At 38.2% G+C, this 288,358-nt stretch overlaps 3 protein-coding genes, 1 non-coding gene and 2 pseudogenes across 6 annotated transcripts in view; 3 read left to right on the top strand and 3 right to left on the bottom strand.

Moving 5' to 3' along the window:
• Positions 1 to 73,627: 73,627 nt before the first annotated feature.
• LOC114219773 (splicing factor 3B subunit 4 pseudogene) lies at positions 73,628 to 77,187 on the top strand (annotated as a pseudogene).
• A 6,829-nt stretch (positions 77,188 to 84,016) lies between these two features.
• On the top strand, positions 84,017 to 231,644 carry JAK2 (Janus kinase 2). Of its 3 annotated transcripts, XM_088019163.1 has the most exons (26): positions 84,440 to 84,541; positions 84,871 to 84,950; positions 113,950 to 114,016; positions 149,152 to 149,402; positions 160,150 to 160,273; positions 168,002 to 168,119; positions 175,320 to 175,465; positions 181,441 to 181,762; positions 182,524 to 182,643; positions 195,128 to 195,285; positions 197,098 to 197,209; positions 199,338 to 199,524; positions 200,159 to 200,286; positions 202,318 to 202,452; positions 203,539 to 203,626; positions 207,395 to 207,522; positions 208,276 to 208,414; positions 210,091 to 210,242; positions 210,393 to 210,543; positions 211,373 to 211,509; positions 218,453 to 218,642; positions 219,216 to 219,340; positions 219,516 to 219,688; positions 226,290 to 226,407; positions 227,980 to 228,093; positions 228,353 to 231,644. In XM_088019163.1, the coding sequence occupies exons 4-26, from the start codon at positions 149,183 to 149,185 to the stop codon at positions 228,458 to 228,460; spliced, it is 3,393 nt and encodes a 1,130-aa protein (XP_087875289.1). In that variant the 5' UTR covers positions 84,440 to 84,541; positions 84,871 to 84,950; positions 113,950 to 114,016; positions 149,152 to 149,182; the 3' UTR covers positions 228,461 to 231,644. The 3 variants fall into 3 exon arrangements, with proteins under 3 accessions (XP_027973135.1, XP_087875289.1, XP_027973136.1); XM_028117334.2 differs by lacking the exons at positions 84,440 to 84,541; positions 113,950 to 114,016 and adding an exon at positions 84,017 to 84,387; XM_028117335.2 differs by lacking the exon at positions 113,950 to 114,016.
• Positions 99,413 to 99,519, bottom strand: LOC114219825 (U6 spliceosomal RNA). Its single transcript, XR_003611471.1, has one exon. It is a non-coding gene; the product is annotated as a U6 spliceosomal RNA (small nuclear RNA).
• A 752-nt stretch (positions 231,645 to 232,396) lies between the features above and the next one.
• On the top strand, positions 232,397 to 241,473 carry LOC148162360 (26S proteasome regulatory subunit 10B pseudogene; annotated as a pseudogene).
• Positions 241,474 to 247,624: 6,151 nt separating this feature from the next.
• On the bottom strand, positions 247,625 to 263,125 carry INSL6 (insulin like 6). Its single transcript, XM_028117378.2, is given in 3 exon segments — positions 247,625 to 247,773; positions 247,776 to 247,976; positions 262,846 to 263,125. Coding segments are annotated over 3 exon segments (630 nt in total).
• A 17,191-nt stretch (positions 263,126 to 280,316) lies between these two features.
• LOC114219817 (prorelaxin-like) overlaps positions 280,317 to 288,358 on the bottom strand; it is an 8,447-nt gene continuing 405 nt past the window's right edge. The window contains exon 2 of the mRNA XM_028117408.2: positions 280,317 to 280,651. Within this exon, the coding sequence (XP_027973209.2) occupies positions 280,317 to 280,651 (335 nt within the window). The remainder of the gene's footprint in view (positions 280,652 to 288,358) is intronic.

Genomic DNA, 288,358 nt, shown 5'->3' with positions numbered 1-288,358 from the left:
GGAGGAACAACCAGATATTGCATGTTCCATCATAGCATAGGAAATATACAGCATTACCTGAAGTATTCTTCTCTATTATACTAACACCTAATCTAATCAACTGCTTTATCAGTCCTCTCACGCACACCCCAACACACACAAGCTCTTGCACGCGCACAAATACACAGTAAGACCAAGAGGAAGCACTTAGCCAAGTCCAAAATGTCAGTCAAATCTACAGGACAGATCTACAAGACAAATAACTCAGTCTTTAAAATGAATCTATGACATGCAATGTAATATATACATAATGTGAAATGTCCAAAATAGGCAAATCTGTAAAGACAGAAAATAATTAGAGGTTGCCTCCAGCTGAGGTGGGAGGCAGGATTGGGGGATGTGCTATGTTGTGCATCCATCATCACTACCCATTTCCAGAACTTTCTTACTATCCCAAACACTCTATACCCATTAAACAATAACTCCCCATTCTCCACTTCCCACAGCCCTTGCTAACTTTCTTTCTCTGAATTTGCTTATTATAGGTACGTCACATAAGATGAATCATACAATATTTGTCCTTTTGTGTCTGGATCATTTCACTTAACATAATGTTTCAGTATGCATGCGTGTTATAGCATGTATCAGAATTTTGTTCCTTTTTAGGGCTGAATAACATCCTGTCCTTTGTATAGATCACATTTTGTTTATTCAGTCATCTCTTGATGGACACTAGGTTGTTTCAATCTTTTGGCTGTTGTGAGTAATGGTGCTGTGAGTATTGGTGTGTATCTGTTCAAGTTGCTGCTTTTACTTCCTGTGCTATATACACAGAAGTGGAATTGCTCGATCATATAGTTCTGGGTTGAACTTTCGAAGGACAGCCGTACTGTTTTCTACAGCGGCTGGACCATTTGACATTCGCATTTACAGTGCACTAGAGTTTCAGTTTCTCCACGTCCTTACCAACCCTTGTTCTTTTCCATTAAATTTATTGTCTTTATGATATAGCCATCCTCATGTGTGTGACGTGGTGTTCCATTGTGTTTTTGATTTGCGTTTCCCCAGTGACTAGTAACACTGAGCATCTTTTCATTTACTCATTGCCCACTTGTGTATCTTTGGAGAAATGTCTATTCAAGTCCTTTGCCCAGTTTTTGTTGTTGTGCTTGAGTTGTAGAACTTTTTTTATATACTCTGGATACGAATCCCTTATCAGATCTATGATTTGCAGATATTTTTTCCAGCTCCTGATGAGGGCAGGATTCCGCCCCACCCCATCCCGCTGCCACCGCCACCCCGTCCCCGGAGTTTGTAGTCCCTTCCCTTCTGGGTGCAGAGGTGGACACCAGCGGTTGACTGGGGCAATGCGTTCACCTCTCAGGAACCAACATCTTCTCTGGCAGTTTCTATCTTCAGAAACTCTACTCTGAGTCTAACTCTGGAGCAAAAGCTGTAATCACTGTGAGAGAAGAGTTAGCTAGCTCGTTCCGCTTACATCAGTTAAGATGCTGTTGGCTGCAGCTACACAGCATTCAAATGAAACTGGCTGAAAGAATAAGGAAGTATCTTGTCTCACTAAGAGTGAAGCCAACCAGAGGATGGGCCCCAGACCTGGCTGGTTGAGAGGTTCAACTGTGTCATCAAAGGCCCAGATTCTGCTGGTTTCTTAGTTTTTCTGTGTATGGTGTTGGTTTCATCCTCCAGTTGGCTCCCCTCCCCTGTGTTGTAGGTAGATTGTTTTTCACACCAGGGCTGCGTACTTTCTCATTTCTACCCAGCAAATGTTCCCCTATCTCATTGGCAAGTCCTGAGTGATAGGCCCCTTCCTCAACAAATCACCAGCAAGAGACGTGAGGTTGCACTTAGGCCAGTGTCTCCCACCCTTGAAGGTGAGAAGATTGGTCTTCCCAGAAGCATGTGCTCTACTTAGGGGAGGAGTGAAACAGAACTGTGATTTCCTTGGGAAGGAGGAGCACGTGAGTGCAGGTAGGCAATCAGTACAATTCACTACACCAGTGTTAATCAGTCTCCAAGCTGGTGGCTCTCAGTCCACTCTTTCTACCCCATCCTGTTATCTCTAATCTTGAGTCATTCCACGGTTCTTTTGGGAAACTCATTTGGGGGAGGGGGAGGTGTCTTTTGTCTTTTAGGCTTAGTCGTTTATACCGTCAGCCTGCTTTATACCTTCCAATACTTTTTCACTCTTCAGAGGGTCTGGCAACACCCTCCTTTCCATTCCGTGTTTGCCTGAAGTTATTTTTCTGTTTAGATTCCTTCTATCATTCTAACGGGATACTGAGAGTGAGAAGAAACACAGCCATTATTGAACTGGAGGTCAAAATGCCTCTAAATTATGGAGATTTTCCTATCTCTTACCACAATTATTTGACTTCACACTCTCCATAGTAGGGCTTATTTGCATGTTGTCCACAGATTGTTGCTGGTCTATTAACTATTGGTTGCTAGTCCACAATAAGGCAAATACCGAAAATTGGAATGAGCATTTAGAAAATTTTATTTAGAGTGTGACATTTCTGAGACATCAAACACATGATCAGTGGACCCTTCTTTTTTTTTTTCTCTCAACTTTTTTAGAGATTTTATTTAATTATCTGGCAGAGAGAGAGAGAGAGAGAGCACACAACCAGGGGAGTGGCAGACAGAGGGAGAAGCAGGTTCCCCGCTGAGTAGAGAGCCTGATGTGGGATTCGATCCCAGGATCCCAGGATCATGACCTGAGCTGAAGGCAGACGCTTAACTGACTGAGCCATCCAGGTGCCCCTGGACTCCTCTTTTTGAACAGAGTAGAGACAACTTTAGGAGTTACTGAATTCACTTGGTGACTTGCATGTAGCATGAGCTGCCTACCGGTCATGTGTGGTCGGGCTACATCATAGTCCAGAACTGATTGGGAAAACAAAGCATCACACAGATAAACAAAATCTGGCTCTTTGTCACAGAAAGTTTAAGAAGGCTGATTGACACAATACAAATATCCTCAATTTGGTAAATAAGTTTATTTACCCTATTTGTAGGTACCCACATGGCCAGATTTTTCTCATCTATTAGGTGGACTTAAGATGTCTAATCATTTTGCCATGAATCATTTTGGTTGTTTTTCTCCCCTAAATGTTTTCTGGCCCAGTTATGCCATCTTAATGAAAGAAATGCCTCAGTGTAAAAAATGTTGGGACCTCAGAGCTAGTGGAGTTTGGTGTGTTTTTTGTTTGTTTGTTTTTTAATTTTCTTAAAAGATTTATTTATTTATTTTAGAGAGAGAGAGTGGGGTGGGGTGGGGCAGACGGAGAGGGAGAGAGAATCCCAAGCCATCTCTGCGCTGAGTGCGGAACCTGACACGGGGCTCAGTCTCACGACCCTGAGATCACGACCTAAGCCGAAACCAAGAGTTCAGCAGCTCAACTGACTGCACCACGCAGGCACGCGTCTTGGGGGTTTGGTGTTTTCAACAGCAGAAAGTGTGGAACTGCCTCAGAGGGGAAGGTGTCTTAGGCACCTGCTCCTAGATTTAACTGCTAACTACGTAGGTGGGCTCCTGAGACGTGACTTGCCACGATCTTACCATCCCCCTTCATCTCTGCCTTCAGCCTGCAAGCGGGGGCTCCAGCTCCTGAGCTCATCCCTTCCTGCAGTCACATTTCCCATTATGCTTTCCTGTCTCTCCTTCGAGGTTCCCCGGAACTGACCCAGATTTTTCAGTTTGTTTCAACCTCTTCCCTTGGAATCTTCAACTGTTTCCTGTTCCTCTCTGGGCTCACTGCTTCACCGTCTTTTTCTGAACCACAGGTATGGCTTCTCGTTCTCTCACCTGGAACCAGGCAGCTATAAGATAATATTGATTAATATTTGTTGCAAACCTCCTATGTACAAAGCTTTATGCTATCTGCTTGACACATATTACCTCCCTCCGAGGCAGATTTCTCATTTTCTTCACAGGGCCATGCAGCTTCACATGGCCAAGCTGCCATGCAGACAGCTTGTAAGTGGCAGAGGCGGGATTTGAACCCAGATAGTTTTAGAATCCAGCTGTGGAGAGCTTTCTGTTCAGGTTTGGTAAAAGCACCATATTTCTGTGACAAAGTAAGATTAATCTCTCTGCTTTATTTTCAATACCTATATGAATATATCTCATAATAGTCTTTCTGTTTGTTTGTTTGTATTGGTCTCTTTGTTCCTAGAAGCAAAAATTTCAGCTGAATTTTCTAAGAATCAAAGGGGCAAGGATGCCTGGATGGCTCAGTCGGTGAGACTCGTTATTTTGGCTCAGGTCGTGATCTCAGGGTCATGAGATCAAGCCCCAAGTCGGGCTCTGAGATAAACAGGAAATCTGCTTGAGATTCCCTCTCTCCCTCTGCCCTCCCCCATCTTGCATGTGTGCATGCTCTCTCTCTCTCTCTCAAATAAATAAATCTTTAAAAAAAATGATAAAGTTCTTTCATCTGAGGAAAGGGATAATGAATTTGGTATATTTCTTTGGATATTACCACCCCTCCTCCAACACAACACACAATCCTTCACATATCTATTAAATAGTGAAAAGGTAGAAATCCAAGGGAAAAAATATTAAGGAAAAGAACAAAAGAACTCTTCTTTAATTTCCCACTGAATTATCATTGGCCTTGTCTAACACCATGTGGTTTCCTGTTGCAAAAGGAAGAGTCAAGGCAACTTTGGCTCCAGTTAGCCAAAGGAATTAGCTAGATCCTCATATATTTATGACCCCAACTTCTGAACTTTCTTGTGCCGATTTCTTGCGCCAATTTGGTAACTCAAAGAAAAAGTTACCTAGGATCTAAGATTATAGGAAAAAACAAACTCTGAAGGTCCAGTGAGATATTGGGAAATACTTCAACCTGGGAAGTGCAATTAGTTACAAATGAATTTGGACTTGAGAAATTAAACCAGGAGAAATAAAATGATCTGCAGATATGTCATCCTAAAAAGCTAAGTCATTTAGAATTTTTTTAATACCTAAAACTCTCTTTTCTCAAATTAAAATACAAAGGAAAGATATCTCCAACTTAGATTCGGAGAAAATTGGCACAGAATATATCGATTTAAAAAATATGTAGGGAAGGGGCACCTGGGTGGCTCAGTAGGTTGAACGTCTGCCTTCGGCTCAGGTCATGATCTCAGGGTCCTGCGATCGAGCCCCACATGGAGCTCCCTGCTCATCAGGGAGTTAGCTTCTCTCTGCCTCCTCCCCCTGGTTCATGTTCTCTCTCTCTCAAATGAATAAATAAAATCTTTTAAAAAATAAAAAAATTAAAATTAAATAAAAAATATGTAGTGGAACCTGGGTGGCTCAGTTGATTAAGTGTCTGCCTTTGGCTCAGGTCATGATCCCAGGGTCCTAGGATTGAGTCCCTCATTGGGCTCCCTGTTCAGCAGGGAGTCTGCTTCTCCCTCTTCTCCTCCTCCCCCTGCTCATGCTCTCTCTCTCTCAAATAAATAAATAAAAATCTTAAAAAAAAAAATCGAAACAAAACCCAACCGAGTATGAGGGTGAAGTCAGAGAAAGAATTACTGTCCAGTGAGCTATCATTGTTATAAGTTGTTCTCAACAAGCTGTTGCACAAAATTCCAGGCCAGAGGAAGCCATTAATAAGAAATTTGAACACACTCCTATTCTCTACAATTAGTGCAGTCAGCTTTTCCTCCAAGGAAGTGTAGCAATACTTGTCTTTAAGTGAAATAAAAATATGTAGAACAGTGCCTGGCACAGAATCAGCATTCAAATTCCTTCCCCTTTCTAGTGGCAAATGGACAATCTGGCCACTTTTCATCTTGTTCAAAGCTCTTGAACTTACAAAGTGCAGTGAAGGGAGTCTCTTTAGATGAGTGTAGCATCCTTTGGTTTTCTGGGGATACAGGTAATGGCCAGGTACCAAGAGAGATAATGTCTAAGTATTTTCCAGCCAGGCCCCGCACGGGGACCACAGCCTCCGATCTGAGGTGGTCAGCCTATGGAGATCTGTGCTGTGCTGCTAGAACCAAAAGGCATCAGACTGCAGATTTTAGTTGGTCCTTCATGGATTTTGTGGTTTTGTGCATGTGTGTACCTGCTCCGGGCCTGCTAGTTCTCCGTGTCATCTCTTTCCTTTTCAGCAAAGTTCTACATGTGTAGGGCACCCACTTTATACCAGGATCTGCATGCCACAGTGGGGTTACGAAGATGAATGAGACGTGCTCCATCCCCTTGAGGAGTTCTGAGTCTGGGAACGGCCATCAGACATAGAAAGACATCACCCAGATTTTACAGTGTGGTGACTGTCATAATCAGATGCTACCACAGGAATTTTGAGGTGCCACCAAACTCAAATCAAGGATGACTTCCTAGCAGAAATGATGCCTGAGGCAAAGCTGAAGGGAAGAATTTGAATTGGTAACATTGGCGTGTGGGAGGTGGGAATGGAGCCTCAGTTTTCTTTTCTTTTTTTTTTTTGCTTTGTTTTAAAGATTTTATTTATTTTATTTGAGAGAGAGAATGAGAGAGAGAGAGCACATGAGAGGGGGGAGGGTCAGAGGGAGAAGCAGACTCCCTGCTGAGCAGGGAGCCCGATGCAGGACCTCGATCCCGGAACTGCAGGATCATGACCTGAGCCGAAGGCAGTCGCTCAACCAACTGAGCCACCCAGGCGCCCGGAGCCTCAGTTTTCTTATTCATAAAATGATTAATAGTGCCTGCCTGGTAGAACTTTTGCAAGGACTAACTAAGATATGTATGTAAAGCACTTAGCAGAGTGGTCTTACATACTAAACACATAGGGAGGAGTTGTGGTAGTAATGATGTTGTTGATGATGATGTCTTGAGTTAGAGGCAGGAGCTTGAACAAAGACAGAGAAGTCCTTTTAACACCTTGGATTCACACTCAATCCCAGGTGATCCCTTTTACTAAAATGAGAACCCAGAAGTTAATTGCCATGTTAGTAAAATGGTGTATGTGGCCATGATATAGTTAAAAGGCAAACTCTGCATCCCTTTCTGATATATACCCAAGGTAGAATAAAGTCTAGCCCCAAATTCCAGAAAAACTGAAGCAAAATACTAACTTGTTCTACAATTGTCCAAACCTTTATAGCCTCCCCTGCACTTAACTTTATTATATGAGCTAAATAAGCCTTTTCCTGAGAATGAGAAGTGATAAGAAGGAAAGAAAAATGTTCCTTAAAGTAAATGACTCTATATATTTGATTTTAGAAAGTTGTCAGTTACTTCTGAGTCTATCTTTTTTTTAAAAAGGTATTTTATTTATTTATTTATTTGACAGCGAGAGTGGGGGGGGCATGAGCAGGGGGAGGGAGAGAGAGAATCCCAAGCAGACTCCACGCTGAGCACAGAGCCAGATGCAGGACTCAATCTCACGACCCTGAGATCATGACCTGAGTCAAAACCAAGGGCCAGGTGCTTAACCGACTGAGCCACACAGGCGCCCCACTCCTGAGTCTTTCTATGAAGAATCTGTGTCAGTTATCCGTTGCCACGATAATGGCACATAACGATCACAGAACCCTAGTGTGGACTGACACAACAATAAATCTTTACCTAGCTTGGAATCGGTGGAGTTCAGCTGACCTGGGCTGGGTCCACCTGATCTCACCTAGGCATGCTTATACATCTGTGGTAACTGCAAGTCGGCTAGGTGCCTGTGTAGGTCTAGGTTGGGCATGCTCGCATTTGTGGGGGTTGGCTGGCTGCTGGCTGATCTAGGATGGTCTCATTTGGGGTTACTGGGGTTACTAGGGTAACTTAAGGTAGCCAAGGCAGAGGAGGAGGAATAAACGTAAAATGCAAGCAAATTCAAGCCTTTGCTTGTGTCACATTTACTAATACCTCGTTGCCAAATCAGTTCACATTACTGATTTTGGAGTCAGTGAGAGAGCTTTACAAAGTTCTAAGGCAAAGGGTATGGATAAGGGAGGGTGAACAATTAGGGTTATTTTTACAATATCACAATTTTCCCTTTGGCTAAAATCATTCAAATATTTCCCACATGCAATAGACTCAAGCTCATTCCAGGATACCAAAAATCTCATCTAATTATGGAAGCAGGCTTGAAATCCAGGTTCTCATGATTTGTAAGTCTGGATGCAGAGACTTAAAAACAAGTTATCTGCTTCCATACACCTCACATGCAGTGGTGAAACAGGGACAAGATAAATGCAATAAACATTCCCATTCCCAAAGTGGAAGAATTGGAGGCTCATATATGGGTCCCTATGGTCCTGAAATCTCGCTGGGCAAGTATTGTCGGATTCCCATAGACTGGGGATGGGAAATGTTTTCTAATTAGACCCTAGTTCTGCTACCTGGGAATGGTTTGTCATTCTGTTCGCTGCTGTTGTTGGCTCTTCCCTCTGATAGGCCCCCACAGATTCCATTTAGAGAGGATGCCCTCTGAGCAACTTTCTCTGTCTTTCTCTGTCTTTCTTCCTTTCTGGAGAAGGTTGAAAGCCTAGTGGCCTTTTTTACATTTTGAACAGTTTCTGATCCTCTTAGTTGGGCTAGCTACTTATGCTATTATGCTATCTCAATGATTTTTGAGTTTGTTTTTAGAGAGAGTGAGTGCGTGTGAGGCAGGGAGGGGCAGAGGGAGAGAGAGAATCTTAAGCAGGCTCCATGTCCAGTACGGAGCCTGACTCGGGGCTTGATCTCATGACCCTGAGATCATGACCTGAGCTGAAATCAAGAGTCAGACGCTCAACCGACTGAGCCTCCCAGGCACCCCTTAATTTGTGAGTTTTATATAAATTTTGACTAAACTACATGTGTTGAAAAAAATACCCCCCAATTTCTGGGGAACGTGTCTCTCTCTTTGGACCAAATCAGTGCTAATTTGGAAATGCCAGAACGCCGTGAGTCCCAGAAGCCCTTTTGTCCCACTGAGTGGGTCTATTCTGTCCAACCTGGAATCTTCCAGAAGTCCCAACAAATCTCACGGCCACCCCTTGAATTGGTCTGTGTCTTGAGGCCATATCTTAATAAGCAATAGTTTCATTTTCCACCGTAGCAAATTCTGGCCCCTCTATGTTCTGTGAAAATTCTGCTTGCAAACTGGCCTGTTCTTTTCTGAGGTTTTCTCTTTCTTGAGGTGGCTTATTGGTATGCAGTAGGGAGTAAGAGCCAATTGATACTGTCAACATTCTTCCTGGAAATCTTTGCTCATGTTTGAATGTTCATTTGGCACTTTTTCTGTCTTCTAAGTTACTGCAGGCTGTGCTTTTACCAAATATTTTTCCACTGAAAAACATGGGTCACCATTGTTCCAGCCTGCATTTACTATTGCCTAGCCTCAAGGCTAAATGCCATACATTTTAGGTTTTGTTACAGCTGTATTACACTTCTAGGTATCAGTTCACTTATTGATTATCTATTGACACAATTGTGTTTCAGAACAAATAATGATAAAATCTCAGTGGCATTCATTGTTTAGCACAAGAGCCTGTGCAGATTAGCTGATTAAGGTTGGGTTTAGGTGATGTTGCCTGAGGTTGCTTACGTGTGTAGGTATCTGCTGGCTCATCCCTGGCTGGGAAGACTGGTGCAATTGAGGTGTGCTCCATAGGCCTTTCGTTCTCCAGCAGCCTGGGCATGTTCTCCTGAGAGTCATTAAGGTGCATGAGCCAAAGCAGGCTGCTATTGCTGTTGGTGCTTCTTCTTCTTAAGATTTTATTTATTTATTTGAGAGAGAGAGGGAGAGAGGGAGAGGGAGCATAAGCAGGGGGAGGGGCAGAGGGAGAAGCAGACTCCCCGCTGAGCAGGGCCCCATCCCAGGACCCTGGGATCATGACTTGAGTGGAGGGCAGATGCTCAACCGACTGATCCACCCAGGTGCCCCCAGAGCAAGCCTCTTATACATAAACTGAGATGGATAACCTGAATGGATATGACTGGATGGATAACTCATAGACCTAAATGTAAAACTCAGAACCATAAAACTTCTAAAAGAATGTAGAAGGATATTTTCAAATCATAAAATAAAAAAAGTGGATAAATTGGGCTTTATCAAAATAAAAAATTTCTGCTCATCAAAAGATGTCATTAAGAAAGTGAATAAATAAACCATAGGTTGGGGGGAAATGTTTGCATTATATATATCTGACAAGACTTATATCTAGAATATGTAAAGAAGTCCTAGAAATTCACAATAAAAACAAATGACCCAATTAAGAATGGGCAAAGCCTTGGTCAGACCTTTCCAAAAGAGATATAGGAATGGCCAGGTGAAAAGAGGCTCAAATCTCATTAGCTGTCAGGGTAAAATACACATGAAAACCTCTTAGAACAGCTTAAAGCAAAAAGACAGACAACAGAAAATTCTGGCAAAGATGTAGCGGAGCTGGAGCATTCATTATTTGGTGTAAAATGGTACAACCATTTTGGAAAATTGTCCATCAGCTTCTTTTTTTTTTTTTTTTTGAAGATTTTATTCATTTATTTGAGAGAGAGAGAGAGAGAGAGAGAGCACATGAGATGGGGGAGGGTCAGAGGGAGAAGCAGACTCCCCGCTCAGCAGGGAGCCCGATGCGGGACTCGATCCTGGGACTCCAGGATCATGACCTGAGCCGAAGGCAGTCACTTAACCAACTGAGCCACCCAGGCGCCCCCCTGTCCATCAGCTTCTTATAAAGTTATACATCTACCCTAAGTTCCAACAAATCGACTCCCAGGTATTTACTGAGAAGAAATGAACACGTATGTCCACACAAAGACCAGTACAAGAATATTTATAGCAGCTTCATATCTAATAGCTTCAAACTGGAAACAACCTAAATGCCCTTCAAAAAGAGAAGGGAAAAGCAAATTTTGGTGTATCGACACATGGCTGGATCTCAAATGCATTATGTGAAGCAAAAGAAGCTGGACATAATAACAGCACACACTCTGTGGCTTTGTTTGCCTGAAATTAAATATAGGGAAAATATAGGGAATAAATCTATGATAGTAGAAATCAGATAGTCATTTTTGGGGGTGGAGGGGGCAGTCAACTGAAATGAGGGCATGAGAGAACTTACATGGAAATGTTCTTATCTCGTTTCGGATGGTGAATACATGGGTATATTCAATTGGTCAAAACTCATCTAACTGAGCATTTCAGATTTGTTCATTTTACTGTAAGTTCATTCTCTGAAGATGGTTTGGGTTGGGATGATCACCAATTATGTTTGAAAAACAGGTAGGTGTATTTCTGTTGGTTACTCTTTTTTCTACAGTGTATCTCACAGCTTGAAGGGGAAGTTAGATGTTTCAAGAACGTGGAAACCACCGCCTGTGGTATGATTCTTTTATTTCTAGGTATATATGAACATATATACATATCACTTATAGTTTGATTGTGGGTGTCTTGTTTTGTTTGTTTTTGTACAAATGGAAACTACCATGTATCCAGTTATGCAACTTGATTTATGTCTGCCTTGAATGGATATCCTCTTAGTTTGGGTTTGCCCAAACGCAGAATTTGAGTAAAGGACTTGGAGACAGGTAACTGTATTTTTACCTTTTCTTTTCTTTTTGGTAATTCTAAGAAGTTGGAACGAAAGAGAGGGAAGGAAAGAAAACCAAAACAGGGAAAAAAAAAAAAAAGCAGGACCACTAAGATGACTAGTGCAGTGGGCGTAGGGACCAATGTCATGGAGACTCTAAGAAACCATGTAGAATGCAAACTCAGAATTGTCCCTCCAAAGGATGGGAGATAACCCCATTTGCTGAGGGTTTCCTAAAAGGTTAATTCCTTTGTACTTGCAGTCTACTCAGGGAGCGTTGAAAAAACTCCTCAGCTTTGGAGAAAATCCTGGGTAGAAAATCTGAAAGATTGGGCCTGGCACTTGTTGGGAAGCCTTCATCATGCATGGGAACTGGCCCCCAGGGCTGCCACTGAGGTTAAGGCTGAGGGGGTGTGGCCCGTGCACCATTATTAACATGATGTCTTCCCATAGTAGCACACATAGATCTCTATCATTCTTTTTAAAGGCTGCATGGCGGGCGCCTGGGTGGCTCAGTTGGTTAAGCGACTTGCCTTCGGCTCAGGTCATGATCCTGGAGTCCCGGGATCGAGTCCTGCATCGGGCTCCCTGCTGAGCAGGGAGTCTGCTTCTCCCTCTGACCCTCTTCCCTCTCGTGCTCTCTATCTCTCATTCTCTCTCTCTCAAATAAATAAATAAAATCTTAAAAAAAAAAAATAAAGGCTGCATGGCTGGGTTGCCTGTGTGGCTTATTCAGTTAAGCATCTGACTCTATTTTGGCTGAGGTCATGATCTCAGGGTCGTGGGATCAAGCCCCACATTGGGCTCCACATTCAGTACAGAGTGTGCTAGAGATTCTCTCTCTCCCTCTACCCCTCCCCCCGCTCACTTTCTCCATAAACAAAGTCCTTAAAAAAATAAATAAAGGCTGCATAGCATTGTCTGAATGTACCATGATGAAATTAACTAGAACCCAATTATGGACATCAAGCATGTTTTCCTTTTTTTGCTGTTGCAAGTGATGCTCCTAGTGCTTCAACTCAGACTTTCTGCTGGCCTGGTCAGTCAGAATGTGATAGAAAGCAGCTGAAAATGGTATGTTGAAATATTTGAGGTTCTTCTCGAAGGGAGAATAAGATGTCATCTTTGGCTGGCCCAAGTCTCTGCAAGATAAATTGAAAAACATGCTGGAAACTAGACCAAATACAAATCATTCCAATATGGTAATGTTTGCACCAACAAAGCCTCCCATTTGAGGGTATCTACCATCTATCTACTCATTTGTGGTTACCTGGATAACTCTGCCCCACCTGTATGCTCCCTCCTTTGACTGATATTGCTGGTAATACCCTTTAAAAAAAATGAGAGCCATTCCTCAACTCTCCTTGCAGATGTCCCAGCCTCTCAGTTAGACCCACACCCACATCCAGTCTAGCTTTCCCTTTACAGCCTGATGACAGAGCTATGCCCCTACGTGTGCAGTCTGGTTTGGGAAGGCCCTAATGTTTTTTTGTGACAACAGACTGCAAGAACCCGAGCTCACATCTTGTACAAGGTCCAGGTAAATTAAACCTAGGTCGCCTTAACTGAAGCACCAGGATCCAAAAGGCAAGTGAGGACTTTTTTTTTTAAGGATTCTATTTCTTTATTTGAGAGAGAGTGAACTCACCTTTGCAGGAGAGTGCACCAGCATGGGGAGGGGTAGAGGGAGAAGCAGATTCCCCGCTGAGCAGGGGAGACACTTAACCAATTGAGCTGCCCATGTGCCCCCCCCTTTAAAGATTTTATTTATTTATTTCACAGAGAGAGAGAGCGTGCACACAAACAGGGGAGCAGCAGAGGGGGAGAGAGAAGCAGGCTCTCTGCTGAGCAGGGAACCTGATGCCGGGCTCAATCCCAGGACCCCAGGATCATGACCTGAGCTGAAGGCAGACACTTAACCAATTCAGCCACCCAGGTGCCATCCCCCTGAGGGCTTTTAAACCATATTTCTCAAGGACTAAAGTAATCTGAAAATGGTTGTATGGAGAACTAAAACCTTGCTGAATGTCCCTTTTTCTCTGACTGTGATTATAATACATTTTTTAATAGAAAATGTAGAAATGTATCAAAACATTTCTCATAACTATACAACCTAGAATTTTCTTATACTTGATAGGCTTTTTTTTTTTTCTTGACATAGTTTTGAACTTTCTAAGCACCCATTTGCTGACTTGATGCTTCTAGGAGATATACTTCTGATTTCACAAAGTTCTACTAAGCCTTAGACAACATAGAATGGAAAGAGTTTTTCCCTGTTGCCTCTTCTGTGTCTCAAAGACCACATTGTCAGGCCATCTCTACCTGTGTAATCACCTGTATTATTACTAAAGGGCAGCCTGTGGGCCAGGAGTTGGGAAGTGTGTCGCTGATATCTCAGATGAAGGCACAGTATGATTGATCCAACTACTAGCTCATCCTTGGGAGTCTCTATCCTTGAGAGACAGTTGACTCTCTTTATTGGCACTAGTTATGTTCTATACTGTTGCTATGGACACTGGATTAGCAAGTACTGAACCATTGCTTCTAGGGGAAATACAGGGTTTGGTTCTTGCAAGTCACTGGTCACAACATTTTCGTCAATTGATCCATACCTAACCTAGTTTTATATGTTTTTGTTTAAAGGCACCTTATTTAATATATATTATTGATTCATTAACACTGAACTCATGGCCAACAACATTATAATTTATGCTTGAATGAAGCTTATCTAACACACATATTTTCTCCATAAAGCACATCACAGCCTTCTCGAACTCAGGAACACTACACAGCACTTCAGTATTATGCTCAGGTGTCATCTAAACAGCAAAATCACCGAGAAAAAGCACCAACAACAACAACAAAAAAGTGAAAACCATGGCACTAGTTGGGCCACGAGAAGGGCTCTCTTTTTACAGCATGAGGACTGAAACAAGAAGGTAGAGCGTTGTTCTTATACATCAGCTGCAAATGTGTGCTGTCAGATGGCCTGCCATTTTTTGCTGTTCTGTGCACGTCCTCAAATGACCCCAAAAGCTCTGCCAGTATTGATTTTAGGGTTCCAAATAACTTTTAGCAGGTAGGTGAATTTGTAAATTCAGAATCCTCTTATAATGAGGATGGGCTGTGTGTTCCACTGAATGGTAAGTCATCATTTTCCCTTTAAGTAAACTCTGAGCCTTACCATTGCTTTCTGACCCATCATGACAATGAAAAGGTGAGATTAGGTTGGAAGTTGGGACGAGAGACTTAAGTTTAATTTAACATGAAGGGAGGGACTCTCCAGTCCCATATATACGTAATTGAAGGCTAAAGTCTTTGCAACACCTTGCCCCAGCTCTTATTTGTCACTAGTGTTTGTTTCTTTTCTTTTCTTTTAGTTTCTCTTTTTAAGATTTTATTTATTTGAGAGAGAGACAGCACAGAAGGAGAGTGGGAGGGCTTTCCTTGCAAACCCACTGCTTTATGTCTAGAGGACATTTTAAGTCTTGGTTTGAAAAAGTTACTGTAAAGGAAAAACACAAATAACAACACAACAGAGTTTGTGAGAAGGAATTTCAAGGGGTAACTCGCTTAAATCTATATGCGATTGTATTAAGTTTGAATTTTCTTAAGTACAACATAAATTATATCCGAGTTCTTAGTAGTCTCATTGTTAGCCATTCTGTTGTTCCTGATTGGAGTCTGCTCAGTCTGTGCGATATGGTAACGCCGTCCATTAGAAGGTCCTCCATCACCCTGAGGAAAACAAAGTGGCAAGGGAAAATAAAACCTGTGCAAGCTGCTCAAACTCCTGTTCTGGAAAAGTTCCAATCTGAATGAATCACCATCCTACTAAGTCATAGAACTTTCTCAGCTTAGTTCGCACAGAGTGGATTCAGAATGTCCTCTAACTGCTCTTAATAAATGATCATCCGTGTCCCTGTCAAACGCCGTAATCATTCATGTGCACTGTCCTTTCATGTCTGTCCCCGGCTTTTGTCTCAAAGTGTGAGTTTTGCCTCCAATGTCTTATAGCTTTTAGGCCTAAATAGTTCACTATTGAGTGTAATTGTGTTCTGCCCCACTCTCACTAAAAAATGTAATAAAAGCCCAATGCTTTTCACATATTAACTTGTGCATTATCAACCGATATTAATCATTGACTGTATGCCAGCCACTGTGCCCTTTTTAAAAGGCAGAACAATTTTCAAAGCTGGACCCAGGTGGCCTCAATGCTTCTCTGGTTTATCATTCACCAAGGTGTGCTATTTATGAAACAAGTGACATACTTATATTGGGATTAACCATGTTTGGAATAAGAGATTGGTTTAAAAATGGATCCAGAACCAGTCTTCCTATATGTTCTCTAAAGAATCCCAGCTCTGACATCTACTGGGTCAGGCACTTAATCTGTGGGCCTAACTTTATTCATCTGTAAAATGACCTATTTTAAGATTTTATTGTGCTTTTGAGGGACCTTATACTGAACTGAGTACCTTTTGAAACTGGCAAATAGAGATACTCCAAAGACCATAATATTCATTAAAAATGTAGGACTTTTATTTTTTTAAATATTTTATTTATATATTTATTTGAGAGAGAGAGAGAGTGCTTGCGTGCGCTCAAGCCCCTGTAAATGGGGTTGGAGGGTGAGGGGAGGGGCGGGAGGGGAGAGAGAGGGAGAGCGGGGGAGAGTCTCCAGCAGACTCTGCTGAGCTTGGAGCCCACCTCAGGGCTGGACCTCACAACCCTGAGATCACAACCTGAGCCCAGACCAAGAGTTGGATGCTCAACCGACTGAGCCACACAGGCACTCCAAAAGTTCAGGACTTTTAAAGCCCAATATATGTTCAAAAGACATTATTATTACAAAGTTCTTAGATATAGGGAACAAGGGGCTCCTGGGTGGCTCAGTTGGTTAAGCGTCTGCCTTCCACTCAGGTCATGATCCCAGGGTCCTGGGATCAGGCCCCACATCGGGCTCCCTGCTCAGCTAGGAGCCCATTCCCCCTGCTTGTACTCTCTCTCTCTCTGTCAAATTAGTAAATAAAATCTTAAAAAAAAAAAAGAAAAAGATATAGGGATCAAAAATGCTTGCCAAGTACCCCACACTGTTTCCTGAGAAATTTACATGCATTTTCTTATTTAATCCTTGTAAAAGAATCTGAGTTAAGTTCTATTATTGTCATCCCCATTTTTCAGTGATGGAAACTGGCACCTAAAGAGATTAAGTAATTTGCCCAAGGTCACAGAGCTCATAGATGCCAGAATAGGAGCACTCAACCTAAGCTCGCTGGATTGCAGAGCCCAAGTTGTTGACTTGCATTCCAAAGAATAATTTAGATTAAAGTTTAAAAACTTTTGCTCCAAAGACAATTATGTTTGAATGGGGACTCTTGAAGATGCAACTGATTTAATTAGAATAATGGAATATCAGACTGGTGGAAATGTTTCTTGTTCCTCAAACTAAATCAACTTTGTTTATTTTCTCCTTTTTTCTGCTCTTCTGTACTTTGCATTTTTTTTTGGTGCCATATATGTATTCTTTACATGTTTTTAAGAAATAGAATTTACTTTTTGGAGAAGTTACAGGTTCAAGCTAAACTGAACAGAAGGTACAGAGATTGCCCACCTGCCCTCGGCCCTAACTCGTGCACAACCTCCCTCATTATCATGTTTGTTACAATTTAGGAACCTACACTGACACGTTATTATCCACCCAAATCCAGAGTGTACATCAGGATTTATTCTTCATGTCTATTCTGTGGGTTTGAACAAATGTATAATGACATGTATCCACCATTATAGTGTCATAGAGAGTAGTCTCCCTGCCCCCAAGACCCCCTGTGCTCCACCTGTTCATCCCTCCTTCCCCGCTAATGCTTGGCAGCCCCTGATCTTTTTACCATCTCCATAGTTTTGCCTTTTTTTAGAATGTCATAGAGTTGGAAACACATAGTCTGTAGGCTTTTCAGATTGGCTTCTTTCACTTAGGGAGATCATTTAGGTTCCCTCCACGTAATGTGTTATTTTAAAATGATAAAATACATGATCCATATTTTTCCCCCCCAAAATAGGATGTTCCCTTAGGTGGCTGTTCTCCTCGTAAGATGGGCAGCACTCTGATTTTGCCAAAAGTCTAGAGAGGTGTCGAGCTAGAACTGTTTGAACCATCGGACCAAGCCACCCATGAAAGGAGTTTGCACTATGTTGTCATCAGAAAAAAAAAGCAAGTCAGAGGGAAGATCAAGCCTGCCTGTAAATGAGGAGTGTGTAATCAAAGCTGACTTTAGAAGGCCTATTTTTAGAAGAGCTCATGGCTCTCAGCAAAGACTGAGTGAATGGTGATGTTTTCCTGTGAATAATCACAAAGCCTGCATGACGGGAGCCAGCAGACAAGATTTAGGGAACTTTCAGACCCTCCAGAAAACCAGGTGGTACATCCTGCCCTGAATACACTGCAGTGGCTTTAAATTAGGACCCACTGTGGCAGCTGCAGCAGGGTATCTTGGGCTCGCTCACGGGGTCACAAGTGGGGAAAGTTGTCCATGCCTTTGGCATGTGCTCTTTTTCAGGGGCAGTTGGGTTAGCCCAGGCTAAAGGAGGAAGACATCCAGGTAGGTGTTTTTCCATACCCCCTCCGGGAAGCTGGAAGTGACCTTGGCTCTTCACGCAGTTGGAATCTTTTTAGTTTCTGGAACTAACTTGGGTTTCCGTAGTCCGCATCTCTGATCGCCTGGCCGGCCAGCAACCCAACTCTCTTTTGTTATCTTTTCTTTCCTCAGCTCATCCTTTAGCCCTCGATCCTGTCTTCCTCCCTACTCTCCCCTGGTCCCACACACAGGGGTTGCGGGGCCAAGCTTGAGCTTGTCACCACTCCACAGGAGGCCAGAGAAATGAGAAGTCATCAGTCAATATTTAGAGGTGCCCTCTGCTGGTTGCTGGCAACTCGATCTCAAAATTAAGGTGGACACAGAGTTTCCTAGTTGGTTTAATAAAGCCAGAATGGAGACATTATCAGGTAGGATAAACACAAAAGAAAATGTTGCGTGTTATCAAAGCATCGAAATCGTCTAAATCGCACTGAGTTGTGTTTGGCTTGCTGTGGCTTGCGGTACAGCAGCGATTTTCAACTAGATGTGATTTTGCCCCCAAGGGGACATTTGGCAAAGTCTGGAGACGTTTTTGGTTGTCACAACTTGGCTTGGGGAGGGTGCCCCTGGCATCGGGTGGGTTGAAGCAAGGGTGCTATTCAACACCCACCGTGCACAGGAGAGCCCTCGCCCCAGCCCCCAACAGAGACTGATCGGACCCCAGCAGACTGAATCTAACAAATAGGTTTGAGAAAGCTGAAAGTAGACTCACAGAATTGTGGGGTCTGAAGCGGTTTGGGAAATGAGCTGAGTGGTCCTCAGCCTTGATTGTCCCTGGCATCACCTGGGAAGCTTTAAATACACTTGGGTCTCATCTCTGGAGACTCCGCTTTACTTTAATTTCTGGTTGGGGTGTGGCCTGGCTGTGGGGTGGGGGGTGGTGGTTTAAATCTCTGCAGGTAATTTTAATATTCAGCTAACGTTGAGAATCTCAGATGGATTATGCTAAGTGAAAGAAGCCAGACCCAAAAGGCTATGTGTATTGTGTTATTCCGTTTATATAAAATTCTGGAAAAGGCCCAAAATTATAGGAAGAGAGAATGGAGTGTGGTTGGGGGCGCAGGGAGTGGGGGGAGGGCTGGATTACGAAGGAGCAGCACAAGGCGAGACTGGGGTGATGAAGAGTTCCCTGTCTTGATTTTGGTGAAAGTTACTTGACTATGCATTTGCCTAGGCTTAAATAACTGTATACCAAAAAAGAGTGAATTTTACTGTGTATAAATTTTAAAAGTGGCCAGAACAATACGTAAAAGCTCAAGATATATAAAACCAGAAGAAGAAGAAGAAGAAACCCAACAAACCACCCAAAGTCCTATATCCCCAGATGAGGGTGGCATTTGGTCAACTTATTTCCATTTATTGCTTTCTGCACACAGATGTAAAAGAGATGGATAGACATAGATAAATGTTATGCTCTGGAGTTTACTTACACATAGGATTGTGTTATAAATAATATTATTGTTTAATTTTACTTGAATTATATGTAAAATCACACTATAAATAATACCTTTAATTTTAGTTGAATTGAACAAAAGCAAGAGAAACTGAATTTCAAATAATGTTTTTTTCACCACAAGAGATATTTTCTAGACTATCCTTTTAGGGCTAAGAAAAGAAATTATGAAAATCATTTAGAGTTGGTAACTTTTAAGAGAAAATGTGCTTCACTTTGGATGGTTCGGATGGATCCTTTGTTAGGAAAACAGAAGTAATAGGAACCTCCTACATTTTCTCCTGCCTCACTTTGCATTTACTTCCTGATTTTTGTTTCTGATATATTTTAATTGCTAGGAATTATAACATTGGCATTCTGGATTAGTTATAATTCTCCCAGGTTTTATTCTTTTTTTTTTTTCCCCAGGTTTTATTCTTAATTTAATATTTAAAAGACTTCTGTGATCACCATTAGCCCTTTTACCGTGACTTTTCCATTCCTGAGTGGAATTTGATTGGCTGGATTATATAGGTAAGTTGCTTTTCCAAGAGTTTTATGGGTTCTATGGGACCCGAGTTCTCTTAAATTTCGAGAAATTATATCCGCCTGTTTAAACAACTTTGTAGTCTGTAAATCCTTCTGGATTACCTTTTTCCTCAGAACTTTGTATTTTTCTCTTAACGTTGCTAAAGAATTTTTTTGAGACTAACTTGATTATTCCTCCTCCTAGGGGTCTTGCTTCCTCTGTCTATATGCCTGAAATATTCTTCATGTTTGAAGTTCACTAACTTGGAATCAAATGTTGGTTTTTTTTTTTAATGTTAAATCTTCACTTAAAAAGCACTGTGGTTTCTTTCAATCAGTTCTGCCATTGTTTCAGGGAAAATCTCTGGTACTATGTTTCTGAGTATTTATTTCGATTCCATCAGCTTTTGCAAGGGTATCAGTTATCCTTATAGAGGATTGTCTTTATTTTTCTCTTTATGTATCATCTTTTTTTTTCCAAGATTTTATTTATTCATTTGAGACACAGAGATACAGACAGAAAGAGAGAGCATGAGCAGGGGGAGAGGCAGATGGAGAGGGAGAAGCAGGCTCCCCACTGAGTGAGGAGCCTGATGCGGGGCTCTATCCCAGGACCCTGGGATCATGACCTGAGCTGAAGGCAGACGCTTAACCATCTGAGCCACCCAGGCGCCCCATCTTTTTTTTTTTTTTAAGATTTTATTTACTTATTTGATCGAGAGAGCACAAGTAGGCAGAGCGGCAGGCAGAAGGAGAGGGTAAAGCAGGCTCTCTGCTGAGCAGGGAGCCCGACGCAGGGCTCGATTCCAGGACCCTGGGATCATGACCTGAGCCGAAGGCAGACGCTTAACCGACTGAGCCACCCAGGCGCCCCTCTTTATGTATCATCTTTTCTCTTTCGCATTTGATACCTTTTAAGAACACCAGGCTGCTTTCCATCCACTTTTCTGTAGACCAGGAATATGGGTGTGGGTGCGAGGGAGAAAATAGCTAGTCTGGGCTGAGTGCAGTCTTTAGTTGAGTTCTGCTTTGTTGGCTGAGATTTTGTGGCACCGCAGAAGAATGAGATGAAAGATCTCTCTCTACTCAGCTAATGGTCTGCCCCACTTCCATTTCTCCGACTCAGCACAATGCCCTGGAAAATGACAAGCCCCGGCTGCCCTTCTTGTGTCTGCCAGTGCTGACTTTGACTTTATCCAGGGCTGCATACTCTCGCACTTCATTTGCAAATTGAGCATAATTGCTGAGCGTTCTTATGACATTGTTGACTGGCTTTTCCTTAGGGCTCCACTTCTGTTTTTTTACCTTGATTACCAACCAGGTTTGGAATCTATGGCCTAAGATCAGTCTTCAATAAGATTAAAAGTACCCACAGTGTTTTCTCATCTTTGGTCACGTAGTTAGTAAATTTGGGGATTTTCTTCTCTATTTGTTTATTTCAATAATATTGCCAATGAAGATTCTACAGACCTGCTTTTTATACCTTATATACCTGGAAAACTATTTGTGCCATCACTTAACATCTGAGGTCTGTTGTCTTATCTATACAAATAGGAGGAAAGCCAACCATTAAATGGTAGAAAGATTAAATGGGACTTCCTGAAGGAAATTTGGGACTCTCTTTCTAAATTATCTTGGGCCTAATAATCCAAGGGTGGCTCCTACTAGGGAATCCTATAATTCACTTGACTGATCTCAAGAACTTTGAGGTCTGTCATCAATCAGCAGTAAATTCCAGATGTTGGTAAACTTTTTCTGTAAAGAGCCACATAGTAAATATTTTAGGCTTCGCAGACCATCCAGTCCCTGTTGCAACTATTTTCCTCTGCTGTAGTATGAAAGGATTGATAGATGAAATGTAAATGTGTTCCAATAAAACTTTATTTATAGACACTAAAATTTGAATTTTGTATCATTCTCACATGTCACAAAGTATTATTCTTCCTTTGATTTTTTCCAGCCATTAAAAACATGTAAAAAGAAATATTCTTTCCAAATGGGCCATACAACATACATTGGGACAGATTTGACCCAGAGGATATGGTTTGCTGATCTTGGTATATAGCATCATCAAACGCTCCAGGACCTTGCTACAGAGAACAATCTAGACCCTTATAACTCCTATTAAAATCCCTTTTGAGAGAAATGAACTTAGGAAATATAACTCAGAGGACATACCGTCTATAGACTCTTCCATTAATTTTAGATTCTATCTTTGAGTCAAGTTCAACCACCGGAAGAGTATTAACTTGGCCTAACCCAGGTCAACTCTGAACAAAATCTCCTTTATTGAATTAAATTTGAATATTATGCTTTCTACTTTTATGAACGGTCACTACAAGATAAAACAATTTTATTTCAGGAACGCCTGGGTGGCTCAGTCGGTTAAGTGTCTGCCTTCCACTCAGATCATGATCCCAGGGTCCTGGGATCGAGTCCCACATCCGGCTCCCTGCCTCAGTGGGGAGTCAGCTTTTCCCTCTGCCTGCTGCTCCCCCTGCTTGTGCTCGCTCGCTCTCTTTGACAAAGAAATAAATAAAATCGTTAAAAAAAAAACCCACAATTTTATTCCAGCTTTTGCACTTACAAGGCAACTGTTGTTGAAAACATTCTCCAACAAATCAGTTGGTGTTCCTGAATAGTGTCCCCTGCAAGGACTTTCAGAATTCAGTACCGGGAAAACCTCTCCTTCCCTTCAGACATTTTCACAGTTCTTTGTCTCAGCTAACTACTCACAATTCTTACTAAACTTTCCTCCTTACCCTGGCTTCTGAGAAACTTAGAGTCAGATCTTAGTCTCTCATAGCAACAGTGTTCGTCCAGGGCCACTGTGGCGTATAACTCCAGGGCCCCCAAATTAGAAGGCTATTGCAGACATTTCTCTGGAAAAATGAAGGCCTTCTGAGTCCAGACCTGCTTCGAAGGCCCTCCTCCCTCTGCCTCTTACCCTAGGGGTCTTGAAAAGCCACTGTTCCTTGGAAGAGAGCTATCTTTTATGCTCCCCTGAAATAGATCATTGTATTCTCTTAGGGGAAGATGGCAAAGGATACCTTCTCTGGAAAAGCAAAGGGTCTCTTTTCTCCTGGTACTGAATACCTGAAGGGTTTCTCTGGAAGCTCCTCTTGAAAGGCCTCGCTTTCAGTGTTGGGTTAACGGCACAAAGAAGTGCTAGGAACAACCTACAGGAAACATTTGTCAGAAGCTGGCGGGCCATAACTCTACTTTCTTTATGTCAAAGCTAAATCAGAGCACACCTGTGACTTGTCCTTGACTCTGAGAGGTCATACGCACACGGGTTTAACCCTTACTATCCTGGAGACACATGCCCACACGTCTGTAAGAGCTCATTGTTTTTACATAGATGCAATCTGTAAATTTTCTTAGAAATGATACTCATGGACTCATCAAAGATCTCTGCAACCTGAATCTTCTAGTGTCAAGGAATAATTTTAAGTAGAATTTGGACTAATATCGTCACAGTTCAGAAGGTGATCAGTTGTGTGTGTGTGTGTGTGTGTGTGTGTGTGTAGACTTGAAAAAAGCATAGTTCTCTTCATCTACTTTGAGTTTACTTTGTCCCCATATCTGGGTGAAAGGCTACCTCTTTGTTTTTCCTCTTCCTCTCAAAAACACCCCATCATCTCTCCTGAGACCTTTGACAGTGGAACTCTGGTTGGTCCCTCTGAATTAGGTACCAGGCTTTTCATCCCTCCACCTGCCTAGGTCAGCTGTGAGCAGATCAAAAGTAGAAATATGACTGGTCTTTACACTTGTGAGATTTGTCAAACTCTTCCAAGGATGGAGCATTCTCACAGAGGCTCCAGTTAGTTTTACCCCCAAGAATCAAATGTATTGGGACAAGTTTAAATCAGAGGTTATGAACGCCTTTCCTTGCATTTGGAATGAGGATCGATGTTCATTCTCTCTCCTATAAAATTCCTGCCCACTTGAGTCCAACAGTTTGAATTGAGCCGTTGGCATTAGTTTGCTTCATCCAGCCTATTTGTGGCTCATTAATCTACTTTGGCTTGACTCTTGGTCATGTGGTCACGTACATGCTGCTACATTGATAGGGCCTGAGCATTCTACTTGGGAAGAAGGGTACCCTGTACCTACCTTTAGAAAGCCAAGTGGGAACCAGAGAAAAATAGGCCTTTGGGCTACAACTCTAGGGATTTTGGAGAATCCCTCTTTTTCAATGATTTCTCTTCGGTTTTATTGTTCCTCCTTTCCATGAGTTGTGGGCCCTGGGGAACTGGGCCAAGAAAGTGATTTTGCCAGAGTTTTCTCCAAGGCACTTGACTTGCTTCTAGCCCAGCAAATGGAATCTGCCCGGCATACGTATCATGTCAGCCAGGTCGCTGGGTGTGAGGCTGCAGAGTTAACACCCAACCAGTGAGAAAGGGCAGGTGTGTTTAGGGTCATCTTCATCTTCTGCTCCAACATCTGTAATCAGTGGAGGTGTCAGTAGTCCTGGGATCATTAGCCCTCAACCCCCCGACCTCTTTTCCTTGTCCCCTTCTCCTTTTCTTTTCTCCCACTTTCTGCTCTATCCCTGGGAAGCATAACCGATGCCATGTATCATCTTCCTTCCCCACCATGTCCCTCCTGTGTTGCCTGTCACAGTGAGGGTGCCACCTTTCTGCTGAAAGCAGACGCCACGATTGTCCCTGCTTCTCTCTTCCTTCTCGTCAGACCCCCTCAAGCTCACCTCCTCTTTAACTCTCCCTCGTCCACTCCTCTTGTCTCCACCCACACCACCTCTAGTCCATTCCTCTCACCCCCACAGCAGCTTCCGGTCCTGCCCCTCCTCATCTTCAGGCCTCCCCTGCCCTGGGAACTCATGCTGTTCCTGCAGGACACCCAGAGGGCTCTTGTCTGTGCGCCCGGAACACCCTGTGCTTACGCGTGTTGTGAGCAGAACTCTACCCCCCGCCCACTAAACAATAAGCTCTTTATTTCTCCTTCATTCTTGTATCGCCAGTGCCCAGCCCAGACCAGACACATGGTAGATGCCCAATAACTAGCTGATGAGTGAATGAATGAGGTATTTAGAAGAAATTCGGAAAGTTGAGCTTTTACTTGAGGAGAGAAATTGAGGGCATTAAGATACTTTGTAATTGTCTCTTTCATAGATGTTGAGACGTTATTAACATTTCTACCTGTCTTTATCTTTTTCAGGTTTATAGCGCTAATATACATAGAATTGATACTTTCTTATAATTACAAAGTGCTTCTTTGTTTTTCCTTCTGTAGGCTGCACTGTATTGATAGAGGGACTTGGAAAGAAAGCATGTGTTTTGAATTCCCTTGATTCCCATGGGACTCTCACCGTGGTGTGTTGGCTGCCGCCCCCCCATCCCCTGGTGCCAGGACCAAGGCAGGCTTGATCAAATCTGGGCAGCGGACAAGAGTTGGCTCTCGGAGGAATTAGACAGCTTGCCGGATTCACTGGGTGAAAATGGTTTTTAGTAGGGATGCCAGTAAACATTGGAAAAAGATCAGTGCTGGGGGAGCCAACGTGGGAACAGCAAGCCAGGAACCAGGAGGGAGATGGACCACGCACACAAGGTCTGTCAGAGACAGAGATTCCAACCAGAACAGCGGAGATGGTAGACAGCCAAAGGACCGTATCTGAACCAGGATTGGGCCATGCATTTTAATGCTGATTTGTGCAAATGATAAGGAGTCCTATAAAAGCCTTGGCCCAGGGAAGCCTGCCTGTCCTGCCCAGCCTTAAAAGAGCCCTTTCCAAGGATGACTAAAGGATTTCCAACAGGTCTGTACCATTCGTTCTATTTTATTAGATGCCGCATTCAGATCGCATTTGTACTGATTTATTTCTCATGATGTACTTTCAAAAAAGGATTTGAGGTGGTTTAGAATAAAAGTACAGATATGCTAAGATCAACACCAATAATAAGGTTAAAAGGCAGAAATCCAAGCAGAGAGGAAGAAAATTAATATTATAAGTCGTGGCTTAAGGAAATGACATCATTAAGAGCAAAGTTTGGCCCTGGGCTTTCTAGCAGCTTCAGCAAAATAGAAACTACCTGGGTTTTATATTTTTAAATCTTTCTTAAATAGTTTCAAAGTTCTGTGTAAGTAAAAAAGAGTATCTATTCATCAGGAGAGGAAATTCTGTCTTGGCTATGAGCTCTGAGAGGAATTGCCCTGCAGATCTTTATCTAAGAGGTAATGAGCAATATAATAAATTATTCAGATCTGTAGTATCCTTATTAATGCTCTTTTTGATAGTATTCTGAAGGCAGAGCATTAAAATCTCTTAATCATGGGTTACACTTCTGCCTTATTTCTATACATTTTTATCTTATATATTGCTATATTTAGAGCATAAATTCAGGATTATTGTTTTTTTATCATTATTATGGCTTCTGTTAATAAAATGTCCTTATTTACTGCTGTAAATGCTTGTTTCCCAATACTTTTTGCTATAAAATCAGCATGATCAGATACCATAATTGAACCCTTAAAATGTCATCATGAGTTTGCTTATGTTAGCCACATTTCGGGTAATTATTATCACAAATCTTTGCTTAGTTGGTTTGAGTCTCTTCTCTTCCTCCCATGACTGTTTTTAGATTTTATGCTATCTTTACACATGCATTGTAATCATTCATTACTGCTGCACATCACAAGTTTACAAACTTTTTGAGGCTCTTGAACTTTTAATTTTCCAGATGGACTCTGCCAGGTAAACTGGCACCAGCATTGTATGTATCAGCTGCAGGCAAAAGTTAATTTAGAGCGAAGCTCTGACATCCCTTTTCTATTCTTCTTGTTTTAGATATAATCTGACAAGTTGATGCTAAAAGCAAACTGCTTTTTGTAATAACACCTGCTTACCACCTCTTAGATGCCTCACCAATGAGTTTCTCAAATCTCTGGCTACTAATATTTAAATTCCCGATCATAATCATTACTGGAGATCTCATTCATTTTCTTTAAGATCTGTTGGAACGTGAAGTTTTTGCATCTCTGTCAACAAAACTATGTGATGATATCATTTTATTTACATATAATTGGCACCATTTTGAAACTTATTTCCTTTGGAGTCTCAAATGTACTTTGTCAACTTTATTACTGCTTGATATTGGGAAAGGGAATGATTTGGACATCAGTGTCACAGTGGTCAAGATCTCCTATGATTTATTTCTAAATTACCAGGCACAAAGTCTCCCTGAAATGTTGTTATATTTTATGTACTGCAGCCAAGATGTGGAAGTCACTTTAGCTTATTAAATGGATGTTTCTGGATCTATTCTTGGACCTACAGGAATGTGAGAAATCAGACAAAAGCAGAAGTGGTAATAAGAAATATTCAGTAATTCAAAGTATCTGATGAGAGCATCTGGGCCTTTGTGGGAGAGCCTTGGAGGAATATCTTATAGGCTGAAGAAATATGGCTAATGAAAATGTGCTTGGATGTGAAGACCTTCTTGATAAGGAACATTGTTAAGTCTTAGAATCTCTTAATTAAGTCCTGATGGAATTTTCTTTCTTAAGAGAAGAGATATACAACTGTCCAGGGTCAGTTGTAGGGTTTTGCTACTCAAAGTGTGGCCCACAGACCAGCAACATCTGTATTAATTACCTGGGAGCTTGTCAGAACTGCTTGGACTCCACCACGGATATAAACAGTCAGAATCTATGTTTTAACAAGATGGCCAGGTTATTTGTATGCATATTAAAGTTGGAGAAGCAGATTGCCTTGGAGCACTGTTCTTGATGGTTGCATATCAGAATAAACTGGGGAGTTTAAAAAAAAATGCTGATGCTCACCTCCAGAGATTCTGACTGAGTAGGTCTGAGACGTGGTCCTGACCCTGAGGATTTTAAAAGTTCCCCCAGATAATTTTGGACCTGGGTGGCTCAGTCACTTGAGCAGCCAGCTCTTGGTTTTAGCTCAGGTCATGATCTTGGGGTCCTGGGATGGAGCCCTATAGCAGGCTCCCCGCTCAGCAGGGAATCCGCTTGAACGATTCTCTCCCTCTCCCGGTGCCCCTCCCCCAGCTTGCACACACACTCATGCTCTCTTTTGGTCTCTCTGTAAAATAAATAAATCTTTAAAAAAATAAAAATAAGAAATAAAAATTCCCCAGATAATTCTAATGTGCAGCAGTTTCCACTGCCTTGGACCTGGTTTAGTGGCTTACGGAAGCCCACTGCAGCCCTGACTCAGACAGTTGTTTTTTGTTTTTAATTGTGGCAAGAAAAAATACATAACAAAATTTTCCATTTTAACCATTTTAAGTGTACAGTTCAGTGGCGTTAAGTACTTTTGCAATGTTGTGTTAACTGTCACCGCTATCCATTTCCAGAACTATTTCATCATGCCGGTCAGAACTCCATTCCCCACGAGCGGTTATTCCCCATTTCCCCCTAATGCTGCTCAGTCTTCTTTCTGTGTCTATGTATTGACCTATTTGGGAATGTTTCACATCAGTGGAATCACACAATATGTGGCCTTTTGTGTTTGGTTTATTTCACTCAGAGCATAATGTTTTCAAGGTGAATCCATATTGCAGCATATACTAGACTTTCCTTCCTTCCTATGGCTGAACAATATTGCATTGTATGGATATGCCTTGTTTTGTTTATCTGTTCATCTGTTGATGGACTTTTGGATTTTTTGCGCCATATGGCTTTTGTAAATAATGCTGCTATGAACATTAGTGTACAAGTATCTGTTTGATTGCCTTCTTTCAGTTCTTTTGGGTATATATCCAGGAGTGGAATTGCTGAGTCATTTGCGAGCTCTGTTTAGCTGTTTGAGGAGATGCCATACTGTTTTCTACCGTGGCTCCACCATTTTACATTCCCTCCCGCAATGCATAAGAGTTCCAATTTCTCTACATCCTCTCCAACACTTGTTACTTATTATTATTTTTTACAGCTGCCATCCTGATTGTTTTTTATAGTTAATGTTTATTATATGGGAATAGTTGCCACATAAACAAAATATTCACATGGGTGACATGCTGACCATGGATTCTCTGAAGAGCGAGGTTGTGTAGTTGCAATGGCTTCTGCTTGGGTATGGCACAAACACAGCTGTGGCCCACCGGCCTGATTTTAGCAAGGACTGCGAGGGAAGCAAGAAGTGCAGTGCTGCCTCACTCTTCTTAGGGGGTTTTACTTAGAGACCCCTAGAAGTTAGGGTCCCAAAGGAATAGATTACTCCCTTCACCCCAGTCTTCCCCAAGGCAATTGTGGCATGTGAATTTCTCTAGGGTTGGAAACTACTCACCTGGTGGGGACCCAGCAGCCTATGGTGTGGGTGCAGGGAGGTAATTCACTCGAATTACCTAAGTAAGAAGGAGGTATTTTAAGTATAGAGGAGGGGTTGCATCCTTCACCATGCAAGAGAAAGCAAAACAATGGAGCCTCGGGGAGACAGGCGCCAGAGGCCGGTTCTTCATCCCGAGACGCTCTGGAGACCGGGAGTGAATGGAGCTTTCCTATGGGCTTCCATCGTTAATGGATCCTCACTACTCTTCGGAAGTCTGCTTATTTCTCTTATGCAGTCATAGTCTTTCTCTTTTTGATGACTGTGTTTCCTCTACCCCAACTCTGCTTCATACAAAGCACAAGGCTTATCAGGAATCTTTTTAGATTGCTAGCTGCCTCATTCCCTTAGTCAAAATTCTCTGGAGATTCCAGAAATCTGATTGGTTCATCTCAACTCCCTATACAGGGTGACATCAGTCACTGTCAGGCAGTGGTCCTTCTCCTGGTCCAACCAGCTGGCCTACTTGGTCTCCTTGGCGGAGTGCTGTGTAGGGCAGTTACACAGGGAAGGGCAGGAGTGGAGAGCAGTTGCGATTGGTACGTCCTGACTAGAATGTGACCCAGAGTTGGCCTCTCTGTACCTCCTTGTGAACTCAGGTGGATAGTGAACGTTGTTTTCCGTGGGAAAGTACTGGTTCATCATGAGGCCTGACTTTCCCACACACTTGTAAAGGCAAGTGTGTTCTTAAGTAGACATTTGAGAAACAGTGAATGGAAGGGTCCAAATCTTCCCATGACTGGTAGGGTTACCAAATAAAACACAGGAGACCCAGTTAGATTTGGATTTCATTTAGGCAATGAATACATTTCAGAGAAGCAACATCGATGTTTGTGACATTTTTACACTAAAATATTTGCTCATTGTTTTTGTTATCATTGTTTTCTAAATCAGGCAACCCTAACTGACAGGAGGTTTTTCAAAGAGAAAGCTACTCTTGAGGTGTGCTATGAAAAGGTCGAGAAGTAAGGAATCGTCTGAGTTATTCTAACTACCTTCTGCAGGTGGGGGGATTTGTTTGCACTACAGTATGTATTTTGCAGTGTCTGTATTATAATTTGTTTGGTGCTTAACCTTATGCTCCCAAATAAATCATGGCTGCTCCTGACGGCTACTTTATCCCATGGTGCACTCCAGCTGGGTAATCTGAGGAGAGGTTAACAAAGGGACTGTTCACAGTGCCGTGGGGAGTGTGCGGGAAACCACGAGGAAGGAGGGGGGGCAGCAACCCAAGGCAGGCAGGGTCACTTCACCTCGGCCTTGAGGCCACCTGTCAAGGGACCTTGGCAGCCCCGTGATGACCCTCTTAGATAGGGAGCTGGAGAACATATACCTCCGCCTTCACTCTCCTGCCTTCCTGGGGCTCCCAGGTGACCAAATCCAAGCAGGAGCCAGCACACAGGGTGGTAGAGAAGAGAAGGGAGGTGTACAGAGGGTCCAATGGGGAGGAGTCAAGCTTCCTCTGCACTGGGCCCTGTTCAGCATCTAACACGGTCACCTTGCTTGATCCTCACAGCAGTTTTGTGAGGAAAGAACGGTTAAGGTCCCCTATGACTGACATGGTAAAGGATGAGTGATACTGAATAGCCGGCTCACAGTCACGCAGTTAGTAAACAGTGCTGGAATCCCAAACTATCCATTCACCTTTGTATCCCACTGCTCAAGACTTCCTGGTGACATCTTTTCATTGTTATTTATTTATTTTTTTTTAACTTTTATGGTGTCTTAAAATTGTCAATGTTGCCAATTACTAAGATATCACTGCAGACCTAGTTTACAAGCCAGTATACAAAACGTGCTCACTCTGTGTTTGTTTGCTTTTGGTTGGATTTCTGGTATTGGGGTGGCAGCAGTAGTGGGGAGACCAGATTTAACAGTTGGGTCAGTCTGGGGGCTCCTGGGTGGCTCAGTAGGTTAAGCATCTGACTCTTGATTTTGCCTCAGGTTGTGATCTCGGGGTCGTGCGATCGAGCCCTGCACTGGGCTCCATGCTGAGCATGGAGCCTGCTTTGGATTCTCCCTCTCCTGTTCCCTCTGCCCCTACCCCCCCCTCGTGTGCACACTCTCTCCCCCACCTCCCGAATAAATAAATAAATCTTAAAAAAAGAAAAAAAGAGTTGGGTCAGTGTGTTGTTGCCTTGTGGGACAACTGATGGAAGGAGGCACCTACTTGGAATCCATGGCTCACTGGCACGAGGCAAGGCCCATCCAGTCCAGGCTCTCAAACATCCCAAAGAGTAATTTTACAGCATCTTAGACTTGCAAGGGACCTTAAGAGGTGATGTCACCTACCACCTCTCCTTATTAACACGTGATTCCTGGCTTCGATTTCATCAGTCCCTTGTCCCTAGGGTTGCCTCCTGAGTGAACATACTGAGAGACCGTCTGACCGAGAGGTTAGGGAAAGGGTCTCTCCCGAGTGGTTCTTCTTGCAGCCTTAAGACTTCCATTTCACAGCTGACCTGTGTTTGTCCATTGACACCACGGAGGTCAGGAACGTAAGATAGATTCATCTCCATAATCTCCTTGAAAATTTGTAGTGTTTCTTGAAGAAGGTGCCAAGTTGTGCTGTTGAAATAAGTAGTGACTAACTTAGACCCTCCCTCTAACTCAGTTAGTTAAATTTCTGGTATATACAAGTCAGAAGAAGGGAATGTGGGTTGAAAGCCTTAATTGTGAGACAACGCCTGAAAGATGATTCAGTTAGTGTGTTATTATTGGAAAGTGGAAATAATGGAATGCAAACAGTTTTTATTTCTGGGAAATGAAACAGAAAGTGATTTAAAACAAAACAAAACAAAACAAGTATCTTTAAAGAAAAAAGAGTCAAGCCATTGTCCACGAAAGCTGAAGTCTTTCCTTTTATATTTGGAGTTTTGAATCCTTATTCCCCCAGAAAAGTGGTTTTTATTGAGTTTGTGGTTCCCTGAGAATTGCATAAGTTCCTTATGCATTAAATTTACTTCAATTTTATATATTTACATAATTTATATATTTTTTTCTTCCAACTTTTATGTTTAGAGGTTTTTAGTCGTCAGTAAAGATATTTTGAGTTCAAAAATCCCATTTTGGAGGAAGGTTAGGTAAAAGGAAAATTTTGCTTTTTGGACTTGGTTCCGTCTCTCAGCCTGTTTTAGGGGCACCGATGTTGTGGGCCTAAATTCTGTGTTTGCCGTGCCTGACCTTGCAATCCCTGACCCCCCCTCGGTCCTGTCACCTGGAGTTCCCCCTTCTTGCTCCCAGCACACCTCAGACACACACCCGTGCAGCGCACACTTCTTGCAGGCGTCTCTCCCCGACCTGGACCAGGGGGACCTGTGGGTAAGAGGGATGTCTCATTTGTCTCAGGAGGCCAGTGTGCCTGGCCCGTAGTTTAGATGCTCAACAAATGTTTGCTGAGAGAAAGGATTCTCTCACCTCCCTGATGAAAGCTTCCTATGTGCGGGAGCTTCCCAGGACCCTCTTTGCTCAATTGGGGTAGAGGGGTGGTGCCTACTCCACTGTGGGGCCATGGCAGGCTTCCTGCCGTTCATACCTCTTCCTGAAATTTCTGACTTTGTGCCTCTTTTCTTTGATTTAAGGCAAACAGGAGCTTTACTCCCACTTAAAGTGCACATGTCCTCTGAAGAGGGAGCTCTTTAAGCTTGATGAAGCTGAAAGCCTTACTCTAAACCTTGCCCGTTAGTTTAAGTCCACTTAGGACCTCCGGTTCTGGGAGAGGGTTAGGGATAGAACGAAGGTGCCGATGGCCTGGGCGGGGGGGTGGGGGGGGCGGGTGCCGATGAGAGGAAGCTGGGGATACGGAGGGGAACCTCTAAGTAATTTCGTGTCACCCGTACCATGCTAGTTTTTAACGTTTTTCAAAGGGTTCCTTGAGCTGTGTCCTAAAAATGTCTTCCTTTCCAGATTTAAGCTTTATAACAAAGGTCTTTAAAGATAATGTCAAAGATAAGGCCTTGGATGTCTAATTCCAGCTGAAAAGAAACATGACTTCAGGAATAACTTAACGAAGGTAGAAATGGCAGGCCTGGAAAGACAGTCTGTGGGTCATTTGGGGGACAGACAGAATGGCCTTTCTGGCAGCCCTTAAATCATGCCAAGTCAGTGAGGTGGCTTAGTCAGCCTGCTGCTGAGATGGGCCCAGAATAATGCTGTGATTGACTGTGGGGAAGTAAGTAGGGCAGCTGACTGCCTGGTTAGTCTGGGACTGCCCCCATTCTAAGCCCTGGAAGTTCCGTACGTTGGGAAAGCCCCAGCCCCCAGCAAACCAGAGCATTTTGGTCATCTTATAAGACCCAAATGTAAGGCTGATTATGTTCTCTTAGCTTTAACGATAACGCAACTGCTAACTTGGTTGCCGGTGCCTGTGGGAAAAAGATAAATATTTCAATAAGTAAACAACTAGCCCAGTTTGGGAAGATGTCAGCTCTCCTATCTCATTACGATAAGGCAATCTTATAATCAGCAGAGAACTCCCAAATGTGGCTATAAAAATAACAGCATCTTGCATAATTAAACTTCCCTTGCTTAAACCGCTAGGAGACATTGCCAAATTTTAGTTGAGGGTGTGAAGATAAATGCCTTACCTGCAAAGATGTTGCATCACACACACACACACACACACACACACAGTGGATTTTTATTTTTCTGGTTTAGCACACTTTTGTTTTAATTAAGATTCCATCAGCTTTCACCATATTAAGAGAACACCGTGGGTTGTTACAGTGGCAGATTATCATTTAAAATGGTACCTGTTGCTATGGTTTACTGAAAGCTCTGTACCGTGTCATTTATTTTTAAAATATATTTAATGAGGCGTCCTTTCATTTATAGCCTACCTGCACTGAATATAAACTTTGAGAATTAGCATCATTTATAGAGATGCCAATATGGAGACTGGAGATACGGAGAGAAGCCAGAGCTGCCAAATGGCTCCTGGCCTCCTAATGCCTAATAATACCGAGGCAGTAAGACGCCACAAATCAATAGTAATGCCCACCAAAGTCAACCATCTAAAAAAAGTTAAAAGCATGTTACCAAATAGCTCTTGGGTTAAGGAGAAAATCAAATGGAAGTTAAAAAATGTGTAACAATGAATGGACACAGAAGTATTCCCTTACAAAATCTGTGGTTTATAGTCCACATGCTACTGAGAAGGAAAGTTGTAGCCTTAAATATAGGTATTAGCAAATGAGAAATTTTGAAAATAAATTAGGCACACTTTCAAAACCAAACTTTTAACACTTCAGCCCAACAATCAGCCAAATGAAAATCACAAAATGAACACTAAGAAAAGGGGAAGAGGTAAACAGTGTATTGGTAGGAAATCATGCAATAGAAAGGGATCGTAGGGGCAGCTGAACTTGAGGAACTTGTCCCTTCATGTCGATCTCAGCTGCCTGGATTCTGCCTTACATACTCTCCTTTCCGCCCAAGGAATATGGGTTAGGGACATTGAAATGGAGATAAGGAAATCCATGATGGCCCCTCTGCGGGGAGGCCTCCCAAGGGGAGGGTAGTAACCAATATTTCCTCACATCCATGTGTCAACCATTATGCTGGGCTTGATAATACATTTTCCTTCCTTACAGATGAGAACACTGAAGCACAGGGTAGCTTGGTGATTTCTTCAGGTTCCCCAGACAGCAAGTAATGGAGCTTGGATTCGCTTGGACTTGAACTCTAGAGGAGCTATTAATTGGAGTTTAATTTACCACACGTGGTCAGGCAAAGGTGCCATTGGTTTTAGAAACATCATGTTTTGAAACTCGTGTCTGTCTGGGAAGGTCACGGGCTATCGGTCATTCACATTTTAGAGTGAAATGGTTCAAACGGTTGCTCTCCTCTCAACACCTAGCTGAGGTTACCTGTATTAAAAGAATGGGACATCTGAAATGGAGAGAGAGGAGTTATACAGTAGGAGGGGTCCTGCTTGGAGGTGAAGGCCCCCTTCGGAATGTGGGACAGCGGAGATCTGGATGAGATGGTAAGCAAAAGTACAGAAAGGGAAATGGGAAGATGCCCAAGATAAGTCTGACTATTTCAAAATCCTGGCGAGTGTCCGCCCCACCCTCAGGAAGAGGACAGGTTCTTCCTCTTTCTCTGTCCTATGCAGATGAGTCCCTTCTTCCTAGGCCCAAGAGGGCCAGGTCCACAGGCTGCGCTAGGGAAAATAGAGTGGGAAGGGACTTCGAAGCCTTCCGTCCTGCTCAGCACCAGGCTTCCCTCATACCCATACATGACCCCAAATTCCCCCCGACCATCTTTGCTGGAGCAGAGTGATAGGAAACTTGCTCCTTCACCGGACAGTCGGAGTGTGATTTGGGTTTGAGCTACTTGCTACCAAGTTCTTCCTATCATTAGCAAAAATCTTGTCTCCTTTCAGCCTCCCTTCATTGGTCCTACTTCTGCCCTCTGTGAGGTATTTGTTCAAATGGAATTTGATCTGTCATGTACTGTTGTTTTTGGCTGATTTGCTAAGTTGATTAGATCCCTCTATAAACTCAATGCTTCTGGATCAAAGTAAATGCTGATAAAATGTTCTAGCGAATTTTTTTTCAGAAAGATTTTGCCACTGCTGTGTTTTTTGTTGTTGTTGTTGTTTTTGCTTTTGCTTTTGTTTTTAAAGAATGCTGCCAGGGACTCCTGGGTGGCTCAGTTAGTTAAGCGTCTGCCTTCGGCTCAGGTCATGATCACTGGGTCCTGGGATCAAGTCCCGCATCAGGCTCCCTGCTCAGCAGAGAGCCTGCTTCTCCCTCCTGCCTGCCGCACCCCTTGTTTGTGCTCTCTGTCTCTGCCTCTCTATCTCTGACAAATAAATAAATAAATAAAATCTTTAAAAAAAAATGAAAAAAATGCTCCCAACTTACCTGCTCATTCTGTGAGCATGGGTTTATATATAAATCTACAGGATAACACACCTAAAGCATCCACGTGAAAAAGAAACAATAAGCCTATGTTTTCTTACTGATAGGCATGGCTTGAAAGCCACTTCAGTATTTCTGTGGTATAATAAAGTAAATAGATATCGAGAAAAGGAGATCATCTAGTTAACCAACATGGGAAAAAGTGACCAACATGGTACTTTTAATTCAAAGAGTAACAATGGAAATGATAATAAAGTACCTTTTTTCTCCCTTCATTTAGTTACAAGACAAAGCAACATTCATAATAATATTCAATATTTGTTAGGAAGGGGGGAAACTGGTACTCTGATACATTATCATTGGTATTACAACAGTCTACTGGAAATTGATTTCACAATATCTATCAAGGATTTTAAAGTATTAATATCCTTGGGCCCCATAGAATCTTTTGGGAATCTGTACTAAAGAAAATAATCAAAAGATTGAAAAATATATGACCAAAGGGTGTAATCCATTACAGGAAGGTTATTTGTAATAGCAAAAATGTTGGTCACAGCTTAAAAATCCAACAGTAGGAAATGGTTGATTAGATTATGGTACATCCACTCTATGAGAGATTAGGCAGCCATTTCAAATAATGATCATGGAAAAACACATTGTGTAATCTAGATGGTCCTAGTGGAAACAGCTTTGTTAAGTCATTAGTGTGAATGCAGAAAAATATTGAGACTCAAAAATGTTTTTAACCTCAGGAAAAGTTCTTATAATATATAAACATCATTTATAGGAGACACACACTGAAATTATTCTTATGATAGAAAGCTGGGAGAAGAATTTTATAGTTAACCAAGTTGGAGCTCAATGCCTCACTTTTTTTTTGAGTCACTCTATAATTTAGTCACTCTGTAGAAGAATCCTATTTCTTTTTTTTTAATTAACATATAAAGTATTATTTGTTTCAGGGGTACAGGCCTGTGATTCATCAGTCTTGCACAATTCACAGCGCTCACCATAGCACATACCCTCCCCAATGTCCATCACCCAGCCACCCCATCCCTCCCAACCCCCAGTTTGTTTCCTGAGATTGAGTCTCTTATGGTTTGTCTCCCTCTCTGGTTTCATCTTGTTTCATTTTTCCCTTCTTTCCCTTATGATCCTCTGTCTTGTTTCTCAAATTCTTCATATCAGTGAGATCATATACTTGTGTTTCTCTGATTGACTTATTTCGCTTAGCGTAATACCCTCTAGTTCCATCCATGTTGTTGCAAATGGCGAGATTTCATTTTTTGATGGCCGCATAATATTCCATTTTATATATATATATATATATGTATACACCACATCTTCTTTATCCACTCATCTGTCGATGGACATCTAGGCTCTTTCCACAGTTTGGCTATGGTGGGCATTGCTGCTGTCAACATTGGGATGGGGGTGCCCCCTCAGATCACTACATTTGTATCTTTGGCGTAAATACCCAGTAGGTGCAATTGCTGGGTCGTAGGGTAGCTCAGTTTTCAGCTTTTTGAGGAAACTCCATACTGTTTTCCAGAGTGCCTGCACCAGCTTTTAGTGCCTCATTTTTAAACCAAAAGTGCTATGTATTAATTTTCATCTGGACTGTTGCTAAGAACTGCATCACTAACCTTGACCAGCAGAAACATAGATCTATTGCTATAATATGCAAATGTAAGCATATAAAGCCCCTCTCTGCAAATAAGCCTTTCAGGGATATACCCAACCTCTTATTCCTTCCTGTGCTGCTCCTCTAACAAAACTAGAGAGAGACCAACGAGAAGAAGAACTTCCCAGAGGCAGATTTTTGAAGTATTAACAAGATACTAACACATAAACCCATCTCCTTTTCTCTGGGATAACAGAGAATGCCCTGTTTCCTGCAGGCTGAGCTCTGAGTGGGAGAAGTACTTATGTAGCTAGTTGCAAATGAAAGAGGGGAAGAGAGGGATGATGCTGGCAGAGTGAAATAGTTCAGGCCCTGTGACACCCAGAGAGAATGCAGAGCTGGATTGTATCCCCGATTCTTTGGCCCGTGGAGTGGAAGACAGATAGCCTGGCTAAATACACACCTTCTTTCCTGCTCTCGCTATTTCTGTTGAACTCTTACAGAATCCTTAGGGCTTTCACACAGTTTTGTTGACCCTTTTACTCTATTTTATTTCCTCCAACTTAATTATGGAAGATTACCTAGAGTTTCCAATTTGTCTGGGGGTCCCCATAGATAGTAGCAAGAAACACTGGTCCTTGGGATCTGCAGGATTGTTTAAGTCTCCAAAGCTCCTGGTCATTGCAGATTTGGGGAGCAAGAGTTAATATAAGGATATGAGTGAGTCAGTCAGTTTTCCCATCACGCAAAACTATGGGATATGTTAGCTATTGTCCCACTAAAGCTGAGTAACAAACAGCCCCCAGACTCAGCAGTCACAAAAACAAGCATTTATTTTCCCTTATTCATGGGTGTGTAGATGAGCCAGGACGGCTCTGTTTCTGTTGCAGGTCAACTAGGCTTGTATCAAAGCTTCAGGTTGGGATCAGGTATGCTCCCTGTGTTTTCAGAGTCCCATTAACTGCCCAAGATACATTCTCTTCCTGGTGCATCACCAGGCACAAGCAGCTGAGTAAAACCACTTATTTAAGGCCTGTCCTCATATTTACTATTATTCAGTGCGCCAAAGCAAGCTGATGCATGGCTATACCCAACATCAATGATGGGGAAATAATTCCCATTGGAAGTTCACATAGCGGAGGGAGGGGCTGAAGAATTGAGAACAATTCTCTGATTTACCATAGGGCACAATGTATCAACAAATTAATTCAGATACTTCAAAAGGAATACCTACTGACTTGCAGAATAAGTAGAATTATGTCCATGTGTGGAAAATATCTCATTTTCCAATTAGACAAATGAAAACTTAATAAAATAGCTCAGTTACTGCATATTTTTTAAAAGAACATATAATATCACTATATTTTAATGGCAGTTCCCAGTTATGACTATGTTGGGTGTCTAGCCAAGTAGAAACTGGTTTCATTGTAGGTGAGTTTCTGATTTTGGAGTTACACACATACACACACCCCCGACTTGTTTTTAGGAGTTTGTAATCAGTGAGCAAAATGTGCCCCGAAAGGAAATCACTTGGTAAGAACCACTATTTGGTAAGAAAAAGTGACTCAAGAAAAGAAGTTCCTTGTGGTTTTAAACATGATTATGTTACAGGTCTCTACAAAAATAAGACTTCCTTTAAAAAATAAGCTGATTTAAGGCTAAAGTTATAAACTAGAAGTTTCCATTTTAATTTTTCAAAAATGAGAACACTTCTTAGGAAACTTCTCTATTTCTTTTCTTTTTTTTTAAATTTTATTATGTTATGTTAATCACCGTACAGTACATCATTAGTTTTTGATGTCGTGTTCCATGATTCATTGTTTGCGTATAACACCCAGTGCTCCATGCAGTACGTGCCCTCCTTAATACCCATCACCAGGCTAACCCATCCCCCCACCCCCTCCCCTCTAGAACCCTCAGTTTGTTTCTGAGTCCATAGTCTTTTAATATAAAAAACAAAGGCTAGGGGTAAATAAAATCTGAGTTCCAGCTAGATAGGTTTGTTTCCATTAGAACAACTTTAATCTCTAGGAAGGAAGAGCTGATAGCTCAGAAGAAATGTGAGAAATGGATTCAAGGAAAAATTGGCTAGGAATTTTTTTTTTTTCTGTTTGATTTTTAAGTTAGTAGGGGTCTTTCTCCAAAAATTTTCTGGCTTTTAGATTCAGGTTAAACGTTGGATAGGTGTGAGGGATCAGGGAATTAGTCAATAACGGAGAATGATGGGGTAAATTCCACTTCAGAAAATTTATCTAGCTTTGCCTACGTAGAGAAATGGGACCACTGAAGTATGAGTTTTGCATTTTGTGTCCCAGCTTAGAGAACTTCCTCCGGAAATGGAGTTGTCACTTTGAAGCCCAACATCCAGTTGCCTTTTTCCCAAGAAAAAGGAAATTGCACATTCTGATTAACCAGCATTAATTATCCCTAATTAATGAACAAAGCACAATTTTTCAGTACTTTCCTGCTTGGTACTCTGGAAGCAATTGAGTGAGGCAAGATCCCTATAGCCATAAGAGCTTTTTTTTTTTTTCCTTGAACAGACAAAAGTAGGGTAATTAAGTGGGTAAGAGCAATAATTTTATAATCACAAAGACCGCAACAGATTTAATCAATCCTTTGACAAATTCATTAGAGTAATATTCATCCTTTTCTAAAGGCCACTGTTCAACATGGATGAAGAGAGGGAAATGTTTTAATGACATCCCAGTGGACTGAGTATCATAACTTTAATTTTTCAAAGTGCCTTTGTTTTTTTTAAAAGATTTTATTTATTTATTTGAGAGAGAACACAAGTGGGGGGGCGGGGGGAGGCAGAGAGAGAAGCAGACTCCCTGCTGAGCAGGGAGCCCAATGTGGGACTCGATCCCAAGACTCCAGGATCATGACCTGAGCCGAAGGCAGACGCTTAACCAACTGAGCCACCCAGGGGCCCCTTCAAGATGCCTTTGTAGCCATCATTTTATTTTATTTCACAGTATTTCTAAAGTGGGTCAAGCATTTTAATATCCATTTTAAAGATATCTCTAATAGAGAAGTTACATTTTCTAAATGAAATCCAGCAACTACTTAGTGGCTATGATGTAATTAGGCTGTGAAGTTCTTGAGGATATCTAAAATCAGACTCATGCCATCCATGCAATGCCCTATGAATGCTCAAAGAAAACATACTTCAAGTAATTTATCCTTATTAAAATAATTTCACTATGGGACAATGAAGTTCATTTTCCCAGGTCTTTAGTATAAAGTTTACCTTTATAATGGATTAATTGTTTAGCTAGAAAGCTATATTCTGCTTATTAGTGTATGATGAAAAAACACCTATTTTTTTTCTGCTTCATGGAAATGGTAGGAAGTTTTAAAAATATAAAGTGCATTTTTTTCTTTATAAATGTGCATCATTAAAAATAACTTGAAAAATATTCCAGAATTTTGACATCTGAAGTCAATTGTGTTTCCTTTTATGCATAACTTTCCCTCAGCATTTTATTATGAAAATTGTCGAGTATACTGAAAAAGTGAAATATCTGCACAGTGAATTCATGTATACTCACCACCTAGATTCTGTAATTAACAATGAATTTACTTTATCACATATTTATCCAACCATCTATCTGTTGATCTCTCTGTCCCTCTTATTTTTTAAGAAGATTTATTTATTTATTTGAGAGAAAGAGAGAGCGTGACTAGGGGGTGAGGAGGGGCACGGGGAGGCGGGTAGAGAGAATCTCAAGCAGACTCCACACTGAGTGTGGAGCCTGATGCAGGGCTCCATCCCACGACCCTGAGATCATGACCTGAGCTGAAACCAAGAGTCGGAAGCTTAACCAATTGAGCCACCCAAGTGCCCCAATCCATCTTATTTTTTATGCATTTTGTAGTAAGTTGTAGACATCAGTATTCTTCATCCAGTACTTAGCATGCCAATCATTCATTAAAGTTTAATATTTATTTATGTGTTTCTGTGACATAAGCTTTATATATAGTGAATGCACAATCTTTATTGTACCATTCAATGCATTTTGGCAAATGAATCTGCTTGGGTAACCCAAAACCCTGTCACAATATAGAATATTCCCATCTTCCCAGAGAGTTTAGTCATACTCCTTCTCAGATAATCCCTACATACCCATCCGTCAATGTATATAAGAATATATACAATGCATATAGGAATTTCAGTTGTTGCACATCCTCACTGACATTTGGTATTGTCAGTTTCTCATTTTAGCCACTCTGATGCATTTACAGCAGTATTTCACTGACTAATGATTTGGAGCACTTATTCATGTGTTTGTGGCATTCCTATATTTTCCTTTGTGAAATCTCAGTTTAAGTCTTTTGCCTTTTTTTTTTTTCAAGGATTTTTTATTTATTAATTAGGGAGAAAGAGACAGAGGGAGAGAGAGAGAGCATGAGCAAGGGGGAGAGGCAGAGGGGGAAGCCAACTCCCGGTTGAGCCAGCAGCCCGACATGGGACTCTATCCCAGGACTTGGAGATCATGACCCGAGCAGAAGGCAGACACGCTTAACCATCTGAGCCACCCAGGCGCCCCTCTTTTGCCCTTTTTAAATTGGGTTGTTTGACTTTTTAATATTGAGTTGTAGGGCTTTATATGTTTTGGATAACAATCTTTTGTTAGATGTATGTATGATTTGAAAATCTTTTCTCCTCATCTATGTCCTGCCTATTCATTTTCTTAGCAGTGGCTTTTGATGTAGAATATTGGTTCACTGGGTTATGTAGATCTTTTAAATGTTGACATATTTCATTGTACAAATTTTTAAAATAACATTCATTAATATCACTACCAATCTTAGCAGAAAAGTTTTAAAAGAACTTTAAAAGAAAAAGTTTTAAAAGAAAAGCTGTCAAGCTTATGTTGGATGATACGAAGTTTCCAAAATTCTAATTTTTGCTTGAAAGCTTGAATTTTATATTTATATTGTCAGTTTTTCCTCTTGAAATGATAGGCTTATTTACTTTCTTTTCAAGACAATGCCTACTATTACCCAATTCTGAATTACCATAGTTTTTTTATCAGTCATTCTTTCAAGCAAAAGTGATGCTCTGTGAAAAAATTGGCTAATTCAGCTGACAATTCAATCACCCAAGTGTGTTTCCTTGAGAAAAACTTTCATACTTCGGTGTGCAGCCTAAGTGCTTTATGCGTATTCTGATTTCATCATACAGAATATTAAAAGGCTATATCTGGGGCGCCTGGCTGGCTCAGTTGTAAGAGCATGTGACTCTTGATCTCGGGGTTGTGAGTTTGAGCGCCACGTTGGATGTAGAGATTACTTAAGTAAATAAACAAGTAAATAAGTAAGTAAATAAATAAGTAAACAAGTAAATAAACAAACTTAAAAAAGATATATCTAAACAATCCAATGAAAAAGTGAGTGGAAGATCTGAACAGAAACACCTCATCAAAGAAGATATACAGGTGGCAAATAAGTATATGAAAAGATGTTCAACATAATATGTCATTAGGGCAATATAAAGGAAAATAATGAGATATCACTACACACCTATTAGAATGGCTAAAATCCAAAATGCTAACATCACCAAATGTTGGCAAGGATCGGAAATAACAGGAACTCATTCATTGCTGGTAGGAATGCAAAATGTTATAACCACTTTGAAAGACATTTCAGCATTTTCTTATAAATCTAAACACAGTCTTAGCATACAATCCAGCAATCACACTCCTTGGTATTTATGTACGTAAGTTGAAAACATGTCCATGCCAAAATCTGCATGTGAATATTTATAGCAGCTCTGTGCATAATTGCAAAAACTTGGATGGAGCCAAGATGTCCTTCAATGGGTGAGTGGATACACAAACTATTATGTCAATACAATGGGATATATATTTTTAAGCAATGTGAAGAAATGACCAAGGCATGAAAAGACATGGAAGAACATTAAATGCATATTGGTAAGTGAAAGAAGCCAATCTGGAAAGGCTACATACTGGATGATTCCAACCAAATGACATTCTGGAAAAGGCAAAACTTTGGAGACAGTAAAATATCAGTTATTTCTAAGAAGTTAAACTAGAAGGGAAAGGATGAGTAGGTGGAGCACAGGGGATTTTTAGGCATTGGAACTATTTATGATACTACAATGGTGGATATATGACATACAAAACCCATAGAACTTTAATACAACTCAAACTGTGAACTCTAATGTAAACCATGGACTTTATTTAAGAAAAATGTATCAATATTGGCTCATCATTTATAACAAATGGATCACACTAATGCAAGATGCTAAAAATAGGGCAACTCTGAGTCGGGAAAAGTGAGAGGATGTGGGAATTCTCTGTACTATGTGCTTAATTTTTCTGTAAACCTAAAACTGCTCTAAGAAAGTCTATTAATTTAAAAAAGATAAATGCTGAAGGGTCAAGATTTAATAAAATTAATAATTTTTACTGATTCATCAAACACTCAAATAAAACTGGCTTTTTCTTTTTTTTAAAAAAAGATTTTATTTATTTATTTATTTGAGAGAGAGAGAGAATGAGCGGTGGGGAGGGGCAGAGGGAAAGAGAGAGAGAGAGAGAAGCAGACTCCCAGCTGAGCAGGAGGCCAATGCCATGCTCAATCCCAGGACCTGGAGATCATGACCCAAACAGAAGGCAGATGATTAACCGACTGAGCCCCCGAGGCGCCCCCTTTTTTTTAGTTTTTTAGATCAGGGTTTCTGGTAGTATAGAGTTTGATGACTGTTAATATAGTTTGGTACCACTGCCTTGATTCATGGTAAGGTGCTAGCAGTTTGACAACTATTGCCTCGTTAGTGTAAATGTCAGCCAGTGAAAATAGTGTGTATTATCTTCATGTTGTTTTGAGAAATTTGACCTTGTAGGACTCTACAAAAAGATCTGAGATCTCTAGAGGTCCATGGCTCATCTTTTGAAGTGTACAGGACTATGATGATCCTAGGTGTCATTTTCTTCATATTCATCCTCTTTGGAATTTATTGGTGTTCTTGAATATTTAAGTTTATGTTTTTACTAAATATGGGGAAATTTCAGCCATTATTTCATTTTTGGTACTCCACTCTTTTTTCTTCTTGTGAGACTTAATTAGATAAATGGTAAAGTATTTGGCATTGTCCCACAGGTCCCTGAGGCTCTGGTTTTATTTTTTCTCCAATTTCTGTTTTCTCTTCTTCAGTTTGGATAATTTCTGTAATCTGTCTTCAAGTTCACTGACTCATCTGTCATTGTCAATATGCTTTTAAGCCCACTCAGGGAAATTTAATTTTTTTCACATACTATAGTTTTACTTCTAGAATACTTCACTAGGATACTAAAATAGGAAATAATAAAGTATTCTAGTAAAGAATATTTTACTTCTAGAATAGAAAATTTGGTCCTGGGGTGCCTGGGTGGCTCAGTCTTTGGGCATCTGCCTTTGGCTCAGGTCATGGTCCTGGGGTCCTGGGATCGAGCCCCGCATCAGGCTCTCTGCTGGGCAGGAAGCCTGCTTCTCCCTCTCCCACTCCCCCTGCTTGTGTTCCCTCTCTCGCTGTGTCTCTCTCTGTCAAATAAATAAATAGAAAGAAAATTTGGTCCTTTTCATAGTTTTATTTTTTTCCTGAAATATCCTATCCATTAACTCATTATGAGCATATTTTCCTTCACATCCTTGAGCATTATTATGATGGCTGCTTTGTTTTTCTTTTACATTTTTATTTTAATTCCAGTTAGTTAACATACAGTGTTATATTAGTTTCAGGTATACAGTATAGTGATTCAACCCTTGCATGCATCACCCGGTGCTCATCACAAGTGCCCTCCTTAATCCCCATCACCTGTTTCACCCATCCCTCCATCCATCTCCCCTCTGGTAACCCTCAGTTTGTTCTCTGTAGTTAAGAGTCTTTTTCTTGATTTCTCTCTCTCTCTTATTTTTTCCCTTTACTTGTTTTTGTTTTTTAAATTCTACATATGAGTGAAATCATATGGTATTAGTCTTTCTCTGACTGACTTATTTTGCTTAGCATTATACTCTCTAGCTCCATATGATGGCTGCTTTAAATCTTATTGTTTATGCCTACAGCTAAGTCATCTTGGTGCTGGTCTCCATTAATTACCATTTTTTGTGGGGGAATGGGTCACATTTTCCTATTTCTTTGTATGTCTAGTAATTTGGAATTTCCCCTGGACATTGTAGATAATACATTGAAAAGACTTAAATTCTGTTATGTTCCTTTGAAGAGTATTTTTCTGTTTCACTTTTACTGGGTAGTTACCTTGGCTGAACTCTTTCCTGTAATGGGCAACAGTTAAACTCTGTATCGTTGAGCTTAGCTTAGCTGGGTTGTTTAGCATGTGTGCTGGGCATGTGTAACTCAGAGGTCAGCAGGAGGCCTTGGGCAAAATTGATATGGTCTTTACTGGGATTTATCTCTTCATTTCCAGGTGCCATGTTTGCCCAAAACCATATCACCTAACTCTTTAAACCAGAAAGACTGCATGTTTTATATTGGAGTATTGGCTGCCCAGGTTGGCACTGTCTGGGACTTGCCCTCAGGCAAAGAGCTGTAAAACCAGGAAACTCTCCCATTGATATTACCTATTTCCACCTGTAGACTTCCCTTCAATTTCTATCTGCCTTTGCTTACTTACTCTCTAGTGCTTGCAGGTAGTTGTTTTCTTGGTCGGTCTTGATGAATGTTTGTCAGTTTTGTCAATGTTTTCAAAGAACAACTTTTGGTTTTATCGATACTTTCTATTGTTTTTCTATGCTGTATTTCATTTTTATCAGTTCTAATACTTATTATTTCCATCCTTCTGGAAGTTTTGAGTTTAGCTTGCTCTCCCTCCCACCCCATTTTGTTAAAGCATAAAGTTACATTACTGATTTGGTAACTTCCTTTTATTAAAATATATATTTATACATTTTATTATTATGTTATGTTAATCACCATAGATTACATCATTAGTTTTTGATGTAGTGTTCCATGATTCATTGTTTGTGTGTAACACCCAGTGCTCCACGCAGAACGTGCCCTCTTTAATACCCATCACCAGGCTAACCCATCCTCCCACCCCCTCCCCTCTAGAACCCTCAGTTTGTTTTTCAGAATCCATGGTCTCTCATGGTTCGTCTCCCCCTCTGATTCCCCCCCCTTCATTCTTCCCCTCCTACATTTTATTTTTATCATGAAGTGATTTCAAAAAGAAGGGAAATTGAGAGAGAGGGAGAGAGAATTATATCCTAAATATCAATATACAATATACTTACAATCCAGCTTAAAATATAAAATATTTCAATAGAGAACCATTCCCTAATCTTTCTGGATCTCATTTTCCAACCTCCCAACCAGAGTTAATCATCATTTTGAATTTGAAATAGTGGTTACAAATTTTATTTATTGCTTTATACTTCATTATATATGTGTACAAATTAAATCAAAGCCATATATATAGTATTATTTTCTGTTTTAATGCTAAAATTGTATCATTATGATGATTCATTCAGCTCTGTACTGTACAATTCATTTCCAGAGCTGTAGAATGCCTTTGTGTATTCATATACTAAAATTTATCATCTGTTCTTCTGCCAATAGACATTTTAATTATTTCTAAATTCTTAAGATTTCAAATACTGCTCCTGTGAGCGTTCCTGTACACATCTGTAAGAGAACATATTTAAGTGGTTCTTTAAGGCATAAACCTAGAGTGGAATGGATGGTGAAGCATATGTAGCGGTTCAACTTTACTAGTTGTTCACCAATGTAATTTCTTCTGTTTCTTTTTTTTTTTTTTAGTGTAAGCATTTACAACTATAAATTCCCTGATGAGCACTGCCTTTGCTGTATTCTTATAGGTTTAGGTATGTTGTATTTTTATTTTTATTCATCTCAAAGTATTTTCTCTATTTCTCTTGAGCTAAATAAATGACTATTTTTTCCAGTTTTTTTGAGAAATAATTGACTTGAATCACCAGCATCCTTGTGATGAGAACTTAAAGGATTTACTCTCTTAATGACTATCCTGTATATCATTCAGCAGTGTTAACTATACTCATCATGTTGTATAGTACATCCCTAGCACTTATTTATCTTATAAATGGAAGTTTGTACCTTTTGACTACCTTCAAAGTATTTTCTAATTTTATTTATGGTTTCTTCTCTGACCCATAAGTTGTCTAAGAATGTGTTGTTTAATTTCTACATATTTGTGAATCTTCTATTTTTCCTTCTGTTGCTGATTTCTAATTTCATGCCACTGTGGTCAGAGAAGATACTTTGGATGATATCGATCTTAATAAATTTATTGAGACTTGTTTTGTGATCTAACTTATGCTCTACCTGGAAAATGTTCCATATACACTTGAGGAGAATGTGTATTCTGCTGTTGTTGAGTGGAATGTTCTACATATGTCTGTTTGGTCTAGTTGGTGTGTTGTGTTTTTCAGGTCCTCTATTTCCTTTTTGGTCTTCTGTCTATTTATCTGTCCATTATTGAGCATGGACTGTTGAGTCTCCAGCTATTATTGTAGAACTGTGTGTGTTTCTCCTTTCAATTCTGTCAGTTCTGGGGCTCTTTGTAGGTGTATATAATTTTATAATTTTTACAACTCCTTAATGGATTGATTGTGGATGTAATGTCCATCCTTGTCTCTTGTAATAGTTTTTTACTTAAAGTTCATTTTACCTCATATCGGTATAGCCATCCCTGTTGTCTTTTGGTTACTATTTGCATAGAATTACATTTTTCCATCCTTTTACTTTCAACCTGTTTAAGTCTTTGGATAGAAAGTTAGTTCCTTTTAGACAATATATAGTTGGATCATTTTTAAAATTCATTCTGCCAGTCTCTGCTTTTTTTTTTTTTTTTAAGGTTTTATTTATTTCACAGAGAGAGGGAACACAAGCAGGGGGAGCGGGAGAGGGAGAAGCAGGCTTCCCGCGGGGCAGGGAGCCCGATGCGGGGCTCGATCCCAGGACCCAGGATCATGACCTGAGCCGAAGGCAGACACTTAAAAACTGAGCCACCCAGGCGCCCCAAGTCTCTGCTTTTTAATTTGAGAGTTTAATGCATTTATATTTAAAATACCTAATGATAAGGAAGTGCTTACTTCTGCCATTTTGCTATTTGTTTTCTGTATGTCATACCCTTTTGTTCCTCAATTATTCCATTACTGCCATTTCTTTGCTTAATATTTTTTCTATTTTATTGTTTTGATTTCCTTTTCATTTCTTTTTTTGTATAATTTTAATTTTTTTCCCTTATTGGTTACCCTGGGGATTGTAATTGACATCTTAACTTTATAACTTCTTTATAAGTTTATAAATTTCTATGATGAAGTTTGAATTTATATCCAGTTAGTTTCAATAATATACACAAACTGTGTTTCTTTACTACTTTATTCCTTTCCTCTTTATGTTGTTTTTACAATCACACCTTTATCTATTGAGTGCCCATTAACATAGCATTATAATTATTGCTTTATGCACTTGTCATATAAATCATACAGAATAAAAGAGGAGGTACAAACCAAATATACAATACTGCTGGCCTTTACATGTACCTATGTAGCTACCTTTAGCATTGTTCTTTATTTCTTTGTATGGCTTCAAGTTGCTCTGTAGTGTCCTTTCATTATAGCCTGGAGAAATCCCTTTATCATTTCTTGTAGGGCAGGTGTACCAGTGACAAACTCCCTTAGTCTTTGTTTATCTGGGCATGTCTTAATATTTCCTTCACTATTAATTAGTGTATTTAGACCATTGATGTTTAAAGAGATTATTGGTCTAGTTAGATTAATATCTACAATATTTGTTGTTTTCTATTTATTGCCCTTCTTCTTTGTTCCTATTTTTGTCTTCCACTCTTTTTCTGCCATTTGTGGTTTTAATTGCACATTTAATATGAGTCCATTTTCTCCTCTTTCTTAACATATAAGTCATACTTTTTTTTTTTTTACTTTGTTTTGTGATTTCTCCTAGAGTTTGCAATATATCTTTACAACTAATCCAAGTCTACTTTCAAATAACATTGTACTTCGGGGAGCCTGGGTAGCTCATTTGGTTAATCATCTGATTTCAGCTCAGGTCATGAACTCAGGGTCCTGGGATCGAGCCCCCAGTGGAGCCCCATGTTGAGCCCCGTGTTGGGCCCTGAGCTCAGTGGGGAGTCTGCTTGTCCCTCTGCCCCCCTCCCCTGCCCATACACACTTTCTATCTCAAATAAATAAAATCTTCAAAAAAAAAAAATAACATTGTACTTCTCCATGCCCAGAACAAATACTTTACAATAACAAAATATTCCCAATTCCTCCCTCTCATCATTCTTATAATTTGTTTCACGTACACATAAACATACACAAGGATATACATAATATTGTATGCTTTATATTATATATATGGACATATATATTCAAATACATTGCTGTTATTTTTATTTTGAACAAATTATTATCCATTAGATCAATTAAAAATAAGAAATAAGTTTTTTAAAAAGATTTTATTTATTTATTTGATAGAGAGAGACACAGTGAGAGAGGGAACACAAGCAGGGGGAGTGGGAGAGGAGATGCAGGCTTCCTGCCGAGCAGGGCGCCCGATGCGGGGCTTGATCCCAGGACCCTGGAATCGTGATTTGAGCCAAAGGCAGATGCTTAACGATTGAGCCACCCAGGCACCCCGAAAAATAAAAGGTTTAATTTAATTTTCATTTATTCCTTCCCCAATGCTCTTCCTTTCTTTACATAGGTCGAAGTTTCTGACCTATATAATTTTCTTCTATCTGAAGAACTTTTAACATTTCTTGCAAGGCAGATCTACTGGTGACAAATTCCCTCAATTTTTGTTTGTATGGAAAAGTTTTTATTTTTCCTTCACTCTTGAAGGATAATTTCACAGGGTACCAAATTCTTGGCTGGTTTTTTTTTTCTCTCTCAACACTTTATATATTTCACTTTACTCTCTACTTAATTCAGTGGTTTCTTTGGAGAATCAGATGTAATTCTTATTTTTGCTTCTCTATACATGAGATATTTTTTTCCTTTTAGTTTCTTTTAAGATTTTTTTCTTTATATTTGATTTTCTTCAATTTGAATTTGATATGCCTAGATGTAGCGTTCTTTTTTGTTTTGTTTTGTTTTGACATTTATCCTGCTTGGTGTTCTCTGAACTTCCTGGATATGTGGTTTGGTATCTGACATGAACTTGGGGGGAAATTCTCAACCATTATTGCTTCAAATATTTCCTCTGTTTCTTTCTCTTTCTTCTCTTTCTGGTGTTCCCATTTCACATATATATACCTTTTATAGTTGTTCCACAGTTATTGGATATTCTATTCTTTTTTTTACCCCAGTCTTTTTTATCTTTGCTTTTCCATTTGGGAAGTTTCTATTGTTATATCCTCAAGCTCAGAGATTCTTCCTCAGCTATGTCCAGTCTACTCCTGACCCTATTAAAAGCATTCTTCATTTCTGTTACAGTGTTTTTTACTTCAGCATTTCTTTTTGATTCTTTCTTAGAATTTCCTTCTCTCTGTTTACATTGCCCATCTGTTCATGCATGCTGTCTATTTTATCCACTAGAGTCCTTAGTATATTAATCATAGTTATTTTAAATTCCTAGTCTGGTAATTCCAACATCCCTACCATGTCTGAATTTTTTTTTTCTAATGCTTGCTATATCTCCTCAAACTGTTTTTTCCCTTTTAATGTGGCTTGCAATTTTTTTGTTGAAGGCCAGACACAACGTAATGGATAAAAGGATGTCTGGTAAATAGGCAGTTAGTGGTATGATGGTAGGGTATGGGAAGAGGGGAAGGCATTCTGTGGTTATATGACTAGGTCTTAGTTTTTAGGGAGTTTGTGCCAGTGGACTGTGGACTTCACAAATACTTCTCAGTCTCCCTCTCACACCTCATTAAGTAGGACAGGTTGGCTAGAAAGGGCTAAAATTGGTTATTTCCCTTTTCCCACACGAAAGGCTAGAATAGGCTGGAGCTGCATATTTCCCTGCCTCTGCTTTGGTCAGGCCTTGATAAAACCCCAATAGTTTGGGCTTTAGTAAAATAGTTTCTCTTGAGACAGGTCTTATTAAGAAAAATAGAATGTTGTGCCATGTTTCAAAATGGTTACTTACCCCCTCCTCCCGCCAAAAACTAAAGGGGATTTTACTCCAATATTCACTTGAGAACCAAGTCAGTTACAGTTTAGGTTTTCCTTCCCAGGCACTGGTTCCTTTAAAGATTTCTGCTTGAGAGTTTCTGCTCTAGTTACATCTTGATTCTCTGTATCTGCCCATCTGTGTCTTCCATGTTTTGGGTGGCAATTTGCCCTGTGCCCTCACTTCTGTGACGGATCAAAGAAGAGTTATTGAGTTTTTGTTTTTTGTTTGTTCAGCTCTGTACTTGTCTTTGGGATGGGGTGATGATGTCCAAGCTCCTTGTATGCTGGACTAGAAACTAGAAGTTTCTCTTTCATTTTTGAAAAAGTTTTCTAGATACAGAATTCTTGGTTGACTGTTTTTTCTTTCAGCACTTTAAATATGTCACCCCCCTGCCTCATGCCTCCATGGTTTGTGACTGGAAATCAGCTGTTAATCTTTTATGGATCACTTGTATATGACAAGTTCCTTCTTTCTTGCTGCTTTGGAGATTCTCCCTTTATTTTGGCTTTTGACAATTTGACTTTAATGTGTCTATGTATGAATCTCTTTTAATTTATCCTCCTTGGCATCTCTGAGCTTCTTGGATGTGTACATTTGTATCTTTCATCAAATTTGGGAGCTTTACAACTATTATTTCTTCAAATATTCTTTCTGCACCTTTCTCTCTTCCTCTTACTCCAGGACTCCTATTATGTGTATATTAGTATACTTGATGGTGTTCCCCAAGGTCCCTTAGGCTCTGTTCTTCGTCATTCTTTTCTCTTTCTGCTACTAAGACTAGATAATTTCAAATAACCTATTCAAATTCACTAATTCATTTGCCAGTTCAAGTCTGCTGTTAAATGCCTCTAGGGAATTTTTCATTCCAGCTGTTATAATATTTAGCTACAGCATTTCTGTTTCTGCTATGGATTGAATGTTTGTGTTTTCCCCAAATTCATATGTTGAAATCTACCTCTCCCATGTGATGGTATTTAAGAGTGGGGCCTCGGGGCACCTGGGTGGCTCAGTCGGTTAAGCGTCTGCATTGGGCTCAGGTCATGATCCCAGGGTCCTGAGATTAAGCCCCAAATCAGGCTCCCTGGGAGCCTGCTTCGCCCTTTCCCCTCTGCTCCTGCTATCTCTTTCTCTCTCTTTCAAATAAATAAATAAATAAATAAATAAAATCTTTAGAAAAAAATGAAGGTGGGGCCTTTGGTGGCTAATTAGGTCATGGGGATGGAGCCCCATGGATGGGATTAGAACTCTTATTAGAAGGTGCTAGAGAGTTAGCTCACTCTCTTTCCACTATATTGAGGGTACAATGAAAGCTGGCAGTCTGCGACCTGGAAGAGATTTCTCACCAGAACCTGACCATATTGGTGTCTTGATCTTGGGCTTCCAATGTCCAGAACTATAAGAAATAAAGTTTGTTGTTTATAAGTCACCCGATCTATGGTACTTTGTTATAGCAGTCCAAACTGACTAAGATAATTCCTTTTTATAGTTTCTATCTCTTTATTGATAGTCTCTGTTTGGTGAGAAATTATTCTCCCGGTTTACCTTAGCTCTTTGGGCATATTAAAATGTTGATTTAAAGTCTTTGTTTAGTAAATCCTGAACTTCCTCATGGAGACAGTTTTTATTAATTTCTTTGTTTCCTTGAAGGGGCCCTACTTACTTATTTCTTGAATGTCTCATAATTTTTTTTTAAACTGGATGTTTTGAATACTATAATGCAGCAACTATGGAAATAATATTCTACCCTCTCCCCAGGATCTGTTGTTGTTCCTTGTTGTGGGTTGTTGTTTGCTTGTTAAGTGACTTTCCTAAACCATTTTTGGAAGTGTATTCTTTGTCATGTGTGACTACTGAAGTCTGTGTTCTGTAGCTTGTATTTTGGCAGTTACTCTAAGTCCCTAGGACCAACAATAATTAAAAAAGAGGAAAACAACCCTCTTCCAGTCTTTGTAGATTGGTTTATTTGTTGGGGCACTCCTTCAGTGACTTGCCAAAAAGCCTTTGTTTTTTGCTTGCACAGAATTTGTAGGCCAGCTAGAGGTGAAAGCTTTGGGTATTCTTGGGCTTTTTCTGAGTGTGTGTCCTGCCCTGTGTATGTTCATGGCCTTCTTGATTCCCTGGTATACATGGGAGTTTTTAAATTCCCTATTTCCCCATGTATCTCCTTTCCCAATCCCTCTATTCTAGTCTGTCTCTTGCTTGTCTCAAGTGTTGTTCCTTGCTCCAGGGTGCTGTGTTTCATACCTTTGCCTTTAAATGCTTTCAGCAAAAGCTACCCAGAAGTAGCCCCAGCCCTGGGAATGCTCTGTGTAGGATGGAACAAAGAGAAACCTTTGTGCAGTTCCCTGAGGGAGTTACCAGGGAGGTCGAGACCTATAACCACACTGCTTGGAAAATAAGGTTAGTATTTCTTCTTCTGGCACTTGAAACCTGTACAAGGGTTGCAGTCTGTCATCCTCATGGCCACTTTTATCGTTGTTGTTTGTTTTTCTTTATGGAAAGTTTTTTTGTTTTTTGTTTTTTTAGATTTTGTTTATTTGACAGAGAGAGAGCACAAGCATGTGGAGTGGTGGGCAGAGGGAGAGGGAGAAGGAGGCTCCCCGCTGAGCAGAGAGCCTATCACAGGGCTCGATCCCAGGACCCTGGGACCATGACCTGAACCAAAGGCAGATGCTTAACCACCTGAGCCACCCGGGTGCCATGGAAAGATTTTTTAACTCCAAATTAGACTTATTGTATAGACACTGGGCTATTTATTTTATCTATTCCTTTTTTTAAAAGATATTTTTAAGTAATCTCTACACCCAATGTGGGGCTCAGACAACCCCACGATCAAAAGTTGCACGCTCTACCTTCTGAGCCAGCCAGATGTCCCTACCTACTCCTTCTTGAGTGAATTTTGATAGTGTCTTTCAAGGAGTTTTTCTGTTTCATCTAAGTTATCAAGAGTACTGGCATTATGCTGTTCATAAGATTCTTTTAATGTCCCTTTAACTATATGATGTGCACTGATGCCCCTTTTCTTCCAAAAATATTGGCAGTTTTTGTCTTCTGTTTTCTCTTTTTTGATAAGTCTATCTAAAGTTTATCAGTTTTGTTGATCTTTTAAAATAACCAGCTTTTGTATTTATTGACTTTCTCTATTGTTTTTGGTTTTTTATTCTAAAGATGTTATTTATTTTTTTGAGAGAGAGAGACAGAGATAGTGACAGAGATAGCAAGAGAGAGCATGAACAGGGAGGAGAGGGAGAGGCAGGATCCCCACTGAGCAGGGAGCCCGATATGGGGCTCGATCCCAGGACCTTGGGATCGTGACGTGAACCGAAGGCAGACACTTAATGAGTGAGCAACAGGCGCCCCTGTTTTTCTGTTTTTAATGTAACTGTTTGCTAGTCTTATCTTTATTATTTCTCACCTTCTTTTTGCTTTGGTTTTAATTTGCCCTTATTTTTCTATTTTCATAAAGCCAAAGCTTCTATTACTGATTTGAAACCTTTCTTTTTTTCTAATATAATCAATTGATGATATAAATTTCCCTCTAATTATTGCATTAGCTGTGCCCTAAAAATTTTGATATGTTGTGTTTTCATTTTCAGTCATTAGGGCATTTTCTAATTTCCCTTGTGATTTTTTTTGTTTGTTTGTTTGATCCATAGATGTACTTAACATTGTGTTGGTTAGTTTCCAGACTGTCAGTGGTTTTCCAGGTAACTTTCTGTTACCGGTTTTTAGTTTCAGATATTCAAAGTTTAATGATTTTTCTTTTCTTTTTTTTTAAGATTTCATTTATTTATTTGAGAGAAAGAGCCAGAGAGAGAGCACGATCAGGGGGAGCAGCAGTGGGAGAGGGAGAAGCAGGCTCCCCACTGAGCAGGGAGCCCCACATGGGGCTCGATCCCAGGACTCTGGCATCATGACCGGCGTCGAAAGCAGATGCTTAACCAACTGAGGCACCCAGGCGCCCCAGTGCTTTCTCTTTATATGAGAGAAGGTTGTGGGGGAGTAGGGATGATTTAATTCTGTCCACAGGGGCTGCTGATCACTAAGTGCACATCTCTCCTACCACGGGAGGCTCTCTCAGTTTCCTACTTAACCTCAGTTATTTATTACTGTTAATCTGAGGCATGGGGGATGGTAGGTGGTCAATTTAAAACAGAGCAGTGCTCTCTTAGCACAAACCAGCGGCTTCTTTCTCTACCAGATTTTTTGGTTGTGATGTTTTTGAGTTGGTTACAGAGTTGTGCAAAAGTTGATTCTGACTGTTTTAGCCAGTTCCTTAGTTGCTTTTGCAGAGGGACGAGCCCTGGAATCTCTACTCCACCATTTTCAGTTCATGTTATATTTTAATGAACATAGTTTTGGTTTTTGAATAAAAGCCTATCTGGTAGATTGCCATAATTTACTCATACTTTTTCTATCACTGAATATTTAGCTTGTTTACAGTTTCTTGCTATTTTAGACAAGGCTACAAGGAGCATCTTTGTACATAAAGCTTTTGTCATTTCATTGGATTCCTTCTTTAGGAGACCTTTCCGAAGTGTCATAGCAGGGTCTGAGAGTATAACCATTTTAACATTCCTAATGCTATTACCAAATTGTTGAAAAGATCTTACCAATTTGTACTCCAACCTCATAAGTAATTTTAAACTTTGAATTTTTCTACAGTGGTTCTGTTGTTGGCAAAAGTCTTTATGGGAAGTAACACATATTTTAACTTAATGAAGTGCTTCTCAAACTGCAGTGTACATAAAAATTAACACCAGATTTTGTTAAAATGTAGAACGTGATGCAGTGCATCTGGGGTGGAGCCCAAGTTCCTGTTTTTCTAACAAGCTCCCAAGTTGTTCTGATGCTGCTGGTCTGATCCCATTGCAAGTAGGAAGGCTTGTGAGGCTTTAGCTGTGATAGAAAAGGAGGTGGGAAAGCCTTTACTGAGTTTAAAAAGTGAAGCAAGTTTGAGAAATGTCACTTTTAAAAAAAGTCCCAGAGAAAGTAATTTCTCCAAATTGCCTAAATTAAATCAAAGAAAAATCAAAGAAAAAGGATGAAAGGTTGTTAATGATATTAATGAAGGGGGAAAAAAGTAAAACTAGAGACACTGTCTGTGGTTTTGACTAAAAAACTCAGGTTGGAGAGTCTCTCTCTGTAAGGAGTATGTTGGGGCTTGAAGCCTGATATTAAAATTAATAAGATAGTCTTTTATCTAGATAAGTAACATTTTCAGTTTTGTCAATCAAATGCATAAGCCTCTTTGGTATCATGATTTTCTCTGTAGAAATTTCATAAGTACACAAATATGCCTAAGACTGTTCTTTCCAAGTTAAACAGATGGTTATAAATACCTTTATTTTTCATTAGGCTAATTTTAAAGGTTATTGCTATTCTAAACAAATTCAAATTTCTTAATGGGTATTTGTATATTTTCTCAAGGCATTCAACCCATCTGCCCCCAAGGCGGTGGCTAATTTAATCATCTAATGTTCTAAAACATAAAGGATAAAATTATGTAAAAAATTATTTTATGTTTACATCATTGGACATCATAATTGTCTACATTATTGTCGTTAACCTAATAGAGAGACTTTCTTTTTTGTCCTCTCTAGTGGGAGTGGGATAAAAGAATTGTGGACATGCCGTTTGGCCTTTCTATGTCTTGAGTCAATTCAGTAAGTATTTATTGAGAGAGTATTTAGGTTCTTTATTATTTTAACTGTGAAATAATTACCACATAAAATTATTCAGGGAGACACTTGGCAAACAAATCACTGCAACAGTCCATCTTTTGGTATTCTACAAGTTGGGTTGGGTTGAAATTAATATGACATATTAGAGATTGCAGGGTGAAAAAAATTGAGTTACTGTTTTCTAGTCATTTTTAATTGATGGCACAAATGTCTAATTGTTTGTTCAAGAAAATAGTGGCCTTCAGATGCTCAGCATTTTATAAGTGGGCTCACCACTATGTTGCAATGGTGAGGACAGATGCCCCTGTAGAGTAATATTTCATAGCCTAAAACCTATGCCTCTTTTTAATAAACACAAAATTCACACACACACACACACACACACACACACACACACACACACACACACACACACCATCCAATGAGGCTCTGATATTAATTTCCTTCCCCTCATTGCCAATGGTCTGTATAGAAAGCTCTGGATCAAGCAGGGTATAACAGAGTTATTTCCTCAGTAGTCAAGTTGCCTAGCTCCCTGAGGATTAAATATTAAGTATTTCAAACATGTGAAGAAATCTAAGTAACTGCATCTAGACTTGACTTTAAGGGCCATGTCAATATTAAGAGTCAGACCTTTAACATAGTGTTAATTCGCTGGTATTTGCATGGGTGCATTAGAGTGCCATGTAGGACAATTCATCCCTCGTGCTTGGAAGATAAATGGAGGTAAGAATGCTTTTGCTCTATTTTTAAATTCAGCCAGTGATTCCATGGAAGTTTCTGCTTCTTTCTTGATACTTCCCATTATTTTCCAACTCCTAATTTTTGCCTTATGGACCTGGACCAGTGTAGTAGGCAGGGCTCCTGGGGATTCTTGTGCGGAGGCAGGCAGGGTTCTGAATGGTGAGGAAGGCTGGAGGGCTTTGTTGGAGTAGGTTCTGGGGAAGAATGGTCTGAGCTGGGTGGCTCTCTTTAAATAAACTGCTGGCCTCTATTGGAGTCCTCAAGCCTTCGAGGACTGCTAAGTGAACTGGGCTCCCCTCTAACTATATGACACAGCTATAGATCCCCACCAGGGAAGAAATGATTAGGGGTACTGCTGGCTATGCAAGGCCCCAGAAATTAAATATCCAGTGCCTGCTGGATTCCTATATCTTATAGGGCAAGGGGTGGTGAGGGCAGTTTATTAATTCTTGTCTGGGGCGCCTGGGTGGCTCAGTCGTTAAGCGTCTGCCTTCGGCTCGGGTCATGATCCCGGGGTCCTGGGATCGAGCCCCGCATCGGGCTCCCTGCTCCGCGGGGGGCCTGCTTCTCCCTCTCCCACTCCCCCTGCTTGTGTTCCCTCTCTCGCTGTGTCTCTCTCTGTCAAATAAATAAATAAAATCTTTAAAAAAAATTCTTGTCCAATATTATGAATTTCACCTTAATTTGAGAATGGGTTTGTCAGCATCATATACAGTTGCGTTTCGTCTGTAGCTCTCCACTGGGATAAACTGGTAAACTTTTTTTTAAAGATTTTATTTATTGATTTGAGAGGGAGGGAGGGAGAGAGAGAGAGAGTGCACATGAATGGGGGGAAGAGCAGAGGGAGGGGGAGAGGGAGAAGCAGGCTTCCCGCTGAGCTGGGAGCCCGATGCGGGGCTCGATCCCAGGACCCTGGGATCATGACCTGAGCCGAAGGCAGTCGCTTAGCCCACTGAGCCACCCAGGCATCCCTCAACTGAGAAACTTTTTAAAAAAACACCAATGCTTGGGCTTCTTTCAGATCAGTTGAATCAAAGTCAAAAGACAACAGTTTCCTCTTGGCCTTGGTAATTACCCAAATGCAACAAGGAGGATGAGAAGCAGAAATGTAAATGCCATTTTTGATATATTTAGGAGATACCTATAATCATGAACCACAAAGTATGAGGGAGGGTTGTATGAGAGAAGAGTCCTCATGGCTGAGGAACTCAGACCACATCAGCGGAAGATAGTTCTCCGAAGCATGAGGCACACCTTGGTTGGAAAGGTAAAAATGTGTTTGGATTAATAGGAGTAGGGTTGGCAAGCTGGCAGCAGAAGCTTCCCTGCGACTCTATTACCTTCTATAATTCCACCTCCTCTGTTTCTAAGTCACTCCTTTGAGGACCCTAACACTAAGAATCCTTCAACAGTCCCCTACTGGACAAGCCATTAATACTTTCCTGTTGCCCTCACCCACTTCATATCTTCCTTCCCTTGCTTCCTTTCCTTCTGTGGTCAACTATTTGAATTAGTTATTTGCACACACCCTCAACTTCCCTGCCCTGTTTTCACTTCCTCTTACTCACCTTGGAAAACTCCAACCCTGCTTTAATTGAACTTTCTCCATTCTGAGCTTTGAATTGTGCTGCTGAATGTGGGTGGAGAAAACCCCACGTTTCTGAGTCTCACTTTAAATTCTTCATGTCGAGCAGGCTCTTAACATTGCCCGGTTATCAAAATATATTTCCTTGGTCCTTTCAACCTCCTGCTCTTCTAGATGACTTCATGTTTATCTTCAAAGCCCAACATCTCCACACACTCCCACCCAGATTCACTGTTGGTTGATGACCTCATTTCCTATGCATAGGGGAAAAAAAAATAGAATCAATCAGGAAATAGAAGACTCAGCTCTCAGTTTTGTAGCCCTATAACCTGACGTTTTTTACTCTCTGGCAGCCATGGAAGGACTCTGCTCAAGGGAACCTGCTGTGAAGTGTGTAGTTGGCTGACGGTCTCCAGTCGACACACTTATGGTTTTACTGCAGAGTTTACTTGGAGAGCCCTCCATTCCCCGACACTTCTTCTTCTTCTTCTTTTTTTTCTGAGATTTTATTTACTTATTTGTCAGGGGGAGAGAGAGAGAGAGTACATACGCACATGCGTGAGAGAGCACAAGCAGGAGGAGGGGCAGAGGGAGAAGCAGGCTCTGCACTGAGCAGGGAGCCCGATGTGGGACTGGATGCCCAGGACCCTGGGATCATGACCTGAGCCAAAGGCAGACGCTTAACCCACTGAGCCACACAAGCGTCCCTTCCCCCACACTTCTACTCCCCTTCTTGGGCTTCTCCCAGGCAGTGACTGAGCATGGCGAGAGTACTACAGTACTCTCATTTTTGCCCCACGTGTGATTCTTCTAACGGGCAATCTCTGCTCAAAGACTTCCTGTTGACCCAGTCAAGACTTTCTGAGTAGCACTGCAATCTGAGTGTCTTCCTACCCAATTGTCTTTTTTTTCCTCTATTTTTTAAAGCTTTATGGAGATAAAATTCACATACCATACACTTCACCTATTTACAGTGTTCAATTCAGTCGTTTTTTTATAGCTACAGAATTGTGCAACCATCATCACCATCGATTTTAGAACATTTTCATTATCCAGAAAGGAAACTGATACCCTTTAGCCTTTACCGTTCAAAATGCCGATCCCCTACAGCCTTGGACAACTGTGAATTTACTTTCTGTCTCTATAGATTTGCTCCTCCAGGATAATTCATATAAACACAGTCTTGTAATATGTGGTCTTCTGTGACTGGCTTCTTTCACTTAGCATGTTTTCAAGACTCATCCATGTTATAGCATTTATCATTACTTCCTTTTTCTTGCTGAATAACAATTTGTTATATGGATATACCACATTTTATTTATCCATTCATCAGTTGATAGATACTTGAGTTGTTTCCACTTTTTGCCTATTATGAATAATAATAGTGCTGTGAACATTTGTGTGCAAGTTTTTGTGAGGACATTTGTTTCCATTTCTCTTGGGTATATTCCTAGGAGTGGAATTGTTGGTCCATGGGATAACTCTGTTTTGAACTTTTCAGGGAACTGCCCAATCCTCTTCTATCTCTTCTTCTCTCTCACATGTCTCAGACTTGCGTCACGGTCTGAAGGCTCTTCCCACCTACCTTCTCATCTTTTCTTTTATCCTTCACAAGCATATATCCCAATAAAATCTAATTTTATCCTGGCGTCTGCTTCTCATAGGACCTAAACTTACACATCCTGGATGAATGCTCTGTGCTGCCATGTAAGGCCAAACATTTCGTTTGTGATCTAGATCTATTTCCTCTTCCTGTTCAAGGACACAGATCCAATAATTCCCCTTCTCCGTCCCTCATCATGAACTGTTACCTTGCTGCTGAACCATTTCATTGGATTACCTCCATGCTGTTATTTCTAACAGTTAATTAATTAATTAATTAATTAAATCATTCTTCTTTTGGCTTTGCTTCCCCTTCCAGTACTTCCCACATTTCTCTCTTCTCCTTTAATAAAAATACCCCCTATTAGTTGTCTGTAACTTCCATCCTCAGTACTCTGCCCATTCTCCCTTGAATCTATTAAAGCAGGATTTTGCCTCACTAATCTGTAACTGCTTTTGTCAAGGTCTTCATCAGCGACCTCCAGTATTAAATAGAATAGACAATTCTCCATCCTTATCTTACTTGATATGGCAATATTTGATGTAGTTATTAGTAACTTTTCTTTAAAATACTTCATTCGGCTTCCAGATCACTACTATATTGATTTTTCTCCTATTTTACTGGTCCCTCCTTGTCAATCTCATTTGCTGGTTCCTTGTCATGTCAGCAAACTGTGACCATTGGAGTCTACCAGATCTATGTCATCGGACTTCTCTTTTCTATCGAAATCCACATTCATTCTTTTGGTGACTTCACCTAATCCCATGGCTTTAAATTTAATTCCTATGCTTAATGCCTGCCAATTGATATATTTGGTTCAGACATCTTCAGTCTGGTATGGTTAGCTCCTCTTTTTTTTTTTTTAAGATTTTTATTTATTTATTTGAAAGAGAGAGACACAGCGAGAGAGGGGAACACAAGCAGGGAGAGCGGGAGAGGGAGAAGCAGGCTTCCCGTGGAGCAGGGAGCCCGATGCGGGGCTCGATCCTGAAACCCTGGGATCATGACCTGAGCCAAAGGCAGATGCTTAACAACTGAGCCACCCAGGCGCCCCAGGTATCATTAGCTCCTTATCTGACTTCTCCTTTTGTGTAACTAATAAGCTTCTCATACTTAACATATCCCAAACTGAACTTGTATACCTGCTTCTTACCCAGTCTTCTTCATCTCAGTAAAGATAACCATCCTTACAGTAGCTCAGGCCAAAATCTTGGAGTCATCTTTGGTGGCTTTCTTTCTCTCACATCCTAGCTCTAATCCACTAGCAAATCTGTTGATTCTAACTTCAGAACACACTTAGAATGCTGTAACTTCTCACTATTTCCAAGGCTACCACTCTGGTCCATCCCAAACCATTTCTCACCTGGCCTTTGTGATAGGCTCCTTAATGGTCTCCATATTTCTACTTTTGACTCCTGCAGTCTATTCTCAACACAACATCTAGAATTATCTGATTAAAATGGAAGTTGGCATACCAAGTATCAAAATACCTCTTTGGGACAATCAGGCTACCATTTCAATATGAATTAGGTAATACATGATATTAAGGAATTATTGGTTTCTTTGTGTTATGATATTGGCATGATAGTTATGTCTTTTTTTTAAGATTTTATTTATTTATTTGACAGAGAGAGACACAGCGAGAGAGGGAACACAAGCAGGGGGAGTGGGAGAGGGAGAAGCAGGCTTCCCGCTGAGCAGGGAGCTCCATGTGGGACTTGATCCCAGGACCCTGGGATCATGACCTGAGCCAAAGGCAGATGCTTAACAACTGAGCCACCCAGGTGCCCTGATAGTTATGTTTTTTAAAAAGTGCTTACTTGTTAGAAATATATATAGTTAGAGGTACACACTACAATATTTACAGGAAAAAATTACATGATATATGAGGCTTGCAAAAAATGTAGAGGGAGGTAGAAAAAAACAAGATTGGCAAATGTTGATAGTTCTGAAGTTGAGTCATAGGCTTAGGAAAATTTACTATCCTATTTCCAACACTAGAAGAGAGGAGGGAAATACCTCCAAAGTCCTCAAAGGAACTAAGGCACAACCAAGAAATGTATGGTAACCAAACTTGTTTAAGTAGACAAGAAACAGAAAAACATTTTTGAACATGCACTACTTAGAGACCAGTTCTCCTAAACCCTTCTTGAAGAAACCACTAAAGTATGAACTGACAAATAAACAGAGAAACTATAGCAAAATGACTGATGAATGTTGCCTCCCTGTTATTGTAGGACTAAGAATACCGTAAATGTGGAGGTTATAGCTGTAGAACAGAATGTAAATTTTTGAAAGAAACTACGTAAGTCATGAAAACAGTTTCAATACTACCCACTTTTAAGCTCAAATGACATCTACTTTAAGACCAACATCCTTCTTGGGAAGACAGCTAACTTCAAATAGCAACCTTAATACTTAGTGGTTACGTTATTTTGGGCTAGTTAACTTCACTGCATTTCATTTCTTGTCTGTAAAATAGACATACTGATCCTTACCTAATAGAATATACAGCAAAATAATGAAAAGTTCACTCATTCAATAGTTATTGGTACCTACGAGGTACCAGGCACTGTCCTAGGTGCTAGGTATACAGTATAAATATAACATACTTGGATCTCACCTCCTACTTGAGAAAAGATAGACAAATAAATAAATAAAATATATTGTGTGTGAAATGGTAAGAAGTGCTATGGGGAAAATCAAATCAAGGAACTGGTGTGGGGAGTGGTGTGCTGAGGGCTGGGAGACATTGCAATTTCAATTTCATCAGTATTTCTTAGCACCTGCTATATGTCCAACTTTGAATGGTACTGGATATGCACTGGGGAATGAGACAGATCTGCCTTCACATTCTACAAGGGAGTCTTTGGGTTCTTTTGCAATGAACTCTTCTTACACATGTCTTACCAGACAAGAGATGCTTGGGCTGCATCATCTTTGCAACCTTTGTAACTTATAGAACATGGTATTTAGACTTGATGATTGTATCTAGTCAGTGATCTTTATGATCTGTAAGCTTCTTCAACACTTCGTGATTTTAGAATTTGTTTCGTTTGTATTAAGTGTACCCAATGCTATTTGACGTCAATTCATTGCATTGTAACTTAATATAACCTTAATAAAATTATGGACTTCTATATGATCTAGGCATTATACAGTAACTATTCAAATATGCACAAGTTTAATACCTAAGAATAATTGAAGAAAAATTGGAGTTGTATTCTTTTTTTAAGGTTTTATTTAAATTTCAGTTAGTTAAAAGTGTCAGGTGTACAATATAGTGATTCAGCACTTCCATTCAACACCCAGTGCTCATCATGAAGTACCTTCTTAATCCCCATCATCTATTTAACCCATCCCCCCACCGACCTCCCCTCTGGTAACCCTCAGTTTGTTCTCTATAGTTAGAGGTCTGTTTCTTGGTTTGCCTCTCCCTCTATTTTTTCCCCCATTGCTTGTTGGTTTTGTTTCTTAAATTCCACATGAGTAAAATGGTATTTGTCTTTCTTTGACTGACTTATTTTGCTTAGCATCATACTCTCTAGCTCCATCCATGTTGTTGCAAATGGCCAGCATTCATTCTTTTTTATGGCTGCCTAATATTCCATTGTATAAATGTACCAAATCTTCTTTATCCATTTATCAATTGTGGGACACTTGGGATGCTTCCATAATTTGGTTATTGTAGATAATGCTGCTATGAACATTGGGGTGCATGTATCCCTTTGAATTAGTATTTTTGTATTCTTTGGGTAAATACCTAGTAGAGCAATTGCTAGATTGTAGGGTAGTTCTATTTTTAACTTTTTGAGGAACCTGTATACTAGAGTGGCTCTACCAGTTTGCATTCCCACCAGTAGTGCAAGAGGGTTTCCCCTTTCTCCACATTCTCACCAGCACCTGTTGTTTCTTGTGTTGTTGATTTGAGCCATTCTGACAGGTGCAAAGCGACATCTCATTGTAGTGTTGATTTGTTTTCCCTGATGATGACTGATGTAGAGCATCTTTTCATGTGCCTGTTGGTCATCTGGATGTCTTCTTTGGAAAAATGTCTCTCCATGTCTTCTGCCCATTTTTTAGTTGGATTATTCATTTTTTGGTTGTTGAGTTACATAAGTTCTTTATATATTTTGGATACTAATTCTTTATCAAATATGTCATTTGCAAATATCTTCTCCTAGTTGGTAGGTTGCCTTTTAGTTTTGTTGATTGTTTCCTTCACTGTGCAGAGCCTTTTTTTTTTTAAGATTTATTTATTATTTATTTTAGAGAGAGAGAGAGCATGAGTGGGAGAGGCAGAGGAAGAGCGAGAGAGAATCTGAAGCAGACTCCACACTGAGCACAGAGGCAGATGCAGGGCTCAATCTCATGACCCTGAGATCATGACCTGAGCTAAAACCAAGAGTTGAGGGGCCCTGGGTGGCTCAGTTGGTTAAGTGACTGCCTTGGATTCAGGTCATGATCTCAGGGTCCTGGGATTGAGCCCCGCATTGGGCTCCCTGCTCGGCAACGAGTTTGCTTCTCCCTCTCCCTCCACTGCTGCCCCTGCTTGTGCTCTCTCTCTCTCTGTCAAATGAATAAATAAATAAAATCTTAAAAAATAATAAAACCAAGAGTTGGATGCTTAACCGACTTAGCCACCTAGCTGCTACTTAACCGACTTAGCCACCTAGCCGCTACTGTGCAGAAGCTTTTTTTATTTTGATGTAGTTCCAATAGTTTGTTTTTGCTTTTGTTTCCCTTACCTCAGGAGACATATCTAGAAGGAAGTTGCTACGGCTGATTACAAGGGAGGTTACTGCCTGTGTTCTCCTCTAGGATTTTAATGGCTTCAGGCCTCCCATTTAGGTCTTTAATCCATTTTCAATTTATTTTTTTGTGTTTGGTATAAGAAAGTGGTCCAGTTTCATTCTTTTGCATGTTGCTATCCATGTTTCCCAACACCATATGTTGAAGAGACTTTTTTCCATTGGATATTCTTTCCTGCTTTGTCAAGGATTAACTGACCATATAGTTGTGGGTTCAATTCTGGGTTTTTATTCTATTCTATTGATCTCTGTGTCTGTTTTTGTGCCAGTACCATACTGTTTTGATCACAACAGCTTTGTAATATAACTTGAAGTCTGGAATTGTGATGCCTCCAACTTTGCTTTTCTTTTTCAAGGTTGCTTTAGCTATTCAGGGTGTTTTGTGGTTCCATACAAATTTTAGGATTGTTCTAACTCTGTGAAAAATGTTGTAGGTTTTTTGTTTTTTGTGGGGTTTTTTTTTGCTATTGGTATTTTGATAGGGATTGCATTAAATGTGTAAATTGCTTTGGGTAGTATAGACATTTTAACAATATTTATTCTTCCGATCTATGAGCATGGAATGTTTTTCCATTTCTTTATGTCATCTTCAATTTTATTCTTCAGTGTTTTATGGTTTTCAGAGTACAGGTCTGTTGCCTCTTTGGTTAAGTTTATTCCTAGGTATCTTATAGTTTTGGTGCAATTGTAAATGGAATTGATTTCTTAATTTCTCTTTCTGCTGCTTTATTACTGGGGTATGGAAATGGAACAGATTTCTGTACATTGATTTTGTATCCTGTGACCTTACTGAGTTCGTGTATCAGTTCTAGCAGTTTTTTGGTGGAGTCTTTTGGGTTTTCTATATTTAGTTTCATGTCATCTGCAAATAGTAAAAGTTTTACTTCTTCCTTACAATTTGGATGCCTTTTATTTCTTTTTCTTTTCTTTCTTTCTTTCTTTCTTTTTAGCGGGTGGCAGGGGCAGAAGGAGAGGGAGAGAGAGAATCTTAAGTGGGCTGTACGCCCATTTTGGAGCCTGACATGGGGCTTGATCTCACAAGCTGAGATCATGACCTGAGCTGAAATCAACAGTTGGTCACATAACCAACTGAGCCACCCTGGTGCCCGACCTTTTATTTCTTTTTGTTGTCTACCTGCTGTGGCTAGGGCTTCCAGTACCATCTTAAATAACAGTGGTGAGAGTGGACATCCCTGGCTTGTTCCTGACTGTGGAGGAAAAGCTCTCAGTTTTTCCCCCATTGAGGATATTAACTCTGGGTTTTTCGTAGATAACCTTTATTATATTGAGGTATATTTCCTCTAAATCTACTTTGTGGAGGGTTTTTATCATGAATGGATGTTGTACTTTGTCAAATGCCTTTTCTGAATCTATTGAAGTGATCATCATATGGTTCTATCCTTTCTTTTATTAATGTGGTGTATTATGTTGATGGATTTGCAAATATTGAACCACCCTTGCAACCCAAGAATAAATCCCACTTGATCATGGTGAATGATTCTTTTAATGTATTGTTGGATTTGGTTTGCTGGTATTTCATTGAGAATTTTTGCATCCATGTTCATCAAGGTTATTGACCTGTAGTTCTCTTTTTTAGTGGGGTCTTTGTCTGGTTTGGGTACCAGGGTAATGCTGGCCTCATAGAATGAATTTGGAAGTTTTCCTTCCATTTCTATTTTTTGGAATAGTTTGAGAAGAATAGGTACTAACTCTTCTTTAAATATTTGATAGAATTCACTTGCCCTCTGGCCCTGAACGTTTGTTTGGTGGGACATTTTTGATTACTGATTCAATTTCTTTGCTTGTTATTGGTCTGTTCAAGTTTTCTATTTCTTCCTGTTTCAGATTTGGTAGTTTATATGTTTCTAGGAATTTATCCATTTCTTCCAGGTTGTCCAATTTGTTGGCATATAGTTTTTCAGAATATACTCTTTAATTTTATTTCTGTGGTATTGGTTGTTATTTCTCCTGTCTCATTTGTGATTTTATTTATTTGGGTCCTTTCTCTTTTATTTTTGATAAGTCTGGCTAGGGGGTTATCAATTTTATTAATTTCATTAAAGAACCTGCTCCTGGTTTCATTAATCTGTTCTATTTTTCTTTCAGTTTTAGTATCACTTATTTCTGTTCTTATTATTTCCTTCCTTCTGCTAGCTTTAGGCTTCTCTTGTTCTTTTTCTAGCTCCTTTAGGTGTAAGATTAGGTTGTTTATTTGAGGTTTTTCTTTCTTGAGGTAGTCCATCCTGTATTGCTATATAATTCTCTCTTAGGGTTGCTTTTGCTGCATCTCAAAGGTTTTGGACCATCATGTTTTCATTTTTATTTGTTTCCATGTACTTTTTTTACTTCTTCTTTGATTTCTTGGTTGATCTGTTCATTGTTTCTTGGTTGATCTGTCCATGTATTTGTGGTCTTTCCAAATTTTTTCTTGTGGTTGACATCTAGTTTCATAGTGCTGTGGTCGGAAAAGGTGGGTGGTATGACTTCAGTCTTTTTGTATTTTTTGAGGCTTGTTTTGTTACTTAATATGTGATCTGTTCTGGAGAGTGGTCCATGTGCACTTGAAAAGAATGTGTATTCTGCTGTTTTATGATGGAATGTTCTTAATATGTCCATTAAGTCCCTCTGGCCCAGTGTGTCGTTCAAAGCCATTGTTTCCTTGTTTATTTTCTGTTCAGATGATCTATTGATGTGACTGGGGTCTGAAATTCTGCCATGATTATTGTGTTATTATCAGTTAGTTTCTTTATGTTAGCTATTAATTGTTTTATATTTTTGGCTCCTCCCATTTTGAGTGCATAAATATTTACAGTTGCTATTCTTCTTGTTGGATAGTCCCCCTTATGATTATAATCCCCTTCCCTGTCTCTTTTTACAGTCTTTGTTTTAAAGCCCATTTTATCTGATATAAATATTGCTACTCCGGCTTTCTTTTGACATCCATTTGCATGATAAATGTTTCTTCACCTCTCACTTTCAATCTGCAGGTGTCTTTTGGTCTAAAAAGTCTCTCTCTCTCTCTTTTTTTAGAGCGAGAGAGAGCAAAAGAGCATGTGAACAGGGGTGGAGGGGCAGAGGGAAAGAGAGAATCCACGCTCAGTGTGAGCTCAACACGGGCTCGATCTCACAACCCTGAGATCATGACCCCAGTCAAAATCAACAGTGGGATGCTTAACCAATGGAGCCACCCAGGCTCCACTAAAATGAGTCTCTTGTAGGCAGCATATCAATGGGTCTTGGTTGTTTTCTTCCATTCTGGTATGCTATATGTTTTGATTAGAGCATTTAGTCCATTTACAAGTAATTATTTATACGTATGTATTTATTACCATTTTATTACTCATTTTGTCATTGTTTCTGGAGATTTTCCCTGATCCTTTCTTGTCTTTGTCACTTTTGGTCTCTCCTTTGCACTGAGAGAGTCCCCTTTAATATTTCTTGCAGGGCTGATTTGGTGGTCATGAACTTCTTTCTTTTGTTTCTCTGGGAAACTCTTTATCTCTCCTTCTGTTCTGAACAATAGCTTTGTTGGTTAGAGTATTTGTGGCTGCAACTTTTCCCTCTTCATTACATTGAATGTATCATACCACTCCCTTCTGGCTTGCCATGTTTCTGTTGAGAAATCTTTAGCTTGCCTTATGGGTTCTCCCCCATGTAAGTTAAAGACTTCTTTTGTGTTGCTACTTTTAAGATTTTTTCTTTACCACTGTATTTTGGAAATTTAATTACAGTATATCTTGGTGTTGGCCTGCTTTTGTTGATTTTGATGGGAGATCTCTGTGCTTCCAGGATCTGGATGTCTGTTTCCTTCCACAGATTAGGAAAGTCTTCAGCTGTTATTTGTTGAAATAAATTTTCTACCCTCTTTTCTCTCTCTTCTTTTGGGACTCCTACGATATGAATGTTATTATGTTCGATGGAATCACTGAGTTCTCTAAGTCTGTTCTCGTGTTGCATAATTCTTCTTCCTCCCTTTTGTTTAGCTTCATTATTTTCCATTATTTTTTCTTCTAAGTCACTGATTCGTTCCTCTGCTTCTTCCAGTCTGCTGTTCATTGTTATCAAGCCTGTTTCCAACCTTGTTTATTGCATTCTTCATCTCTGATTGATTCTTTTTTAAATCTTATATCTCTGTGGTGACAGTCTCACTCATGTCTTCTTTTCTCTTCTCAAGCCCAGTGACTATCCTTGTGACTGTTGCTTTAAATTCTCCTCCAGGCATGCTACCTCTATCTGTTTTGCTTAGATCTCTGGCCTTATCTTGTTCTTTCATTTGGGATATATTCCTCCATCTTGGCATTTTATCTAAGTCTCTGCCTTCTTCTCTGTGTTAGAAAAGGCTGTTCATGCCTCCTGCTCCTGAAAGTATTGACTTTACGAAGAAGAGGTCATGTAGTGCCTGTTGCTTCAGGGAGTGTCTCTGGTGTGTGCTGTGTATGCTCTGTTACTGTGTTTTGGCTGCTCTATCCTTCAGGCTAATCATTTGCAGAAGCTAGCCTTGCCTGCTGTGGGCAGTGTTTGGTGTCTGGACTAAATGTGGTGAGTTTTATTTTATTTTATTATTTTTTTAAAGATTTTATTTATTTATTTGACACAGAGAGAGAGAGAACAAGCACAAGCAGGGGGAGCGGCAGGCAGAGGGAGAGGGAGAGGGAGAAGCGGGCTCCTTGCTGAGCAGAGAGCCCGACGTGGGACTCAATCCCAGGACCCTGGGATCATGACCTGAGCAGAAGGCAGACATTTAACGACCGAGCCACCCAGGCGCCCTAAATGTGGTGAGTTTTAACTAGGTGTGCTCTGATATGCTTGTGAAATGAAATGTGACACCAACTCCACCAGAACTGATGCCCTGCAGAGCTCTCTGGTTGGGATACATGATGTGAGCAGGGGTTTGTGTTGGTCTTCTCAGGGAGGGGTCCACCATGCTGGGACTGAGGCAAGATTGACTGAGAGCGAGTAATTTCCCTTCTGTGTGCCCCAGATACCTTCCAGATGCTGTTTCCATGCCGTCTGCCCTGGGTTATTTGCCTGCCTTCTCTCCAAGAGCAGGGCAGTACCCTCAGGGCTATATCCCAGTCAAGCTCACTGACCTTTAAAACTCAGGCTTTAGGGGCACCTGGGTGGCTCAGTCATTGAGTGTCTGCCTTCGGCTCAGGTCATGATCCCAGGGTCCTGGGATCGAGCCCTGCATCGGGCTCCCTGCTCAGCCGGGAGCCTGCTTCTCCCTCTCCCACTCCCCCTGCTTATACTCTCTCTCTCTAGCTGTCTCTCGCTCTCTGTCAAATAAATAAGTAAATAAATCTTTAAAAAAAAACAAAAACAAAAACCTCAGGCTTTAATCCCTACTGGTTGCGAGAACTCATGAAATTCAGCCTCTCTCATTTTCCAAGCCAATGGCTTTGGGGAAATGTTCTCCTTGTGCATTCCCGTGTATGCTCCTCTCTCTCTTTCTCTCTGTCTCTCTGTCAGGCTCTTCTTTGTGACCATGGCTCCCTCCCCTCTGCGTTGTGATCCGATTCTCCCCTAAAGCATATCTCCACACTTCTTACCTTCTTCAGTGTGACCGCTTTTCTCCCTTTAGTTGTGGAGTTTGTTCTGCCAGTTTTCAGGTCAATTTCTGGGGTGTTTAGGATGATTTGATAGTTATCCAGTTGTGTTTGCAGGACAAGAGGAGCCTAGGGTCGGCCTACTCTGCCGCCATCTTGAAAATCGAGTGGTTTCCTTAAGGGCATAAAAGTGCATCTTATTTATAACCTAAAGCAAAATATTTTAAAATTATCTTTTGCTATTCATCTCTTGTTTCCCTATACTTACTGCAGCAACATGAAATAAAGATCTCTTCTTTTTGCTCATCCTTCAAGTCAGGTTCTATATTTGGGCCTCACATATCTCTCATCATTCCCTGCCCCCCTTCTCTGCACCATCTGTTTACTCTGAAAGTCAATCTAAGCTCTTTGGCTATTTCTTTTCTTTTCACTTCACCCATTATATGGAATCCCTACAACAGCAGTTCTTAAACTTTTGCATGCATCAGAATCATCTAGAAGTCTTGTTAAAACACAAGTGGCTCAGCCTAACCTCCAGAATTTTATACAGGAGGTTTGAGTCTGGGCTCAAGTGTTTACATTTCTGACAAGTGCCCACATGGTACCGTCGCTGCTAATCCAGGCACGACAGTTTGAGAACCACTGCTGCACAACATAGGAGCATCTGGAGCTGTTCCAACAAACAAGAATCTGTCCCTGGGTAGAAGCCTTTGTTATACATTGTATGTAAACAATGTTACCTGATCCCTTTAGAATTTAATGAGTTAGCTTCCATCACCATATTTAACATTCTTTAAGTAGCGATGTGCATTCGATAGACTCTGCTGTAAGACAACAAGAATAAAGGAAATAATATTTATTGCTTGATTGCTTATTCAGGAGACAGTAGAATGTGGTTGGCCCTGAAGCCAGGCCTTCTAGGGTTCAGTCCTGGCTTTGCAGGATTTTAGGAAGACCCTAGGAAAGTTATTTTTTTGTGCCTCAGTTTCTTCCTTTTGAAATAAAGGTAATGAAATGAACCATCTCATAGAGTTGTTGTGAGGCTCAAATGATTTAATACATGAAAAGTCCTTGATAAATGACTGGTGTGTTGTATGTACTCTGATGTCATCTATTATTATTATTATTATCAGGAATTTACTGAGTGTTTTTTTATGTGTTATCTCATTGTAACTTAAAATCAGTCCTAAAAGGTAAGCACTCCTAATATTCTAACAGGGAAGACTAGGGAACAGAAGTTCAGAAAGGCTGAATAACTGATCAACGTACCCCAGACAGTAAAAATCTCGGGTCTTTGTATGTCACCAGTGTTTGCCCAAAGAAATAATTTTCTCCCATAAGAAAAATGGAATAAGGCAGCTGATTTCAGAAGTACATTTGAGGGGCGCCTGGGTGGCTCAGTTGGTTGGGCGACTGCCTTCGGCTCAGGTCATGGTCCTGGAGTCCCGGGATCGAGTCCCGCATCGGGCTCCCTGCTCGGCAGGGAGTCTGCTTCTCCCTCTGACCCTCTTCCCTCTCGTGCTCTCTCTCTCTCTCATTCTCTCTCTCTCAAATAAATAAATAAAATCTTTAAAAAAAAAAAGAAGTATATTTGAATGTGATTGAATAATTACTTGCTTGGTCAAGATGGTTGGTGAGTTTTACAATCTAGTATTATCATGTCTACTTTAAAGGGTATTAAAGACAAGTGGAGGCAAGAATGGCTAAACATATTAGCAGATGTGTGACATTTGTAAAGAACCCATCACATAACGGGTGTTTGATAGATATTTGCTGAACTATTGGAATTAATGTGATTTGGAACTAAAATTACCTAAAATTAAGGATTTATAATATTCAGAGTTAGTGAGATTATGGAGAAATGGGCATCGATATGCTACTATGAGATTTTTGAAAGTCAATTTGGCAAGAGCCACCAAATTTTAAATATGTATTTCCTTTGGCGCAAGCAGCCCAGTGTCTATCCTAGGAAATACCTTTGTGCCCATGAGATACATGTATAACGGTGTGCAAATTTAGCACTACTTATAATTGTGAAAGTTACAAAACTAAATGTTGATAAATGGGGGCATTATTTAATAAATTGTGAGTCATCTGTTTTATTGAACACCGTATAAGAGTTAAAAAGCGCGAGGGACAGCAATACAAGTTGAATGAAAGGCCTCTAGTATGTGTTAAGTGAAAAAGTGGTCACATAAAGGTGTGGAATTATCCATTTTGTTTACAGAGCCCAAAACTACATGTATAGGAGATATGCAGGAAAATGCTTGGGAAAAAGTCTGAACAGTGACACACCAGCGAGTCATCAGGGGTTACCTCTGGCAAGGGAGGGGGGGCACGAGGAACTTCTACTTCGTACACTTGACAGTCTGTATTATTTGGAGCGTTTACGTGTGAGATCAAAAAAGAAAAAAGTAGCTTGCTCAACAAATGTTCTCAGTCCCTTAATGAGGATAATAGATTGTAGGGTAATAGATGCATGACTCTTGCTAAATACTTCATTACTTGTAGTGCTGTCGATTCCCAGAACACGTCCTGTGAGTAGTTCAAGAGCTGAATTGGCATCTGAGTGGAAAGCACACGAAACTAAAATCTTCGTAGCATTAGACTGTCTGACCAAGGGTTTGCCTTTGGACTATTACACCATTTCATGCTTGCTCTCTGACAGACGAAGGTGACGGTGACAGAAAAGAAAGGAAAAGCAAAGACAAACACAAGTAAACAAAAGCACCATTATGCAAAAGGAGAAAGCAAAGCAACAGTATTTTTTTTTTTTCTCCAAATGAATGGTGGTATCAATGTTCACTTGGAGACAGTGTTAGGTGTGGATAAGAGAAGAGAAAGTTATTCTTCAGGCTTTTCTTAGTTTCAGTCTGAGGAATGTAGGGGTAGTGTATTTCCTATACGGCTGGAACTATCACAAACCGGGTGGCTTAAAACGACAGAAATTTATTCTTTCACAGTTCTGGAGGCTAGGAGTCTGAACTCAAGGACCTGGCAGTGGCCTGCTGTCTCTGAAGCCTTCAGAGGAGATTCCTGCCTTGCCTCTTCCAGTTTCTGGTAGCCTGAGGGGTTCCTTGGTCCAGATGCATCACTCCAGTCTCCGACTCTCTTTCATGTGGGCTGTTTTCGCTCTGCATCTGTCTTCTCACTTCTCACAAGAACACCAGTCGTGGGGCGCCTGGGGGGCTCAGTTGGTCAAGCATCTGACTTCGGCTCAGGTAGTGATCTCAGGGTCCTGGGATCAAGCCCATCGTGGGGCTCCCTGCTTAGCGGGGAGGCTGCTTCTCCTCTCCCTCTGCCCCTCCTCCCTCTTGTGGCGTGTTCTCTCTCTCTCAAATAAATAAAGTCTTTAAAAAAAAAAAAAGAACACCAATCTTATTGGATTAGGGCCCCCAGTGACCTCATCTTAACATGATTACATCTGCAAAGACTCTATTTCCATAGAAACCCACGTTCACAGGTCCTGGTGGTTAGGACTTCAACATATTTTCTTGGCACATACAATTTGTAACTCGCAATTTATAATTCCTAACTGAAGTCTGACCAGTCATTAATAACAGTTACTTAAAGTAGGTGACTTTTGCATACAACTTTGATTCAGTGGGCTTTATTTTTTATTTTATTTATTTATTTGACAGAGAGAGAGAGAGAGAGATCACAAGTAGGCAGACAGGCAGGCAGAGGCAGAGGGAGAAGCAGGCTCCCAAGGAGCTGGGAGCCTGATGCGGGGCTCGATCCCAGGACCCCGGGATCATGACATGAGCCGAAGGCAGACGCTTAACTGACTGAGCCGCCCAGGTGCCCCTGATTTGGTGGGCTTTAAAGTACTTCACAGTGGAGATAGCAGGAGACCCTTTGCCACCGGCGGCCAGGCTGATCTCCAAGCAGAACCAGGATGCCTCTGTCTGCGTGGGGGGTGGGGGGCCTGGATGGGAAGGTTAGCCAACCAGTGCTGTGGGAGCTAATCCTCCAGGCAGGGCCAGCAATCAACAGCACCCAGGCTACGGCTTTGCGGAATTCTTGAGTGACGAAGATGCTGACTCTGCCATGAAGATTATGAACCTGGTCAAACTCTGTGGGAAGGTGGGCAAGCATCAGCTCACAAGAACCTGGATGTGGGGGCCAACATTGTCATTGGCAATCTGGACCCAGAGATTGATGAGAGGCTGCTTTGTGATATTTCCAATGCCTTTGGGGTGATCTCACAACCCCCTGAGATTATGCGGGACCCTGACACAGGCAACTCCAAAGATTATGCCTTTATAAATTTTGCTTCGTTTGATGCTCAGAAGCAACTGTTGAGGCCATGAATGGGCAGTATCTCTGTAACTGCCCTTTTGCTGTGTCCATGCCTTTAAGAAGGACTCCAAGGGTGAACATGGTGGCTCAGCAGCCGGACAACTTCTGGCAGCCCAGAACCTACTCTCCCAGGCTGACTGCCCTCATCAGCTGTTTGTAGGTTCACCCCCTCCACCCTCAGCCCCCAATTCTCTGGCATCATCATTGGGATCCGGGCTTCCTCCACCAGGTATGAGTCCTCCTGGGTCCCTCCCACCCCCAGTGCTGCTCCTGGAGCCCTTCCACCTGGAATACTCCTAGCTATGCCCCCATTACCTACACCTCCTGGGGCTGGAGCTGATGGCCCACCATCAGCAGGAACCCCAGGGGCTAGACATCCTGGACATGGACACTCACATCCTCATCTATTCCCACTGTGTGGGATGCCCCATCCAGGGATGGCTCAGATGCAGCTGGCCTACCGTGGCCCTCATGGCTTGGGACATCCCCATGCCAGGCCACCAGGCTCTGGGGGGCAGCCACCACCCCAACCACCACCTGGAATGCTTCATCTAGGACCTCCTCTAATGGGCATGCCCTCCAATGGCCTCTGTTTGGATCTCCCATGGGTCACCCAAGTCTGTTTCTCTACATGAGATGCATGGTCCTCCTCCACTGATGCCCCCTCATGGATACACTGGGCTTCCACAACCCCCACCCGATGGCTACCAGCGGGGGCCCCCCTCCTTCCACCCAGACCCACCCCCCAGCCTCTGGTTCCCCTCGTGGCCCACTTCCAGGCCCTTTCCTCACTAATTTCTCCTTCTCTTGCCTCCTGTTCTGTCTTCCCAGTATCTTTTCAATTCCTTGGACCAATCAGAATTGCAGTAGCTCCCTACAGCTAAGGCACTAATCCCTCTCAGGCTTTTTTTTTTTTTAAGTGTAATATTTTTCACAGGTTTTATTATTTTTTTTTCTATATTGGTCCTAAGTATTTTTGCAAATGCACAGAGAAAATAAAACTTAAACTCCTTGTTAAAAAACAAATGAAGTACTTCATAGTCATTCAGCTACAATAATCTCAACAATAGCCCAGAATAACATAGGTGTCTTTTTTTAAGAAAAAAGTAATTCAAGTAAACAAATTCAGGCATGAGCCACTGATGGGTCTCAGGTCTCGAACTGAGAGAACAGAAATGTGGATAAAGTAAGACCACCCTAAAGAAGGTGCTCCCTCGGCACTAGCCGCCTATACTGGGGGGAAAACACTGGCTTTTCCTTTGACCAACTCTCATCAGGTAGAGATAAAGAGGTGCAGCCTCCAAACCTTAGAAAGTGAAGGCCTGGAGGGAGAGACAGGGTGTAGGGAGGGGTCTGTTTGTTGAGCGAATATATTTAAGGACAAATTATAGACATTGGGGGTATGTAGTCAAGCAGGAGTAGAAGCTAAAGTTGAGAACTGTTTTAGGCAGCATTTTTTGTCCAGCTGTATATTTCACAGGTAAAATTGAAATACACAGTGTTTAAACACAACAGTATGATGCTTTAATATCAAATTAGGTTTCCCTTGGGTCAATAGTGTAGCTAAAGTGGAGTGACCACTGGAGTGACCACAGCAATGACTATGACTATGGCCCAGAAGATTCACAAAATTGAGTTACAGAGAAAGTTGGGTGAAGCGAGTGAGAAAAGAAAATCCAATAGCCCTGAAGGGAGTGATGATTTGGAGGAGGAGGTGAGGGTGAGGAAAATTTATCTGCAGGACATAGCCACCATACTCAAAGATAGCTAATTTTTGGCTAACCTATGGGTTCCATGTAATGTCTCAGATTGTGACTAATACTTACATAGTTATGCTTGGTTTTATCATGAAGATAGACTTGCAAATTTGTGGGTAAATTGGATTTTTAAAAAAGATTTTATTTATTTGACAGAGAGAGACACAGCGAGAGAGGGAACACAGGCAGGGGGAGTGGGAGAGGGAGAGGCAGGCTTCCTGCGGAGCAGGGAGCCCAATGTAGGGCTTGATCCCAGGACCCTGGGATCGTGACCTGAGCCAAAGTCATACACTCAACGACTGAGCCACCCAGGCGCCTGGTAAATCGGATTTTAAAAGATGTACATCTTCTCTTGTAATTTGAGAGTTTTTTTTTTTTTCTTTTCTTCTCATCAGTGTGCTATAATATCTGTCTTACTTCAGGTTATTTCGTTGCAAGTACTCCACACTAGTAGATCTAGCTTAAGTAAAAAGGAGAAATTTGTCATAAGGAAATATTTTCAAGATACCAAATACAGGACGTTTCTTTGGGCCTTATAAGGAAGAGGAAACCGAAACACTATGAGGACTCATTCTTGGTGTGCTCTCTCTCTTTTTCTCTCCTCTCTTAGGTCTGTGTTAATCTTTTCCCCCCCCCCACAGCAAATCAGCTATCTGTGCAACTCAATGTATATAAAGAAAGATGGCAACACCACAACGGCAGATTTAACTTCAGAGCATAGGAAGCATCAAGTGAAAAGAAAAGTCTGGTCAACTGTCTTTGAATCCCAGTTTGGAGTTCTCCAAAAGGGAGACCCCGATTGGCTTAGCTTGAGTCACGTGACAACTCACGATGCAATCAAGGGCTGTGGGGGCAGGGTCATGAACAATAACACAGGGGCTAGAGGCTGGCTACTCTGGGTGAAGAGGACCATTCTTAGAGAAAGAGGCAGAATCCATAATCTAAATAAGAACTGAGGAATTAATGCCCTGTAAACGAACGATTATGTCAGGGAAATTTCTGTTTTTAAGAGTGAATCATGACATGACTCCTTTTATAAAGAAAAATATTTTTAGTGAATTGGTTACTATACTCTTTTAAGTAAAACATTTTTTTGTAGAGCATAATTATAATAGACATTTTGCATATTTCACCAAATAATTATCCTTACTTGAAGGAGGTTATTAATTCCTGGTTTACAGAGGGGAAAACTTTTGGTTTTCATGCACCAAAGTTAAATGTATCTGGTTATCTCAAGAGAAGGAGGGAAGGAGGGATCTGTTTGCCAGGAACCCTTTATCTTTGAGACTATAAGGAAGGATGAGAGATCAGGGATATGCTGAAGTGCAGAGGAGGTTTTGGACACCCCCCCCCCCACATCTAACCAAACTTTGAAATGAACGATTCTAAAATATCTGGATGGTTCAAAGCAAAAACACATTGCTTGCTTGTCTGTCTACCTGATTCACACTCCTGCCTTTGCCTTTTGGTTTATATTACTAGACCTGGAATAAATCAGCCTCTCTCCATAGCTACCTCCCTTGCCTTCAGAAAAGTACTCTTCCCTATCTTGGAAAGCAAGTAACTCCCAGTCTATCCCCAACCATTTGCTTGAAACTGTTTCTCTTTCCAAGGACTTTCTGTATCTTTTTTTGCCTCACATTTTTTTTTGCTCCTCTTAAGAATGATATTTTTATTATTTCATCATTTAATGCATAGTTGTTTTTTTATCCAAATGCAAGTCTTTGCATTTATCTCTGTTACAACTCAGCCCTTATCATTCTACCCCACACAGTTCTGTGGAATGTGATAAATTGTGACAAATGCTTCAGGATTACTAATAAAATCCAGCATATTTCTTATACCTCCCAGCCTGCTGATATCTATAAATTGACCTTACCACAACTGTAATATGCATTTAATAGCTGTGCTAAGGGTTTATTTATTTATTTTTTAAAGGTTTTATTTATTTATTTGAAAGAGAGAGAGAATGAGAGATAGAAAGCACGAAGGGAAGAGGGTCAGAGGGAGAAGCAGACTCCCTGCCGAGCAGGGAGCCCGATGCGGGACTCGATCCCGGGACTCCAGGATCACGACCCGAGCCGAAGGCAGTCGCTTAACCGACTGAGCCACCCAGGCGCCCCTAAAGATTTTATTTATTTATTTTAGAGAGAGAATGAGAGAGAGAGTACATGAGAGGGGGTAAGGTCAGAGGGAGAAGCAGACTCCCCGCCGAGCAGGGAGTCCGATGCGGGACTCGATCCTGGGACTCCAGGATCATGACCTGAGCCAAAGGCAGTCGCTTAACCAACTGAGCCACCCAGGCGCCCGCTGTGCTAAGGGTTTAAAAATACTTTTTCACTTAATCTTCCAAATGACTCAAGGAAGGTATTATTACCCTGATTATAGTGATGAGGAAATGGAAGCTTAGAAAATCTAAATGACCTCCTTGGTGAAGGCTGGGATTCAAACCTGGGTTTGCCAGACTCTCAAGCTTAAGTTCTTAAACCCTTGGCCATGTGTTTTCAACCTTGGCTTTGTATCAAAACCACCTAGGGACTTTAAAAAGACACAGCAGCCAAAGCCTCATCTGACAACAGTGTCACAGTCTTGTCGCAGAGGTGGGTTTGGAGAGTGGTAGTAAGACCCACTGCTGCCATGTTCTGCTGCAGTGGAAGTACAGGACCTTATTACGTCCCACACACACCGCCCCATACGTGACAATTAGCTGCTAATTTTTACTTTTAGATATGGCCACACAATCAGTTTTGAATCTAAATATGTAAGCCGCCAACCCACGTTTCTTATTTTTCCACATCGTGTGAAAGAATGTCGCGAAAGACTTGGTCAAATTTGTTCTCTTGGGGGGCACCTGGGTGGCTCAGTTGGTTAAGCATCCGACTCTTGATTTCAACTCAGGTCATGATCTCAGGGTCATGGGATCGAGCCCTGCTTCGGGCTCCGCCTTGGGCATGGAACCTGCTTAAGATTCTCTCTCTTCCACTCCCTCTGCCCCACTGCCCCACACTCTTTAAAAAAAAAAAAGTTCTCTTGGAATTCTCTTTTATCCTTATTAAAAATGGGGGTATCTTTCTGAAATGTTTGCCCTGGGAACAACTTTCTAGCTATGCCACTACCAGGGATCATATCAAGAGCTAAAAAAATTCTCTACAGGGTGAAAAGAGCTCAACATTCCAGGGCAGTATTGACTTAAAAATCATACTATCTTAGTGAGAAGAGATGCTTCCACTCTCTGAGTGACACTAAGCAAGTCACTTTATCTCTCTGGGCGGGTAGATTTCTCAATTCTATAAACCTAAGAATAATATATTTTCTTTCCAGTCCACCTGTCTTCCATATCCAAATCACTTTTTTAGAAAAAAATTCCCTTTGTAGAGGCCGCTTTCGGGGGCAAACAGGCTTGAGCAATGGAATGTAGAAAAGGTCCATCAGGGGACCCACTTCAAAATACCCAGAGGCCCTAACTGACCAGTAGGCTCTGGACACCTCGGCACAGTTACCAAAAAAGGGAGAATTCAATACGTTACCATACCTCTTCATCTTCCCCCTTTGAAAAACAGCCCCCACCCACTGCCTCGCTGCAGACAGCCTCTCCTTTGCTGTCCCGTCCACAGCTCCCTTCCAGTGTATTCCATAAACTTCTATCTCCTTTGTTCTGTCTTAGGTGAAGTCTTTCACCTCCTGTACCACTGGCTCCCACCTGATCTTCACCCTGCATTTAGGGGGCCCCCGGCCTATCAAGAGACACCCCATTTAGACACCACACCCCTTCCCCCACAAGAAACCCTGAATAATCACCTTTTTTTTTAGTAAAGATTTTTCATTTATTTATTTGATGGAGAGAGACAGACAGAGAGCACAAGCTGGGGGAGCAACAGAGGGCGAGGGAGAAGCAGGCTTCCCGCTGAGCAGGGAGCCCGATGTGGGGCTGGATCCCAGGACCCTGGGATCATGACCTGAGCCGAAGGCAGACGCTTAACGACTGAGCCACCCAGGCGCCCCTTGAACATTCACTTTTTAACATGGCTTCCCCCCTGCAAACAGGCAGTGGCCAGTAACAGACACCAGGTCTGGTTGAATAAACATGTATTGTAAAATATAGAAACATCACTCACTGCAGTGAATGCATCGGCACTGTTTCAGTTCATAAAACGGGCTTTTTTTTTTTTCTCACAAAAGAGAATATTTCCATTTCCACAGTTCAGTTAGATGATTTTAATCTTAGCTGTGACACGAAGGACAACTCTGCCATTTTATCTTCTTTGCGTGGGTCTGTGTTTTGGTTTCTACTCCATTAACAGTTTTCGTTCGCAGGAAAAGGGAACTCACATGGTGATTGCTGCTTGTGATTTCAGCCTTTATATTCTAAGAGATTTTAGATTTGCCATTGACTCACAACTATTTGATTCCTTTTTAGATATTGAAAATAAGGACTCTCCAGGGTATTTTGCTTGTAAAACAGTAGCCACAGGAATGCAATTCTCCTGTAAATCCCTCCCTCTTATGAGAAAAGGGGAGCTGTCATTCATTATTTACTTTAAAGGAGTCTGTGAATTCAAGTCATTTCCTATCCTGCTATCATTTACTCAAAGACCTTTTGCAATGGGTCTTACGTAAGAAGAAATGCTTTGGTGAGTTGAAAAGAAATCATTAAATTCAAGTTAGACCTGAATCTCAGCATCATCTGTGAATGGAGAAACAGGGGCTATAAACGCATCAGGTCTTTCAGATAGAAAGAGGGCTAATAAGTGAAAACGACCCTACACAGTTGGGTCCCAGGCTACCCCTTTGGACTCATCACTTTCCACTGCCCTCTCCTTCACTGTCCTCCAGCCACAGTGACCTCTTTCCTGGTCCTTGAACTTGTCAAGCACATTCCTTTCTCAGGGTCTTTGCCTTTGCTCGTCCCTCTGCCTGAAACTCTCTTCCCATGCAGTCACAGGACTGCCTCATTTTCATCTTTCACGTCTCTGCTCAAATGTCACTTACTCAAGTAGGTCTCTCCTGGCCACCCTCACTAAAATAGCACACTGCCTCCACACCTTCTATTCCTTTACTTTGTATTATTTTTCTTAGTTGCAATTATACACTGGCATATGATACATTTAAAGTATGCTTGTCACTTCATCAGAATACATGCTCCAGTAGAGCAAGTAGAATGCGGGATGCGATTACATAGCAGCATCCTTGGGGGGCCCTGGCAGCCCAGCACCTGGTAGATGCTATGCGAATATTTGTTGAACGAATGAATGGGGCTTTGGGGGGGACGGTGGGCTTTGTTTCTCCTCATTCGCTGGATCTTGTCGCCAATCCGCAGGGAGCTGGGCGCCTCGTCCCACCCTCACCCTTTTCTTGCAGAGGTGATGGATTGGAGCCAGGCGCTCGGGATTGCACTTGCACAAAACGGCGCCTGTGAACGTTGCCCCAACCCTCGGCGCCACTTCCCCTCGGCCTAGAGGCCTGGACTGGGGAAGGAGAGGTCGGCTGCACGCGGAACGTGGAAGCGAAAGCAGAAGGGGAACGAACACCAGTGCACTGGAGGATAGCGTTGTGGTCCCAGGCTGCATGCAGGGGGCGCCTTCCCGGCCTGGCTGACTCATTCTCAGCCGCCTCCACGGCGGGCGGCGGCCGCACACACGCGCATCTCGGGAGGGCCGGGCCCAGCGCCGGCGCAAGGCTCCTGCGGGCTCTGGGGCCCAGGTAGTCAGCTCTGGCTCGACTTCCCCGCCCGTTCACTCCCAGGGGACGCCGCGGGACTCTGCACGCGCTGCCGCCGACTTCCCGGGAAGCCCAGGTCGGCTCCGGCCAGCCCGGCGGCGCGCGCGTGCCCCCCCGAGAAGGGCGGTGCAGCGGCTCGGCGCACGCGCGCACGCGCAGTCCGGGGGCGCGCGGCCGGGTCCCGCCCCGGCCCCCGCCCCCGCTCCGCCCGCGGGTCCGCCTCAGTCGCCAGTGAACGGGCCGCCTGAGTGGAGGCCGAGTCCGACGCAAATAGGGCGTTCGAGCCAGTATCGGCCGAGGCGCTGAGAAGCCGGTGTGGCCCGGGAGAGGGTGGAGACGGCCCCCGTGACGCCGGGCTTCCCAGCTGCCCGAAGTGGGAGTGGTGTGGGCTGGAGGAAGGAGAGAGGAAGAGGAGCCCAAGGGGTAGCGGCGGCCGCGGCCAACGGCTTCCTTGAGCGCTGACAGGCTGGGCCGGCGCCCGGCGCGCTCCGGAGTTGGTGCCGCCGCCGCCTCGGCCGCTCGGCCCTGGGCCCGGACTCGCGGCGCGCGTCGGGGCGGACAGCTGCTGCGGCCGCGCGGGGACAGGCCCGGGGCTCGCCGCCCAGGGATGTGAGTGGGAGCCGACCCCGCGCGGGAGGGCCCGGGAGGGCCCAGCCTGGCGGACGCCGGGACCCCTGCCCACGCCGGGGGCTCCGCGAATTGCGGCCCGCCGCAGCCCCTGCGGGTCGGGGGGCGCGTCCCCGCCGCGGGATCGGGGCAGCTGGTGCGTGCGATTGCTGCGTGGCTTCTGGGTGGGGGGCCGCGGTCCACCGTCCACCTCCCACCCGCCTCCTGACCCCTGCTCTGCCCCTGCTAGTGGCTGTAAACTTCTCGGCGAGAAAACCTTCCTCTTGGAGGGGAAGCCGGCCACGGCGTGTTTGCTGTTGCTGTTTGCATCCCTGTGTGCCTCGTATCCGCCTTCCCTCTCCCCTTACAGATCTTTAAAATGTTGTAGACGTCGGGACAGCCTAGGGAAGAGCATCTATTTCCCCTGGATTTCTGCGGTAATAACGGCTGCTTCTTTTTTTTTTTTTTTTTTTTTTTTTTTTTTAGGTTTCAGAAGCAGGCGAGGGAACAAGATGTGAACTGTTGCGCTTCTGAAGAAAAAGGCCCTTCCTCCCCTTCCCGCGAAGGTGGGTTTGCGATCCTGGCTGCTGGGCGGTGCAGCGGCGGGGAAGGCGAGTGTGGCGAGCCGCGAGTGCGTGCGTAGGAAGGCTGGGAGCGTGTGTAGACAGGCAGGGCTCCTTGCGGTTTACTCCTAAGAAAATGGCAGTGCTGAACTTAGAATGTGGGTCCCGGAGGGCGATTCGGGGCTGTTTACTGTTGCTCTCTGGGATCCTTTAAGAGGCATTCGCTGCTTCTTTCTCCTCTGATCATACAAGTCACAGGGCTCTGCAGAAGACGCGTTGCCAGTTACCCTTTCTCCTCGAGCAGCCAGAGATTGTTAATCTTTCAAGGAGGAACGTTTTCAAGTAATAAGAGATACCGAGAAAACACGTTAGCTGTTCTTGCCGGGGTTACCTATTGAGAAAACACGTTAGCTGTTCTTGCTGGGGTTTCTGCTGCCACACTGAAGGCTTCCTGGGTGGTTTTATCTGCCTGAGTTTGCTGTGTCGGTTGAATTTACCCAGTTTGCTTTCCGGTGGTGGTTAATCAGTCAGGAGAAACTCCTTTTCTCTGAATGAAAGGACAGAAGCGGCTGAATATGTCATAGAGGGGAGGAGAAATGTGGAGAAGGAAACTGGAAGTGGGAATAAGAGAGATGACAGTTGCTTTTGGTTTCTTAATAGGTTTGTACAAGGGAGTCGTTGGGCTCCTGCAAATATCCTATGCAACACCCAGAAGATTTTAAGATGAATAATCAACTTTTGACTTCTCTTTCCCCACCTGCTTCGCCTTTTATCACGAGTGTGAAAATCACTAGCTTGCACGTGCGACGTATCTGAGTGTAGCATAACCGTAAACTAGATGTGGCCAACACTTGCCTTAATAGTACAGGAAAGCTACAGTACTTGCTGACTACATAAGAATGTGAAGCTTGTTTTTGTTTGGCCTGAATGTCCTGTGTTTGGAGTTCATAGCATGTTAAAATTAAAATTAAAACAAACAGGACAGTTTGTTTCATATACTGGGTTTTCCTAGCGACAGAGACGGGTGTCTCAGCTATGGGAAGGGAACATGGTATCTTTTCGCTACTTCCTGGCTGTTGCTGAAAGGTGGGATGCTCTTGAGGCAGAATAGGGAAGTGCATTGGCTCTGGAGTCAGATCTGGGTTTGAATCCTGGTGTTCCTGCCGCTTAATAGTTGTATTATTTAAAATGTCTTTGAGCCTCACTTTTCTTAAAAGGTCGTTGTGAAGATTCAGTAAGATTATGCAGGGGAAGTGGTGCGTTGCTTGGCTGCTGTTGAAGTCTTGGCTGCTATCATGGGCTGGGCAGGCAAAGGAGTTTTAGAGAAGGGCAGAATCACTCTGCATAAGGTGGTCTGCCAGAGACCAGTGTTTCTTCCTCTTTAGCGGAAGGAGAAAAAGCACTTACAGGTCTTGAACTGATCAACGAGGTCTTGGAGCCTTTTTATGGAAAGGTTCCACTTTTATCTCTCCTTGACACCCCTCCCCCCCCACCATTGTGCTGCCTCCACCAACTGTTGTGCTGCCCTCTTGTGGTTAACTGTGCTAAGAACTTTCTTCTGCTCCTCCCCTCTTACGTTTTTTTCCCTCTTTTTAGGCCCCTTGCCTTTGCTCCCAGTTTCCCAAACTGTGTGCTGAGGTGCCCCAGAGCAGCAGTGAACTCAGGCTTGAACTATTAGTTTGAGGTAGTTCACGGTTTCAACGTTAAATTGACACATTCCTTTCTGCAATGCCCTGTCTTTGCAAAGCTGTTTTTTTTAGAGATTGCTCTGATAAAAAGCAACTACCGTGTGAGAATCAATGTGATACAGGAAATCAGAGTGTGATGTTGTCCGGTTTGATTCCAAGAAGTTGTACAAGGCCAGACAAGCACTAAGTTGTAAAGATATTAAATGGTTTGAATTCACCTACTGAAGTATTTCTTTTGGCCTAGGAGTGCTGTGAAAATACTACAAAAACTAAGAACTCCCTGAATGGAGAAATTTTGGGGACCTTTGCCTTAGCTTTTGGTTGACTTTTCTGATATACACAAAAATTTTTTTAAATGGAAAAACTGCATTTTTTAATGTTGGTCACTAACTGATTCCTGTCCCCACCAAAAGTATTGATACAATTATTGATAAAATTATTGATACAAAGCTAGTACCAGCTGATCATGGCTTAGTATATTTCCTCTCCTATTTAATATCTTTATAACATCTGCCCAGTTCTTTCATTTTAAAACGAATTCTATTGCTTATTTGTTATTCTAGTCACTTCCTGGTTTTTCCAGTCCTGCTTTTCTAGTATGTTTGAATGTCTCCTAAACTCACCATGCCCTAAATGAGAAGTCATCATTTTTATACCCCTTTGGAATTTCCTTCTGTCCTGCTCTTACAGGCTTTAAATTAAGTATCATCTGGGATGCCTGGGTGGCTCAGTCGGCTAAGCATCTGCCTTTGGCTCATGAGCCCAGGGCCCTGGGATCGAGCCCCACATCAGGCTCCCTGCTCAGCGGGGAGCCTGCTTCTCCCTCTCCTTCTGCCTGCCGCTCCCCCTGCTTGTGCTTGCGCGCGCGCGCGCTCTCTCTCTCTCTCTCAAATAAGTAAATAAAATCTTAAATAATAAATTAGGTATCCTCATTAAACTACCTCTTTCATTCACCTCTTGTAGTACCCATTCAACGTGTCCTGTCTGTGCTTCTGTCCCTCACAGCTCTGCTTACCTACTTTACCACCAGGACTTACTTCCTCAGCCTAGAATATTGAAAGTCTAATCAGCCTCTCAGAATCCGGCGTCTCTTTCTTCTGTTTATCCACAATAGAAATGTCACTGATACTCCTTATTGTGGCATTTCTTTGTCCCCACATCTTCAGTGGCTTTGCACACTCTACTTGGTAAATTTAACTTCCTCTTCTTGGCTCTCAGGATACTTGGTCATTATTCCTGCCCTATTTATTCAGTCTTTAGGCTAAGGACCCTCAAGGAGCATTCTCTACTGTAGTTTTTCAAGCCGCTTTCCATATTTTCTAATAGTAGTTATGTTTATTTCAGCTTTTAACTTCCATTTATGTTTCCCATCCTTTTTCCACCAAGCCCAGTTCTGTATCTGTAACACTCACTATTCCATAATGAAGTAGAGCCTCAGTCTCATCCAAAAAAACGAGGATGACTGTAGTACTTTTCCCATAGGGTTGTAGTGAGAATGAAGTAAACTAATACATGAAAAGTCTTCAAGACCAGTGCCTGGCACATTAGGCACACCTTAAGTCTTAGCTTTTTTTATTGTAATTATTAATTATTATTTATTATCGCTATTATTATTACTACTATTACTATGACTATACTCCCGGTTAAAATTCTACCTCATTTCTGAAACTGTTTCTCACTAAACATTACCTTTTCCTTTCTATATTTTTATTCTTTTAAGTCACAGAGGATCTTCACATAGTTTATTTATATATCCTGATTTGGTTGTTTGATAATTATTTCTTTAGTGTTAACCTTATCTTTTCTAGTTGATTGTATTTGCTGTGAGGAACACATACAGAGAGTGCTGAATATAGGAGGAGCATTCCGTAAATGTTATGTATTAGACAGGAACTTTAGTCAGTCACCAAACAAATATTTATTAATACCTACAATGTGGAAGGTACTTTGCTATGTTCAAAGAGATGCAGAAAGATATAAAATAGGTTCCTTTCATTGAGAACTTAAAATGTAATTGGGAAGATAAGATAAATAATAAAAGTTATAGATATTTGAGACCATTTCTTTTTTTTTAAAAGATTTTATTTATTCACGAGAGACAGAGAGAGAGAGAGAGAGAGGCAGAGGGAGAAGCAGGCTCCCAAGGAGCAGGGAGCCCGATGCGGGACTCGATCCCAGGACCCTGGGATCATGACCTGAGCCGAAGGCAGATGCTTAACCATCTGAGCCACCCACGCGCCCTATTTGAGACCATTTAGAGTTGATGTGAGCAGGGAAGGCACCAGAGGAGCGGTAAAATCAAAGCGAGGCACGATTTGATTTTGCATAAGAGGAAGACCTTGTACACGTAGTAAACAAGCAAATTATGCACGACATTTTCACAGAACTGTACATAAAACAATTTGAAATGAAGGTTTGTATGGCAGGGTAGTAAGAAATCAGGTTGATAATATGGATTGGAATTAGATTATGGATGCCTTTAAGTGCTAACATGAGAACAATGTACTTTGCTCCATAGGTAAAAGAGAAGCTTTAAAAGTTTGGTTTGAGAAAGAGCATCCTAAAGGAAGTATTTTAGGAAAAACAGTGGCACCAGCGCTGCGTAGGGTATGATTTGGAAAGAGAAATGTTAGAGCTAGGACAATAATCTAGACCTAGTATTTGGATTTAGTGAAAATAGGGCTGGAGAGATGTCACGTAAGACTTCATTATAGACTGGATAGGAAAGGAGCATGTGGTGGGGGTAATGAAAGATGACTTTGAAGTTTCCATCCTCAATGACATAAGAAATTGAAAAGTATTGGAATGCCAGGACATCTGAGAATGTCTGGGCTAGTCCATGGATTTTGTGCATTAGGAATCTGAGGCCCAGAGAGATTTAAAAATGTGTCCAAAGTTACTCAGCTAGTTAGTGACAAAGGAAGAACTAGACTTTTTTAAATGGCGGTACTGATAGAGATAGAAATGAAAGTATTAATAGCTGTTTGAAGAGATACAAACAGCTGGACTTACATTTTGGATATGTTGAGTTTGAGGTGGCAGTGGGATAGTCAAGTGAAAACAGATACATAGACAGTAGATGAGTAGAACGTGGTAGAGAAATTTAAGGCTGGAGTTGTGGTGGTCAGAAAGAAGAGCAGGGGACCTGAAATTGAGCCTTGGGGATTGCTCATAATTACAGGGTGAAAGAAGAGGAACTAGCAAGAGACGTAACAGGAGTGGTTGGCCTGAGAGGCAAGTGGGTGGGTAAGTTAAGAGGGTGGGGATGATTAACATGTTGATCATTGTTGATCACTGCTAAGAAATGAGAACAGTTAGAACTGAAAAAAGCCCTTAAAAATGTTCCTAACATGAAATCTAGAAAACTAGAAGAAGAAAATTGCTTATATTTTTCCCATGCAGAAATAACCACTGTTAATATTTTGTTCTCTCTAGTATAGTAGATGAGCTTTGGATTTGGCAGTTGGGTGAATAATGGAGACTTCTGTCCAAAGCTCTCATCACTGGTACTAAAGATGAGAATTTTAGGCATAACAAAGACAGGAATGTATTTTTTTTAAAATTTTATTTATTTATTTGAGAGAATGAGAGAGAGAGCATGAGAGGGGGTTGGGTCAGAGGGAGAAGTTGACTCCCCGCCGAGCAGGGAGCCCGATGTGGGACTCGATCCCGGGACTCCAGGATCATGACCTGAGCTGAAGGCAGTCGCTCAACCAACTGAGCCACCCAGGCGCCCAGGAATGTATTTTTGACAGTGTTTTTCATTCATCTGTGTCCTTTCATATCACACTATATAGGTACTGCTATACCTTGTGGGAATTAGCCTTACACTTATATTATTTGAATGAGTACACATTCAGTGGTTCTTATTAGACCTTTAGTGGTCTAGCAGGTTGGACAAGTGATCTCTGCATGCGTTTGTACTGGTAAAATCTGAATAAAATGATAAGGTATTTCTAAAAGGAAAGAGAAATCCTTGGTAGATAACTTACAGAAGTGAAGGTAGCATGGTAAAAGTGTTCAGATTAGCACTGGAAAGAGCAAAAGGAAGCGTTACCTGTTATTAAAGTCTGTACAGTATAGTTATCAGAGGTGGACTAGGTTGGGATAGTCCATGGGCTGTTTGTTTTGCTTAAATGCTTATTTTGATTTCCCAAGGACATACTTTGGCCTGCTTTTTTGCTATCAGTCCTTGGGATTAGGGTATTCATTATTGCTTACTAAATGACTTTAATAAATTCTGATTATGAAATAAAATACCACTAGGTTATATTTTGTAATTTGAAAGTCAGTGTGATGTGAAGAAGTGCACTGTTTTGGAAATCCGGGGGGAATAGGGACTAACTGCTGTCATAATGAGTTTGAGCAACTCATGTGATCATTGAGCCTTTTTTCCTCCTCATTTGGAAAATGAGGGAATGGAATAAATCTTTTTTTAAAAAACTTTGTTTACTTTAGAGACGTGGAGTCATATGGTAAAATGTGAATAAACTTAAGTAATGGCTTACTATGGTTTATACTAAAAACCAGCCTCTTGTACCTCCCCCAGTTCTGATGCCTGTTGTCCAGTAAAGCACTTCCAGATTTCCTGAGTGTCTCCTGGTGCTTACCTCCATGTTTCTAAGTGACGTAATCCACCGGCAGTAACACCCCTCCTCATCCCGTATCCCTGCCTATACTGTGCCCTTTTCCCAACTTGAGAAAGAGAGAGAGAGAAGAAGGGGGAAGAGGAGAGGGAGAGGGAAAAACAGGCTCCCCGCTGAGCAGGGAGTCCCACGCTGGGCTCCATCCCACGACCCTGAGATCATGACTTGAGCCAACGGCAGATGCTTAACTGACTGAGCCACCCAGGCACCCTTGCCCTTTTCCCCTTTAAAATTAATGAATTGGTCAGTGTCGCATCTAAGGCTTCTCCCTCTACTTGTGTAGAGAAACCCATCTCCTTTTGGCTTCGTGGACTCTGCTGTTGTATTTCTCTCTCTTTTTCTTGCATTCTCATTTTTTCCCTCTACTGGCTCATTTACATCAGTATGTATTCTGGGTGCTATTGCTGTCTGCTATTGCAAAACTTAGTGATATAAAACAACTATTTTATTAGGCTCACAGATATTATGGGTCAGTAATTCAGATAGGGTACACCAAGAATGCCCTGTTTTTATTCCACAGAGCCTAGAACCTCAGTTGGGAAGACTTGTCGGCTGGGGGTAACTTGAAGGTGGGGGACTAGAATCATTTGGAAGTGTCTTCACTTACATGATTGGTAGTTGATGCAGGCTGTTGACTGAGATCTCAGCTGGGCTGTTAACTGGAGTGTACATGGGGCCTGGACTTCTGTACAACATGGGAGCCTCATTGTAGTTGGATTTCTTACATGGTGAGTTGGGATTTAAAAATGAGTGTTCAGTGAACATGGGTGAGGTGGGGATTGGACTCCACCTGTTAACTGGTCACATGTGAAAGAAAACATGTGGGATGGGAGATACTGTTTTGGCCATCTCTGGACAATACTATTGCCATAGTTTGCCTTTTTTTGCCACACTTCACATGCCTCTCACATGCAAAATACACTAACCCCCTCCTCAGAGACGTCTAATTTACATCCCATCAAGACATCAGAATCTAGTATCTCATCATCTAAGTCAAGTCCAGATGCTGTTGAGGTTCCTTGAGTATGGTTTCTTGAGAATTATTACTCTTTAATGAAGACCTGTGAAGAGACAAGGACTAGGCCCCCATGTGATTAACATACAAGATTGGAAAGGCACATGTTAATTGCAGTAGAATTCCTGTTCAAAAAGAGGGACAAGGGAGGCATATGGTAGTTACTACAGCAGTTCTGAAACCCCGCAGGTCACATGTTGGCAGTTCCTTGACTGGGGCTCAGTCCTACTGCCTATAAGTTGTTCCTAGTGGGCCATGACTGCTGCTTTTGGTTGTTGATTTCACCTTCTGAATCATTCTTTTTTTCCCAAAAGAACTGATCCGCCTTTGCAGCTGAGTAACCATCTGAGCTTACTTCCTGCCTATAGTCATTCAGGGTCCAAAAGCCTCATTTTAGGTAGTTACTGTCCCTTTCATTCTAAGCTGATGTAGCTCTTTTAAAAAAGTTTGTGGACTTCCTGTGTATCAGTTCATAATCTACTCCTTCAGACAAAAGCCATACCTACAAATCTCTTAGAGGAGCCTTTTCTTACCTTAGGCTCCCTGTGAGGCTACTGTGGAACAGCACCCTTAAGATCCTTAGGTAATTTTTTTGTCTGAAAGGCTCAATGAAGTACTAATTTAGATCTTTCTGAGGTTTTAACAGTGGATCTTACAGTCCCACTCTAGATTTAATCTTTGCCCTGAAGCTCTTTCTTACTTTAAGAACACTTTGCTGGCGGAGAAGGGTATTCTGAGCTCTTTACATTTACTTGAAATTGCATTCAAAAAGTGAATGGCTCATTCTTTAGTTCGTCTCTCTACTCTCTCAACTAGAAAGGCAACTGGAAGAAGCCACCTGCTTCTTCAGCATTGTACGTAGAATCTCCTTAACTCATTAGGTATACATTACATTTCCCATGTTACCGTAGGTGATAGTTTTGCCAGACTTTTCGCTCTTACATAACAAGGCTCTCCTTTTATTCAGCTTTCCAATAGCATTTTCCTTCCTTGCCTTTAAACCTTTAAACTTGCTGATAATGTTGGTTTGGGGACCAGACTGAGAATCACTGATTTGAAACAGGTTGGCGCAGGAGCAGCCCTTTTGTGTCTATGATGTTGCTGTTCACAGCTTTGCTGGATAGGCCTCGTACAGCCTTGTGAACGGGGTCGCTGGGTGCTGCAGTCGGACAGTAGCTCTCAGCCTTGCCTCTCTTAGGTAGTTATGCTGTGCTCTTCTTTACTGGTGTACCATGTTTGATTTGTCCCTGATACCTTTGGGGTTTTTCTGAGAAATGGAGCAGTGGTGCAGCATCAACTTATTAAAATACATTTTAAGCCTTTAAAAAACCAAACAAATAGGGGTTGGCAAAGTTTTTTATTAAGGACCAGATAGTAAATATTTTAGGCTTTGTGGGCAAGATTATCTCTGCAGCAACTACTCAACTCTACCTTTGTGGTACACGAGCAACCATAGACAGTACATAAATGAATGGACTTCTAAAGATTTATTTACGAAAGCTGTCAACTGGCAAATCTGACCTGTGGGCTGAAGTTTGCCAGTTCCCATTTTATGCCACTACTTGACTCCACAGTATCTTCAAGCTGCTGCCCCATTGTCCATTCTCTTTAAAACTGTTTGAAAGAGTTGTCTGTATTTTCTCTTCTTTTTATTCACTCAAAAATTTATCTTTTTTCTAAAAAAAAGATTTAATTTATTTACTTAGAGTATGTGAGAGAGGGGTGGGGCAAAGGGAGAGGGAGAGAGAAAATCTCAAGCCGACTCCATACTGAGCACGGAGCCTATGCGAGGTTCAGTCTCATGACCCTGAGACCATGACCTGAGCCAAAACCAAGAGTTGGGTGCTCAACTGACTGAGCCACCCAGGTGCCCCTGGGCACATAATATTCTGAAATAAAATGCTGAGGATATAATGAAAGCCATGATGTAGCTACCATTTTTAATATCTTCATAGTATTTTTATTGGCTAAGTACACAGTATGTTATCAGATCGCTTTAATGTTATTTGAATTTTTTTCATTATTATAAAGTGTTTCATAGAATTCGTAAATATGCATCCCATTACTTTTATCTTTTTTAAGAGGAGAGATTCTTAGATATTCTTGTTTCTTTCATATCCTTGCCAACACTGGGTGTTGCCAGTCTTCTTAATCTTTGCCAGCCAGATAGGGCAAAAACAAACATTTTTATTTACCTTTCTCTGATTATTAATGATGTTGACCATGTTTTCATTTTATGGAATACTTGTTTTATTTGTGAAATAACTGTTTCTGTTCTTTGTCTATTTTTTTACTGATTGATCATTTTAAAACCTAATTATATTAAAAGTTCATAGTGTATTTTTTTCTCAGCTTTTAAAAAACTTTTGGTTACGATGTTTATAATTTTATGTGAGTTTTCAGTCTTTATTTTCTGTATTGTTATCTGCTTAGATGTTAGGTTTGGAAATGATGTACATATACAAAAGATTTTTTGGGATGGAAATAATTAAAGTGGATGGATTTAAAACACACCAAAGAAATTTACTGAAAATATCCAACATCAAATGTTTAAGGGGGCGAGTAAGAAGAACAAGAGCTAACGGCAATGATTTTTAGAGTATTTACAAATATTACAAATATTTGAAAATGTTTTAAGTCATTTTTGAAGAGAAGTATAACAGAAAAGTGAAATAAATGCATATATTCATTGCAGAGATTGTTTTCAGTACCAGTTAAATGTACTTTGAAGTAATGTTTAGATTTTGTTACGTTTACTTTTAGTTATTTTCTTTTTTTAATTTTCAAGCATATGTTTCCTTCAGGTCAGTTTTTATAAATATTCCATATGTGCTCAAAAATATATATTTGGTGGAAGGTTGTAATATATTGTCATTTTTCTAGGCACACAAAAGGATTGTGTGCCTTTAATTAGTTTATGGGGCTCTTAGGTATGGGAGCTACCTACTACTCCTTTTTTGATAAATGGGTTTCAAATATTTTCTCTCTGTCCCTATCTTTTGTTTTTATTTATGGTTCCTTTTGTCTAGAGAGATTGAAAATTTAATGTAATAGATCTTTTTCTTTATTCTACATTTAGAAAACTTGAATGACTTCACTGTCATTAACGTATAAAAAGGCCAGTTATGTAAGATAGTAGGGAGAAATGGAGACCACAGGGAACCGGAGATCCATGTTCTGCCTAAGGCATTGACATTCAAGTGGTTATAAAAAAACTATTTATTTATTTATAAGATTTTATTTGTTTGTCAGAGAGAGAGCGCGAGCATGCATGCACAAGCAGGGGGAGCAGCAGGCGGAGGGAGAAGCTGACTCCCTGCTGAGGAGGGAGCCGATGTGTGGGGCTCGATCCCAGGACCCTGGGATCATGACCTGAGTCGAAGGCAGACGCTTAACGACTGAGCCACCCAGGCGCCCCTAAAAAACACTTTATTAGTCAAAGTAAATATGGACTCATACAGCCAATTTGTGTGACTTTTGTTATTACGAGTTTTGGGTTTCTCATTTTGTATAACAGAATTTTTTGTTCTGGGTAAAAGTCCTGTCAAAGATTCTTCCAGTATTTTTACATTTTATTTTGGAAATATTTTATTTTGTCATAGATAATCTATTTTTTTAGTATAAAGTATAAGTTTAACATGTTTTCTCTGGTTGTGCTGTCAGTTATGCTAGTGCCTTTTGTAAACAAATATCTTTTTTTACTGTATTGAAATGTCATCGTTATTGCCTTAAGTTCCCATATATACTGGGATTTATTTCTGAATGCTGTTTTGGCCCACTGATCTACGTGTATACCAGTACTGTTTTGGTTACAGTTTTTTTATAGTAAGTTTTAATATATGATGGGGTAAATTTCTACGATATTTTTCTGACAAATGTATATATGACAAATACGACAAAGAAAAAATAGGAAAAAGCCAGACAGTTCCTAAAGAAATATACATGGACAACAAGTATACCTACTTATCTTTACCAATAATGAGAATCCAATTAAAAATAAGAATTAATTTATTTCCGGGGCGCCTGGGTGGCTCAGTTGTTAAGCGTCTGCCTTCGGCTCATGTCATAATCCCAGGATCCTGGGATCAAGCACCACATCGGGCTCCCTGCTCCGCGGGAGGCCTGCTTCTCCCTCTCCCACTCCCCCTGCTGGTGTTCCTGCTCTCGCGGTGTCTCTCTCTGTCAAATAAATAAATAAAATCTTAAAAAAAAAAAAAAAGAATTTCTTTCCTTCTTTCCCAGTATAATATTTCTAGTGGCTGGTTTGAATTAAAAGCTATGCAAAAAACCCCCAAAAAACAAAAAAAAAACCCATCCGTAATGGTGAGAACTTTTTAATGCCTATCAAATTCACATAGAATTTAACAGGATCTGCATTTTTAAAAAATACCTGTGTTGCATTTAATCTTGTGATTAGGCGACACACATATCCCTATCTAATCAGTGAGATTCTTGTGTTATCCCATACCCTTCATTAGTCCTTTTGTACTATTAAAGTTTTTATACAGCTTTTAAAGCATATTTTAGATAAGGAAAGCGTCTGCGTATGCTCAAGTAAAGAAAGATCAGCAAATAACCAACTGCTTTTTGTGTACCATCTTTTGGTTTAATATATCAAACTCACAGAGGACCTTTTTCTTTAGCAAACATTTCTAGGTTTTGGATAATTAAAGTATGTGATACCTCCCCTCCCACAAAGTACTTTGGTTTTAAAGCATTCAGAACCGCTGCCTTTTCAAAATGTAGCTGATGGTTTCATACTAAATGTACTTAATGTAATAGTCTCTACCATTTCTGACCTTATAACATTTTTTGTCTAATATATTCAAACAAAATGTACAGCATAATGGATTGGATGGTGTGAATATGAGATAAAAACACTTAAAAAGTTACCTTTTTAAAAAAAATTTTTTTCCCTAAATTAGTTTTCCTGTATTCTAGATAACTTTCTTTCTTTTTTTTTTTTTTTTAAAGATTTTATTTATTTTTCAACAGAGAGCGAGCGAGAGAGGGAACACAAGCAGGGGGAGTGGGAGAGGGAGAAGCAGGCTTCCTTCCCGCTGAGTAGGGAGCCCGATGTGGGACTCCATCCCAGGACCCCGGGATCATGACCTGAGCTGAAGGCAGATGCTTAACGACTGAGCCACCCAGGTGCCCTAGATAACTTTATTTCTAGACTCCATTTTTCTTATGCCATGTTAGGAGGACATTCTATTTTTGACAAAAGAAGAATGTTCACTCTCTCTTTAAAGAACATACAAAAGTCAATCAGTTTACATGTAATTAATGTTATTAAAATTAGTGTAACTCAGTTTTCAAGCAGAAATTGAGGAAGAACAAGTTCTGGACCAAGTAGTCAACAGAGCATAGACCACATCTTTTCTCCTTTTGTTCTCTTTAATAATAGCGTTATTGTATGGCATGGCTGTAGTTGATGCTGTGAGTGATCCACCCTTCTACCCTGGGAGCTTCAGTATGCTTGAGTAAACTTCTCACTGTTAGTATTTGCATCTCTAACCTGCTGACTCTTCTTGGAAAGTTAGGAAGAAGCCATGCTTGCAGGGCTTGTGGCTGACCAGAAGCGCTGTCAAATTAACGCTCCTGGGTGCAGCCTCAGCCACTGACTCTCAGGGCCTGGTATTGTTGTAAATACTACACTTGCTCCCTTGGGTGGAATAATTCTGAGACATGTTTTATACTGTTGCCTAGAGCTTTTCTGAGGGATTAAGCCCACTGTGGTAGCTGGTTTAAGAGTGCAGTTTTATTGGCTGCCTTCCCTTCCCTATACCACTTCTCTCTTTCTCTGCCATTGTTACCTGAACTTCAAAACTAATCTACTTTCTTTTGAATCCTGTATCAGGTTTTGCTTCTAGGAATATTTAAACTAAGACAGCATGACTTTGGGGGTAGTGTGACCAAACTTCAATGAGAAGTTTCACTTTTCAGCAGTTTTATTTTTCAACATACATGAATTGCAATACTTTTTTCACCCTCACTGCCTATATGATTGGGAGGGGAAAAAAAGGAAAAGGAAAAAAGAAAAGGAAAAAACAAAAGAAAACCTCTAGCATTGTCTAATACGGTATGAGGAGAAGAGAAAGTGCTTATCTTTAGGTGAGGTTATTTCAGTTTATTGCATTTAATCCTCACAAAAATCCTATGAAGTAGTGGCCATTATTATTATTATTTAAGAGATAAAAACTGAGCTCAGACAGATTAAACTGATTTCCGAGAAACATCACAGGGGCCAGGATTCAAACCCAGTCCATTTCAAACTTGGATCCTAACCCGAAGGCTATATTCTTCCTTTTTTTTTTTCTTTTCATTTTAGTATTTGAAAAAAAATTTTTTGAAATATTCTTAACATATGGGAAATTAAGAAAATAAAATAAATTATTAACCTGTATCTGCCATCCAGTTTTAACAATATTTGGCTACTTTTTGCTTTAGATCTTGTTTTTTTAAAGAAGAAAACATTGTAGATACAGTTGAAGCTCATCTACATATTCCTAACTCCTGTGTCTCCCCCACTTACCTCACTCGAGGTAGCTATTAGCATGACGTTAGTATCATTTCATGCGTATTTTAAACTTTGACTGCATATATGTATCAGTGAATGATATGATAGTAGTACATCATGGGTTTAAACCTTAAATAAATTGTATCTTGCTACAACTTGCTTTTTAAACCTCACTTATCTTTATGATACTCATTTATCCATGTTTTGAGATATAGGTCTACTTCATAAAATTGATTTATAATTATGAATTATTATGAACAATTATGATTTATTATGATGAATAATTATGAATAATATATGAAGAGTCTACAATTTATATACCATTTTTTCCTACTGATGAACATTTAGGTTGTTTTATTATCTTATAAAGTTTTCATTTTAATTTCAGTATAGTTAACATACAGGGTTATATTAATTTCAGGTTTATAATATAGTGACTCAGCAATTCCATACATTTCTCAGTGCTCATCACAAGTGCCCTCCTTCATCCCCATCTCCTGCTTCCCCACCCCCCACCCACCTCCCTTCTGGTAACCGCCAGTTTGTTCTCTAGAGGTAAGAGTCTGTTTCTTGCTTTGTCTCTTGCTCTTTTCCCCAGAAACACAGAATGCTTCACGAATTTGTGTGCCATTCTTGCACAGGGGCCATACGAATCTTCTCTGTATTGTTCTCATTTAGTATATGTGCTGTCGAAGTGACGCACTATTTGTTTTTTTATTATTACAAAATAATGCTACTGTGAACATTATGCAGTAGTACATTCATTTCTCTAGGGTTATAACTAGAAATGGAATTTCTGGTTTGTAGGATAGTTATATCTTCAGATTAATTAGATGCGCCTAATTGCTCTCTAAAATTATTTGTTTGAAGGGTTCTACATCTTCTCTTCCACAGGTGGTATCTTTAGACTGCTTGATTTTGGCAACCTGATGGGTATGATTCGGTATCTTAGTTTGCATTTACTTAACTACAAGTGAGATCTACCATCTTCTTTGTTTATTGATCTCTTCATATCTTTTGCTCCTTTTCTCATTGGGGTTTCTTTTGCTTATTGATTTATATTTGTAGTTACCTTCTTTTAGTTTGGCTTATAGTCACAAGGATCAGTACCATTTGGCACCCGTCAGCTTGATAAAAATGTCCTAAAGTTAAATGGTTAACTTTTCTGTATGGTTTTGTTATGTGTCTCTTCTAAGCACTGTATACCTTGATTTAAAAAAGGAAATCTAGTCTGGGGTACCAGGGTGGCTCAGTTGGTTAAGCATCTGACTTCCGCTAAGGTCTGATCTCAGGGTACTCACTCAGCCGGGAGTCTGCTTGTCCCTCTGCCCCTCTTCCTGCTTGTATACACACTCTTTCTCTCTCCTCTCTCAAATAAATAAATAAAATCTTAATAAAAAAAAAAAAGAAATCCAGTCTGATGTTCTTTGACTTCTAGAAGGTGGGTTTCATTGGCTTATTATTTACATTTATTGTATTTGTTGACATTTGGACTTAAAAATTTTTTACTATCTTTTCCTTGCTTTTAATTTCTTTTTCTGCCTTTTTTTAGATTATAAATCTTTTCTTTCAATTGTTAACTTAAAAATTTTTGACATATATACTTAAATATTCACTTTTATAAAAAAAACCAGTTATTTAGTATACTCTTACTAAATAGGCAAGGAGGAATCAAATGCCCTCTGTCATCTTAGTCTCATCTAAAGTTTCAGTTTTACATATTTCTTTTTAAGTTTTCCATTTTTAAAAATCTGTCAGTACCTAATACCACTTTACTGTATTTAGAGATCAGAATCTTTAAACAGAAATTTTTGAAGTAAATGTTACAAACAACCTTTGCTTCTAAATACATGTGAGATGAATTGTAAAATACAAAATGAAATCCGGGACTTCATTTCCTGAAGTTTTCTGATTGAGTAACTTGAAAACACTCATTAAGAAATGCTAGATGAAATATAACAAACATCCTTTAAAAAAGCTTTTTTCTTAGAATTTTGAACATACAAAAGTAGATATAACGGTATAACGTACTCTTACATCACTCAACTGCGATAGCCCTTATTACCTGTGTCATCTTATTCTGTGCCATCTGCTGTCCCCATTTCTGTGTTATTTTGAAGCACATTGTAAACATCATATTATTTCTTCCATTACTATTTCAGTATGCATCTCTAAAACATAAGAATGCTTTTTAAAATTAAAATCATCATAATTCCTTAATATCTTTAAATATTCAGCAAGCAATCAAATTTCTGAATGCCTGATAAATCATAAATGGCTTTTTAAAATGGTTTTGGTGGTTTTTTTTTTTTTTAAACTAGGGTCCAAATAAGGGCCACGCATTGGGCTTTACAGTCTATGTTTCCTGCATCCCTTGTCTTTTTTCTTTTTTAACCACGTTGGTTATAGTTTCCCACAACCTAGATTTTGCTGATCACATTTTCATGGTGTAGTTTGTGTTCCTCTGTTCTCTGCATTTCCTGTAAATTGGTATTTTACAGACTTGATTGTGTTCAAAATTGTCATATACTGCCAGAAAATACTTTCTTACATATTCTTGTCCATTTCTACTTTTTCAGCTGATTGCCTTCCAGTCCTTCTTATAGGATCCTTTCAAATTCCCTTTTCCTTTATAAATTTGGTTTTCTATGGCATTAGTTTCCTGTTCTTTACCTTCACTGATGTTGCCTTTCCTAAAGGTATCACATCATATCTACCCTAGGGTCTAGAGGAAGTATTTATATCGCTGCTTCCATAGGGTAATATTTATTGCCCTAATACAAAAACCAAAAATCTTGTCCTTTGAGATTAATATGATACAGATTATACCGTCCTCAGTCCCTCCTGTTGTCCTCTGCTGCCCTCTTCTTGCCTGCTCCTATGTTGTTAGTTGGGAATTTTTGGCATCTAACCTGGTTTTCCTCTAAAACCTTTTTTCTGACATGATCATAGGTTATGTATTATCCAGGTGAAGAACTCACCTAAAGACACTTTAAGGTTTCCTAATATATTTGACTCTGCAGTGTCATCCAAACTTGACACTAGTACTACTTTCTCATAACTTCATTCTAATGAAACCTTGTTATTATCTCAAGTTTGTCCATCTCTGAAGTTGTGAACTTGTTAATTGTACCAATCTCTGGTTATGTTCTTCTGATTGTTGAGGTCTTTTATATTGTATTCCTGCGCCCTTGGTCCTGTCCCTGTCTGTCCTAGGGCTAACGCCTTTCCCCTTTGTTTTCCCCCTTCTTTCTTTGATACTATCACTGTTGGCCCCTCCGGTAGCTTGAGAATTATCTCATAGCTTATTTTTATGTTCTCCTGGATCTTTGACCATCTCCAGCTACCCTGTCTCTTTTCTGCTCTTCACCCTCAAGAATAGCCTTGCCACCTTGATTTCCTTTTTTCCTCATTATTCTCTTCTTAAATTTCCCCCCCAGGTATTTCATAGACATTGGTTTAAAAAAGTCAGATCACACAGAAGAGCTTATAATGCAAAAACTATTACAATGAGAAGTTTTATTCTTCCCACTTCAGTCCTTTTCTCCAGGATTTAGTTTTGACTGTTAATTTCTTGTAGTTCAATCTTTTTTTTTTTTTTAAATTGTGTTATGTTAGTCACCGTATAATACATCATTAGTTTTTGGCCATTGTTTTTGTATAACACCCAGTGCTCCATGCAGTACGTGCCCTCCCTAATACCCATCACTGGGCTACCCAGTCCTCCCTCCCCCCTTCCCTCTAAAACCCTGTTTGTTTCTCAGAGTCCATAGTCTCTCATGGTTCATCTCTCCCTCCAATTCCCCCCCCCATTTTTCCCTTGCTTCTCCTAGTGTCCTCCATGCTATTACTTATGTTCCACAAATAAGTGAAACCATATGATAATTGACTTTCTCTGCTTGACTTATTTCACTTAGCATGATCTCCTCCAGTCCCATCCATGTTGATGTAAAGGTTGGGTCTTCATCCTTTCTGATGGCTGAGTAATATTCCATTGTGTATATGGACCACAACTTCTTTATCCATTCATCTGCTGAAGGGCATCTCAGCTCTTTCCACAGTTTGGCTATTGCAGACATTGCTGCTATGAACATTGGGGTGCATATGGCCCTTCTTTTCACTACATCTGTGTCTTTGGGATAAATACCCAGAAGTGTAATTGCTGGGTCATAGGGTAGCTCTATTTTTAAATTTTTGAGGCACCTCCACACTGTTTTCCAAAGCGGCTGTACCAACTTGCATTCCCACCAACAGTGTAAGAGGGTTCCCCTTTCTCCACAACCTCTCCAACATTTGTTGTTTCTTTCCCTGTCCATTTTTGCCATTCTAACTGGTGTAAGGTGGTATCTCAATGTGATTTTGATTTGAATTTCCCTGATGGCTAATGGTGATGAACATTTTTTCATGTGTCTGTTAGCCATTTGTATGTCTTCTTCAGAGAAGAGTCCTTTCATATCTTCTCACTTTTTGACTTGATTATTTGTTTTTTGGGTATGAGTTTGAGAAGTTCTTTATAGATCTTGGATACCAGCCCTTTATCTGCACTGTCATTTGCAAATATCTTCTCCCATTCTGTGGGTTGCCTCTTTGTTTTGTTGACTGTTTCCTTTGCTGTGCAGAAGCTTTTTATCTTGATGAAGTCCCAAAAGTTTATTTTTGCTTTTGTTTCACTAGCTTTTGGAGATGTATCCTTTTTTTATTTTTTTATTTATTTTTAAATTTTTTTATTGTTATGTTAATCACCATATATTACATCATTAGTTTTTGATGTAGTGTTCCATGATTCATTGTTTGTGCATAACACCCAGTGCTCCATGCAGAATGTACCCTCTTTAATACCCATCACCAGGCTAACCCATCCCCCTACCCTCCTCCCCTCTAGAACCCTCAGTTTGTTTTTCAGAGTCCATCGTCTCTCATGGTTTGTCTCCCCCCTCTGACTTAATACCCTTCATTCTTCCCCTCCTGCTATCTTCTTCTTTTTCTTTTTTCTTAACATATGTTGCATTCTTTGTTTCAGAAGTACAGATCTGTGCTTCAGCAGTCTTGCACAATTCACAGCGCTCACCATAGCACATACCCTCCCCAATGTCTATCACCCAGCCACCCCATCCCTCCCACCCCCCACCACTCCAGCAACACTCAGTTTGTTTCCTGAGATTAAGAATTCCTCATATCAGTGAGGTCATATGATACATGTCTTTCTCTGATTGACTTATTTCACTCAGCATAACACCCTCCAGTTCCATCCACGTCGTTGCAAATGGCAAGATTTCATTCCTTTTGATGGCTGCATAATATTCCATTGTGTATATATACCACCTCTTCTTTATCCATTCATCTGTCGATGGACATCTTGGCTCTTTCCACAGTTTGGCTATTGTGGACATTGCTGCTATAAACATTGGGGTGCACGTACCCCTTCGGATCCCTACATTTGTATCTTTGGGGTAAATACCCAGTAATGCAATTGCTGGATCGTAGGGTAGCTCTATTTTCAATTGTTTGAGGAACCTCCATACTGTTTTCCAGAGGGGTTGCACCAGCTTTGGAGATGTATCTTGAAAGAAGTTGCTGTGGGCGATGTCAAAGAGGTCTCCTCTAGGATTTTGATGGATTCCTGTCTCACATTGAGGTCTTTCATCCACTTTGAGTTTATCTTTGTGAATGGTGTTAGAGAATGGTCGAGTTTCATTCTTCTGCATGTGGCTGTCCAATTTTCCCAGCAACCATTTATTGAAGAGACTGTCTTTTTTCCATTGCATGTTTTTTCCTGCTTTGTCAAAGATTATTTGACCATAGAGTTGAGGGTCCATATCTGGGCTCTCTATTCTGTTCCATTGGTCTATATGTCTGTTTTTGTGCCAGTACCATGCTGTCTTGGTGATCACAGCTTTGTAATAGAGCTTGAAATCCGGCAACGTGACGCCCCCAGCTTTGTTTTTCTTTTTCAACATTTCCTTGGCAATGTGGGGTCTTTTCTGATTACATACAAATTTTAGGATTGTTTGTTCCAGCACTTTGAAAAATGTCATTGGAATTTTGATCAGGATGGCATTGAAGGTATAGATTGCTCTGGGTAGCATAGACATTTTAACAGTGTTTATTCTTCTGATCCATGAGCATGGGATGTTTTTCCATCTTTTTGTGTCTTCTTCAATTTCTTTCATGAGTGTTCTGTAGTTCCTAGAGTATCGATCCTTTACCTCTTTGGTTAGGTTTACTCCAAGGTATCTTATGGTTTTTGGTGCTATTGTAAATGGAATTGTTTCTCTAATTTCTCTTTCTACAGTTGCATTGTTAGTGTATAAGAAAGCAACTGATTTCTGTGCATTGATTTTGTATCCTGCCACATTACTAAATTGCTCTATGAGTTCTAGTAATTTGGGGGTGGAGTCTTTTGGGTTTTCCACATAAAGTATCATGTCGTCTGCGAAAAGAGAGAGTTTGACTTCTTCTTTGCCAATTTGAATACCTTTTATTTCTTTTTGTTGTCTGATTGCTGTTGCTAGGACTTCTAGTACTATGTTGAACAATAGTGGCGAGAGTGGGCATCCTTGTTGTGTTCCTGATCTTAAGGGAAAGGCTCTCAGCTTCTCCCCATTGAGGATGATATTTGCTGTGGGTTTTTCATAGATGGATTTTATGAACTTGATGAATGTTCCCTCTATCCCTATACTCTGAAGAGTTTTAATCAGGAAAGGATGTTGTATTTTGTCAAATGCTTTTTCTGCATCAGTTGAGAGGACCATGTGGTTCTTCTCCCTCCTCTTATTAATGTGTTCTAGCACACTGATGTGCGGATGTTGAACCACCCTGGATCCCGGGGATAAATCTTGTAGTCAGTCTTGATCTCACCTACACACTGTTCCCCTCCCCCTTTCCTCAAATTATTCATTTCACATAAGGTAAAGTAGTATATTTAGAACTTGATTTCTTGTTCCAGAAACCATAGGCAGTATTTCTTGATTTCTCACTTTCTAGGATTAACGTACTTCTTCCAAGCTTCTGTTTAGCCACCCCCTTGCTTTCACTTCTCAGCCTCCAGCATTTGTATTTTTATGTCAAGATGAACATTTACATTGTGTCTAGTAACCATAATTAACACTTGAGTGCTTTGTAGAGGATTCTAAGTTTGCAAAGCAATGACAGTGCTTATATCATATTGAGCATTGTTACAGAGCCAAGAAGCATGCTATAATTTCATCGCCTTTCTTGTCAAGTTTTCTTCCACTGGGATTGCCTTTTTTCCCCATTCTTTTAGTTTTCCTTTATCCTCTGTGGGTGTGTAGCGCTATGTTGTGTTTTGTTTTTGTTTTTAACTCCTTCATGGCAAGCAACCTAGTACCCACTTTTTTCTGAAGTCTTCCTTCCAGTGTCCCCTTGCTGGGCTGAGTGCTTTAGGCCTGCTGCCCAGCTGTCTGTCACCATGTGACTTAACTTCACTACTGTCCAGGGTTAGATCTATTTTCTGGACCTGATGTCATCTTTTTCATTTACTCCTTTGGTTTGGTTGGTATGTTGTATCTTAAGAAAGTAACTTCTGAAATGCTGCTTTTGAGGTAAACTTTGAATATTAAAATATTTGAAAATCACTTTATTCTGCTGGGTAAGAATTCTGAGTTGAAAACCACGCATAAGGTTAGGAAAAAAAAATGACACAAAATGAAAGGAAAAACTATCTTTATTCTTCAGATCCTTTCCCTGTTTTTTTGCTTACTTCTTAATTGCTAAATTCAGTGAATTTTTCCCCCTTCTGTTTCTATCTTATTTAACCTCTTCATAGTATTTGACAACTTTTCTCATGACACTTTTCTTTTTCTTTCTTTCTTTTTTTTAGGGAATTTTAGTTTTATTAAAATATATACAGAAAAGCACACTTATCAGAAGTATACATATAGCACAGTGAACAGTTTACAAAGTGAACAGTTCCAGCTTTTCTTCTACTTCTTGACCATTTCTTTGCAAGAATCTGCTACATTCTTCTTTATGTTCCCCCATTTCTGACAGTTCTAGATAGTTCTTAAATGTTTGGACTGCAAGGACTTGGTCTCTAACCCTCTTCTCACCTTGTATATATTTTTGCGCCTAATGACTTTAAAAATCTGTAACAAAAACACAGAATGTATCTCTTAGCCTTTAGAAATCTAGCTGCCTACAATGATACCTCAATCTGGCCGTATCGTAGGCACCTCAGTTTCATTATGTGCCACACTGAGTTCATCATCCCTCCAAAGCTGTTCCATCCTCTACTCTGTGAATTGTGACACAGGACACCCAGGCTCTCAGACCCCAAGCCAAGAAATCATTCTTAATTCCTCCTGTAGCTGATTACTATGAGTCTTCTTGTAATTGTCTTATGGGTGCTTCATATGCCAGGTATCTGAAGTCCACTTTCCTTTCAACTTGCTTTTCTTCTCTATCTTGGTTCTTAGCATTGCTTTCTTTATGCCTCGTGGCTTGGTGGGAAACCTCAAATTCAGGTGAGATCCCTTCCTTCCCCTGAGGTCCAGGTAGTAATAAAGGTAGGTCTTCGTGCTGAGTCTCTGTAGTGCACAGCCCTGTTCTTTCGCCCTGTGTATTCTGTTACAGCTCCTGCAGCCCTTCATGTCTTGTTTTCTGTCTGTCCACGCTATTTCCTTTCTACTCCAGATGAAGAGCTTTTGAGGCAAAAAGTTGTATCTTTTTCGGAAAATGTTGAATGTGTAAATGAACATGAGGTAAGTTGAATGAAGTCAGATGATACGATATGTAAATAGAAAAGTGTTGGAATACATTTAGACTAGAAAATTTGACATGTACAAGTTTAAAAATCCCAGAATGTCTCATAAGCTAACAAACATGGTACTTATCTGTTTTATCTAGGTTTTGGCTGATTTACTCCTAAAATATCTTTGTAAAGAGAGGGGAAATATATAAGTAAGCACAGTATAATGATATTTTATCTTGTTTTATCAAGGATTCATAAAGCAGCACTTTATATTTTACTGTATCACCAGGAAATTTCTTTGACAGTTATGGATTATTGTGGTATATTCTCCAAAATAAGCTCCATTCTGTGAACATTGGTTTTAAGTCATTTTTTCTACTTTTAATTTTTTATAAATAATAATAGAGAATACTGGAAACCAACATACACTTAAAGGAGAGAAAGCTAAATTCCAACAAATTAATTAGAATATATTCCAGATATTAGCAGTTAGCAATCTATACAAAAATATTTTATGAAATGTATACCAGAGTTGTTTTAAGGTTAGCTTAGAGACTAATTAAGACATTTTTAATAGTATCTCAAAGAAAAATTCTGCTTAATGAAAGAGGTGATAGAAGCAAAAACTAAGGGAAATGACACTGACACCACAAAATGGGTTTTTAGGAAAGGGTCCTTTTATTTTAGATGAAAGTGTATAGTAAAGCCAATTTCTTAAACTGACAAAGTAGCTGAGATTAAAAAATAATTGATACTTCTTGCTGTTCCCTTTTTAGCTGTCATTCCTCAAGTGTTAGTGTAGCCTTTGAGGAATATAGGGATACAGAAAAAGAGGTACATTAATTCTGTAGCATCCTACTACTGTAGTTCTCAGTCAGTATTTCTTTGTCATTACTGTGGGAAATTATATTTGATAAAAAAAAACTGAGACCTTTTTTTCAGAATAGTTGCTGAAAAGTAGATTCAAATTCTTATTCACCGATGATTTCTGTTGAAGACATGATGTTCCCATTACCATTGACAAGAAGCTCAAATTGGACTTTCTCTGCCCTTGTGCAATTCATGTTATGTAACTTTTCTTGGCTGTCCCTATACTTGGATGTTTGATTATGGTTTAGGGAGGTATTGCATTAGATGTAATTGGCCAAATGTGAACTTTAAAAGTATGTCTGGCAGCCACATATCTGGTGGAAACCAACAAATCTAAAGTAGGAATGAGAAGAGGTAAAGACAGCAAAAGTTTGTTTTGATGCTAACAGGTATCTGAGGGAATTGTTTCACGTTTTCCATGTTTCTTCTAAGAATAGGCATACTTTTTAAAAAACAGTTTTATTTAGACGTAATTCACATACCATACATTTTGCTTCTAACCATACATTTTGTTTTAAATTGTAGAAGCAAAACTAGAATCTATATGAAAATGAACAGTGAGAAATTGTGTTTAGATATGATTCCCAGCTGCGTTAGGGATAGGTTTTATGCTTTTCTCAAACCATTCTCAAAGAATTTTCTAGGTTTATTTAATGGTATTGTAGATAAGGAACAGAAGGAAAGTTCTCCATGTTATAATAGGTTTTTCCATTCATAGCTTTTTTCTTGACTAGTTTCTGTGATTTTGAGCTAAGAAGATCCAACAGGCTTAAAGAGTGAGAGTCTGTTTTTGTGCTATGCTTTAATATTTTTGGCCTCTTTTATTAGAAACCCCTAAAATTAGTAATCAGACCTCAGGATTAAAATTGGTGAGGGAATGTCTTTTTGGGTGTATTTCTTTTCAAAAACAATGTGCTTTTGTGGGAAATCCTTTTGACTTAAACCTGTGTGGGCTTAAAGATAACGTATCTTTTTGACTGGGTTTGCATATAAGCAATACTTTGCATAAATGCAGGATAAGGGAGTCCTGGAAAAGCTGCAGTTCAAAGAAAAGATTTATTTACTAAAGGTGTTTTTTGTTTTTTTGACAGTAGGTTATTTAACTTTATAGGTAGTTTCTGCTCTTATTATTATTATTTTTAAAGATTTTATTTATTTATTTGACAGAGTTAGAGAGCACAAGCAGGGGGAGCGGCAGGCAGAGGGAGAAGCAGACTCCCTGCTGAGCAGGGAACCCCATGTGGGACTTGATCCCAGGACCCTGGGATCATGACCTGAGCTGAAGGCAGATGCTTAACTGACTGAGCCACCCAGGCATCCCTGCTCTTATTATTAAATGCCCTTTTTCACATGACTTGATTAATTTATTTGGATTTCTTTTCCTTATATAGTGTAGAAAAGCTATAAGTCCTGCTAAATTGCATCACAGAGATTTACTATCAGAACGTAGTAAGTAGAATTTGCCGTTTGTTAATCTAAGGAATCAGCTCTACTGGTTGTAATTCAGTTGAATTAATTTGGTATATTTATAAGGGTGGTTCCTTAAGTTACTTATTTCAGAGACTTGATTCTGTTGGGAAAGAAGTTGAATATACTAAAAATTATTCTTAAAACCAACATTTTGTGTATTTATTTATTTATTGGAAAGAAGGAAACTTTCTTTATTCACAGATAGTGTATTCAAACAATTACAAAAAATTCTGGGGCACCTGGGTGGTTCAGTCGTTTGCCTTCGGGCTCGGGTCATGATCCCAGGGTCCTGGGGTCGGGCCCCGCATCGGGCTCCCTGCTCCGCGGGAAGCCTGCTTCTCCCTCTCCCACTCCCCCTGCTTGTGTTCCCTCTTTCTCTGTCTCTCTCTCTGTCAAATAAATAAACAAAATCTTTAAAAAGAAAAAAAATTCCAAGGAATCCACAAAATAACTAATAAAATTACTATGAGAGTTTACCTAAGTTGAGATTTGGAGAAGCACATCAGTTTGGATTTTAATTAGCTGCACATAACCGAAATTTCAAGTAAGAGTGGATTTATGTTTCTCTCAAGTAAAAGAAGATACTATGCTGGACAGGTGGCTCCATGATTATCAGGAAACTAGTTACCAGCTATCTTTTTCTCTTTCCAACCTTTACCCTGACTTCCATCCTCAGGATCACCTTGTGGTTGCAAGAGGGCTATTATAGCTCCAACCACGGTGTGTTCATTTTGCGTAGCCTAAAGGAGTAAAGGGCAACAAAAAAGAATGCCATTTCATAGCTAAATCAGCACAGAGTGGACTTACTGCATCATAGTGTGGCTATATGTGTAGCCAGCACCCCATGGGTGCAAGAGCATCTAGCCCCGGGGGTGCCAAACAGACAAGTTCTGCCCTTCAATGCTGACAGAATCCAAAGGCAGAGAGATAAGAGGTGGTGAAACAAGAAAGTTAATTTATTCCAGTGAGGCCAATACTGGAAAGACAGCAGGCCAGCATCTCAAAAACTGTTTCCCAAGTCCTGAAAATACTTGTAGATTTATGTTAGGAAAATGTGGGACAAAGGTAGGTGGGCACATGCAGGTGGGCAGTAAAGGTCAAGTTGATCATTGCCTTGGGGTCAGTTACCCAGGGTCTTGCTGGTGTCATGGCAGTCATTATTGCTTGAAGGGGTAGTTTTGGTTCCCATCACAGGATGCTACCATCCCCCTGCTCCAGGTCTTTTGTCTGAGGTAAAAAATAAGCTGGAAAGAATTTAGTCAGTTGGAAAATGCAGACTAGGGTCAAATGGAAGTAGTTAAAGTCCCCTTTCATATGTATAACTTTGTAAGAAACTTCCAGTTTTTCGAAGTGCTTGCTCGGTTTTACATTCCCATCAGGAGTGAGAGTTCCAATTGCTCTACAACTTTTGTAACATTTGGTGTCATTAGTCTTTTCAAATTTTTGCCATCCTAATGGGTGTGTGTTGGTATCTACTGGTTTTAATTTGTATTTTACTGAATTAAAATAGCCTGTAGGGATGTTGTTTTTATTCCTGATAATGATAATTTGTGTTTTTTTCCTGACTTTCCAAAATTGATCATTCTACTTAAAGATTTATAAATTTTATTAGTTGTTTCCCAAAACTGTCTTTGGTTTTATTGATTTTCTCTGTTGTCTCTGCTCTTCATTTCTACTTTCTTCTCCTTTTTCTGGTTTCTTCTTTTAGCTACTTAGGAAGTTAGATCATTGATTCCAGATCATCTTTCTTAACATAAGTATTTAAAGCTACACATTTCCCTTTAAACACCATGTTAGCTGTATCTTAAAAATTTTATTTTTAATGGTTTTTCTTTTTCTTTTTTTTTAAGTATGTAGTAACATTTTTATTTCTCCACTAACCAATGAAATATAACATTGTTTTCTCCATTTTCTTTGGATAATTAATCAATTCTTAACATTTTCTGGAAAGTATTTTGTGGTCAGTGCCCAGCAGTCAAGTAAAACTTTTTTAAGACTATATTTCTTCCAGCTTCATGTCCATAGATTCCCATTGTGTCTGATGCCCTGCTTTATTTCTAAGACATAGAATGTGTCCTGGTACATAGAATGCGTTCAAAAGTATTTATGAATGAATAAAAGAATGAATGGGTCTTCCTAATATCTCTTCACAATGTCTTTACATCTCTGCTCTCCATTTTGTATGAGGATTATAATTTTGTGTTCGTCTGGAGAACCAATCAAATTGAATAGGGTGTGCCCCACAAGCTGAAGCCCTGATTATGTTTAGTGTCTATCCAATCAGGGTGTGTTCCGCTGGAATGTAGCCCTGATTAGGTTTACTAACAGTAAACCCGGTATAAAGGGAAGTCAATGAGTCATTGTTCTGAGGAGAAGAAACGGGCAAATTTGGGACTTTGGAAGAAGAGGAATTAGCTGCTTACGTGTGGAACTTGCCACAGAATCTGTTAGGCTTCACCATCTCCTCCAACTCTTGAGTCCTGGTGAGTTTTCCAAACAGTGAGATGTAAGCTGGCCTCATTCCTTAAAATTATGTAAGTTCTATCCCTCTTTAGACATCTGTCATATCAAAGCAACTTCTTTTTTTTTTTTTTTAAGATTTTATTTATTTACTAGAGAGAGAGAGAGCGTGCACGCGTGCTGGAGAAAGCATGCACGTGCACACTGCAGGTGGGGAGAGGAGCAGAGGGAGAGCACAAGCAGACTCCCTGCTGAGTGTGGAGCCCTTTGTGGGGCTCAGTCTCAGGACCCTGAGATCATGACCTGAGCAGAAATCTAGAGTCAGGTGGCTTATTGACTGAGCCACCCAGGTGCCCCTCAAAGCAGCTTCTTATGATCTTTATATTTCATTGTGTCAGTATTTGCTCTGCCATTTTCCTTTCCCATTTTTTGGCTGTTTGTGTCCTTTTTCCATTTTGGTCTTGAACTAAATTATTTTAACTTCCTACCCTAAGATCCTAGATTTGTGCTGTCTAATAACAACTACCCACCACATGTGACTATAAAATTTAAAGTAATAAAATTAAATAAACTTCGTATCTCAGTAGTAGTGACCAAATTTCAAGTATTCTGTAACCATGTGTGGCAGTTATTGTACAGTACAGATACAGAGCATTTCCTTTTATCTTGGAAAATTCTACTGGCATGTTGATCTACATCTTATGTTTTTATTATTTTTTGTTGTAAATACTTCATTTTTTGCTTCTCTGAATTAGTTTCCTTTTATGGAATTCATCAGGTAATTTTCTTTATTCTTTAAACATCTTTAGATAGGTGCTTAATTTGGTCATTTACAAATTAATGTGTATTTAAGACAAATAATTTCATGTGAATATTGTTTTAGTTTCATTTGTACTTATACACAGCTGTATTCAAATGTTACTATTTTTCATAATGTACTTAAATTTTTGTGTCAACTTTAAAAGAGATTATCTTACCCCTTAGTTTTTAGTTAATAGATTGTGTCTTCCATGATTGTTGTTTTCTGGCATTATTTCATTGCTTATAGGGCTGTTGCATATTCCTTTTTTAAAAAATATGAGGCTTTCCTCCATCTTGGTACGTAAACCATTTGAATGCAGTGTCCATTATGCACCTTGAAAATAGATCTGTTTCATGGTATGCTGCTTTCATAGATAAAATTCTAGAATAGTTGTAAACTTAAATCTAATTTCACCATTCCTGAATTGCTCTGAATGTATTAGATGTTGAAAATCATGAAAGGTAGAACTTTGATTTGCAATCCAATCTGAGATGATATATTTCTTCATTTTCAGTATTAATTGATGTACATTTGTTTTGGTTTAATACTTTCTTCATATTTAAAGCTACTTTCTTGTATCTTATGATTTGTCTTTGTTTAATTGTGAATTGCTAAAATGTAAGCAAGAAGAAGGCAAACTGGAGCAGTTATGTCAACTGCTCTATCCTTAGCACCTGGAATAGTGCCTAGCCCATCACTGGTGTTGAATTTTGAGAGAGGTCATTTAATAACATCACTTCCCAGACTGTAGTTCTGACTTGAAGAAAAGGGCAATGGCAGGTGAGTGAGTATAAGTAGATACCATTTGTTTTTATTGACAGATCTGTTGGGGAACACAGTTCTGCTGTGGAGGAGCAAAGGTCCGTAAAGCACTCCAGAAGTAACAAGGTGTGTACAAATAGCCCTGGGATGGCTGAGGGTAAAAGGCCGCCCCCTTCAGCGTTAGCAGTGCCGTAAAATGCAGGCATTATTGAAGAAGCAGAGTGTACCCTTCCAGTTAGCTCTTTGAGACCCGGGGAAAGAACCTGCGGTGTGCCGTCACCCACCCTGAAGTGACCAGAGATATGTGATTATTCCTGCTTCAATGAGAAGTTAGTCAATATATTTTTGAATGAATTACTGAATAATTTAGAACCATTAATTAGGTTTTGTTAATTCTTTTAAAGATTGCTTGTATTGCTGTGGTTTTTGAAATCTATTTAATCCCTATTTTCGGAGATAGTTTATCAATTTTGTAATTTTTTTCAAAGAACCAGCTCCTGGTTTCATTGATCTGTTCTATTGGTTTTTTACTTTCTGTATAATTTATTTCTCCTATAATCTTTTTTTATTATGTTAATCACTATACATTACATCATTAGTTTTTGATGTAGTGTTCCATGATTCATTGTTTGTGCATAACACCCAGTGCTCCATGCACTACGTGCCTTCTTTAATACCCATCACGAGGCTAACCCATTCCTGCCCCCCTCCCAGAACCCTGTTTGTTTCTCAGAGTCCATAGTCTCTCATGGTTCGTCTCCCCCTCCGATTTCCCACCCTTCATTCTTCCCTTCCTGCTATCTTCTTCTTCTTCTTCTTTTTTTTTTTAACATATAATGTATTATTTGTTTCAGAGGTACAGATCTGTGATTCAACAGTCTTACACAATTCACAGCGCTCACCATAGCACATACCCTCCCCAATGTCCATCACCAGCCACCCCATCCCTCCCACCCCCCACCACTCCAGCAACCCTCAGTTTTTCCTGAGATTAAGAATTCCTCATATCAGTGAGGTCATATGATACATGTCTTTCTCTGATTGACATATTTCGCTCAGCATAATACGCTCCAGTTCCATCCATGTCATTGGAAATGGCAAGATTTCGTTCCTTTTGATGGCTGCATAATATTCCATTGTATATAAATACCACATCTTCTTTATTCATTCATCTGTCGATGGACATCTTGGCTCTTTCCGTAGTTTGGCTATTGTGGACATTGCTGCTATAAACATTGAGGTGCACGTACCTCTTTGGATCCCTACATTTACATCTTTGGGGTAAATACCCAGTAGTGCAATTGCTGGATCATATGGTAGCTCTATTAACTTTTTTGAGGAACCTCCATACTGTTTTCCAGAGTGGCTGCACCAGCTTGTATTCCCACCAGCAGTGTAGGAGGGTTCCCCTTTCTCCGCATCCTTGCCAACATCTGTCGTTTCCTGACTTGTTCATTTTAGCCATTCTGACTGGTGTGAGGTGGTATCTCATTGAGGTTTTGATTTGGATTTCCCTGATGCCGAGCGATGTTGAGCCCTTTTTCATGTGTCTGTTGGCCATTTGGAAGTCTTCTTTGGAAAAATGTCTGTTCATGTCTTCTGCCCATTTCTTGATTGGATCATTTGTTCTTTGGGTGTTGAGTTTAAGAAGTTTTTTATAGATTTTGGATACCAGCCCTTTCTCTCATCTGTCATTTGCAAATATCTTCTCCCATTCTGTCAGTTGTCTTTTGGTTTTGTTGACTGCTTCCTTTGCTGTGCACAAGCTTTTTATCTTGAAGTCCCTAGTTCATTTTTGCCCTTGCTTCCCTTGCCTTTGGCGATGTTTCTAGGAAGAAGTTGCTGCAGCTGAGGTTGAAGAGGTTGCTGCCTGTGTTCTCCTCGAGGATTTTGATGGACTCCTATCTCACATTTAAGTCTTTCAACCATTTTGAGTCTGTTTTTATGTGTGGTGAAAGGAAATGGTCCAGTTTCATTCTTCTGCATGTGGCTGTCCAATTTTCCCAACACCCTTTGTTGAAGAGACTGTCTTTTTTCCATTGGACATTCTTTCCTGCTTTGTCAAAGATTAGTTGACCATGGAGTTGAGGGTCCATTTCTGGGCTCTCGATTCTGTTCCATTGATCTATGTGTCTGTTTTTGTGCCAGTACCATACTGTCTTGATGATGACAGCTTGTAATAGAGCTTGAAGTCCGGAATTGTGATGCCACCAGCTTTGCTTTACTTTTTGAACATTCCTCTGGCTGTTTGGGATCTTTTCTCGTTCCATACAAATTTTAGGAGTATTTGTTCCATTTCTTTGAAAAAAGTGGATGGTATTTTGATGGGGATTGCATTGAATGTGTAGATTGCTCTAGGTAGCATTGACATCTTCACAATATTTGTTCTTCCAATCCATGAGCATGGAACATTTTTCCATTTCTTTGTGTCTTCCTCAATTTCTTTCATGAGTATTTTCTAGTTTTCCGAGTACAGATCCTTTACCTCTTTGGTTAGATTTATTCCTAGGTATCTTACGGTTTTGGGTGCAATTGTAAATGGGATCGACTCCTTAATTTCTCTTTCTTCTGTCTTGTTGGTGTATAGGAATACCATGGTTTCTGTGCATTGATTTTATATCCTGCCACTTTACTGAATTCCTGTATGAGTTCTAGCAGTTTTGGGGTGGAGTCTTTTGGGTTCTCCACATACAGTATCATATCATCTGCATAGAGTGAGAGTTTGACTTCTTCTTTGCCGATTTGGATGCCTTTGATTTCTTTTTGTTGTCTGATTGCTGTGGCAGGATTTCTAATACTGTGTTGAATAGCAGTGGTGATAGTGGACATCCCTGCCATGTTCCTGACCTCAGGGGGAAAGCTCTCAGTTCTTCCCCATTGAGAATGATATTCGCTGTAGGTTTTTCATAGATGGCTTTTAGGATATTGAGGTATGTACCCTCTATCCCTACACTCTGAAGAGTTTTGATCAAGAAAGGATGCTGTACTTTGTCAAATGCTTTTTCTGCATCTTTTGAGAGGATCATATGGTTCTTGTTCTTTCTTTTATTAATGTATTGTATCACGTTGAACGATTTGTGGATGTTGAACCAACCTTGCAGCCCAGGGATAAATCCCACTTGGTCGTGGTGAATAATCCTTTTAATGTACTGTTGGATCCTATTGGCTAGTATTTTGGTGAGAATTTTTGCATCCATGTTCATCAAGGATATTGGTCTGTAATTCTCCTTTTTGATGGGGTCTTTGTCTGCTTTTGGGATCAAGGTAATGGTTGCCTCATAAAACGAGTTTGGAACTTTTCCTTCCATTTCTATTTTTTGGAACAGTTTCAGAAGAATAGGTAATAATTCTTATTTAAATGTTTGGTAGAGTTCCCCTGGGAAGCCATCTGGCCCTGGCCTTTTGTTTGTTGGGAGATTTTGATGACTGCATCAATATTCTTGGTGGTTATGGGTCTGTTCAGGTTTTCTATTTCTTCCTGGTTCTGTTTTGGTAGTTGATACATCTCTAGGAATGCATCCATTTCTTCCAGATTGCCTAATTTGCTGGCATGTAGTTGCTCATAATATGTTCTTATAATTGTTTGTATTTCTTTGGTGTTGGTTGTGATCTCCCCTCTTTCATTCATGATTTTATTTATTTGGGTCCTTTCTCTTTTCTTTTGGATAAGTCTGGCCAGGGGTTTATCAATCTTGTTAATTCTTTCAAAGAGCCAGCTCCTAGTTTCGTTGATCTGTTCTACTGTTCTTTTGGTTTCTAGTTCATTGATTTCTGCTCTGATCTTGATGATTTCTCTTCTCCTGCTGGGTTTAGGCTTTATTTGCTGTTCTTTCTCCAGCTCCTTTAGGTGTAGGGTTCAGTTGTGTATTTGATACCTTTCTTGTTTCTTGAGAAAGGCTTGTATTGCTATATACTTTCCTCTTAGGACTGCCTTTGCTGCATTCCAAAGATTTTGAACAGTTGTGTTTTCATTTTCATTTGTTTCCATGAGTTTTAAAAATTCTTCTTTAATTTCCTGGTTGACCCATTCATTTCTTAGTAGAATTGAGTTCTTTCTGACTTTCCTGTTGTGATTGAGTTCTAGTTTCAAAGCATTGTGGTCTGAAAATATGCAGGGAATGATCCCAGTCTTTTGGTACTTGTTGAGACCTGATTTGTGACCCAGGATCTATTCTGGAGAATGTTCCATGGGCACTAGAGAAGAATGTGTATTCCGTTGCTTTGGGATGGAATGTTCTGAATATATCTGTGAAGTCCATTTGGTCCAGTGTGTCATTTAAAGTCTTTACTTCCTTGTTGATCTTTTACTTAGATGATCTGTCCATTTCAGTCAGGGGGGTGTTAAAGTCCCCTACTATTATTGTACTGTTGTCTATGTGTTTCTTTGCTTTTGTTATTAATTGGCTTATATAATTGGCTGTTCCCATGTTAGGGGCATAGATATTTACAATTGTTAGATCTTCTTGTTGGATAGACCCTTTAAATATGACATTGTGTCCTTCCTCATCTCTTATTACAGTCTTTGGTTTAAAATCTAATTTGTCTGATAAAGTTAAAAAAATTAATTTTGAAAGACTAAAGATGGGGAAAAAGCCATGAATTCCATGTGCAGTATTCCCCTAGCGCTGGAGTTCTGTCGTTCTCATTGATCAGTAAACTTGGTCTTGGCTGGCTGTTCTTGCTGATCTTCTGGGAGAGGGGCCTGTTGCCGTGGTTCAGAAATGTCTTTGCCGGAGGCGGGATTACTCCGCCGTTGCTGGGGCAGGCTCAGTATTGGGCTCGGGTGTGCTCTGGGAGCTTTTGTTCCTTGCAAGCTTCTGGTAGAGCTTTGGAGGAGGAGAGTGAGAATGGCAGCCTCCCAATCTCCGCCCGGAGGAGCCAAGAACTCGAGGTCCCGCTCCTCAGTGCACCCCCAGAGTAAAGCAGTCAGTCACTCCCTCTCCCCGGTCTCCGGCCTGTGACCGAGCGTTTCTCTCTCTGGCACCCGACCCCGTGTGGAGTCTCCAAACCCAGCAGATCCCTGCAGTGTGCTCCCGTACCGATCCTCCCCAGGGGGGAAGGGGAGTCTCCCGGATCTGCCGCTTATCGGGTCCCTGCTGGAGGAGCAGGGGCCCGACTGTGTCCCTGATCACAGTTTACGGCAACCCCGAGCTGAGAGCCCGTGCCTCGGCTCCGTCTCTGGAGCCAGCTTCCCCGCTCTGATACCCAGGAGCTCTGCTGCAATCAGGCACCCCCCGGTCTTTCTGTGACCCTGAGGGTCCTGAGACCACACTGTTCTGGGAACGTTCCACCCCCTGCTTAGCCACTGTAGCAACCTCGCTCAGTGGCGCTGACTTCTAAAAGTTCCGATTTTATGTTCTCCTGCTTTATCACTTGCCAGTAGCGGCTGACGGAGGGCCCCCCCCCCCCGCCGTCTGTCTTTCCCAATATCGCCTCGGAATCACTTCTCTCCACATCCTACCTTCCAGAACGTGGTCGCTTTTCTGTTCAGAGAGTTGCTGCTATTCTTTTCTTTGATCTCCTGTTGAGTTCGTAGGTGTTCAGAATGGTTTGATTCCTATCTAGCTGAATTCCTGGGACCAGATGAAATTTAGGTCTCCTACTCCTCTGCCATCTTGCTCCTCCAATTTCTCCTATAATCTTTATTATTATTTGCTGGGTTTAGGTTTTGTTTGTTCTCCTTTTTCTAGCTCCTTTAGGTGTATGGTTAGGTTATTTGAGATTTTTCTTGCTTCTTGATGTAGGCGTGTATTGGTATAAATTTGCCTGTTAGATCTACTTTTGTTGCATCTCAAAGACCCTTAATAAAAAGATAAAGAACCAATCAAAGATGAAAAACATAATAAATGAAATAAAAAATACACTTGATGGAATAAATAGCAGGCTAGGTGAAACTGAGGAGTGAATTAATGATCTGGAATACAGAGTAACTGAAAGGAACCAAGCTGAGCAAAGGAGAGGAAAGAAAATTCTGCAAATCCAAAATAGTCTTAGGGAACTTAGGGACTCTGTCAAGCACAATAACATTTACATTGTAGGGATCTCACAAGAAGAAGAGACAGGAAAGGGTACAGAAAATTTATTTGAAGAAATAAGAGCTGAAAACTTCCCTAATTGGGGGAAGGAAACAGATATCCAGATCCAGGAGGCACAGAGATCCCCTCCTACCCCAAATTCAACCCAAGGAGGTCCACACCAAGACACATAGTAACTAAAATGGCAAAACATAGCAATAAAGAAAAAACTTTAAAAGCAAGAGAAGACAAGCGTTTCTCAGACAAACAAAAACTAAAGGAGTTCCTGACCACTTAAACCAGCCTTCCAAGAAATACTAAAGAGGACTCTTAGTGGGAAGGAAGAGCATGAGTGAGAGTATGAAAAGTAAAAAAAACACAAAAGCAGTAAAAATAAGTATTTCTGTAAAAACCAGTCAGGGATTCATAAAGAAATAAAAGGATGTAAAATATGAAATATACCTAAATATACCTAAAACTTTAGGGTGGGGGAAGAGGAGTAAAGAATGGGTTCAAACTTAAGTGACCATCAACTTAATATAGACTGCTATAGGAAGAAGTTGTTATATGTGAACCTAGTGGTAACCACATATGAAAAACCAGTAATAGATAACACAAAGAGTAAGAAGAATGGAATCCAAGTATATCCCTAAAGAAAGCCAACAATCCTTGAAAGAGAGCAAGAGAAGAAAGGATCAGAGAAAATCTATAGAAACAAACACAAAACAGGTAACAAAATGGCACTAAATAGATATCAATATTAACTTTGAATGTAAATGAACTAAAACTCCAATCAAAAGACATAGGGTGACAGAATGGATAGAAAAATAAGATCCATCTAAATGCTGCCTACAAGAGACTCATCTCAGACTGAAAGACACCTGCAGATTGCAGATGAGGGGATGGAGAAACATTTATCATGGAAATGGATGTCAAAAGAAAGCCAGAGTAGCAATACTTACATAAGACAAAATATCCTTTAAAACAAAGACTGTAATGAGACAAAGAAGGACACTATGTAATAAGAAAGGGGACAGTCCAACAAGAGGATATAACAATTGTAGGGGCATCTGGGTGGCTCAGTCAGTTAAGCATTTACCTTTGGCTGAGGTCCTGATCTCAGGATCCTAGGATCAAGCCCCATGTCGGGCTCCCTCCCCTCAGTGGGGATTCTGCCTCTCTGTCTCCCTCTGTCCTGCTTGTGCACTCTCTCTCTCTCAAATAAATAAATAAAATCTTTTTTGAAAGAAGAGGAGGGGCGCCTGGGTGGCTCAGTCTTTAAGCATCTGCCTTCGGCTCAGGTCATGATCCCACGGTCCTGGGATTGAGCCCCACATTGGGCTCCCTGCTCAGCGGGAAGCCTGCTTCTCCCTCTCCTACTCCCCCTGCTTGTGTTCCCTCTCTTGCTGTCTCTCTTTGTCAAATAAATAAAAATTTAAAAAAAAGAAAAGAGGATATAACAATTGCAAATATTTATGCATCCGACATGGTAGCACCCAAATACACAAAAGTTAATAACAAACAAAAAGGAAATAATTGATAGTAATACAAAAGTAGTATGGGACTTTAACACTTCACTTACATCAATGTTCAAATGATCCAAAAAAAATCAATAAGGAAACAGAGACTTTGAATCACATACTGGACCAGATGGATTTAACGGACATATTCAGAACATTCCATCCTAAAACAGCAGAATATATATTCTTTTCAAGCGCACATGGAACATTCTCCAGCATAGATCACATATTATGCCACAAAACAGGCCTCAACAAATAGAAGACTGAAGTCATACCACATAGCTTTTCTGACCAAAGCACTATGAAACTAGAAGCCAACCACAAGAAAAACATCTGGGAAAGAGCACAAATACATGGAGGTTAAATAATATGCTGCTAAACAATGAATGAGTCAACTAAGAAATCAAAGAAGAAATCAGAAAGTACATGGAAACAAATGAAAATGAAAACATAGCAGGCCAAAATCTTTGGGATGTAGCAAAAGTGGTTCTAAGAGGTAAGCTTATAACAATACTTGCCTGCCTCAAGAAGCAAAGAAAAATCTCAAAGAAACAACCTAACCTTACACCTAAAGGAACTAGGAAAATAACAAAGAAAGCCCAATCCTAGCAAAATGAAGGAAATAATCAAGATTGGAGTAGAAATAAATTATATAGAAACCAGAAAAAAATCAAACAAACAATAGAACAGATCAATGAAACCAGGAGTTGGTTCTTTGCAAAGATCAACAAAATTGATAAACCTCTATCCAGACCCATCTAAAGAGAGAGAGAAAACCCAAATAAACATCACTAATGAAAGAGGAGAAATAACCAATAGCACAGAAATACAAACAGTTGTAACAGAATATTATGAAAACCTATATGCCAATAATTGGACAGCCTAGGAGAAATGGATAAATTCCTACCAAAACTGAAGCAAGAAGAAATAGAAAATTTGAACTAATTACTAGTAATGAAATTGAATCTGTAATAAAAAAAAAACCTCTTCCCTCCCCCAAAAGCCCACGACCTGAGGGCTTCACAGGCACGTTCTGCCAAACATTTAGAGTTAATACCTTTGTTCTCACACTATTCCAAAAAACAGGAAGGAAAACTTTTAAATTCATTCTATAAGGCCTGTATCACCTTGATACCAAAATCAGATAAAGACATCACACACAAAAAAAGAGAACTACAGGACAGTATCTCTTGTGAATATAGATGCAAAAATCCTCAACAGAATATCAGGAAGCCAAATCCAACAATACATTGGAAAAATTATATCCCATTGCTAAACAGGATTTATTCTTGTTAAAATATTTACAAGATAACCAATGTGATACATCACCTCAATAAGAGAAAGGATAAAAAAACCATATGATCATTTCAGTAAACACAGAGAAAGCATTTGACAAAGTATAATAGCCATTCGTGATAAAAACCCTCTGCAAAATAGGTCTAGAGGGAACATACCTCATCATAATGAGGGCCGTATATGAAAAACCCACAGTCAACATCATCCTCAGTGGTGAAAAACTGAAAGCTTTTCCCCTAAGGTCAGGATAAGGATGTCCACTCTCACCATTTTTATTCAGCATAGTACTGAAATTCCTAGACACAGCCGTTAGATAACATAAAGAAATAAAAGGCATCCAGATTGGTAAGGAAGAAATAAAACTCTCACTCTTTGCAGATGACATGATACTATATATAGAAAACCCTAAAACTCCACCAAAAACTACCAGAATTGATAAATGAATTCGGTAAAGTCACAGGAAACAGAATCAATGTACAGAAATCTGTTCCATTCCTATGCGCTAATGTGAAGCAGTGGTAAGTGAAATTAAGAAAAAAATCCCATTTACAATTGCACCAAAAGTAGCAAAATACCTAGGAATAGATTTAACCAGAGGTTAAGGACCTGTACTCTGAAAACTACAAAACACTGATGAAAGAAGTTGAAGATGATGCAAAGAAAGACATTCCATGTTGATGGATCGGAAGAACAAATATTGTTAAAATGTCTATACTACCCAAAGCTGTGTATAGATTTAATGCATTCCCTATCAAAGTACCAACAGCAGTTTTTCACAGAAGTGGAACAAATGATTCTAAAACTGGTATGGAACCACAGAATAGCCAAGGCAATATTGAAAAAGAGCAAAGTTGGAGGTATCCCTCTCCAAGATTTCAAATTACATTACAAAGCTATAGTAATGAAAACAGTATGGTACTGGCATAAAAATAGACATATAGGTCAATGGAATAGAACAGAAAACTCAGAAATAAACCCACAATTATATGGTCAATTAATCTCTGACAAAGGAGAGAATGTACAATGGGAAAAAGGCAGTCTTCAACAAATGGTGTTGGTCAAACTGGACACCTACATGCAAAAGAGTGAAACTGAACCACTTTCACTATACACAAAAATGAACTGAAAATGGATTAAAGACCTAAATGTGAGACCTGAAACCATAAAAATCCTTGAAGAGTGCACAGGCCGTAATTTCTCTAACATCAACTGTAGCAGCATTTTTCTTGTATGTCTCCTGAGGCAAAGAAAAGAAAAGCAAAAATAAACTATTGGGACTGCATCATAATAAAAAGCTTCTGCACAGCAAAGGAGACAGTCACCAAAACTAGTAGGCAACCTACTGAATGGGAGAAGATATTTGCAAATGACATATCTAATAAGGGGTTAGTATCCAAAATATGTAAAGAACCTATACAACTCACTACCCAAAAACCAAATCACCCAATTAAAAAATGGGAAGAAGACATGAACAAACATTTCTCCAAAAAAAGACATGCAGATGGCCAATAGACCTATGAAAAGATGCTCAACATTACCTATTATCAGGGAAATGCAAATCAGAACTACAGTGAGATATCACCTCACCTATCAGAATGGCTAAAATCAACAATACAAGAAACAACAAGTGTTGACAAGGGTGTGGAGAAAAAGGAACCCTCTTGTACTGTTGGTGGGAATGCAAACTGATATAGCCACTGTTTTCCATACTGGCTGTACCAATTTACATTCCAACCAACAGTGTGCAGGGGTTCCCTTTTCTCCACATCCTTACCAACACTTATTTTTTGTCTTTTTGATAATAGCCTGCGTGACAGGTGTGAGGTAATATGTGTGTTCTGATTTGCATTTCCCTGATAATTAGTGATGTTCAGCATCTCTTCATGTTCCTGTTGGCTGCCTGTATGTCTTCTCTGGTAAAATGTCTATTCAAAGTCAAAGAGCTTCAATCCATGTTTTCTTCTACTAATTTTAGAGTTTCAGGTCTTACATTCAACTTATTAACCCATTTTGAATTTATTTTTGTATATGATGTGAGGTAGTGGTCCAGTTTCATTTGTGTGTAGCGGATTAGTTTTCCCAACACCAATTATTGAAGAAACTGTCCTTCTATATTATATATTCTTGCCTCCTTTGTCATGGGCTGATTGACCATATGTGTGGGTTTATTTCTAGGCTCTCTGTTTAATTCTATTATCTTTGTGTCTGTTTTCAGACCAGTGCCATACTGCTTTGATTACTATAGCTTTGTAGTGTAGTGTGAAGTCTGGGAGAGTGATACCTCAGCTTTGTTCTTCTGTCTCAAGATTTCTTTGGTTATTTGGGTGTCTTTTGTTCCATGTAAATTTTAGGATTCTTTGCTCTAATTCTGTGAAAAATGCCTTTGGTATTATGATGAGGATTGCATTGAATCTGTAGATTCCTTTGGGTAATATGTACATTTTCACATTAATAATTCTTCCAATTTATGAACAATATATCTTTCTATTATTGTTTTCAGTTTCTTTCATCAATGTCTTATACTTTTCAAGAACATAATTTTTATAAATTTAGGCTTTTTAAATTTAATCTTTTCAAATTCACTAAACTTAATTTATAGACTAGACTGGTATATGGTATAACTTAGTGAATGTTCCATGTGTACTTGAAGAGGATGTACATTCCACGTTTGTTGCATATAGTGTGCTGTAAATGTTTAGCTGGTGATGTTCAGGTCTTCAAAATTCTTACTTCTTTTTTTGATCTGTTTTATTTTTGTTAATTCTGGACAGGAGTATTAAAATTTCTAGCTATTATAGTTGTTTTGCCCATTTCTCTCTTTACCTTTTTGCTTCATGTGACTTGAAACTATTATCATATGTATATAAGAAGTCTAGTATATAAATCTATTTATTGTAGTTTTTTAATGTCTTGTTCTAAGAGATATCATGAAGATACTAATTTTTTTCTGGAATGTTTATTATATGACTTTTTACATACTGGTGAGTTATCCATCTCAATATCGTTGTATGGTTATAAATTGGGGGTCAGGATTTCTTTTTTCCCTTGCCATTTAAAAGTCATTTGAGAAACACTTATTGTAAAGACCAACATTTCGCCACCAAAATGCAGATGATACATCTGTTCTCAGGTTACCTTATGTGTGGATATTTTTCTCAACTCTCTTTGTTCCTTTGCTCTATTTTTCTGTATTTATGCCAGTACCAACTTGACTTAATTACTCTAACATCATAGTAAATCTTGATGTGTGGTCATGTAAATCCTCCAAGTTAGCTCTTCTAGATTATTTTGCTTCTTGTAATCCTTTGCTTTCTATGTAGATATTACCTTGTAAATTCCCATAACTGCTAAGATTTTAATTGGGACTGTGTTGACTCTATAAATCAATTTAGAGAGGAGTTGATAACTGAACAATATTGAGTTTTTCTGTAGTTTTATATCTATATGTTCTATTTTTCCATTCTTTAGCTGACCTTTATTTTTTCCAGCAATGTTTTACAGTTTTTATTACAGAATTCTTAGATATTTCAATAGATTTAGTCCTAAATATTTGACTTTTTGTTACTGTTGTTAATGGTATGGTTTTTAATCTTCACTTTTTAAATTGCTTCTGGTATAAGGAAGTCACTTAAGTTTTGTATATTGATTTTGTATGCACTGTTCTTACTAAATTCACTTAGTAATTGTTATATTCTTTTTTTTAGTAAGATTTTATTTATTTATATGACAGAGACACAGTGAGAGAGGGAACACAAGCAGGGGGGTGGGAGAGGGAGAAGCAGAGTCCCCACTGAGCAGGGAGCCCGATGTGGGGCTCAGTCCCAGGACCCTGGGATCATGACCTGAGCTGAAGACAGATGCTTAATCAGTGAGCCACCCAGGCGCCCCAGTAATTGTTCTTTAAATTTTTCTGCATATATAGTCATACCATCTGTGAATATGATAGTTTTATTCCTTCTTTCTAATCATTGTACGTTTTATTTATGTTTCTTGCCTTAATGAGTTGGGCAGGACCTCCATTAAAATGTTGAGTGGAAGTCATGATTTTAGACATATTTATTAAGTTTTTGAATTCAAGAAGAATGAGATCAGTATTGCACCAAAAAGTATTTTAATTCAAGATCTTTCATAGCTTTTTATCAGAATGAGGAAGTATGCTTTTTTAGCTAGTTTAGATGAGAGTTTCTATTCAAAAACCACTGTTGAATTTTATCAGAGTCAGTTTCTACATCTATTGAAATGGTCATGTATTACTTTTCTCATGTATTCTAATAATGTGGTAAATTCTATTGATTGATTTTTAAATGTTAAAATAACTTAGCGTATCTGGGGTATACTAACCCAGTCAAGATTTGTTAGTCTTTTAAAATATTACTAGATTCAATTTGCTAGTATCTTACTATTTTTTTCATATATGTTTCTAAGAGACATTTACATATAATTTTCTCTGTCACAATCTTATTACATTTTGTATTATGTTTGTATTCTTAAAATATTGGAGAAGTGTTTTCTAATTTCTATCTACTGAAATAGTTTGTGTAAGTTCTTTATTCTTGCATATGTTTGGAAAAATTCACTAAGAAAGTCAATGGGCATTGAATTTTCTTTGTGGAGAAGTTTTAAGATATATATTCCATATATTTAATAAATACTAGAATTTTGAAATTATCTTTCTTCCTTTGTCAGTTTTTTTTCCTTTGTCAGTTTTAATAAGTTGTATTTTTCAGTAAACTTGTTCATTTCTTCAAAAATTTCAATTTTTTTGGAGGACGTTCCTATATTAACATATATTTTTAATATTGGAAGCTCTGGTAATGTATAATTTTCATTCTTGATATTGGTCATTTATGTTTTCTCTTTTTAAAAAATCAGTCATTTTTAGTGTTTTATCAATTTTATTGATGTTTAAAAGCCAACTTTTTTTTTACCACTGATTTCTGCTCTTAAATATTTTTCCTTCTGTGGTCCTTAGCTTAATTTGTTGTTCTTTTCCTAGCTTCTTGGTGTAAAAGCTCATTCTTTAATTTTGTTTAGCTTTATTCTTTTCTCACATAAGACTTTAATACTAAATATGCTAGTAAACACTTTTACTGAATTTCTTTCATATTTTTATCATTTAACTCAAAGTATTTTCTGATTTCTTCTTTGCAGCATTAGTTATTTAAAAGTGTGTTCCTAAATTTCTGAATATATGGGGATTTTCTAATCATTTTTATGTTACTGATTTTTAGTTTAATCCCATTGTGATAAGAGAACATACTATATAATAAGTACATGTTATGATACTTTTATCAGTGGTCATAATTTCCATAAGAGATTTTTAATTTAAGTGCATTTGTAAGTTTACATCAGTTCACATGCAGAACTTTGTATATTTCAAGATATTTTTTCTTTTTGGTTGAAGTTACTAAGAATAGCGTCAGTTTACAGAATATTGAGTGTTACTGAATATCATATGTCCTATTTTGCAATTAAATGCACTTTTTAATATAATGTATTATTAGTTTCAGAGCTAGAGGTCAGTGATTAATCACTCTTGCCTAATACCATCCTGTGTCCTCCTTAATGTCCATCTCCATTATCCCATCCCGCCAGCAACCCTCAGTTTGTTTCCTATGATTAAAAGTCTCCTGTGGTTTGTCCCCCTCTCTGATTTCGTCTTGTTTTATTTTTTCCTCTCTTCCCCTCTGATCCTCTGTTTTGTTTCTTAAATTCCACATATGAGTGAGATCATATGATAATTGTCTTTCTCTGATTGACTTACTTCGCTCAGCATAATACCCTCTAGTTCTGTCAACATTATTGCCAATGACAAGATGTCATTTTTTTGATGGCTGAATAGTATTCCATTGTGTGTGTGTGTATATATATGTATATATATATACGCACACACCACATCTTCTTTATCCATTCATCCGTTGATGGACATCTGGGTTTTTTCCATAGTTTGGCTATTGTGGACATTGCTGCTATAAACACTGGGGTGCAGGTGTCCCTTTGGATCTCTACATTTGTATCTTTGGGGTATATACCCAGTAGTGCAATTGCTGGGTTGTAGGGTAGCTCTATTTTCAACTTTTTGAGGAACCTCCATACTGTTTTCCAGAGTGGCTGCTCCAGTTTGCATTCCCACCAACAGTGTGGGAGGGTTCCCCTTTCTCCACATCCTTGCCAACATCTCTTGTTTCCTGACTTGTTCATTTTAGTCATTCTGACTGGTGTGAGGTGATATCTCATTTAGGTTTTGATTTGGATTTCCCTGATGCCAAGCGATGTTGAGCATTTTTTCATGTGTCTGTTCATGTGATGTCTTCTTTGCAGAAATGTTTGTTCATGTCTTCTGCCCATTTCTTGATTGGGTTATTTGTTCTTTACGTGTTGAGTTTGATAAGTTCTTTATAGATTTTGGATACTAGCCCTTTATCTCATATGTCATTTGCAAATATCTTCTCCTATTCTGTCGGTTGTCTTTTGGTTTTGTTGAGTGTTTCCTTTGCTGCGCAAAAGCTTTTTATCTTGATGAAGTCCCAGTTGTTCATTTTGCCCTTGTTTCCCTTGACTTTGGAGACGTGTCTAGCAAGAAGTTGCTGCGGCGAGGTCACAAAGGTTGTTGCCTCTGTTCTCCTCAAGGATTTTGATGGACTCCTGTCTCCCATTTAGGTCTTTCATCCATTTTGAATCTATTTTTGTGTATGGTATAAGGAAATGGTCCAGTTTCATTCTTCTGCATGTGGCTGTCCAATTTTCCCAACACCATTTGTTGAAGAGACTGTCTTTTTTCCATTGGATATTCTTTCCTGCTTTGTTGAAGATTAGTTGACCATAGAGTTGAGGGTCCATTTCTGGGTTCTCTATTCTGTTCCATTGATCTATGTGTCTGTTTTTCTGCTGGTACCAAGCTGTCTTGATGACTACAGCTTTGTAATAAGGCTTGAATTCTGGCATTGTGATGCCACCAGTTTTGGTTTGCTTTTCAACATTATTTTGGCTATTTGGGGTCTTTCACGGTTTCATACAAATTTTAGGGTTATTTGTTCCAGCTCTGTGAAAAAAGTTGATGGTATTTTGATGGGGATTGAATTGAATGTAAAGATTGCTCTAGGTAGTATAGGCATTTTAACAATATTTGTTCTTCAAATCCATGAGTATGGAACATTTTTCTATTTCCTTGTGTCTTCCTCAGTATCGTTGATGAGTGTTCTATAGTTTTGTGAGTACAGATCCTTTGCCTCTTTGGTTAGGTTTATTCCTAGGTATCTTATGGTTTTGGTGCAATTGTAAATGAGATTGGCTCCTTAATTTCTCTTTCTTTGGTCTCATCATTAGTGTATAGAAACACAACTGATATCTGTGCATTGATTTTATATCCTGCAACTTTGCTGAATTCCTGTATGAGTTCTAGCAGTTTTGGAGTGGAGTCTTTTGGGTTTTCCACATAGAGTATCGTGTCTTCTGCAAAGAGTGAGAGTTTGACTTCTTTGCCGATTTGGATGCCTTTTGTTTCTTTCAGTTGTCTAATTGCTGAGCCTAGGACCTCTAGTACTATGTTGAATAATAGTGGTGAGAGTGGACATCCCTGCTGTGTTCCTGACCTTAGGGAAAAAGCTCTCAAGTTTTCCCCCTTGAGAATATTTGCTGTGGGCTTTTTGTATATGACTTTTAGGATATTGAGTTATGGACCCTCTATCCCTACACTGGGAAGAGTTTTAATCAAGAAAGGATACTGTACTTTGTCACATGCTTTTTCTGCACCTCTTGAGAGAATCATATGGTTCTTGTCTTTTCTTTTATTAATGTAGTATATCACGTTGATTGATTTGAAGATATTGAACCACACTTACAGCCCAGGAACAAATCCCATTTGGTCGAGGTGAATAATCCTTTTAATGTACTGTTGGACCCTATTGGTTAGAATTTTGGCAGCCATGTTCATCAGGGATATTGGTCTATAATTCTCCTTTTTGGTGGGGTCTTTGTCTGGTTTTGGGATCAGGGTAATGCTGGCCTCATAAAAAGAGTTTGGAAGTTTTCCTTCCATACAGTTTCAGAAGAATAGGTATGAATTCTTCTTTAAATGTTTGGTAGAATTCCCCTGGGAAGGCATCTGGCCCTGGACTCTTGTTTGTTGGGAAATTTTTGAATACTGCTTCAGTTTCCTTGCTGATTATGGGTCTATTCAGATTTTCTCTTTCTTCCTGGTTCAGTTTTGGTAGTTTATATGTCTCTAGCAATGCATCCATTTCTTCCAGATTGCCTAATTTTTTGTCAAATAGTTGCTCATAATATGTTCTTATAATTGTTTGTATTTCTGTGGTGTTGGTTGTGATCTCTCCTCTGTCATTCATGATTTTATTTATTTGGGTCCTTTCTCTCTTCTTTTTGATAAGTCTGGCCAGGGCTTTATCAGTCTTAAAATTTTCAGGGAACGGGCTTGTAGTTTTGTTGATCTGTTCTACTGTTCTTTGGTTTCTATTTCATTGATTTCTGCTCTGATCTTTATTATTTCTCTTCTCCTGCTGGGTTTAGGCTTTATTTGTTGTTCTTTTTCCAGCTCCTTTAGGGGTAGGGTTAGGTTTGTATTTGAGACCTTTCTTTTCTTGTTTCTTGAGACAGGCTTGTATTGCTATATACTTCCCTCTTAGGACCACCTTTGCTTCATCCAAAGATTTTGAACAGTTGTGTTTTCATTTTCATTTGTTCCTCTGAATTTTTTTTAAATTCTTCTTTAATTTCCTGGTTGACCCATTCATTCTTTAGTAGGATGCTTTTTACTCTGCATGTATTTGTGTTCCTTCCAAATTTTTTCTTGTGGTTGACTTCAAGTTTTAAAGCATTGTGGTCTAAAAATATGCATGGTGAAATCTCAGTCTTTTTGTACCAGTTGAGACCTGATTTGTGACCCAGTATGTGATCTATTCTGGAGAATGTTCCATGTGCACTCAAGAAGAATGTGTATTTTACTTTAGGATGGAATGCTGTGATTATATCTGTGAAGTCCATCTGGTCCAGTGTGTCATTAACAGCATTTGTTTCCTGCTAAGATATCTGTCCATTGCTGCGAGTGGGGTGTTAAAGTCACCACCTGTTATTGTATTATTATTAATTAGTTTCTTTAATTTTTTTATTAAGTGGTTTATATATTTGGCTTGTCCCAAGTTAGGGGCATAAACATTTACAATTGTTAGATCTTCTTGTTGGATAGACCCTTTTATTATGATATAGTCTCCTTCTTCATCTCTGATTACAGTCTTTGTTTTAAAACCTAGTTTGTCTGATATAAGGATGGCTATTCCAGCTCTCTTTTGATGTCCATTGGCATGATAAATGGTTCTGCTCCCCCTCATTTTCAGTCTGGTGGTGTCTTTGGGTCTAAAATGAATCCCTTGTAAGCAGCATTTTGATGGATCTTGTTTTTTTAATCCTGTCTGAATCCCCGTGTCTTTTGATTGGAGCATTTAATCCATTTACATCCAGAGTAATTATTGAAAGATATGACTTTAGTGCTATTGTATTACTTGTAGAGTCGCTGTTCCTGAGAGTGTCTCTGTTCCTTTCTGTTCTTTGTTACTTTTGAGCTCTTTTGGCTCAGAAGATGCCCTTTAATATTTCTTGCAGGGCTGGTTTAGTGTTCACAAATTCCTTTAGTTTCTATTTGTCTTGGATGTTCTTTATCTTTCCTATTCTGAATGACAGCTTTGCTGGATAAAGTGTTCTTGGCTGTGTATTTTTCCCATTTAGCACATTGAATATATCATGCCAGTCCTTTTTGGCCTGCCAGGTGTCTGTGAACAGGTCTGTTACCAGCCTTATATTCTACCTTATAGGTTAAGGACCTCTTGTCCTGAGGTGCTTTCAGGATTTTCTCTTCATCTTTGAAATTTGCAAGCTTCACTATTATATGTCAAGGTGTTGACATATTTTATTGATTTTGATGGGGGTTCTCTGTGCCTCCTGGACTTGAATATCTTTTTCCTTCCCTAGATTAGGGAAGTTCTCTCTATAATAATTTGCTCCAATATACCTTTTGTGCCCTCCCCTTCTTCTTCTCGGACCCCAATTATTCTAGTATCGTTAGCTTTATGGTATCAGTTATCTCTTGAATTCTCCCCTTGTGATCCAATAGTTGTTTATCTCTCTTTCTCTAAGTTTCTTTATTCTCCACCATTTGGTCTTCTATATCATCAATTCTCTCTTCTGCCCCACTTATCCTTGCAGTTAGAGCCTCCCATTTTTGATTGCATCTCATTAATAGCCTTTTTTATTTCAACTTGATTAGATTTTAGTTCTTTTATGTTTCCAGAAAGGGATTCTCTAGTGTCTTCTATGCTTTTCTCAAGTGCAGCTACTATCCTTATAATCATTATTCTGAACCGTAGTTCCAACATTATTTATATTATACTTATTAGTTCCCTGGCAGTCAGTACTGCCTCTTGTTCTCTTTTTTGAGGTGAGTTTTTCATCTTGTCATTTTGTCCATTGAAGAATAGATGAACAAGAGAACAAAAGACTAAAATGGCAATGACGATCCCAGAGAAATATACACTAAACAAATCAGAAGAGACACGAAACTGAAAAAAAAAATTAAAATTAAAAAGAAAAAGAGAGATTATAATCAGACAGTTGAACAGAACAGAGCAATACACTGGATTCTGCGTGTATTTTTGTCTGTTTGTTAGAAGTAACTGCATCTCAAGATTGTAAAACTTACATATATATCCAAAAATAAAATTACATACAATGGAAGGATAGAATGTAACTGTAAAAATGAAAATTAAAAAAGATTTTAAAAAAAGAGTTGATAAAATAAATTGGTTGAAAAAGGAAAGAGAAAAATTAAAATTGAAAGACTGAAGAATCATGGGGGAAAAAACCATGAATTCTATATTCTATTTTCCTCTAGCACTGAAGTTTTGCAGTTCTCTATGATCGGTAATATTGGTCTTAGCAGGCTGTTCTGGGTGATATCCTGGGGGATGGCCTGTTACATTGAGTCTCAAGTGTTATTGCCCCAGGCGGAATTGCACCTCCCTTGCCAGGGGGCCAGGCTAAGTAAGCTCTAGATTGCTTTATGTGTTTTTTTTTTTTTTTTCCCTGAAGGCTTTCCTTGCAGCTTTAGAATGTGACAATGAGAATTGTAGCCTCCCAATCTCCAGCCCCAGAGCCGAGAGCTTGGGGCCCCACTCTTCAGTGCACCCTTAGGGAAAAGCAGTCAATCAGTCCTGTCTCCCTGGTCTCCCCCGACCACTTGGTGCTCACCCAGCCTATGATGGAGTGTTTCTATCTCAGGCACACACCCTCCTTTGAGTCTCTAAACCCTGCAGGCTCTTTTGGTGTGCACTAGCGCCGCTCCTCCCAGGGGAGGAAGAGAGGGGTGTCTCCCAGGGTTCTGTTGCTTGCTGGGCCTCTGCTCCCAGAGTGGTTACCCGACCTTGCCAAGGTCCAGGGTACATGGCAACTCTGAGCTGAGAGGCCACTCCTTGGCTCACTGATTGCAGCCAACTTTTCCACTCTAATGCCTGGGAACTCTGCCATACTCAGGCACTCCTGGTGTTCCTGTGACCCCGGGTTCCTGAGACCACACTGTCCCATCTAGGATTCTGCCCAGCTTTGCCACCTGAGCACCTTTCAGGCAGGGACGTCCCTCACTGGAACAGACTTATAAAGGTTCTGATTTTGTGCTCCACTGCTATATCACTTTCTGGTTAGGCTTGTGGAGGAGGCTCCCTTCCCCCCGCCCCCCCCCCCGCCCAAGATTATCTTCCTGATATATTGCCTCGGATTCACTTTGCATCTCCTACCTTGCAGAAGGTGGTCTCTTTTCTATTTGTAGGGTTGCAGCTGTTCTTTTCTTAGATCTTTGTTGAGTTCATGGGTGTTCAGAGTGATTTGATAGCTATGTAGCTGAATTCCTGGGGCCAGATGAAACTAAGGTCTCCTACTTCTCTGCCATCTTGGACTATCTCTACATCTACTTCTTAATTAATTCTCATCAAATTGTTATGAGTGTTGGGTGCCTGGGTGGCTCAGTTGGTTGAGTGACTGCCTTCGGCTCAGGTCATGATCCTGGAGTCCCTGGATTGAGTCCTGCATCGGGCTCCCTGCTCAGCAGGGAGTCTTCTTCGCCCTTTGACCCTCCCACCCTCATGTGCTCTCCCTCTCTCATTCTCTCTCTCTCAAATAAATAAATAAAATTAAAAAAAGTTGTTACGAGTGTTGATTCAGAGAATAAAAAGAGTGGGTAGTGATAAAGGTCAGTTTTACTTTTTTATGTGATCCTCTCAGGGTTGTTATTTCTTCAGTATTTTTAAGAATTACATACATTAAGCCAACATTATGGGTCTTAAATAGATAAAATGGTTGCTTGCTCCATTGTTCATATTTTGAATATATTCCTTTAGTATTTGTTGGGAATTGTGCTATGGTGTAACATGTGGTTTACTTTCAGGAATATTACAGGTGCATTTGAAAAGGATGTGTCGTTGGTGTTCCCTTGATTTTATTTTTCAATGGAATATAGGAGGTGGAAAGTAAGAGTTGGTGTGGCAGTTTTGGTGATAGAGGAGAAAGGATAAGGTATGAGACAGATTAGAAAAGTGGGAGAGTAAATGGATTAAGGAAATATGAAATTATAGGTGAGCAGCACTAATGGCTCATTTGCAGTTAGAGTTTATGAATTTAAAGATAGACCAATCTCAGTGTATATGTGTTTTCATCAGCCATATTTATATGTATAGGTGGAAGCTCTGAGTACTCAAGAGTTAAAATTTGAACTCTTTTAGAGTTTCCTTATTATCTCTAGTGTTCTGTTTATTTCTATCTGTGTAAGTAAAAGTCTTTTTATTTTTTTTTAAAGATTTTCTTTTTATTTTCTTTTATTTTTTTAAAGATTTATTTATTATTTGAGAGAGAGAGAATGAGAGAGAGAGAGTACATGAGAGGGGGGAGGGTCAGAGGGAGAAGCAGGCTCCCTTACCGAGCAGGGAGCCCGATGTGGGACTCGATCCCGGAACTCCGGGATCATGACCTGAGCCGAAGGCAGTCGCTTAACCAACTGAGCCACCCAGGCGCCCTAAAAGTCTTTTTAAAATTATATCTCCTCTCAGAAGATTCTTTTACTGTGAACCTAGGTATCTTTAACACCAGTGAAATTTCTTCTTTTATTTTTAAATGTTTTTTTCTTGTCTATGTTCTTTTTTCTTCCTTCTAGGGCTCTTAGAGTTATACTTTCTTGATTATTTCCTCCTCTTTCTTAGTTTCTTGCTATTTCTCTCTTTTGATCTAGGAAACCAGGATTTTGTCTTGAATTTGTCATCCAAATTATTTGATATCTTTAGTTGTATTATTCAGTGTTTTCATTGTCATTTTTTTTTTGTAGTTACTATTTTCATTCTCTGATCCTTTTTAATGATCCTTTATTGATTCTTTATGTTTTCAAAATATTCCGAATCTCTCTGAGGATACCAAGAATTTTTTTTAATTTAAATTCAATTAGCCAACATATAGTACATCACTAGTTTCAAATGTAGTGTTCAGTGAATCATCAGTTGCTTATAACACCCAGTTCTCATCACATCACGTGCCATTCTTAATGCCCATCCCTCAGTTTCCCCATCCCCCTACCCAGCTCCCCTTCTGCAGCCCTCAGTTTGTTTCCCAGAGTCAAGAGTCTCATGGTTCATCTCCCTCTCTCAATTTCCTCCCATTCAGTTTTCCCTCCATGATCCTCTGTGCTATTTCTTATATTCCACATATGAGCAAAACCACGTAATTGTCTTTCTCTCATTGACTTATTTCACTCAGCGTAATCCCCTCCGATTCCATCCACGTTGATGTAAATGGTAGGTATTCATCTGAAGGAGAACTTTTAAAAACACTCTCTCCCGTGTACTATCTTTGTTTCCTCTGGAGTTAGCTGTTCTGCTGCTCATTTGTGCCCTCCTCTTTTATGCGTCCTTCCTGTCCCCCTTCACCCCCAGTATACCCTGATCCTTGGTTATCATTGCATATTTATACTTTTTGTATGTGTGTGCAGACAACTATTTTTAATGCCTGTTAATACCTTCTTCTGTGTGTATTTTAAATAGTCTTTATTTCTTCCATTCTGCTGTGTCTGTCATCTGTTCCTGTCTACTTTTTATCTTCCATCAGTTCTTTGAAATTTCTGATTTTGTTGATGGCACTGTTTCTTATTTTTCCAAGCTCTCATGAATTTATTTACATGTACTTTTTAATTTACTCCTTTTCATCCTTTTGGCTATTGTTGTCATCTCTTTTTGCTTTTACATCTGTTATAAATTTCACTGTACATCATTATCATGCTTTTAAACAATTGTTAATTATCTTTTAAAGAATTTAAGAAAGGAAAGAAAAATAGAATGTTATACTTACTCACATATTTACTATTTTTGACTTCTTCATTGCATTCTACAAACCTAAGTTTGCATCTGGTATCATTTGCCTTAATCCAGAGAACTTTTTTTTTGGGCATTTCTTAAAGTTTGGGGTTTTTTTTGATGATGTGTTCTCTCAGCATCCATTTATCTGAAAATACATTTGTTTATCTTAAATTTTAAAGGTCATTTTTGAGATGTCAGTTTAAGTCTTACTGTGGCTCTCCTGTATGTATGTGGCTACTTTGAAGATTTTCTCTTTGATTTTTGGCATTTTGGTTATGAGATGACTAGATATGGATTTTTACGAATTGGGGCTACATGAACTGTTTGTATTTGTGGTTTGAGGTTTTCAAAATTAGAAAAACTTTAGTGAATATTTTTCCAAATATTTCTTCTGTCTTGTTCACATGTGTTAGATTGCTCAGTATTGTAGAAGTCATATGGTTTTTACATCTTCATGTATTTATCTTTTAGTGTAGATTCTTTTACATGTGTATCATAGTAAACAAACTTTATAAAATAAATCCCAACATTTGGGTTTGCTGTCAATCCATTTCTTCATATTTTGTCTCTTGACTCTATATCACATTTTGTCTTTATGTTAAGTAAGTTTCAGTTGACTCTTGTCTGTTGTGGATGATATCTTGTATAAACTCTGGGTAGTGTGGATTTCAGTCTTTCTTTGAAGTGTAGAGCTTTATTCTAGCAGGTAGTTCACCTTGATCCTGTGGAGGCTTGGTGTTAGGCTTTGTTTAGACTGTTCATTCCAGTTTTGTCCTTATTTCTAATATGTGGCTTTTATTCCTCAAATGTGGCTTTTCTGGAGTTTCAATGAAAAGGCTGGTGTATTTACCAATTCCTTCTAAATCCAACCTGATTCTCCAGGACTAGGTAGCTAATGAAATCTCTTCCTATTTCTTTTAGATTTCTAGTTATTGCCTCTCCCTGGGCTTTTTGGATTTTCATCCCATGCATGGGAGTTCAAGAGTCAGTCCCTTGACTCTCTTTTTTTCCAGGATTTCTACCTTCAATTTCTATCTGATTTAGCAGCTCCAAAGTTTATTCCTTGATTCTTCCAGCCAGTAAGACTACAGCTTTGTATACGAGCTCTGTCCTCTTTCCCAGCAACCACTGGGCATGACACAGACCTTGTAGTTCCCTCAGGATAAAAGATGGATAAACATGGACTTCATTCAGTGTTTTTCCTGGGGTCCAGGGTCACATCTTGTCCAGCTGCTGTCTGCTTTTGTTTGCTTGTCAATGTCTTCAGTGTTGTTTTTTTTTTTTTTAGCATAGTTTGTTCTAGAGTTTATAATTGTTATTAGTAGATTGTATGGGTTTGTATAGGATATCAGAAAGATCCAAATCAGGAAGAAGTAAGTATGTGTGTACACACACACACACACACACACACACACACACAGGAATATTATTCAGCCTTAATAAAGGAATACACATTATTTGCAACAACATGGAAGAACCTCAGGGGCAAGTGAAATAAGTTAGAATGACAAATAGTGCATGGTACCACTTACATGTGTAATTAAAAAAAAAGAGTCTAACTTTAAGAAACAGATGGTAGAAAAGTCTTGCTAGGGGCTGGGATTTGGGAGAAATTGGCAAAAGGCTATAGATTTTCAGTTATAAGGTAGTTAAGTTTTGAAGATCTAATATAACATGGTGACTATAGTTGTGAACATTGTATTGTATAATTGACATTTTTTAAGAGAGTAGGAGTTAAATGGCCTCACTCGGGTAAAGAAAGTACCTACATGGGGTGACAGATGTGCTAACTCAGTGCTGGGGAATGATTTCACAGTGTATACAACGTGAATCATCATGTATACTCCAAGTGTCTTATAATTTTATCAATTATATTTCAGTATGGTGGGAAAAAGGTTGTTTTCAGACAAAGACTACAACTTAAAATCGTTAGGGCCTCACTGAGAGACCTACTAAAAGACACATTTCAGCAGAAAAAAGTCCAGAAGGAAAGCATAGGATCCAAAACAATGGTGAGCACAAATTGATGAAATTCTTGCAAATTTGCCCCTTAATGGCTAAGAGTTCATTTTAGATGATATTCTCTAATTGAGGAAAAAAGAATGTAATAAATGAAAAGAACATTTCTAGAAATTGTTATTTTTGAACAAATTAAAATTTTGAAATTTGTGTATCCAGTTGCAGGTGGACTTCAAAAATCTTACGGTTTTAACAATTGCCAGTTTCTTGTTTCTCTACTCACTGGAAGTCCCCAGTTATTTGAAGAACTAAGTATTAACTCTAGTATTTTCTCTAATTTAATAAGGTTCTTATAGTTAGATACAGAGCTAAATTTCACCTTGCACTTCATTGAATTTTCTTTCCTTTAATGTCTAAACTTAGTATAGTGCTTGGCACTCAGTAAATGCTGTATGCGTATGTTTGCTATCATTTTCCCCTTCTCCCTTCACATGGCTCTGCTCATGATTTAAGTGAGTACATCTGTGGGAAAGGTTGTCAGATTTTTAGCTCTTTCACATATCAATCTCATGTTTTAGCTGCTAGCTAGATGCTTGTGTAATTGCCCTACTTCCATTTCTAAACAAAAGTCTGTAAAGCAGCAGTCTTGATTCTCCTCACCTGCCCATGTCAAGGGGCAAAGTCTTCATTTCCTCATTTCCATTAATGGTATTATAGGTCTCCCAAACCTGAAATCTTCGCACTGTCTTTTACTTCTGGCTTTAAAAACATTTTTTTTTTTTTAGATTTGACTATAGTTGAAACAGAGTGTTGCTTTAGTCTCAGGTGTATAGGGTAGTGCTTCCGCGTCTCTGTACATTCTGCTGTGCTCACCCCGAGTGTAGCCGTCAACACTACTGCACCCTTGTACGCTGCTACAGTAGCATTAACTGTGTTCGCTGTGCTGCACCCTTTATTCCCCTGACTTATTCATCCCGTGACTGGGCTCCTGGCTTCTGTATTCAGTTAGTTACCAGGTTGCATGAATTCTTGCTGTTATATTACCATTCATCATTCAGCTGTTGTGGTTTCATTTCAGGATCTTACTACTACCTAGACTATTGCAGTAGCTTTGTAACTGTTTCTGTTTCAACTTTCTAATTGATCACTGACTGTAGGATAAAGTTTAACTTCTTTGATCTGATCTATTTATTTATATATTTATTTTTAAGTAGGCTCCATGACTCTGAGATTAAGAGTCGCATGCTCTACTGACTGAGCCAGCCAGGTGCGCCTTAAATTCTTTGATATGATATTCAGACTTTTCTTAATATTGCACCATAGCAGTTAGGATTGCATTCATTTACAAATAATAAGATGTCTGGTGGTAGATAGGTGATTCTTTTTTTCTTTTTTTTTTTTTTTAAGATTTTATTTATTTGACAGAGAGAGACACAGCGAGATCAGGAACACAAGCAGGGGGAGTGGGAGAGGGAGAGAAGCAGGCTTCCCAGGAGCAGGGAGCCCGATGCGGGGCTCGATCCCAGGACCCCGGGATCATGACCTGAGCCGAAGGCAGACACTTAAATGACTGAGCCACCCAGGCACCCCTAGATAGGTGATTCCTTTTTTTTTTAAATTTTTTATTGTTATGTTAATCACCATACATTACATCATTAGTTTTTGATGCAGTGTTCCATGATTCATTGTTTGTTCATAACACCCAGTGCTCCATGCAGAACGTGCCCTCCTCAATACCCATCACCAGGCTAACCCATCCCCCTACCCTCCTCCCCTCTAGAACCCTCAGTTTGTTTTTCAGAGTCCATCATCTCTCATGGTTCGTCTCCCCCTCTGACTTACTCCCCTTCATTCTTCCTCTCCTGTTATCTTCTTCTTTTTCTTTTTTCTTAAAATATGTTGCGTTTTTTGTTTCAGAAGTACAGATCTGTGATTCAACAGTCTTGCACAATTCACAGCGCTCACCGTAGCACATACCCTCCCCAATGTCTATCACCCAGCCACCCCATCCCTCCCACCTCCAACCATTCCAGTAACACTCAGTTTGTTTCCTGAGATTAAGAATTCCTCATATCAGTGAGGTCATATGATACATGTCTTTCTCTGATTGACTTATTTCACTAAGCCTAACACCCTCCAGTTCCATCCACGTCGTTGCAAATGGCAAGATCTCATTCCTTTTGATGGCCGCATGATATTCCATTGTGTATATATACCACATCTTCTTTATCCATTCATCTGTCGATGGACATCTTGGCTCTTTCCACAGTTTGGCTATTGTGGACATTGCTGCTATAAACATTGGGGTACACGTACCCCTTCGGGTCCCTACATTTGTATCTTTGTGGTAAATACCCAGTAGTGCAATTGCTGGATCGAACGGTAGTTCTAATTTCAACTGTTTGAGGAACCTCCATACTGTTTTCCAGAGTGGTTGCACCAGCTTGCATTCCCACCAACAGTGTAGGAGGGTTCCCCTTTCTCCACATCCCCGCCAACATCTGTCGTTCCCTGACTTGTTAATTTTAGCCATTCTGACGGGTGTGAGGTGGTATCTCATTGAGGTTTTGATTTGGATTTCCATGATGCTGAGCGATGTTGAGTACTTTTTCATGTGCCTGTTGGCCATTTGGATGTCTTCTTTGGAAAAATGTCTGTTCATGTCTTCTGCCCATTTCTTGATTGGATTCTTTGTTCTTTGGGTGTTCAGTTTGATAAGTTCTTTATAGATTTTGGATACTAGCCCTTTATCTGATATGTCATTTGCAAATATTTTCTCCCATTCTGTCGGTTGTCTTTTGGTTTTGTGGACTGTTTCTTTTGCTGTGCAGAAGCTTTTTATCTTGATGAAATCCCAATAGTTCATTTTTGTCCTGGCTTCCCGTGCCTTTGGCGATGTTTCTAGGAAGAAGTTGCTGCGGCTGAGGTCGAAGAGGTTGCTGCCTGTGTTCTCCTTTAGGATTTTGATGGACTCCTGTCTCACGTTTAGGTCTTTCAACCATTTGGAGTCTATTTTTGTGTGTGGTGTAAGGAAATGGTCCAGTTTCATTCTGCATGTGGCTGTCCAATTTTCCCAACACCATTTGTTGAAGAGACTGTCTTTTTTCCATTGGACATTCTTTCCTGCTTTGTCAAAGATAAGTTGACCAGGGAGTTGAGGGTCCATTTCTGGGCTCTCGATTCTGTTCCATGGATCTATGTGTCTGTTTTTGTGCCAGTACCATACTGTCTTGATGATGACAGCTTTGTAATAGAGCTGGAAGTCCGGAATTGTGATGCCGCCAGCTTTGCTTTTCTTTTTCAATATTCCTCTGGCTATTAGGGGTCTCTTCTGGTTCCATACAAATTTTAGGATTCTTTGTTCCATTTCTTTGAAAAAAGTGGATGGTATTTTGATGGGGATTGCATTGAATGTGTAGATTGCTCTAGGTAGCATTGACATCTTCACAATGTTGGTTCTCCCAATCCATGAGCATGGAACGTTTTTCCATTTCTTTGTGTCTTCTTCAGTTTCTTTCATGAGTATTTTATAGTTTTCTGAGTACAGATCCTTTGCCTCTTTGGTTAAATTTATTCCCAGATATCTGATGGTTTTGGGTGCAATTGTAAATGGGATCGACTCCTTGATTTGTCTCTCTTCTGTCTTGTTGTTGGTGTATAGGAATGCCACTGATTTCTGTGCATTGATTTTATATCCTGCTACTTTACTGAATTCCTGTATGAGTTCTAGCAGTTTTGGGGTGGAGTCTTTTGGGTTTTCCACGTACAGTATCATATCATCTGCAAAGAGTGAGAGTTTGACTTCCTCTTTGCCGATTTGGATGCCTTTGACTTCTTTTTGTTGTCTGATTGCTGTGGCTAGGGCTTCTAATACTATGTTGAATAGCAGTGGTGAGAGTGGACATCCCTGCCGCGTTTCTGACCTTAGGGGAAAAGCCCTCAGCCTTTCCCCATTGAGAATGATATTCGCTGTAGGTTTTTCATAGATGGCTTTTATGATATTGAGATATGTACCCTCTATCCCTATACTCTGAAGAGTTTTGATCAAGAAAGGATGCTGTACTTTGTCAAATGCTTTTTCTGCATCTGTTGAGAGGATCATGATTCTTGTTCTTTCCTTTGTTAATGTATTGTATCAAGTTGATTGATTTGCGGATGTTGAACCAGCCTTGCAGCCCAGGGATAAATCCCACTTGGTCGTGGTGAATAATCCTTTTAATGTACTGTTGGATCCTATTGGCTAGTATTTTGGTGAGAATTTTTGCATCCATGTTCATCAAGGACATTGGTCTGTAATTCTCCTTTTTGATGGGGTCTTTGGTTTTGGGATCAAGGTAATGCTGGCCTCATAAAATGAGTTTGGAAGTTTTCCTTCCATTTCTGTTTTTTGGAACAGTTTCAGGAGAATAGGTATTAATTCTTCTTTAAATGTCTGATAGAATTCCCCTGGGAAGCCATCTGGCCCTGGGCCTTTGTTTCTTGGGAGATTTTTGATGACTGCTTCAATTTCCTTAGTGGTTATAGGTCTGTTCAGGTTTTCTATTTCTTCCTGGTTCAATTTTGGTAGTTGATACATCTCTAGGAATGTACCCATTTCTTCCAGGTTATCTAATTTGGTGGCATAGAGTTGCTCATAATATGTTCTTATAGTTCTTTGTATTTCTTTGGTGTTGGTTGTGATCTCTCCTCTTTCATTCATGATTTTGTTGATTTGGGTCATTTCTCTTTTCTTTTGGATCAGTCTGGCCAGGGGTTTATCAATCTTGTTAATTCTTTCAAAGAGCCAGCTCCTAGTTTCGTTGATCTGTTCTACTGTTCTTTTGGTTTCTAGTTCATTGATTTCTGCTCTGATCTTGATGATTTCTCTTCTCCTGCTGGGTTTAGGCTTTATTTGCTGTTCTTTCTCCAGCTCCTTTAGGTGTAGGGTTAGGTTGTGTATTTGAGACCTTTCTTGTTTCTTGAGAAAGGCTTGTATTGCTATATACTTTCCTCTCAGGACTGCCTTTGCTGTATCCCAAAGATTTTGAACTGTTGTGTTTTCATTTTCATTGGTTTCCATGAATTTTTTTAATTCTTCTTTAATTTCCTGGTTGACCCATTCATTCTTTAGTAGGATGCTCTTTAGCCTCCATGTATTTGAGTTCTTTCTGACTTTCCTCTTGTGATTGAGTTCTAGTTTCAAAGCATTGTGGTCTGAAAATATGCAGGGAATGATCCCAATCTTTTGGTACCGGTTGAGACCTGATTTGTGACCTAGGATGTGATCAATTCTGGAGAATGTTCCATGGGCACTAGAGAAGAATGTGCATTCCATTGCTTTGGGATGGAATGTTCTGAATATGTCTGTGAAGTCCATTTGGTCCAGTGTGTCATTTAAAGTCTTTATTTCCTTGTTGATCTTTTGCTTAGATGATCTGTCCATTTCAGTCAGGGGGGGTGTTAAAGTCCCCCACTATTATTGTATTGTTGTCAATGTGTTTCTTTGCTTTTGTTATTAATTGCCTTATATAATTGGCAGTTCCCATGTTAGGGGCATAGATATTTACAATTGTTAGATCTTCTTGTTGGATAGACCCTTTAAGTAAGATATAGTGTTCTTCCTCATCTCTTATTCCAGTCTTTATTTTAAAATCTAGTTTGTCTGATAAAAGGATTGCCACCCCAGCTTTCTTTTGTTGTCCATTAGCATGGTAAATGGTTTTCCACCCCCTCACTTTCAATCTGGGGGTGTCTTTGGGTCTAAAACCAGTCTCTTGCAGACAGCATATTGATGGGTCTTGTTTTTTAATCCAATCTGATAGCCTGTGTCTTTTGATTGGGGCATTTAGCCCATTTACATTCAGGGTAACTATTGAAAGGTATGAATTCAGTGCCATTGTATTGCCTGTAAGGTGACTGTTAACTGTATGTTGTCTGTGTTCCTTTCTGATCTTTGCTGCTTTTAGGCTCTCTCTTTGCTTAGAGGACCCCTTTCAATATTTCTTAGAGGGCTGGTTTCGTGTTTGCAAATTCCTTTAGTTTTTGTTTGTTTTGGAAGCTTTTTATCTCTCCTTCTATTTTCAGTGACAGCCTAGCTGGATATAGTATTCTTGGCTGCATATTTTTCTCATTTAGTGCTCTGAAGATATCATGCCAGTCCTTTCTGGCCTGCCAGGGCTCTGTGGATAGGTCTGTTGCCAATCTAATGTTTCTACCATTGTAGGTTACATATCTCTTCTCCCGAGCTGCTTTCAGGATTTTCTCTTTGTCTCTGAGACTCATAAGTTTTACTATTAGATGTCGGGATGTTGACCTATTATTATTGATTTTGAGAGGGGTTCTCTGTGCCTCCTGGATTTTGATGCCTGTTTCCTTCCTCACATTAGGGAAGTTCTCTGCTATTATTTGCTCCAATATACCTTCTGCCCCTCTCTCTCTTCTTCTGGGATCCCAATTATTCTAATGTTGTTTCATCTTATTGTATCACTTATCTCTCGAATTCTGCCCTCGTGATCCTGTAGTTGTTTCTCTCTCTTTTTCTCAGCCTCTTTATTTTCCATCATTTGGTCTTTTATGTCACTGATTCTCTCTTCTGCCTCATTTATCCTAGCAGTTAGTGCCCCCATTTTTGATTGCACTCATCAATAGCCTTTTTGATTTCAACTTGATTAGATTTTAGTTCTTTTATTTCTCCAGAAAGGGTTTCTCTAATAACTTCCACGCTTTTTTCAAGCCCAGCTAGTATCTTTAAAGTCATGATTCTGAACTCTAGGTCCGACATCGTACTAATGTCAGTATTGAGTAGGTCCCTGGCTGACGGTACTACCTCTTGTTCTTTTTGCTGAGGTGATTTTTTTCGTCTTGTCATTTTGTCCAGAGGAGAATAGATGAATGAGAGAACAAAATGCTAACAGGTTTACAACGTCCCCAGCAATTATACTGTATACAAATCAAAAAAGACCTGAAACCAGGGGAAAAGAAAGGGAAGGAAAGAAAAAAGAAAGAGGAAAAAAAAAGAAAAAAAAGATAAAAACAAAAACAGAACAATACAAAAAAAGCAGAATATGATCAAATATGACCAGGCTAGTGCATAGATCAGTGCCACACACTAGATTTTGGGTGTATTTTGGTCTGTTAGAAAAAATTGCCTCCTTAAATTTTAAAGGAAGAAAGACATATATGTACAAAATAAGGGTTGATACAATGAAGGGATGGAAGATGACTGTAAAGATGAAAATTAGAAAAGATTTTATAAAAGGACTTGATAAGAAGTTGTTTGAAAAAAGAAAGAAGATTTAAGAAAAAAAAAAAAAGGAAAAAGAGAGAGAATGTGATCAGGCAGGAGACTAGAACAAAGCCATACACTAGTGATTTAGGGTATATTTTGATCTGTTAGAAGAAACTGTATCTCAAAATTTTAAAGAGAGAACAACTTACATATATATGCCAAAAATAAGGGTAACTATTATGAAGGGATAAAATATGACTCTAAAAATGAAAAATAAAAAATGTTTTTTTTTTAAAAAAAGGGATTGATAAGATGTTGGTTGAAAAAGGGAAAAAGAAAAATAAAATTAAAAAAAAAAACAGTCAACAAAAATTAACTTTGATGAACTAATGAATCATGGTAAAAAAAAAGCCATGAATTCTATGTGGAGTATTCCCCTAGCGCTGGAGTTCTCCCGTTCTCCTTGATCGGTAAACTTGGTCTTGGCTTGCTGGCTGTTCGTGCTGATCTTCTGGGGGAGGGGCCTGTTGCCGTGGTTCCCAAATGTCTTTGCCGGAGGCGGAATTGCCCCGCCCTTGTCGGTCCGGGCTAAGCAAGCTGCTCGGGTTTGCTCTCAGGAGCTTTTGTTCCCTGCAAGCTCTCGGTACAGCTCTGGAGGACCAGGGCGAAAATGGTGGCCTCCCAATCTCCACCCGGAGGAGCTGAGAACTCGGGGCCCGCTCCTCGGTGTGCCCTCAGAGAAAAGCAGTCACTCCCTTGTCCCCGGTCTCCAGCCGCACTCCGTGCTCACCCGGCCTGTGACCGAGCGTTTCTATCTCTGGCCCCCGACCCCGTGTGGCGTCTCCAAACCCAGCAGATCCCTGCGGTGCGCTCCCGCGGCGCTCCTCCCGGGGGAGGAAGGGGAGTCTCCCCGGCTCTGCCGCTTGTTGGGTCCCTGCTGGAGGAGCAGTGGCCCGACTGTCACTGATCACAGTTTATGGCCACCCCGAGCTGAGAGCCCGCGCCTCGGCTCCGTCTCTGCAGCCGGCTTCCCCGCTCCGATCCCTGGGAGCTCTGCCGCACTCAGGCACCCCCGGTCTTTCTGTGACCCCGAGGGTCCTGAGACCACACTGTCCCGCGAGGGTTCCACCCCCTACTTAGCCACTGCAGCGACGTCCCTCAGTGGAGCCGACTTCTAAAAGGTCTGATTTTGTGCTCCGCGGCTCTAGCACTTGCCAGAAGCGGCAGGCGGAGGCCCCTCCCCCGCCGTCTATCTTCCCGAATATCGCCTCGGATTCACTTCTCCGCACGTCCTACCTTCCAGTAAGTGGTCGCTTCTCTGTTCAGAGAGTTGTTGCTACTCTCCTCTTCGATCTCCTGTTGAGTTCGTAGGTGTTCAGAATGGTTTGGTCCCTATTCAGCTGAATTCCTGAGACCAGACAAAATCCAGGTCTCCTACTCCTCCGCCCTCTTGCTCCGCTCCCCAGATAGGTGATTCTTGACATTGATTTGGATGCTTAAGTTTGCTAGGTGTTTTTTTTTTTTTTAAGATTTTATTTATTTATTTGACAGAGAGAAACACAGTGAGAGAAGGAACACAAGCAGGGGGAGCAGGAGGGGGAAGCAGGCTTTCCGAGGAGTAGGGAGCCCCATGCGGGGCCTGATCCCAGGATCCTGGGATCATGATCTGAGCTGAAGGCAGACGCTTAACGACTGAGCCACCCAGGCACCCAAGTTTGCTAGGTGTTTTATTCTCTTGGCATTTCCTTCCTGGTTGCTTCATGGGTTTTTTTTTTTGTTTGTTTGTTTTTTGTTTTAATTTATTTATTTGACACAGAGAGAGAGAGAGAGAGATCACAAGCGGGGGGTGGGGTGGGGGGTGGGTAGAGGGAGAGGGAGAAGCAGGCTCCTGGCCCAGCAGGGAGCCTGAATTGGGGCTCAATCCCAGGACCCTGCGATCATGACCTCAGCCGAAGGCAGACGCTTAACTGACTGAACCACCCAGGCACCCCGCTTTATGGTTTTAAAGTGATTGCCCTACCCTATATTTATGCTCAGAGGCAGGTAGGAAGAAGGTGAAGGGGGAAAAGAAAAATGCAGAAAGGAAGCCAAGTCAGCTTCCTTTTAAGGAGTGCTCCTGGAAGTACCACCCAGCAACCTCCACTTATATCTCATTTGTTGAAACTGGTTCACGTGGTATCCATCTGTGGGGAAGAACAGTTCTTAGGGGGGTATGTTGCTCTCCCCAACAAAATGGGACTCTATCAAGAGGGAAGGAAAAATGTATTTAGTTGCAATTTGCCACAAATATCTTTTTTTAAAATCCTTTCCTAAATGGTATAATTTCTCAAATACTGTACTTCAGCCCAATAAATTAGAGATCTCGTACCTTCCTACTTCTCAGCACAGTTCTACTCTCCTAGAATGTTGTTCGTCTTTCATTCATATAAATCCAGTCTGTTGTACAGAATCAGTTTTAAATGTGACCTCTCTAATAAGACTCATCAGTTTAAACCCAGTTTGAAATGTTATTTATTCCCTCCAGATACTAGCAAGCAATTGTCACAGTAATTAATTTATTGAGAATTTATGTTGCCTTAGTGGGATCTCTTCTCCTGGTGCCTGTGACTAATTTTGTTTGTTTTATTAATATTACATATCTGTATTATGTTTCCTCAGTTAACTTGTAAACTTCAGCTTTGTGGTCCTGGTCCACAGGAAGGCTATAATCTCAGTGTCTCTCACTGTGCTTTGTATATAGTAGCACACAATATTTATTCAGTTAAAGAATTTAACAAAGTCACTGCTTTCAGTGACGCCTTCTTTATATATAAGGGATGCCTTATCGGTATCACTTTCTTTTGTAACTTACTGTTTTTTTTCTTAACAGGCAAATGTTCTGAATAAAACTCTGCTTGGGAATGGCTTGCCTTACAATGACAGAAATGGAAGGAACATCCGTATCTCCTGTACAACAGAATGGTGATATTCCTGGAAACGCGAATCCCGTGAAGCAAATAGATCCACTCCTACAGGTGTATCTTTATCATTCTCTTGAGAAAGCCGAAGGAGAGTATCTGAAGTTTCCAACTGGGGAGTATGTTGCAGAAGAAATTTGTGTTGCTGCTTCTAAAGCTTGTGGTAAATATATATAAAAAAAAAAATATTTTCTCCTTGGGGCACCTGGGTGGCTCAGTCAGTTAAGCGTCTGCCTTCGTTTCAAGTAATGATCCTGGGGTCCTGGGATCGAGTCCTGCATCGGGCTCCCTGCTCGGCGGGAAGCCTGCTTCTCCCTCTGTCTCTGCTGCTCCCCCTGCTTGTGCTCTCTCTCTCTGACAAATAAATAAAAATCTTAAAAAAAAAACAATTTTCGGGGCACCTGGGTGGCTCAGTTGGTTAAGCGACTGCCTTTGGCTCAGGTCATGATCCTGGAGTCCCAGGATCGAGTCCAGCATCGGGCTCCCTGCTCAGCAGGGAGTCGGCTTCTCCCTCTGACCCTCTTCCCTCTCGTGCTCTCTATCTCTCATTTTCTCTCAAATAAATAAATAAAATCTTTAAAAAAAAAAACCCAAAAAAAACCAAAAAACAATTTTCTCCTTGTTAATAGATCATCACTTCAATTACGCTACTCTAATACAATGTACATGGATAACCTATTATTTTTTTATTTTTTAAAATGCTCATATGCCAGTGTGCTGTCAAAGGGAGAGCTGCCAGAGCTTGGAGACCTGTTTGCTACCTGGTGGTGCCTCACACTGAGGGCTCTGCAGGCGCCGAGCTCCTCGGTTGCCCAGGTGCAGCTCTGGAAGTCTCTGGTGCAGCTGCTGCCCGCCACAGGGTTCAGGCAGCAAGCTTTGATGGAGTGTGTTGTTTCCAACACGGGAGAGTGCACAGGCCCAGGGAGCATGGCTGCCTGCCTCCACCTAGATTTCAAAGGGTGGAGCCGGGCAGCCGGGAGCCTTGGCGCCAATCTCTGGTAAAGCTACAAAGACAGAAACCTTGTCCCAGTGTGTCCTGTAGGCAAGAGAACAGATTGTCATGTCAAAGAGGATTATTCTTAAGCCTTAGGTCTAATGGAATTTGCCCTGTTGGGTTTAAGACTTGTTTGGGACCTGTCACTCCTTTTTTTCTGCTCCCTTTTGGAGATCTTATGCCTGTCCTGTCGTATTTTGGGAGCATTTAAATTGTTCGATTTCACAGATTCACAGCTGGAGTGCAGTTTGCTTCAGGATGAATGGTACCTTGGGTCCCACCCAAATATGATTTAGTTGATATTCAGATGAGTCTTCGAACTTCAGACTTTTGAGTTGATGCTGGAATGAGTTAAGACTTTGGGGGCTGCTGGGATGTAGTGAATATATTTTGAATATGAAAAGGATGTGAATTTGGGGGTACCAGGGGCAAAATGGTAGGTTTGTATTGCTATGTCTTCATGTCTCCTTATCTTTTTTCTGCAGTTTTTACTCTAGAAGTTTTATTTGGATTGCTTTTTAATAGTTTCCATTGCCTCAACATGTTCGTGTTTTGCTCTACCTTCTTTACTAGATAGAATATATTACAGTACCTGATTTAACTTTGTTCATTGGTAATTCTACCATTTCTGTCATTTCTGGGTATCCTTCTACTGATTGATGTTTCTTCTGGTTATAGGTCATATTTTCCTGCTTTTTCAAATGCCTACAATTTTTGATTGGATGCTGGATATTGTCATGTAAATTTGCAATTTACATTGTTGCCTGCTGGATTTTGTTGTATTCTTTAAATAGCGATGGACTTTGTTCTGGCGCGTGGTTAGGTAATTGGTGGTTTACTTAGCTGCTTTTGAGATCTTTTCCTCCTTCTCTTTCTTCTTCTACCTTTCGTTAAATAATCCAGTATTTCTAGTATATTCACAGAACCATGCAGCTGTCCTGTCAGTTTTTAGTATCCCCAGAAAGGAACCTCTTAACCCATCAGAAATCATTTTCCATTTCTTTCCCAGCTCCCTCAACAACAAGTCTGCTTATATCTCTAAGAATTTGTTTATTTGGAACATTTCATGTAAGTGGAATCATGCCATATGTGTTTTTTTGTGACAAGGAGTTGAATTCCTGAGTCATATTGTAACTTTGTCCTTAACCTTTTGAGGAACTGCTGGAATATTTTCCGGGCACCTACATCATTTTACATTTCCACCAGCAGTGTGTGAAGGTCCCAATTTTTCTGCATCCTGATCAACACTTGTTATTACTGGTCTTTTTGATGAATGACATACTAGTGGGTGTGAAGTGGTATCTCATTGTGTTTTTTTGAAAAAGCTTTATTGATAAATGATTCACATATCATACATTTCATACTTTTAAAAAGTGTATATTTCAGTGGTTTTTAGTATCACCAGTCAATTTTAGAACACTTTTTCATCCCAAAAGAAACTCTGTGCTATCACTCTCAAACCCGTTCATCCCTTTCCAGCCTCAGGCATCCCCCAGTCTATATTGTCTCAATACATTTGTTTGTCTAGATATTTCATATAGATGGGGTCATATAATATGTGGCCTGTTGTTACTAGCTTCTTATACTCATATATAATAGCCCCCTGCCATGGAAATCTTTAGAAAAGGTGAAAGATTCATGTGGTCTGAAGAGAAACTCCCAAGTATTCTACTCATACAATTTTTGTGAAGTTCACCCATATTGTGCCATCTGTCAGTACTTCATTATTTTATGGCTGAATAATATGCTTCTCTATAGATAATGCCACATATTATTTAACCATTGATCATTTGCTGGACATTTTGGCTGTTTTAGTCTTTGTCTATCATGAATAATGTTCCTGTGAACATTGTGTACAATGTTGTGTACAGTGCGGACAGATGATTTCATTTCTGTGTGTATACCCAGGAGTGGAATTGTGGGTCAAATGGTAACTCTTATGTTTAACATTTGAGGACCTACCAGACTGTTTTCCAAAGTGGCTGCACCATTTTATATCCATACCAGTAGTGTGTCAGTGTTCTGATTACTCCACATCCCTAATAACACTTGTTATAGGACCTTTAAAACTTATATCCATTCTAATGGGTATAAAATGGTATCTTATTATAGTTTTGATTATTTTTTTCCAGATTACCAATTCTTTTGAGTATCTTTGCATTGCTTATTGGCAATTTGTGGATCTTCTTTGGACAAATGTCTATTCATATCCTTTGTCCACTTTTTAAATAGTTTTTTTTTGTTTGTTATGGGGTTGTTAATAGTTATATTTTCTAGATACAGATCCCTTATCAAATATATGATTTGGAAGTCTTTTCTCCCATTTTGTGTTTTGTCTTTTCATTGTCTGGCTCTGGTGGTGTTCTTTGAAGCAAAGATTTTTCATTCTAATGAAACCTTTTTATTTATTTTGTTGTTGTTGCTTGTTGTTTTTGTGTCATATCTAAGAATCCATTACCAAATCCTAGTTCATTAAGAATTGCCCCTGTAGTTTCTTCTAGGAGTTTTATAGTTATAGTTTTGCTTCACTTTGAGTTCATTTTTGCAGCTGGTTTGAAGTGGAGGTGCAATGTCATTTTTTTGCATGTGAATATCTATGTGTTACTGACTTCTCCCACTTTGTATAGTATTTATAGGGTTCATCTATGTTGTACCATGTATTAGAACATTATTCTTTTATGGCTGAAATACATTCAGCTAAATAGTATCAAATACATGATACAACATGGATGAACCTTGTAAATATTGTAGGAAGTGTAAAAAGCCAGTAACAAATGAATATCTACATGCAAATCCCAGCACCATTTGATGAAAAGGCTATGATTTTCCTGCTCAGTAGTCTCAGAACCCTTTCAAAGTATTATTTGGCCATAAATGAGTGGGTTTGTTTCTGGATTTTCAATTCTGGTGTCTATATGTCTTAATGCCAATACCATACTCTCTGCATCATTACAGCTTTGTAGTAAGTTTTATAATCCGAAAGTGTGAGTTTTCCAACTTTTCTTGTTCTTTTTCAAGATTGTTGTATTTTTTTTTTAAATCTCTTTTATTAGATTTTGTGTTAAAGTTTTTGTACTGTTATTTTAGGATTACCCTAGATATCACAATGTACGTTTTTGGCTTATTACAGTCTTAAGCTCGTATGTTAATAATTTTCTAAACAATTCAAGAACTTGAGAGCAGTTTAAATCCATTTACTTCTCTTCACTTTTGGTACCATTGTTATCATATGTTTTATTTCTGCAGACATCATAAACCCCACAGGGCACTTACATTATTGTTGCTTTAATAGTCATTCTTTTGTATTTACCCTTTCCTTTGTTCTTTATTTCTGGTACTCCCATGCTTCTACCTGTCACCATTTTCCTTCAGCCTAAAGAACTCCTTTTAGTTTTTCTGTATCTCAGATCTGCTGATGACAAATACCTTCTTCAGCTCTTATTTATCTGAGAATGTCTTTTCTTTTTGCTTTCTTTTTTGAAAGGTACTGTCACAGGGTCTAGAATTCTTGGTTGGCTTCCCCCCCCCACTTTCATTCAGTGTTCTTAGTATGTCATATTCATTCATTGTCTTTTGGCTTCCATGGTTTTTGTTGAAAAGCTGCCTATTAGTCTTTTATTTCTCCTTTGAAGGTAATATGTTTCTGTGCTCTGGTTACTTTTAAGGTTTTTTTTCTGTTCTTCATCTTCAGCAGTTTGACTGTCGTGTACCTATATGTTGTTTTCTCTGTCTATTTTGCTTCGGGCTCTCTGATCTTGCTGAATTTGTAGGTCAGTATCTGTTTAGCTTTGGAAAATTCTTGGCCATTCAGGGACATGTAAATTAGGTCAATTTGACAGGTCTTAAATGCCTTTTATACTGTCTTCAGTTATTTCCGTTCTGTTATTTTTTTGTCCTTCAATTTGGGTACTTTTATTGACTTGTTTTTGTGTCGACTGATTCTGTTTTCTATAGTATATTGTGTGCTGTTAAATCCCTCTGTTGGTCCATGTTTAGTAGTATCAGTATCGCTAAGGAGGTTGTTAGAAATGCAGTATCTCAGGCCCCATCCCAGGATCAGTGAATAAGAAACTTTCTTTTTAACAAAATCATGCTTTTCAAGCTTTTCAACAAAAACCATGGAAGCCGAAAGACAGTCTCCAGGTTGTTATAATGATGAACATTAAATTTTGGGAAAAGTACTGGTATAGTTCATTCTAGCTCATTCAGTTAGGGAGAACAAAGAAACTGTTTATTTATATAGTTTATAAAGCCCGGTTAGGATTTACTCTTGGGATCTTTACAGTGGGACCCATGTTATGTGCCATGTACTTTGCTAAGTACTTTATTCATATTATGGCATTTTTATCCTTCCAACTATCCTGTGAACTCCGTTTTCTGTCCTTATTCTTTAGTTGATGAAGTATAAGCTTAGATTAACTACCACAAGTTTACCTAGCTAGTAAATGGCTGAGCTCAGACTTAACTCATATCAGAGTTTAAGCTAATGCTATATAGATTATCACTGTTTAAACTGGGATACTTTTGAGATGAAAAGATACACTGTTGATTATGCTGGAGCAGTCGGCAAACCAAACCTATGTTGGTCCGGCAGGTGATACGCTTGTCCTGTCTGCAGCGCTCGGCTATAGAACACCTCTCTTTTCTTTTCTGTTTAGCTGTTTTAGCTGCAGGAGCATTTACGGCTGATCCTCTGTTTATATACACTTTATGTAACTGCATTTACATTGAATAACTAAATCCTCACGTGCTTTCAGTTTATGCATTACCTTTTCAGAAGCCTTCATTGAAGTCTTTACTTCATTTGACTCTCTTGATAAATGTTTTTACCTCTGTTAAAACCAGAGCTGAATAGAAGTTAAAGTGATGAAAATGTATTTTAATTAATAAACCATTGTAATAGGAAAGATATTCTGGTATAGAAGTGAGCTTGACTGAATACAGCCTGAACAGGTGAGGTTTTATAGCCAAGGAGAAAGATCTGCCGGGGCACTGATGAATGGAAAGTTACTAAGAGTAGACATCAAGTCTGGGGAGATTCTGAGTCAACCAGCCTAATATGATTCTTGCCATAGGCAGGCCAAGGTCATCAGTTATCATCTGGTAGATAATAGGGGTGAGGAGTTTGATTAGAAAGCAAAGGTGGGGAACTCTTGCTAAATGGACTTAGGATTCTTGCTAAAACTTGATTCTACATGGAAAAACGTATGAGCAATGTATGAGGATTCAGAGGAGCCTTGCTAAAATTTGGTCAAGCAAAGAATCTTTTTCATCTCTCCCCTGTACTTCATTGTTTTCTTATGGTCTTTAACTATCATTGCACTTACCCTTTTGAATTGTAGTTCCCCAGTGGCATCTCTGAGTCATCTGCTACAACGTGAGTTCCTTAAGTTGAGCACTATTTTTATTTTTATATTTCCTGTACCCCTCTTGTGCTTATTATGGAATAGGGACTCTGTTAATATTAGTGGAATGATGACCATTCTTGCTCTAGAATGACATGGAACTAGGTGCTTTTAATAAATAAAAATACGTATAATTTGGACTTGGTGTATAGGGAAAGAAAGAGTTAAAAATGACTGAGTTTTCTGTGTGGTCCTATTTTTTCAATATAATGTATATCTCAAATACAGTGTCATTGCTTTTTCATCCTTTCTAGGACAACCCAATGAACATGAACTAAGAAAAATGAAATAAGTATTAATATATAATTGCCATTTTGGAATAAGATATCAATGTGACTAAACACTTTCTTTTGTTATTTGTTTGCAGGGCTGACTTAACCATTTTTCTTTTGGTGTGTATCCCCTTTTTTCTGACCCTTTTGTGCCAATTTATATAGATACATTCATTTTCCTATTTTGATACCTATAATTAAGGTATGCAGTCCAATTTGAAGAAATTGTTATTCGTCATTTAAAAAAATCCTGGTGATTCATCGATATGAATTCACTTTTCCCGCTTTGTACGATTATGCTGTTGTTTGAAAATCATGACCATTGTCGTCTTTTAAAAAAAATCCTTGTTATCATGTGCTAAGAATAATGGTTCCATATACAATTTTGTTTGCATGATTACATTTAAACTAAATGCTACTCTTTTGTTAAGATTCTCTTCCCAGTATTTTCTCTTCTCGATAATTTCATATCAAGTCTCTTATGGCCCTTTCCTGGGCATGTTCATCTCCTACTCTGTCTCTTATATACCTAGAACACTGGCTGTGTGAAGCATTTCGTGCGGAGAGGAGAGGTGGTAGATAGATAAAACAAGTAATATGTGCAAGGCACTGGGACGTGAGATTACCATGCTAACTACTTGACTGATGGGATGATGTTATTCAGATTTTCAAGTTTAAAATATTTTTTAGTGCATAATTAGCCTAGATCAAAATAGTATTCAGATAAAATAACTATTTCTCCAGTTATTGAATGGCATTATTTCCTCTCATGGTTATTTTAAAATTCCGAGAAAGACAAGCCATCATTCTCTATAGTTTCAAGGTGATTTACATGATGAACTCTAATCTTGGTATTGATTAGTATCTTTTTTAATTTCTTTTTTTCCTTTCCCCCCTTTTTTTGACATGAGGACTTAACTTTTTATTTAATGAATTCTTTTTTAAAAAGATGGTTTTTCTCTACTCTACTCTTAATCTTCCTTTTCTCTTTGTCCCATCCTAATAACTGGGGCAATAATCTCTTGTGTATCCTTCTATGGTTTTTTCCATGATCATATAAACATATATGGAAACATAATCCCCCTCCTTCCTATATACACAGTCATGAGGGTTTTGAGATTATTTTATAAAATGGAATCATATTTTATGGTTCTTGCCTTTATCATGAAAACATACATTGTGAAAGATCTATTCAAGCCACACACTTTTACACTAATTTTTTTTATTGAGTTTCCTAATATTCTGCTCCATGGATTGTACTACCATATATTTTTCGATTTTTCTACTCTTGAATTTATATTTTCTTACTACTGCATTGTACTTTTAGGAGTACATTGCTGGGTTGAAAGGTTGACATTTCTAGCAATTATGTAACATCATCCCTTTTCACCATCATCTAATCAGCCCTAGATGTTATCCCTCTTAATTTTGCTAGCTGAATGGTATAAAGTGATATCACATAATTTTAATTTGTATTTTCTTCAGTGCTAGGTATTACCATCCTTTCACATGTTTATTAATTATTATTACTCATGTATTTGCTCTATTGTAAGTAACTTACATCTATTTTTTGCCATTTTCATTTTTATTTTACATTTTTAATCCTGATTTTTTATTATAAAATATTTAAAGTGATACTTTGTATAGAAGAATATAATACATATCAGTGTAGTAACTGGACAACTTTTCAAATGTATTATTTTGCCATTTTCAGATTTTCCTCTGATTCATTGTTGTGATGAATTACATTAATTTTTCCAATTTAGCCATCTCTGCTGTTGTAAGATAAATGAACTTTGTCTTAATTTCCTTTAAAGAAACATTATGGGATTTGGTTTGCTGTTAATTAAAATGTTGAGAACTTTTTCTATCTGTTTGTTTATGATGTCTGGCTGGTTTTGGTGTCATGGTCAAACTAAATTCCCAAATTATGTCAATATCCCTTTTCTCTCTTTCTTTTTTCTATAATAGTATACCGAAGATTAGAATTGTCTTTCATGTTTGGTTGAACTCACATATAAATTTCGTCCAGGTCTAATTGTGGTTTTTCCTTTCTTCTTGTTATTTCTTTCTCTTTCCCCCCTCTTCCTTTCTTCTTCATTATTTTTTTAAGTGGATATATTATAGTTCTTTTGAAGTTTTTTGTTCTTGAATCCATTTTTTAAAGTTGTATATGTTTTTAAAATTGTCTACATTTTCAAATTCATTGGCATTGTTTATTCTTTTTGTCTTCATAACCTATAATTATACTTTTAAAAATCATTTGTGTTTATCTGTTTTTTTTTCTTGATCAGATTTGAGAAAAGCTTGTTTATTTTGTTGGTCCTTGCAAATAATCAGCTTTTATTTTGTCGATTCTCTTTATCGAATCTTTATTCTGTTAACTTCTATGCTGTCACATTCTTTCAGCTTAGAGATTACTCTGTTTTTTAATGTATTGAGTTAAATAACTTAGATCATTCTGTTATTTTTCTGATATAATCAGATTAAAGCTTCATTTTCCCTCTTAAGTATCAGTTTAGTTATATTCCATAATTTTACTTTTATTTGTATTTTTTAAAGATTTATTGATTTTAGAGAGTGTGGGGGGAGGGGCAGAGGGAGAGCAGCTTCAGACCGACTCCACGCTGAGCACAGAGCCCAACACAGGGCTCAGTCTCACAACCCATGAGATCACAACTTGAACTGAAACCAAGAGTTGACCACTTAACGTAGTGAGCCACCCAGGTGCCCCTATTCCATAATTTTTAATAGATGTTATTAATCATCATTATAAACGCTCTTTAGTTTCTCATAATTTCTCCTATGACCTGTGAGATATTTAGAAGGGTGTGTAAATACAAGAATGAATGCAAGGATACAGTTTAAAAGTTGTTACTTTTATATGTAACTTACTGAAATTAGTACATATCTATGAGTAAACAGTTGTGATAATTTTAATAAAAATTTTAAATCTTTGTTTTCAATGTGTCAAGTTGGTGTCATTTTTGTCTACAGTGGAGAAGAATGAAAACATTACTAGAATAAATATACTTTGGTTTTTTTGAGGGGTATGTTTTTAAATATATAGGGTTAAAATTTTTTTACAGTATTCATTTCTGATTGAGTTGAAGTATAGTTAGAGAACATGGAATGTGTGATTATTCTCTAGGACTTTGGGAGACTTATTCTTAGATTCCAAATGATTGGGGTGTGTCTGTGTATATATGTGTGAATGTTCTCTATGTCCTGGGAAATAAAGTGCATTAATTAACTGTGTGGCTTTGCTGTTTCATATGCTTTTTAAAAAGTTCAGTAGCCGGGGCGCCTGAGTGGCTCCGTTGGTTAAGCGACTGCCTTCAGCTCAGGTCATGATCATGGAGCCCCGGGATCGAGTCCCGCATCAGGCTCCCTACTCAGAGGGGAGCCTGCTTCTCCCTCTGACCTTCCCCCCTCTCATGCTCTCTCTCTCTCTGTCTCATTCTTTCTCTCTCAAATAAATAAATAAAACCTTAAAAAAAAAAAGTTCAGTAGCCTTCAAACTTTTGTTAATGTAGCTCCTAAAATATCTTTGAAACACAATCACATACCCTTGGAATTTAAGTTGACTTTTAAAATTTTTCATTGTAAGTTTAAATAGTGCAGAAGATATAGGTACTAGTGCACTGTGTGAAATTTGAATTTAAAAATAAAACTGTTGTGCTATTTTCTTAAATGTATCCAGTGACCTCTAAATATTTTAGTTGATACTCTCATTATCAATTAAAACCCACACGAATTTGAATCGACCTTTCTGTGCAAGACAACTAAAAAAATTGGATAAAATGTTTTAAAAAACCTGCTTGAAAGAGTTCCAGCAATCATATTTTAAAATGTAGGGAAGAAAGATTTAATTAAGAATTCAGTTGTGAGGGGCTCCTGGGTGGCTCAGTCGTTAAGCGTCTGCCTTCAGCTCAGGTCATGATCCCAGGGTCCTGGGATCGAGCCCCTCATCGGGCTCCCTGCTCTGCGGGAAGCCTGCTTCTCCCTCTCCTGCTCCCCCTGCTTGTGTTCCCTCTCTCGCTGTGTCCCTCTCTGTCAAATAAATAAAGTCTTAAAAAAAAAAATTCAGTTGTGAGTCATGTTGAACCAAAAGATGTCAACCGTTACTGCATTTGTGCTGATTAAGAGTTGTTCTTTCAATGCCATTACAAATTATGGATGTTATATAAATGTACTTGTTATTGTCTGTAATCATTTGTTTTTCTCCTTCTTTCCTAGGAATCACACCTGTGTATCATAGTATGTTTGCTTTAATGAGTGAAACAGAAAGGATTTGGTATCCGCCCAACCATGTCTTCCATATAGATGAATCAACCAGGCACAATGTACTCTACAGAATAAGGTACTTTCTCCAATAAAGTGACTCATTTAATGGTGAAAGGCGAAGTGAGAGAAATCAAACATATTTTTAAATTGCAAGGTACTTGATAATAGAGACCAGAACTTCATTTAAGACATTTTGTCCACCAGAGGACATATTTTTACATATTTTTTCACTAGAATGCTCTGAGCTTTTCTGGTGGGATGCTACTTTACCACTTATGATTATAATTAAATTTAAAAATGATGGGAATGGCCTTTACTAACAAAATCCCAAATGTTTGGAATATTGTTAGTTTCCCAGGAAATTCAGTGTTTTGTGCAATAAAATGTAATCTCACATCTCTTTTTAATAAATTTTTTAGAGTTGAAGTGAAGGAAAGATACGATTTTGCCAGTGTTTATTTACAGGCTCAAATTATTAGTTAATTCATTTCATAATTTATGGAAATACGTTATACCAATTTAGAGAAATCTAGAGGTACTTTTCCACTCAAAAGGATAGAACAAAGAAATAAGTTTCACCTGTGGCTCTTATGAAATAGATTCATTCCATGCAGAGTCAGTGTTGCATAGTAAAAAAGCGCATGGACTCATTCATGATCTTAGAGAGGAAAGAAAAGGAAGCCTTAAAAAACTAAGACTCAAGAGAAACATCCTTACCATGGTAAAGGGTATTTACCAAAAGCAGGTAGCAAATAATATTCTCAAATGCTAAGATGTTAGAAGCAATCTCTGTAAAATCAAAAAACGACAGAAAACAAAGATAGCCACCACCACTGCTTCTATTTAGGATTTTAGTGGAGTTCCTAACAAGTACAGTAAGACAAGAAGAATGAATAAAATACTGAATAATTGAGAACAAAGGGGCTCCTGGGTGGCTCAGTCGTTAAGCATCTGCCTTCAGCTCAGGTCATGATCCCCGGGGTCCTAGGATCAAGCCCCGCGTCGGGCTCCCTGCTTGGCGGGAAGCCTGCTTCTCCCTCTCCCACTCCCCCTGCTTGTGTTCCCTCTCTCCCTGTGTCTCTGTCAAATAAATAAATAAAATCCTTAAAAAAAAATAATTGAGAACAAAGAAACAAAGAGTCATTATTTGGAGATGATAAGATTGTTAACATAGACAATGTAAACAAACTTATAGGCATCAATAATAAGCATTCAGAAGAGTGCTAGGTCTATATGATCAATATGTTAAAATATCAGCTGTTTCTATACTCCACAAACAGAAATTTAAAATAACTAGTAGCAACAAAAAATGCAAAGTACCTAGGATTAAATCTATCCAAAATTATGTAAGACTTCTGTGCAGGTTTTAAGACTTTACAAAGTTGCATTTAAAAGAAGCATGCTAACATGCTACATATGGTTGACAAAATATCAGTATCTTAATAAGAATATTTTCTTTATCACTTTCTGTAATGACTATACTTTCTGCAATTAGCAAGTGTATCTTTTGATTTGAAAAGGTCTGTGTAGCAGAGGTCTACAGTCTTTTTCTGTAAAAGGCCAGTAGTAAATATTTTAGGCTCTATTATCTCTGTTTTAACTATTCAGTTCTGTTATTATAGTGTGAAAACAGCCATGAATAAGTAAATGAATGGGCATGATTGTGTTCCAATAAAACTTTATTTATAAAAACTTAACAGTGGACCAGAATGGGGCTGTGAGGCAGAGTTTGCTGACCTCTTCTTAAGAATTAAAAATTGCTTCTCATCAAATTCATGAATTTTTCCTATTCTTCATGCTGTCTATAAGAGGCACACTTTACCTTAAAAGACACAACTAAACTGAAAGTAAAGGATTGAAAAAGATATAACAGGCCCTCAGTAACCAAAAAGGAGCTGGAGCAGCTATATTAATATCAGACAAGATTGACTTGAAAGATATAAATTGTTATTAGAGACAAAGAAGGGACACTTTATAATGATAAAAGAGTTAATGAATCAGGAAAACATAATATTTGTTTATAATTGTTATAATTTGTATCTGATGACAGAGCTGCACAATTCATTAAGCCAACAACTGACAGAATTGTAGGGGAAAATAGATAATTCCACAATAGTAGTTGGAGATGTCAATACATGACTTTCTTCAGAAATGGATAGGACAACTGGACAAAAGATCAGCAAGATAAAGGAAGACTTGAGCAACACTATAAGCCAGCTAGACATGCTTATGTAGAATACACTACCCAGCAGCAGCACAATCACATTCTCCAGGGTAGACCACACGTTAGTCTACAAAATGAGTCTCAGTAAGTTTTAAAAGATTGGAATCATGCAAAGTATGTTTTTTGACCATAATGGAATTAATTTAGAAATCATTAACAGAAGGAAAACTGGAAAATTCACTAATATGTGGTAATTAACAACAGTTCTAAATAACCACTTGGTCAAAGAAAATAATCACAAGGGAAAATAGAAAATACTTTGATAGGACTAAAAATGAACATACCAACTTATAGTATGCAGTTTAAACAGTGCTTAGATGAGAATTCATAGCTGTGCACACCTATATTAAAAAAGGAAAAAGTTCTCAAATCAAGAGCATTCTACCTTAAGAAAGTAGAAAAAGAAGAGTAAATAAAACTCAAAGCAAAGCAAGTCAAGGAAGGAAATAATAAAGATCAGAGTAGGGAGGCTCAGTCTGTTAAGCGTCTGCCTTCGGCTCAGGTCATGATCCCAGGGTCCTGGGATCGAGCCCCGCATCGGGCTCCCTGCTCAGCTGGGAGCCTGCTTCTCCCTCTGCCTACCGCTCTCTCACTTGCTGTCTCTCTCTCAAATAAATAAATAAAATCTTAAAAAAAGAAATTAAAAAAAAATAAAGATCAGAGTAGAAATAAATGAAAAAGAGAAAGGAAAACAACAGAAAATCAAGAAACCAAAAGTTGGTTCCTTGAAAAGATCAACACTATTGATAAATCTTTAGCTAGATTGATCAAGATAAAAAGAGAGAAGCTTAGGGGTGCCTGGGTGGCTCAATCGTTAAGTGTCTGCCTTCGGCTCAGGTCATGATCCCAGGGTCCTGGGATCGAGCCCCACATCTAGCTCCCTGCTGGGTGGGAAGCCTGCTTCTCCCTCTCTCACTCCCCCTGCTTGTGTTCCCTCTCTCTCTGTGTCTCTCTCTGTCAATTAAATAAATCTTAAAAAAATAAAAAGAGAGAAGCTTAAATTATTAAAGTGAGGAAGAGAGAACATCAATCACTGTGACATTACAGAAATAAAGATTATAGGGAACAGTTGAATGCCAACAAATTACATAACCAAAATGAAGTGAACCATTGCCTAGAAAGAGCAAACTATAGGAACTGCCAAAAGAAGAAACAAAGTCTGGTGGACTTCTCATAAGTACAGACATTGAATTAATAATTTAAAGAAATTTCCCACAAAGAAAAGCCCAGGCCCAAGTGGCTTCAGTGGTAAATCCTATCAAACAAAGAAAAATTAAGACCAATTATTCACAAAAAATGGAAAGGAACACTTCCTAAGTCATTCTGTGAGTTCAGTGTTAACCTAATACCAAATCCAGACAGGCATCCAGAAGAAATGAAAACTATAGGTCAGTATCCCTTATGAATACAGGTATAAAAGTCTTCAAAATACTAGCAAGCCAAATCTAGCAATATATATAAAAAGGATTAAATACCATGACCAGATGGGATTTATTCTAAGAAATACAAGGTTGCTTTAATATCCCCAAATCAATCACTATAATGTACCGTATTAGTTAAAGGACCCAAACCACATGATCATCTCAATAGAAACAGAAAAAACATTTGACACAAAAAATACTCAACACAATAGGAATGGAAAGGAACTTCCTTAGTCTCACGAAGTGCTTCTACAAAAATCCCAAAGCTAACATTATCCATGATGGCCAAAGACTGATCGCTTTCTCCCAGGGATCTGGAACAAGACAAAGATAACTATTCTTACCACTTCTATTTAACACTATACTATAGAGTCTAGCCAGGGAAAAGAGAAAGAAATAAAAGGCATATTGGAAAAGAAGTAAAACAATCTTTATTTACAGATGATATGATCTCGTATATAAAAAATCCTAAGGAGGGGCACCTGGGTGGCTCAGTTGGTTGAGTATCTGACTGTTGTCGATTTTGGCTTGGGTCATGATCTCAGGGTCCCAGGAATTTATTTTTTAAAGATTTTATTTGTTTATTAGAGAGGGTATGCAAGCAAGAGCATAAGCTGGGGGAGCAGCAGAGGGAGAGGGAAAAGCAGACTTCTCCCTCTCCCTCTGCTGCTCCCCCACTGAGCAGGGAGCCTGACATGGGGCTCAATCTCAGGATTCTGAGATCATGACCTGAGTCAAAGGCAGCCCCTTAACTGACTGAGCCACCCAGGCGCCCCATTGAAAGAATTTAAAGAAACACTTACCTAAATGGAACGATACCTCATGTTTATGGATCAGAAGACTTAATATTGTTAAGTGGAAATACTCTTCAAGTTGATCTGTATATTCAGTACAGTCTCTATTGAAATCCTGTCTTTACTACAGAAATTGACAAGTTGGTGGTAAATTCATATAAAAAATCAAAGGGACTTGAAATAGCAAAACAATCTTGAAAAAGAACAAAGTTGGAAGATTTACACTTCCTAATTTCAAAACTTACTCCACAACTCTAGTAATCAAGAAAGCGTGGTACTGTCTTAAGGGTAGGTACATAGGTTAATAGAATAGAAGTAAGAGTGCAAAAATAATCCCTGATATTATGGTGATTGATATTTGACAGAGTGCTAAGACAGTTCATGGGGAGGAATGCTCTTTTCAACAAATGCTGTTGGGACAACTGAATATACACACGTATAGTAGTGAAGTTAGATCACTAACTCACACTATATACAAAACATTTACTTAAAATGAATCATAGACCTAAATCCAAGAGCTAAAACTGTAAAACAGAAGACAATATAGGAGTACATCTTTGTATACTTAGGAGTAGCCAATGGTTTCTTCAGTATGGTACCGAAAGCTCAAGTGACACAAGAAAAATAGATTAATTGGGATTCATCAAAATATATGTTTGTGCATCAAAGGATGCTGTTAAGAATGTGAAAAGACAGCCCACAGAATAGAAGAAAATGTTTGTAATCATATCTAATAAAGGTTTTATATTTGGAATACCTAAAGGACTCTTGTTCAACAGTACAGTGACAGATAACCCAATGAAAATATGGGCAAAGCGTTTGAATAGCATTTTTCTCAATAAGACCTACAAATAGCCAGTAAGTGCATGAAAGGATGCTCAACATTATTATTCTTTAAAGGAATGTAAATCATAAACACAATAGGATACCAATTCACCCATTAGGATGACAAAGGTGTAAAAGATGGACAATAACAAGTTATGAATTTGTCAAATTATCACTTTTAAGTAGAGTACAGGGGGCTAGATAGCCATGCTTCAGCAACAGAGCACAAGAGAAACCAAACTAGAGAAGTTTATTACTTGCAGGTCCTGGAGGAAGTGCCCCGCAGGCCTCCAGGGGCCATACGGGGAGATCAAGGCGGAGTACAGAGAGAGACACAGGACCCAGGGCACATGCCTTTACTAGGGTTTGGGGTTCCAAATTCAATTCAAGCCAAAAGAGCTGGTATTTGATAAGCCACATGGGAGTCTTATTGAAGGGACTTCAGTAAGGGTTAGGTGCTGGGAGACAGGGGAGACTGTTGGGAAGTTGTATCGGAAACTGATATTTGCTTCTGACTCAGTGGGCTGTTCTCTAGGGCGTGCACTTGCATGAGGGGCTAATGTCAGTTTCAGGTCACTGCAGTCCTCTTGGCCAAACAAAACAGACGCCAGGGCAGCAATACCAAAGACTAACTTAGCTAAACTCTCCACATGTGTTGGCACAGATGTGAACTATTGAGATGCTCATAAGTTGCTGTTGCAGATGTAAACTAGTACAGCCACTTTTTAAAATAGTTTCGCTGTTCCTCAAAAAGATGAACATAGAATTAACATATGATCCATCAATTCCATCCCTAAGTATGTATGCAGGAGAAACGAAAACACACACACACACACACACACACACACACACACACACATGCCCTTGTACACACTCTTCTTAGCAGCATTATCCACAATAGCAAAAAGATGGAAACAACCCAAATGTCCATCAAGTGATGAATGAAGAAGCAAAATGTGGTTTATCCATACAAGGGAATATTAACTGGGCAATAAAAAGGAACAAAGTGCTAATACTTGCTATAACGTGGATAGTCCTTGAAAATATGCTTAGTGAAAAAAGGTAGGAAAGGCCACATATTATGTGATTCCACTTATATAAAATGTTCAGAACAGGCAAATTTAGAGAGAGACTAGTGGGAACTTAGGGCTGGGGAGTAGGTGGGGTGATTTGGGTGTGACTACTGTTAGGTATGGAGTTTCTTTTAGTGGGGATGAAAATGTTCTAAAATTAAATTGTGGGGATGTTTGTATAGTGCTAGGAAGATACTAAGAAACATTTTTATTTCTTTGAAGGACAAGTTTTTAACCTATTTTATTCATTCATTCACTTGTATTGAAGTGTAGTTGACATATTATATTAGCTGCAGGTGGATGACACAGTGATTTGACGATTGTATACGTTATAAAATGCTCACCATGGTAAGTGTAGTTGCCATCTGTCACCATCCACTTATTACAATATTATTGACTATGTTCTCTATGTTGTACTTTTCTTCCCCGTGACTTATTTATTTTAAAACTGGAAGTTTGTACCTCTTAATTCCCCTTCACCTGTTTTACCTATTCTCCCCTCCCCCCAACAACCACCTGTTTTTTTCTCTGTATTTATTAGTCTGTTCCTTTTTAACTTTTTTGTTTGTTTTGCTTTTTTAGATTCCACATTAAGTGAAATATGTTATTAATCTTTCTCTGCCTTATTTCAGTTAGCATAATACCCTTTAGGTCTACCCATGTTGTTGTGAATGGCAACATTTCTTTTTTATGGCTGAGTAATATTCCATTATATATATATATATACACCACATCTTCTTTATCTTTCCATCATTTGATGGACACTTAGGTTGCTTCCATATCTTGGCTATTGTAAATTATGCTGCAGTAAGCATAGGAGTGCCTATATCATTTCAAATTGGTGTTTTCATTTTCTTCAGATAAATACCCAGTAGTGGAATTCTATACCCAGTTGTATGGTAATTCTATTTTTAGTATTTTGAGAACCTCCATACTGTTTTCCATGTGGCTGTGCCAATTTACAGTCCTACCAATAGTGCATGGAGGGTCTCTTTTCTCTACATCTTTGCCAGCACTTATTATTTCTTTTTGATACTAGCCATTCTGACTGGTATGAAGTGATATCTCATTGTGATAACCTCCATTTCTTAACAGAAGAAGCAGTTATTTGTATTTGTACCCAATTAGTATTTTCAATTTAGTATTTATAACTTTACTGGTATTACTGGATTAATATTAAAAAAATTTGTTAATATTTTATTTTTATATTTCTCTGTTTCCTATTGCTTCTGCATCCTGCACATAGAAGCAGGCAGCATATTGATTTTACACTTACGTTTCTTGAATTTTCTGTCTACATTATCATGGTCTTACCCAGATTTTCTTTTGTCCCCAACTTGCATTTAACGCTGTCACCTGTGTTTTCTGGTTATGGGATAATACCTTTCAATATGCTGGAAGTGGTTGTATGTACAGTTTGTTTATATTTGAACTATTTGGAGGCTGATTGAATGTTTTGTCTCATAGATTTTACTTTCCTTACTGGTATTGTAATGGCAGCAACAGAACCTATCGGCATGGGATATCTCGAGGTGCTGAAGCTCCTCTTCTTGACGACTTTGTCATGGCCTACCTTTTTGCTCAGGTATCATTATGTTATCTTACTTGTGTATGTGTTAAATGATAAGAATCTTGCTGTGTAGTGTGAAAATCTTCATATATGGGAAAATTGATGTTCTGTCTTGCATAGCAGGCACAGAAAGGTAACAAAGTTGAGTCTTCTTATCACTAATTTTTAATCCCATATCTTTTATGGGATTTATTTTATAATTTATTTTAAATTTATTTTATAAAGATTTTTATTTTATATATTATTTATATTTTTTATATTTATATTTATTTATATTTATAAATATATTTATTTATATGTTATATATATATTCCTTTATAAAATAAAGGAATTTATTTTATAAAGGTTCCCTTAATTGGCCCTTTTGAATTTTTTTTCTTTTTTAGTGTTTTAGGGCATTTTAAGGATTTCACAAAGTTTAGATTAAGTTATACAACAGGATTCATGTAGACGTAAGTGTCTGGAATATAAGACAGCAAAATTTCCTCAGAAATTTTTTAAATTCCTGAACAATTTCCGACTTAATTAGTAGATAGTAAAATGTAAAGAAAGTGGGAAACTAAATAAAAAGTGAGTTACAGGGGCGCCTGGGTGGCTCAGTCGTTCAGCGTCTGCCTTCGGCTCAGGTCATGATCCCAGGGTCCTGGGATCAAGCCCTGCATTGGGCTTCCTGCTCGGTGGGAAGCCTGCTTCTCCCTCTCCCACTCCCCCTGCTTGTGTTCCCTCTCTTGCTGTGTCTCTCTCTGTCAAATAAATAAATAAAATCTTTAAAAAAAAAAAAGTGGGTTACAGTAGTGTGTTTAGCTCCTCAGAAGAGGATGATTGAGTGTTGTTACTTGATCTGAGAGTTGTGTTCCAGTTATTGGTTTATTAATAGTGTTATATTAAATTTTTATAGTGTATTTGAACATTTTGTAATGCTTTCTTATCTATTACCTTAATTTAAACAGTAATTGCAATGTTCTGTCATTAAATAACTTTTGTTTTTATGTGCCACAAGACTGAGGAGTAGAAACTAAAGGAAGAAAAAAGATATTAGTGCTTTTGGGTAAAGATATGCTCTTATTATCCCCAAGATGTCAGATTAAGGAGTTCTGAATCAGATTTGCAAAAATCTTAGGAAATTACCCCACAGATCCTCATGGCTCACGTTTCTAAGATGTCTAGGAAGATTGGTTCAGTTTGTGAGCAACACATCGATAAATATTCCTCTTCTTGGGGTATGAGAACAAGCAACTTTTTTTTTTATTCTGGTAAAATATACTTAATAAAAGTTACCATTTTAACCATTTTTAAGTGGACAGATTGATGGCATTAAAGTACTTTCACATTATTGTGTAACCATCACCACGATTCATCTTTAGAACATTTTTCATCTTTTTAGACTGAAGCTTCATACCCGTTAAAGATTTTATTTATTTATTTATTTATTTATTTGAGAGAGAGCATGAGAGGGGGGAGGGTCAGAGGGAGAAGCAGACTCCCCACTGAGCAGGGAGCCTGACGTGGGACTCGATCCCGGGACTCCAGGATCATGACCTGAGCCAAAGGCAGTCGCTTAACCAACTGAGCCACCCAGGCGCCCCTTCATACCCGTTAAACAATAACTCGCCATGTCCTTCTGGCCCCTGGCAGCCACTTTTCTGCTTTCTGTCTCTGTGAATTTGCCTATTCTGGGTGCCTCACATCAGTGGAATTAGAAAGCATTTGCTCCTTTGTGGCTGACATATTTCTCTTAGCATCACATCTTCAAGGTCTTCCATGTCATAGCATGTGTCAGAATTTCCTCCTTTTTAAGGGTGAATAATACTCCATTGTGGATAAACATTTTGTTTATCCATTTATCTATTAATAAATACTTGAGTTGCTTCCACTTTTTGGCTTTTAATAAGAATACTGCTATGGGAGCGCCTGCGTGACTCAGTTGTTAAGCATCTGCCTTTGGCTCAGGTCATGATCCCAGGATCCTGGGATCAAGTCCCGCATCAGGCTCCCTGCTCTGTGGGCAGCCTGCTTCTCCCTCTCCCTCTGCCTGCTGCTCCCCCTGCTTGTGCTCTCCGCCACATAAATACAATCTTAAAAAAAAAAAAAAGAATAACGCTGCTGTGAACATGGGTATACAAACATCTCTTTAAGATCCTGCTTTCTATTCCTTTGCATATATATCCAGAAGTGGAATTATTGGATTATTTAGTAATTCTATGTTTAATTTTTTTTGAGGAACTGCTGCACTACATTCCAGCAGTGCATAAATGTTCCAGTTTCTCCACATCCTTGCCAACACTTACTTTCTGTTTTTCTGATGATAACCATTCTGTGGAGTGTGGAGTGATACCTTGCTGTGGTTTTGATTTGCATTTCCCTAGTGATTACTGCTGTTGAACATTTTTCTTAAGCTTTTTGGCCATTTGTATATCTTCTCTGGGGAAATTTCTGTGTATGGCCTTTGCCCATTTTTTAAATCAGGTTGTTGTTAAGTTGTAAGTGTTCTTTATGCCTGGATACTAACCCCCTGTCAGCTATGTGACATATTTTCTCCCATTCTGTCAGTTGCCTTTCACATCTGTTGATGTGTCCTGTGATGTCCAGAGGTTTTTAATTTTGATGTAATCTGATTTGTTTCTTTTTTCTTTTGTTTACCTGTGCTTTTGGTGTCATATCCAAGAAGTCATTACTAAGTCCAATATCACGAAGCTTTCCCCCTGTGTTTTCTTATAAGTATTTTATTGTTTTAGCTCTTATGTTTACATCTTTGGTCCATTTTGAGTTACTTTTTGTTGATGTTGGAAGGTAAGGCCCAATTTCATTCTTTTGAATGTGGATATCCAGTTTTTCCAGCATCATTTGTTGAAAATTCTGTCCTTTCTCTTTTGAGTGGTCCTGGTGCTCTTGTCAAAAATAGTTTGACCACTACCCAACTTTTATATAGCTTCCTTTGTTTCAGTAGTCATTAGGAAAAGAGAGCTATAGGCTTTTGAGAATAGATACTATGAGGTTATGACTTTCTGATGCCTTTATGATTATATTATCTGTGCTGCAGAACTGGTTTTATTTTGGTGGCATGCTAGTTTAAATCCCATTAATAAGACAATTTTCCTAAACTGTTCAACTGCTTTACCCTAATACTGTGATATCTAATACTTTTGATCTAGAAAAAATATGGATGATTTCTAATTTTGTCTTCCTAGGAAGGATTTTCTCATATAGGACAGCAAAATAATTTCACAATAGAATCCTAAATTGTGTCTAGATAATATCCCACATGTAATTTTTCTATTTCTTAATGTTTCTATTTCTCTAAACCCGTGCCCAGAAAATACATAAGGTAGTAATTAACTTATCCAGATTATATTGATATCAGGATGGATTATATGCATTTTAATAGACTAAAGAAAACATGTTTGACCAGTGACATCATCAGAGTATAAGATTATGTTGATATTTTTAAATAACTAAAAAATAGTTCAGCCACTAAACTATTAAGTATGTTAAGATACTACTATAGAAAGATGGATTTGGGAAAGGTAAGCCAATAAAAGCCAAAAGTTAGATGTCCCTTTTAAATTCATTTTCTTCTGAGGATTGCCTTGATACCATCAAATACAGTGACTCAGCAAATAATTTGCTGTCATGTGAACAGTCTTTAATAAATTTATATATATTTGGCAAAAAAATGTATATTCACTCCATATTGTTTCTTGGTTCATTTATGATTTTGTGACTATAACTGTTTTCTTATTTTTCTGGGTGAATGCAGATAAAATTTTTTGGTTCAAATGTCAGCTACCCAAATGAAAAACTATTTAAAAAAATTTTTTTTAAATTCAGTTATCCAACGTATAGTACATCATTAGTTTTTGATATAATACTCAGTGATTCATTAGTTGCATATAATGCCCAGTGCTCATCACAGCACGTGCCCTCCTTAATGCCCATCACCCAGTTACCCCATCGCCCCACCCACCTCCTGGAGACTCTTGACTCCAGAAAACTACTTTTCTACAGTTATGTTTAAAGGAAATTTTTATTGGTACACACTGCATTTTTTTAAGGAAGTTTAAAAATAGTTTAAAATAGTATGCTTTGGTATTTGGGACTCTATTTCGATTGTGATTTTTCTGTAATGGACATTTGGTTGATTATGTCTTAGTGCTGCTCTTAATGGTTTTTCCTATCTTTATCGTCTTTTGGGTATAAATTCCACAGAATATCTTCATGAACATAATTTATTATACTCTGGTCCTATATAGAATGTGGAACAAAAGCAAGGTGTAAAAAGAATCTACCTAATCATTAGTTACCTTTTTTAAAAAGTTTAAATTCAGTTAATTAACATATAGTGTATTATTTGTTTTAGGGATACAGGTCTGTGATTCATCAGTCTTATTAATACCGAGTGCTCATTACAACATATACTCTCCCCAGTGTCCATCACCCAGTTACCCCATCCCCCGACCCACCTCCCCTCCAGCAATCCTCAATTTGTTTCCTGAGATTAAGAGTCTCTTATGGTTTGTCTCCCTCTCTGGTTTCATCTTGTTTCATTTTTTCCTCTCTTCCCCTATGATCCTCTGCCTTCTTTCTCAAATTCCACATATCAGTGAGATCATATGATAATTGCCTTTCTCTGATTGACTTATTTGGCTTAGCATAACACCTTCTAGTTACATCTACATCGTTGCAAATGGCAAGATTTCATTTTTTTGATGGCTGAGTAATATTCCATTGTATATACATACCATATACATCTTCTTTACCCATTCATCTGCTGATGGACGTCTAGGCTCTTTCCATAGTTTGGCTGTTGTGGACATTGCTGCTATAAGCATTGGGGTGCAGGTGCCCCTTCGGATCACTACATTTGTATCTTTGGAGTAAATGCCCAGTAGTGCCATTGATGGGTCGTAGGGTAGCTCTGTTTTCAACTTTCTGAGGAACCTCTATACTGTTTTCCAGAGTTGGCCATCAGTTATCTTAATCAGAATAATTTACTTGCCCATTTCTAAAAGTGTGGTGAGATAAGTGTTAGCAAAACAAAATCTAACTCCTTCCCTGAATTAACTTTGTGTTACCAATATTAGGCTTTTGTTTTGGTGAATACTGGTTATTTCATGGTTTATGCCTTTTAAATAATATAGGGTTTTCTTGTACTAAAATGCCTTCTAATTTATTAATAGGAAGTTGAACAAATATACTTTTAATTGTGTATTTATTTCTTTTAATAAAATTATTTTTATTTTTTTATTTTTTAAAAGATTTTATTTATTTGAGAGAGAGAGATAGCATGAGCAGGGGGTGGGCAGAGGGAGAAGGAGAAGCAGACTCCCTGCTGAGCAGCCATGGGGCTCGATCCCAGGACCCTGAGATCATGACCTGAGCTGAAGGCAGAGGCTTAACAGACTGAGCCACCCAGGTGCCCCTATTTTTTTTTAATGAAATTATTTTTGAAGAATTTGTGTTAAACTTTAATTTCATGAGATAAGTTATCACATTTATTACATAAAATAAAGAGAGTGGCCCTATATTTCTCTTACCCAGTTTAAAACCTTGGTTAAGGGGCACCTGAGTGGCTCAGGTGGTTAAGCGTCTGCCTTGGGCTCATGTCATGATTCCAGAGTCCTGGGATTGAGCCCCACAGTGGGCTTCCTGCTCAGTGGGGAGTCTACTTCTCCTTCTCCCTCTGCCCCTTCCCCCCAGCTTGTGCTCTTTCTTTCTCTCTCTCAAATAAATAAATAAAATCTTTTAAAAAAATAACAAAACCTTGGTTAAATACTGGTATTTCAGCTAATATTTTAGTTCTCACCTTTCTTTTCAAGAAAATTGCTGTTTTTTAGAATATTGGTCATTTTTCTGTTTTGCCTTTCCTTTCTCCCATTACACATTCATTCAGTCTCATTTCCATATTCCTAAATCATCTAGACCAAAATCTTGAAATTTGTTATTTCTTTTTCTTCATTTTTATATATAATGATAAAGTTATGTTTTTTTCAGACTCTTTTAGAGTCTTTCAGACTCTTTTAGTGTCTTCAGACTCTGATCTATAATCAGATCCTTATTATTTCATATCTGACCCATTACAGCAGCCTCTTAATGAGTCTCACTGGATATACTTTATTTTCTTAAAGCACTTTCATCATTGATACTTCTACCAGTGGAAGAGACATGATGCTTTAAGAGAAGGTGCTCTGAGAAACTGATGCTTTAAGAAAATGGTTGCCTGTTGCTTTTTAGGATCAAGTCATTCAAGAGTACCTACATTTTGACCCCAACTTATTTTCCCAAATTTTATTTTATTTTATTTTTTTAAGATTTTATTTATTTGAGAGAGAGACAGAGTAAGAGAGAGCACAAGCAGGGGGAGTGTGGCAGGCAGAGGGAGAAGCAGGCTTCCTGCTAAGCAGGCTTCCCACTGAGCAGGGAACCCAATGCAGAGCTCGATCCCAGGACCCTGGGATCATGACCTGAGCCTAAGGCAGACGCTTAACCAGCTGAGCCACCCAGGTGCCCCCTTTTCCAAGTTTTAATCCACATTATTCCCTTACTTAAATCGTCTGCCCAACCAAACTAGTTTGCATCTCTGACCATGCCTTATGCTTTGTTTTTGTATCATTCCTTCTATCATCCTGTTTTGTGTCCATCAGAAATTTCTTCATCTTTTAAGACTACATGAAGTTTTGAATTTTCCATAAAACCTTTCCTGATTATGTCAACTGGATATAGTTTCAAATTCTTTTAAATTCCTGAAGCATCTGTTGTGTGGCACTTAGTATAGAGTATCTGCATTATAATATTTCATTTACATGTTTAGCTTCCCTGCTAGATTTTAGTCTTCTTGAGGGTTGAAGCTCATCTTATATTTTTCTGTATCTCACACAGTCCTACTTAGTATAATGCTTTGAACATATTTGGAACTAGGTACTTAATTAGCTAATATCTATTTTAATTTAGGTAATCTTTATGTAGAAGATATAATTTGAAGATACCAGCAGTGTTGACATCATATGTACTATATAATGGGGAACACAGTCTAATAAATCAGTTTCCATTGACAAAAAATTTTCACTATAATTTTATGGCAAAATAACTGAAAATCAGTGGAGGAGTTGACGTTCTTTTTAAATGCATATGTTGTAGAAATTATAGGTTAAAATATAATAGATTAAAATGTGACAGTGAAATTTAAGAGGTATTTCCTTCTAAATTTTTTTCCTATAGTGGCGGCATGATTTTTTACATGGATGGATAAAAATACCCGTGACCCATGAAACACAGGAAGAATGTCTTGGAATGGCTGTGTTAGATATGATGAGACTAGCCAAAGAGAAGGATCAAACCCCACTGGACATCTATAGCTCTATCAGGTAGTTTCCTTATGCAAATCCATATAAATGAATGTGAACAGTTGGAGTTTTTCTGTAATTAATTGTACTTTCTGTATCAAATCTTTTTGATTTTATAATAATTAAAAGTCATATGGGTAAATTTTCTTCCTTGTATACAACACATACTTTGTGAGATAAAAGAAATTTATTTTTTCTTTTTTCTTCCAGTTTTATTGAGATATAATTGTCATATAGCACTGTATAAGTTTAAGGTATACAGCATCACAGTTTGACTTACATATATTTGTGAAATAATTGCCAAAATAAGTTTAGTTAATATCCATCATCTCATATAGTTAACTAAAAAAAAGAGAAAGAAAAAGAAACAGCAGTGTTACCTATAGTGATCATATTGTATGTTATATCCTTAGTACTGATTTATCTTAGAATTTAAAAAAATATTGAAAGAGTTGGAGTACTACAGAAAGTATCAATGATGTTTGATACTTATTAATTATTTGATTCATTTATTCTAAAAAGAGTAAGTAAAGTTAGGGGAATGAAAACACCTGTAGGCATAATTTCTGATAGATCCTCAAATTGTCTTTATAAATACATCTGAAGCAGTATTTCTCAAATATTGGCCCACAGTTTACTTGAATTAGTATCACCTGAAGTTGAAGTGCCTGTTAAAACTGAAGATTTCTGAGTGCTACCCAAGAGTTTTGATTCAGTAAATCTCAGGGGAAGCCCACAAATACAAATCTTCACAAGTTCTCCTGGGAATTTTCCTAAAAATTTCTGCTTTTTTGAAGTATCATTGACATATAAAATTGTAAGATGATTGGAAAGGTACATTGTGGTGGTTTGCTGTATGTATACACGATTAAGAACTCCCCCATCTGGTTCATTAACACATCCATTACTTCACATATTTATCTATTCTACTTACTTTTTTTTTTTTTGGTGAGAATGTTTAAACACTCTTCTCAGCAAATTTCAGTTCTACAATACAGTTTTATCAGAGTCACCATGTTTTACATTAGATCCTTAGACCTTATTCATGTTATAACTGATCCAGCCGATTCTTTTATAAGTGATCCACACTCCACATTCTCCAAATTACTCATGTGCATATTGGGTTTTGTCATGCCTAACAGGATTTTTTGAAATACTGCTCCTACAGCCCAGCTTTAATAGTTGTAAATCTTTTTAAAGATGTATATGATTATTATAAGAGTTCTTCAAGTTTTTTATAAGTTTGAAGACTATGTTTTACATATTGCATACTTAGAATTAAAAGTTTGAGGGTGTTATGCATCTGGTTAAAACCCTATATTTCTTGAAATCCTCTCAATAACTGGTTTTAGTCACTCATTTACTAAGTGCCTTAAAAACAGTTACATACCCAGATTGCAGGGTATCAGTTTCTATTTCTGCTTTGGTTTTAAGTAATCTTGTTTTCAGATGTCTGTTAAGCCTTAAACTATAAAGTTCACCCATTTAAGATGTATGACTCAAGACTTTTTTATTATTGAGTTATAAGGGTGCTTTACATATTTTGGATACAAGTCTCCAGATGAAAGTTATTATATTTATAGTTTGCAAATATATTCCCCTTCTTTGGACTGTTTTTTCACTTTCTTGAAAGTATCATTCATAAAATTCATAATTTTCGGGTAATTTATTTTTTCTTTTGTTTCCTGTACCATGACATTTTAATATTAGATAAATAATTTCTGCCTGTCCTGAAGCAAATCATGCCTGCCTTGCTTGCCTTTGTAATGTAATTTAACTCAACTGATGTTTTCTGAATTCACATTTAGTGCTTATTTCTGAGAAATAATCAAGAAACTCTACTCAGTGTGAAATTATTCAAGATTGATGGGAGAATAAATGACTAGTTGTTGGCAGAATGAAATAAACTGTTTTGTTCCCAGAAATACCCAGTCGGATATGGATCTCTGATTAGTATAATTAAATACATATTCCTTCCCCGACTTTTAAAAAAAAATTCATGTAAGGTGCATCTTTGTGTGTCTGTGCCTTTGTGTTAGCTCTGTGTGTGTGGGTGTGTGTGTGTTCACCTCTTTGTGCATGTGTGTGCATTAGATACTTTTCTGTATGCCACCAACTCTTAATTGGACATTATGGCTTAGGTATTAGAGTACAGAAAGTGAAGGAAAGCATAAAATTTTTGTGTTTTCATTCTTCATCTGCTCTTTAAAGTTCTAAGTCTGCTAAAGGGTGGGAAGAAGAGAACTGGAAAATGCAAAGAGTTTAGGAGACTGCTGAATTTGTAAACATTAGGCCAGGACCAAGGCCACTTACATAGCAACTGAGCTACTCACCTCATCTCCCTGGACTCCCTTTCTAAAAAACTAAGTAAATAATAATAGAGTTTCCAATGGCCTACTCCACCTATAATAATAAAATGCAGATTTCATTTTATAGTACAAAAAATACTATACAGTTTCTAAGCCAAGGCTCAATTTCAGAGCCTTTTGGAGCCTCAATTTTAGCATTCTTTAAAAACTCAATATAAGAAAAGCATGAGGAAAAATGTCTTTTTGCTTTAAGAATTAATAACTTTTCTCTTGAAAAATTTTTAGTGTTTCTAACAAGTCTGGTTCTGATAGCATGATGCTGAAGTGGATTTACTATGTTCAAGAACCACACATTCCTATGGTATTCCCAGGGGAAGTATGTCTGGTCCTTTATGCCAGGCATCAATGTGGAAAGCTTTGTTTTATGTTGTTATTTTAAACTCCTCTTTTTAAGTCTTATTAAAAGCTTTATTAAAAAGTAGCCATTGATGGCTATATATTTTGCATTTTTGTAAAATGTTTATATAAATTGCATTCAGATTTAATAAGTCTCTTGGTAACTAACATTTTTGTCAGTAGTTAAGCAAGAATCATTTGTATTCTGAGTCTATTTTTTGTCTTTTCAGTGTTTATTCTAAATTTCCTGAGGCTCTCCTCTATGCTGTCTAGACTTATTAAATTTTGTATATCTGTTTATTTAGAAATATATAATTGTTAGGAACAAAGTGTGACTTGTGAGATCTGAAAAAAAGAGTAGAATTTAACGGCCAGAGAGAGAGGAGGGAGGGAGTGTGTAGAGACTCATGGAAGAGGCCTTGTAGCAGAAGGGAGCGTGGAAAGAGTGAAGAGAGTCAGTATGGCTAGAGCCCGAAGAGTTAGGAGGAGGCAAAGCAGGGGCTGGACCAGAACCTACAGAACCTTAGAGCCATGTGGACAAGGTTACGAGCACTCAGAAACCATGCAAGGGTATTAAGCAATGGTGAAATGATTAGATTTGTGATTTTAAAAGATCCCCCTGAGTCCAGTGTAGAAAACAAAATTGGACAGTGGTATGAGTAAAGGGGAATGCCAGTTGCCCAGAGACTAAGGCCATTACAGTATTTTCCTCCAGGAGATGTGGTTACTACTGAGTTAGTAATGAGAAAAATGGGCAACTAAGAGAAGTATTTAGAAGGCAAACTCATGGAAACGTGGTGATGAATGGAATAATGGGAATCCAAGGGGAAGGCGGCCTCAAGGGTGATTCCTGGGTCATGGGTGAATTGCAGTGCTCTTTACTTAGATAGGAAATGCTACAAGAGGATCTTTCAGGGGAGGATGTCAGGACTTGTGAGTTTGGTTTGTCGCATTGTTTGAGGAGCTTTGGAGACATTTAAATTAAATGTATCAATTGACTTGCCTGTGGAAGATTAGGGTATGGAGTGTAGAGGTCAGTGCTGGAGACAGATACCAGAGTCGTTTGCATCTAGGGAACCTAGAGAGAAAGAGTATAAATAAGAAGAGAGGAGGGCCTCAGGTCTTGAGGAACTTCAGCCTTAATCACCAGGTGGGAGTGAACCTGAAAAGAAGATTGAGAAGTATCCCAAGAGACAGGAATAAAGCGAGGAAAGCTAAGGGGAGAAAATTGAAGGAGAGAATGATCAGCAGTGTTGGATGCTGCTGAAGAATGACAAGGGAGGTGAATGTGGGAGTTTGGTTTTAGCAACGTGAAAGTCTTGATTTTTAGCAAAAGCATTTTCTGTGGAATGATGGAGCAGAAGTTAGACTGGAGTGAATTGAAGCGTAAATGGAAATGGCTGTATAAACTCTGTCAAAATTAGGCCAGAATGGCTGGAGCTGAAGGGATATGTGGCACAAAGAAATTTTACATTTAAGGTGGGACGACCGTTAGTGTGTTGTGGTTCGAAGAGAAATAAAAGTCCCCAGAGGGTGAATGTATATTAGAGGAAGAAAGAGACGATAGGTACATACGTGTCCAGGAAGTGGCTTTACCTCGCTGGTTTATACCGCCTTTGTTGTCACAGGTGGGGAGGAGGAGGGAATGGGTGCAGATGTATGTAGATTTGCCAGCGTCATGTGGAGGGAGCTCTGCTTAGAGAAGCTCTTTTTTCCCCCCAAAGAAAGAGATGAAGTCATTTGCTGAACGTAAGGAGGAATACAGCTGACGTTTGAGGCAGAAGAAAGGTAGTAGGCAGTTTGAGGAAATGGGAGAGGGTTTGACATAGTTGTGGAACTTGGGAGAATTAGTTGAGCAGAGAAGCGTTGTCAAATGGATGGTCGTGCTGAAAGCGTGTTTGAAATTGGTGATTATGAATTTATACCGCCCTGCCTACCTTGCCAAATGACCCTCCAGCAGCTCTGTACTTGAGTACAAAACTGAGTGTTCGTCAGCGGGGTTCAGGCAGAGTACGGGAGGGAAGAAGCGGTGGTGTATGAGTAAATGCGTAACAACCAGTTCTCAAAAAAACCCCAAAGATGTGATTTGTTTGCCATCTTTGCTGACGTCCATGGTATAAATCCTGCCTATGGCCAGTTTCAGGGTATCAACCTGATGTGCCTGAATGTAGAATTGGGAAGAGATGAGCAATAGCAAATCTTTTTCACCACTCATGTACGAGAGATGTAAACAGCCTTAAAAGCATAGGAAGTAGTAAATGTAAAAATTTAAAATGTAAAATAATTAGGAAGTGATACATTTTGAGTATTACCTATATTTTTACTATGATTTATTTGTAACTTTATAGAACTTAAATTTTAATGACAGCTCTTTAGCAAACAACTACATAGTCTTAAAATGTAAGCTCTCAGCATGAGCCAGCCAGAGCACTAGCTATAAATACTCAGATACAGGATAGAGTGAGAAGTGATACTATGGAGTGGTGCACAGAATACTGTCAGACAAAGGGAGAGGAACATCTAACAGTCATAGAGAAAGGTTGCCTGGATTTGATGATGCTTGAGCTGAGACTGTTGGAGTGAGTTAGAGCTAACCAGATAGGGAAATGGATGATGGGAAGAAGGATTAGCCTAGGTGAAGGCATGGAAATTTAATGCAGTTGTACCTTCAGAAATGAAATGCTCTTCATTGGTCAGATATTTGAACAGGGGAGACGTTATCTCTCTTCTTTAGGATATTTTACATAGAGGTAGAGGTACAAAAGTGTCAGAACATTTCTAAGTAGAATTGTTTTGATGGCAAAGGAATTATTAGGAGTTACTGAAAAGGGCCAGAAAATAATGTATACAAAAGGAGTATGTTTGCATAATGAACAACTGTAGCATCCAACAGAGTGTAACAGTTTCCAGAATTCAGGTGAATTTTGGTGTACAGCGTCATAGGAAATATTTGCAACACGGTGTTGCAAAAAATGAGGTATAAGATAATCAGAAAACAAATTTTTAGAGACTCCATTATTAGCTAGACTAAGTCTTCATTTCATTAGGGGAAGAAGATTAACATACCCTATTCTAAACATTTATGGTAACTCAGAGAATTTTTATATGTATTTCCATCATCTGACAAAACCTTAATATTGTATGCGTGGTGGCTGTGTCACCTTTCTCCACTTGACCTCTGTGCTGCGGCACTTACCTGTTGTGGAGAAAGGTGGTAATTTCTCTTTCAGTGTCATTTTAGATTTACCTTCCAATTTGTTTTGTTTTTCTGTGTGTGTTCTTTATCCCCAGCTACAAGACATTCTTACCAAAATGTGTTCGAGCAAAGATCCAAGACTATCATATTTTGACAAGGAAACGAATAAGGTACAGATTTCGCAGATTTATTGAGCAATTCAGCCATTGCAAAGCCACTGCCAGAAACTTGAAACTTAAGTATCTTATAAATCTGGAAGCTCTTCAGTCTGCCTTCTACACAGAGCAGTTTGAAGTAAAAGAACCTGGAAGAGGGCCTTCAGGTGAGGAGATTTTTGCAACCGTTATAATAACTGGAAACGGTGGAATTCAGTGGTCAAGAGGGAAACATAAAGAAAGTGAGACTCTGGCAGAACAGGTAATCCTTCACGGTATGTTCTCATTCTTCGTTAGTCTAAGTGAATGGCACTAGAAGCACAGTAATTTTACTCATTGGAAACATGGTCTTGCAGTTCTCTTCTCTCACTGATCGAAGTGGAAGTTTTTAATAGTGTGAAGCCATCAGAGTCGTATCTATAATTCTTTTCTCATTGTTCTTATGTGGTTTTTTATTTAGTTTTTTTATGACAAACGTTAGTAATGGTTCTTACAGTTTTCAAAAAGGCTTGAATTCCTAAAGTGATTTTAAGGTAGTTTTGCCTCTTTTTATAATTTTGCTGTTATTGATAATAGGCACAAGCATAAAATTTAATTAGGAAAGATTAATTTTAATTGATTTTATGATGATGTATAGTTAGTTTTTCTAAGTTTTGCACTAGAAGTTTTAGTTTGTTCATATCTATGTTCTTAGATCGTTATTAGAGATTTGTCTTTACCTTCCTTCTTTGGTGGTTAAACTTTCAGTTTTCTGACAGTGGTTCCACTTGATGTTGATTGGATTGAAGGGAACTGTAGCATGATTAGATTCCTGTAACATTTTAATGCTCTCATTTTTAAGTCAAAGAAGATATGGTTAAGTCTTAGGGTTACGTTATTGAGGGAGAGAATCCCATTTAGTTACTATCAATACTTTTTTATTTTAAAGAATTTGGAATGAATGTTAATGTCCTTCATAAGTTTTGTTTTAAAATGGCTCCCTTAGTTTTACCTGTTTTTAATCTCAAATGCTCTTCATTATAGGATTTACAGTTATATTGTGACTTTCCTGATATTATTGATGTTACTATTAAGCAAGCAAGCCAAGAAGGCTCAAATGAAAGTAGAATTGTAACTATCCATAAGCAAGATGGTAAAAATCTGGTAAGTCTGCTTTATAACCAAATAATGATTATGCTTGTTGTCAGAAATAAGTATTTTAGAATCTTAATACCAAAGTTATTTTCTCCTAGGAATTCTGATTACAGTTTTAAGTATAACTCTAAACATAAACATCAGTTTAGTAAGGTTTTGTTTACATCTAGCTTTTGTATCACTACCAACACTATCTTTCCAGAGTTTCTCGAACATTAATGTATTTTTCACTCATTTAATGATTAGCAAGGCAACAGTTACTCCGCCCAACCCCCTCTGCCCCCACTCTGGGTTGTGCTGATTCCCTGTCATAATGCTCATTCCAAACTTTTTTTTTTTTTTTTACCAGTAGGGATGTGCGTAATGGCAGTCATACTGCCTAATTAAAGGAGAAAAAGAATTCAAAACAGTGCTTTCTGGGATTCACGTAACAGTGTGAACCAATCCCGGGTTAGCCCTACCCAAGCTGAAACACATGATTGGTTCTAAAAAATTAATTCTTTCTCTTTCTTTGATTAGCTTCAGAAAACCCACTTATTTTTTATTTTTTAATTTTTTTAATGTCAAATACAATATTATATTAGTTTCAGATGTACCTCATGACTTGACAGTTCTATACTTTACACAGTGCTCACCGTGGTAAGTGGTTAGAGATCCCATTTATTTTAATTGAAAGGGAAGAAGTAAATTCCTTTCATACTCTTCTTTAAAATTGCTTACTTATGTGGCTGTTTTCTTTTTAACTCCGGTATTTTTTGACCTCCTGGCTTAAACGGCACATTAATGTTATGTGTTCGTTTAACTTCAGTATTTGTATGACCTCTGCCTATCTATTTTAGGGTTATATTTACTAAAATTATAACTAACTTGTAATTCACTTTAGTCAGCATACTTTCCTATTCTTAGATAAAAATATGTAAATAGTGTACAGTTACTACCTACTAGACCATGAGCTTCTTGATTGTTGGGATCATTTTGGGGTATGTGTTTTTACCCTCTGCACCTGGCATAGTACTCCAGGCCCTACTTTAGAAAGAGCTTGATAGGTATTTCATGGATCAGTGAAACGGTGATTAATAATTTTCAACTGCAATGTGGAATTAATAGAAGAAATATTTATTCTGTAAATATCAAAATTACACATGTGTATTGTATAAGCACACCTAAATATTTATAGGCATACCTTGGCTATTTTGTGGATTCAGTTCTAGACCACCACAATAAAGCAAATATTGCAATAAAGCGAGTCAAAGGAATTTTTTTGTTTCCCAGTGCATATAAAAGTTATGTTGACACTATACTGTAATCTATTAAGTATGCAATAGCATTATGTCTAAGAAAAAACAATGTATATACCTTAATTAAAAATACTTTATTGCTAAGAAATGCTAACCATCATCTGAGCTTTCAGTGAGTTATAATCTTTTTGCTGGTGGAGCGTCTTGTCTCAGTGTTAATGGCTGCTGACTGATCAGGGTGCTGTTTGCTGAGGCTATGGCAATTTCTTAAAATAAGGCAAAAATGAAGTTTGCCATGTCAGCTGACTCTTCCATTGACAAGTGATTTCTCTGTAGCATGTAATGTTGCTTGATAGCATTTTACCCACAGTAGAATTTCTTCCAAAATTGGAGTCAGTCCTCTCAAACCAAGTTGCTGCTCTAGCAGCTAAGTTGATGTAATATTCTAAATCCTTTTTTGTTATTTCAATAGTCTTCACAATATTTTCACCACGAGTAGCTTCCCTTTCAAAAAACCACTTTCTTTGCTCATCCATAAGAAGCAACTCCTTATCCATTCAAGTTATATCAGGAGATTGCAGCCACATTTTTAAAAAATTTATAATTTTTTTTAAAGATTTTATTTATTTGAGAGAGAGAGAAAAAGGGAGAGAAAAAGAGAGCTAGAGCACATGTGTGCGATCGGGGGTGGGGGAGAAAGAGAGGCAGAGAATCCAAGCAGACTGCTCACTGAGCACGGAGCCCAATGTGGGGCTCAATCCCAGGACCCATGAGATCATGACCTGAGCTGAAATCATGAGTCAGATGCTCAACTAATTGAGCCACCCAAGTGCCCCACACTTTCAGCCTCCGCTTCTAATTCTCTTGCTATTTACACCACTTCTGAGATTACTTCTTCCCCTGAAGTTTCGAACACCTCAAAGTCATCTGTGAGGGTTGGAATCAACTTCTTCCAAACTCCTCTTCATGTTGATATTTTGACCTCTTCCCATGAACACAGATGTTCTAATTGGCATCTGGAATGGTGACTCCTTTCTGGAAGGTTTTCAGTGATGGCCCAGACCTGGCAGAGGAATACTATCTATGGCAGCTATAGCCTTAAGAAATGTATTTTTTAAATAACAGGTCTTGAATATTGAAATGACTCTTTGATCCACAGGCTGCTGAATGGATGTTGTGGTAGTAGGCATAAAAACATTAATCTCATTGTTCATCTCCCAAGACAGTAGTGAGCAAATGCTATTGGAAAAGTGGCGCCAATAGACTTGCTTTTGATGCAGGGTTGTCACAGACCTTCAATGTGTTTTAAAAAAAAAAAAAAGGCAATATCTGAGATACTCAATAAAGCGAAGTGCACTGAAACAGGGTATGTCTTCATTCTGTAAAGGTGGTATTTATAAAAGAGTAAGTATTTCTAGAAGAGTTCATGGATGCTTATGTGAACATCCTGTAGTAACATAAAGGACTTATTTATGGGATGGTATTTGAACCTGTTGGCTTTATTTTTAAGTCTGCAACAGAGAGGTTAAGCAACTTTCCAAGGTCATAGTGTTAGCTAAGTGATAGGGCCTATTGTAAACCGAAATGGATGATTTGACAACTTAAACCCATCAGTGTGGCATTGCCCTCTTTGTTGAGTAGTCCTAAAGCTCCTAGAAGTATTACATTTACATTTTGTTAGAATTGCTCTAAAGATTAATTTGGGAAGAATGGCTATTTCTTTACCATATTACATTTTCTATTTAAGGGATACACTGTATTTCTCCTTGTATCCAAGTATTATTTTATGTTTTTCAGTAACTTGATGGTTTTATTCATACTGCTACAGCATGTTTCTTGTTGAATTTTAATCGTGATATATTATGCTTTTTCTGTTACTTAGGATTAAGAACCTTTTCTCAATATATATTTTTCTAAAATTATTGCTAGATATGAGAAATAAATTTTTGCTTATTATTTCATTTTTCCAGTCTGTTATATATTAGTTACACTTTTTTTTTTTAAACCATCCTTTTTACTCTGACATTTTTCTTTGTCTTTCTTTTTTTCTCTTAAAAAATGTGGTAAAAGACACTTCATAAAATTTAGCATCTTGATTTAGCTATTCCACTTCTGGGCATATATATCCAAAGGAAACAGAATCCCTACTCAAAGAGATATTTGTACCCCCATGTTCATTGCAGCATCCTTGGATGTTACCAATTTTTAAATATTTTGCCAAACTGATGGGACAAAAATTGCTACCCTGTGTTATATTTCATTTCCTTAATTAGAACCTGAGTTGGAAAAATTTCTCATGTGTTTACAAGCTAGCTGTTTGTATCTCTCTTCAGTGGATTGTTTTCCCATATCCTTTGATTTTTTTCTTTCTGTTTCTAATTGATCTATAGCTTTTCTTCTCAATATGTAATGAGTATTAGTCCTTTGGTGTACAGATTTACAATTCCCCAGTCTTTTAAGATTGTTTATGGTATCCTTTTTAGTACCTATTTTTAAAATTTTTTTTAGTTTTTGCAAGAGAGAGAGCTTGAGCAGGGGTGGGGAGGGGCAGAGGGAGAGGGAGAAAATCATTTTTCTTTTAATTTTATTTTATTCTGTTATGTTAATCAGCATACATTACATCATTAGTTTTTGATGTAGTGTTCCATGACTCATTGTTTGCATATAATACCCTGTGCTCCATTCATTACGTGCCCTCCTTAATACCCATCACCAGGCTAACCCATCCCCCCATTCCCTTCCATCTAGAACCCTCAGTTTATTCCTTAAGAGTCCACAATCTCTCATGGTTCATCTCTCCCTCCGATTCGCCCCCCTTCATTTTTCCCTTCCTACTATCTTCTTTTTTTTTCTTTTTTTTAAACATATAATGTATTATTTGTTTCAGAGGTACAGGTCTGTGATTCATCAGTCTTACACAATTCACAGCTCTCACCATAGTACATACCTTCCCCAATGTCTATCACCCAGCCACCCCATCCCTCCCACCCACCCTCACTCCAGCAACCCTCAGTTTGTTTCCTGAGATTAAGAATTCCTCATATCAGTGAGGTCATATGATACATGTCTTTCTCTGATTGACTTATTTCGCTTAATAATAATACCCTCTTAATAATAATACCGTAGTTCCATCCATGTGGTTGCAAATGGCAAGATCTCATTCCTTTTGATGGCTGCATAATATTCCATTGTATATATATACACCACATCTTCTTTATCCATTCATCTGTTGATGGACACTTAGGCTCTTTCCATAGTTTGGCTATTGTGGACATTGCTGCTATAAACATTGGGGTGTACTTAGCCCTTTGGATCACTACATTTGTATCTTTGGGGTAAATACCCAGTAGTGTAATTGCTGGGTCATATGATAGCTCTATTTTCAACTTTTTGAGGAACCTCCATACTGTTTTCCAGAGTGGCTGCACCAGCTTGCATTCCCACCAACAGTGTGGGAGGGTTCCCCTTTCTCCGCATCCCCGCCAACATCTGTCATTTCCTGACTTGTTAATTTTAGCCATTCTGACGGGTGTGAGGTGGTATCTCATTGAGGTTTTGTTTTGGACTTCCCTGATGCCGAGCGATGTTGAGCACTTTTTCATGTGTCTGTTGGCCATTTGGATGTCTTCTTTGGAAAAATGTCTGTTCATGTCTTCTGCCCATTTCTTGATTGGATCATTTGTTCTTTGGGTGTTGAGTTTGATAAGTTCTTTATATTTTGGATACTAGCCCTTTCTCTCATATGTCATTTACAAATATCTTCTCCCATTCTGTCAGTTGTCTTTTGGTTTTGTTGACTGTTTCCTTTGCTGCGCAAAAGCTTTTTATCTTGATGAAGTCCCAATAGTTCATTTTTGCCCTTGCTTCCCTTGCCTTTGGTGATGTTTCTAGGAAGAAGTTGCTGCGGCTGAGGTCGAAGAGGTTGCTGCCTGTGTTCTCCTCGAGGATTTTGATGGACTCCTATCTCACATTTAGGTCTTTCATCCATTTTGAGTCTATTTTTGTGTGTGGTGAAAGGAAATGGTCCAGTTTCATTCTTCTGCATGTGGCTGTCCAATTTTCCCAACACCCTTTGTTGAAGAGACTGTCTTTTTACCATTGGACATTCTTTCCTGCTTTGTCAAAGATTAGTTGACCATGGAGTTGAGGGTCCATTTCTGGGCTCTCGATTCTGTTCCATTGATCTATGTGTCTGTTTTCGTGCCAGTACCATACTGTCCTGATGATGACAGCTTTGTAATAGAGCTTGAAGTCTGGAATTGTGATGCCACCGGCTTTGCTTTTCTTTTTCAACATTCTTCTGGCTGTTTGGGGTCTTTTCTGGTTCCATACAAATTTTAGGATTATTTTTTCCATTTCTTTGAAAAAAAGTGGATGGTATTTTGATAGGGATTGCATTAAATGTGTAGATTGCGCTAGGTAGCATTGACATCTTCACAATATTTGTTCTTCCAATCCATGAGCATGGAATGTTTTTCCATTTCTTTCTGCCTTCCTCAGTTTTTTTCATGAATATTTTATAGTTTTCTGAGTACAGATCCTTTGCCTCTTTGGTTAGATTTATTCCTAGGTATCTTATGGTTTTGGGTGCAATTGTAAATGGGATCGATTCCTTAATTTCTCTTCTGTCTTGTTGTTGGTGTAAAGAAATGCAGCTGATTTCTGTGCATTGATTTTATATCCTGCCACTTTTCTGAATTCCTGTTTGAATTCTAGTAGTTTTGGGGTGGAGTCTTTTGGGTTTTCCACATAAAGTGTCATATCATCTGCAAAGAGTGAGAGTTTGACTTCTTTGCCGATTTGGATGCCTTTGATTTCTTTTTGTTGTCTGATTGCTGTGGCTTGGACTTCTAATACTATGTTGAATAGCAGTGGTGATAGTGAACATCCCTGCCGCGTTCCTGACCTCAGGGGGAAAGCTCTCAGTTCTTCCCCATTGAGAATGATATTCGCTGTGGGTTTTTCATAGATGGCTTTTATGATATTGAGGTATGTACCCTCTATCCCTATACTCTGAAGAGTTTTGATCAGGAAAGGATGCTGTACTTTGTCAGATGCTTTTTCTGCATCTATTGAGAGGATCATATGGTTCTTGTTCTTTCTTTTCTCAATGTATTATATCACATTGATTGATTTGCAGATGTGGAACCAACCTTGCAGCCCAGGGATAAATCCCACTTGGTCGTGGTGAATAATCCTTTTAATGTACTGTTGGATCCTATTGGCTAGTATTTTGGTGAGAATTTTTGCATCCATGTTCATCAAGGATGTTGGTCTCTAGTTCTCCTTTTTGATGGGGTCTTTGTCTGGTTTGGGGATCAAGGTATTGTTGGCCTCATAAAAAGAGTTTGGAAGTTTTCCTTCCATTTCTATGTTTTGGAAGTTTCAGAAGAGTAGGTATTAATTCTTCTTTAAATGTTTGGTAGAACTCCTCTGGGAAGTCATCTGGCCCTGGACTCTTGTTTGTTGGGAGATTTTTGATGACTGCTTCAATTTCCTTAGTGGTTATGAGTCTGTTCAGGTTTTCTCTTTTCTTCCTGTTCAGTTTTGGTAGTTTATAAATCTGTAGGAATGCATCTATTTCTTCCAGATTACCTAATTTGCTGGCATATAGTTGCTCATAATATGTTCTTATAATTGTTTGTATTTCTTTGGTGTTGGTTGTGATGTCTGCTCTTTCATTCTTGATTTTATTTATTTGGGTCATTTCTCTTTTCTTTTTGATAAGTCTGGCCAGGGGTTTATCAATCTTATTAATTCTTTCAAAGAACCAGCTCCTAGTTTCGTTGATCTGTTCTGTTCTTTTGGTTTCTATTTCATTGATTTCTGCTCTGATCTTTATTACTTCCCTTCTCCTGCTGGGTTTAGGCTTTATTTGCTCTTCTTTCTCCAGCTCCTTTAGGTGTAGAGTTAGGTTGTGTATTTGAGACCTTTCTTGTTTCTTGAGAAAGGCTTGTATTGCTATATACTTTCGTCTGAGGACTGCCTTTGCTGCATCCCAAAGATTTTGAACAGTTGTGTTTTCACTTTTATTTGTTTCCATGAATTTTTTAAATTCTTCTTTAATTTCCTGGTTGACCCGTTCATTCTTTGTAGAATGCTCTTTAGCCTCCATGTATTTGAGTTCTTTCCAACTTTCCTCTTGTGATTGAGTTCTAGTTTCAATGCATTGTGGTCCGAAAATATGTAGGGAATGATCCCAGGCTTTTGGTATCGGTTGAGACCTGATTTGTGACCTAGGATGTGATCTATTCTGGAGAATGTTCCATGGGCACGAGAGAAGAATGTGTATTCTGTTGCTTTGGGATGGAATGTTCTGAATATGTGTGAAGTCCATTTGGTCCAGTGTATCATTTAAAGTCTGTACTTCCTTGTTGCTCTTTTGCTTAGATGATCTGTCCATTTCAGTCAGGGGGCTGTTAAAGTCCCCTACTATTATTGTATTGTTGTTGATGTGTTTCCTTGATTTTGTTATTGATTGGCGTATATAATTGGCTGTTCCCATGTTAGGGGCGTAGATATTTACAATTGTTAGATCATCTTGTTGGATAGACCCTTTAAGTATGATATAGTGTTCTTCCTCATCTCTTAATATAGTCTTTGGTTTAAAATCTAATTTGTCTGATACAAGGATTGCCACCCCAGCTTTCTTTTGGTGTCCATTCGCATGGTAAATGGTTTTCCACCCCCTCACTTTCAATCTGGGCGTGTCTTTGGGTCTAAAATGAGTCTCTTGAAGACAGCGTATCAGTGGGTCTTGTTTTTTAATCCAATCTGATAGCCTGTGTCTTTTGATTGGGGCATTTACCCCATTTACATTCAGGGTAACTATTGAAAGATATGAATTTAGTGCCATTGTATTGCCTGTGAGGTGACTGTTACGGTATATTGTCTCTGTTCCATTCTGGTCTATGTTACTTTTAGGCTCTCTCTTTGCTTAGAGGACCCCTTTCAGTATTTCTCATAGGGCTGTTTTCGTGTTTGCAAATTCCTTTAGTTTTTGTTTCTCCTGGAAGCTTTTTATCTCTCCTTCTATTTTCAATGAGAGTCTAGCTGGATATAGTATTCTTGGCTGCATACTTTTCTCATTTAGTGCTCTGAATATATCATGCCAGTGCTTTCTGGCCTGCCACGTCTCTCTGGATAGGTCTGTTGCCAATCTAATGTTTCTACCATTGTAGGTTACACACCTCTTGTTCCAAGCTGCTTTCAGGATTTTCTTTGTCTCTGAGACTTGTAAGTTGTACTATTAGATGTCGGGGTGTTGACCTATTTTTATTGATTTTTTGAGGGGGGTTCTCTGTGCCTCCTGGATTTTTGATGCCTATTTCCCTTCCCAAAGTAGGGAAGTTCTCTGCTCTAATTTGTTCCAATATACCTTCTGCCCCCCTCTCTCTTTCTTCTTCTAGGATCCCAATTATTTTATATTGTCTCATCTTGCAGTATCACTTATCTCTCGAATTCTGCTCTCATGATCCAGTAGTTATTTATCTCTCTTTTTCTCAGCTTCTTTATTCTCCGTCATTTGGTCTTCTATATCACTAATTCTCTTTTCTGTCTCATTTATCCTAGCATTTAGAGCCTCCATTTTTATTACATCTCATTAATAGCCTTTTTAATTTCGACTTGGTTAGATTTTAGTTCTGTTATTTCTCCAGAAGTGATTTCTCTAGTATCTTCCATGCTTTTTTCAAGTCCAGCTAGTATCTTTATAATTGTCATTCTGAACTCTAGTTCCGACATCTTACCAATGTCCGTATTGATTGGGTCCCCGGTAGTCGGTACTGCCTCTTGTTCTTTTTTTTGAGGTGATTTTTTTCCATCTTACCATTTTGTCCAGAGGAGAATAGATGAATAAGAGAACAAAATGCTAACAGTGTAACAACAACCTCAGAAATATATACACTAAACAAATCAGAAGAGACCCCAAACTGGGGGAAAAGAAAAGGAAAGAAAGAAAAAAGAAAAAAAAAAACAGAATATGATCAACTGTGATTAGGCTGATGCATAGATCAGTGGCACACACTAGATTTGGGGTGCATTTTGGTCTGTTAGAAGAAACTGCCTCCCAAAATTTTAAAGAAAGAAAAACATATATGTACAAAAATAAGGGTAAATACGATAAAGGGTTAGAATATGACTGTACAGATGAAAATTATAAAAGATTTTATGAAAGGAATTGATAAGAAGTTGGTTGAAAAAAGAAGAGAAATTTAAAAAAAAGGGGAGATAATGGGATCAGGCTGGAGACTAGAACAAAACCTTACACTAGAGATTTAGGGTATATTTTGGTCTGTTAGAAACTGTATCCCAAAAATTTAAAGAGAGAACAACTTATATATGGTTAACTACAATGAAGGGATAGAATAGGACTCTAAAAATGAAAAATAAAAAAGATTTTAAAGAAGGGATTGATAAGATGTTGGTTGAAGAAGGGCAAAAGAAAAATTTAAAAAAATATAGAAGAAGAAAAAGAAAATTAAAAAGATTACCTTTGAAAGACTAAAGCATCATGGGGAAAAAAGCCATGAATTCTATGTGCTGTATTCCCCTAGTGCTGGAGTTCTTCCGTTCTTGATCGGTAAACTTGGTCTTGGCTGGCTGTTCTTGCTGATCTTCCGGGGGAGGGGCCTGTTGCGGTGGTTCCCAAATGTCTTTGCCGGAGTTGGAGTTGCCCCGCCCTTGTCGGTCCAGGCTGAGTAATCTGCTCGGGTTTGCTCTCCGTAGCTTTTGTTCCCTGCAAGCTCTGGTACAGCTTTGGAGGACCAGGGTGAAAATGAAGGCCTCCCAATCTCCACCCCGGGGAGCTGACAACTTGAGGCCCCACTCCTCAGTTCGCCCCCAGAGAAAAGCAGTCAATCACTCCCGTCTCCCTGGTCTCCAGCCACACTCTGTGCTCACCCGGCCCCTATGGCCGAGCGTTTCTGTCTCTGGCACGCGACCCCGTTTGGAGTCTCCAAATCCGGCACATTCCTGCGGTGTGCTCCCGTGCCTGTGTCTCCCTGGATCTGCTGCTTGTTGGGTCCCTGCTGGAGGAGCAGTGGGCCGACTGTGCCACGGATCCCGATTTATGACCACCCCTCACTGAGAGCTCATTCCTCGGCTCCGTCTTTGCAGCTGGCTTCCCCGCTCCGGAACCTGGGAGCTCTGCCGCACTCAGGCACCCCCCGTCTTTCTGTGACCCCGAGGGTCCTGAGACCACACTGTCTCAGCGAGGGTCCCCCCCCGCTTAGACACTGGAGCGATGTCCCTCGGCGGAGCCGACTTCTAAAAGTTCCGATTTTGTGCTCCGCGGCTCTAGCACTCGCTGGTAGTGGGCTGATGGAGCCTCCTTCCCCCTGTGGTCTGTCTTCCCAAATATCGCCCGGATTCACTTCTCCGCAGGTCCTATCTTCCGGAAAGTGGTAGCTTTTCTGTTCAGAGAGTTGCTGCTATTCTTTTCTTCCATCTCCTATTGAGTTCATAGGTGTTCAGAATGGTTTGATCCCTATCCAGCTGAATTCCTGGGACCAGTCAAAATTTAGGTCTCGTCCTCCTCCGCCATCTTGCTCCCCTCCGAGGGAGAAAATCTTAATCAGGCTCCATGCCCAGTGTGGAGCCAGACATGGGGCTCAGTCTTATGACTCTGCGGTCGTGACCTGAGCAGTCATGACCTGAGCCGAAATCTAGAGTTTAGACCCTTAACCCACTGAGCCACCCAGGCGTCCCTAGTACCTGTTTTTATGGCCTATTGTGCTAGGTAAATACCTGTTATAGTTCTGATACATCACACACTTCTCTCATTATGCTTTTTGGTATAAATCTGTAGTCTGTGTTCTCATTATGACTAAATATTGTTCATTGCTGAGGCAAGTAGTATTCTGTAATCACATTTCCATTCTTGTGCAAGTTTTGTTTTTCTGGGGGCTCATCGTTACTTCAACTTTTTTCCTTTGTATGAATCTTTTCTCTGTATCTCTTTCTATTCCTTATGAGAACTCTATGAAGTAGCTCACTTTTCAACACATCCTTCCACATAGTCAAACATTATATCACTTCTGTTTCTTTGCCGGAAAAGTCCCTTCTTGATCACTGGTTTTGCTGTCTCTTCTGGACGGGTAGCTTTTTAGACCATGCACAGCTGTAAGCCTTGGGCATCCTTCTCTTACCGTCCTGGGAATTATTTTGTCTGTCTTTTCTTGGATCCCTGGTTTCTGAATCTCATATTTGTCTTATTTTCTGCCAATACCTGTTGGTATTTTTGTTGGGATTGTGAGAAATTAGAAAATAATTTAAGGAGGATTTTTACAACTGTATGATGTTGAATTTTCCTATCCAAGAACATGGTAAAATCCCTGTATTCAAATAAAAAGTTGCATTTTAACAATAGTGTTTTGAAGTGTTTCTAAAAATGATTTTTCACTTTTTTTGGTGAATTTTAATACTAGATACTATTTTTGTGTGTGTGCTGGTGTAAATGAGGCTATTTTTTTCATTATATAGTCTAATTGACTATTTTTTCTGTATGTGAAAAGCTGTTTTTTGTATCCTACTATCTTAATGAATTATCTTTGTGTGGTAGTAGTTTTGGGTTCCCTAAGAATACAGTCATGTAATTTCCAAATTGAGATAGTTTTATCTCCTTGTTTCCAATTTCTATTCTTATATTTCTTTCTGTGGCCTAATTATGTTAATTAAATACAATGCAATGCATTATTAAGATTGGGCTTTCCATCTTATTCCTTATTTTAGGAGAAGTTGCTTCTTCCATTAAATAAGGTGTTTTTCCATTAAATTAGATACTGCATTTTAGGGTGATTATATGCTCACTTATGTATGTATGATACAATCATAAGATACCTGTATATGATTTTGGTTTATACTACATACCTTTGAACTTATAGTATGAATGTTTTAACCTTAGCGATGTATACTTGGTATGTGAAAATAAATGCTCATTTCTAATTAGTACCAACTTTTAGATGACTGACATATTTGTCTAATACGGTTATTGGGAAATAAAGTAAAATTATGGATGAAAAGTGAACTGGAAAGATGTGATAAGCCCATATTTGAGAGGGTCTTAAATATCATACACAAGAATTTATAATTCAGATTGGGTAATTGGGAGCCATAAAAGACATTTGAGTAATTTAGAAGAAAATTAATTTAAGGGAATTAATCTAACACCATGAAGTGAAGAGAATTTTCAATATGTAACATGCAGTTGACTTTTTAAATGATACTTATTATTTCTTTTTCTTTTCTCTTTTTAGGAAATTGAACTTTGCTCATTAAGAGAAGCTTTGTCCTTTGTGTCATTAATTGATGGCTATTATAGATTAACTGCAGATGCACATCATTACCTCTGTAAAGAAGTAGCACCTCCAATGGTCCTTGAAAATATACAAAGCAACTGTCATGGCCCAATTTTGTGAGTAATAACTGACTTTAAAAGTAAATTTTTAAAAAGTCATTGAGATACTGACAAAGAGAATTTTACATAATGAAATGATACACGTAGGTTTAGGAGTTGAGGAACAAAATACCACCTTAATGTGACCAAAACTTCTTTTTTTTTTAAACAAAAGTCTATTTGCAATCAGATTACATAATAATTAGAATTATATAGGGTATCATTTGCTATCTGTATCCCAATCTATAATACTTCTAAATTGTACAGTCTGACATTTTTTTGCCGTGGTGTGTTTAAGTAATTCTTAGGTGTTAATTTTTTTTAAAAAATCCTCCAATTTATATTTCATTAATTTTGAAATACTGCAGAGGAACCACAATGCAAAATTTGATAATCGTTATTATTTTTGGATAATCCCGCTCCTTCTAGTGAAAGCTTTGAACACAAGATGTATATGATGTCCCTATTTCTAAGGCTAATGCTGTGTAGTACTCTCTGCAGTGATGAAAACGAAGATGTTCTGTTTCTCTGCTGTGTAATACAGTAGCCACTAGTGTAACTGAAGAACTGAATTTTAATTTATTTTATTTAATTTATTAATTTTTTTTTAAGTAGGCTTCATGCTGGGCAAGGCTTGAACTCACAACCCTGAGATCAAGACCTGAGCTGAGATCAAGAGTCAGATGCTTAACTGACTAAGCCACCCATGTGCCCTGAGGAACTGAATTTTAAATTTAATTTAATAACTTTATATTTAAATAGCAACCTGCAGCTACTAGCTACCATATGGATCTGCACAGTTGTAGACCTTTACTTGAATACTGGATAAAGCCAACGATCATGCATAACTTCTGTTTTCCCCAAGTCCTAGTTCTCTCTCAGCCAATATGTACTTTAGTGACTGGCACCAGGCTTGAAAGACTTGAGCAGAAGAAGTAGTCTGGGTTCGTGAGCATATGTGTCTTGACCTTAACCTACCCTTAATTAAATATTTGAGAAAACATATCCTGACTGATGTTTAAGACTTGATTCTGTCTATACCTCTTATCTGTTTAATAATAAGTATTGTTATAAAAAAGTTACACTACTTGAACATTCTATAACTTAGGTGGTTAGTATTTAAAAACTCCTACCATTTCTTTCATTCATGTGTTATTTATCCACCCATTCAAGCGTTATTTCATTTATTTATAGAATATTTACTGGGTACCTAATATGTGCCACTGGTTTATGTATGAGAAATACAGTAATGAATGAAACAGATTTTTCCTGCTTTCATACAGATTACATTTTGACTTTTCTTTCAAGATGTTCAGCTTCAATACAACATATAGCACATTTTGAAAATCAGTAGTCTTTGTCACTTGCCATAGGTCTTCTATTATACTTTGGTATTATATTAAATATTAAAATAATGCGTATACATTTTTATATTAGTAGTTTCTGTGGTAGAAAAGACATAAGTGTTTTACAATATATTGTTTGCATGGTTAAATGAAGTTTTATGGGAGTGAGTATGGTTTTTAAAATACTAAATTTTTAATTAGAAGGCAGAAAACTCAAATGAATGAAATGTTCTTAGTGGTTTTGTGGGTCTTATGATACCTTTTATTTGTTTTTAAAATCCGTTGAATTGGTTTGAACTTATTGCAAAATACCTTGGCGCAGCAGTGTTTTTCCTTGTAAGATAACTGATAAACATATAAAGTAGAGGAAACTTATAAAAATTCTGAGACTTTTAGATTTGACTTTTGATCTCTTAGATGACATTTTGGTCTTAATGTCATGGCACTTGTCACATTATCATTCAAGTTACTTCTTTACCTTTAGAATGGATTTTGCCATCAGTAAACTGAAGAAAGCAGGTAATCAGACTGGACTCTATGTACTTCGATGCAGTCCTAAGGACTTTAATAAGTATTTTCTGACTTTTGCTGTAGAGGTTAGTATTTCACATTAATGGTAACATTTTTTTTTTTTTTTAATTTTATTTCCCACTCCACTTCTCTCCTCTGGCAAAGATAACATCTTTATTTAGTTTGTGTAATTTCCCCTTCATGTTGATCTACCATTGTTTCTTTTTTTAATACTCAGAATTACAACTCTGGATATGATAACTAGCATAACAATGCTTAGTTTACCTCAGGGATTCCGTATCAATAAATAAGATATAATTTCTAGGATTTATATAAAAATATGAAATTATTTATAATGTCTTTATTTGGAATTTATTTTCTTTTTTGATGTTTGGATGTTACTAGTGTGTCATATTTTTTCAAGTCTCTCCAAGTCTCCTTTCACAAAAATGGAGATCTTTACGAAAACACACAGAACTAAATGAATCAAAAGCAAATTTTGCTTTTACTGGTAATGGCTACAGGATTAGAGTGAAATAGGTTGATAACAAACAAACATAGCACTTTTAACTAGTGGTTTTCCAGTATTAAGAATAACGCTCTACATTGTGTATGTCTTAAGGATAAAACTACAATAAAACCACACTGTTAATACAGAGAATTTTAGATCTTGTCTAAGATTGTTTATTACCCAAAATATTTAAAAAGATACTGTCACTTATAAGGCAGTTTCATGGTATAAATCTTGAGAAACTTTACTGCAGCTTCCAAATTTATCTTACTTTTTAAAAGTATAGAAAGTAAGGATTTGGTAATTCAATTATTTTAATTTTTAGAAAATGCATTCATATTTAGCATATAGAGTAAATTAATTGTCCATAAATACATAGGGTAGGTTACTCAATGCGTTTAGCATTGTATAATACTAATAATCTACCCTAATTTCATTGTATTTTTTTACCATAATATATAACAGTCCATTATATTCAATTATCAATTCACAATGTGTTTTTCTATGTTTACTATATTTGCTCAGCCTCATATGAGGGCTGTTACATTAGAGAGTGTATGATATAACCCTGCGTTAAGAAATGTATCTTTTGGAAAAAGTAGGAAGATATACCTAAAAAGTATTAAATTGATCATGGTAATTATTCAGTATAGACAAATGTAGACAATAACAGAAAAGGTTACAATTAAGAAAGTGCTTTTTTTTTTAAGATTTTATTTATTTGAGACAGAGAGAGAGTGAGCACAGGGAGAGGGACAGAGGGTGAGGGAGAAGGAGACTCCCTGTTGAGCAGGGAGCCTGATGTGGGACTCCATCCCAGGACCCTGGGATCATGACCTGAGCCGAAGGCAGACGCTTAACTGAGTGAGCCACCCAGGCGCCCCAGCGAGCACTTTTAGGGTAGGAAGGACTTAAGGTATTTTGTCCATTTTATTTTATAAATGGTTCCAAGGAGATTGAATATGCTAATAAGCTCAAAAAATAGATGAAGAAGTTCATAGTATAGTACATAAAGCAAACATTGAAAAGCTGAAGAATATTAAAATCACCATATGAGAGGTAACTATGCAGATACAGTAGTGGCACAATGAATGGGTAATCACCTTTGCTTGTGAGATGGGGTCAGGGACCTCACAGAAAAGATGATACTTGAACTGAGTGTTAAGAAGTGTCTAAAAGTCCATTGCTGAGAAGGAGAGGATGTATATTCATAGGTAGAGAGATAGCAAGTTTATCAAGACATGAAACAACATGGCATTTGCTTGAAATTCTTAAAGTCGCTTAGTATACCTAGAACATAGGTTGTAGGTTGGCAGTGGTAGAAGGTGAAGTTGGAGATGGCATCAGAAGCCAGCTCATGGAAGGCCCTATGTTCTAAAATAGTTTTAGATTTTATCTTGTAGATGATGAAAAACTGTTAAGGATGGTATTATTATTGTTAATTATCATTGCTATCTTACTTGCTTTTTAAGAAGACCAACTGTTAGGCCATTTATGGTAGGGTACATAATTATAATCAGATACGTTTTGAGGAACCAGGCACTCCCATCACCCTACGTAGTACCCAGTACTACGTCAGGATTCACAGTTCAAACGTCTAAATGTTCTGTTGGCTGTTTTTGTGATAACATTTTTGTCACAATAATTATTGTTTTGACCATTGTAATTTTTCCATCTGTCTCTTTATAATTAAACTTATATAGCGAGAAAATGTCATCGAATATAAGCACTGTTTGATTACAAAAAATGAGAATGGAGAATACAACCTCAGTGGTACCAAGAAGAACTTCAGTAATCTTAAAGATCTTTTGAATTGCTACCAAATGGAAACTGTTCGCTCAGACAGTATAATTTTCCAGTTTACTAAATGCTGCCCCCCAAAGTTGAAAGGTAAAATAATTTTCTTATTCATTTTAAGATACTGGTCATGGATTGTGTATATGGTAGAAGGCATCTTTAGTATATTTCTTTCAAAGGAAATATAAAAGAAGCAGCTCTAAAAACAAAATTTTGTCTCATTCTCTTGTATAAGCATCCTCAGATAGGATTGTTCAGTTTGATTTAGGTTGTCTAGACATGACCTGAAATTCTGTAATTCTAAAAGGGTAACCGTGTGGTATAAAATCCATCACTTATTGAACTGAAAGACTCCACTACCAAATTTTCATATATTGTTCTAAGTAAAAACTTTCATACTCTTTTAGAATTTTAATTTCTATAGTTTTAAAATAAAGATAGTAAGATTGGAAATCTCTTGAAATAACAGGTTTATTAAAAATTATTTGAAAAATTGTATTAGTTAAGGAAATCATTACAATTTTGAATGTTTGAGATAACTGGTTAAAATACATCAAAGTTCAATGAGTAAATTCCTAAAATAAATTTCTGTTTATTAAAAAAATTAACTAAGTTTTAAGTGTTTTTTATATATAGAACACATTTTATTTTACTCCTTTGGAGCAGTTTATACCCTAAACGTGTTTTGGTCATATACATCTTTTCATTGTTTGTTTTTTTTTAACAGATAAATCAAACCTTCTAGTCTTCAGAACCAATGGCGTTTCTGATGTTCCAACATCACCAACATTACAAAGGCATAATAATGTGAACCAAATGGTGTTTCACAAAATCAGAAATGAAGATTTGGTGTTTGTAAGTCATTAGATGCTAATTACTATCTTTTTGTCCTTTTAAAACAACTTTTCTTAATTTCCTATCCCACATTACATTCATGTGACATTTGGAGTTATTCTGTTATAACCTATAAATTCAAAAATTTATTTCAGTTTAAATATTTTTATTTCTTGTGCAAATGTGATACCAAACTTGAGTTAGAAATTAGCAAAACTAATTATTTTAAGAATGGAATTTTATTCTCTTTTTAAGAATTTAAGAATATTCCTTTATGAATCTTAATTTAAGAATTAAAAATCTTTGTCTACAAAAGACCTGTGTCTTAATTCTCAAGTTCTCAAGAAAGGAAGGGAAATGCAAGGGGTTAAAAATAAAGAAGGAACTGAAAACAAAGTGTACATAAAAGCTGCCGTTTGGGCTGCAGGATGATGTTGGGGGGTCGGGATTAGTTTCACTAATCAGGGGAATTAAGATCTCAAAGCAACACAAAGAAGGGCCAAGCCTTAAGACCTACATAAGACCAGGAGTTAAAAGTGAAACCATCTCTGAATAAAGCCAGGACCCTCAAGTAAGTACGTCCTTAGTGAAACAACATGGATTATCAAAAATTCACCCACTAGAAAAAGAAGAAAGGGAGTGTTGTCTGTTTTAGTTGGGCTCTTGGGAAAAAAGTGTCTCCTGAGAATTTGTAACCATAAGCTTTTCAGTTTAGATTTCTTTATATCACCTGCATAGTCTGAGAAACCCTAAGCCAATAAATTAAAATAAAAAGTGGTATTCTCCTAGTAGTACCCTGTGATGCTTGGAAGAAGCAAATACAAAATCTTTTTGGAAGAACTTACTCTTGACCTGGGCCATCCAAGATCCCTTCAAATAAACTACTCTAAACATGAGATTTTAGTCAAAAATTTTAAAACATACAGGGAAATAACTCAGGATTAAGCGAGAGTCAGCAGACCAACAAACATCAAAATTAGACCTCCAAGAACTTTTCAGATTGACATGATAAAATACATATATATGTTTAAAGATACAAATGGAGTTGAAAACATGGAAAAGAATCAAGACATTATCAAAAAGACCGGAACGATTTGGAGGAAGAAAAGTATAGAATTGAAAAAATATGCTCATTGACATTAAAACAAAATAGACAAGTTTGAGAGCAGATTACTCATGGTTGAAGGAAAATTAGTGAATTGCAAAATAAATCTGAAAATTATTAAGATGCAGCAGATAGGGAGGAAGAAATGGAAATTATGAAAGAGAGCTTAAGGGACAGGAGAGGGGAATGAGAAAGACCAACTGATGTCTGAGTCCTTAAGGAAACAGTAGATAGAATTATACAGAATTATAAAGACAGGAACCCCGCACGTGAGTAACAGCAAACAAGACTTGCTACATGACCTAACATCACAAAACTAGGAACAGTAGAGCTTCAGTTTGGACCATAGGCAGCCCTACTTCAGAGTGTAGCCTTTCAACAATTATTTTGTAAAGACATGCAAGAAATGCTAGTAATAGTAGTAAGTAGACCAACACTTACTGAGCATTACTTTATGTCACGGACTGCACTCAGTGCTTTTCATGTATTCATCCATTTATGTTCATAACAATACTGTGGAAAAACGATTCTCCCCATTCCTCAGATGAGGAGACCAGGACAGCGGCAGCACAGAGAGATACAGTAGCCTGTCCGAGGTCACACAGCTAGGAAGTGGTGATAAGGAACAGTCCACATTCTGCCTTCACAGACCATACTGTACTGCCTTTCTCTATTATGAGAGGCAGACAAAGAAAAATATATGTAAGTAAGTGCAGGTAAACACTGACACTCTGAAAAAGCGATAATTATAGCTAATTTTAGGGGGTTTAAGAACATGGTGGAACCAAAATGCACTTTATTCATTAATCCTTCTGTCTTTTATTACAGAATACAGATTAATATTTGCTCATGGATTTTTAAAAACCCTTTGTAATTAAACGTATTTCCTAATTCCTACATCTTTCCTCATCTTTCCTCATTCTTTTTTTCTCTTTTTTCTTTTGAAGAATGAAAGCCTTGGTCAAGGCACTTTTACAAAAATTTTTAAAGGTATAAGAAGAGAAGTAGGAGACTATGGTCAACTACATGAAACAGAAGTTCTGTTAAAAGTTCTGGATAAAGCGCACAGAAACTATTCAGAGGTATGTATATTCTTTGTGTAGCTCGTGTAGTTTCTGATATTTAAACATATGCTCTCGTATTGACACACATTCATGCATGCAGCTTTCCCAAACTGCAATTTTTTAAAGTATATATATCAAGGACCTTTCTGAGGACGCTTTCTGGGGGAGGCTATAGAAGATTATAGAATTTTTTGATAATTTATTTCCAAACTAATTACCCTTAACACACTGTATTGTGGGTATTACTACCTCTCTGCATATATTAAGGCAGGAACTTTCAAACTGGCTCTCTGAAGTTTTATGGGTTCCACAGATTTCCTTCACAGTTTATTTTTAAAAAAATTTTTGAAAGGCACTGTACTAAAGAACACTCTAGGTGAAATATGGATGCCTCTGGGCATTTTCCAGAGATGCTAGCCAGCAGAAGGCCAGTTGTTAGTTGCTAGGGGTCCTTAACATAGCAAGACATCACCAAACGTGACATAACAAACATTTATGACACTTAAAATGTCTTAAATGATATTAGTGGAAGCTGACGTGAAACATCTGAGTGAAAGTTTTTCTAATCCAGAGTACCACAGTGATGATGAATGTGATCTTCAACTGTCCCCAGAAGTTCTAGTCAAAGGTTGGTTGAGTTAGAGTGATATTAATACCATGCCCATCCCCTGACATAATTGTCATGATATTTTATCTGCACAGAGAACATTCTTAATCCTTTGAGAAGTTATTTGAAGCTCTCATCCATTTATTTGAGTCCCTATCACTGTCTCTGGTGTCTGCCTCTGTGCCCTCCCCCAGGTGCTAGGCGTCCAAGGCTGTTGATCTTGCAGCATTCACCTGGCCCTGTGCCACTACTGCTCTCTCTTTGTTATTTCTTATTCCAGGCTTACTCAGGGGTTTCCTCAGAATGAACTCGAGCATCGAAGTTGATTGCAGTTGCAGGTACAGATAAGGGAACCGGAGCAGCCTTATCTGTAGTCCTGCTGAGAATAGGAGAAAGTGCATTTCTTGTACAGCGGACAGTATCTTTCTGACCTATGAACATTTATAGACACAAACAATAATTCTTTTACATTTTTTTGATGTTTTTCTTTTCCTTAGTCTTTCTTTGAAGCAGCAAGCATGATGAGCCAGCTTTCTCACAAGCATCTAGTTTTAAATTATGGAGTATGTGTCTGTGGGGAAGAGAGTAAGTAAAACTACAGACTTCCTTATGTCAATGTTATACCTTCTCAGAGCATCTATTTTTGTTTATATAGAAAATTCAATTTCAGGATCATAACTAAGTATCACTATAAACCATAATTTAAGAAGAGTTAAATATTGTTGAAATCAAAAACATCGAAAACTGTTCACTTTTGTCTTCTAAAAAAGGAAACCAGTGAATGAAATTAAAATGCAGAAGACAGTTAACATACCTTATGTTAAAATACCCAAACAGTAGAGTATTATACTAAATAAATGTCTTAGAATCTTTTCTGGTAACCATAGCAATATGAATTATGGCTGGTTCATTATCATTGGAATAACCGGCTATTTTACTACAAATTTTTTTTGAATTGTAAAAAAAAACATATAAATAAATGATAGACTGAATTTTTAATGGAACTGACTAAAATGATTAGATGTTGAGACTTGATATATTCTGTTTTTAAATTTAGACTACATAAAAACTCAAGAAGTTTACATTCAGAAAATTACATAATTCTTCATTTTCCATTAATAATATGGATGAAATATGCATTCATTATTATGTAACATTTCTTCATATTTTTGAAAATTGATATTCTTTTCAAAGGCAGCGAATTTCAAATCTGTTCTTTGGAGGTATTTCAGGTATCTTGGGGTTGATGAAGTGAGAGTAAATCTACCTACAGTCATGGAGACTTCTGCTCACTTATTCCCAACTAGAGTAGTTCTGTATTTATCTTTTTTATTTATTGATATTTCTCATAGTTTTCCATTTAGGGGAAGAAAATATGTTTTTTTTTAAAGTTTGAAACAGTGTTTCAGAGCATGTAATTCCAGTTCTTATGCTTGCTTTTATATTTACTTCATTGATTCTGTGATGTACTTTTTTCACATTTAAAAATACCTGAAATTGGGAGTGTGATATAATCAATAACATGTCATAATTTAATTTTTTTTCTTTTACGACACATAAAATAATGAGATGACAATCAGTGGTATCTCTAAAACATAATAGGTCTTAAATGCCACATAAAAAAGTTTTATTAAGCTTTTGTTCATTGTAATTCTTATATATTTATTCTTTCTTTTCTTTTCTTTCTTTTTTTGCCACTTGCCATGACGTAAATTTACCTGTGGTCAGTTCTTAATTATTGGTATATGGATTGTTCTCTAAATTAACTGTGGGTAGCAAAACATTCTTTAAATTTGTTTTAGTTACCCAGCAAGGTCTAAAGTCACTAACTTTTGTCACTAACAACAAAGTTGTTACATACAAGTCAAACTAAGTAATTTTAATATTAGATCAAGCAGAATCACAATTTGAGGTAAGATCATGCATTTTATTTATTTTATTTTTATTTTTATTTGGGGGAGGGAGGGGCAAAGAGAGAGGGGGAGAGACAATCCTAAACAGTCTCCACGCCTAGCAGAGAGCCCAACTCCGGGCTCAACACAGGGCTCGATCACACAACGCTGAGATCATGGCCTGAGCTGAAATCAAGAGTCAGAGGCTTGACCAGCTGAGCCACCCAGGTGCCCCAAGATCATGCATTTTATTTTATTTTTAAAGATTTTATTTATTTATATGATAGAGAGCGCACGAGCGGGGTGAGGGGCAAAGGGAGAGGGAGAAGCAGACTCCTTGCCGAACAGGGAGCCTGATGTGGGACTCCATCCCAGGACCCTGGGATTATGACCTGAGCCGAAGGCAGACACTTAACCCACTGAGACACCAAGGTGCCCCAAGATCATTCATTCATTTATTCATTTTATTTCTTTATTTCTTTATTTACTTACTTATTCGAGAGAGAAAGTATGCGAGAGAAAGCACGAGCAGGGTGGGGGAGAGGGAGAAGCAGGCTCCCCACTGAGCAGGGAACCCGATGCAGGGCTCGATCCCAAGACCCTGGGATCATGACCTGAGCCGAAGGCAGACGCTTAACCGACTGAGCCACCCAGGCACCCCAAGATCATTCATTTTAAAACAAATGTGAAACATAGGCATGTGTGAAGTATAGGCACTTAACCTCCTGGGCCAGGAACTAACATGGATTACAATGTGAAAGTCTGTCAGAATTTCTTTAAAGATATATATAGTGATGCCGTGGTTAAATTTTTTGCTTGAATTTTTTTGGTTTTTATTTTATCTTAACTTTCCATTTTTATAATTTAAAAAAACCAAGTCCTTTTTTTTCTCATTTATATAACTTATTGTTAATTATGCGGTAGAAACAATAAAATAATCTCACTAAGTTTAGATTTGAAATTGAGAACCTGAGCTTATTGCATTACAAATTTGTACTAGATGACAATAAATAAACCCTACTCCCAGTTTAATTATTGAACAAAATGTCTTACTGTAGAAGGAGTCTTGGCTTTCTGAAACTTGGTCAGTACTGGAAATTTTTATCTGTTTTAAAGGCAGGACTGTTTTAGGGCGCCTGGGTGGCTCAGTTGGTTAAGCAACTGCCTTCGGCTCAGGTCATGATCCTGGAGTCCCGGGATCGAGTCCCACATCAGACTCCCTGCTAAGCAGGGAGTCTGCTTCTCCCTCTGACCCTCCCCCCCTCATGTGCTCTCTCTCTCTCTCATTCTCGCTCTCTCAAATAAATAAATAAAATCTTTAAAAAAAAAAATAAAGGCAGGACTGTTTTAGAAGCAAAATATATCTTAATAGTGTATTAAAAGTACACTTTAAAGGTAGAGCAATGCAAAACTAATTTTTGCTTTTTTGCAGCATAAATTAAAAGGATGAATGGAATTCAAAGTCAAATTTTCTTTAATACCTGCAAGAATAGACTTGCTATAAATTTTTATGTGTAGAAGAAGAATTTCAGGAAGTTTTGATGTCTAAATACAGTAGTCCCTCCTTATCTGCAGCATATTGTTCCAAGACCCCCAATGGATGTCTGAAACTGAGGATAGTACCCAACCTTATATACACTTAAGTTTTTTCCTATATATACATACCTGTGATAAAGCTTAGTTTATAAATTAGGCACAATTAGAATGACAACAATAAGTAATAATAAAATAGAACAGTTATAGCAATCTACTGTAATAAAAGTTTATGTGAATGCGGTCTCTCTCTCTCAAAATATTGTATTTATACCGTACTCACACTTCTTTGTCTTGTGATGATGTGAGATGGTAAAATGCCTATGTGCTGAGACGAAGCGAGGTGAATGACGTAGGTAGGCACTGGGGTGCAGCATTAGGTTATTACCTCTGACCGTAAGTCGGAAGAGGATCATCTGCTTCTGAACCTGTTGACTATGGGTAGCTGAAACTCTGGAAAGCAAAACCACGGATAAGCAGGGGGCACTACTGTAGTTTCATGGAAGAGAAATTAACTTGGTGACAAATTTTCATTTGTTTAAAAAATGCAGCTGTAATTCAGTACTAATACATAGAGGCATGCTGGATAATATTATATAAATGTAAATAAAAAAATTTATAGTAACATAATAATGACAGTATGTAACATATAATGTGTATATATGTTATATATAATTATGTAATATATGTAATTATATATAATATTGTGTGTATGTAATTGTTTAGATTCCTGCATCTTGCTGTTGTGAATAAACTGAACCCCAAAATACAATGGTATATGCTGTTAAGCTTTCTTTACAAGTGAATTTCTGCATAATTTAATCTCTTTATAATACCCAGATATAACTGTATATGTATAAAAGTTTAAAATTATATATGTTTTTATCGTATGTGTACTTGAGCCTTTTATTTTTATATTTTAATGCAGATATTCTGGTTCAAGAGTTCGTAAAATTTGGATCACTAGATACATATCTGAAAAAGAATAAAAATTCTATAAATATATTATGGAAACTTGAAGTGGCTAAACAGTTGGCATGGGCCATGCATTTTCTAGTAAGTAAGAAGTATAATTTTTTATCAAAAACTTACGGTTCTATCTTATGAAGCAGTGTAGACAGTTTCTTGACTCAGGAACAAGAAATATATAAATAAATCTGAGTCATTTAAAATAATCTGTGAGTTGATGAATGAGATTATTTTAGGCATATATTTATTTATGTAAAATCATGGTTTTGAAAGAGTTTTGTCATTCTATCAGTTTCTTAACATTGCTGATAAACAGTCTGTAGTTTGTGTCACTTGGCTTCAGAGAATTTAATAAAAAATATGCAGACACTTGTGTTAGTCATGGATCGCAGAAAATGCCTTGTTATGGTATTTGTGGGCAGTTGGACATTTTGTCCAGTGGGAAAGCAGTATTGCCGTAGAGGTTGAATATCAGAGGGCCGGCCGGTGATCAGACTCCTCCGAGTGCACCTGTATCTTGCCACTGGACAGAAACAGTATTTACTTACTGTTTAGAAATGCATACTGTTCAGGACCTCAGGTTTAGAAAGTGAAGTGGCATTGGTAGTTTTCATATATTCTTTTTATTATGGGCGTAGATTGTTGTGTCGTTTGAGAAGTAAAACAGAAAGCACGGTGCTGCCGTAAACCTTTATTTCAAAGCATGCTTCCAAATTAATGTTTATTAGGTAATACTGCCCTATTTTTTTTTCTTTAAATCCATGTTGGGACCTTGGATATACTAAGTTTTCAAATATTTGTAGATTGATATTTGAATGTTTGTGCATTTAACTTTAATAGGAAGAAAAAGCACTTATTCATGGGAATGTGTGTGCCAAAAATATTCTGCTTATCAGAGAAGAAGACAGGAAGACAGGAAATCCTCCTTTCATCAAGCTTAGTGATCCTGGCATTAGTATTACAGTTTTGCCAAAGGACAGTAAGTTCTATAAGAAATGCATTTACCTTTTCTTTTTCTTTCTTTCTTTCTTTTTTTTTTAATTTGAGTATAGTTGACACACAATGTTACATTAGTTTCAGTGTACAACACTAGGGATTCCACATCTCTACTTGGAGAGTAGTGTAAAAAGCATGTTGTTAATTTTTTTCTCAATCTCTGTTATTGACATGTTCTTGATCAATAATAAAATTTAACTACCATTTTTAGTAGTCCATGTTATCATGGACTGCAAAATGATTTTTTAAAACAGTTTTAATCCCTACTTGAATGGAAGATCAGATTTTATCCATTTTTTAATGTGAAATTTTCTAATACATTCTTTGAGCAACAAGTAAATTGTCTAAAATTATTCTTTCTTCAGTCCTTGAGTAAAAACTTGAGAAGATATATTATCTACTTTGAGATCTTATTTAATTATTCAGCTAATTCTGACTTTTAAAAACTTCAAAAAATTTTTTCGTTTGTGTTTGTTGCCCTTCTATTTAATACTATTAAAGTAAAAATTTCAGTCACATGCAGGAGTTTATTTTTGGTACAAATAATGTAATTGTATCTCATTATCTTAGCTAATTTCTCTAATTGAATGTTCTAAATGTAGACTCTAAATTGATCAACTTTTGTGCATTGATGTATCCTATTTAAGCCCACAGTATTGAAACTTGATAGCTTATCTGACAGTGAAGACAGATAATAGGGCAGAAAATGTTATAGGATTTTGGAACTTATATTCAGGGAAATTTTACTCTTTGGAATGGAAATGAAGAAGGAGAAAATTTATTCATCTGGTTAAAGAGAAAGGAACCTGTACTCTTTAATCTCTTAATTATACAGCAAAAATATTCATATTGCTTTACCAAAATATACCAAAAGATGCAACAGATTATCCTTCATTCTTATATATCATTTTATATATTTTATCTATTTCTCATGCCAGATTACCAGAAGGTGGATTTAAAATTGCTCCCTCATTGCTTGAATAGCATTTTTCTGATGGGGTCAAAGACCATAGCAACTTTATTGGGAAATTGCATGATCTTAGCAGAAACTACCTATATCAATTCCATATTCATAGTATCTTGGTATAATTCAGTCATTCATCTGCCTGTTGGTCCTTGTTTTCTCGTGTATATGTTAGAATTTCCACTGCTGTTTAATCATTAGAAGAGCTCAGAATGTTAACATTACCTTTATTACTTACACATTGTAAAGAAATTACAAAAAATCCAAAGGCAGTTTAGGACAAATTTTACGGAAAAAACTTTTTTTGAATGCACAACTCATAGCAAGGGGTAGAGAGAGTAGGACGTGAGCTGAGACATGATGGCTTAATGGAAGGAAGTTTAGTTGACCGGGGATTTGTTGTATAAGATTCTAATTCTCTCCATGCTACTAACAAATTTTGTGACTTTGGGCAAATTATTCAGTCTTTATGGGTCTCAGTGTTACCATTGTTAAAGCTGAGATATTAGATGCTCTCAAAGGTCCCCTCTAGCTCATAAGTGTATATACCTGCTTGTGTGATGCGCACAACACACGACCCCAGACAAATAAAGAAAGACCTGATTATTCAAATCAGCTAGAAAATTATTTGCATATAAAAGAATTGTTTACTTGGGTGAACCATTTTACCATACTTTATTCCTATCGTTTAAAAGTTCTTCAGGAGAGAATACCATGGGTACCACCTGAATGCATCGAAAATCCTAAAAATCTAAATTTGGCAACAGACAAATGGAGTTTTGGTACCACCTTGTGGGAAATCTGCAGTGGAGGAGATAAGCCTCTGAGTGCTTTGGATTCTCAAAGAGTAAGTTTATATTGACTGTGAAGTTGGAATTACTCTGTGATCCTTGAATTTCGTTCACATGACTTGATATCTTTTTAGCCTGTCTGATGTTAAAGAAGAAGCTTGATATCACATTCTACAATTTATTCTCATCTGGTTCTTTAATTATAGAAGCTACAGTTTTATGAAGATAAGCACCAGCTTCCTGCACCAAAGTGGACAGAATTAGCAAATCTTATTAATAATTGTATGGATTATGAACCAGATTTTAGACCTTCTTTCAGAGCCATCATACGAGATCTTAATAGTTTGTTTACTCCAGGTATGTATTGATGGGATAGTCTTATTGATTTTCCAGCCAGCTTTCTGTCTTTATTGTATTTAACAAATCTTTACTAATTTTGTAATCTCTTGCAAGAAGTTACTTGATGTCTTTTTTTTTTTTTTTTAGTTTTTATTTTAATTCCAGTTAGTTAACATACAGTGTTATATTAGTTTCAGGTGTACAATATAGTGAACCTTCATATCTTTTAGACCCTCTTAGTTTCTTATGTTCATACAACTTTTCCTACTTTATACATATTCTAGTCTTCTTGATTAAACAGTCCCTCCATTTTTAAGAGAAGCTTCTTCTTCAGTAACCTGGTTTTAGTTTACCAATTAATGAATAGTGTACTCTAGAAGTCTGTTTGGCTTATTTGACTTTTTAAAAGCAATTTTTTAAACTACTCGTATATTTTATAATTGAGTGGTTTTCTAAACATGAAGTAGATGTGTATTCGTTTGTCCAGTCCTTTAAAATATGTAGCTAAATGTGCATATGTCTGACCCATAGGTATTTCTTATTCCAATACTACTTGCCATTCTCATCAAAAAAGTCAAAATAATATAATCTTACTTTATAAATTCTAAAGCTGCCCATTTTGGAAATTATTTATCCTTTGCAAAAGTCTTTCTTAAAAGCCTGTTAGGTTATGGGTAGTAAGAAAAGACTTGTTAATACAGCTTAAACTATTAGAGTTGTCCTGTGTCAGTTTGTATGTAGTATTTCTAACTCATTCTGATTATTTTGGTTAGCTTGAATATATAGCATTTTAACTCAGAAAATGTAATTTGCCAGCTTATGGTAGTAATATACTTTATTTCTCCAGATTATGAACTATTAACAGAGAATGACATGTTACCAAATATGAGAATAGGTGCCCTAGGGTTTTCTGGTGCTTTTGAAGACCGAGACCCTACACAGTTTGAAGAGAGACACTTGAAATTTCTACAGCAACTTGGTAAGGTAAGATGTCAGAAGCTTTTTAAATAGCATATAATCCTAGAACATTTTATTTTGAAAATAAAGGCTTTAGGGACACCTAGGTGGCTCATTTGGTTAAGTATCCAACTCTTGATCTCAGCTCAGGTCTTGATCTCAGGGTCAGTAGTTCAAGCCCTGCATTGGGTGCAGCATGGAGACTACTTAAAAAAAAAAAAAAAGAAAGACTTTAGAGATTCTCTAAGATTCACTTTACACAAAATTTAGGGAGTGTTTATAGAAAAAAGGTTTAGTCATCGGTTATTGGAGAAATGCTGTGTTAAATAAAGAGCTCTTTTTACTGAAGAACCTCTTGGAACCTTTAACATGTGATGTGCATTGAACATCTTTAAAAGGATGATGATTAGGCAGTATTTCTTCTATTGATTTGACCATGGGACTCTTTCTTGGTAGAAGTGCTTTAGTTATATAGTAGAGAAAGGAATAATTAAACCTTTCTACCCATCTCCTTTTATAGTCATCTTAGGGTGAAATAATTAATCTCATTGTCCAGAGTCTAAATGTTGACTGGACTGTGTTTGTTAACAAGACAGAGTTTCTATCTGCTAAAAGTCACACAGTCATGCCTAGACTTTATATTTTAAGTAAGACACCCAGGAAAAGCTTAGTTCTTAGCAGGTCCAGTTAAAGTGGTAAGCTTTCTTTCTTCTCATAAGCTTGTTAGTGTAGACTTCTGTACCTTGTGGCTTACAAATTGGAAAGAGAAGATCCAGGCCAAAACCAAATATTTATTATCACCTAGTTTAGGAATTAGAAATTTGGGAGCAACTGAGCTGGGTGGTTCTAGCTCAGGGTCTCTCACAAGACTGCAGTCAAGTTGTCCAGGCTTTGCAGTCTCATTTGAAGGCTTGACTGGGGGAGGATTTACTTCCAAGCTCGCTAACATGGCTATTGACAGGCCTCAGAATATCTGCTTCCCATATTAATTATGTGGGCCTTTCTGCAGGGCTGCCGCACAGCATGGCAGCTGAGAGCACACATCTCAGGTGGGAACCATGTCTTTTTATAACCTAATCTCAAGAGTGGCATCTCATCACTTTTGCCGTATTCTGTTCATTATAAATGAGGTGATAAATTCCGCCTACAGTCAAGGGGAAGGGATTATAAAAGAGCATGAATGTCAAAGGTAGAGAACATTGGAATATATCTTAGAGGCTGCCAGCCACACTGCGCATCTTGGCCATAACTCTATGTTGATAGCATCAATTTCTTTTTAGTATACAGTGTGTCCAAAACTTATCAAACCTTTTTGTCATCTACTCCCCCAACCTTCCACCCCCAAAATTTATCTATTGACATCTCAGAAAGTGATCTTTAGAACAGTTTGGGAAGTGATGCTTTCAACTTGAGTAACATCTTCATTTCACAATGAGAAAAATTAAGGTCCAGAGAGGCTAAGTAACTTGTCTGTGGTCAAACAGCCATATAGTAGCAGATGTGAGGTCAGAACCTTCCCCTGTTCCTACTCCTGTGCTATCTCCACTATCTCACTTAAGTATTTGTTTTTGTTTGTGTGAGTACGCTTCAGTTGCATTATCTTCTATTGTTATCTTTTTGGGGCAAGTCATAGCATATGAAGAGATAAAGAAAATAATTATTTTATTTCACCAGGGATTACATTACAAAATTGTTTATGGAAAAGGCAGAAATTAGTGTAACATGACTTATTCATGGGTTTATTGTTGAATAAATCTCGATTTATTGTTAATTATATGCAGATATTTTCATGACCAGAAACACTAGTCATTAGACTAGTAACCATAGTCACTAGTCACAAAATCATGAAAACCTTAAAAATAATTTTCTGTTATTCTGAATAAGCCATTTAATTTCTCTCATACTTAGATCCATCCTTTAATGTATATTATTATATATCCTAGAGATCTTTTTTGGTAGACTATACAGAAAGTTTTAGAAAATAGAATCCAACTTATTTGAAGTAAAGGGAACGATCTGTAGTGAAATTTCATTATCTTCAGTTGATGTGGCTATTTTTAATCTTCTTAATTCTTATACTTTTATATTTTCCCAGCTGTTGATATGAACATGAATATATGAACTTTTGTTTAAGACCATTTTCTAGGAAAAAATATCAGTGTTTCAAATTTCAAAGTCCAAAGTGGATTCCTTCACTTTAGGAGTCAAAACTTTTTAAACAAGTGAATGAAAATTTAAAGGGCAGTCAAAAATGAGACATCTTTGGGAGGGTCTGAATTACTTCTAGATTTTTTGGGTTTGTTCCCCTGAAGTGATGTGGCTTCTATATACAAATATTTGAGTTCTTACAAAATGCTAGGTGCTCTGCTGGTCACTGTGGATATGGGATATAGCCATTGCCTTCATAGAGTTTACAACTTAGTTGGAGGAGGTAGATTACAACTAACAATTACAGGACAGTGTAATAAGTATATACTGTATTTAAATTTCATACTGATCACAATTTCTAAAATTTTCAGAATATGTGAATTGGTACAAGTGTCAATAAGGTAATTTCATGTATATTTATTCATTATTCAAATATTGAGATACCACATAGTTTTCTAATTACAGGTTGCTTTTTCATGTAAAATTCTACTAATGTAGGCCTAATTTTGGTTATTTTAAGAATTTTTAAAAAATAGGATGCAACACTGTAGTGTTATTCAGTAATTGATTGGAATTTGTTTAAAATTATCCAGAAAGTATTCCTAAGTTAAACAGTTATGCAGTAGATTGTAGTCTACTTATTTATACAAGAATATTATAAAAATTAATTTCAGGGGGCGCCTGGGTGGCTCAGTTGGTTAAGCAACTGCCTTCGGCTCACGTCATGATCCTGGAGTCCTGGGATCGAGTCCCACATCGGGCTCCCTTCTCGGCAGGGAGTCCGCTTCTCTCTCTGACCCTCCCCCCTCTCGTGTGCTCTCTCTCTCAAATAAATAAATAAAATCTTTAAAAAAAATTAATTTCAGGAATATTATTTTGCATTATTAGGGTATGTTCCTTTTTTTAGAGAATTCCTTATTCTTCATAATTACCCCTTTATTTATTCTTTATTAAATGTGAATGTGCTTTTTCATAGACTGAGGTGGTATCTCATTGTAGTTTTGATTTGTATTTCCCTGATGCCGAGTGATGTTGAGCATTTTTTGAAACATAATTCTAAAAGTGAATATGCTATATTTACAACATTCCCCATTATCACAGCTTTGAGTTATTTCCTTTTTCTTTTTAACATTTTTAGTTTTTTACATAGTTCTTTGGATTTAACATTATTTTAAACATAATGTAAATCAAGGAGACTATAGGGATGGCATTTTCAAAATATATTTACAACCAAATATATTTCTCAGTAATTTAGTTTGTGGGAAATTAAAGGAAAATGGTATGGTCTTTAGTTAGTGGTAGCTATTTTAATGTGGCTATTTCCTAGCTGCATTTAATACGGTAATATTAATTTCATCTTTGCTTATTTGAAAGAATTGATGTGTTCAGTGGGCTCTCTAGCTATTTTATTATTGAATCTAAATCCAAAATGCCATCCCTACAAAAGTGCTCACATGTCACCTCTTCATTTTATAAAAACACAGCTCTTGATATATATACTGTGTTCATTTATTCTTTTCAATTAGCAGCAGGGTAAAAATATGCACAGGAGGAATTTGTACTTAAAATTATTTTGGTATTTTTTAAGACAACAGAAATAATGGTATATTTTAATTTAATACTCAAAAAGAACTAAGAAAATATTGCAAAACTTTTCTTCTGCTACTTGAATTCTAAAATGTGTATTTTTGTGATTTTATTTTATACTTGTGTCCTCATATACTTATATTCTTTACTCTTCACCTCAATTAAAACCTAGATTTTTTTTTTTTAAAGATTTTATTTATTCATAAGAGAGAGAGAGGGGCAGAGGGAGAAGCGACACGGGACTCCATCCCAGGACCCTGGGATCATGACCTGGGCCAAAGGCAGATGCTCAACCATCTGAGCCACCCAGGCGCCCAAAACCTAGATTTTTTGAAATCCTCTTTATTCCCTATTCCTCCATGGTCCAAGATCTGGGACATACAGATCTGGACCTTGCTGCTACTACTCTTCAAATATCAGACTATCAGGCATCATTAATAGTCCTGCCTGAATATGGTTATTCTTCTCTCCTCATCATTGGTCATTGTCTTGGTCAATGCTCCACATTCCTTGGGTACTTTTGGTATTCGTTGTTTTCATCTTCACCTTGCCCCTGCCATTATTTTGGCTACCCATTCAATACCCTTTTTAAATTCCTCAACTTCTCTACCTCAAATCTGTGTCTGTGTTAAATGAGTACACTTTGAATTCTGTAATCCCTTATAATAATCTTCCTTATGAAATATCAGACCCTGAATTCTCCCTCTCTGACTATAAGTTTGTTTTTTTAGTTTTTTCCCAACACATAAATCTTTCTTTGATATCTCTGTTATTGCCAGTGTCTTTGACCCTTTCTTCTTCCTGAAGCCTATTAGCTACCTTCTAGATTAAGCTCTCCTTTTCCACACTAGGTAGACCTCCTGACAGATCACTTAAATTCTGCTTCCACTAGTATTCACAGTTCTGTCACCTTCCCTCCCTTGATGATGTGTTTTACTTTCCCTGTCATTTCCTCATATAGGAACAATAAAATTCTCAATTATTTTTTTCTATTTGTGTTTTCATCTCTCAAACACCGTGAGAACAAATCAGATATAAATGTTTATTGTCTCTGTTGCAAATTGATTTCCAACATTGGCTGGTACTTAGGACTCTTTTTATAGGTAGTTCTTTTATTCTCCCTGATTTGATTTCTTCTGTGGTGCCAATTCCAAACATTCTCATTCCTTCTGGTTTCCTGTCCTAAATCTGTTTCTTCACTCTCAGTGTTTGCCTTTATCTTCTTTCAAAAGAAAATAGAGGCATTCCAAATTAAAACAGTGAGATTGATTTGTGTCTATCAACTTGACAAAGATTTAGAAAAATTACAGTGTTTAGTGTTGGCAGGAATATGATAAAATTGACATTTTTTCCACTGCTATTAGAACTTAAATCTGTGTCCCTTTCAAGAGAGCTTCTGCTGCAGCAGGTATCGGGGGCCTTTGAAATGTCCATATCCTTTGAACTGCTAATTCCATTTATAAGATAATATCCTTAAGAGAGATGTACACAGCTATTTATGAATATCATAGAAATGACATGAATGTATTTTTAAAACTTTTCTTAACGTTATATGTTTATATTTTCAATTTAAAAAATCAGTACATTCATAATATACAGTAATTAAAAATAATATTTTCAAGAAATATACAGTGGCATTGGAAAATAAATTTTATGGGCACTTCGTTAAGTAGGGGGAAAGAATATAAAACTGTTATTTCCCACTTGGGTTTTTTTAAAAATATGTTTTGGAATAATTTCTTAATAAGGCAATATGAAATAGATATTTTATTATCCTCCATTTCAAGGAGGAGATAGCTGGTATTACAGAAGGAAGTAACTTGCCCAAGGTCCCAAAGAGAATAAGTGGTGGACCAAGATTCTAGCCCCAGTCATCAGACTCCAGAGTCCCAGGTCTTGTCGACTTTATTATGTGGTCTTTGTAATTAGAGAGACTTAACTTTGAGGACTAACATATGGTCTGTTTTTTTTTTTAATTGACTTTTAAGTATATAACTGGAAATATAGTCACTTAGAATCTTGTAGCTCAAAGACTACATTGTTTTATTTTTTAGAAATGTAGTAATACCATAATATGCTAATTTGATTAATGCAAAAAACTAATACTTAATTTTAAATGTTATGTATCAACTTATCAATTCTATATAGACAATAAGTCTTAAATAAAAAGAGTAGATTTCTTTGAAGACTGACCTTTAAAAAAATGTGGGAACATCCCCATAGGCTAAAAATTTCTTCTTCTTTTTTTTTTTTTTAAAGATTTTATTTATTTATTTGAGAGAAGGAAGAGGGAGAGCCCAGAGGGAGAGTGAAAGGGAGAAGCAGACTCCCCACTGAGCAGAGAGCCCAACATGAGACTCCATCCCATGACCCTGAGATCATGACCTGAGCTGAAGGCAGATGCTTAACCGACTGAGCTGCCTAGGCGCCCCTAAAATTTCTTCTTTCCTTGAGCAAATAAATCAACCTTGTATTAGTCTGCTCAGGCTGCCATAACAAAATACCATCACTGGAGGCTTGAAGAACAGGTATTTATTTCTTGTAGTTCTGGAGGCTGAAAGCCTAAGGTTAAGGTGCTGGCAGGGTTCAGTTTCTAGTGAGGACTCTCTTGGCTTCCATATGACCACCTTCTTGGCTGTGTCTTCACATGGCAGAGAGCTCTGGTGTCTTTTCCTCTTTTTATAAAGGCACCAGCCATATCGGAATAAGGCCTCATCTTTATGATCTCATTTAGCCTTTATCACCTTTTCACTGGCCCTGTCTTCAAATACACTCACTTTGGGGGTTAAGGTTTTCTCATAGGAATTTGGGGGGAGCACAGACATTCAGTCCATAACAGACCCTTCCTTGTTCCATCCAGTTCACTGTCAGTGACATCAAAGGGCATATTATGAAGCAGCAAAGATCTTCTTGGAAGTTAGTGATAGAGATTTAGGAATTCCCTGACATGTCTCTTGGCTTATCTTAATAATTCATGTTCATGATTTGTTTAAAGGCCTTTCTGAAGTTATTTATATTTCAGCCTGTAATTTCTTTTGAAGAAATTAAATTTATAGGTTTACTACCTACCTGTTGAAATATTATTTCTTTTTCTTATCCTAAAAGTTGCCTAATGTAAGTTTAGGCATACATCTGCTAATTCTAGCTACTGTATACTGAATCATCTATATAATTTGAATTTATTAGTAGTTTGTCTAGAAGACTTGAGATCTTTATCCTACTGTGATGTGTTTAGGGTAATTTTGGCAGTGTGGAGATGTGCCGGTATGACCCTCTACAAGACAACACTGGGGAGGTGGTGGCTGTGAAGAAGCTCCAGCATAGTACTGAGGAGCACCTGAGAGACTTTGAGAGGGAAATTGAAATCCTTAAATCCCTGCAGCATGACAACATTGTGAAGTACAAGGGAGTGTGCTACAGTGCTGGTATGTTGACCCATTGAAACCTAGTTTGAACTCAAGGTATGTCCTTGGCATCCTGGATAATGGAAACATAAAATGTCTCAAGATCTGGACTTCTCTGCCAGTGCCTGGAGATTGTACCTGAGATGCTGAGCTACAACCACAGGAAGTCTTTGGCTCCTCGGTTAATCATTCTTTTCACTGAGGATGGTGGTTACCATGCTTGCTTAAGCTTACCAAGAGACTATCATTTTTAAATAAGCAAATTGTCTTTGCTCACATTTTCTATGAAAATATTTTTTAAATTAATACTTTTTGTTCAGTACAGATGAAGAGAAAGGAAATTTTCTCATCAGTTGGGGTTTGCATAAAGGGTTACACAAGATTAAACCATAACTATTTTTTAAGCTTCCTTTCAAAACTTTTTGATTCAAAAAGCCTGTGTTCTTAACTACTACATCACGTAATTTATAATCAGGTTTTGTCATCTTAGAGTTTATATATATCTTTAAGTCATTTATGTATGGTTGTTTTCTAATATTTTATCAGTAAAATATGGCAGAGTAAAACATTGTGTTCCCATTTGTATGTTAAAAGGTCGGCGTAATCTAAGATTAATTATGGAATATTTACCATATGGAAGTTTACGAGACTATCTCCAAAAACATAAAGAACGGATAGATCATAAAAAACTTCTGCAGTATACATCTCAGATATGCAAGGTACTTAATATCCTGGCTACTTGTTGTAAATTTAAAAAGAGCATGCTGAAGTAATTGTTACAAAGCCCTCTAGAGTTTTTCTTAGATAATTAAGGTGGTATATAGAGGAAAGACCCATTTAAATTGTTTATGTTTATAAAACTTAGCTGAAATAAAAATGTTACTTTATCCATAGGGCATGGAGTATCTTGGTACAAAAAGGTATATCCACAGGGATCTGGCAACAAGGAATATATTGGTAGAAAACGAAAACAGGGTTAAAATTGGAGATTTTGGGTTAACCAAAGTCTTGCCACAAGACAAAGAATACTACAAAGTGAAAGAACCTGGTGAAAGTCCCATATTCTGGTGAGTATATTTTAGTAGAATAAAGTAAAATTTTAGAGCACAAACTTCAAACTTTATTTTTATTAGTATTAATAGTATGTCATTTATATATTTATAATAATAGAAAAAATTTATCATGCTTACATTGGGCTAAATGCATTTCATGGATTATCTCATCTAATCTTTAGAACAACCTTGGAGAAGATGTATTATTATCTCTATCTTGAGTATGAGGAAACTGAAGTGTAGACAGGTTAAATAGTTTGCTCAAGGTCATATGACCAATAAATGGTAGAATTAGGATTCAAACCCAGGTAGTCTGTTCTCAGAATTTGTGCTTTTAAGCTTTCTTAGCCATGGTGATGATTTAACCTGTCATTAAAGGAACATTTTATAGCAATTTGAAGCTAAAGGTAATTTTTGATCTTCAATTAAAATTGTGAGTTGCAAGGAACATACAAACCTAATTTTTTATCTGGTATACATTGTTGTTTTATTGCTTTGTGCTTTGATGCAAAGTCTTCTTTTTTATGTCTTCGTTTTTTGTTTTATAGGAATGAATTGCTGAAATTATATTTAAATGTTTAAATTTGGGATACATTCCAAATAGACTTTAATTCTGGTTTATTCATCTGAAATAATACTATTAAGATTATGTTGTTTAAATCAGATGTTACTGTTAAGGGTTGGGTTTTGTTTATTTTAGTTAAGCATATTTTATTAACATTTTGGGTTTCTGACTCGAAAGTTGGAATTACTAATATAAACAATATAACTGTCAATTTATAAATATTTGAGATTCATCAGAATTATTAGAAATATATAGATTATTCAGTTAGCTACCGCTAAGTTCATTGATCATCCTTATATGTTAGTTATCTTTTTTTTTTAAGATTCTATTTATTTATTTAAATGAGAGAGTGAGAGAGGGAGATCACGAACAGGGGGGAAGGGTAGAGGGAGAAGCAGACTCCCCACTGAGCAGGAAGCCCCGTACGGGACTTGATCCCAGGGATCATGACCTGAGCTAAAGGCAGATGCTTAACCCACTGAGCCACCCAGGCGCCCCGGTTAGTTATCTTCATTTATTTTGTATCTGTAAGTTTTACAGCTTCTCCCAGCTATTATAAATTGTTAGTCTGGAAGGAAATTAGGTAAGAAAGCACCAGTGATTTAGGACAAATGGATTATTTACACAGAAGAGTAATATATGATGGCATTGTGAATATTTTAAAGAAAAGTCCTTATCTCTTAGAGATGCATACTGAAATAATTATGTTTGAAATACCATCCTGTCCAGAATTCACTTCCTATATATCCAGTGGGGTGGAGATGGGGAATAGTCCATAAAACAAGACAGGCAATGAATTTAACTAAGTGACATATATATGGTTGTTTATTGTTCTCTAATTTCTGTATGTTTGAAATTTTTTGTAATAATAAAACACTTTTTATTGGTGATAATCAATAGCATTACCATCATCTAATTATTTTTAGGCTCTAAGTAAAACTAGAAAATAAGACTCATCTAAACTTAACTATCTACTTTGGTTATATCCCCAGTGATACATGAATTTCATTCTTTTTTTCCAGAATGAGAAATTAAAGAAGTTAAATGGAATTAACTAGAAATCCATAAAGCCTAGTTATATGAATTTCCAGTGATTTGGGCATACTTAATGAATACACTTTAATAAACACTATTAAGTACCTATTGTTTCAAACACCGTAGAAGGAACTTGGGATATGAAGATAGGGTCAATATCAGGAAGAAGGGGGAAAAAAAAAAAAAGGAACTGTGCCCAGTTACTAGGAGGGCCAAACTAAAAGGAAAAGTTTGATGTGGCAGGCATATTCAGACAGGTCCACTACCCATTATCCCTTCCTTTTAACAGCTCATAGTTCAGGAAAAATCAAATGTATGGTCAAATCATTGTAATGTAGTATATAATTGCAAGAATGAAGAAGATGATGGGAAAACATAAGAATGCAAATAATTTTGCTGAGGGTTTAAATTAATCAGAGAAAAGCACAACTAAGAAATGACATTTCAGGGGCGCCTGGCTGGCTCAGTCAATTAAGTGGCTGCCTTCAGCTCAGGTCATGAACTCAGGGTCCTGGGATCGAGCCCCCCTCATCGAGCCCCTGCATCGGGCTCCCTGCTCAGCAGGGAGTCTCCCTCTCCCTCTACCCCTCCTCCAGCTTGTGCTCTCTCTCTTGCTCACTCACTTTCTGTCTCTCAAATAAATACATAAAAAATATATTTAAAAAAAAAAGAAAGACATTTCAACTATCGATTAATAGTTTACCAGGTAGAGAAGAGGAAAGGCATTCCATGAGGAGGGAGAAAACTTGTTTGTGTAAATAAGTAGATAGGAATGGAAGGAGTTTTGTTATAAGAATATTCATTTCTGTGAGTCCTTGTGAGATAAGTAGCAAAAAAGTATATAGTGATGTACCATTAAAGTTTATCTGTTAGCTGGCAATTTCATTAGATCGATTCTTTTTTCACTTTTATTGAAAACAAAGAATTAAACCACTTGATTTTCAAAAGAGAAATCATTAGAGTCATTCCTTTTCTCAGTTTTTGGGAAGTATACCAAAAGTTTTTCAAAAGTCTGACTTCATTTTTCAATTGAAGTAAGTATATTAAAATTGTGAAATTGTAAAATTAAAAATAAAAAAATAAATTGCAGAGCACATGTACAGAGGCATGTTTTAACAAAGCTAACAAAGCATATTCACCAGAGCACCTTTCTTTCAAGATTACTTCTTTTCTAATTTTAAATATTCAGTTTCATGCCTAATTTTATATTTTTTGTTATAAAGAAAGCTCCTAAATTACGTAAGCTTTGGGCCCTGTATTTCTCCCTGCATATCTGGAAATCACAAGGGCAGTCAAGATAAACTTCAGAGTTTTATCTTTAAATTAATCTAGTATAATTAATTTTATATTGTTATGAAAATAAATCATTTCTCATTACTTAGTTTATAATAAATAATACAGAATAAAATGTAGCTAAGATTATAATGTATGTAGTAAGGTGTATGGTAAAAGGTCTAGTATTCCTTCAGTAAATATCTTGGGGAGAGGTGTGTATCAAACTCTGATATTTGACTTTGGAGAATTATTAAGTTAGTATAAAAGTCAGAAATAACATTTTTATCATGATCAAAATTTCCCTGTGTATTTAATGGAAAAGAAAGCTATCTACTGCTAAAAACTAATCAGATAGGCAGTTAGTATATAGTTTTATATTTATTTTAGCAAGTATTAAATGTGTTATATAATGTAATGAGGCTGACTAAATTTTATATAAATATTTCATAATATGAATGATAAAATAGGTTTTAACTGGGGGCACCTCGGTGGCTCAGTAGTTAATCGCCTGACTCTTGATCTCATTTCAGGTCTTGATCTTAGACTTGTGAGTTCAAGCCCCATGTTTGTGTCCATACTGGGTGTGGAGCCTACTTAAAAAAAAATTTATTTTAACTAATTAATTGAATAATGAACACTAGATCGGAAGTATGAAAGGGAATGCATACGATTTTTATCCTTGAGATTTAGCCATCGTACTATTTTTTTTTAAAGATTTTATTTATTTGAAAGAACATGAGCAGGGGTGAGGCAGAGGGACAGAGGGAAGAGAAGCCGACTCCCCACTGAGCAGGGAGCCAAAGGCGGGCACTGAACCACTGGGCCACCAGGCGCCCCTAGCCATAGTTTAAGCAACTGTAATTTCACTTCAGAGAATTCTTGTTACCTATATTGCTTTTCTTGTTCAAAAGTGCTCTTTGTTTTAAGCTAACAACATGTTCCAGCGTGTCCTAAGGGTTGGTATTAAGAAGAACTGAAGGAAAAATACTGCTAAAATACTTTACTTGTTGAAGCAGGCTTTGGGACTCATGGAGGACACTTATATACTCTTCTTGCTGTAGAGTATGCCTTGGAAAATCTTTGTAAATACCTGGGGTTACTCTTCACCTGGTTTGAAGACCTCTGTACTATACATGTGATAAGGATCTGACCCTAGACTGTAACAGCGGTATTGGGTTAGGAGACTGATTTGATATATTCTAAAGGCACTTGATGGCTCATTAGCTATTGGATTGAAAGATGAGTCAAAGATAATTCTTAAGATTTCTACCTGAGAAGTAAGATAGATTGTTGATGCCATTCATTGCATAGGGAAAGTAAAATAACCAGCAGGTTTTGGAAAAGTGGGGATGGAGTTCTCCTTACCACAGCTTTAATATGGAAATGTTCAGTAAGTCAAAGCACAAAAGAAGGGTCAAATTTACAGTTAATAAATTTAGGAGATGTTAGTATATAGGTGGATGAATACTATCTAATGGAAAGTTTTTGACAAAAAGGTAGAGGTCTGATAATGGAATCTTGGGAAACCCAAATTTAGAAGATGGAGAAAAGGGAAAGTGTTGGGGAAATATAATTAGAAATGAAATCTCCTCCCAACCCAGAAAACCTCTGCACAAAGATAGAAGAGAAAGAAAAGTTTTATTACTGACTAAGCTTTAATCCTGAAAGTCATGGCATCACAAGCAATCTGCTAAGAGATTGCAAAGACAAAGAAATCTCACCCTTTTACATGGCCAGTCAGATTCAATCCATTACATAATGTTCTCAAGATAAACAGTAGCTAGTCCTCAAGTAAGAGGACTTGGCGGCACCCTTTGTCACACATAATTTATTCTAAGTTCACTTGGTAATGGGAGTGACCATCTGCATTAGCTAATTGGCATTATCCATAGGAAAAACAAACTTCTCATATCTTTATGATAGGAGATAGTTTTGCAACTTGGGAGGAGGCACCTGCCAGAAGTTAAACTCTTACCTCCCACAAAAACTGGGAGGTCACTTGTTTGATGATTACATTCCAGAGAGATGGTTCCCAGGTTCTTGAGAAAGACATTCTTGGATCATAAAGCTGGCAAAAGGCTTTTATAAGCAAAAGCTTTGTTTAAAAAAAAACAATTATATACATTTCAAAGAGACAAAGAATTTACAGTGGTAAGTTTTCTAAAGTAAATGCTCTAAGAAAAGAGGAGGAAGTCTTTTCCCTCATTTTCAACAGGGAGAATTAATTTTTTCTTTTTTGATTTGTATTTATCCTTACATGGGAGAGAGAAAACCAGCCTTGGAGATGAGGGAGGAAATTGTAGACAGTGCTTTCATGAAAACCGAAGGAAAAGACTGTTTTGCAAGTGTTGGGGGGGCAGAATGTCTTCAAGAAGGTTATATTGCATTTGTGAGATAAAACATACATTTAAAAATAACGTAACTGTGAAAAATTTTTTGAAACTAAGTGTAAAAAATAGCCTGGCTAACTGTATAGTATGGACAATAAATGTTACAGAAATTCAGTAGCATGAGGTCATTAAGACCTTGAGTAGCAGAGAAAGATCTGTGGAAGTGAGGAAACTTAAATTGGATTTTGAGGGAGAGATTAAATTTAAGTAAATCACATGTTAATCTCATTAGTCTAAAACAGATCTTTGTCACTGTCCTCTGTAATAAGGATAAACTTAGCAATGGAACCATGATCTTCACAGTCCATTAGACAAAATCCTCCCTTGGATAGTGTTGATACTTGAATAGACAATGACACCATTTCTCCCTCCGACTTTCTATTTTCCGTTTCCTGTCATAATCGCCCTCCTTCTGATTAACAAATTCTTTCTTTTATCTTTATAGCTTCAAGTCTTGTTTCAGTTTAGAAGCCATTTCTTTTTCCTCTAGGAGACTTACCTCCATTCATTTAAAGCTTTAACTTGCAAAGAGAATCCCCCCCCCCCCCCCCCCCAGTTCCTGGAAGGTACTTTGCAGTTAACTTTGTTACTTATAAAGACAAAAATAAAGTTTTTGGATTTGAGTTATCTTTGTGTGCCAGAGGTTCCCAAGACCACCCTCGGGTTTGATGACTCACTGGGAGGACTCATAGGGCTCAGCATACAGTCATACTCATGGCTATGATTCATTTCAGAGAAAGGTATAAAGCAGAATCAGTGAAGGCAAAAACCATTTGGGGCAAAACCTGGAGGAAACCAAGCGCAAAGCTTCCAAGGGTTCTCTCCCAGAAAAGTCACACAGGACACGTTAAATTCCCTGAGCCGTGAATCCTGACAGCACACTCTCTGCCTGGCATGTACCAAAATTCCAGACTCTCAGAAGGAAAGCAGTGTTCAGTATAAACCATATTGTTTGCAGAGACAGTTTAGGCCCAGTGAGCTACTCTTCTCACTTAGGGAACTGTGGCAACCACTCTGAAATCAAAGTTCCCAGGCATCAGGCAGTTGTCAATATTGCAAGCAAGGTTTTTTGAGGATGGCAGCCTCGGGCCTGCTTATGATAACTCTTTTCTGTATACCCTGTCTTTTCAGTCCAGTGATTTTTCAGGTAAAATCAAGAGTTGGCCTATCAAGTAACTTTTCTTTTTAAAGAAGTGTAGCTGATACACGTTACATTAGTTTCAGGTGTACAACATTGTGATTCAAGAAGACAATGTGTTATACTCTGCTCACCACAACTGTACCTCCTGTCACCATACAACCCTATCACAATTCAGGTAACTGTCTTATAAATGCTTTTTGCATATTGCAGGTATGCTCCAGAATCACTGACAGAGAGCAAGTTTTCTGTGGCTTCAGATGTTTGGAGCTTTGGAGTGGTTCTGTATGAACTTTTCACATATATTGAGAAGAGTAAAAGTCCCCCAGCGGTTAGTGTGCTTTTTATTTATTTTCGACTTTTCTTAACATGAGAAAAACTTTTCCCAAAGAATAATAGTAAGCTTAGGACTCATTTTAGAGCCTCTTATTGCTTATTTGTAAGACAGCATCCAACAAAGTAACACTAAACTTATTCATTAAATTAACTTGCATTTTTAAAAGGGAGGGGGTTGGAAAGGAAAACAAACAAGTAAATAAGTAAATAAAAGGGAGGGGCTATATAGTCTCCTTATATTATTTTTAGTAACTCTAATAAATTTATTCATTCTAGAAATTATTGAAAAAGTTAAATATTTAAAAATAATTTTCCCTGTTCTAGCTAGAATTTTTTTAATGAAGGAAACCGTGAAAAAGAAAATAAAAATCTTTTCTAATTCATCTTCTTAAGATAACCATTTTGATATTGTATGTTTTCTTCCAGGCTTTTAAAAATTTTATATATGAAAGTGAAATTTTATAAAACACATTTCTTTTATAAAATAAAGGTCATACTGTATAGTTTGCTATCCTGCTTTTTCATTAAGTACTATAGCATGGATATTTTACCTATATTAGTAAATATTTTCTATAAATATGACTTCTAACTTCCAAGTAGCATTTTATCATAAGGATATAATTTCTGGACAGTTCTTTTCCATTTTTCAGTCTTAATTTTAAGTAATACTTCAGTGAACATAGTGAACATCCTTACGTCTAAATATTTATCTCTTGTCACCTTAGAATGAAAGTGTAATTATAGATAAGAGATTATGAACTCTTGTAAAGGTTTGTGATTATCTCAAAATGCTTTCCAGAAAAGTTGTACCAGATTGTACTCTCAGTGATAGTGCATAAGAGTTTACATTTTACCATTTGTACCATTTGCCAGTATTGACCATTGTATGTTTATGCGGTTTTGTCAAATTGATAGAAGTTATATTTATGTGATTTTAATTTGTACTTCTATTAGTGTGATTGAGTACATATTTATTGGCTATTTGGAGTATATATATGTGTGTACGTTATCTCATGTGCTTTGCCCATTTTTATATTCATAATTTTCCTTACTACTTATAAGAACACTCTATAAATAAGCGATGTGTTCATCATAAATATTTCTCTAGCTTATAGTTCAGACTTTAATTTTAGGAATTTTTAACATATGAACATTTTCTCTCCATTGCATTTATGCTTAAATATGCATTCTGCATTATCTTTTTATTATGTCCTCTTTTACAGTCAACATTTTATTTCCGCTGAAATATGATATGTTAAAGCAACAATTAAAAAAAAGTAAATATGTTTTAGTTCGCTTAATTCGGGCCCTTCTCAGGGAATTTGTGCCAAGTATATTATAGTTATGGAAATGGCATGATAGGGGTTCCACATTCAATTGTCTTTTCTGAAATATGATTGAAAAGAAAGGTTTTGATGCCCAAAATAGTTTGTTCTTAAAAGGTCTCAAACATATAAGAAGACATACATAAACAAAATTTTCACACTTACTAGAAGTTGGGAAAGCTGGTTCAATTTAAATATACCAAAAAAAAAAAATCTCATTGAAAAGTGGGTTTGTATTACAGGAATTTATGCGTATGATTGGCAATGACAAACAAGGACAGATGATTGTCTTTCATTTGATAGAACTCCTAAAGAATAATGGAAGATTACCAAGACCAGATGGATGTCCAGATGAGGTAACCAAAAAAAACCCTTTTTATCCACATTCATGAGGTGTTTTTATTTCCTTTTTACACAGGGATTTCAGGTCACTTTATAACATTTAATTTGCTGAGCTCTTGGATAAATAGCATCATCATATGACTGTGGTTCTAGGCATAACCATGACATTTGCCTATATAGGAGAATTAAGTGGGAGTTCTCAATTCATGTCTTCCACCAATTAAAAGATGGCACTTTATGTTCATTGTAATTGCTTTATTTTCTCTTTTCTAGATTTATTTGATCATGACAGAATGCTGGAACAATAATGTCAATCAACGCCCCTCTTTTAGAGACCTAGCTCTTCGAGTTGATCAAATAAGGGACAACATGGCTGGATGAAAGAAACGAACTTCACTCTGAGACCAAAATAGACTTACAGAACAAAGTTTTGTATTTCACATTACTGTGGACTATTATTACATATACCATTGTTATGTATATCATGATGCTAGCCAGCAAAGATGTGGAAATATCCGTTCAAAACTTTCAAAGTTTAGTGAGTTTTTCTTCATGAGGACATCAGTGAAAAGACTTGATGAGAAGTCCTTAGCAAAGAATTTTGTAAAAAGTTTTACAAACCTAATCAGTCAGTTAACATAACTTTTCTTTGGCAAAAGAAAAAAATAGGCTTTTTTTCAACTCAGAATTTTGAAAGATGAAAAAATTGTAATGTAAATTTTGCAATGTTGAAGATGCACAGAATATGTATATACAGTTTTTACCACAGTGAATGTATAATACCTTGGCATCTTGTGTGATGTTTTACACAAGGGCTGGTATTCATTGGTCATGTTTCCTAATTTTTCCATAGTTGATATACAATAATGTCACTATACAAATTATGATGCTCAGATAATTGAATAAGCACCTTGTGTTCCTGTTCATCTGTATCACTGGCCAGCAATATAAGCAGATGTACACTTTTAGCTTGTAGTTCTATGTACTGTAAATATTTTTCAAAGCAAAGGGAACAAATGTTTAGTTTCGTTTGTATAGGAAATTTCCCTGACCCTAAAGAATACATTTTGAAATGGAACAAGTTTACAAAGATATAACACAATCTATTTTCTTATTTGTCTCCCTTGTATCTGTTTGTGGTGAGTATGTTTTTAAAATAGAACTATCTCCAAATTTTTCTAAGACTACAGTGAATAGTTTTCTTTTATAATTTTGAGATTATGAATGCCAGGAATATTGTCATCCATTTAGCTCTTGGCTGCTAATAAGATTTTTCAATCCCTGGGACCTTTGGTCATGCATTAAATTTAAGCGTAAGCCATAAAATATATTGTTTTTTAAATGTATGTGCTTATTAAGATGCATAATAGGTTAGGAATTTTTTTCTAAAGAATATATATTTTAGGGGGTTTCAGAAATCTCTTGCAGTCATAGAAAAGATTTCCTTTTGTTAGATTCTCATATACAAGGGAGAAATGAGGATAAATTGGTGAAAAAGTATGCTTGTTAATTTTATTCAAGAATGCCAGTAGAAAATTCATAATGTATGTCTTTAAGACGAATGAGAGATACATATTTTCAATTAAGTATAAAGAATTATTTGTTGTTATGTCCTTTGTTTTAGTGCTATTCCAAAGTGGAAACCATACCTAAAATGTGGTGGTGGGGGGTTGTGTGTGTTATTTATACAAAGCTTAAAATACTTAGTATTTCAGTTAAAAAGAAAATAGTTTATTTTCAGTGGTATATGCTATTTTTTTAAATGTGTACTTAAAAACTTTTGATTATCTATTTTTGGAGCTGGCTTTGAAATGCAAATTATATAAGAAAAAATTGCCTCAGACATAAAATTTGAGATTTTTTGGTTGGAAGGAAGGAAAGGGTAGAAATGCTTTTTACATTATCTTTAAAGCATTTCAGTAGTTACCAAATGCAGAAAACATCTACAGTGATAGTATATTAGATTTTAAATAAGATTTCTGATGTTTTAATGAAATTTGAATATAATTTTTATTTAATTTGTGGACTCCTCAAAGATCTGTATACATAATGCAATTAAGAGATCTTCCGTGCTGCTACTTTTCACGTCAAAAGTAGCATATCGTACAATATGCTTGATTTCAGAAACTTAAGTACTTAAAAAGCAGATTTTTAAAGGTTTATAACATTATGTTTGTTTTTAAAACAAAGGTATTAATTAGATTACTTAAAATTTTTTTCTCTTAATGTTTCAGTTTTTAGTTTTAGGGAAAATAATCCCACATAAACATTCTGAAGTAAAAGTGGGATGACTACCTTATTGTAAAATTCCTAAGTTTGCAGGAGAATTATTCATTGAAGATTTGCAATGTTTTAAATTTTTATTCTGACTGTGCATAAAAAGAAGTTAACCTGCAGCTGTTCAGTTGGTTCTGCACAAGAAATAGGTAAGTAATTATTGTATCAGTTAATGCCAAAATGTTTCTTCAAGTTATTATTCTTTAGAAATGAGGGTAAAGATTTTCTTAGAATTCTGTAATTCTGTAAATATTGCAGTACATTAAGTTATATAATCTTTATATAAATAATGCTCTACATCCATGGCTACTTTGGGAAATAGTCACTTTCACATGTTACCCATATATATGCTGCCAGTTGCACTATAATTTGCTGTGAAAAGGTGTTTTCTTACAACTTAAGACTTAAGCTTTAAAGTCAAGTGAAATTTTTATCACAAATACAACTTCTGATATTTAACTTTTATTTAAATACTTTTATTGTGGAGTAGAAATAAGAAAGTACCTATAGTTCTATACCTGGGGGGAGCCATTCTCCATGGGAGTAGCATTATGTGGTCTGCTTATTGAGACTGTGTTATTTTCTTTATTGTGCCTTTAGCATGTTTCCACAAAATTGAAATATTGGTGTAATAAATATTCAGAAGTTATTTTCTTTTTTATTGTCACCTAACCAAGGAAGTGGGGGGTTATACACACTGATATAGGGATATGCAGAGAAAGCCTTTTGTAAAAAATAGTGAACTTATTTTTTGATTTTTTTAAGAAGCGCTTCCTAAGATTGTTAACTACTAATGTGCTCTTTATGAACATCATTGTATCCACTCCAGTTCTGGTATTTAAATTATTTCTAATGAAAGGTTTTTTTTTCTAATTTTTCAGTGTAACTTATTACAGATCTTTCAGTTTGCTGTATTAGAATAAATAATAACAGTAAGTATAAGTCAGCAGGATTATCCAAACAAAAGACTAGGTTATATGTGATAAGATTCATTTTATTTAAGAAAAAAAATATCAGAGTATGGATCTGAGAAAATTCTTTATGTTTACTCACAGATTTGGGTTGGCTATACTTAATTTCAAGATAATTAGCACTAAGTGTTTCATGATGCTGACAGGAACATTTAGAGAGATTTCAGAATGACAAAGAAGAGAATTTAAAAACTTTCATATTAATCAAATTCATGTAATATGCATATCAGATGGCCTTTAACTTTTACTATGAATCAAATTTTTAGTAAAGTGTACATTATATCCTGAATATTAAAATATTTAATTTTGTAATCTTACCAATTTTGTTTTACTTTATTACAGTATGTTGTCTTTTAGATTAAGAAGTTAATTTCTATTGTACTTATGCCATATGGGATTGTTTGGTTGGTGCAGGCCCTAAAATACTGTTCTTTTTCAGTCTTCCAAATTTATAAGGAAATGCCTTATCTCTGACTGAAACACCAGTCTTGTAAAGTTGTTAATGGTCATTATTCCATCATAAGTCCTTTCTTTGCATAGCAAATTGCTTAATATCTTATTTTTGAAATAACTGTAGCAGGTTTATACTTATAAGAGCATTAAAAGATCTTTAAGAGTTCCTGTTCCAGTTATCCATATTCTTAGATTTTTGTAAATGGTTTTAATTTTAATACTTGCCTAGGAAGCACGCCTGTAGATGCTCTTTATTGGGGCCAAGCAGGTCACCTTTGAGCAGAGTGAACAGAAGCTTAGCTTTTAGATCTGTCTGTTCGTAAGTAATAATAAATAGAGCAAAGTTGGCATAACAGGTATTACAGAGGCATCAGGCGGCTGAGAAGGCAGGTTATCGGTTGCAGATGGTAGGACATTATCAGAACAGGTACTAGAAACACAAATGAAAGTATGCAATGGAAAGATTTTTTGATCAGTTATCCCTTCCGGTACAGTTGTATACATAGATGAAAATGTTTAGATGCTTTTCACACACACACACACACACACACACACACACACACACACAAAGATAGTTAAGTGGATAGTATTTTTAATGAATAAGTTTAGGTTCTTTTATCTTGTTTATGTTTTAGTTTAGTTCTTTTAGTTTTTAATTTTTTAAAAAAGGATTTTATTTATTTAAGAGAGAGAGAAAGAGAGAAATCAGCAGGGGAGAGGGGAAGGGGGTGAGGGACAAGGCGACTTCCAGCGGAGCAGGGAGCCCAGTGGATGCAGGATTCAATCCCAGAACCCTAGGATCTGACCTGAGCCCAAGGCAGATGCTTAACCAACTGAGCCACCCAGGCGTCCCCAGTTTAGGTTCTTTTGAATGCTTGGAGTATATATGAATCTCAGAGTATGAATTTTCTAGTAGCATGTAGTATAAGATTGTGCATCAGAATTTATTTACTGAAATTAAAAATATTAGAGATTAAGGAAATCGTAGAGAAGGGAAAAGGGAGATAATACAAAGACAGTTGAGAAACATCGCTCTGGAGGGTACTCATATGGACATGGGCCAAACCAGCACTACCTCAGAAATGACCTCATGAAAGGGAAGATATGTCAGTGTCGGAATCAGCTGAGAGTATGAGATCTTTAAGCAAATATTCCAGATACTGTATCTGAATTAAGAATTAGCCTACATGTAATCTTTCTAAAAAGTCAAATGATTTTAACCTCTCTAGAATTTAAAGGTTTTTCCTTAACAGATACAAAAATTGGGTCTCCTTCAGTGGAGATAAATCCCTGAGTACCATTTTGTTGTCTTGTTTTTTCATTTCGTGATAAATAAGATTAAATGATCCTCTCAAAAAACTTAACAGGGTATTTTGATAATATGCACCATATTAACAATTTGCTTCTTGGTCAGACAAGGAGATAATAAAGTACTTTTTGATATTAAAACCATGTCCTTTTACTGTATATTAAAGTCAAAAATAAAATTTCCACAGAGAAAAAGGAAAGAAACAAGCAATGCCAAGTAAAGGTCATATTTATTCTATGAAATTTACGCAGAAGACAAAGTGCTCATGTTTGACAGAAGAATGCTACAGTGTTTGGTCTGGTCTGGTTTGTTAGCCATCCTATTGGGTGTGACGTGCTCTAGCAATGTGGTTTTGATTTGCGTTTCACTGTAATGACGAATGATGTTGGTTATCTTTTCATGTGCAATTTATTGGCCATTTGTGTATCTTTGGGGAAATGTCTATTTAAGTCCTTTGCCCATTTTTAAAATTGAGTTTTGTGTTGTTAAGTTATAGGAGTTCTTTTCTTCTGGATATTAACCCCTCATCAGATACATAATTTGCAAGTATTTTTTCTCCTTCTTGGGTTACCATTTTACTCTGTTGATTTGTGTCCTGTGAAGCACAAAAGTTTTCAATTTTGATGTATTCCAATTTATCTCTTCTTTTGGTGTCATATCCAAGAAATCATAGCCAAATCCAGTGTTGTGAAGCTTTTTCTCTATGTTTTCTTCCAAGTATTTTATAGCTTTGGCTCTTCCATTTATGTCTTCAATCCATTTTGAGTTCATTTTTTCATATGGTGTAAGGTAAGTGTCTAACTTCATTTTTTTCCTTGTGGATTTCCAGTTTTCCCAGCAACATTTGTGGAAGAGTGTCCTTTCCCCATTGAATGATTTTGGGGCACCCATGTTGAAAAATCATTTGACCATATATGTGAGAGTTTATTTCTGTTTTATTCCAATAGTCTATATGTTTGTCTTGATGGTGGGACCATACTGTATTGATTACTAGTAGTTTTTGCAGTAAGTTTTGAGATCAGGAAGTGTGAGCCCTCCAACTTTGTTGTTTTTCAAAATTGTTTTGTCTTTTTGTTGTCCCTTGAGATTCCATATGAATTTTAAAATGGGTTTTTCTACTTCTGCAAAAAACTAGATTTTTGCAGATCTTGGGGTTTTGATGGGGATTGCATTAAATCTGTATATCACTTTGGGAACAGGTAGTACCCTCTTATGTGGATTATCTCATTTTATCCGTACAATTGGTAGGTACTGTTATTTTTCTCATTTTAAGTGTGTGAAAACTGAAGTTTAGCAATATACAATAAAATCCAAGTCCCACGTGTAGCAAGAAGAGATGCTGCAATTTGAACACAGGCAGTCTGACTCCAGTGCCAAAGTTGATAACCATTTCGCTATGTTGCCTTTCACAGCTTTGACTGTGCGCATATAAAGCAGCAGTAAACTTAGATGAGCTTTCTGCAGTGATCCACGGTTATATTGTCCAGGTGGCAAGATGACAAAATCATTTCAGTTCCCAGTAGAAATTATTGGAATATATTTTTAGTTGTGTTGCTACACATCCTATCCTCCAAACAAAAGAATTTAAATGGAAAACAATTTGATAAAATATAGAAAGTAAGTCTTTGTGGAAGGAGCAGTGTAAGGGACCATACTGCCTTTCCTAGCTGTTGAGAGAAAGTTGAAAGTAAATGAATTTTTTTTAAAGTTTGGACTGGGTGACCTTTGCCTTTGAGAATACCCTGCCAAAAGACAAGGAAGTATTATTTAAATTGTACACTTTCAAGTCTAGACATATCTTTGGTTGCTTGAGGAACTGAACCATGTTTTCCAAAATCATCATAATATTTGCTTCCTGAAGGAGGATTACTGGAGTGTGAGAAAAGAATCAGAGATTTAGATGAAACCATTTTGTAGCTGGGGAAGCGAAATCCAAAGCAGTTACCTTAACTTGCCAATGTCACAGATGTGGTCAGGAGCAAAGCCAGACTAGAGCCCAGGTCTTTTGACTCTGATTGATGCTTTTTATACTCAATGTGCTGAATTACCTTATTCTTAAAGAAATGTGCCAAGGTTGTAAACAAACCATAAATTTACTTAATCTTTTAACAGATCTTTTTTTGAGGACCTACACTGAACAAGGCACTATGCTGAACATTGTTGGTGAACAAAAATGTTCAGATGTATCCTCAACGGATTTTTAATTGAGAAGGGACCCAAGAAGTATCTAGCATTAAAAAGACAACTTGCAAATATATCTAGGGAAAAACCCCAGAAAGTAAGTAGCAGCACATCTCTAAAAGGATGTTACCGCTGATGAATCTGCAGTACAGGGTTATAAGTGGTAGGTAAAAAATGAAGCCGCATCAGTTATGTATATGATGTAGCAAATAGATATTTAATATATTTGAATCAAATCAATAACCTGGGAAGTGTTAACCTACAACCAAGGCTGCAAAACTGTTTTTGTATCATGGTGAGTGATCCGAAGAATTACACCAAGTAAAGCCATATGTAAATACTATTCACAGCTAGCAGTTCAAAACTCTCAGGCAGAACTTACCATATTTTCTCCACAAAACAGCCTCCCTTCTTAATGTACTTAGTCATAATAATGACACTACAATTCCCTTAAGTCATCAGAGCTCAGAACCCCTGAGTAAAAACCTTTGATTATGGTTTTTATCTCTTGCACTCTTGCTATTTTTCCTTCTCACTGTCTCCTTCACCAGTCTCTTCTTTTGTACTCCCTTATAAATAACTTCATGTTTAGACTATCGTAATAACCTAATTAGTCTTCCTATCTTCCCTCAGTCCTGCATGTCACTGTCAGGTCATTCTTCCCATAGCAAAGTTTTAACCATATCACTTTTCTGCTCAAGCTTTACACCTGTCCCCATTTCCTATACATGGAGTCTAACACCCCAGACTGTCACCAGACACAGAGGCAGAGCCATATTTTAACATCAAAAGGGAGTCTGATGTAGGGCTTGCCGTATTGGTTGGAGAGGAAGAAAGTACCCCCCCCCCTTTTAAAGACACTATCCTTTGACCACCTTTCCACCTGTCTCCTGGTATTATTTTCACACTGCTTTCACTAGCATCTTTTTGCCATATTTTTTTTTTCTTTTTAAAAATTTTTTATTTAAATTCAATTTAGTTAACATAGAGTGTATTACTAATTTCAGGGGTAGAATTTAGTGATTCATCAGTTGCATACAACACCAGTGCTCATTACATCAAGTGTCCTCCTTAATGCCCATCACCCAATTACCCCATCCCCCCACCCATCTCCCCTCCAGCAACCCTCAGTTTGTTTCCTAGAGTTAAGTGTCTCTTATGGTTTGTCTCCCTCTCTGTTTTCATCTTATTTTTCCTTACCTTCTCCTATGTTCATCTGTTGTTAAATTCCACACATGAGTGAAATCATATGGTATTTGTCTTTCTCTGACTTACTTTGCTTAGCATAATACCCTCTAGTTCCAGCCATGTCATTGAAATTGCAAGATTTCATTCTTTCTGATGGCCGAGTAATATCCCATTGTATATATATACCACATCTTTATCCATTCATTTGTCGATGGACGTCTGGACTCTTTCCATATTTAGGCTATTGTGGACATTGCTACTATAAACATTGGGGTGCATGTGAACCTTCAAATCACTATGGTTGTATCCTTTGGATAAATACCTAGAAGTGCAATTGCTAGGTCATAGGGTAGTTCTATTTTTAACTTTTTGAGGAACCTCCATACTGTTTTTCAGAGTGGCTGCACCAGTTTGCATTCCCACCAGCAGTGTAAGAACATTCCCCTTTCTCTGCATCCTTGCCAACACCTGTTGTATCCTGAGTTGTTAATTTAAACTATCCTGACCAATGTAGGTGGTATTTCATTGTGGTTTTGATTTGTATTTCCCTGATGCTGAGTGATGTTGAGCACTTTTTCATGTGTCTGTTAGCCATTTGGATGTTTTCTTTGTAGAAATGTCTGCTCATGTCTTCTGCCCATTTCTTGACTGGATTTTTTGGGTTTTGGGTGTTGAGTTTGGTAAGTTCTTTATAGATTTTGGATACTAGTCCTTTATCTGTTGTGTTATTTGCAGATATCTTCTTCCATTCCGTAGGTTGCCCTTTAGTTTTGTCGAATGTTTCCTTTGCTGTGCAAAAGCTTTTTATCTTGATGAAATCCCAATAGTTCATTTTTGCCTTTGTTTCTCTTGCCTTTGGAGACGTGTCTAAGAAGTTGCTGCAGCCAAGGTCAAAGAGTTTCCTGCATGTGTTCTCCTCTAGGATTTTGATGGATTCCTGTCTCCCATTTAGGTCTTTCATCCATTTTGAGTCTATTTTTGTATATGGTGTAAGAAACTGGTCCAGTTTCATTCTTCTGTATGTGGCTATCCAATTTTCTCAACACCATTTGTTAAAGAGACTTTTTTCCATTGGATATTCCTTCCTCCTTTGTCGAAGATTAGTTGACCATAGAGTTAAGGGTCCATTTCTGGGTTCTCTATTCTGTGTCTTTTTTTGTGCCAGGGTCATAGTCTTTTTTTTTTTTTTTTTAAGATTTTATTTATTCATTTGAGACAGAGAGATAGAGCATGAGCAGGAAGAGAGGCAGAGGCAGGCTCCCTGCTGAGCCAGGAGCCCGATGCAGGACTCCATCCTAGGACCCTGGGATCATGTCCTGAGCCGAAGGCAGACGCTTACCATCTGAGTCACCCAGGTGCTCCAGAATCATACTGTCTTGATTGATTACAGCTTCGTAATACAGCTTGAATTCTGGCATTGTGATCCCTCCAGCTTTGGTTTTCTTTTTCAACATTCCTTTGGCTATTCAGGGTCTTTTCTGGTTCCGTACAAATTTTAGGTTTGTTTGTTCCAGCTCTGTGAAAATTGCTTGATGGTATTTTGATAGGGATGCATTGAATGTGTAGATTGCTTTGGGTAGCATAGACATTTTAGCAATGTTTGTTCTTCAAATCCATGAGCATGGAATGTTTTTCCATTTCTTAGTGTTTTCCTTAATTTCATTCCTAAGTGTTTTATAGTTTTCAGAGTACAGGTCTTTGGTTAGATTTATTCCTAGGTATCTTATGGTTTTTGGTGCAATTGTAAATGGGATCAATTCCTTCATTTCTCTTTCTTCTGACTCATTGTTAGTGTATAGAAGTACACCTGACATCTGTGCATTGATTTTACATCCTGTGACTTTGCTGTATCAGTTCTAGCAATTTTTTGGTGGAGTCTTTCAGGTTTTCTACATAGAGTATCATGTCGTCTGCAAAGAATGAAAGTTTGCTAATTTGGATGCCTTTTTTTTTTCCTTTTTGTTGTCTGATTGCTGAGGCAGGGACTTCCAGTACCATGTTGAACAACAGTTTTACCATATTCTTAACAGCTGTTATGTCAACATACTTTAAATTATTGAAAAAGTACCACTTTTCAGAAGAATTATGCCCAGGAGGGATAACTCTCTCTGTTCCCCTTATAAACCAGGCTTCTGTCATTCCAAGACCTTCAACATGGGTCCCAAACTGCCTTACCTAGATTTATTTCTATTTATTTCTCAAGAGTAATTTTCCAATCCAGCCAAACTGATTTATTCACCATTCATTCCCTGAAAGTATCTTGTAGATTAGCCTAGAGAGGTATGGATAGAAATGGAAAGAAGTAGAAACAGATCCAACTGATGGGAGGGGTGACAGAAAGGAACAAATCAAGGATGTTTCCTTGGTTTTGGTTTGATGGATGAGCTATTTACTCATGGAGGAGGAAGGAGTTTAGACAGAATTCTATTTGGGACATGTTGAGATGTCATATTTCTAAGTAGAGCTGTCACGTAGGTAATCAATTAAAATAATGGATGTAGTTAAGGTAACTTAAGAAAATGTTTTTTAGAGAAAGGAAGCAAATAGAGGATCAGGTTCGGAGACAGTCTAACATTTAGAGGTTAGAGGATGAGTCAGCAAAGAAAGACAAAGAGTGATCAGTGAAAGAGGAAAACAAGCAGAATGGAGTCTCATGAAAGCAAGAGAAATGTGTTTTAAGTGGGAAAAGTGGTCAATCTTTTTTTTTTTTTTTTAAGAGAGAGGTAGGCAGGGGCAGAGGGAAAGAGAATCTTAAGCAGGGGGCCTCCATCTCACAACCCTGAGATCATGACCTGAGCTGAAGTCAAGAGTCAGACACTTAACTGAGCCTCCCAGCTGCTCCGTGGTCAATCATTTTGAATGTTATTTACTGAAGCATCAAGTAATAGGAGCTTTGTTCACTGTAATTGGCCACAGTGAGTTGATGGTAAATTCAGTATAGGTGGAGGACAGCTTCCAAACTGGATTGGGTTGAAGAGGTTATAAAGTTGGTAAGGAAGTAAAGACAGTAAGTGTAGATTACCATTTGAGAAGTTTTGCCATGAAGGGGAACAGGAAAATAAAGTGATAGTGGGCAAGAAAATAAGATTCTTGGTTTTTATTTGGGAGATATTACATCAAGTTTATATGCTGATGGAGTGAGCCATGAGAAAAGAGAAAGACTGATGGGGTGCAAATAATAAAGGGAGGAAGATTTTGAATGAGATCCAGAGCACAAGAGAGAAATGAGTCCTTAATACATCAGGGACCTTTCATTTATAAAGATGGTAAAATGTGGTAAATACAGGTGGGTTTGTAGATTTGATAGTAGAAACATGAGAGCATTTTTCTGTGATTAACTCTGTATTTTACTTAACTTTGAAGTGAAATTACTACCCAAAACTGGTAATTTGATGGTACACCCGTGTCTGGTTTGATTACTGTATTTTTTTAAAAGAATTATTTATTTATTTTAGAGCCTGTGCACCAGAGTTTGGGGGGTGCAGAGGGAGAGAATCTCAAGCAGACTCCCTGCTGAGTGTGGAGCCTGATGCAGGGCTCAGTCTCACGACCCCTGAGATAATGACCTGAGCTGTAGTCACGAGTCAAACACTTAACTGACTGAGGCACCCAAGTGCCCCTTTTCTTTCTTTTTGATTTCCTTGAAAGATAATTGGGATGAGCAGAGCCATTCTTCCCCCATCTTCCACTGCTGCTCTCCTCCTTCATTCCACTTCTACCCCAATGGCCTTGGCCATTTTTGGCATCCCCTATGAGTGATGGTATCTCATCATGGCAGACCATAGAGATAATGAGCTTCAAGGCTATCACAAGAAAAGATGGTGGAGCACAAGATCAACTACTGTCTTAAACAGTTAACGGAACAATTGAAAGAACTTACCAATCAGTATGAAAAGTCTGAAAATGATCCAAAGGACTACAGTCACCCAAATCTGGGCAAACTTGTTTGTGAAGTACTTAAGAAGGTAACTGAAGAAAAATTCGTTGTTAAATGAACCAAGATAGGTTGTCGCTTGTCATTGTCAGCTTGAAAAAAGCTGAGGTCAGGAACAAGAGTTGTTTTGGCTGATTACATTGATATTTGCCAAGATCCACTGGTTTACAACATGTCTCATTAAGGACATAGGGAATATTTCTTTTTGTGAAGTGGAGGGGCTACCAGAATAGATCAGAGAATTCAGAGGAAATAATAGAACTACCTCTTAAAACCTAGAATAATAGAACTACCTCTTAAAACCTAGAATTATTTCATTATAGGGATATCTCCAAAAGGCTGTTTGTTATATGGGCCAATAGTTAAGAAAAACACTAATAGCAAGAGCTGCTGTTAACCAGCTGGAATACAATTTCTTAAATGTAGACCAGTACATTGGTGAAAGTGCTCAGGAATCATCAGTCATGCATTAGTTTTATGGATAAAAAATGATGCCATTGGTGGATACTGGTTTCCTGGAAGTACTTCAGCTGATAGATTCAGAGGACTTTATGGAGTTACCCAAATGGATGGATATGATACTCCGCACAGTTAAAATAATCATGGCTACAAACAAGCACAGTGGATCCTGCTTTGCTGTCTCCAGATAAACAGAAAAGATACACATTAATCTATCTATAAGCAAGGTTAAATATCTTAAAAATCTCTGGAGGTACCATTACAAAGCATGACAACATAGATTATTAGAAGCATTTATGAAGCATTTACGGAGCTTTCAGATGGCTCTAATGGAGCAGACCTGAAAAATGTTTGCACTGAAGCAGGCATATTTACAATTCATGCTGCTCATGAGTTTGTAGTATAGAAAGACTTAATGAGAGCAATCAGAAGTAGCTGATTTTAAGTAGCTAGAATTTAAATTGGACTACAAACCTGAATTCTAAGAAGCTAGAATATAAAGTGAACTACAGATTTTTGATGGCTACCTGACACATTGGCTTAATGTAAAAATCATTTGAAAATGTATGCAATGGCAATAATCTTATTAAATGTGTATGAATAAATTTAAAACAAAGTAAAATATTGTGTGGTGTGTAATAGATGTAGAAGTAAAAAATGCAGCATAAAAAGAAAAGACAAGAGGGGGAAATTAAGTATACTGCTGACAAGGTCTTAAACTGCTTGTGAAGTGATATAATATTATTTGAAGGTTATCTGTGATAAAGATGCATGTTGTAAACCCTAGAGTAACCACTAAATATCAAAATTAAAAATTAAGAGAAATAGCTAATAGCTAAATAATAGAAGTGATAAAATGGAATTATTAAAAAAAAACTCAACCCAATAGAATGCAAGGAGAAAAAAAGAACAGAGATCAAATAGGACAAATAAAAAATAGCAGGAGTATAGATTTAAACCCAAATCATATTGATAATTACATTAATCAATGATCTAAACATTCCAAAAATATATTTTCAAATGTAATGAAAAGGCAAGAACTCAAGTATATGCTGTTCACAAGGAACCAACTTTAAATATAAAGATGAAGATAGGCTAAAAGTAAAAAGGTAGAAAAGTCATATATAATGGAAACACTAATCACTAAGTTGGGAATGGCTGTATTAATATCAGGAATATTACCAATGATAAAGGGAGACATAATAACCAAAAGCAATTCATCAAGAAGACATGCCATGCACCTAGTATGAGCATTTTGAAATACATTAAATATAATTTAAAAGGATAGACAAATACACGATTCCAGACATTTTAACACTTCTAATTGACAGAACAAAAAAGAACACAAGATCAGTAAATATATAGAATATTGCAATCAGCCAACTTGACCTAGTTGACATTTATAGACCATTCCGCCAAACAACAGCAGAATATACATTCATGTCAAGTACACATGAAATAAGTATCAAGATGAAGCATATGCTGGGCCATAAAAGAATTCTCAAATTTTAAAAGATTTAATATTCTTCTCTGTCAATAACAGAACTCAAAACATCAATAAAAGGAAGATATTCGGTACATGCTGTGAAACAGGAAACTTGAAAACAAACTGAGTCAAAGAAAAAATACAAGAGAAAATGGAAAATACTTTGTAGAGGCACCTGGCTGGCTTGGTAGAGTACGTGACCCTTAATCCCAGGGTAATGAGTTCAGGTTCCACATTAGGCGTGGAGCCTTCTGAAAATAGATGTATATATTGTAATGAAAGAAAATAAAAATACATATGCAGGTAAGGTGTGATTAGAGTGAAATTTATAGGTTTAGATTCTTCTATTAAAAAGGAAGAAAGGTCTAAATAACTTCAGAAACTAGGAAACAAAGGAAATTAAATTCAAGTAAGTAAAGAGGAGGAAATAAAGCTAGAAGTACAACAAAACAAAACAAAAAAATCAATAGGGAATACCAGTGAGGGCAAAACTGCTACTTTGAAAATATCAATAAAATTGATAAACCTCAGAATTATCAAGAGAAAAATTTAAAAGGACATAAATTACCAAAATCAGTAATGAACGAGGGGCTATTATTCATATCCTACAGACATTTAAAGATAATGAAGGAAATATGAAGTTTATGCCAATAAATATGACTAAGAACTTAAGACACAATTTCTTGAAAAAAATGCTAAAACAGACTCAAAAATTTATAGTTAAAAACTTGAGGCAAAATAACTTCACTGAATTTTATCAAACATTTAAAGAAGAAATAATATCTTATACAGATTCTTTTTTTAAAAAAAATTTCTTTTTAGAGAGAGAGCATGTGTGTGTGTGGTGGGAGGGGCAGAGGAGCAAACTCTCCACTGAGCACAGAGCCCAACCAGGGGCTCAGTCTCACAACCCTGAGATCATGACCTGAGCAAAAATCAAGAGTCAGATGCTCAACTGACTGAGCCACCCAGGCACCCCCTACACAGATTCTTTATGAAAATGAAGGAACGAACACTTCCCAACTACCTTCATAAGGCCCCCATTACTCTAATAACAGAACCAGAAAAAAACTGTATGCCAATATTCCTTATAAATATTGACAGAAAAACCCTTCACTAGTAACACAAAGATCCAGGAAAAAGGAAAAAAATATTAATATATCACAATAGATTCTTCAGATTTTATCTGAGGAATACAAAGTTTAACCCTCAAAAAAATCAATCATTGAAACACACCATATTGACAAGAAGAAGAAAACATATATAATCATCTCAGTATATGCAGGAAGAGCATTGAACAAAATTCAACACTCAAAAACTCTCAGCAAACTGGGAATAGACGAACTTTTTCAATCAGAGTACATCTGCAAAACTCAAGCTAACATCACACTTAGTGGTAAAAGAATGAATGCATTCCCCCTGGGACTGGGACAAGGCAAGTATGTTTACTCTCTCGTCTACATTGTACTGGAGGTCCTAGGCAGGGCAATGAGGCAAGAAAACAAATAAGAGTCATCATATTGGAAAGCAAGAAGTAAAACAGCGTCTACCCATAGATGACATGATTATGTAGAAAAATCCTAAGCAACTAAAAAAAAAAAGCTACTAGACCTACTAAGGGAATTTACAATATTACAGGATGGATGGCCAAAATACAAAAATTTACTATTTCTATATACTAGCAACAATTAAAAAGTAAAATTATTAAAAATATCCCTTAAAATAGCATAGAAATAAAATACTTAGACATTTAACAAGATATTTATTTATAAGTATTGTACACTAAAAACTACATAATAGTGTTGAAATTAAGACCAAAAAATGGTCAAAGACCTAACATGAAAGCTAAAACTATAAAAGTTCCGATTTTGAAAATTTAGACTATCTTAAACTTGGAAAAGGCAAAGATTTGTTAGATACAATGCAAAATAACCCAGTTATAAGTGAAAAATTGATAAGTTGATCTTTATCAAAATTAAAAACTTATCTTTTAAAGATATTTTAAGGAGGGGCGCCTGGGTAACTCGGTTAAGCGTCTGCCTTTGGCTCAGGTCATGATCCTAGGGTCCTGGGATGGAGCCTCCATATGGGCTCCCTGCTCAGCGGGGAGTCTGCTTCTCCCTCTCCCTGTGACCCTCTCCCTCTCTGCTTGTGTACACACACACTCTCTCTCTCTCTCCCAAATAAATAAATAAAATCTTTTAAAAATAAGTTAAAAAAGATACTTTAAGGAAATGAAAAGGCAAGTCACAGAGTGGAAGAAAATATTTGCATTTCATATATCTGACAAAGCACTTGTATCAAGAATTTATGAAGACCTCTTATAATTCATTAATTAAAAAAACTAAAACACAGGCAAAAGATTTGTACAAACACTTCATAAAGGAAGATGCATGAATGACCAATAAGCATATGAAAGGAGGCTCAACATCGTTAGTCATGAGGAAACGCAAATCAAAACCACAGTAAAATAGCACAACAGTCTCCCTAAAGAGCTGAAATTGGAAAGACTATGTCAAGATACACGCAAGTCAGGATTCCGGCAGTAGTCTTTTTCACTTTATGGCTAGATAAACTCAAAAGCTAGATTTGTAAAAAACATAAACGTAAAAGTTTGAAAGACTGGTAATTCTAAGTGTTGGTGAAAATATGGAGCAGCTGTTTCTCACTTAGGAAAACCGCTTGACAGTTTCTTAGGAAGTTAAATATACACTTAATCATACGCCACAGCACTGCCATTCCTACATATTTACGTAAGAAAAATAAAGACATGCTCACAGTGAAACTTGTACATGAATGTTCACAGCAGCTTTATTCCTAATACAAAACACTATGCAAAAAGCAAAAGGAACAAATTACTAATTGATGCAACAACGCTGATGTATCTCAGAACCCTTACGCTGAGTGAAACGAGCCAGGCGTAAGAGGATGTACTGTAGAACTCCATTTATATTAAGTTTTACAAAAGAAATGACATCCATAGTGATAACGGTAATCTGGGCTTGGATTGACTTGCAAATGGGCAAGCCACTACTAATCATTTAGAGTCTCCTTTTAATATGAAACTATTTACTACCATCCTTGCCCTAGAACAATTCAAAACCACTTTCTGAACCACTGTCAGGGGCTTTATCATTCAAGTCCACCCAAGAAAACAGAAACCACATCAGGTATTTTAACAGTAAATTTAATATAGAGTGTTAGATTTGTATTAGAGGACTGAAAAAGAAAAAGTCAAATAGTAAGGTAACACAGAGATTTAAAAACAAAAAACCCCACAACTTTAGGAAGCAGCTACCATGCCTACACAAAGGAAAGAATTTGAGGTTATCAAAACCTAGAAGCTTAGAGGAAGGGCACTGTGGAGCTGGGACCTAGATTGCTGCCTGCCAGCTGGTGCTGGTACCACAGGAGCTTGGGGGAGGGCCCCCCAGAGATGGGACTCAGACCTTTGAGGAAGGGGCACCGGACAGCTGGGATTGGTATCTCTGAGGGAAGGTGATGGTTGTGGAAGTTGAGGATAAAACAAAAATCATTGTTAGCACAATTATATTAAAAGATAGGCATTAAACCAAAAAACTAATATACACCCTAACATACAAATTATTAAAGTGTGTAGGGAAGTATACAGCTATGCAAATAGCACACTTGGTTAATCTCATGCTTTTCTTGTTTTTTTTTTTTTCTTAAGAGTGGGGGAGGGGCAGAGGGCGAGGAAGAATCTCAAGCAGGCTCCATGCCCAGCATGGGGCTCAATTGCACAACCCTGAGATCATGACCTGAGCTGAAATTGAGTTGGATGCTTAACTGACTGAGCCACCCAGGTGCCCCAGTCTCATGCTTTTCTAATTTGGACTTTTGATATGTGTATATCAGTAAGCTAATAAACTGTATTTTTGTTTTCAAACTACAAGGAAAAACCTGTAATTCAAAGTGGGCTCAAGTGCATCGCTGCAGTTTAGCCTAAGCATAGGCAATTTTCAATGGTGCATTTTCAGGTAACACCAGCAGACTTATTCCACCACTAAACCATGATGTACTCTGTCATTTTGTATCTAAATGGGTGGCTCCCCATATTTAGAAAGACAACTGAATGTAGACTACCCAGGAACTGGTAAAAAAAAGTTCATATTTATTAATGCATTGTTAATGTATACGATATAGATACATGTGAAAAAGACCCTTTGTCCTAAGAAACAACAGCTCCAAATAGGAATAAAAGTTTTAATTGTAAAGAACATTACAGTACATATTTGAGAAAGAAATTAGAGAAGGATTTCAAATGATGCTTACCTCCTAATTAATGGTGGAAAGTAAGGATTCCACTCTGAATTCTTTGGAATAAGTTTTTCTCTAATTTGTACCATTAAAAATATTTCACATGTGGACATAAAGTGGAAAAATACACCACGAACTTAGTGTTATAACATCATATTGAGTTGAAATACGCAAGCACATAAATGGTAAGATTTCGATAGTAGTCCATAGGACTGGTTCTCGACCTTTAACTGACTTCAGAATGAGCTGCAGGGCCTGTAACAACGCAGATTGCTGAGCCCCACACCCAGAGTTTCTGATTCAGTAGGCCTGGGGTGGGACTTGAGAACTGCATTTCTAACAAGTTCCCAGGTGCTGTGGACACTGCTGGCAAGGTCAGCACTCTATTCCGACCAAGCCAAAACAGAGTATCAGCACCTTCAGAGTATGTTGGAGAGTTTGTGACTTAGAGACATTCACTGAACTCTCTTTAAGTCCTAGTAAGACTGTGGAAAGATTTCTGACCAGTTACTATAATAAAACTCAAGGAATTAAAAGAGTACCTACAATTACAGTATAAGAGCTCCTCCTAGGAGTGGTAGCTGGTTTGTTCTTTTTAAGATGGTGGGACAGACGTATTGGCATACTGCAGTGAGCCTCCCTGGAGTGAGCCTAATAGTCACAGGGTGTCGGTCTGTATGTCATACAGATGGAATGCAGAACACACCATAACCAATTTAAAGGCAGCCGGACAGAGTTTCTAGCATAATGACAAGCATCAGCAGGTAATTCTTAGTTGGCTACATGGATCATGCCACCTCCAGTAACATCTTTAAATATAAAAATATAGGAAAAATTGGGGTTACCAAAGAAAATACTAAGATTCCTATTACCATCATACGGTATTGCGAAATACCTGCAAATACTTTTAGATGGTGTTCACAGCAAAGAACCTACAAGGACAATTACCAAAAATAAAGTAAAATAAATACATTAAGCTTTTATTAAGTTAGTATAATTCCTATGATGGTTAGTATATCCCAGTCACAAATGATGGTACTTGTTTATGTAAGTTTTTGTATTCAATATATGGAAAACATGCAATACTGAGTTCTATTGTACATCCTTTAAGACAACACTTTTCTGAGTATCCTCTGTGTTTTCTTTGGGGATGATTTCCCAAAACACGTTGCTTAAGGTTTTAATTTTGTTTGTATTTTTCTTCTGAAATTCTGAAATTTCATGAATATACTGATTGTTATCTTGTGATGAGGAAAATTCTCTTGTCTCGTTAGGTGGCACGTTGGCCCTTGTATATCTATACTCAGGCAGTGACATCTTCAAACTGTTTATCGCGTCTTCCTCAGAGGCAGAAGTAGAGACTGAGAAACAAGAAAAAATCCTACTTTATTAAAATCTTCCTTTAGATGAAAATTTAATCATAATACTAGAATACTAAATTCCACTAATTATTTTTTTAAGATTTATTTATTTATTTGAGACAGTGAGCACACCAACGTGGGGAGGGGCAGAGGGAGAGGGAGAGAATCTCAAGCAGACTCTGTGCTGAGCGAGGAGCCTGCTGCAGGGCTTGATCTCACAAGTTGGAAGCTCAACCGACTGAGCGACCCAGGGGCCCCTAAAGTCTGCTAATTATTAAAAAACAAGTAATCACATTTTAAATAATAAAATGGGTTTCAAAAGCAATATAAAGATTTTAACTAAAATAGTTGTAAGTAGTGTTTTCCTATGAAAAAGCTTAGAAATCTTTGCATATTTTTTATGCAAAGACATTTTTTATTGAGGTATCAGTCACATGTCATAAAATTTAGTATTTTAAAGCATACAATTCAGTGTTTTTTAGTATATTCATGAGGTTATGCAACCATTACCACTATCTAATTCCAGAATATTTGTATATTGAGAAGCCCCATACCCATGAACAGTCATTTCTGTTTCCCTCTTCTTCCAGCCCTGGGCAACCACTGATCTACTTTTCATTTCTAAGGATTTGCCCATTTTGAAAATGAAATCATACCACACACATGTGGCCATTTAGGTCTGATTTCTTTCACTTATCCATGTTGTAGCATGTATCAGCATTTTATTCCTTTTATGACTGAATAGTTTTCCATGGTATGGGTAGATCACATTTTGTTGATCCATTTATCAGCTGATGGACATTTGGGTTGTTTCCACCTTTTGGCTATTATGAATAGTGCTGCTGTGAATATTCACATACAAGTTTTTGTGTGAACATATGTCTGTAATTTTCTTGAGTGTATATCTAGTAGTAGAACCTTAATATCTAGGTAAATTTATTTTATTAAGGTAAATTTGTTTAACTTTCTGAGAAACCACCAAGCTTTCCCACAGTGACGACATCATTTTATAGTCCCACCACTGATATATTAGGGTTTGAGTTGCTCCACACCCTCATCAACACTTGCGTTTTCCATTTTTGATCATGGCCATCCCAGTGGATGGGAGGCGACATCCCACTGTGGTTTTGGTTTGCATGTACCTACTGACAAATGATGCTGAGCATCTTTTCATGTGCTTATTGTATATCCTCTTTGTAGAAATGTCTATTCAAATCCTTTGCCCATCTTTTACTTGGGTTACAGTAGTCCCCTCTTAGCTGCAGTTTCTCTTTTTCTGGTCTCAGTTACCTGCAGTCAACTCTGGTCTGGAAGCAGATGATCCCCCTTCTGACAGAGCATCAAAAGGTCAGTAGTAGCCTAATGCTATGTCACAATGCCTACATTATTAACCTCACTTCATCTCAGCACATAGGCATTTTATTATTTCACATTACCACAAGAAGGGTGAGGACATATAATGTATTTTGAGAGACAGAGACCACATTCACATAACTTTTATTACAGTATATTGTTGTAATTGTTATATTTTATTACTATTGTTAATATCTTACTGTGCCTTATTTATAAATTAAACTTTATTGTAGGTATGCATGTATAGGAAAAAACAGCTTATGTAAGGTTTGGTACTATCACTGGTTTCAGGTATCCACTGGGGGTCTTGGAGTATATCCCCTGTAGATAAGGGGGGACTACTGTATTCGTCCTTTTATGCACTTTTTATAACCATTTTGTTCATTGTTGAAATAAGAACAGATGAAGAATTGGTGATATGCTCAGTGAACTGACTGCTATTACACTGCTCTTAACTCATTCAGTATTACTGGAAAGAAATTAAAATAAATTGAGAAGGTAATTACTTGGAGGCTTTTTGGATTTCCATCATTGCTCTTGCCTATCTACTGTCCCTTCCAGAAGGATACATTTGCCTATAACCACTGCTGTAGAGCCAGCCCTTAAACAGCCCTGCTCTGAACCATAGGACTCCACCCTACAGCCACAGTTGAACACTATACCTGACCCCAAAGAAATCAATCTACTATGGTGGCCAGCAATCCATGCCATGTGAAAACATGAGTTGGCCCAATCAATGTCCTCTCTCTGAAGTTAGAACTAACAAGTAGTGAGAAATGAAACTGAAAGGGTACTATGAAGCTTGTCATGACAAGCTAAAGTCATAAAGAAACATAAATACTGAAGGAGAAAAGATTCAGAGAGAGAGAAAAAAAGAGAAGGTGGTTTTTAAAGCTGATGTGATTCCTCAGGCTTTCCAGAGACTTTCCAAGTCCTTTCCTAGATCTTGTTTCTATTTTTTTTTTTTTTTTAAGATTTTGTTTATTTATTTGACAGAGAAAGACACAGCCGGAGAGGGAACACAAGCAGGGGTAGTGGGAGAGGGAGAAGCAGGCTTCCCGCGGAGCAGAGAGCCTGATGCGGGGCTCTATCCCATGATCCTGGGATCATGACCCGAGCCTAAGGCAGACGCTTAAAGACTGAGCCACCCAGGCGCCACCTAGATCTTGTTTCTAAAATAACTATCTCCCCCACCATTTTTCCTCAAAGTTATTTAGGTGAATCCCTGTACCTTGTAGTTAAAAGTCCTTTTAGAACACTATTTACTAACTTTGTATTTAAAATGCTTAAGCTGAATTGTGGAACATTAAAACTTTAGGATAGACATTAAAGATATTGAATACTAAGTCATCTAAGACAGATAAATATGTGATGAATTAAGATGTGTCATAATTAACAGAGTACACTGAGGGAAAAAGGAAATTAGGTTGTCCAGGCAAATCGAAGAAAGAGCTTCCTGTTGGGATGTGCCATGTTCTGTGACTCAAAGGGTAAAAAAAGACAATGAGAAGGAAACTTTTTCATGAATGAAGGCAGCTAAAGACTAGTTAATGAAACTATATGTCGGGGCGCCTGGGTGGCTCAGTTGTTAAGCGTCTGCCTTCAGTTCGGGTCATGATCCCAGGGTCCTGGGATCGAGCCCTGCATCGGGCTCCCTGCTCCATGGGAAGCCTGCTTCTCCCTCTCCCACTACCCCTGCTTGTGTTCCCTCTCTTGCTGTCTCTCTCTCTCTGTCAAATAAATAAAATCTTAAAATAAAAAAGAAAATATATGTCAAATTGGGGAGGTAATTTATTTATTTTTATTTTTTTGGGGGGGTGGGGAGGTAATTTAAAGAGAAACAAGCTCTACTCACCAGAAAACAGGAAAGGTTAAACATGACTATTCAGATCTATGAATTTGAAAAAGAACAACAGAGAGGACGCAAATTAAGAAATCAGTGAAATACAGAACCAAAACACTATAAATGTTTAGAAACCCAAAACATGGTTCTTTAAAAGGATTAATAAAATAGATACAACCCTAGCCAGACTAATCAAGAAAGAAGAGATAAAAATGAATGACGAAGAAAGAACAGATATAACTGAGTATTTAAAATAGATGAATATTATGAATGTTACATATTTAAAATCAAAATGAAATGGATGAATCCTTAGAAAAATACAAGATGACTTAATTGACAGAAAATTTAAAAAGACATAGATGATTGTATATGTACGTTCTATCTGCTTTTCAAGAACAGTAAGTTCTAATCATATACAAGTTGTTCCAGGAAAAGAGGAAAAGAGCAAAAGCTGCTCAGCATATTTTATGAACCTAGTATATTCTTTATTCCAAAACTAGATAAGAACAATGTGATTTAAAAAAAAAAACCCAACCATGTGAGCCCATTTACTTATAAATGTTTATTTGGAAGTCCTAAGAGTTAACTGAATCCACAAACATATTTTACAAATATATTGAAGTGTTTATTCCAAAAATGCAAAGATAGGCCAAGATCCCCAAATCTATCAGTGCAATTTACCACATGACTAGATTCCCATATTCACTCTCAATCAGGTTTGCTTTCTACTTTGTAAGAAAATGAAAGCAATCATAAGAGAACTTGCATTTGGTCCCTTCACCATTTTTTTTACTCATCTTTTAACATCTGTACCCATACATTCTGCCTTCGTAACTATTTACATAGGTGAACTTCCACTCTAAAGCCAGTTCCTCCATTTAGGGACCAGATCTCATCTCCTCTTGCCTAACTCCAGGGTATCACTCCAGCAATTCCTCTATACCCTTCATCATCAACTCTTCGCTCCTAAAAGCAAAAAAAAAAAAAAAAAAAGTTATTTCTCCCCTTTAAAAAAAAGCCAAAACCACTTCTCTTGGCCCTGCTTACCTTGCCAGTTATCATCCTGCTTGTTTTCTCCCCTCTGTAGCTAAACTTGATAGTTTTCCATTATTGATTAATTCCTCTTCTCTCATTCTGCCTTAAACCCTCTCTAATCAGGCCTTTGTTCCATCACTGCACCAAAACTTCTCTTTTCAAGGTCATGAATGATCTCTATATTACTAAATTCAACAACCATTTCTCATCTCATCTGACTCATCAAAAACATTCCTTCTTGATACACTTTATTAACTTCGTTTCCAGGACGCCACATTCTTCCCACCTGACTATTTGCTCCTTTTCTGTCTCCTTTTTGCAAATACTTCCTCCAGCTGTTTGATGTTGATGTCTCCCAGGGCTCAGTCCTTGGCGCTCTTCTCTGTGTACCTTCTCTTGGTGGCCTCATCCAGTCTTATGGCTCTGAGAATCATCTATACACCCACAACTTCTAAATTCCTCTCTTCAAGTGAGATTATTTCCATAACCCAGATTCATATATCCTACTTCCTACTCATCATCTCCACTTCAGTGTCTCAAACTCAACGTGTTCAAAACTCCATCTGAACTTGTCAAAGTCCACATGCCCCACACTGAGCTGCCAATATTGTCTTCAGACCTCTTCCACCTGAGGCCTTTCCTACCTCAGTTGATAGAAACCTACCTTTCCAGATGTTTGAAGCAAAAACTTTGGGATCACATTAAAAAAAAAAATACTGGCATCATTTTTGAGTTCTCTTTTTTCTCATATTTCACATAAAATCTGCCCAAATATATCTAGAATAAAACAATTTCCACTACCTCCACTGCTCCCACCTCATCCAGCTGCTATCACCTCTACTACCACACCCCCAGAGGAAGCCTCTGCTTCTGCTCTTGCCTCCCCACAGCTTGTCCTCAATGTGGTAGCCAGAGCGATCCCTTTAAAATGTCAATTAATGTCACTCCCCTGACTTCACTCAGAGTAAAGCCAAAATCCTTACAGTGGTCTAAACAACTTCCTAGGCCGGCCTGTTACCTCTTTCTGTGCTCCAGCCTCACTAGCCTCCTTGCTGTTCCCTGTGTAAACAGGGCAGAAGTGTATTTGCTCTGTTCATTCCTTTGCCTAAACACTCTTTCCCCAGATATCTGCTTGGCTGATTCCTTTATCTCCTCCATTCTCAAACCTCAACTTTTCAATGAGGCCTACCTTAACTACACTATTTAATCCTATACCCCACCCTCCAGCCCCCCAAGAACTCTTGATCTCCCTTACCATGTTTCACTCTTTATTTTTCTATAACCCTTATTACCTTCAAATATTTATTTATTATGTTCATTTCCTATGCAAACTCCATGAGGCCAGACATCTTTGTCTGCTTTGTTCACTGATAAACCGCAAGGGTTTACAGCAGTGCCTGGCACTTAGCAGGTACCCAATAAGTATCTGGTGAATTAATAAAAGAGAAATATATTATTATGCAAAAGAATTCCCCCCAAAAGGGCTTAATAAAGTTCAGCCCTACTTAAAATGACTAAAAAAATAGCAAGCTCCCTTATCTTGGTGGAGATTACATAGCACAAACTTACAAATATTATACCTAATGGAGATATTTAAATGCATTCCCCTTTAAAATTGGGAACATGACAAGACATCCCACTATCGCTACTACTTAACAGCCCTAGAGGACCTGGCCAGTGCTAGAAGAAGGAAGAAGGAAGAGGAGGAGATGACAACTGGTGTCAGGTTTAGAAAGGAAGGGACAAAGCTATCATTTGCAAAGGATAGAAAAATCTGTAGAAACAAACTATTAAACCATTAAGATCATTTGTCATAATTACTGGATAAAGATCAACCTGTAAAAATCAATTGCATTTCTCTAACCGGAAGTCACTAACAAAAAATGTAATTAGCAAGTATTTCAATAGCAACAAAAACAAAGTCTATTTTAAAAGATTTTATTTATTTGTGACAGAGAAGGAGAGTGAGTGAGCACAAGCAGGGGGAGTGGCAGGCAGAGGGAGAAGCAGGTTCCCTGCTGAGCAGGGAGCCCGACACGGGACTCAATCCCAGGACCCTGAGATCATGACCCGAGCTGAAGGCAGATGATCAACCGACCGAGCCACACAGGCGTCCCAACAAAAGCAGAGTATTGAGTATTAACTTAACCAACAATACAGAAAGTCTCCACTGAGAAAACTTTAAAATTCAAATAATAGAATATGAAAATATTCCATGCTTTTAGTTGTGATTATATTAAAAAGATATAAATCCTCTTCAGATTAATCTATATAATGCATCTCAATTGAATGCATGGATCTCAATTAAAATTCTAGATGATTTTTACTTTTTTCATTATGCCGTGCTCACAAGTATAGCTATCATATGTCACCATATGATGCTATTACAATACCATTGACCCTATTCCCTATGCTCTACATTTAATTCCCATGACTTAGTCATTACATAACTGGAAGCCTGGATCTCCTACTCCCCTTCACCGATTTTGGTCATCCACTCCCCCTCCCTTTCCTCTGGCAACCATTGGTGTTCTCTGCATTTGTAGGTCTGATTCTTTTTGTTTGTTTATTCATTTGTTTTGTTTTGTAGATCATACAAGTGGAATAATTTGGTATTTGTCTTTCTCACTATGACTTATCTCACTTAACATAATACTCTCCAGGTCTATCCATGTTGTCACAAATGGCAAGATGTCATCCTTTCTTATGGTTGCATAATATTCCTCTGTGTGTGTGTGTGTGTGTGTGTGTGTGTGTTTACCACCTCTTTATCTATCTATCAATGGACACAAGTTGCTTCCATTTCTTGGCTATTGTAAATAATGCTGCAATAAACACAGCAGTGCATATATCTTTTTGAATTAGTGTTTTTGTTTTCTTTGGGTGAATACCCAGAAGGGGAATTACTGGATCATATGGTAATTCTATTTTTAATTTTTTAAGGAACCCCCATACTGTTTTTCACGGTGGCTGCAATAATTTACATTCCCACCAACAGTGCATAAGAGTTCCTCTTTCTCCACATCCTCGCCAATACTTCTTATTTCTTGTATTTTTCATTTTAGCTATTCTGATAGGTGTGAGGTGATATCCTATTGTGGTTTTGATTTGCATTTCCCTGATGATTAGTGATGTTGAGCATCTTCTAATGTGTCTGTTTGCCATCTGTATGTCTTCTTTGGGAAAATATCTATTCAGTCTTCTGGCCATTTTTAAATTGGATTTTGTTTTTTGGTGTTATGTTAAGTTCTTTATATATTTTGAATATTAACCCCTTATTAGATACATTATTTGCAAACATCTTTTCCCATTCAGTAGGTTGCCTTTTTGTTTTATTGATGGTTTCCTTTGTTGTGCAAAAGCCTTTTATTTTAGTGACATCCCAATAGTTTATTTTTGCTTTTGTTTCTCTTGCCTTAGGAGACATCTAGAAAAATGTTGCTATGGCTGATGTGAAGGAAATTACTGCCCATGCTCTCTTCTAGGAGTTTTAAGGTTTCAGGTCTCACATTTAGGTCTTTAATCCATTTTGAATTTATTTTTGTGTATGGAGTAAGAAAGTGGTCCAGTTCCATTCTTTTTCATGTAGCTGTTCAGTTTTCTCAGCACAATTTACTTGAGACTACCTTTTCCCCATAGCATATTCTTGCCTCCTTTGTCATAGATTAACCATGTAAGTGTGGGTTTACTTCTGGGTTTTCTAGCCTGTTCTATTGATCTATGTGTCTATTTTTGTGCCAGTATCAGACTGTTTTGATTACTATAGTTTTGTAGTATATCTTGAAATCTGGAATTGTAATACCTCCACTTTATTCTTCTTTCTCAAGGTTGCTTTGGCTATTCGTTTTTTTGTTTTTGTTTTTGTGTGTGTGTGTGTGTGTGTGTGTGTATGTGTGTGTGGTTCCACACAGATTTTAGTATTATTTGTTCTAGTTCTCTGAAAAATGTTGATATTTTGATAGGAATTGCATTGAATCTGTAGGTTGCTTTGGGTAGTATGGATATTTTAATGATATTAATTCTTCTAATCCATGAGCATATCTTTCCATTTGTGTCATCATTGTTTTTTTGTTTTTTGTTTTTTTTAAGATTTTATTTATTTATTTGACAGAGAGCGAGAGAGCACAACCAGGGGGGAGTGGCAGAGAGAGAGGGAGAAGAAGGCTCCCTGCTGAGCTGGGAGCCTGACATGGGGCTCGATCCCAGGACCCTGAGATCATGACCCAAGCCGAAGACAGATGCTTAACTGACTGAGCCACACAGGGGCCCCCACCATCAATGTTATTTTATAGTTTTCAGAATATAGGTATTTCATCTCCTTGGTTCAGTTTATTACTAGGTGTTTATTCTTTTTGGTGCAATAGTAAATGGGGTTGTTTTCTTAATTTCTCTTTCCACTAGTTCATTATTGGTGTACAGAAATACAACAGACTTCTGTACATTAATTTTGTATCCTGAAACTTTACTGCATTCATTTATTACTTCTAATAGTTTTCTGGTGGAATCTTTAGGGTTTTCCATGTATGGTATCATGTCATCTGGTGGAGTCTTTAAGGTTTTCTATGTATAGTATCATGTCATCTGGTGACAGTTTACCTTCTTCCTTACCAATATATTGGATGGCTTTTATTTATTTTTCTTGTCTGATTACTGTGGCTAGGGCTTCTAATACTATTCTGAATAAAAGTGGGAAGAGTGGGTGTCCTTGTCTTATTCCTGATCTTAGAGGAAAAGCTCTCAGTTTTTCACCATTGAGTATGAAGTTAGCTGTGGGTTTTTCATGCATAGCCTTTAATATGTTATGTTCCCTCTAAACCCACTTTGTTGAGGGTTTTACCATGAATGGATGCTGAATTTTGTCAAAATTTTTTTCTGCATCTACTGAGATGATCATATTATTTTTACCCTTCATTTTGTTCATGCATCATGTTGATTGATTTGCAAATATTTAACCACCTTTGAATCTCCAGAATAAATCTCATTTGATTGTGGTAGATGATCCTCTTAAAGTATTGTTAAATGTGGATTGTTAATATTTGGTTGGGGCAGATGCATTTTTTCTTTTTAGATTTTATTTATTCATGAGAGACAGAGGAGGAGAGAGAGAGAGAAGCAGAGGGAGAAGCAGGCTCCCAAGGAGCAGGGAGCCCGATGCGGGACTCGATCCCAGGACCCCGGGATCATGACCTGAGCCGAAGGCAGACACTCAACCATCTGAGCCACCCAGGTGCCCTGCATTTTTTTTTTAATTCAATACGCTTACTCTTAAAAAATATGGAAGAGTAAAGGTTGAAAATTAGCTTAGTCAGTCTTAAGGGAAAAAATCACTGGAGGGGTACCTGAGTGGCTCAGTCAGTTAAGTGTCTGTCTTTGGCTCAGGTAATGATCCCAGGGTCCTGGGCTCCCTGCTTAGAGTCTGCTTCTCCCTCTTCCTTTGCCCCTCCCCCCGACTCATGCTCTTTCTCTCTCTCAATAAATAAAACCTTTGAAAAAAACTGGAGATATGCCCTTCTATAAATGACATCCTAAGAGTCATAGCATTAAAAACAGTACAGTAATTGTACAATGTCAAACAAAAAGACCAATTAAATAGAACAGGACGCTCAGACACACAATAAAAAATATGGAAAAAAATTATTGTTTAAATAATGCAATATATGTTAGGAAAAAAAGAAGAAGATAGCAGGAGGGGAAGAATGAAGGGGGGGAAATCGGAGGGGGAGACCAACCATGAGAGACGATGGACTCTGAAAAACAAACTGAGGTTTCTAGAGGGGAGGGGGGTGGGGGGATGTCTGGTGATGGGTATTAAAGAGGGCACGTTCTGCATGGAGCACTGGGTGTTATGCACAAACAATGAATCATGGAACACTACATCTAAAACTAATGATGTAATGTATGATGATTAACATAACAATAAAAATTAAAAAAATAGTTCAGACGGTAAAATTTATGTCAACAAAATTGATGTGTGTTAACCAAAGTAAAAAAAAAAAACAAGAATAAAATGACTCACGAAAAAAAATTATTGTTTAGTAGATGGTGTTTAGAAAACTAGCTCCTTTTGTAGAGAAAAATAAGACTTATTGAAAAAACTAAGATAGTAATCCTAGCCAGAACAGACCAAAGTGGTCTCCAGAAGAATTAAGAACCTAATGTGAAAAGTAAATCTATCAAGTTAACAGAGGGAAGAAAAGGACCTCTAAAATAAAATTTCAAAAGTACGAACAATAAGGCAAAACACTTACATAAACCTAGTTATGTAAAAATTAAGGTTTTCTGTCAAACACCAATAGATGACAGAATGGGAGAATATATTTGCAGTATCTAAAGCCAGCAACTCTTGTATACGGTACAATAACTCTTACAAATCAACTGAAAAATGACAATTCCAATTAAAAAATTATAAACAGAAAACTTTCAGAAAAAAAACCTGCAAAAGGTTTTAACTTACTCACATGCAGAGCAAGTTCAAACAAAAATAAGATGCCATTTCATTCTATCACACTGAAAAAAGTTAAAAATTGTGTCATGCTAATTGTTGGCAAGGATATGAGGACACAGGCATCCGCGTGTGCTGGCGGTGCCACGACAAACGGGTGTAGCCATTCTGCAGAGCAACCTGACACACCTCGAGCAAAGCATACATATGTTTCATTCCAAAATGATTTTACCCCGGGTATAGATCCCTGAGAAATGTGCACACAGGTCCTTACTGGAGCACATACAATGATTTTCATTGTGGAGTTAGTGGCAGGGAGTTGGAGGCTATGCAAGTTAGGTGTTCATTGCTGAGAGGGTAAGTAAAATGTGGGGGAATGTATATGAATATTATGGAGCAGTTTGAAGCAATGTTCACAAAGCAACAATAAAAGATAGATCTTAAATACCATTTACATATATTTTAGGGGCGCCTTGGTGGCTCAGTCAGCTGGGCGTCCAACTCCTGATTTCCGCTCAGGTCATGACCTCAGGGTCGTCAGATGAAGTGGTGCATAGCCTCCACACTCAGTGGGGAGTCTGCTCCAGATTCTCTCTCCCTTTTCCTCTCCCTCTGCCCCGCCCCCCACTCATGTATGCTCTCTTGCTCTTTCTCTCTAAAAAAAATGAGTAAGTAAATCTTTAAAAATACCATTTATGTATATTTTTTAAATACTTGCACAGGAAACAATGCACAAGTTGCAAAAAACATATACAAATAAAAATATAATAAACACTTTGGAATGGTTGTCTCTGGGAGGAGGAGAACAGGAGTGGAGAAAGGAGATGTGAAGACTAATCATCTTTTTTTTTCAAGTTTTATTTATTTGAGAGAGAGAGAGAGAGTGAGAAGAGAGCACAGCGGGAGGAGGGGTAGAAGGAGAGAGGGAGAAGCAGACTCCCCACTGAGCAAGGAGCCCGACACACGGGGCTCGATCCCAGGACCCTGGGATCGTGACCTGAGCCGAAGGCAGATGCTTAACTGACTGAGCCTCCCAAGTGTCCCAAGGCTAATCATCTTCTAACACACTGTGTAATGTACTTACGATTACTGTCTAGCTTTACTACTCTGTAAGCTTCATGAGGGCAGGAGTCTTCACTGCTACCTGAGTAAAATTCTTCACTCTTATATCCCAAGCACCAAGAAAAATACCCAGCACATGCTAGGCATTCAAATTTTGCTGAATTAATATATAAAGAAAGGGATCCTGTACAGCCCATTTGTGAAAATGATATTCAAAAAACAAGAATAGATGTATAGGGAAACATGACCCATCCAACTGGAATAGGGGATATGGATTATGAAAAGCTGGTGATGAAGCATTAATGATTTTGCCTGGCACTAAGACCTAGGCAGCATCATACTCAGCCAGAAATTAGAAATATGATGGGGTAGGTCTTGGAGATGTGGCCCATACCCTCAAGGATCCACTATCAAGAAGCATACAATTTCAGATTCCAGTTATATATGAGTAGTTCTGAAAAAAATCATTTTTAAATATCAGTGTACTAAATTATCTTTTCCTGTGTCAGACTCAAATAGATCATAAGATTAAAATTGATAACTGACTTGATCTAACATAGAAATGTATCCTGCTAGTACAAGCTAATAAAAGTTAACTTTTCAGCAACATTCAAATGAAAAAGAAATGGCATAATTACATATTCTATATTGAGAACACATACCTCTTCTCTACAACTTCTAATTATTCATTGGAAATTAACAGGATATATTGAATGTCATCTTTCCTTACAGGTCTGTAATTTTTTTATAAATTTTTTTAAAGATTTTATTTATTGGAGAGAGAGGACAGAGAGAGCACAAGTGGGGGAGGGGCAGGCAGAGGGAGAAGCAGACTCCCCGCTGCGCGGGGATCTGTCGACACGGGGCTCAATCCCAGGGCCCCGAGATCATGACCTGAGCCAAAGGCAGACGCTTAACCAACTGAGCCACCCAGGCACCCCTAGGTCAATAATTTTTAAAAATTTACCACAAATACATATTGATAGCTTAAATCCATTTTTCATTCTTCCACACATTGTAAAACAACTATGGCTTTATGGTCACATGACATTTCCACTATAGAAAACAGTATTTATATAGTTGCCACAGTAACATGTTTCATTGGTATGACAATTCTAAGATGCTGTAAGATACATTTTTATTTCCTACAAATCTTGTTTCACTGCAGCTCCCTCCTCATTGAACTAATGACACTTATTTCTCCAGGGAAGTGTGAATAACACCTAAAACAAAAGGGTCATTACTCAGCTCTAGTATATGTGCTACTGAAGCAAGCGCAGCTCTGAGTTTTAAAGTTGACTCTTAAAAAAATTAATAGTCTCCAGAGCAGTCTTTGTTGAGAAAAGGGATTCCAAACTCTTTTTAAATAAAAACTCAAGGGGCGCCTGGGTGGCTCAGTTGGTTAAGCGACTGCCTTCAGCTCAGTTCATGATTTCAGGGTCCTGGGATTGAGCCCCGCATTGGGCTCCCTGCTCGGCGGGAAGCCTGCTTCTCCCTCTCACCCTCCCCCTGCTTGTGTTCCCTCTCTCACTGTCTCTCTCTCTCTCTGTCAATTAAATAAATAAATAAAATCTTTAAAAAAATAAATAACAAACTCAAGTTTGAATATCTGAATGTAAAATTCTGACTACGGTATAGGTAGCAAGAGCAGCATCAGGTATCTCTGGGATGCTCAGGGCCCCACCCACTGAATCAGAACCTGTACATTAACAGTATTCCCTAGGTAAGTCATATGCACATTAAAGTGTGAGAATCACTGAATTAAAGTACTAAAGTACAAGTGGAAGACTGGGGAGAGACACTTCTTCCATTATAAGAGCAAAATAAAGTGAGTTTATATGTAGGTAGAAAATGATCAAGAATCAGTCTGAAGGTTTCTGTTGTCTTTCAAAGTTTTCATCCCCTTAGCAATAGGGAGAATGGAATAAGTTCCATTCATTCATTCATTCATTCACTCATTCAACAAGTTAATGAGTGCCTATAACGTGGGAGGCAGTTTTGGTTTGTTTCAGTCATCTACATCAGGGTGGTTTTGGGGCATGACTGTCCACTCCTTTCCTTAATTTCAGAAATCTTGCCTTTTGCAAAATTTGTCCAAATCAAATTAAATTAATTGAATGACTTTAAAATGCAATAATTTCAGTGACACTATGCTATGGACAGCCTATAGATAAAGTGCATTTTCTTTTAAAATGACAAACCATGTTGGTACTAAAATGTAAATATATAGTTAGAAGACAACAATGAATCTGAAACAGGAATATTCTTTCTAAAGACTGCTTAAAAGCATTAAGTATACATTCAATATGCATTAAGCACATACTGTGTGCTAGGTCCTCTGCTAGGCATTTTAGATAAAAACATGCATGAAATAATCCCTGTAATATGGTCTGGTATACAGGACTGATCTTAAGGGAGAGACTTGTACACAGTCACACAGACCCAGTGCTGAGGAGGACCTTGCATGCTCTACTGTCACAGTCTTGAAATTCTCAAAAATTTTATCTTGCAAGTGAAATATTAAGTACATGAACTTTTAAGTGAAATCTGATGGGAGAATGGACCATGTGTATGAGCAGAGGAGAAACACACCAAAAAAGGGGGAAAGAAAAGCTATATATTTTAGTACCTTTATTGGCCCTTTCCTGCTTTTGAACAAGGAGCCTTGCATTTTTATTCTGCACTCGGCTGGCCCAATTATGTGTCTGGTCCTGATGATGGTCAAAGAGATCTATGTTAGATACCGTGGTAGATGGAGAATGGAGTGAGTAGCTATGAAAGGGTCAGTGATGACTTCACAGGGAAAATGAAACCTCAGAAGCTCTGAAGGACAAAGTGGGGGGACACCTTGCCAGGTGACAAGTGTACTCCAGAAAGGGAAAGCTAAGGAAGAAGCAGCAGCATTCTTACATAAATGTATAGATTTACAGGTGTACACTTATTTCCTCTAAGTTAAAAAAAAAAAAAAGCTTCATTGAGGTTTTGCATATCCGCGATATACTGGGTTATAAAAATTTTTCTTTATCTGTGTACTAGGCACAAATTCCATTTTCTGGGGAAGCTCAGCACCTGGCAGTGCAGATGAGCAGATGAGTTCAAGGATGAGTAAACATGCCTTGCGTTTATATTTTTACCTGGGTTCGTGCCTCTCGCCCAAGCCGGAAAAGTGGTTTGGGAGCTTTCCGACCTGTCGGGGATGAAGGTTTCAATCTCGTTGTCCTGGGGAAACAGCGGTGGCATGGGGGTTTCCTCCTCGAAGTACCTCCAGTTGACACTGCCACAGAGTTTTATTATTTCCTTCTGGAGGTGCCTGCCGCACAGTCTCCTAGCTCTGCTGATTTCGCTCAGCTCACAGGAGAACCGAACTAACAGGAGCCCCAGCCACAGCAGACACACGCAGGGGAGCCGCGGCATCCCTGGGCCCCCGCCGCCAGGACCGCCGCACGGTCTAGCAGCCGCGAGTCCCGCTCCTCCCGGCACCTGCGCCTGCGCCCGCGCCCGCTCGGTCCGAGCCGCGCACGCGCGCCTGGCGGTCCTGCGAGCGCGTGCGGACCTCGCGAGAACGATGGGGCGCGAGGCGCGAGGCGGAAGGTGCGAGGTGCGAGACGGCCGCGAGCTGGCTTCTTGCGCTCCCCCGGGTCCTCAGAGCATGGTAGGTAGCCGGCTCTAGTTCTTAAAATCTTTGATTCGTTTTCTTTGCCCTCCCCTCTAAAGAGGAGCATCCGTTGACACGTGGGGCCCCCGTTAACCGGTAACATCAGAAAAGGTGTTGCGCCTCCCAGCGGAGTGCATTTCCCGCCCGTTTGCCTGGTTGGCAACGGGGCGTCGCTTCCTCAGACACCCCTCCTCTCGTTTGCCCCCAGGTGTACGTCGCGGGAGGTTTGTTCACGTTTACTCGTGCGCTTGTTTGATAACCTCTTCCCTCAAGTCCCCGAGCGCCCTGCAGGCACGGCCGGGCCCGTGCTTGCTTCCCTGGGTAGCTCGGGGCCCCGCGCGCCGCCGGCATCGGAGGTGCTGGAGCCTGGACGCGCCGGAAGGCGCTGGAAGGCGCTGAAACGTGCGCTTCTCAGTCGGAGTCAGAGCGCGCTGGAGATCCCCGCCCGCTGCTCGGGGAGAAACGGCCCTGAGCCTCGATCTCTCGACCGCGGGCAGCAGCTGGGATGCTGACCTGCTACCGTCGGCGATAGAGCAGACAGGACTGTCTGTAACTAGCTTGTGACAGGGACCCCGCGGGGTTTGCCTCTAAGAATCTCAATATTTTGCTAAACCAGGAGGTAAGGGACGGGGAAGCGCAGCGCCGTGGGGACGGGTGGCTTGATCATTTGGGAGGAGATCTGATTGGTGCGTTGGCTCGGGCGGACGCACTAGCGGTCACCAGGGGGCAGTCGGGGGCCGCCGGGGAGGAGGCGCGATCGCCGCGGGGGCGGGGGTGCCCGAGCCCCGCGCGCGTCCGGGTGGGGTCCGGGTGGGGTCCGAGCGGCCTCCTGCTCCTCTCTGCCGTGCGCCTCCGGGCCTTTGTCTCCGTGGTCGGGTTCTCCAGCGTTGCCCTGCTGCCCGGTGGCACCCCGGAGCGCCGTTCGGTGAGCTGGACTCGGAGTTTTTCAAAGGTCAACGTGATTTGATCAGCACAAGGTCATCACCTTCCTTAAAACACGGCGACCGTCCAAACTGTGGTGTGCCGTGAGTTCTAGCCAGAGCTCCATCAGGGGAGCCCTGTGAGAACGGACAACATTCCTTATGAGGAGAGGAAGACTGGAAACAAAGTTCTGCTGACCTCTAGTGAGGGAGGCAAGCACCTGAATTGAGGGGACCATTCAGGCTGGGGTGGTAGGTGTCATGGAGGGGCGCCTTTGAAAACTATGGGGACGGGATGGTTTGGTGCTAAGACCCTGGATTTCAAACACAGCATAATGGGGGAGCTCCGTTAGAATAGTGTCTGATGCTAGATTCCCAACCCAGTGACAGAATTGGATTTATATCGATTTGTTGAAACTAAAGAAGAGGGGCTCCCGGCTGGGTGACTCTTGAACTCAGGGTCGTGAGTTCAAGCTCCATGTTGGGTGTGGAGCGTACTTCAAAACAAAACAAAGCAAAAACTGAAGAAGTTGGGTATTTCTTGCACAGCAAAAACTGCTTGCAAATTCATACCTGTTACACATAGACACATATTCTTTTAGGAATAAGGAAGGTATGGCTTATATCTCACACAAGCAAGTAGAGGGGTTATGTTTGGGGGGCACTTTTCCATCTATAATGGAGGAAAACGTAAGCTAGGAGAAGTGTGTATGGAAGATGAGAGTAACTGAGTCATTGGATGGTGGTGAAAAACCTCAGTGTCATCAATTCGGTGTGACATGAGAACTAGTGGGGTGGGGGGCAGGTGACCTTGAAGCAAATGGAGTTCTGGAACTGACAATGAGCAGTGTGCTGGGGTACAAATAAGATGAATGGAAGTGGTAAAATCGGGAAGAAATGTTCCATGATGAAAGTGAAAAATGTTGACTTTCTCCCTGAAGAGTTATGATCTCTCTCTGCTTCCTCAGTGAGAAAAAGCTCTTTAAGGTGGCCTCAGGGAGGACATGATGACCCTCAGAGGCTTGGTTGTGATTAGCCATGCCTCGGGATTTGGGATATAGGAATTGGTGTCTTCATCTCGTGTAATTCTGACTAAATACTAAGATGATACCATGCTGGTTTATCATTTTGACACAAATGTTCATATCATTTCACAGGTTATTTTGTGTACGTAAATGTTCTGTAAATTCTAAAATGGTGAGCCTGAATGTGTTCCTTTACCAATCTAGCTCTTTTCTAAGATAAAACTTTAAGTTTCTTATTCAGTTATCTACATGACTATACATTTATGTCACATAAAATACTTACTGAATCTCTTAGAAGCATGGAAGTACTCTAACTTGAAAAATAATTGAGTTTATTTGAGCCCCCAAATCCAAATGTATTTGGTAGTGAACCTGACTCTTTTCAAACATGATTTCAACAAGACAAGCCATTTGAGCTCAAGTAGAAAACTGCAAGGTTTGTGGTTTAATGTTAACATGGTCTACATTGGCAAGATCAATTAAAACTTTTTATTCCTTTGTATGTACCTCGTGTTAGGTGTGTATAAAATGAGTTATGTTAAATAATTAAGCTTTTTATAATCACTATGAAGTTAATGAGGTTAAAATGCAATTGGTGCAATGATAGCATTAATTAAAAAAAAGATTCTTTAACATCTTAAAAGGGTTGATTTTTGAGAGAAAGCATATTGTAGAGAGACTATGTACTGTTACAGAACAAACGAAGAATGTAAACACTAATAATGATTTCTCACGTTCTAGTAACCAGTCATGGTTGATTTGGACATTGACAAATGCATCATGGAGAATATACATGAAAATAGGTGAAAAAATTAACAATTACTCTATAGTGTGCCTATTTTCAGAACAATTATTTTGTTACAACCTCTTTTTTTTTTAAACAACATAATTATATTGATAACTTCCTTCTCCTTTTGTTGGGAAAGTAGTACCTCCCTCAAAGATGACTGCTTGTCAGTGTTGTCTTCAGCTCTGGTGGCAAATGAGGAATGTTTTGTGACATCATTTTTAAGGTTCCTGCATGTTGGCTGATCGAAGGTGACAAGATTTTCTGTTAATTTTAAAAAGACAGGTGGGAGGTATGAAAAAATATTCATGTCAAGGAGAATTAGGAAAATTATAAAATTTTGTATGGGCCAAAAGTTAACTGTTGCCTCAAGATAATTAAACTTGCAACAGAATCAACTAGTGTCCTAATATCTAAACAGCTTACTTATAGTTGGGCAGTGTGACTTAGTACAGTATTAGCAAGGTTCTCTTGCCTCTGACTAATCCTAGGACTGTGCTAAAGCTTGCACGGTGATACTGTAGACTCCCCTGACACTGTTTTGGTAGAGTGCTCCTTCCATCTGCATGTGCAGGGTGGGGCTGAGCACCAGCAGCCAGTGAGGTCTTCAGCCAGGCCCTGCAGGCTGCCGTTAACACTGCTGGGCAGCAACCAGCAGGAGGTGCAGACCAGCAGCGCAGGCGCTCTCCCTCACAGCAGCTCTTTCTGGATGTCGGAGAACCTCTTATGGTGTTTCTCACACATAATCATCATGATATCTAGGAATTCGATGGCACATAACTTCACCTTTTCATTGCTTACCCATTGGGCTGTGCTTTATCTCTAAAGAGTTGGCTCAGGGGCGCCTGGGTGACTCAGGTGGTTAAGAGTTGGCTCAGCAGCAGCCAGACTCCTAGCAGATAAGATCAAAACAGGCCCAGCATCCTGGACTTGGTTTCTCCAGCCTTTCTGTAGGGACTGCAGCTGCTGTCGCCTACTGCCTTCCTCTGTGTCCCTATCCTGGGTTTTAGAATACTCCCCCTTCCTGGCTCCAGGGAGCTTTTCTAGCACTTGGCTTAACACTCAGGTCTTGAGTCAAAGGTCCCAGCTCCACCCCTTTCCCCAACAGCTTTGCAAAAAATTTGCTTTCTCAACACTTTCACCCTCTGCACCCCCCTCACCACATCCCCTTTCTCTTTGTGTCCTCAGTATTCTACTCCTTGCTTGTTTTAAAATTTGAATTTACCTCTTCTTCCCTCCTCTACAACTATTTTTATGCTTACTTAAATATTTGTAGTTTTTAATGTCATTTTCTTATCTAAATGTATGTTATGGTTATTATTGAAAATATAGTTAATAAAGTTGGGGGCACTTGGGTGTCTCAGTTAAGCGTCTACCTTTGCCTTAGGTCATGATCTCAAGATCCTGGGAGCAAGCCCTGCATTGGGTTATCTGCTCAGCGAGGACCCTGCTTCTCCTTCTCCCTCTGCCCCTCCCCCTGCTTGTGCGCTCTCTCTCTCTTTCTGTCAAATAAATAAAATCCTAAAAAAAAATAAAAAAATAAAATTGACCTGTAAACTCATTAGCTAGAGATTGTCTTGGTTTAACACTTACTGTATAAACTATTATTTTTCCAAATTACCCCATTTATTTCTATTTCATCTTAAAGCAGTAAAAGCACAATTAGATTGATTTCTGTAGTACCTTTACATCCATCTATGGTATTGTGATGGATGCACAGAAAATTGTTCACAAAAGAAAGAAAACTGATGATGTTTAAACTAAGTTCTATGAAGAGTATTAAAATTCCTAAAATATCACTTTAGATTTGTAATAATGTATGAAGTTTACATGGACTTTTCCATTCCTTATTGCAGAGGACTGGAATTCTAAGCTTAGTAGGAACTTCTACTCGCTTGAGATCCTCATAAGGATTAGGAAAACACATGGACCTCTGGTGTTGTCTCTTAAGTCTTAGCATTGGATTGAAGATCTTGTATCGGTAGGTAATCAGACTGTATCACTTTCTACACATTTCTTGTTTTCTTTTGATTTCCCTGGGTGATTGGTGAGTTGTTACCAGCTATCTGAGTATTTTTTTATTTGAAATTGTAATTATTATCTCTAGATACTGGAGAACACACACACACACACACACACACACACACACACACACACACACACACAGGACAAAGAAAAATCGATAGGATTTCACAACCCCAGGAAGAATATGCTGGTAACATATATTCATGTAAAAACCTTATATCTTTATAATGGACTTGTGGTATTCTCTGTTTGTTGCATTTTGTGATCAGGTTTTTAATCGCTTCAAAAAAACTTTTAGATTTAAATTCAATTTAATTAACATATACTGTATTATTAGTTTTCGGGGTAGAATTTAGTGATTCATCAGTTGCATACAACACCCAGTGCTCATTACTTCAAGTGCCCTCCTTAATGCCCATCACCCAATTACCCCTTCCCCCCACTCCCCTCCCCGCCAGCAACTCTGTTTGTTTCCTACAGTTAACAGTCACTTACGGTTTTTTTCCCTCTCTGTTTTTCTCTTATTTTACTTTTCTTTCCCTTCCCCTAGGTTCACCTGTTTTATTTCTTAAATTCCACATATGAATGAAATAATATGGTACTTGTTTTTCTCTAACTGACTTATTTCACCTAGCATAATACCATCTAGTTCTATCCACGTGATTACAAATGGCAAGATTTCATTCTTTTTTTTTCAGTGTATGTGGTTTTCTTTATCTTTTTTTTATTATGTTATGTTAATCACCGTACATTACATCATTAGTTTTTGATGTAGTGTGCTGTGATTTATTGTTTGCTTGTAACACCCAGTGCTCCACGCAGAACGTGCCCTCTTTAATACCCATCACCAGGCTAACCCATCCTCCCACCCTCCTCCCCTCTAGAACCCTCAGTTTGTTTTTCAGAGTCCATCGTCTCTCATGGTTCGTCTCCCCCTCCGACTTACTCCCCTTCATTCTTGCCCTCCTGCTATCTTCTTCTTTTTTTTTTTTTAACATATAATGTATTATTTGTTTCAGAGGTACAGATCTGTGATTCAACAGTCTTGTACAATTCACAGCGCTCACCATAGCACATACCCTCCCCAATGTCTATCACCCAGCCACCCCATCCCTCCCACCCCCCACCACTCCAGCGACCCTCAGTTTGTTTCCTGAGATTAAGAATTCCTCATATCAGTGAGGTCATATGATACATGTCTTTCTCTGACTGACTATTTCACTCAGCATAACACCCTCCAGTTCCATCCACGTCGTTGCAAATGGCAAGATCTCATTCCTTTTGTTGGCTGCATAATATACCATTGTATATATACACCACCTCTTCTTTATCCATTCATCTGTTGATGGACATCTTGGCTCTTTCCACAGTTTGGCTATTGTGGACATTGCTGCTATAAACATCGGGGTGCACGTACCCCTTCGGATCCCTACATTTGTATCTTTGGGGTAAATACCCAGTAGTGCAATTGCTGGATAGTATGGTAGCTCTATTTTCAACTTTTTGCGGAACCTCCATACTGTTTTCCAGAGTGGTTGCCCCAGCTTGCATTCCCACCAACAGTGTAGGAGGGTTCCCCTTTCTCCGCATCCCCGCCAACATCTGTCGTTTCCTGACTTGTTAATTTTAGCCATTCTGACGGGTGTGAGGTGGTATCTCATTGAGGTTTTGATTTGGATTTCCCTGATGCCGAGCGATGTTGAGCCCTTTTTCATGGGTCTGTTGGCCATTTGGATGTCTTCTTTGGAAAAATGTCTGTTCATGTCTTCTGCCCATTTCTTGATTGGATCATTTGTTCTTTGGGTGTTGAGTTTAAGAAGTTCTTTATAGATTTTGGATACTAGCCCTTTATCTGGTACGTCATTCGCAAATATCTTCTCCCATTCTGTCGGTTGTCTTTTGGTTTTGTGGACTGTTTCTTTTGCTGTGCAAATGCTTTTTATCTTGATGAAATCCCAATAGTTCATTTTTGCCCTGGCTTCCCTTGCCTTTGGCAATGTTTCTAGGAAGAAGTTGCTGTGGCTGAGGTCGAAGAGGTTGCTGCTTGTGTTCTCCTTTAGGATTTGGATGGACTCCTGTCTCACGTTTAGGTCTTTCAACCATTTGGAGTCTATTTTTGTGTGTGGTGTAAGGAAATGGTCCAGTTTCATTCTTCTGCATGTGGCTGTCCAATTTTCCCAACACCATTTGTTGAAGAGACTGTCTTTTTACCATTGGACATTCTTTCCTGCTTTGTCAAAGATGAGTTGACCATAGAGTTGAGGGTCCATTTCTGGGCTCTCTATTCTGTTCCATGGATCTATGTGTCTCTTTCCGTGCCAGTACCATACTGTCTTGATGATGACAGCTTTGTAATAGAGCTTGAAGTCTGGAATTGTGATGCCTCCAGGTTTACTTTTCTTTTTCAATATTCCTCTAGCTATTCGGGGTCTTTTCTGGTTCCAAACAAATTTTAGGATTATTTGTTCCGTTTCTTTGAAAAAAGTGGTTGGTATTTTGATGGGGATTGCATTGAATGTGTAGATTGCTCTAGGTAGCATTGACTTCCTCTCAATATTTGTTCTTCCAATCCATAAGCATGGAAAGTTTTTCCATTTCTTTGTGTCTTCCTCAATTTCTTTCATGAGTATTTTATAGTTTTCTGAGTACAGATCCTTTGCCTCTTTGGTTAGATTTATTCCTAGGTATCTTATGGTTTTGGGTGCAATTTAAATGGGATTGACTCCTTGATTTGTCTCTCTTCTGTCTTGTTATTGGTGTATAGGAATGCCACTGATTTCTGTGCATTGATTTTATATCCTGCCACTTGACTGAATTCCTAGCAGTTCTGGGGCGGAGTCTTTTGGGTTTTCCACATACAGTATCATATGATCTGCAAAGAGTGAGAGTTTGACTTCTTCCTTGCCAGTTTGGATGCCTTTGATTTCTTTTTGTTGTCTGATTGCTGTGTCTTGGACATCTAATATTATGTTGAATAGCAGTGGTGATAGTGGACATCCCTGCCGTGTTCCTGACCTTAGGGGAAAAGCTCTCAGTTTTTCCCCATTGAGAATGATATTCGCTGTGGGTTTTTCATAGATGGCTTTTATGATATTGAGGTATGTGCCCTCTATCCCTATACTCTGAAGAGTTTTGATCAAGAAAGGATGCTGTACTTTGTCAGATGCTTTTTGTGCATCTATTGAGAGAAGCATATGGTTCTTGTTCTTTCTTTTCTCAATGTATTATATCACATTGATTGATTTGTGGATGTTGAACCAACCTTGCAGCCCAGGGATAAATCCCACTTGGTCGTGGTGAATAATGCTTTTAATGTACTGTTGGATCCTATTGGCTAGTATTTTGGTGAGAATTTTTGCATCCATGTTCATCAAGGATGTTGGTCTGTAATTCTCCTTTTTGATGGGGTCTTTGGTTTGGGGATCAAGGTAATGGTGGCCTCAAAATGAGTTTGGAAGTTTTCCTTCCATTTCTATTTTTTGGAACAGTTTCAGAAGAATAGGTATTAATTCTTCTTTAAATGTTTGGAAGAATTCCTCTGGAAGGCATCTGGCCCTGGGCTTTTGTTTGTTGGGAGATTTTTGATGACTGCTTCAATTTCCTTAGTGGTTATAGGTCTGTTCAGGTTTTCTGTTTCTTCCTGGTTCAGTTTGATAGTTGATACATCTCTAGGAATGTATCCATTTCTTCCAGATTATCTAATTTGCTGGCATATAGTTGCTCATAATATGTTCTTATAATTGTTTGTATTTCTTTGGTGTTGATTGTGATCTCTCCTCTGTCACTCATGATTTTATTTATTTGGGTCATTTCTCTTTTCTTTTTGTAAGTTTGGCCAGGGGTTTATCAATTTTGTTAATTCTTTCAAAGAACCAGCTCCTAGTTTCATTGATCTGTTCTACTGTTCTTTTGGTTTCTATTTCATTGATTTCTGCTCTGATCTTGATTATTTCTCTTCTCCTGCTGGGTTTAGGCTTTATTTGCTGTTCTTTCTCCAGCTCCTTTAGATGTAGGGTCATGTTGTGTATTTGAGACCTTTCTTGTTTCTTGAGAAAGGTTTGTATTGCTATATACTTTCCTCTTAGGACTGCCTTTGCTGTATCCCAAAGATTTTGAACAGTTGTGTTTTCATTTCCATTTGTTTCCATGAATTTTTTAAATTCTTCTTTAATATCCTGGTTGACGCATTCATTCTTTACTAGGATGTTCTTTAGCCTCCATGTTTTTGAGTTCTTTCCGACTTTCCTCTTGTGATTGAGTTCGAGTTTCAAAGCATTGTGGTCTGAAAATATGCAGGGAATGATCCCAATCTTTTGGTACTGGTTGAGACCTGATTTGTGACCTAGGATGTGATCTATTCTGGAGAATGTTCCATGGGCACTAGAGAAGAATGTGTATGCTGTTGCTTTGGGATGGAATGTTCTGAATATATCTATGAATTCCATCTGGTCAGGTGTGTCATTTAAAGTGTTTATTTCCTTGTTGATCTTTTGCTGAGATGATCCGTCCATTTCAGTTAGGGTGGTGTTAAAGTCCCCTACTATTTTTGTATTGTTATTGATGTGTTTCTTTGCTTTTGTTATTAATTGCCTTATATAATTGGCTGCTCCCACATTAGGGGCATAGATATTTACAATTGTTAGATCTTCCTGTTGGATAGACCCTTTAAGTAGGATATAGTGTCCTTCCTCATCTCTTATTACAGTTTGGTTTAAAATCTAATTTGTCTGATATAAGGATTGCCACCCCAGCTTTCTTTTGGTGTCCATTAGAATGGTAAATCATTTTCCATCCCCTCACTTTCAATCTGGGGGTGTCTTTGGGTCTAAAATGAATCTCTTGTAGACAGCATATTGATGGGTCTTGTTTTTTTATCCAGTCTGATACCCTGTGTCTTTTGATTGGGGCATTTACCCCATTTACATTCAGGGTAACTACTGAAAGATACGAATTTAGTGCCATGTATTGCCTGTAAGGTGATTGTTACTGTATATTATCTGTGTTCCTTTCTGATCTGTGTTGTTTTTAGGCTGTCTCTTTGCTTAGAGGACCCCTTTCAATATTTCTTGTAGGGCTGGTTTCGTGTTTGCAAATTCCTTTAGTTTTTGTTTGTCCTGGAAGCTTTTTATCTCTCCTGTTTTCAATGACAGCCTAGCTGGATATAGTATTCTTGGCTGCATAGTTTTCTCATTTAGTGCTCTGAATATATCATGCCAGTCCTTTCTGGCCTGCCAGGTCTCTGTGGATAGGTCTGTTACCAATCTAATGTTTTTACCATTGTAGGTTACATATCTCTTCTCCTGAGCTGCTTTCAGGATTTTCTCTTTGTCATTGAGATGCGTAAGTTTTACTATTAGATGTCAGGATGTTGACCTGTTTTTATTGATTTTGAGAGAGGTTCTCTGTGCCTCCTGAATTTTGATGCCTGTTTCCTTTCCCAAATTAGGGAAGTTCTCTGCTATATTTTGCTCCAATATACCTTCTGCCCCTCTCTCTTTCTTCTTCTTCTGGGATCCCAATTATTCTAATGTTGTTTCATCTTATGGTATCACTTATCTCTCGAATTCTGCCCTTGTGACCCAGTAGTTGTTTGTCTCTCTTTTTTCAGCTTCTTTATTTTCCATCATTTGGTCTTCTATATCGCTGATTCTCTCTTCTGCCTCATTTATCCTAGCAGTTAGAGCCTCCATTTTTGATTGCACCTCATTAATAGCCTTTTTGATTTCGACTTGGTTAGATTTTAGTTCTTTTATTTCTCCAGAAAGGGTTTCTCTAATAACTTCCATGCTTTTCTCAAGCCCAGCTAGTATCTTTAAAATCATGATTCTGAACTCCAGGTCCGACATCATACTAATGTCCATATTGAGTAGGTCCTGGCAGATGGTGCTACCTCTTGTTCTTTTTGTTGAGGTGATTTTTTCCATCTTGTCATTTTGTCCAGGGGAGAATAGATGAATGAGAGAACAAAATGCTAACAGGGTAACAATGTCCCCAGAAAATATATTCTAAATAAATCAGAAAAGACCTGAAGCCAGGGGAAAAGAAAGGAACAGAAAGAAAAAAGAAAGAGAAAAGAAAAAAAAGAAAAAGAAAAAGATAAAAAGAAAGAACAAAACAAAAAAAACCCAGAATATGATCAAATATGATCAGGCTGGTGTATAAATCAGTGCCACACACTAGATTTTGGGTGTATTTTGGTCTGTTAGAAGACAGTGCCTCCCAAAATTTTAAAGAAATAAAGACATATATGTACAAAATAAGGGTTGATACGATGAAGGGTTGGAATATGACTGTAAAGATGAAAATTATAAAAAATTTTATAAAAGGAATTGATAAGTTGTTTGAAAAAAGAAAGAGGATTTAAAAAAAAAAGAAAGAAAAAAAAGGGAGAGAATGTGATCAGGCAGAAGACTAGAACAAAGCCATACACTAGAGATTTAGGGTATATTTTGATCTGTTAGAGGAAACTCTATCTCAAAATTTTAAAGAGAGAACAACTTATATATATATGCCAAAAATAAGGTAACTACTATGAAGGGATAGAATATGACTCTAAAAATGAAAAATAAAAATGTTTTTTTAAAAAAGGGATTGATAAGTTGTTGGTTGAAAAAGGGAAAAAGAAAAATTCAAAAAAAAAAGTTAAAAAAAATTAACTTTGAAAGACTAAAGAATCATGGTAAAAAAGCCATGAATTCTATGTGCAGTATTCCCCTAGCGCTGGAGTTCTGCTGTTCTCATTGATCGGGTAAACTTAGTCTTGGCTGGCTGTTCTTGCTGATCTTCTGTGGGAGGGGCCTGCTTCTCCCTCTGACCCTCCCCCCTCTTGTGCTCTCTCTCTCTCATTCTCTCAAAGAAATAAATAAAATCTTAAAAAAAAAAAAAGACAACAGAGTGAAAAGGCTACTCACTGGAATGGAAAAAATATTTTCTAATTACATATCAGAAAAAGTGTAACATCTAGAATATATAAAGAAGTCTCCTGCAACTCAACAAATAACCCAGTTAAAATAGGTGAATGACTTGAATAGACATTTCTCCAAAGAAGATGGCCAATAAGCACATGAAAAGATGCTCAGTATCACTGGTGATTAGGTAAATGTAAATCAAAAGCACAATGAGATCCTATTTCACATTCATTAGAGTGGCTGTTACTCCAAAAGGAAAATAACAAGGATTTGCAAGGATGTGGAGAAATTGAAAAACTTGTGCACTGCTATTGGGAATGTAAAATGTTATAGCCTCTGTGGAAGTCAGTATGATGGTTCCTCAAAAAGTTAAAAATAGAATGAGCATATGATCCAGTAATTCCCCTCGTAGGTATGTACTCAAAAGAATTGAAAGCAGGACTCAAACAGACATTTGTACACTCATGTTCATAAGCAGAATTATTCACAAAAGCCAAAAGGTGTAAATAACCCAAATGACCATTAATGGATGAGTGGATGAAGAAAATGTGTTATATACGATGAAACATTATTATACCATAAAAAGGAATGAACCTCTGATAAATGCTACAACATGGGTGAACCTTAAAAACATTATAGTAAGTGAAATAAGCCAGACACAGAAGGACAAATATTATATAATTCCACTTATGTGAGGTATCTGGAATAGCCAGTTTCATAGAGACAGAGACTAGGGTAGTGGTTACCAAGGACTCACAGTGATGGAATGGGGAGTTCTTGTTTAATGAGTACACAGGTTCAGTGTGAGATAATGGAAAAGTTCTAGACATGGATAGTAGTGATGGTTGTACAACAGTGTGAATGCACTTAATGCCAATAAAATGTTCACTTAAAAATGGCTAAAATGATAAATTTTATGGTACTTGTATTTTACCATAAAAAATGCAAAACTATAAAACTCCTAGAATATAATATAGCAGAAAATCTAAGTGATGGTGGGTTTGCCATGATCTTTTATTTTTATTTTTTTATTAAAAATGTTATTTATTTATTTAATTCCAGTATAATTAATGTACAGTGTTATATTAGTTTCAGGTGTACACTATAGTGATTCAACAATTCTGTAAATTACTCACTGCTCATCAAGTTAAGTGTACTCTTTAGTCTTTAATCCCCATCACCTATTTTCCCCACCCGTCCAACCACCTCCCCTTTGGTAACCATCAGTTTGTTCTTTATAGTTAAAAGTCTGTTTTTTTGTTTGTCTCTTTTTTCTTCATTTGTTTTGTTTTTCATTTGATTTGATTTGATTTTTCATTTGATTTGTGAGTGAATCGTCAGTGACCTTTTAGATATAATACTAAAACATTCACGAAAATAAAAATTGGTACATTTGGACTTTATTAAAACGTGAGCCTTCTTTGTGAAAGACACTCATTGGAAAATGAAACAACAAGCTATACATGTATAAACACATTTCTGATAAATGACTGGTGTCCAAAGTATACAAGAACTCTTAAAATTCAACAGTAAGAAAACAGAGACTGATTAAGAGATTAGCAAAGGATATGAACAGACATTTCCACCAAATAAGATATAATGGATATGAAAAGATGCTCAATATCATATATCATTAGGGAATTGCAAATTAAAACAATGAGATACTGTTGCATATCTATTAGAATGGCCAAAATCCAGAACACTGACAATATCAAATGCTGGTGAGGATACGCAGTAAGTAGCAGGACCTCTAATTCATTGCTGGTGGGAATGCAAAATGGGACAGCCACTTTGGGGAACAGTTTATCAATTTTTTTCTAAAGTACATATTCTTACCATATGATCTAGTAATTGTGTTCCTTGGTATTTATCCAAAGGGAGTTGGAAACTTATGTCCACACAAAAACCTGCACACAGATATTTATAGCATCTTTATTCATAATTGCCAAATCTTGGATGTAACCAAAATGTCCTTCAATAGGTGAATGGATAAACTGTGATGTATCTATACAATGGAATGTTATTCAGTGCTATCAAGAAATGGGCTATTGAGACTTGAAAAGACATGGAGGAATCTTAAAGGTGTATTACTAAGTAAAAGAAGATAATCTGAAAAGGCTGTATACTGTGATAACTGTATGAGTTTCTAGAAAGGCAAAACAGTGGAGAAAGTAGAAAGATTAGTGGTTGGTTGCCAGGGACGTGAGAGAAGGAAGGGATGAATAGATGTAGCACAGGGGATTTTTAGGGCAAGGAAACTGTTGTGTATGATGCTGTAAGGATGGGTACATGTTATACAGATTTGTCAAAACCCTAGAATGTACAACATCAAATGTGAACCATAATGTAGACTGTGGGCTTTGCTTGATAACGATATGTGACTGGTGGTTCATCAATCATAATAAATATCCTACATATAACAAATGTACAAATGGTAGGTGAAGTTGATAGGGGAAAGGGAATCTGTGAGAACTTTTTGTACTTTCCACTCAAATTTGTTGTGAACCTAAAACTGATGTAAAAAGTCAGTTAATTAAAAAAAAAACGCAGAATGTACAACACAAAGAATGAAACCTAACAAACTAGTTTCATAATAATAATAATTATAATAATATGTCTTTTGGTTCATCAGGTAATGCAACTGAACCACACTCATGCAAGATGTTAATAATAGGAGAAACTTTTTGTGAGCAAGAGGGTAGATGAGAACTCTCTGTACTTTTTGCTATATTTTTCTGTAAACTGAAAATTGCTTTGTATTTGCTTTGGTACCACATATACTAAAATTGGAATGAAAACTGCTTTAAAAATTGTCAGTTAATTAAAAATATAAATAAATGTTTTCAGTCAAAAGAAACAAAGATACTTTTTTAAAGACAAAAAATAAATGTACCCATGCATATAGCTGCTAAGTGCTGGAATGCAGTTCCTACCCATGTCTATTGGATTCCAAAGACTCCTTTCCTTTTCCCGTGATATCCCTTGGATCCAACTCCAGTTGGAGTTAATTTTTTTTAATTCAATTAGCCAATGTATAGTACATCATTATGGAGTTAATAGTGAAGGCTAATAAAGATTAATGTCTTGTACCTACGGTCATTGTAGGTACAAGAGCAGCAAGCATGAGTAAAGGTATAGGTTGATTACTTAAGTCTTCTTTCTAGACCCTTCTCCCTTGCTTACCTCAACTTTCTAGGCTATAAGTGAGTCTAGAAATGATTTCCCAAGTCTTTTGCTGGTAACAGGGTCCATGTGTCACAGTTATGGCCAGTATAACATAAGCACCCATGTGGAGGTTTCTGGCAAAGCCTTTGCTTTTCTGATCCAGACACTAAGCCTTCTTCTGTTCCTTTCTTTTCCTACCTAAAGTACATACTGAGATCCAGAGGTGCAGCAGCCATCTTGGGACCATGACGTGAGAGGCGTAAGGAGGAAGACCCATATACTAAGCATAGCTGACTGGAAATGTGTGAGGAGCCTGCTTGCATCATTCAGGGTTGGATATTTAGTCCATAGGCTTCTTTGAAGCCACCATTGCAGGGCTTTGTTATTTACAGAGACCACAATACTAATTGATACACATATACAAAGAGTAAATTTTTTTATATGAGAAATAAATTAAGCATACAAACATCTCTTAACCACTGTATTTTGGACTAAAATTTCACTTAGACGTCTTTTAGTTAAAAATATCTCTTATTTTTTAAAAGGGGTGCAATGAGTGTTATTTCTGCACATGTAGGAAATTAGTTTCTCGTGAGAATTTTAGGAGGACTTTGGTAACATGAGATTTAGATATCTTAAAGATGTTAACTGATTATTTGAGTGTATATAATAGATGGTTAGCCATAGATTGTACCACTTAAAATGTGGTCATATCATCAGAGGTAGTGAATGCAGATTCTGGGACCAGGAAACCTGCCTCCAGGGCTTTTTTGGAGGAGCATTTGAGGGATATGAGTCAGGGCAGGGTCAGCGGAGATGTCTTATGTGTCTGGGAATGCCTCTTTATTCTGTTGGGGGCTAAAATTTCCTGGTACTGCTCTTGTTCTCCTTTATTGGACTTTGCATTTCAGATAGCATTCTTCCTGGCTTTGTCCAAGTGGCTTATGGCCTGTGAGGTTCTGCAGCCACCTATGAAGTTTTACAAGGTGGCCTTGGTTAGAACTTAATAAACCTTAGGAGACTCATTGTGATTAACCATTAAGGAGATTTGAAATTGGGGATAATATTTAAAATTCTGTTTATAGATATTTGATAGAGATTAACTTGCTATTTAAGTTTTCTATAAATGCTGCCTAGAAATGTATGTGTATGTAAGTCAAAGGAACTGGCTAAATACTAAGATACTTGTTAATTTACTTTTCTCACAAGTTTTCATATCATTTCACAGTTATTTTGTTATGGAAATGGTTTGTAAATTCTCAAATAGTAAACATAAAGTTTGTTCCCTTGCTAAATCAGTTCTTCTGTAATATATGACACTCAGTTGTTTATTCTCTTTTATATATCTATTCATTTTTCTCCTTAAAAAATATAATTTACTTTTAGTGTCTTAGATGGTAGAATTAAAAGAACCCTAGTTTGAAAAATACTTGAGTTTATATGTCCCCAACTCAGTTAAATTGATTTAGTGTTCAATCTGATTATTTGCAATTAATAGTTCAATAAGACGCAAAAATCTTTTAAAATCTGTTAGAAAAGTCCAAGTTTTGACTCTTTATATATCCGATCTGAATTAATATCAATAAAAACATTTTGGTCCATTTTGTGTACCTGGTGTTAGGCACTGTGTAAGTTATTTTTTTATTTTTGTCTGTTGCCATTAATGTTAAACACATAAATATTAAGTAGTGAAATAACATTTGGGCATTAGGTCTGGAGGAAAAAGAGTGGGTGACAGATTATAATTTATCAAATACAAATTTTAAAAATAGGCTTATCCTTTCTCACTAGTGCAAAGCAAAATGTTTTACTAAGCTATCAAAATTTTTTTTGAGTTACTGTGTGTGGTTAAGATGATAAAGATTATGTCACTTTAAGTTAACAGCATTTAAAAAGCAGTAACAATTATACCATTAATAAAAAAGGCAAAATATTTTTTGGAATAAAAAGTATTATTAGCAGAAACTATAATAATGCAAGAATATTTTGTTACACACCAAATGAAAAGCCCAAATACTAAATGATGATTTCTCATATTTTAATAATCAGTGGGGTGACAGAGCCATCAGTGAATGTGTCATCAAGAATCATGTGAACAATAGATGAAATACACAATACTTTCAGCATAGTACAGCAAGCTCTTTTCTGGTACAACCTACATTACAACACTTATCACTTAAGTTTACATAGGCCTGTCTCTTTTTTCGGGAATGTTTATCTAAGCCTGAGGTTTCTAATTCTGAAAGACTTTTGTCTTCAGCTTCATATTGTCCACTAAAAACAATTTTCTTCAATTCTTCCAAGTTAAGATTTGAACTTTCCAGTGCAAGTTGTAGCTCTTGTAATGATGGCTGCCTCGCAGACAGTGTTGCCTTCAACTCCTGTGACAAATTAGGAATATATTCCAACACTGTATTTAAGGTTTTTGTATTGATGATGGAGGATGGCTCGACTTCTAAATGGGGAGGGGAGAGAGAGAAAAATACTCAAGTCAAGGAACATCAGGAAAACAAAATTTTGCATAGACGTAAAGGAAAGCATTGTCTTAATAGAATTAATATCAAAACAGATTCAACAAGTATCCTAACTAAACAACTTAGATATTATAGTTGGGTGGCTTAAATTACTACAGCATCACCAAGATTCTGCTTTATTCCACAGACCTTCTGTCAGTCTTTCTTCATGTCCCCTTAATGCTTTCATCATAGCAGTTTTGACTCTCCCTGATTTCTGAAGTCATCTTGGTCATTGAAAACACTCAGTTTGATCACAGATGAATTTTTCTTACCTGGGTAATTTTCTTCTATTACTAACTTCTGAGTTATTATAGTAATCCTATCAAATATTCCATGGTGGCAAATTACTGCTTCAGGATAAAGTTAAAGGCAGAATTTTCAACTGCTCTGATCTAAACGTCAAGGGATAACCAGTCTCTGACGTCCCTCACACATCTATTTAACAGTTCTTTTTTCCCAGAGTATTTACTTCAAATAAAACAATACTCTAGTACTTTATCTTTCCTTCTAATGCTTTCTCATTCACATTCTAAACTGACAGATGAGAATTTTTTTAAAATTTATTTTATTATGTTATGTTAGTCACCATACAGTACATCATTAGTTTTTGATGCAGTGATCCACAATTCATTGGTTTCATATAACACCCAGTGCTCCATGCAGTTGTGCCCTCCTTAATACCCATCACCGGGCTAACCCATCCCCCCACCCCTCTCCCCTCTAGAACCCTCAGTTTGTTTCTCAGAGTCCATAGTCTCTCATGGTTCTTCTCTCTCTCTGATTTCCCCCCCATCATTTTTCCCTTCCTTCTCCTAGTATCCTCCATGCTGTTCCTTATGTTCCACAAATAAGTGAAATCATATGATAATTGACTTTCTCTGCTTGACTTATTTCACTTAGCATCATCTCCTCCAGTCCCATCCATGTTGATGTAAAAGTTGGGTATTCCTCCTTTCTGATGGCTGAGTAATATTCCGTTGTATATTTGGACCTCTTCTTCTTTATCCATTCATCTGTTGAAGGGCATCTCGGCTCTTTCCACAGTTTGGCTATTGAGGACATTGCTGCTATGAACATTGGGGTGCATATGGCCCTTTTCACTACATCTGTGTCTTTGGGATAAATACCCAGTAGTACAATTGCTGGGTCATAGGGTAGCTCTATTTTTAGTTTTCTGAGGCACCTCCACACTGTTTTCCAAAGTGGCTGTACCAACTTGTATTCCCACCAACAATGTAAGAGGATTCCCCTTTCTCCACAACCTCTCCAACATTTGTTGTCTTTTGCTTTGTCAATTTTTGCCATTCTAACTGGTGTAAGGTGGTATCTCAGTGTGCTTTGGATTTGAATTTCCCTGCTGGCTAATGATGATGAACATTTTTTCATGTGTCTGTTAGCCATTTGTATGTCCTATTTGGAGAAGTGCCTGTTCATGTCTTCTGCCCATTTTTGGATGTGATTATTTGTTTTTTGGGTGTTGAGTTTGAGAAGTTCTTTATAGATCTTGGATGCCAGCCCTTTATCTGTAGTGTCATTTGCAAATATCTTCTCCCATTCTGTGGGTTGCCTCGTTGTTTTGTTGACTTTCTTTTGCTATGCAGAAGCCTTTTATCTTGATGAAGTCCCAAAAGTTCATTTTTGCTTTTGTTTCATTAGCCTTTGGAGATGTATCTTGAAAGAAGTTGCTGTGTCCGATGTCGAAGAGGTTACTGCCTATGTTCTCCTCTAGGATTTTGATGGATTCCTGTCTCACATTGAGGTCTTTCATCCACTTTGAGTTTATCTTTGTGAATGGTGTTAGAGAATGGTCGAGTTTCACTCTTCTGCATGTGGCTGTCCAATTTTCCCAGCAACCATTTATTGAAGAGACTGTCTTTTTTCCATTGGAAGTTTTTTCCTGCTTTGCTGAAGATTATTTGACCATAGAGTTGAAGGTCCATATCTGGGCTCTCTATTCTGTTCCATTGGTCTATATGTCTGTTTTTGTGCAGTACCACGCTGTCTTGGTGATCACAGCTTTGTAATAGAGCTTGAAATTGGGCACCATGATGCCCCCAGCTTTTTCTTTTTCAACATTTCCTTGGCGATTCGGGGTCTTTTCTGATTCCATACAAATTTTAGGATTGTTTGTTCCAGCACTTTGAAAAATGTCATTGGAATTTTGATCGGGATGGCATTGAAGGTATAGATTGCTCTGGGTAGCCTAGACATTTTAACAATGTTTATTCTTCTGACCCATGAGCATGGAATATTTTTCCATCTTTTTGTGTCTTCAATTTCTTTCATGAGTGTTCTGTAGTTCCTAGAGTATAGATCCTTTCCTCTTTGGGTAGGTTTATTCTGAAGATTTTTGGTTTTTGGTGCTATTGTAAATGGAATTGTTTCTCTCATTTCTCTTTCTACAGTTGCATTGTTATTGTATAAGAAAGCAACTGGGGGCACCTGGGTGGCTCAGTTGGTTAAGCAACTGCCTTCAGCTCAGGTCATGATCCTGGAGTCCCAGGATCGAATCCCACATCGGGCTCCCTGCTCAGTGGGGAGTCTGCTTCTCCCTCTGACCCTTCCCCCTCTCATGCTCTCTCTCTCTCTCTCAAATAAATAAATAAAAATCTTTTAAACAATTTAAAAAAAAAGAAAGCAACAGATTTCTGTGTATTGATTTTGTATCCTGCCACATTACTGAATTGCTGTAGGAGTTCTAGTAATTTGGGGGTGGAGTCTTTTGGATTTTCCACATAAAGTATCATGTCATCTGTGAAAAGAGAGAGTTTGACTTCTTTGCCAATTTGAATGCCTTTTATTTCTTTTTGCTGTCTGATTGCCATTGCTAGGACTTCTAGTACTATGTTGAATCTCTTCCCCCAGCTGCCCTTAAGATGGTTTCCTTGGTTCTAAGATTTGTGAGTTTTACTATTACATGCTGGGGTGTTGGCCTGTTTTCCTTGATCTTGGGAGGGGTCCTCTCTGCCTCTAGGACATGACTGTTTGTTTTATTCCCCAGATTAGGGAAGTTCTCAGCCATGATTTGCTCAAATTTATCTTCTAGTCCTCGCTCTCTCTCCACCCCCTCCGGGATTCCAGTAATTCTGACATTGGAACATTTCATGGTGCCATTTATTTCCCTGATTCTATTTTCATGGACTTGGAATTGTTTTTCCCTGGCCTCCTCTTTTCCCTTTTTATCTATTAATTGGTCTTCAAGGTCACTAATTCATTCTTCTGTCTCAGTCACCCTAGCTGTTAGATTATCTAGGTTAGATTGGATCTCATCAATAGCATTTTTAAGTTCTGCCAATTCAGCTTTCATTTCTGCCCTTAGAGACTCTATGTTGCCATTAATTGATTTCTCCATTCTAGCTATTGTCTTCACAATTGCTAGCCTGAATTCCATCTCCGACATCTTGGTTATATCTGAATCCATTTGTAAATCTGTGGCATAAGTCATAGTCTCTGAGTCTTTCCTATTTTGGGGGTTCCTCCTCCTAATCATTCTGTTGAGGGGTGGTTGAGGGAATGTAGAGAGTCCAAATTATTGACCACAACCCAAGCAAGATGCACCTGTTTTCTAGGGACCTTAGGGTTGCTGGCCTCTTGTTCTCCCAGCCTGTCTTCTGGGGGAGGGACCTGCTGTGCTGTTAATCAGGCAACCCTGTTTGGGTGGAATTGCCCTGCCTCCTGTGGTGGGGGATGGGCTCAGTGAAAACCGTTTTTTGGGGGCTTTTGTTCTCTGGTGGTTTCCCTGGTGGCTTTCCGTGTCTCTTCCAAGAGTCAGAGCAGAAGAGACCATTTCCAACCCTCTGCCTCAGAGCAGAGAGATCGCAGTCTGTTCTTTAGTGAGCTCTCCAGGCCATACTATCTCTGTTTCTGTCTGTGCTGCTGTAAACTGCAGCGTCCTGGGTTATGTGCCCCTCAGCAGGGCTCCCAGTCCTCGCCTCCTGGTCAGGGCACATCTCTGCCCTTTATGCTTCTAAAACCACCAGCCGTCCCCAGTTTGTGCACGTGACCCTGCTGCTCTGGGTTTCCATCTTGGGGGCTGCCCTAAAGTCCTTTCCCCGCTGCTACCGGTCTGTGAGCCTGTGCCCCGTCCCCAGTGGGGTAGGTTATTGCTCACCGGCGGTGTAGGATCCCCACGGCCAGGCTCCCTCCCCCTGCCATTTATCCTCTGATATCTGCCAGTGGAATCACGGCTCCCTGCTTCATACCTTGAAACCAACCACCTGTGATATTCTGTTTGTAGAGATCCAGATCTATCTTCTTACATCTCAGGCTGATTTCGTGGGTATTCAGAGTGGTCTTGTAGATATGCAGCTAAATTCCGGGGACCGGTTGGAATAGGGTCCCCTACTCCTCCGCCATCTTTTTTTGACAGATGAGAATTTATACCATTTTTGGTATAAATTTGCATTTTCCTTCAGTAAGATATCCTAAGTTTAATTCAACCTCTTCATAAAATTCCCCCTGCTCTAATTTAAATCTTCTATAGTTGGGGCCTTACTGAATGCAGAGAAAAGCTAATAGTAACTTTCCATGTACTTAAAACCAGTTAATTAATTCGGCAAAACAACTGTAGTTTCTGTTGTGTTTATTCATAGGCTGTGTTTTTGGCATTCTTTTTCCATCTGTGGATGGACATATAAGGTGTTTTGACATCTTGGCTATTGTGAATAGTGCTGCAATGAATGTGGGAGTGGCAATATCTCTTCAAGATCCCGATCTCATTTATTTTAGATGAATATGCAGAAGTGGGATTGCTGGATCATATGGTAATTCTATTTTTTTTTTTTTGAGTAATCTCCATAGTGTTTCCCATAGTGCTGCACCATTTTGCTTTGCCTTCCCATGAACAGTATACAAGGGTTCTAGTTTTTCCACATCCTGAACAATACTTACCCTTTTTTTTAGGGGGGAGGGGCAGAGAGAGAGGGAGAGAATCTCAAGCAGACTCCACACCCAGCACGGAGGCTGATCTCACAACCCTGAGACCATGACCTGAGCCAAAATCAAGAGTGGGACACAACTGACTGAGCCAACCAGGCGCCTGTCTTTTTTTTTTTTGATAAGAGCTATCCTGACAGTTGTGAAATGATACCATTGTGGTTTTGATTTCCATTTCCCTGATGATTAATGATATAGAGCTTCTTTTCTTATACCTGTTGGCCATTGTATGTCTTCAATGCAAAAATGTCTATTCAAGTCTTTAGCCCATTTTTTTAATTGGGTTATTACCTTTTTTGCTGTTGAGTTGTAGGAGTTCCTTATATAGGTTGGAAATTAAACCCTTAGCAGATACATGATTTGCAAATGTTTTGTCCTGTTCCGTAGGCTGACTTTTCCCTCTGATTATTTCCTTTGCCCTGCAGAAGCTTTTTAGTTTGATGTAGTTCCACTTTTCCACTTTTGCTTTTGTTGCTTGTATTGCACTCTTTTATTAAAAGTGTTTTTTAAACTTATTTTGAAACATTTTGCAATCAACAACTTTACCTTCTTAAGTCTAAATAAAAGATATTCTAATCAACCTGAAATCATATAAGCAATCTCTTAACCACTGTATTTTGGACTAAAATTTCACTAACATAGACCTCTTTTAGTTAAAAATATCTGTCTTTTTTTTTAAAAGGGTGCAATGAGTGTTATTTCTGCACGTTATAGGAAAAAATGGTTCGTTAACAATTTAATAATATGAAAACAAAAACTAACAATAGAGGTTTTAAACTCATGAATAACAAATTATTGACATATACTTCCAAAAGATTCTTAACTAATAATTTAGACATTTTTCTTGATCTTCACTTGCACGAAATATTAGGTTATTTCTAATTAAATTATGTACTGGGTAGCAATTAAGAGAGTTCTTTGAAAATACTTTAAATCACAGTACTCCTACAGAAATAGAAATCTGGCTAAATAGCTATATATAAATCTTCTCAGAAAATCATTTTTAAGCAACAATTTGGAAACAACCTAAATGTCCACTAAGAATGGTTAAAACCTAAATGTCCACTAAGAATGACTAAATATATATGGTAGATTTATGATATAGAATACTCTAAAGCTTTAAATTATGTTTTTGGAGAATAACAATGTGAGAAACTGCTCACACTATAATATTAAGTGAAAGTCAGGAGGTATACATACATATTTCCAAATGCTTTTATTTTTTTTTTCTTTAAAGATTTTATTTTTAAGTAATCTCTGCAACCAAGGTGGGGCTGAAACATACAACCCTGAGATCAAGAGTCACATGCTCTACCCACTGAGCCAGCCAGGTGCCCCTACATATCTCATTAACATTGCTTTTCAATTCCTCATTTAATATAGATATTTTTATTTCCTCATTAAATTCACATATTTTTTCAAAGTCTTTAATATCTCTGGGTGTTTTTCATTTTTCTTATATTTATGTATCTGTTTCAATCTTTAATATGAGCATATATTATTTATTCCGAAAAAGTGAATTAGCAAAGGAAACACAATGCAATCTGGTCATCCCTACTTTGAATCAGTAAATCCCTAAACTTTGTAGTACTCTTCTAATAATATTATATAAGAATTCTGTAAGAACTTGCATTAAATAAATTGGTCTCTGACCAACAGTGTAGAAAAGTAAAGTGAATAGCTTTATAATCATGCTTTAAATCCCATAAAAGAGAAGCAAATGGTGGTTAGTATGCACAATAATTTTATATGAGGGTCACTTGTATACAGGGCTATACAGATAGGCTATAAAATATAGTTGTGATTTATCATAAATTACATATATGTTGTGAAACATAAAACACTAAGTTATTTATAATTGAGCTTGCCTTTTCTGAATTTAGTATGACCCATTACACTGCTTAGAATAGTGTGTCTGTGAAAGTTTGCATTGCTACTTAACCTTAGCTTCGTTTATCTTTATAGTTTATTACTAAAGAAGTTGTTTTTGTTTTTGTTTTGTTTTTTAAACCATTCCAGATTTGAGCTGTACTCAATTCTGGGGTCTTGCTTTTAAAGAAAATCTGCTCCAGCTTCTAAATGCTTGAAGCATCAATCAGCTTTTCAGCTGAAAACTTCCCCCCGGCGAACTTCCCTTGATTCTAGGTCCCCTTCAGTTTCTCCTGTAGATTAGGCCCTTTCTTTATGTTTAATACCTTCCTTATCTCACAAATGAACTTCAAGATCCAGTGCAAAGACTAGGCCAGGCTCTTCCCTTTGGTAAAGTTTACAAATAAAAATAAAATTAAGAGAGGAAATTTTCGATGGTGTGGACCACAGCCCAGCCTTTTCACAAAGGAGTAGAGTCGTTAATATGCCCTTTCGTGTCTCCCACTCCAGGACCCTCTCAGGAGTCTCCGAGTTCTGCCCCAGGCCCTTTGGCACTCAAACCAGGGCACACTTGACTGCCTCCAGTGCTCTCAAGTCAAGATGCCCTGTCCAGTTGCCCCAGCCCCCAGCACGCCCTCTCTATGGCCCACGGACTTGACTCTGGGGTCCAACCGGAATGGGTCCCACCTCCAACGGGTCTTTGGGCAACCAACATCCTCTGTGGCTCCCCCTCTCCCCATCTGGATCATCCAGATTGCCAGGAGGTGAAGGGCTCCAAGTGCCTCTCAGGAGAGGCCTTTGTTCCCGCTGCTTTCCCTCCCTCTGGTGAGATACCCGGTGAG

The sequence above is a fragment of the Eumetopias jubatus genome, unplaced genomic scaffold, assembly GCF_037043125.1.
Source record: "Eumetopias jubatus isolate StellerSeaLion01/CBP00866 unplaced genomic scaffold, mEumJub1_p1.0 scaffold_15, whole genome shotgun sequence".
In the NCBI taxonomy this organism is placed as follows: domain Eukaryota; kingdom Metazoa; phylum Chordata; class Mammalia; order Carnivora; family Otariidae; genus Eumetopias; species Eumetopias jubatus.
This window is presented reverse-complemented; position numbering and strand designations above follow the sequence as displayed.

Bases quoted from the DNA above. Each gene is read 5' to 3' on its own strand.
- JAK2 (XM_028117334.2), top strand. From the start codon at position 149,183: ATGGCTTGCCTTACAATGACAGAAATGGAAGGAACATCCGTATCTCCT. The intron at 202,453-203,538 runs GTATGTATATTC...TCTTTTCCTTAG, and splicing joins CGCACAGAAACTATTCAGAG to TCTTTCTTTGAAGCAGCAAG. The intron at 219,689-226,289 runs GTGAGTATATTT...TGCATATTGCAG, and splicing joins GGTGAAAGTCCCATATTCTG to GTATGCTCCAGAATCACTGA.